Source organism: Solanum lycopersicum, chromosome 5 (genome assembly GCF_036512215.1).
Source record: "Solanum lycopersicum chromosome 5, SLM_r2.1".
NCBI lineage: Eukaryota > Viridiplantae > Streptophyta > Magnoliopsida > Solanales > Solanaceae > Solanum > Solanum lycopersicum.
In genome coordinates, this window is record NC_090804.1 from 5,027,085 (window position 1) to 5,307,794 (window position 280,710).

The 280,710-nt window shown below is 32.0% G+C and overlaps 23 protein-coding genes, 9 long non-coding RNA genes, 3 other non-coding genes and 1 pseudogene across 58 annotated transcripts in view; 13 read left to right on the top strand and 23 right to left on the bottom strand.

The window, feature by feature from the left end:
• The window catches only part of LOC104647306 (uncharacterized), a 4,341-nt gene extending 4,114 nt beyond the window's left edge, over positions 1–227 (bottom strand). The window contains exons 1-2 of the mRNA XM_019213991.3: positions 134–227; positions 1–54 (exon numbers count right to left, since the gene is read on the bottom strand). The exon at positions 1–54 is cut by the window's left edge and continues 1,854 nt beyond it. The gene's annotated coding sequence lies outside the window, so the exon portion shown is untranslated. The remainder of the gene's footprint in view (positions 55–133) is intronic.
• Positions 228–1,706: 1,479 nt separating this feature from the next.
• On the bottom strand, positions 1,707–4,672 carry LOC101254899 (LEAF RUST 10 DISEASE-RESISTANCE LOCUS RECEPTOR-LIKE PROTEIN KINASE-like 1.1). Its single transcript, XM_010322509.4, has 2 exons — positions 4,164–4,672; positions 1,707–4,090 (listed from the first exon to the last, which is right to left on the bottom strand). Exon 2 carries the CDS (start codon positions 4,026–4,028, stop codon positions 3,156–3,158), a length of 873 nt encoding a protein of 290 aa, XP_010320811.1. The 5' UTR covers positions 4,029–4,090; positions 4,164–4,672; the 3' UTR covers positions 1,707–3,155.
• LOC101255197 (F-box protein SKIP23-like) lies at positions 4,081–6,377 on the bottom strand. Its single transcript, XM_004239393.1, has 2 exons — positions 5,414–6,377; positions 4,081–4,304 (listed from the first exon to the last, which is right to left on the bottom strand). Exons 1-2 carry the CDS (start codon positions 6,375–6,377, stop codon positions 4,081–4,083), a joined length of 1,188 nt encoding a protein of 395 aa, XP_004239441.1.
• Positions 6,378–15,933: 9,556 nt separating this feature from the next.
• LOC104647308 (uncharacterized) lies at positions 15,934–16,777 on the top strand. The gene is made up of 2 exons (XR_741365.4): positions 15,934–16,278; positions 16,491–16,777. It is a non-coding gene; the product is annotated as an uncharacterized lncRNA (long non-coding RNA).
• A 12,444-nt stretch (positions 16,778–29,221) lies between these two features.
• Positions 29,222–36,948, bottom strand: LOC101252686 (transcription initiation factor TFIID subunit 11). 2 transcript variants are annotated; one of them, XM_004238956.5, is made up of 6 exons: positions 36,741–36,948; positions 35,155–35,479; positions 33,120–33,207; positions 31,336–31,435; positions 30,412–30,572; positions 29,222–29,800 (listed from the first exon to the last, which is right to left on the bottom strand). In XM_004238956.5, exons 2-5 carry the CDS (start codon positions 35,469–35,471, stop codon positions 30,445–30,447), a joined length of 633 nt encoding a protein of 210 aa, XP_004239004.1. In that variant the 5' UTR covers positions 35,472–35,479; positions 36,741–36,948; the 3' UTR covers positions 29,222–29,800; positions 30,412–30,444. The 2 variants fall into 2 exon arrangements, 1 of the variants encoding a protein (XP_004239004.1); XR_011221105.1 differs by having other exon boundaries at positions 29,410–29,441; positions 30,083–30,572; positions 36,741–36,945.
• A 798-nt stretch (positions 36,949–37,746) lies between these two features.
• Positions 37,747–38,245, top strand: LOC112941475 (uncharacterized). The gene is made up of 2 exons (XR_003246737.2): positions 37,747–37,879; positions 37,995–38,245. It is a non-coding gene; the product is annotated as an uncharacterized lncRNA (long non-coding RNA).
• A 5,410-nt stretch (positions 38,246–43,655) lies between these two features.
• On the top strand, positions 43,656–44,132 carry LOC101252986 (uncharacterized). The gene is made up of 2 exons (XR_182710.5): positions 43,656–43,756; positions 43,871–44,132. It is a non-coding gene; the product is annotated as an uncharacterized lncRNA (long non-coding RNA).
• Positions 44,133–60,481: 16,349 nt separating this feature from the next.
• LOC104647310 (uncharacterized) lies at positions 60,482–60,949 on the top strand. Its single transcript, XR_741367.4, has 2 exons — positions 60,482–60,573; positions 60,688–60,949. It is a non-coding gene; the product is annotated as an uncharacterized lncRNA (long non-coding RNA).
• A 1,569-nt stretch (positions 60,950–62,518) lies between these two features.
• Positions 62,519–64,046, top strand: LOC138348382 (uncharacterized). The gene is made up of 3 exons (XR_011220985.1): positions 62,519–62,603; positions 62,687–62,797; positions 63,889–64,046. It is a non-coding gene; the product is annotated as an uncharacterized lncRNA (long non-coding RNA).
• Positions 64,047–65,437: 1,391 nt separating this feature from the next.
• Positions 65,438–66,170, top strand: LOC138348383 (uncharacterized). The gene is made up of 3 exons (XR_011220986.1): positions 65,438–65,535; positions 65,683–65,814; positions 65,937–66,170. It is a non-coding gene; the product is annotated as an uncharacterized lncRNA (long non-coding RNA).
• Positions 66,171–68,767: 2,597 nt separating this feature from the next.
• LOC112941601 (small nucleolar RNA R160) lies at positions 68,768–68,847 on the bottom strand. Its single transcript, XR_003247024.1, has one exon. It is a non-coding gene; the product is annotated as a small nucleolar RNA R160 (small nucleolar RNA).
• A 90-nt stretch (positions 68,848–68,937) lies between these two features.
• On the bottom strand, positions 68,938–69,013 carry LOC112941600 (small nucleolar RNA R160). Its single transcript, XR_003247023.1, has one exon. It is a non-coding gene; the product is annotated as a small nucleolar RNA R160 (small nucleolar RNA).
• A 1,490-nt stretch (positions 69,014–70,503) lies between these two features.
• Positions 70,504–71,089, bottom strand: LOC138348384 (uncharacterized). The gene is made up of 3 exons (XR_011220987.1): positions 71,015–71,089; positions 70,779–70,904; positions 70,504–70,685 (listed from the first exon to the last, which is right to left on the bottom strand). It is a non-coding gene; the product is annotated as an uncharacterized lncRNA (long non-coding RNA).
• A 3,821-nt stretch (positions 71,090–74,910) lies between these two features.
• Positions 74,911–75,721, top strand: LOC138337033 (uncharacterized). Of its 2 annotated transcripts, none has more exons than XR_741370.4 (3): positions 74,911–74,994; positions 75,244–75,366; positions 75,464–75,721. It is a non-coding gene; the product is annotated as an uncharacterized lncRNA (long non-coding RNA). The 2 variants fall into 2 exon arrangements; XR_003246738.2 differs by having other exon boundaries at positions 75,250–75,366.
• A 4,489-nt stretch (positions 75,722–80,210) lies between these two features.
• Positions 80,211–80,941, top strand: LOC104647314 (uncharacterized). The gene is made up of 3 exons (XR_011220988.1): positions 80,211–80,317; positions 80,476–80,598; positions 80,706–80,941. It is a non-coding gene; the product is annotated as an uncharacterized protein (transcript).
• Positions 80,942–82,521: 1,580 nt separating this feature from the next.
• Positions 82,522–89,508, bottom strand: LOC101253895 (WPP domain-interacting tail-anchored protein 2). 2 transcript variants are annotated; one of them, XM_004238957.5, is made up of 5 exons: positions 89,018–89,508; positions 86,319–86,883; positions 85,088–86,220; positions 84,805–84,999; positions 82,522–84,208 (listed from the first exon to the last, which is right to left on the bottom strand). In XM_004238957.5, the coding sequence occupies exons 2-5, from the start codon at positions 86,857–86,859 to the stop codon at positions 83,969–83,971; spliced, it is 2,109 nt and encodes a 702-aa protein (XP_004239005.1). In that variant the 5' UTR covers positions 86,860–86,883; positions 89,018–89,508; the 3' UTR covers positions 82,522–83,968. The 2 variants fall into 2 exon arrangements, with proteins under 2 accessions (XP_004239005.1, XP_010320814.1); XM_010322512.4 differs by having other exon boundaries at positions 87,248–89,471.
• A 15,348-nt stretch (positions 89,509–104,856) lies between these two features.
• Positions 104,857–108,733, top strand: LOC101254201 (transcription factor bHLH49). Of its 2 annotated transcripts, XM_019214099.3 has the most exons (9): positions 104,857–104,983; positions 105,468–106,338; positions 106,619–106,825; positions 106,909–106,974; positions 107,247–107,315; positions 107,626–107,697; positions 107,789–108,001; positions 108,092–108,179; positions 108,258–108,733. In XM_019214099.3, the coding sequence occupies exons 2-9, from the start codon at positions 105,538–105,540 to the stop codon at positions 108,293–108,295; spliced, it is 1,554 nt and encodes a 517-aa protein (XP_019069644.1). In that variant the 5' UTR covers positions 104,857–104,983; positions 105,468–105,537; the 3' UTR covers positions 108,296–108,733. The 2 variants fall into 2 exon arrangements, with proteins under 2 accessions (XP_019069644.1, XP_004239006.1); XM_004238958.5 differs by having other exon boundaries at positions 104,931–106,338.
• A 1,222-nt stretch (positions 108,734–109,955) lies between these two features.
• LOC104647316 (putative pentatricopeptide repeat-containing protein At1g68930) lies at positions 109,956–116,535 on the top strand. Of its 3 annotated transcripts, none has more exons than XM_069297819.1 (4): positions 109,956–112,757; positions 115,127–115,751; positions 115,836–115,920; positions 116,083–116,535. In XM_069297819.1, the coding sequence occupies exon 1, from the start codon at positions 110,269–110,271 to the stop codon at positions 112,498–112,500; it is 2,232 nt and encodes a 743-aa protein (XP_069153920.1). In that variant the 5' UTR covers positions 109,956–110,268; the 3' UTR covers positions 112,501–112,757; positions 115,127–115,751; positions 115,836–115,920; positions 116,083–116,535. The 3 variants fall into 3 exon arrangements, with proteins under 3 accessions (XP_069153920.1, XP_069153922.1, XP_069153921.1); XM_069297821.1 differs by having other exon boundaries at positions 115,163–115,751; XM_069297820.1 differs by lacking the exon at positions 115,836–115,920.
• LOC101255791 (uncharacterized) lies at positions 113,781–116,559 on the bottom strand. The gene is made up of 5 exons (XM_004239394.5): positions 116,164–116,559; positions 115,159–115,775; positions 114,631–114,739; positions 114,234–114,554; positions 113,781–114,141 (listed from the first exon to the last, which is right to left on the bottom strand). The coding sequence occupies exons 1-5, from the start codon at positions 116,314–116,316 to the stop codon at positions 114,088–114,090; spliced, it is 1,254 nt and encodes a 417-aa protein (XP_004239442.2). The 5' UTR covers positions 116,317–116,559; the 3' UTR covers positions 113,781–114,087.
• Positions 116,560–117,879: 1,320 nt separating this feature from the next.
• LOC101256674 (putative U-box domain-containing protein 42) lies at positions 117,880–122,572 on the bottom strand. Of its 2 annotated transcripts, none has more exons than XM_026031057.2 (5): positions 122,307–122,572; positions 120,644–121,574; positions 119,962–120,271; positions 119,027–119,867; positions 117,880–118,957 (listed from the first exon to the last, which is right to left on the bottom strand). In XM_026031057.2, the coding sequence occupies exons 2-5, from the start codon at positions 121,487–121,489 to the stop codon at positions 118,201–118,203; spliced, it is 2,754 nt and encodes a 917-aa protein (XP_025886842.1). In that variant the 5' UTR covers positions 121,490–121,574; positions 122,307–122,572; the 3' UTR covers positions 117,880–118,200. The 2 variants fall into 2 exon arrangements, with proteins under 2 accessions (XP_025886842.1, XP_004239445.2); XM_004239397.5 differs by having other exon boundaries at positions 120,644–121,837; positions 122,307–122,558.
• Positions 122,573–124,185: 1,613 nt separating this feature from the next.
• LOC101255094 (DNA-directed RNA polymerase 1, mitochondrial) lies at positions 124,186–139,077 on the bottom strand. The gene is made up of 19 exons (XM_004238961.5): positions 137,894–139,077; positions 136,330–136,536; positions 136,071–136,198; positions 135,843–135,909; positions 135,662–135,720; positions 135,044–135,161; positions 134,711–134,824; positions 134,478–134,609; positions 133,976–134,392; positions 129,099–129,149; positions 128,756–128,826; positions 128,119–128,203; positions 127,522–127,674; positions 126,770–126,844; positions 125,841–125,930; positions 125,677–125,724; positions 125,357–125,471; positions 125,146–125,249; positions 124,186–124,941 (listed from the first exon to the last, which is right to left on the bottom strand). Exons 1-19 carry the CDS (start codon positions 138,728–138,730, stop codon positions 124,831–124,833), a joined length of 2,982 nt encoding a protein of 993 aa, XP_004239009.1. The 5' UTR covers positions 138,731–139,077; the 3' UTR covers positions 124,186–124,830.
• A 623-nt stretch (positions 139,078–139,700) lies between these two features.
• Positions 139,701–147,801, bottom strand: LOC101255395 (heat shock protein 90-5, chloroplastic). Its single transcript, XM_004238962.5, has 19 exons — positions 147,153–147,801; positions 146,677–146,750; positions 145,814–145,939; positions 145,649–145,742; positions 145,462–145,545; positions 145,227–145,370; positions 144,783–144,899; positions 144,164–144,208; positions 143,971–144,051; positions 143,755–143,859; positions 143,526–143,666; positions 143,069–143,161; positions 142,818–142,895; positions 142,475–142,729; positions 141,608–141,710; positions 141,219–141,393; positions 141,014–141,119; positions 140,311–140,400; positions 139,701–140,216 (listed from the first exon to the last, which is right to left on the bottom strand). The coding sequence occupies exons 1-19, from the start codon at positions 147,426–147,428 to the stop codon at positions 140,040–140,042; spliced, it is 2,364 nt and encodes a 787-aa protein (XP_004239010.1). The 5' UTR covers positions 147,429–147,801; the 3' UTR covers positions 139,701–140,039.
• A 4,439-nt stretch (positions 147,802–152,240) lies between these two features.
• Positions 152,241–155,903, bottom strand: LOC101255691 (uncharacterized). The gene is made up of 6 exons (XM_004238963.5): positions 155,438–155,903; positions 155,318–155,354; positions 154,041–154,277; positions 153,900–153,947; positions 153,090–153,544; positions 152,241–152,701 (listed from the first exon to the last, which is right to left on the bottom strand). The coding sequence occupies exons 1-6, from the start codon at positions 155,734–155,736 to the stop codon at positions 152,626–152,628; spliced, it is 1,152 nt and encodes a 383-aa protein (XP_004239011.1). The 5' UTR covers positions 155,737–155,903; the 3' UTR covers positions 152,241–152,625.
• Positions 155,904–163,300: 7,397 nt separating this feature from the next.
• LOC101255991 (UDP-glycosyltransferase 89A2) lies at positions 163,301–164,872 on the bottom strand. Its single transcript, XM_010322519.4, has one exon. It carries the CDS (start codon positions 164,768–164,770, stop codon positions 163,373–163,375), a length of 1,398 nt encoding a protein of 465 aa, XP_010320821.1. The 5' UTR covers positions 164,771–164,872; the 3' UTR covers positions 163,301–163,372.
• Positions 164,873–167,028: 2,156 nt separating this feature from the next.
• On the bottom strand, positions 167,029–168,843 carry LOC101256587 (UDP-glycosyltransferase 89A2-like; annotated as a pseudogene).
• Positions 168,844–171,723: 2,880 nt separating this feature from the next.
• Positions 171,724–172,784, bottom strand: LOC101256875 (enoyl-CoA delta isomerase 1, peroxisomal-like). Its single transcript, XM_004238965.5, has one exon. The coding sequence runs from the start codon at positions 172,689–172,691 to the stop codon at positions 172,002–172,004; it is 690 nt and encodes a 229-aa protein (XP_004239013.1). The 5' UTR covers positions 172,692–172,784; the 3' UTR covers positions 171,724–172,001.
• A 674-nt stretch (positions 172,785–173,458) lies between these two features.
• Positions 173,459–174,907, bottom strand: LOC101257169 (enoyl-CoA delta isomerase 1, peroxisomal-like). Its single transcript, XM_004238966.5, has one exon. The coding sequence runs from the start codon at positions 174,218–174,220 to the stop codon at positions 173,531–173,533; it is 690 nt and encodes a 229-aa protein (XP_004239014.1). The 5' UTR covers positions 174,221–174,907; the 3' UTR covers positions 173,459–173,530.
• A 5,971-nt stretch (positions 174,908–180,878) lies between these two features.
• On the bottom strand, positions 180,879–183,925 carry LOC138348492 (uncharacterized). 2 transcript variants are annotated; one of them, XR_011221108.1, is made up of 4 exons: positions 183,508–183,710; positions 183,314–183,388; positions 181,248–181,738; positions 180,905–181,127 (listed from the first exon to the last, which is right to left on the bottom strand). It is a non-coding gene; the product is annotated as an uncharacterized lncRNA (long non-coding RNA). The 2 variants fall into 2 exon arrangements; XR_011221107.1 differs by having other exon boundaries at positions 180,879–181,127; positions 181,248–183,388; positions 183,508–183,925.
• Positions 183,926–186,747: 2,822 nt separating this feature from the next.
• On the top strand, positions 186,748–189,039 carry LOC138348493 (uncharacterized). Its single transcript, XM_069297822.1, has 2 exons — positions 186,748–187,130; positions 187,218–189,039. The coding sequence occupies exons 1-2, from the start codon at positions 186,860–186,862 to the stop codon at positions 188,960–188,962; spliced, it is 2,016 nt and encodes a 671-aa protein (XP_069153923.1). The 5' UTR covers positions 186,748–186,859; the 3' UTR covers positions 188,963–189,039.
• A 536-nt stretch (positions 189,040–189,575) lies between these two features.
• LOC138337101 (serine/threonine-protein phosphatase 7 long form homolog) lies at positions 189,576–192,504 on the bottom strand. 2 transcript variants are annotated; one of them, XM_069297824.1, is made up of 5 exons: positions 192,345–192,504; positions 191,369–191,548; positions 190,830–191,255; positions 190,222–190,749; positions 189,576–190,121 (listed from the first exon to the last, which is right to left on the bottom strand). In XM_069297824.1, the coding sequence occupies exons 1-5, from the start codon at positions 192,345–192,347 to the stop codon at positions 189,912–189,914; spliced, it is 1,347 nt and encodes a 448-aa protein (XP_069153925.1). In that variant the 5' UTR covers positions 192,348–192,504; the 3' UTR covers positions 189,576–189,911. The 2 variants fall into 2 exon arrangements, with proteins under 2 accessions (XP_069153925.1, XP_069153924.1); XM_069297823.1 differs by lacking the exon at positions 192,345–192,504 and adding an exon at positions 191,647–192,328.
• Positions 192,505–201,236: 8,732 nt separating this feature from the next.
• LOC101257562 (uncharacterized) lies at positions 201,237–203,540 on the bottom strand. Of its 2 annotated transcripts, none has more exons than XM_069297825.1 (5): positions 202,840–203,540; positions 202,710–202,772; positions 202,541–202,603; positions 201,751–201,954; positions 201,237–201,581 (listed from the first exon to the last, which is right to left on the bottom strand). In XM_069297825.1, exons 1-5 carry the CDS (start codon positions 202,852–202,854, stop codon positions 201,507–201,509), a joined length of 420 nt encoding a protein of 139 aa, XP_069153926.1. In that variant the 5' UTR covers positions 202,855–203,540; the 3' UTR covers positions 201,237–201,506. The 2 variants fall into 2 exon arrangements, with proteins under 2 accessions (XP_069153926.1, XP_025886788.2); XM_026031003.2 differs by having other exon boundaries at positions 201,389–201,581; positions 201,751–201,915; positions 202,840–202,944.
• A 24,427-nt stretch (positions 203,541–227,967) lies between these two features.
• On the bottom strand, positions 227,968–229,184 carry LOC104647461 (putative F-box protein At1g32420). The gene has a single exon (XM_010322873.3). The coding sequence runs from the start codon at positions 229,136–229,138 to the stop codon at positions 228,026–228,028; it is 1,113 nt and encodes a 370-aa protein (XP_010321175.1). The 5' UTR covers positions 229,139–229,184; the 3' UTR covers positions 227,968–228,025.
• Positions 229,185–230,440: 1,256 nt separating this feature from the next.
• LOC101258153 (putative pentatricopeptide repeat-containing protein At1g13630) lies at positions 230,441–237,188 on the bottom strand. 14 transcript variants are annotated; one of them, XM_019214034.3, is made up of 4 exons: positions 236,626–237,188; positions 233,775–236,402; positions 233,590–233,686; positions 230,441–230,933 (listed from the first exon to the last, which is right to left on the bottom strand). In XM_019214034.3, exons 1-2 carry the CDS (start codon positions 237,071–237,073, stop codon positions 234,346–234,348), a joined length of 2,505 nt encoding a protein of 834 aa, XP_019069579.1. In that variant the 5' UTR covers positions 237,074–237,188; the 3' UTR covers positions 230,441–230,933; positions 233,590–233,686; positions 233,775–234,345. The 14 variants fall into 14 exon arrangements, with proteins under 14 accessions (XP_019069579.1, XP_010320827.1, XP_010320824.1 ...); XM_010322525.4 differs by having other exon boundaries at positions 230,441–230,928; positions 233,590–233,694; XM_010322522.4 differs by having other exon boundaries at positions 233,590–233,694.
• On the top strand, positions 230,841–233,020 carry LOC112941529 (uncharacterized). Its single transcript, XM_026031061.2, has 3 exons — positions 230,841–230,976; positions 232,145–232,324; positions 232,409–233,020. Exons 1-3 carry the CDS (start codon positions 230,972–230,974, stop codon positions 232,656–232,658), a joined length of 435 nt encoding a protein of 144 aa, XP_025886846.1. The 5' UTR covers positions 230,841–230,971; the 3' UTR covers positions 232,659–233,020.
• A 1,512-nt stretch (positions 237,189–238,700) lies between the features above and the next one.
• LOC101257468 (uncharacterized) lies at positions 238,701–241,673 on the top strand. Its single transcript, XM_004238967.4, has 5 exons — positions 238,701–239,171; positions 239,738–239,795; positions 239,905–239,988; positions 240,410–240,551; positions 241,045–241,673. The coding sequence occupies exons 1-5, from the start codon at positions 238,766–238,768 to the stop codon at positions 241,321–241,323; spliced, it is 969 nt and encodes a 322-aa protein (XP_004239015.1). The 5' UTR covers positions 238,701–238,765; the 3' UTR covers positions 241,324–241,673.
• A 2,987-nt stretch (positions 241,674–244,660) lies between these two features.
• LOC101257767 (phosphatidylinositol 4-kinase gamma 7-like) lies at positions 244,661–248,105 on the bottom strand. The gene is made up of 2 exons (XM_004238968.5): positions 247,828–248,105; positions 244,661–247,248 (listed from the first exon to the last, which is right to left on the bottom strand). Exon 2 carries the CDS (start codon positions 246,945–246,947, stop codon positions 245,025–245,027), a length of 1,923 nt encoding a protein of 640 aa, XP_004239016.1. The 5' UTR covers positions 246,948–247,248; positions 247,828–248,105; the 3' UTR covers positions 244,661–245,024.
• Between the last annotated feature and the right edge of the window lie 32,605 nt (positions 248,106–280,710).

The window sequence follows — 280,710 nt, forward strand, 5'->3', positions numbered from 1 at the left end:
TATGTAGTCAATTTCTTCTCCTTTCAACTCTTTTCAAATTGTATGAATCAAAACCTAAAAAAATATACAAAATCGTTAATATTTTGAGACAAAAATAAGAACCCTAACATTTTTTGACAAATGAGTAACTAACCTTCAAACCATGATGAATTTGTGAATTAATAGTGAAAGCCCCAATTTTGCTCAAACTATTCACACACAAAGATCAGCTGAGAAATAGAGAGAATGCTTCTATATGTTGAATGTTAAACTTTAAACTTTTGATGGTGGAATTTGTTTCCACGTGGCAATCTATGTGGCATTTAAAATAAATAAATTGAGAGAGTCTAAGACACACACTATCACATTTTACTTGAGGTGTATTTTTCAAACTAAAGTGTAATAGTTTAGGTGTGTTTTTCACGCTTTCGATAGTTTGGATATGAAACTCAAAAAAAAGCATAGTTCAGGTGTATTCTAACCATTTATCTAAAAAAGAAATCATCACAATTAAAAGGATGGAGTACTATATTAATTGCACAAAAAAAGAAGGTACGAGTACTTCGAAAGTCTGTGAAGTAACATTACATACACAGGAACTAAACCCATAATTTGTGTAAAAGGTATGTAATATTCATGAGCACTAATTGTCTGTCTTATAAACAACAAAAAGCAGTAGAAGGTGTATCAACAACAGAAAATATTCAGGGTAAAAAGCTCATCCCATTCGGGCTAACCCATACAGGCTTTGACATTTTACGGGTCAGACCGGCTAGTTCATTTTTGGTGTGGGCCAGAAAATGATTAGCACAGCCCACAAGTACGTGGGCTACAGGTTTGCCGGGCCAGCCCACTTTTTAAAAAAATATATTTTTTTATAATTATTAAATTAAATTATAAATTATAATTTAAAAATATTATCATAAATATCGACAAAACAAAATTAATTATGTTAGGCCTCATTTGTTTGCACTTAATGGGGTTTGAATCTTAATCATTCAGATTTGCCTCATTAAATATATTTGTTTTTAAGAACTGGATCTTAATTATTTAGATTCAGTTCATTAAGTTCGTTTGTTTTATTTTCTTATAAGCCTCTTAATGGGTCTGGATATATCTGAATGGATCAGATCTATAAGACACCCTTAACACTATTCAGACTAAAAAATAAGACTCTTATCTTAATTCAACTAGATCATAACAACTCATACAAGTTATTTTCTTATTTAATTAATATTTAATTACATGCTTGCCATTATAATTTCCATTATTCATATTAACTTACTATACATCTTTTACTTTCATAAATTAATCAATATATTTGAATTGATAAGCACTCCCATGATACATTATTTAGCACGGTTTCAAAAAATAAGAAAGTATTAGTTATTTGATCGTTAACAATAATAAAATTCTATAATAAAATAAAATATTTTCCTAAACTATATATTTACTACTCTATATAAACTATTTTAAATTGCATTACATTAGATTCTCAAAGTATTTTGAGTGCGAAAAATAGTCATATTAATGATGTAACTTGATGTTGAGTTCTTAAAAGATAAATCATATTATCTTGTTACGGCAAAAAAGTTCAAAATATTATTTTATATGAAAAAAAATTATTTTACTAACAAGGTTTTGATAATATTTTATTGATATAACGTTTAATTTCATATGTGCATTCATATATGAAAACAAACTGTCCCAATAATTTAGTGTTCAGATTCAGAGACAATGTTTTAATATTCAGATATTTATTCAGATTTACACATCTTAATATTTAAATGCGTATCCAAATTCAGACGTCTTAGTCTTAATGGAAATAAATGAGACCTTAATATTTAAATGCGTATCCAAATTCAGACTAAACAAGTTATCATAGTGACATTTGTTACAGTCATCAGAGAGTTCCCATTCTACTAGAAATCCGGAAGTAAAAAAGCTGTCATCTACTGTTGGGTGAATTGGCAATTGGAGAAGTGAACAGTTGATAGTAAGATTGCCTGCTGGAAGGACTTCATCGTCATCTCAGGGAAGATTGTAGTATATGTTAAAGCCTTTACAACCATTGTACATTTTATAACCAGCAAAATGCTCGTTGTTCTTCCGGGTACTACTAGCACTGTTGCATCTGTAAAAATCACTCATAAAGATTTGGAGAATTTTGAAAGATATAGACGGAGAATCTGGAAGGGAGATATTTTTGTTAAAAGCCTGGCACTTGTTTTTCCTCAATATAGTTTGAAGCTTCGGGTCCACGATCAACACTGTATAATTAAACGGCACGCTTATAGCATCATACCAATCTCCTCCAGGAAGCAACTGGATTCTTGGGTATTGTTTAACATCACAACCAGAAATGGACATATTCCACAGTCAGGTTGTGTTAGAAGAGTGAAAGGAAAGTTCAAGTTAGTAAGATTTCCACATGAAAAGAACTTTGGACAAGTTGAATCATTTGTCCCCTTTGCCTGAACTAAAATCAGAAGAAGAGATAGAATAAAGCAAACAAAAGAAGAAGCCAAAGACATATTGAATCGATACTGCAAGAAGAGGAAAAAGAGCTGAAGATTTGTGAATTGCAACTCTAGCTAAACAGACTATCTTATAGGATCAAGTTCCATTACTAGTCGTTATCTTATTCATATATATTTATAAAAAAGAAACTCTATGTACAACCAAACGTATACGAAGTGTCAGACTTATTGAGAAAAAGAAAGGAAAAGTAAAAAGGAAATTTCCATTGTACCTTCTCGTAAACAACCAAACGTATAAGAGGGGTCAGACTTATTGGGAAAAAGATAAGTGACGAAGAATGGAAATCTTTACATTACCTTTTCTAGCCATCAACACCAGTAGGAAGACTTTAACTTGTTGACTCTGTGTACTAACGGAGACCAACATCTCTGGTAATGAAGACTTCAACTGTATAAATAAAAGCACAGTTGTCTGAAAGTCAAATGGTTTGCAGATACATCAAATGTATGGTGAATAGTGCACTTGTAGTTGCACAGATTTCTAATGCGGTATACAAGTTAAACTTTTATAGAAATTAAAAATTGCATCACTTACACTCATAGTACATAGCTCAAGAAACTTCTCACAGTAGTACATTTTGCAGTCTCCCAAAATATACATAAAAGTGACAAAGAAACGGATTACAGAAATCTTAACTACTGTGTACACGTTCTATCAGAGCAAGTAGTCCATTTATCAGTCACAGAATTTGAAGAAGGCAGTGATTTAACTTTCTTCAACAAAAAAATATCTTTTGATTCAGGGAAAGGAGGAGGAACTACTATTTTAGATTCATTGGCATTGAGATTAGTCTGAATCTCCTTTAGAGTATCCAAAACTTCAACCGTAGTAGGCCTCATGTTCCAATCTGTCTGCAAGCACAGAAAAGCCAGCTCAGCCACTGAAGTAGTCATTTCCCGAGTTTTGATATCTGAATCGAACCCCAGGGATGGATCAATCAGCTTGTTAACAGCAGATTTTACAATCTTGTTCATTGCATAGTTAGCCAAATTGATCTCTTGGCTATGTCTGTTCATATCCATAGCCGGCATTGATGAAATGAGCTCAACAAGGACCACCCCGAAGCTATAGACATCGCTTTTACTAGTCAGCTGGTAACATTCATGATACTTTGGATCAATATAGCCAGAGGTACCCCGGGGTGTGGTTGAAATATGAGAGACATCGTTTGGGAAGAGCCTTGAAATCCCAAAATCTGCAACTTTAACACTAAAGTTGTGGTCAAGGAGTATGTTATTAGTCTTGACATCACAGTGTATTACATCAGAAGCATGCAGGTAAGCCAATGCACCAGCAGTTTCTATGGCAATGTTCATGCGGATTGGCCAGGTAAGTGATCCGTCCTTCGCTCTGTTACGATGAAGGTGATCAGCAAGAGTGCCATTAGGAATATATTCATAGACAAGGAGTAGTTCACGGCTTCGCGTTGAAGTGCATCCATAGAGGGTGACAAGATTGTTGTGCCTTAGTCTAGTTAGGATATCAACTTTGTTTACAAACTGCTCCATTCGCTTGCAGTTGTGCTCGTAGAGGCGCTTTACAGCAATTTCCTGTTCATCTTTATGTTTTCCTGTTCATCAATGAAAAAGAATTAGCCACAAGAAGAAACAGTTGATGCATAGCCATATTCAGAAGTTTCTCACCATAGTAAACAGTTCCATAACCTCCATCTCCAAGTACTCTAGAGGAATTGAAATCATCGGTGGCCTCTTCAAGTTCTGAATAAGAGAAAACTGAGATACCAAAGTATATACTGCCTCCCTCAACATCATGGTTAAAGATATCTGTGTAAAGTTACGGGTATTATTACTGGTACTGATGCATTTGTAGAAGCTTATTATATTAATCATATGGAAAGACATAAAAGGAGAGCATGGAAGGGAGAAATTTTTGTTAAAAGCCTGGCACTTGTGTTGCGTCAACGTTGTTTGAAGCTTCGTGTCCCCAATCCAAACTGATGAATTATGCATCTGTAAAGCATAGTACCAATCTCCCTCAGGAAGCAGTCAGATTCTCGGATATGGTTTAGCATCACAATCTGATAAGAACATTATTCCACAGTCATGTTGTGTGGAAAGAGAGAAAGGAAATCTCAGGTCAGTAAAATTTCCACATGAAAAAACGACTTTGGACAAGTCGAATAAGTTCTTCCATTTGCCTGAACTAACATCATAAAAACAGATAGAAGGAAGCAAAATAAAGAAGAGGCAAGATCCGACCTGCTGAGGATTCAACAGCCTCTTCTGTGTTCTGAAAGTGTATAATATTCTTGTGCCATTGCGTTAAGTTAACTGTTTGAAACAGATATGGTATGATATGCTTGAAAATAAAGTAGCAAACCTGCTACAACAACTGCAAGGTATATATCGGCGGCAGTGATTTAACTTGTTTCAACAATAACATAACTGCATATTTTTTAATATGTATGAATCATAAGTGCAGCTTCAAGTATAACGTTGCTCTGTTTCTTTTTCTCATCTGATTCTGTCATATTTTTTAAAAAAAGTTAATGCTTTACCTAGAGCAAATGGAATTCATTGGCTGGAGTAATTAAATACATTCTCGACTGAATTTACTATCAGGTATGCATACAGTACAAGTAGTTTCTTGATTAGAAAACAGAGTTCATCAGACTTTTTTTTACTTTTAATAATATTTATATCGATGCTAATTTAGAGGAGTCTTCAATGTATGAAATAACATTGTATATAGCATGCAAAAATGGATTAAAGAAAATAAGTTTAATTTAAATAAGAAGAATTACAAAACAGAAAGAAAGCTAGGAAATAGAAAATAGTTACGTAGAATGGAAATAACACTAAAGAAAATAGTCAAGCAACAAAAGGAGTGTTGAAGATCCATATAGGTGGAGTAAATCTGTGATACGATTCACCAGTATAGTGAGGCTCGATTGTATCATCAAGCAAGTTATATATGCCCATGTCCTTGCCGCCTCCTTTTTCAATACAATAGTAGGCGCAATAACAATCATCAGTAAAATATATATGATTAGCCTTGCACCCATACTGTTGAACATCGTCAACAGCCAGAGAGGCACTAAATCCGAGGAAAAGTGATGTGTTGCCCAAATCATTAACCTCATCATAACTCTCATTATCAACATCAACCTTAAAAACAATAAATTCTTCGACACCATAGGTGTTTGTTTCTGGGTGTGGAAAAATTCCATCTCGAGTGATGACAAATAGTTCACCTTGAGAATGCACAATGTAGAGATGCATTCCACAGATAAACTCAGAGGGAACGCCTTGAAACATCCTTCCAATAGTTGGTTCTAATCCTCCTCTAAAGTCCAATATAACAACGCGTCCTCGAACATCAACCCCATAAAACCGTCCATCATGCCATGTTACATCAGAATAAGTTGCTATGCGAGTTTCAACAGTGATAAAAGCATTTTTTCCAGGTTTCCAATAGGCTAATGTATGAGGAACTCCTTGACTAATCATTAAAATATAATCGTCGTCGTCAGTGTTGTTATGAGGATCTGAAGAAAGCACCGCTTTTTGAACATAATGCTCACAGTAACCGCGTTCATCATCAAAATTGAAACCTTTCAATGTGTTCATATGAGGTAATTCGATAATAGCACGAGAATTAAGATGGAACAAATTCATATTACCTTCCCCATCTGCTGTGAAAAGCCACCCTGGAATTCCAACACCCAAACATTGTTTTCCAGCAAGCTCTGGAAAATTCATGGTGTAAGTAATGCCGTTTGTTAAGTCGAAAAACTCACGGTTTTCTTCATCCCCTTCCTTCTCTGCGAGCATCAATAATGGAACTGGAACTCCAATCAACAATGGAACTGGAACTCCAACTTTCTCCGCAACCATGATTGTAAGTACCAAACTTTGATTTGATGATGAATAATCAAAACCTAATCCCCTTTTATAACAAATCAAATCCTAATTTGGTCTGTCTTAGGTTTACTACATACTCTTTTATTTTCACATTCATAAACCGACTCATATCGGGTTAAGGCCAAAGAGAATGAGTTTTTTTTTTTTTCTCTCACCTAATTGTAAAGGGAGTGTGCATCATTTGGATTAAATCAAAAAATTTAACTATAATTAATTTTTTGGATTCTTGATTTAGTTTTGGATTTATAACTTACTTTGTTTGATTTTTCGGTTTGATTTCGAATTTAGAAAAATGAAAATCAGAAAAAACTGAATTATATTATAATTGATGTATTTATAAATATTGTATTTTACGTTTTAATTTATTTTTAAATAAATATATATTTAAGAAATTCAATATTATATGTATAGATATTTTTTTAAAAATTACAAATATAACTTTGTTATATATCCAATTATTGATATAACCGATTAAGTAAATCGAAAAAATCCAAACCAAAAAGAAAAATACTATTCTTTTTTAAACACATTAAAAAAAACAGTCATTCTTTTTTCTTTCTTTTTTTTTAAAAAAAGGGAATATATAATTGATATTTTAAATATTATTTTCCTTATATATTAACTTATAGTAAGACCCAAAAAAGATTATAATTAAATTTTTACCTTTTCTTTGACTTAGCAAGACTTTAGCATATTTTTATGTCACGATCCAAAACCGGGCCGCGACTGGCACCCACACTTACCCTCCTATGTGAGCGAACCAACCAATCTAACCTTAACGTTTCAATGCAGTAACAACAGAAAATAATGCGGAAGACTTAAACTCATTAGTAAAATCAATAATCAACTTCTATAACTCAAAAACTTATCATTATCCCCAGAATCTGGAAGTCATCACCACAAGAACATCTACAATCAAATGACTAAACTAAGAGTATTCTAGAAGCTAAAAATACATAAGAAGCTAGTCCGTGCCGGAGGTTCAAGGCATCAAGACATGACGGAGGAGATCCAGTCCAAGCTAGAAGCGTTAGCTCACCCTGAAGATCCGGTGTGACGAAGACTGGCTTGAATTACTGTTGAGTCGAAGATGACGGCACGTTTGCTGCATTCCACAATTAAACAAGAAGAAAACAATAAAAGTAGGGGTCAGTACAAACACGGGTACTGAGTAGATATCATCGGCCAACTCAAAATAGGGAACAGTATATATCAAGTATTATCATAAATCAACTATAAAACTCAACATGTAACAACAACAAGTACTATAATCATCAATAAGTACCATCAAATTCACACATGAGGACTCAAGCCCCAATACCATACTCATTTGGGAATCATGTTCGTTAGATTGAGTATATTAACATCTTTCAAGATTCATTATCTTTCCTCCTCTTGTATCGGTTCGTGACACTCCGATCCCCTACCACTATGTGTCGGTACGTGACACTCCGATCCCCTAATTCTATGTGTCGGAACGTGACACTCCGATCCCCTAATTCTATGTGTCGGAACGTGACACTCCGATCCCCTACATGTGTCGGAACGTGACACTCCGATCCCCTACATGTGTCGGAACGTGACACTCCGATCCCCTACATGTGTCGGTACGTGACACTCCGATCCACTAAATCTATGTGTCGGAACGTGACACTCCGATCCACTAAATCTATGTGTCGGAACGTGACACTCCGATCCACTAATATCATTCTGTAAATCATCAAGCCTTCTCTATACCAAGGCACCCTCAATCCCATTACTTTAATTCATCAAGCCTTTTTCTATACCAAGGCATCATCATTAATAATGTATATTAAAGTTTCTTTTCAAGATTTGGGATTCAATAGCTTCATCATGCTTATTTATTCATAATTACATAATCACATCATTCATTCAAGCATACAATTAAGCATATAGAAGGGTCTACAATACTACTAACACATATCATTCACTATTAAGAGTTTACTACGAATAACATGAAATAACCATAACCTACCTCCACCGAAGATTAGAAATCAAGCAAGCAAGTTCCCAAAGCTTTGTTCTTCTTCTCGTTTCTCCTCTTTCTCGTTCGTTTCTCTTTCTTTTTCTGTCTCTCTTTGTTCTTTCTATTTTTCTTATTCAACCCTCTTTCTTTTACCCTAATTAGTATATAATTAAGAATAAAAGGTGGCAATAATACCCCACTAATTAACTTAGAGTTACCTCTTTTAACCCCCAAGAATTTGAGTTATTAATATAAACCTACGAAATCTATAATTAAGGAAAGAATAGTCCAAAAACGTCCCTTAAAACTTCACCAGAAATCCGACTCTGCCTGGGATTTGCGCAACCTGTGACGGGCCGTCGTGCCTGCGACAGTCCGTCCTGCAGGTCGTCGCAGAGTTCAGAGACCCAAATTTCCACCAAGGGTCTGTGACGGTCCGTCACACCTGTGACGGTCCGTCCTGCCATTCCGTCACAAAGTTCAGAGAGTTGATTTTCAGTACCCAATTTCAGATTTTCCAAGTGTTTTGAAACGTTAGATCACGACGGTCCGTCACACCTGTGACGGTCCGTCCTGCCATTCCGTCACAAAGTTCAGAGAGTTGATTTTCAGTACCCAATTTCAGATTTTCTAAGTGTTTTGGGACGAGACCCCCTCGACGGTCCGTCGTGCCCATGACGTTCCGTCGTGGGGTCCGTCGCTTCTGCCAATTTTTCCAGAATTGAAGTCTGTTGCTCAAAACGACTAAACGGGTCGTTACATTTTAGTTATCGAGTATTGACTTAGCACATATTTAAATAATATATAAATGATAATTTTGCTTTGAAAAAATACATCGAGAAAATAAATAATACTAATAGCAAAAATATATTAGAAGTTAACATAACATGTGAGAAAACTACCAATAAGAGAAAGAATAAAACATTGTCAAGACGTACACATCATATCTCGTATTATACTATAAGCATGAAGCTCCATAGTTGAAAGTTGAATTACAAAATAATTATTTAGGAAATAATTTTTTATTGACAAACAACAAAGTAAACAAATAATTAAATAAAATTTAAATATTTCAATTAACATAAAAAGAAGAAAGATTATTTTTTGGGGTTTTAATTAAATTAAATCAAATTAAACAAAGGTTAGCCTAAATACAAAAATAAATGTGACAATTATATAAATCTCATAGTTTTGAAAATATAATTTATCTTTGATAAGTTTCTAATTACATTAATCCATTAAAAATTAAAAAAATAAAATACGATAATATGTAGCTCGGATACATTAAATATTATCTTGGATACATTAATACGTAGCTCACATACATTAAAAACTGACTCGAATAAATTAATATATAGCTCAAATACATTAATATGCAGCTCAAATACATTAAAATGTTTATTCATAACACTAATATGCAGCTCGGATAAATTAAAAAAAATAAGGAAGTTAAATTTTTTTAAAGTAATAGAGAATAATGTAAATAAATGAAATAAAAAGTGTGTATTTTTATAATTTATCTAAAATAAAATCAATAAAAAAAGGGAAATTTTTTAAAATGTCAATATTTTAGCATTTAAGAGGACTCATTAGCAACAATTTCAATATTTAGTAAAAATGTCATTTTAGTTTGTTATGTATATTTTTATTATTTATTTTTATTTAAAGAATATAATTATTTAATAACAAAAAGGAGAAAATTAAGGGGGGAATATTTCAAAAAAAGGCAAGCATCCTTAATTTTTTCATCAGTTACATTTTCAAATTAAATTTCAATTTTGTTTTTTTTTTCCAGAATTTTACCTTTTTAAAATTATATTCATTCCACAATATATTCTATTTATATTTATTATAGTTTTTTATTAGTTTGTATTCATTTCAATAGGTATGCCGAATTTATCTATATAGTCATTTAAGAAATATATTTGTATTTTCATATATTTTTTTCCTATGTAGTTATTTTTTTTCTTCAAAAATCCTGTATGTATTCATTTCAATATGTATTTTATTTGTATTTCTATTTATTCTAGTTTTTATTTAGAATTTTGTATAATAATATATAAAATACAAAAAATTAGTATGATGAAAAAGTGAATGAAATATAAAATTGAAAAGAAATAATTGAATATTTGGTGTACTCATTCTTAAAAAAAAACCACATAACTAGTTGACATACCTCTAGAATAAATACAAATTAGAAAAAAGTATAAAATTCAGTTGACATACCTTTGTTAGTTTGTATTCATTCCAATATGTATGTCAAATAAAATGTAGCTATTTAAGAGATACATTTGTATTCGTATATATTTTCACTATGTATTTATTTTTCTTTTCAAAATCTTGTTTCCTTTTCTAAGTCGTATTCATTTCAATATGTCTATTACATTATTCGAATACAAATAAACTAATAGAAAGTTGTTCTTCTTATAAATAAAATACATAACTAGTTGACATACATTTGGATGAATACAAATTAGGGACAAATACAAGATTAATAAACCATGCAACATGAAATTTTTAATAAATATAAATATTGATAGTATACATAGTGATTTGAATACAAATTAAACAAAGCATACCAAATTCTAAAAAAGACTATAAATTCAAAACAAACTAATAGAAAATTGTTCGACAACTATCCGATTTTCGTCGTCTTTTTCAAGATCCTCACGAGTAGACAAAAATTCTACATTTGCGTTCTGAATTGGAGAAAGGTTTTGCACACCAATGAGTCTTGCAAATGTTTTTACCCTCTTTCTTCACTCATTTTAGCAGTGGATCATACATTATACACTATTTGTTAAATAATAAATAAATTAAAGGATGAAAAGTCACCAGAAATTGGTTGATTAAGATGAATACCTCTAGTAAGCCTCTTGGATTCAGCCATTGGAGAGTAAATCATAACGGAAATTGAAAAATACAAACAATTTTTTTTTAAGATTTAAACAAAAATAAAATTAGAAAAGAAATCTGAAAATAGGATTCTTGTTAATTCAATTTTGGATTAAAAAAACAACCAAAATATATGGCAAAAAAATATTTGCAACTTGAATGTTGGAGGAAAATAAAAAAAGATAACCATGAGAGTGAAAAAAATTAAATGGGAGAGAGAATTAATAATTTGAAAAGATAAATATGAGAGAGAATGATTTTTTTTTTCTAAAAAAAGGATATATAGAATTAATTGAAAAAGAGAGATAAAATAGGAAGAAAATTGGGACACATAAATTTTTTAAAATAATAACATTTTTGACATTATTGCTAATATTTATAAAATATGGATATTTTTACTAAATATGTTATTTATTTTGACTAGTTTACTAATTTTTTCATAAAAAAATGTAAAGGAGAGGAGAGATTAATTTTGCCCAAGTTTAGATTGCTGGCCCATTCTTCCATCTGTTCCTTTGGACTGGAAAAAAGGGCACAGCATATACTCTCTTTTAATTAGCAATATATAACCTTTTTTTATTTTTATAACAAAAAAAAAAGATTTTTAAAAATGACAAATTTTGGCCCTTATGACCCACGTTAATATATGAGAAATAATTTAATTTTAAATTAATTATTTTTTAAAATTAATGACAACATGTCGCAGTTATAAACGTAAGTGGGACTTTGTTCCCTTTTTTTTTCTCTTCTTTTTTCATATACACGTTTTGTTTAATTGGTGAATATTTATTGATAATTTAAACATTTAATTCATTCTTCTTCGATCCTTATAAACAAAAGTGTTAAAAATTGATGTACTATTTTCTCTAGAAGATTTGTATGTTTTCACTTTTTATATTGTTGTTGATTTTTTAATTTTTTCAAGTTTCCACTGTTCTTTTCCCCTTGCAATATCAAATATAGTAATTGTGAACTCTATTTGCTATTTGGATGTACTTGGTGATGGTTGTTGCATGCAACTTCTTCCCTCACAAATCGATTGTCCTGCTTGTTTATTTAGTTAATCAGACGTAGATTCAAGATTTAAAAATTACGAAAGGCAAGTCCATATATTGGTTAAATTTTGTGAAAGTTTTTATAGAATTATGTACTAATGATAAATATAAATAAGATGATATTGAATCGACAAAGTTGACAATGTAGTTTGAAGGTAATGAGTACCGCGATACACATATATACATAATTTTTTTACTTAAGCAGAAAAATTATTAAAAATATCATAGACTTTACTTGTAAAATTATATTGAGTGTATATTGTTGTTGTTAAAAGGAGTAAAATTCTCTTAAGGAGTGTTTTTCTTATAAATAACCTTATACATGCGAATTCAAATCAATCAGGCTTCACATTATCGGATACTAGATATTAATAAAGAAAAAATTAAAACATGTAATTAACAAGTGAGATGCTCTCCAAGAAAAATAAAGGAAAATGCGATATTTATGGCCCATTACATTTGCTCATCTGCTTAGTAAAATGTATACTCATTATGTATATAGGTAGTTTATATTATATACAATATATAAAATCGAAGCGTATATTTTGACCATATTAGTACACTAGATGGCTATATATTTACACAAATTACAATAAAAAATATAATTTTAAGTTTTCTTGTGAACTTTTACTTTTCTTTATTTGTTGAATGAGAGAGATGAGCTAGGGAGGGAGGGAGATACAGTCTAAGTAAAAATTATTGGATTCGTCTGAAAAGTCACATTTCATTGCAGATCCGCCCTTGTGAATAGGTCAATTATATGATGACTAGAAACAAAACACAAGGTTTATCCATTTTGTGTACGTAAAAGAGTCTTCATAATAAAACTAGAATCACATATTTTACATGATAACAACTAAAACAACTTTAGTACATAATAATCAAATAAGCTTGAAGGAATACCTCAGTAGAAAAAATTATCTATTTTTTATTAATAAATATTACGGGAGGCAATTGGGCAGGTAAGGTCAAATTTGGGCGGAACATAATGAGTTCAAGACAACAATCGGGTCAAGACTCAATCCAGTTCAAATTTGCTTAGGTCAAAATGGATTATATTACAGGTCAAGACCCAACCCAACCCAATTTTTACTAAGATTAATTTGTAAATATGGCAAGTGGGATTGGGAGAGGGAGGAGAGGTGTGCGACAAAGGGAGAAAGTGGCAGAGAGGTGAATTTTGTATGTATATAGGTTAAATAATTGTATATTTTTTATATATATATATATATTTGTATATTCTAGCAAATTATATATATATATATATATATACAAATGTGACTAATTATACAAACTCGAAGTTAGGTTGCATAATTAATGAATAATGTTAGCCTCGGGTGGTAATTATACCAATCTATAGCTATAATGAGTAACTAAATAGTATAAATTTGCTTAACCGCGTAATTTTCCCTAATTTATAACTCTAGCGTGTTTCTTAATACTAATATTTATGTAATCATTTTAAAAAATTTGTGGTCAATAAAATTGGGTTACACACGTAATGCACGTGCCCGGAAGTAATATTTAAATAAGCTTGAAGAAATACCTCAGTAATAAAAAAATAATCTATTTTTCTAATTATTAAAGACTAGGGGCGTCATTTGAGCGGATTAGGTCAAATTTGAGCAGATCATAATTGGTTAAGACAACAATCGGGCCAAGACTCAATCCAGCCCAAATTTGCTTTGTTCAAAATGGATTAGGTAATGTATTACATAACGGATCAAGACCCATCCAACTCGATTTGTACTAAACTTAATTTGTTTTACTTGTTCTTTTAAAATATTTTAGTACTTATTAAAATTATTATTTTTCTTTATTATAGCTATGTAGAACAGACCAAATAAAAAAAATTAAGAAATATTTTGATATTATTTTTTATTAGTCAATTTTGAATTACATATCAATTCAACTTTTAATGGACCTATTAAAAACAAAATTCCTGATGTGCATCTCCAATTCGTGGTTAAATTACTTATAAATATCATAATTTTACGATAATCCATCGTTAACTGACTATATTAGAAGTGAATTACCACAAAACATCTAAGAACCAATTTTAAATCTACATTTTTTTGCACTAGATAAGCCACACTTTTTTAATGAAAATGTTTTCCTCTAATTTGTACAGAACAATTTCTATACATATATCATCTAAGTTGTTCAGACTCTCTAAAAATATTATCATAATCATTTCAAATCATGAAATACACTTTCTTAAGGATCCGACACACACACATGTCAACATTCTTTAAGAGTCTGAACAACTACTATTTCATTCCCCTACCCCGAGCAAGGCCCAGAAGCCCCATTCTTTTCTTGATCAGACCAACTCATACCCCTCTAGCCCGAGCAAGGTCCAAAAGCCCCATGCCTTTCTTGATCGGACCAACTCATACCGACGGAATAGCCTAAGCAAAAGCAACAACAGCAGCAGGGAAGAGGCATAGAAACCCAATGAACCACATAGATATAACATTTTCAGGAAGGAACATCCCCATGGCTACAATTATCGCGCAAGCAGCTGCTACGCTGCCTGTTTTCTCAGCAACGGCAGATGCAGCAGCTACCCGTTTAGTTTTCTTGCGTTTCTTACTCAACCACATCCCGAGAAATGTGGCAATAAATCCAACAGCATTAGCTGCCACCACAACATTTAGTCCTCGAAGAGACCTCGAGGATGTTGTGGTGGCAGATACATAAGCCATTAGGGAAACAGCTGCCTGCCCTGTTATTCCAAGTGTGATTTCCATCAATCTCGTTGAGAATTCTCTCGACGAGTGAGAAATCACAATTTTATTAGTTGTTGTTGGCAATGCATTTGTGAAATTCATCGCAATTGTCTCCTCAGCATCGATCAATATTCGTATCTCTTCAACAACATTGTTCATCTGATGATTAATGCTCTGTTCATAAATCGAATTATTCTTAATACGGAACGAATTATTTTGAAAAATATAACCTTCGAAAGATGGATTTTCGAGTGTTGACATGATTAAATTTGATCAATAAAAAAAATGAAATAGTTTTTTTTTTTATATAATGAAGAATTTGTTAATAATATATGGATGATTTTATTTATAGTAGAAGAAGACATATTACCTCTGTAGATTCTTAGATTTTCCTGAAAATTTCTCATAAGTCAAATGATATTTTCAGTTGTTTCCTTTTTTTTTTTGGTTCAAGTGGTAAAGCCTTTCTAATAAAAGCGGACGGACTCTGTATTTAAGGAGATTCGAATTTGAAATTTTTTGATTGAGGATAAAAGAGTTAATACCAAAGATTATTTTTTTTATCTATTAAATAACAATAAAGATATTTTTAAGGGAATCAAACTATTAATCACACTAAAAAGAAATTTTCCGCACTAAACTATTAACCGAGAACACATTTAGGAAAAACTATACAAATTGAACCTATAACGCAAAGTACTTAGATAAATTAGACCCAACTCAATACATCTATCTTGATTAGACTCACAATCCGAACTATTTATTTGATTGCCCCCCTTGTTATATTCACTCACACTATCCGAGTGTATATATATTACTCTGATGGTAATTATATATTTGATAGTACAAAATAATAATTTAATGATTTTTTCATTGAAATATAGAGTTGTCAAAATGAGCTGATTCAATTTTAATGAGCTAGAGAGTTAAATGAAACTTATCAATCAAATTGTAAATTCCTCCCATTTTCTATGCAATTGCCCAGACACATAAAAGTTTTTCTTTGCTTCCTTCGTAAGTTTCCTCCACAATTACCCAGAAATTCAACCAAAATATCTTGTTAGGCCCAGAAAATCAATTCACATTCCTCTGTGTGAACTCAAATAAATTTTCGGCTGCACTTACTTATAATTGAGATCTGAACTCATTTTGCAGAAAAACACAATATATCTTTTACATTTTCTACGATGAAGCAAAGAGATGAGGTAATTTTATTTTTGGTGTCGTCAGTCGATGAAGATCGACTAACGACAGCAAAAATCGTTACAATAACTTCTAGTTTAGCAACACTGATGCCTTTTCTTCCTTACGAATACATAGGACAAGATCGATTTCCTGTATTTATTCAGACAGGAAATCGATCTTTTTTCCATGTATTCGTAGTTTATCTAATGATATCTTTTGCTACTTCTTTCAGTGCTTTGTATTTGCTGAGGAAATACCCAAACGCAGCTAAGTTCTGCAAAAACTTCTCCATCACTTGCTTGATGTTCGCCATGGCTTTTGCTGCATTTTGCTTTTTGTAGATTCGAAATTTTTTTATTTGTACCTACGTATGTGATTTATGTTAAAGTTACTCAACTCATATGAAGTTTTCCTAGCTTGTTTTTTTCTTGATTATAATAATATATATATATATATATATATATATATATATATATATATATATATATATATATCAAAAATATTTTACCTTTTCGAGTATTATCTTTGTTTTTTGGATGGTTAATTCTTTTTGCGTTTCAATATATATGGACGATATAATATCGTTGTGATCAGGGGCGGATTCAAGTTGGATTTGGGGGTTCATTTGAATTTCCTCGGCAAAAAAATATACGATATATATAAGGTAAATTTTTTATATTTTTGTAGATGTATTTATATTGAACCCCTCAATAATAAATAGAAATAGATGTCTCAGTGACAAGTCGCCTACATATTAGCTTGAAAAAAAAATGTCAACAAGCACTGTGCCCCACAAGATAGTGTCACGTAAGCCTAAAAGGGATGGAAAATTATTTATAAAATAAGGTCAGGGGGTAACAGGACCTTAGTATAGTATAATTGTGTCTTGAGATTTCGGGCATAGGTTGGGAGGGTATTTGTGCATTTTCCCTCTTAAAAAAAAGCTAAAAATGTAGTTTTAAACCCAAAAAAAAATTCAAAAATCTTATTTCGAAAGACTTATTTACATGTTTATATTTTTATTTTTCAAACTCCTGAACGGAAATCATAAGTCCGCCACTCATTGTGATCAATTAATGGGACTTGGCCGAAAAGTGTTCTTGCATGTATCACTAACTCGAATAGTCCCCTTTTTATGACATTTTAGTCATTTTTAATGGCTCTTATAATTATGAGCATTATGAAGTGAAAAAGAGAAAAAATTGTACCGACATTTGGAGATGTAAAGATCAAGGCAAAGTTTGTACTTATACAATATTGATGTCGATTTTTTTTTTTTACAATAATTACGATAAATTATATTTAAATGTAAAAGAAAAATTGAGTAACGTTCATTAAAAAAAAATTAAAAATAAAGAGAGACTAACCAGATAAAGAGATTAAAGAAGTGGCTAGCAAAAACAATCAACAAAGCCTTCTCCATATTAAGTACTTAAGTTTATTAAGCAAAGTAGTATATTTTTTACTCTTCAAGTGTTTCTTAATTGTGACAATGTATATAGATAATATTGATTGATTATGAGTCGGTTTAAATTGACTTTGTAAAATTAATATTTAACTCAAAATAAAAGGTTAAACTGTTATGATTTTTCAAATCAAATTTATTTTTTATTTTTAACTTATTTTAAGTCATTTTTTTACCTTGTCAAATGTTTTTTAATTTATTTTAAGTTAATTTTTTGATTTAGTTAAAATTATTTATTATATTTATCAAACACTTTCAAAAGTTAGATTACTGATTTTTTTAAAAAAAATTGTTTTCTTCTTTTATAAATGTAATGTTCTAATTATGATTGATTTTATTTTATTTATGTTGGGAAGTAAAATAAATCCCCCCCCCCCCCCCCCTTAAATCTTTATAAATAAACAATGCTCTAATTAATTCTCAAGAATTCGAACTCATTATACTGTATAGATAGAATGTCCTAAAGTAATCATAGTATAGTATGAAAAATCACATACCTTTCATATTTTTTAATCAATAGATGTTTGCGATTAATCACAAATTTTAATTAAAATTTTTTTCATAAAGATTACTGGTCAATATTAGTAGTAACTAGTTACTTTTTAATATAGTCATTTCATATAGTACATACATTTTTTTTATGTCGAACATAAGTCTCTTTTGATTTAAATGAAATAACGGGTCTTATAATAAACAAGTACAAATTTATAGGTCAAATTTTACTTTTAAAAAATAAATTGAGACCGTGATTTCAAATATTAATACCAAATCATATGTTCAAACACCTTCGGAGATAAGTTTTAAAAATAAATAAATAAATAAATTTGAAGATTTACATTTAATAATTTTTTTAGCCCTAAAAAATTAAACCTTCGGAGGTAGGTTTTTTGACCTCTCTTGAGGTCATATTTTTTTTTGATGCCATTTTTACCCTCAATACCTGACCTAATTAATAAAAGAAAAAAAAACTCAATCCCACTTGAAAATGCTGGAAAAATCATGTTTATTTTTGGATCGTGACATATATATATATATATATATATATATATATATATATATATATATATATATATATATATATATATATATATATATATATAGCAACGACGATGAAGTAATTTATTGTATTTAGCGATATAACTTCATTTATATGTTACTAGGATTATAATGAAACCACTTGAGAGTTAGAGCCTGTTTGGCTCAGCTTAAAAGCTGGTCAAACTGACTTAAAAGCTGGTTTTTGACTTATTTAGCTGTTTGGCAATACTCAAAACAGCTTATTTTAAGTTAAAAAAAACTTATTTTAAGCCAAAAGTTAAAAGCTGGGGTTAGGGGTGCTTTTTTTTTTTAGCTTATAAGCTGTTTTAAGTTGACCACATTTTTATCTTTTTGTGCTTAATATTTTTATACAATCTCCAAATTACCCATATAACCCTAACATTTCTTTCTTCCATTTTTCCCTTTTCATGTTTGACATAACAACTTCAGCACTTTTATCCAAACGCATAACTGCTTATTTTAAAAATAAGTTTCAGCACTTTTAAAAGTACTTTTTTAAAGCTGCTTTTATTAAGCCCATCCAAACGGGCCCTTATACTAGTGACGAAGAGCCCGTACACCAAATATTTTTTTTATAGAAGTTAAGTTTTAGTAATTGATATTGATCTATTGATTTTAAGTTTTAAATTTGAATAAATTAAAGGTTCATGTTAGAATATCGGATAAATATTATTAATTTAATAATTTTAATTAATTCTGATTAAATAATATTAATTTTTTTTTATCTAAAATAAATTATACACATTTGTGTAGCAGTAAATCATCTTGTTTTTTTTCTTCTCAAAAATCATATATTTGTGGACACAGACTTTTATTTTCTAGAAGGACATATAACAAAATCATTGTTAATTCATACTTTGAAGATAAAGTTAAAGTGCATAGAGGAATGAAATAGGAGTGAGTTGAAAAAGGTACATGACCAATAGCACAAAGTACCATGATGTGTAGCAAAATAATTACAATCAAAATGTTCATAAATAGACTAAAGAAACAAATTAAGAGAGACTAATCACATGAAAAGATCAAACAAGTGACTAGCAAAAACAAATTCAATGAAGCCTTCCCCATATTAACTACTTAATAAAGTAAAATAGTATATATATATTTTATTTTATTTTAATTTGAAGTGAATCTTATGGTGACTATATATAGGACCATGTTCATTAAGTTCTTCAATTTTTCTAGTAATTGTGAAGTTTGTTTTCATCTTCACTTTGATTTCCTCTTTTTTTTTATATGTAATATTGTAATTATGATTAATTTGACTTGTATAAATTTGGAAGAAAAAAGTAATACTATAATTAAGTTATACTAATTAATAATTTAAAATATTTAAAAGATATATTCACAATTAAGTTGACTCTCAAAATTTCAAATATGCTATAAATTGGACAATGGGAAAAATATATATATATATATATATATATATATATATATATATATATATATATATATATATATATATATATATATATATAAAAGAGAGGATAAGTCGGTGAAAGTTAAGAATTTCTATACATTTAATAATATATTAAAAAATTGATTAACTCTAAAAAAAAAATTAATACCACATAAATTGAGATAGTGAGAATTAACATATATTATTTAAAAAATCATGTATTTAGTAAAATATTTAGAAGTCACATTACAATTTGGACTTTCTTAATTATATTTGTGCCACATAAATTGAGACATATAAAATAGTAAATATTGAGTTTGTGCTTGCACATGCAGTATATTTATAGGCTACCATTCAATAATGCGAATGGAAGTCATTTCGCCAAATATTTATAGTGTCACAAGTAAAATATTAAGAAAAACGATGAATTCCAATAAATTAGCTCTTAAATACTCAAAATAAATCGGATCAGAATGAAGTTATGCGTACTAATCCCTTAACTCCTTACAAGGGGTACATAAACATTTTCACAAAAAAATATCCGAATATTCATGGGCTTTATTCAAGGAAAATTGAAAAAATTACATAATTTCTATAAAATGGATCCTAAATGCCTAAAAATACCTTGCATTATGGTGAGGCTATATGTCCTGCTACCTCAACTCTTTACCGAGTGTTTCATACAAAAATTTATGAAATATTATTCGAAAGTCATTTCACCAAATATTCATAGGTTAACACATATAAAAATTTAAAAAAATCGCCTAATTTCTAAAAAAAGTTTTTAAATTCCCTAAAATGTTTTGATCACGGTGAGGCTACAAATAGTGTTCCCAAAAATTCTTACAGAGGGTCTTGTAAAGTTTTTTCAAAAAAATCACCTGAAAGTTAATTCACCAAATATTCATGGACTAACGTACTACTCCCCAATTGGCTCCTAAATGCCCAAAAATGTTCGGATTATGATGAGGCTACACGTACTACTCTCCCAACCCTCACGCAGGGTCACGTAAAGTTTTTGCTGAAAAATTGCCCCGAAACTTTTTCATTAGATATATCATGGGCTAACACACCTACAAAATTGAATTTTTTTTGCCTAATTTCAATAAAATCGCTTCTAAAAACCCAAAAATGCCTCGAGTTATGGTGTGACTATGCGTACCTCTCCCCCAACTCCTTATAAAGGATCCCGTAAATATTTTCAAAAAATCGCCATAAAGTCTCACCAAATATTCATGGACTAACACAGAAAAAATTAAAAAAATCGCCTAATTCTTATAAAATAGCCTCTATATACCCAAAAATGCCTCATGGTGAAACTATATGTACGTTTCCCCTACGCTTACGAAAACTCTTGTGAAGTTTTTCCAAAAAATCACTTGAAATTAATTTCACCAAATATTCGTAGGTAATGTCACGGACCATGGTCAGGCTATACGTATGGTTCCCCCAAATCCATACGTTGGATCTTGTAAAAAAGTATTTCAAATTTCTCTAAGAAGTCATTTATACAAATATTCATGGTTGACACACGCGAAATATTAAAAAAAATTGCTTAATTCCTATAAAAGGCTCCTAAATACCAAAAAAATTCCTCAGACGATGGTCCGACTATACATACTGCTCCACAAACTCTTTAAAGAGGGTCTCATAAAGTTCTATTAAAAAAAATTGCCTAAAATTCATTTCATCAAATATTTATTGGCTAACACACACGAAAAATTGAGAAAAAAAATCATTTAATTTCTTTAAAGTGGCCCTAACTGCCAAAAAATGCTCTGGTTCATGGTGAAGTTATACATACTACTCCTCAACTCCTTATGGAGGGTCTTGTAAAGTTTTCTAAAAGATCTCTCAAAAGTCATTTCACCAAATATTCATGGGCTCACACGCACGAAAAATTGAAAAAGATCCTATAAATTGGATACTAAATATCCAAAAAAATGTCTCGAATCATGGTGAGACTATACATTTTGCTCTCCAACTCTTTACAGATGGGCTCGTAAAGTTTATTAAAAAGTATCACCTGAAATTCATTTAATCAAATATTCACTAGCTAACACACGAAAAATTGAAAAAAAAAACGTCCTAATTCATATAAAATGACTCTTAAATGCCTAAAAATGCCGCAAGTCATGGTGCGACTATACATACTGCTCCCCAACTGCTCAAGGAGAATCTCGTAAAGTTTTTTCAAAAAAATTATCCAAAAGCCATTTCATAATAATGAAAAAAAAGAATGAAAAAATCGTCTAATTCCTATAAAATGGCTTCAAAATGCCCAAATATTCCTCGAATCATTGTGAGACTGTATGTACTACTCCCTAACTCTTTTCTTTTTTAGATTAAATCGGGCAAGGCCCAATTATTCATAAGAGTAAAGAGAGACTATAGGTACTCCTCCCCCAACTCTTTACGAAGGGTCTCATATTGAAAATTCTAGCTCCATCACGATTAATATATAATTACGTATTTGATGAAAGCATATTTTTAATACTAATTATTGACAATTATAAATGTTAGATTGACAGTAACAGTGAAATATGATAATTGTGAGTTATAAAGATACTAATCAAAACTTTAAAATATGAAACTATTTTATAAATAGTCAACTCTTTTGATAAAATATAATAATCTTTATTAATATTCAATAATCATATTTTGGACTGACATATAATAAGCTCTAAAAAGCTTTAATAACTAATTAGAATAATCTTGTAAGATCATAATATTTGACCTAGATTAATGTTTTCTTGATCACCTTGACATGTTCGACCAACACAACATATACACACACCATCAGCACATTCTGGAATTCCAACCCTACATTGTGGACACTCTGATGCCAAAGTACATGCTTGTCCCATCAAAATGACATCTGATAATTCAACCAAAAAAAATAATAGAATTGTTAGCACCTTGCACAAAAATATAAACAATAATTGAATAGAGATAGACTAAGAATTAATAATATATTTACAAGCAAAGAGATTAGTAATTTAAATATATTTTTACAAAAAGTTTAATATTATTGTATATAATGTTGTTGTTGTAGTAAAAACATAGGAAAACTCATTTTAAATTTTAAAAGTGATAGACTAACCAGATGAAAAGATCAACAAAATGGCCAAATACAAAAGAATGGTTGAAGCTTTAGCCATGTTTTTTTGTGTAAAGAAAAGTTTTTTTTTTTTTTGACATTAGAATGTTTCATATTGTGACTATTTATAATACCTAAAATCATTAATTACTTGCCACATGTTTATTTCCAATTTTGAAAAGGGTAAATTTCTTTGCCACTTTGAATTTTGGAAAAAGATTTTACTTAACTATTTTGTTTATTGGTGAACAATGAAAAATGCTTACAAAAACTTACTTAAATTTCTTTTCCACTTTTGAATTTTGGAAAAAGGATTTACTTAACTATTTTGTTTATTGGTGAACAAAGAAAAATGCTTACAATAAACTTACTTACATTGATCAAATTTAATTAAATTCATCCAAAATTATGGTCAAGACTGCTTACAATGAAAAATGCTAACAATAAACTTACTTAAATTTCTTTCCCACTTTTGAATTTTGGAAAAAGGATTTACTTAACTATTTTGTTTATTGGTGAACAATGAAAAATGCTTACAATAAACTTACTTACTTACATTGATCAAATTTAATTAAATTCATCCAAAATTATGGTCAAGACTGCAAATTTCGTCTTTTATTTAAGAGAATTTTTTTTTTAATATGGTATCGAATTTAAAAAAAATGTAGTTATGTTATTTATTAAAATTTTAGCTTATCTATGCAAATTCTGTTTGAGAAAAGACTCATTCATGCCTAGAGCTGTTAAATGGACTTGGCCCGCTAGGCTTATTGTCCCATTTAGAAATGAAACTTTTGAGCCCAGTATCATTTGACCTGCTAGCCTCATAGACTCAACCCTCAAGCCTCAGGACCCAGTTCATCCCGCGGGGAAAACAGATGCAATTTCGAATTCAAACGAGTCCAAAGCAGGTATTGTTAATTTTCGTGTAATATAGTCCATGAAAATTTTGTGACCGAAAATTTTCAAAATGAAATGATCAAAAAATTTCATGGACGTCCGATAAGACCTTAACAATGGACCCAGTGCATCCCACGGAGAAAACAGACGCATTTTTAAGTTCAAACGAGCTCCAAAATAGGTAAATGCAAATTTTACTGATTTTCGTGTGCTATAGTCTATGAAAATTTTGTTACCCGAAATTTCCGAAATGAAATGGTCAAAAATTTTCATGGACGTCCATTAAGACCTTAGAAATAAACTTAGTTCGCCCCCAGCAGGGAAAACATGCGCATTTTCAAACGAGCCCCAAAGCAGGTAAACACAGATTTTGCTGATTTTTATGTGTTAAAGTTCACAAAATATTGTGACCCGAAATTATGAAATGAAATGACCAAAATTTTTCATGCACATACGTGAAGACCTTAGCAATGGACCCAGTTTGTTCCGCGGGAAAAATGGGCGCATTTTCAAGTTCAAACAAGTCCCAAAGCAGGTAAACACAGATTTTACCGATTTTCATGTGATATAGTCCATGGAATTTTTGTGACCCAAAATTTCCAAAACGAAATGGATGAAATTTTTCGTGGACATCCGTATGACCTTAGCGATGGATCCAGTTCGTCACGCATGAAAAAAACGGGAGCATTTTTAAGTTCAAACGAGCCTCAAAGTAGGTAAACACAGATTTTATCGATTTTCATGACCCAAAACTTCCGAAATAAAATGACTGAAATTTTTCATGGACACCCGTTAAGACCTTAGAAATGGACCAAGTGCATTTTGCAGGGAAAACAGACGCATTTTCAAGTTCAAACGAGCCCCAAAGAAGGTAAATGTTAATTTTGCCGATTTTCATGTGCTAGTCAATGAAATTTTTGTGACCCGAAATTTTCAAAACATGGCCAAAATTTTTCATAGACATCCATAAAGACCTTAGTAATGGATTCGATTCATCCTGCGAAAAAAATGTGCACATTTTCAAGTTCAAATGAGTCACAATACAGGTAAATATTGATTTTATCGATTTTTGTGTGCTATTGTCCATGAAAAATTTATGATTTGAAATTTTCAAAAAGAAATGGCCAAAAATTTTCATAGACGCCCATTAAGACATTAACAATGTACCAAATTCGTCCCACAGGAAAAACATGCACATTTTCAAGTTTGGATGAACCCCAATGCAGGTAAATGTTGATTTTATCGATTTTCGTATGATATTGAATATGGAATTTTTGTGACCCGAAATTCTCAAAAGAAAATGATCGAAATTTGTCATAGACGTCTGTTAAGACATTAACAATGAACTCAATTCGTCCCGCGGAGAAAATGAGAGCATTTTCAAGTTCAAACGAGCCTCAAAGCAGGTAAACACGGATTTTACCGATTTCTATGTTCTATAGTCCATGGAATTTTTGTGACCTGGAATTCCCGAAACAAAATGGATGAAATTTTTCATGGACGTCCGTTAAGGCATTAGCAATGAACCCAGTTCAACCCACAGGGAAAATGGATGCACTTTCAAGTTCAAACGAGCCCCAAAGCAGGTAAATACAGATTTTGCTGATTTTCGTGTCCAATAGTCCATGGAGTTTTTGTGATTCAAAATTCCAAAAACTAAATGATCATAATTTTTAATGGACGTCCGTCAATACCTTAGCAATGGACTCAGTTCGTCCCGCGGGAAAACGAATGCATTTTCAAGTTCAAACGAGCTCGAAAGCAGGTAAATACAAATTTTATCGATTTTCGTGTGCTATAGTTCGTGAAATTTTTGTGTCCTAAAATTCCCTAAACGGAATGATCAAAATGTTTCATGGATGTCCGTTAATACCTTAGCAAAGGACCAATTCGTTCCGCGGGAAAAACGGACGCATTTTCAAGTATGAACAAACCCCAAAGCAGGTAAACGTAGATTTTGTCGATTTTCTTGTGCTATAGTCCATGAAATTTTTTGACCCAAAATTCTCAAAACAAAATGGTCAAAAATTTTCGTGGATGTCCTTTAAGACCTTAGAAATAGACTCAACTCGTCTCGTGAGGAACACGGACGCATTTTCAAGTTTAAACGAGAATGCATGTAACAACAGATTTTACCGATTTTCGTGTGCTATAATCAATGAAATTTTTGTGACCCAGAATTTCCGAAATGAAATGGCCAAAATTTTCATGGACGTCCTTTAAAACTTATCATGACCCGAGAGCACCTCTAGTCGTAACACGGCGTATTCGACCTCTCATAGATTTCATACAAATCCTTAGTATATCATAAACATTAAAGCATATTAAAATAGCAGAAAATTAAAACTTTCTTTTAATAACCGAAGTCTTTTATAAAAATGAAAGAATATCTATGACGTTATGTCTCAAACCATCTATAACATAGAATTACATTAGACTTAATTCTCTTTAATACAAACTTTGGGACATAGCCCTTACAAAAGTCTAAAGATATAAAATAAAGACATAAGTAGACAAGGTAGGTTCATCCATTGTTAAGGTCTTAACAGACGTCCATGAAAAATTTCGGCCATTTCATTTCGAAAATTCCAAGTCACAAAAGTTTCATGGACTATAGCGCACGAAAATCGGTAAAATCTGTATTTACCTGCTTTGGAGCTCTTTTGAACTTGAAAATGCACCCTTTTTCCTGCGGAACGAATTGGGTCCAGTGCTAAGTTCTCAATGGACGTCCATGAAAAATTTCGGCCACAACCCGTGGGCTATGATATTTAAAAAATATTTTTTATATATATATTTCTAGTATTGTTTTATTAGTAAAGTTTTTATTATTAAATATTTTTAAAAATCAAGTCTTTTAAACTAGCTAGTTTTTTGTGAGAAAAATGCTGGAATGGTCAACGTTTTTTTGCTAAATGTTATGTTGACTATTATGTATTTTTGTATGTATTCACCAAAGTTGTATTTTTGTAAGTATTCATCGAAGTGTGTGATTCATAAATGAAATTTGTACATATAGACGTCGTGTTCATCAACGACAATGTTCGATACTCTTAAATATTCTTTCTAAGAAAGTAATATTGTTCATTTGTTGATTGAAGGGTCAACCCGTTTGTGGTCTGCTTAAGGCTGAGTTGGGCTACTATTTTATAGGCCCTTCAATTAAAAGGGTTAGTCCGTCCCAACACATTTAACTCTCTAACCCCTTAGGGTTGGGTTGGGTCAACCTATTTTGATATCTCTATTTGTGCCATTATTTTACTAATTGAAAAAAGTTTTGTTTTGCAAAATCATTTTTACACATGATCAAGTCAAATTATGATTCGGTCAGATCATTAATTAAATTATTTTTTTTAAAAGGAAAAGGCTCAATTATATCACCAAACTTTGAGTAAAGGCTCATATATACCATTCGTTTAAAGTTTGACTCATCTATGTTATTTCAATTAACAAATTATGGCATAGATCAGCTTTTTTCTCAAATGAAAATGACATAAATGAGTCACACTTTTAACAGATGACATCAATCAACCTTTTCTCAAAGTTCAGTGGTATATTTGAGCAATTTCCTTTTACTATTTATAGGTAACATAACTATAATTCCTTATGAAAATATTGTAAGCAGAAACGAGTATATAACATTCTTCTAATTATCCACACACTTGACAAAACTAAAGAGAATACTTTCTCTATATATCTTCTATTTCACGAGGAAATAAATAATTGTACTGAAAAACGCAAAAAATAAATTACTCGACCATGTAAATTTATATTCTCTCCATTTAAAAAAGAATGACATTCTTTTTTTTCGTCTGTTTCAAAAAGAATGATATCTTTCTTTTTTTGGTAACAATTTTCACGTGGCATGTTTAAGGCCACAAGATTAAAGGACAATTATATACATTTGACATAACTTTAATTTAGAATTACATGATCTAAAGTCTTCTTTATTTTCTTAAACTCCATGTCAAGTCAAACTAAACCATTCTTTGTGAAACGGAGGGAGTAATACTTATAAAACATTTAAATATTTACTTTTTTATTCACTAATATGGGGTATACGCGCAAACTTGTATATATACTGAGAGAACTAATCAAAGTGGCTAATATACATGTAGTGGGCTTTTGATAGAGGTCCATTGGAGTATAATGTTGGACAACTTTCACATATAACAAATTTTCTTAATTTTATGTGATGACAAACTTTTCAAAATTGCTTTCCGAAGTAAAATTGTAGTTTGTTATGGATGAATCGTTGTTTGATGAATTGTATAATAAGTATATTTATACAATGCAGAAGAAATTGTATAAAGTAAAGAGAAAGGAAAAAACATTTATTTGTTAATTACCGATGAATCGTTGTTTGGTGAATCGTATAATTACTATATTTATGCAGTGCAGAAGAAATTGTATAAAGTAAAGAAAAAAGAGAAAACATGTATACTTATATTCGTCCTTAGTTTGGATGTATGATTCAATATATATACATTATACAAACATACTTCAATTTATGTATGTGTATAAGTTTGTGCTATAGTATATGTCTAAATGAACATTATACAAAAGTATCCTTATACAAATGCAAAAAATTAAACAAATCAATTGTATAATTTGTGTATGTATAAAACAAGAAAGAGAATAAGACAATAGAAAATTGGGCAGAAAAATATTTGCATTGTATAATTATAAGTTTATAGGATGAAGATATATGTATTTGTATGTATATATACAATTTTCTCTCGCTTTATACAATTTTCGCTCTATTGTATAAAGCGAGAGCGGCGAGCGACTGGGAGCGAACAATAGAGGTAGAGTGGCGAGCGAGAATATGAGGGAGAGAGGCGACTGACAAACCGTTTGCTATGGAATACAAATAAATCAAACGGTAGCTACTATATTTATTTTACGTTATTAGTTTGTCATTTTATACTATTATCCTTTTAATGTATACACTTAACAAATGATTGATTTTTTCAATATCCAAGTGTGTTTGGTAGGAAAGGAAAATATTTTTAGCCGAAAATGATTTTCTAAAAAATGTTTTCTCAGCAATCAAGTAGATTTCTTATTTATTTTCTTATGTTTGGTAAGTTAAGCAGGAAAACATTATTCCAATACTATTTATATGATATCTAACAAAACGAAAGGGGGTTGGAAAGTGGGGGTTCGGGGTAACGGGGTTTGGGATGATCCGGAACGGGTCGGGGGAATTAAGTAGGTGGAAAAGAGACAATAAACTTGGAATGCCACTTAACTCGATCTGTTTTTTCCAAACATTTTCTACTATTTTCATAATTTCATGTATCCTAAGTATGCCCTTCTGGAAAAAGGGAAAAATGATGGCAACAGCTGAAACTCAATGTACCAACACCAAAAACTACACAGTTAAGAAACAATTTGTTCAGGATCTTCGTCCTGCCAATCCTTTCGTCAAGGTGAGAGCTCTCTTCCCACCATGGCTGATGCCCCTCGAAATTTACTTCTTTAATGGAACCCCAACATTTCAAAGAGAAGCTAAAGCCTCACCTTGTAAAGGTACACCTCATGAATCTTTTCGTCCAAGATTTACAAGTTCATCCTTACGCCTTTCTGCGAGGAAAGTGGCTGACTACTACAAATCTGAGAGAATGGAGAACAAGGGATGAGAAACATTGTAAAAACTTAAGAGCGTGAACAAATGATTTTGAAAATGAACGACAACGTCCACAGTTAGAATTAAAGAGAAGAACAATCAAACTGATCTGAATTATCTTTTGGTTTCTTTTCTACTTGATAAAGTTTAGGACCGTTGTGATGCCTCCTCCACACAACATGGTGAAGAAGCATTGTTGTCCCGTCACTCCAATTTTCTCTTTCATCCAAGTGCATTGAGAAATTCACAACATGGTCAACAAACTCGACCATGGTCACAATGATGATTTGCCCAAAAATACAATGATGCTGTTATTTTAGCCAAGATGTTGCAATCTTAGTGTTCTCCTTCCATCATTTTCAGTTCCAGGTTACGGGCAGTACAAATATTTTCACAAATGTTAAACTCCTTCCCTCTAATTAAGTAATTTAATTAACAGATTAACCCCATATATAATAGGCAATGCAAAAGTGTCCTAACTCGACAACTTTGTGACTAGCAATGTTTACTTGACCTGGAAGTGCAAGATAATTAAGGATTTGCGACAATTCAACATAGACACATTAGAGGACTTGTAAGCAATAGGAAGACAATGAACCTGAAATATAACTACAGGTTGCTTCCACGTTCACTACCGGAAAAGCCTTGGCACTGATTTTTTTGGAATCTTGCCTTCAAGTTTTAACCTTCTATATGCTTCTCTTATGTGGCATGGCCTGATTGGGCCAGTATCTTTTCTCTCTGCCATCACCATTTTAGCTGCAAAAGGTATTGTAAGATGAGTGAGCACCATTACTTGGAGAAAATCAATGCAGTATAGCCCTTCAACTTTATTTAACTGAGGACACTTCCACCTTGAAACACTAAAGATTGGCAACTCTTTACTGCATAATTAGACTGGAAATTGGTTAAACGTGTTCACCTAGGTTTACGAAATATTCAGTTGATTCTATCGATCTTTTGAAGAAGGGAAAGGAAAAGCAGAGAAACAATGTGACAGTGAGCTTTTACAGGTAGAGGGTAACAGAGACCACTAGGAACAAAGGAGGGCAGTGCCTGGGCCAACACTGAGGCAGGAGAGTCATTTTATTGTTCTTGCTAAAAAGTCCTATGTTTTCCCTAGTTATAGTGCCAAACATCCTTAACCAGTCAGACACGTCAAATGCAATTTCAGACACATTGGCGGGTGCTTACTTAGCATAGGTACGATGTGTGAGTACATAGAAGACATTTTAGAGCCACTCTTTTGTTACTTTAAAGGGGTAAAGTGTTCCAAATGAATGTTAACCAACATGCTCAGTAACGGATAATATTACTGGTCTTGGGCTTTTAATGCCTCATTGTTGCAAATTGGTCAGAAACTGATTATAGTTTGGCAAATATTTTGGAGCTGTGCACTAGTGTCTAAGAATAGAACGAAAATAAGATCATTCCAACGACAAGTCATCCTTGCTATTCCCAAATAAAGGATAAACGTTTGCTTCATCAATTATCTCTATAACAAGTGGATCTGTCTATTTACCTGTTTCAATAAGCTCACCGACAAACATTTTTGCTATCCCAGACACCACAATTGTCATAGGAATAGATATCTTTGCACTTCCTGTGATGTTGGTCAGCAACTGCATCGACAACACACAAGAGTCACGACAAAAAATAAATTATGCACAATAAATGATCAGACTGGAAAAGCAAATATCTCAATGGCCCTAAGGCTTGCACAAGATCCTCACATATTCACAAAGATTTGGCTTCATTCTCAATCATCTGACAGTTACGCGTCTATTGAGAAAATGAATTCTAACATTACATGTGTGCAATGAAAGACAAAAAGAATGTGCTTCAATAGGCTAATGTTAGGGATTGGTCCAATATCACGTAACAAGGCCATCTCAAGTCAAACAACAACAATATACCCAATCTGGGAAAGCAAGAACTGAAAATTACAAACCAAAACTTTAAAACTATACAAAAGAAAATGAAACCCCACCACAGCATTTCTCATGGGTCTCCTCAGAACTCCCAGAAGCTTCTTTTTCAGATACAGCAGAAGCTATCTAAGACACTACTCTAGCATCTCTTTTATCCTGTTTCCACTTCAACCCAGATTATAAAAGTCCATTCATGATGTGATTCCTCAGAAAGAAAGTACTTCTAAGACAGACCCTATTGGCACTAACACTCCCCAATACAAAAGAAGGGTTGTAAGGCACTGAAGCCATAGGAACAGCCGAGCAAAGGTCAAAAATCCTGGTTACTACAAGGCCATTAGCTAAACTATTTGAGAAAGATCCAAAAGGATTTTGGTGGTACTATGAATATATTTACTGTGGTTTTTGTTTGTTTGTGTGTATGTGGATAAAGGGTTGATTGGGAAGAGAGAAGTTGGGGCAAGAATTATTCAGGGTTCATGTAGAAAAAAAAAAGATTGGAGAAAAGGGTTTAAGGGGGATGGCAGAGGTTTCTGGAAGTAAACATACAATTGGGAGTTTCCCATCTTAACTCAAACAAATCATATCAAATTATGTATGGAAAAGTACAAGAGAAGACAAGTTAACATCTCAATGGCCACAAGATCACAATAAAGGGACAAGATTATTCTATTCACATGTATTTTCAACAATTTTCTATCATGTTCTTGTTCTGATATTATATTTTTACTGAAAAACAACACTATTTGCTTAAATGGCTAAATGTTAGGTACAGAAGAAATCCAAGAGAAAAAAGCCCTATTAATTCAAAACAAATCAAACCAAAACTAGCATGAGGCTGCAGTAAGAGAATTTCCAAATAGAAGTCCTCTCATACAGGAGAGTAAGAGATTAGGAAAATTACTATATCAGGAAATTTGTGAGTATCAGACATGAATACATCGTGAGTATCAGCGATGAATACAAGGAAATTGATGTGGTTTACTGGGTATAGGGTTTTATCTCAGACACCAGTCTATCATCTACATTCCATTTCTTGAAAAGGGCAGCTGAGTTCACCAAGCTCCCACTATGCACAGGGCCGGGGCAAGGCCGGACCATATTGATTGGAAAGCCACACTAGAGGATCAGTTGATAGAGAAATTTCTGCCCATTTTCTCAGTATAACCTTTTTTGCCAACTCCCTTCCCAGCTCAAGCAAACAAAAAGCAACACGCACATGAATAACGAAACAAACACAACAGACAAGCTACAGTAGAGGAGAAAACAACTCTGACATCATCTATAGTACTTTGTCTATAATAGTACAGATCATATTCAGAACATGCAAAAAGCAGGAAAAAGATGATAAAATGGGTAGGATGGCAAAACATACCCGCTTCATGTTGGATTTCTGAAATCCAGATCTCCTAAAAGATTCATATCTACTCATCTGCTCCTCTGTAAATTGGGATAAGATGGACCTGAAAGAGAAGATAACAAAGTGAACTAATAGTTATTGGACTGATGTAGCTGTGGGGTATGGTCACTGCCTCTGCAGAGAGCGTCTAACTAGATCTAGCTCAAATCCAAAGTTAAATCTTCTACAGTAACAGGAGAAGCCACCCAGGTGAGGGCTACACAACCATCCTTTTTTAATAAAGTCCTGCTTTGTTTGGATATAGCTATTCGACAGCTGTGTGTGAGACAACAACATACCCAGTGTAATCCCAGAAGTGGGGTTAAGGAAGGGTGATGTGTACAAGTTCACCCCTACCTTGAGAAGGTACAGAGACTCTTTCTAATAGACCCTCGGCTCAAGTACGACTATTTTGGTGCGAGTTGCCCATCCCTTAATAGGGAGGTACTGGTGGTACATAGCAGCCACCACTGATCGGGTATAAGAGAAAAATGGCAAATGGTTTTTCTATTTTCTAGTGGAAGTAGGAGATACAGCTAAAGAAAGGGCTAGGCTGCAGCAATTCAAGCATCTAAAAATACATATGTGATAATTGCTTCATATCAGAGATTCTACTTTACTTGTGAATGACATCTGAAATCACAACCTTCAACTCCCATAGCTTCATAATTATTCTCTTGTTTTTTTTTCTTCTTTTGGGATGAAAGCATCCATCACCCTATAACTGTTATTGAAACAGGAGACATTTCGGGTTCGAATGACGAGGAATATTTTGAAAATGTATGTTGCACCAGAGAAGTTCGATCTCTTTTTATGCTTTCACATATTTGGAAGGAATGGGAAATAGATAGCAAATAAAGTTTGACAACATAGAATAACAAGTACGAGACTTGAGAAGCCAAATGTCTACCTCCCTTCACCTACCTTACCTCAAAAGGAATTTTACCTCTTTTCTTGTAGTGTCATAGAACCTCTATTAATACCAGGTAGAGCGCTGCTGATTATAGGATAGAAAAATATTCTAAACTGAGCTCACGTAAAAACGAGGTGCAGACCCTAGATAGGAAGGCCTGGAGGTCGAGCATTAGAGTAGAAATTTAGTAGGTAGCCGCGTGTGGTCGCCCGTTTGGTGGGAGAGGCAATGCCATATCCTCTTCTCCTTATTAGTAGTAGTATTTAGTAACTCGCATAGTTTCTTATTTTTCTATGTGTTTCTACTATTTGTTGCTTCATTTTGCTATGTGTCCTGATATTTTGTTTTCATGTTTTCTTATTGCAACCCTTCAATGAATAGCTTCCCTTTTAAGCCAGGGATGTATCCAAACAACCTCTCTATCCCACAAAGGTAGGGGTAGGGTCTCCGTGCATCTTACCCTCCCAGAACCCACTTATGGGATTATACTAGGTATATTGTTGTTTAACAAGGAGGTGCAGAAGAAAAACTTTAGCATAACAAGTATATATATAACTGCAATGTACAATTCCCATTTTATTGGCCTTGACCACAATATGGTTTCTTCCATACTAAATTAGTTATTCTCCATATTGCCCTTACTTAACAATGCTGATACAAAATGTCAATTTATTATTTAACAGCTACTATATTTCCTACTGGTGTTTATCTGCAGTAAATCAAGCATATCAAGCTAGATGAGATCTGTTCACAGATCTCAATAGAAGCATTGACCTGCTGGTTATATATACATACTTTTTGTTAAAAAAAAAATGATACAGCAGATATACTGAGGGAATACAGCATACAAAAGAGAGTTAAATTAATAGTCTGAGTAACAAATCAACAAGGAAAGAAAGGAAGGTGAGAGGAAGGGATAGAAATCATCAGAAAAGGAGTTATTCTTTTATGCAAATTGATCAGTAGGCAGGTCCAACCACCCACATAAGCTATCACAGAACAGGATAATAGCATACAATCTTGACAATCTTCTGTGAATGGAATCCTTGTAAACAGAAAGAGTTCGAGATATTTGAAAACATAAACTGACAAACTTACTGCATCTTCGCCAGTTTGTCAGGATCACTACTTGATGAGAGTTTTCCTAACTGCACATCCATGCTTTCTTCCTCTTCCTCCTCATCTTCCTCTTTGGGTTTGCTAATTGGACCAGCAGTACTAACAGAGACTGATGTAGCTTTAGATGTTGAAGGTTTTTCACGAGAATCGGTATTAACATCGTCACCTTCATTCATATTAACACCAACTGCACCTTGATCTTGGCCTTCATTCTCATCGGTTCCAGCAGGGGATTCAGGGGGTGAGTCATCCTGCTCCTCAAAAGTAGCCTCAAAAGGATCCTTAGATCGCTTCATAGAATTCGCTGCACCAGAATGTTTAGATTCAAGTAAATTATTCACCATGCTAATCATTCATCCATTTTGATTGAGATATACCAACTTCCAACACAATAATGTGATATGTTCAAGACAATTTTTTAGGGAGGCATGGTAAATTATAACTAGATTGATTTGGACCTCACAAAATGGCCACACTCTCCAACCAGGTCGATTGATAAATTAATGGAGTTGAACTGATGCAGCTCAGATATTCTCAAATCAAATGATCATTGCAAGGATGAAAAAGATTAAAGCATTCGGAAGGAAGGAAAGTAAAGATAAGGATGAAGCAACAATGTCAAAGAAACATTGTTGAAGTTTGAACTAGAAGCTACACCATCCTTCAATATGTCTAGATTAAGATAAAAATGAAATATAGAAGACAAATACTGTACTATTTCATGTTATCAGTTTCAACAAAAAAACAATGTACTATTTCAAGTGAGACCAAAAGGTTAAGTAGTTGTCTACTTGCGCTGGTACATTTTTTGTTATATAACTGCAGTTATTGCCCTGTTAAATTTTCATCAACGAAGCAATGATAAGATATCCTCTCTTCTTTTTCATAACCGATAGGATCCTGCAGTCTGTTGTGGTGTATAATGGGCTCATTCCTTTACCCTTCCCACTTAAATACCAGGCTTTTCCAACAAAAGGGTTTGAACACGTAACTTACGCCTAACCACCACATCACTCAATAACCAAAGCCCTGGTGGGTATACAAAGACATCCTCCCGGTACATCCTAAGTCACAAAACTAAGACTATAAGGAGTCGTTTGGTATGATGGATAAGGAATAACAATTCCGAGACAAAATGCAGGACTATTTTATCCTGCATCTGGTTAGGGAAATTAGTTAGTCCCGAGATTGTTTATCCCATCATATATATGGTAGGATAACTTTGTCTATCCCATTCCCTGTACCAAACAACCCTTAAAGATTCAAGCTTTGCATGTGATTTAACCTAAAAACATTTCCAAAACTAAAGTGTGAACAGCTATAGCATGAAACAGGCCTCCCCTAATGGAATGGATCGGTTCTGCCAACGAAATAAACACGGAACAAATCTAAGGTATGTGAACAGCTGTAGCATGAAATAGGTCATAAACGGAAAGATTTCCAGCTGATTTCAAACAATTGAACTGCACGAAAGCTAGCCCGGACACCACGATTATCCAAAAAAATTGTTCATTGCAATATTAGGCAAAATCATAATTGATCAATCCAAATAGAAAGAAAAATACCTGGCGAGCCAAATTCTGTGATACTGATCTCTCACCAAAGATAATTCCGGCGAGCGTGCCGGCGGCCGGTCTGAAGAAATTTGACGGGTCGATTTCGCTGATGTGGTTGTGGGTTTAAATTGGATTAGCTCATGGGTCGGGTCGGGTCGGATTTGATTGGATTCATGAATTAGGGCAGTTCAAGCGGACGGAAACAGATAATCCCAATAAAAAAAGGTTATTGCCTCTGATAATAAATTATTGATTTAGCGGTTTTAATAACGATTTTGATTTTTTTTAATTAGTGAGATATTAGTTTTAATGATTTGAAATTATTTTTTTTAATGGATTAACTAATAACTTGATTGTAAATTAAAGAATTATATTTATACAATTTAGTAGATAATGTCCTTGATTTACTATATAAATTTATCTTTTTTATTTTTGAGTGTCTCAAATTCTCGATTATTCAACAGTGATGTGATATGTGAACTTACATGTCCACTCATTTTGTTCGTCACAGTATTTTTAAGTGATTATTTTAAATCAAATCTTAACGGTTAAACAAATTACCAAATCAATAACAGTTGATAATTAATAAATCGATAACTGATAAGTTAATATTTTAATAGTTCTAAAATAATTTAGCACATCTCTAAATCAATAACCAATAAACCTCAAATCAAACGAAATCGATACGCAACCCTTCATTTACCTTCTTGCAATTGTGGCCAAACAAATCACAGATGGTTTTTTAGTAATGGGCCTAGGATTTTAACCAAATTATTTTCATTTTGGCCCATATACAAGGGAGAGCAAATTAAATGAATATCACATACTTTAAAAACATTTTTAGTTTTGTTCTTTTATGGTTAGTAATTAGAATTTTAATATTTCTTTGACTAAGTACAAAGAATTTTGTTGACCAATTAATCAAATCAAGAAATTTATAAAAGAAAATCACTAAAAGTCTAAAACAAGACTATTGTAATAAATTTTTTTCTTTTGAAAGTTTTCAATGCTAAATGCTATATAAGGTTGTGTACGATAAAAACTAAGAAACACTCTAAAATTCTTAAAGGTTTTATTATTTTACAAAAAGATGGACAAAACTTCGATTATGGCACTTTTTGTTGTTGCTTTCTTGATTGCTTCTTGTGGTTAGTCTATTTTGTTTTCCTCTTATCATTTTTCCTTCAGATCAGTTGATTTTGTAGTTCTTTACTTTGTCAATACGTATTATAAAATGTTAACAATTGTTTTATAACTTTTTAGATGTGGCGACAGGCATGAGAAAATGTAGCACAACAGATGATTGTAACAATCATGAAAATATGTTTCCAAAATGTATTTGTGTTGATGGAACATGTGTATGCAGCTCACTCAACGCACATTCTATTGATCATGAAGATAGTGGTTCAAGTGGCAAGTATTAACCTTGAAAAAATTATATTAAAAATGTCTCATTTGATATTGCTTACATGATGAAACATTTGCAATAAAATATTTAGTTGGTTGCATCATGATATGAATTTTTTTTTGTTTCTTTTACTATTTTAGATCTTGAGTTATTTTCTCCGTTTAATTTATTTATCGTGATTATTATTAAAAGAAAGAAAATAAAGGAGGAAAAGATAAATATATTATTCAATTTATGATTTATAATGAATATACTCTTCGTTTAAAAAATTGGGAATAATAACTAACTTTATAAGCTTGTCTAGCTGTTACTTCTACATGTTGAAAAAAAAGGTGTGGAGTAGAATGAAAAAGATAATGATTAATGAATTCTATTAAATTAATTATAAAATACAAATATGTTAAGACCTAAATTAAAGCTTTATTAATAATAATGAAGCATATACTAAAGTCAAAAATTATTTTATTCACATATTATGACCAAGACATTGTGTGTATAACTATGATCCACTCGAAATTATGTTCTTTTAAGATGCTAACGAGCTTTATAATTATTTTTCAGATGTGGTGACAAGTAATTATAAGATTCATCCGTGTAATGATTCATTAGAATGTGTCGATGAAAAGAAATATATGATTGAATTTTCAATTTGTGCTTGAGGGGCATGCAAATGTGTTTGAACATTAAAAATATAAGGCGGAATGGTCTGGTAGACCCTCGTACTTGAATCGATTTGCATTTTGAACCTTTCTAATTACTCCTTTGTCATCTGGACCCCTAAACTAAATAAAACACAATATTTGAAACTTCTTTATAATTATTTGTGTGTGCGTGTATTACACTCAATTTACACATGAATTCCACGTCATTTTTTAATGACACGTCGGTATTATTATTATTTTTTAATGACACATCAGAAATTAAATATTTTAAAATAAATATTATTTTTTAAAAGGTACAATTCTTTTTCTCTCTCTATACTCATTTTGCATATTTCTACTTCATCTTCTTCCTCCCCACCCTCTACCCTTCACCCAAAAAATAAAAATCACCACCTGCCCCTATCCATTTTCTTTTCTTCTCTTTTCTTACGGACAAAACACATTTTCTTTTGTATATCCCGCCGGCAATATGAAATTCTGATCATAAATTTCATCTTTCTCCTCCATCAATGCCGCCGCCAACCACCCTGTTCCTCCACTAAAAGGGGTGTTTTCCGATCATAGCCTCTTTTTGTTCCAATAAGCTTCTCTTCATACAAAAAGAAAGTTTCTTCCATTTAAACTTGTCTTCTACAAAAAAGAAAAAGTGATATTGAGAATGAGAGTCTTGAAAAGAAAATCTTGAATTTTAAATTAGATCTAAATTAATCTTTCTTTGTTTCCTTTTATTTCTTACTTTGTATGGCTTTTGTATTTGAAATTTTACTCTTTAATGGTGGTATTTGGTGAAACTAAAATGATTTTTTTAAAAAATAAAATTTGAGTCTACTAATGGGGTGAGGGTGACTGAAAAGAGGAGTTGAGGCAAAGATGGAGTGGTGGATGGTTGAAACCCAAAAGAGGGGTTGGTGCAGATATGGAGTTGGGGATGACTTAAAAGGAGGGTTAGAGCAGATATGTGGAGAGAGATGACTGAAAAGGGGGATTGAAGTAGTATGTTGGCTGATAAGGAAGGTTTGAGCGGTGATAAGGGTGGGGATGGGGGATGATTGATGAATGAAGAAGATGAGGTGAGGGGAAGAAGAAACCTTTTTTAAAAAAAAAATATCATTTTATATTTTTTAAAATTAAATATGTTCTTCACTTGCTTTTGGGTGTGTGTTTTACACTATCTCGCCAACTCATTCATTTTAATGTCACATAAACATGATCAATGGTCAGAAGAGTTTGAAATACCGTATTTTAATGAGTTGAAGGGTCCAATTGACAAATGGTTAAATAGAAAAGTTCATAATACAAATGCATACAAGTATAGACAAATGGTTAAATAGAAAAGTTCATAATACAAATGCATACAAGTGTGAGGGTTCATCAGATCATTTCGCCAAAATGTAATTGAAGACACATTATTACAAATATTTTTAGTTAAATAGTATTGTGTACACATATTGATATATAACGTGGTTTAATGAGGATACATTCAGTCATATTCATATAAAAATCAGATAACTAATTCAAAACCACTTATTAACCTTTATTTCACATACCAATCTTAATTGATACTTTAATAAATAGAAGTATCTCAAAATGAACATGATACTTTATTGTATACACTGAACACAATACACATATTAAACATTTTTCATCTACCATTCTTAATTAATACATTAATAACCAAAAGTAACTTTAAACGAACATGATACTTAGCCTACGACTGCACGTTACACATGTTATCTGTGTATCATGATAAATATATTAACAAATAAATTATAAAAAAAATGAAGAACAATATCAGATATTTGTATCACATACATTTTGTTATCATATTTTTTAACTTTACAAAATTGAAGTTATGCTTTATTTTGTATTTTGCCTTTATAGCCTTTAGAGTTGTCTTATGATTTTACAATTGCTTCACTTCCATAACAGAAATATTTGTATCAGATATATAATTTTCCACCTCCATTTCTGGTATGTATAGAAATCACCAATTTTTTATTCAACAATGATTAGAGTCTTTGCATCGTTTTTTCACCCTCACTACACAATTGCACTTGTTGTCGCATTGAAGTTTTGTATCTCTTCATCACTTTTATCTAATGTATCGATGCATAAGGGATACATATATCGAATCTCACCTCATGTTTCTTAATTTATATGTACAATTTCAAACACTTTTCATTTCAAATACACAATGGAGACGAATTACTTTCTACAACGTATCTAATCTCAATAATTTTTTTAAATCATCAATATCAAATTCAGCTGCAATTGCTGTAATAAGATTCACGAATGAAATATTTTCCCAACTACTATTCCATTACTTCTGTATCGCTTGTATCTAACATCACTTTCTCATCATCCAGAATGCCTTAATAAGTTCACAAACTGTGTTCTAAATTTTTCGAAGAAAAGGGAGAAAGCTTTATAACTTGAAATTTCTAATTCAGTTAGAGTTTTATAAACGACTGATTGGTTGAAGGAAGAAACATACGCGTGATTTGTGGGAGACAGTTATAATTTCTGTTTTTAATTCCTTATTTAACGCATTAAACTGATAACAACAGCTTATTAACTAATGTAGTCACTTACAATATTATGTTTCAGAAAGACACTAAAAAGAGATTTTTTTGTAATTTATGAAAGAATAGGGATATGAAGTAATTTATTTCTTATACTATGTTATAAAATATTTAGCATATCTACAAATCAATAACCAATAAACCTCAAAATCAAACAAAACAAACGATACGCTACCCTAACTTCATTTTACCATCTTCTAATTGTGGGCCAAACAAATCATATATGGATTTTTAAGTAATGGGCCTAAGATTTTTGTTGGAAAATTTTTCAAAATGTTAATATTTTCACATTTAATAGGATCCATTGTCAATACTTTTAATATTTAGTAAAAATGTCAAATATTTAGTTTATTATGTATCTTGTTTAAATTTTATTTAAAGAATATAATTGTTAACTAGCAAAAAGGAGAAATTTAGGGGAGAGAATTTTTTAAAATAGGAACAATTGCTTAAAAGTCTCATAAGTTACAAAAATTCAAAAGTAAACACAAATTCAAAAAAATAAACACAAAGAACTCATCCCACCTGTTCATCAAATTTCTAGTATCGATTTTTAAATTTTCATTGATAATACTCAATTTATGTTGAAATGAATTTGATTAAATCACGTTTTAAAATTTTGTATTTTTTAGAATATTGTATCAATCTCAACAGATTGTAGTATTTTCATTATGTATGCTATTCTTTTTCTAGAATCATGTATCTTTCTTTAATCGTATTCATATATAATGACTAATATATATTGGAATACAATTCGTATTTTTTTTGTGATACAAATTAAAGAAATATTTTTTTTTTGCAGTTATGTAATACAATTTTGATCACTAGGATACAATTTTAGTTTCACTATGCAAGTAAAATATCAATTCTAATTTAAATGGTAAAGTGAGCACATAAAATACAAAATTTGTTGATATACAATTATGATGAAAACATAATACAAACTTTTTGTCATTGAAATTGAGACTAAAATACAAAATGAGCACAAAAAATACTCACGTCAGTTGAAATACAAAATTGACTTTGTTGGTATATCATTATGATGAACACAAAAAATATAAACTTTTCTGAATACAATGTGAGAATTAAATACAAAATGATCACGGTAAAATACTCAACACAATTTAATATTCAATTTTAATTTGAATTGTAAAGTGAACACATAAAATATAAAAATTGTTGGTATACAATTATGATGAAAACATAATGAAAAAGAAATACAAACTTTTTGTCATTAAAAATTAAGATTGAAATACAAAATGAGCACAATAAATACTCACTTCTATTTAAATACATATGTGACTTTGTTGGTATACCATTATGATGAATACAAAATGATATTCATTGTGCTAAGTTTGAATTAAAATACAAAGTGAGATTGAAATACAAAATAAACAAACTAAAATACAAAATTATCGTCATTTGTGTTCTAAGTTTCAATTGTGATATTTGAAAAATAGAACATTGTTGATTAAGTTGAATACCTCTAGTAATTCTCTTAGATTCTGCCATTGGAGAGTGATCTAGAGTTTATCAAACCGAAAAAGTGATTTTAACTACGAACAACAATTTTGAACGATTTATACAAAAATAAAATCATAAAGCAAATATTAAAAAACGGATAAAGACTCATATTTTAATAAAAGGGATTGTGTGAATATCTTTGTAAATATATTTTTCTGGGAAAAAAGAAGAAGAAGAGAGGTAGATTTTGAAACGGAGAAGAATTGGAAGATGAAAAAATGAGAGAGAAAATATTTTATTTTTTTAATATATATGAATGAGGATTAATTGAAAAAATTTAATTAAAATGAGATAAAATAGGAAGTAAATTAGAATACGCAATCCTTTCAAAATTAATGACATTTTTGACATTTGGACTAATATTTATAAAGTATGAAGATTTTTATTAATTAAGTTAAGTTATTTGACTAATTTGCTAATTTTTCCATTTATTTATTTGGGTGAGATAGAAAACTCACTATAATTTAACCAAATTAATTTAATTTTTACCCGTATATTAAGGAAGAACAAATTAAATGTACTTTAAAAACATTTTTACTTCCTTTTATGGTTAGTAGTTAGAATTTTAATAGTTCTTTGACTAACCTTTCCACATAGTACAAAGAATTTTGTTGACTCATTAACCAAATTTAGAAATGTATAAAAAAACAATAACTGAAGTCTAAAATAAGACTATTGTAATAACTATTTTCTTTTGCAAGTTCTCAATGCTAAATACTATATAAGGTTGTGTATAATAAGAACTAAGAAACACTCTGAAATTCTTAAAAGATTTTATATTTTACATAAAGATGGGCAAAACTTCGATTATGGCACTTTTTGTTATTGCTTTGATGATTGTTTCTTGTGGTTAGTCTATTTTGTTTCCTCTTATTGTTTTCCCTTCAGATCAATTTATTTTGTAATTTTTTACTTTGTTGATACGTATTGTAAAATGCTAACGATTATTTTGTAACTTTTTAGATGTGGCGATAGGCATAACAAGATGTCACACATCAGCAGATTGTCCGAGTTATGAAAATGGGTACCCAAAATGTATTTGTATTGAGTTAATATGTATATGCCGTTCACTCAACACCCACTCTATTGATCATGAAGATAGTGGTTCAAGTGGCAAGTATTAACCTTGAAAAAATTTCTATAAAGTTATATTGAAAATGTCTCATTTCGTCTTGTTTACATGACAAAAAATTTGCAATAAAATAATTAGTTGGTTGCATCATGATATGAGATTTTTGTTTCATTTTACTATTTTAGATTTTAGAGTTATTTTTTCCCGTCTAATTAATTTATCGTGATTATTATAAAGGAAAAAATGAATAGATATATAATTTTGTAACTTAGATGAATATATTATTCGTGGTTTGATGCGTATATAACCTTATCATTAAAAAAAATGATGCATTTGTGTAAAATTGTAAACAAAGAATAAAATTTAGGAACGCTAACTCTACGGTTCGTCGTTAATTTATTTCAAAAGAATAATATAACTAAGTATAAGCCAGGTTGGGCTATGATTCATCGTTTAGTCTATATTAACTCAATCCACCGTAACTAAGTATATTTTAGGCAAAATTAGGGATGACTCATTTACTGATACTGTCCATCTTGATCCAACCTATTTTAGTAATCATCGATTTGTCACACCTAGTAAAATGACTTTAAAAATGATGTGCATTAGAGAGTTTGTGGCTAAAATCATTCCTTAATTATGATTCAAATTTAATGTACTTTTTTGTATTATTTAAGTGAACAAAAAACATTCTTATACTATTCAAAAATAACCAGAATCATCCCTCAATCTATTTTTTAAAGAACCTGACTAAATCAATAAAAGAATATTTATTTTTTATTTAATCATGTCTTAGCCACGACGAAAAGATCAAAGCTACCTAAAAGAATAAGGGTACAGATAGAAAACGAATATTTTATTCTCATGTTTTAAATTTTGTGTATTGTTAGTTTATATGTTTTTGCATCATCAAGTAAATTGACTTGCAACAATAAATAAGTAAAATATTTATAGAGTAGTTAGAAAGATTATGTAAAAAAAATCATTTTAAAAATATTACGTGCAATTATTTAAAAATTTTCTTTAATAAAAAATACATATATAGTACGTGTGTGTGTGTGTATATATATATATATATATATATATATATATATATTAGTTGGTTGCATCATGATATGAATTTTTTTTATTTCTTTTACTATTTTAGATTTTGAGTTATTTTCTTCCGTCTAATTTATTTATCGTGATTATTATAAAAAAGAAAGAAAGTAAAGGAGGAAAAGATATATCATTCAATTTTATGATTTATAATGAGTATACTCTTCGTTTAAAAAATTGGGAATAATAACTAACTTTATAAGAGTCCGGAGCCTAAAGGGTACAAAATATTAAAAAAAAATTTAAAATGGTATGTAAAATTTTATATTAACCAAAACGGTAAAAGCGTTGCATCAACAGCGACTTACCCCACTGAAAAAAGCAAAATCGCTGCCTCTGCAGCGATTTTGCAAAATGTGATTTTTATTTTTTTTTAAAAAAAAGAAATCATTGCCTAAGCAGCGATTTATATAAAAAATTATAAATGTTAAACCGCTGCCCCAGCAGCGATTTCCTTATTTTTTTTAAATTTTTTTTTTGAAATCGCTGCTGGTTTTGTATAAAAAAAATATTATAAATCGCAGCGATTTCATTTTGTTTTAAAGAAAAAAATCACATTTTGCAAAATCGCTGTAGAGACAACGATTTTGCTTTTTCCGGTGGGGTAAGTCGCTGTTGATGCAGCGATTTTACCATTTTGGTTAATATAAAAATTTTATATACCATTTTGAAATTTTTATTAATATTTTGTACCCTTTAAGCTCCGGATTCAACTTTATAAGCTTGTCTAGCTCTTACTTCTACATGTTGAAAAAAAAAAAGGTATGGAGTAGAATGAAAAAGATAATGATTAATGAATTCTATTAAATTAATTATAAAATACCAATATGTTAAGACCTAAATTAAAGATTTATTTATAATAATTATAAAAATAAAAAATTTAAAGATCATAATATACCCTCTTAATAAAATATGTCAAATGGTCTTCCTTTATTAAAAAAGAATATAACAACATATTGTTGTAATTAAACAAAAGTTGGACAAAATATCTCAATAGAAAAGTAAAAAAATGCATAATAACAGCTAGTGATGAGAGCAAAAAAATGAGAGGTCAGGTTGGACTATAATTCATACATCGTTTTAGTCTATGTCAATCGAACTCATCGATCAACATATATAGCTAAGTATATTTTAAATAAAATTAAACGATGATCCATTTATTGATACAGTGCAATTTGATCTAAATTATATAGTATTTCTCAATTTATCACTCTTAAAAAATATAATATGTTATAATTTATCATTTAGCTCATTATTGAATTCATTTAGCCACTCATAATTGCAGAAAATTTGTATATTGACATGACCAAGACATTGTGTGTATAACTATGATCCTCTCGAAATTGTGTTCTTTTAAGATGCTAACGAGCTTTATAATTATTTTTCAGATGTGGGGACAAGTAATTATAAGATTCATATGTGTAATGATTCATTAGAATGTGTCGATGAAAAGAAATATACGATTGAATTTCCAATTTGTGCTTGAGGGGCATGCAAATGTGTTGAACATTAAAATGTAAGATGGAATGGTCTGGTAGACCCTCGTACTTGAATCGTGTAACGACTTGTTTAGTCGTTTGGAGCAGTAGATTTTATTTCTGGAAAAACAGGCTGAGATGACGGAACCCACGACGGACCGTCATGGCACGACGGACCGTCGAGGGTATCTCGTTCCAAAATACTTAGAATTCTGAAAATTGGATACTCAAATCGACTCTCTGAACTTCGTAACGGAATGGCAGGACGGACCGTCACAGGTGTGACGGACCGTCACAGACTCCAGAGAAATTGAGTCTCTGAAGTCTGTGATGGAGCAGCAGGACGGACCGTCGCAGGCGCGACGGGCCGTCACAGGCGCGACGGGCCGTCACAGGCTGCGAAATCCCAGACTGGGTCAGATTTCTGTAATTATTTTAAGGGGCGTTTTGGACTATTCCTTCTTTAATTATAAAGTTAGTGGGTTAAATTTAATAAGTCTAATTACTTGGGGGTTAAAAGAGGTAACCTTAAGTTAATTAGTGGGTTATTATTGCCATCTTTTGTCCTTAATTATATGTTAATTAGGATAAAAGAAAGAGGGTGTGAATAAAAAAAGTAGAAAGAACAAAGAGAGAGAGAGGATCGAACGAGGAATAGAGAAAACGAAGAACAAAGCTTGGGGAAATTGCTTGCTTGATCAATAATCTTCGGTGGAAGTAGGTTATGATTTTTATACTATTCGTAGTTAACTCTTAATAGCGAATGATATGTGTTGGGTTGTTTTGTAAAGTCTTCTATATGCTTAATTGTATGCTTGCATGAATGTGATTATATAATTGTGATGAAATAAGCATGATGAAGCTATTGAATCCCAAATCTTGAAAATCTCTTGTTATTGATGATGCCTTGGTATAAGAGAAGGCTTGATGAACTAAAGTAATGAGATGATGATGCCTTGGTATAAGAGAAGGCTTGATGAACTAAAGTAATGAGATGATGATGCCTTGGTATAAGAGAAGGCTTGATGAATTAATAGAATGAGAATTAGGGGATCGGGTGTCACGAACCGACACGTAGAATTAGGGGATCGGATGTCACGAATCGACACGTAGAATTAGGGGATCGGGTGTCACGAACCGACACGTAGAATTAGGGAATCGGGTGTCACGAACCGACACGTAGAATTAGGGGATCAGGTGTCACGAACCGACACGTAGAATTAGGGAATCGGGTGTCACGAACCGACACGTAGAATTAGGGGATCGGGTGTCACGAATCGACACGTAGAACTAGGGGATCAGAGTGTCACGTTCCGACACATAGTAGTAAGGGAGCGGAGTGTCACGTACCGACACAAGAATAAAGGTGATGAATCTTGAAAGATGTTAATATACTCAATCTAATGAACCTAATTCCCATATGAGTATGATATGGAGGCTTGAATCCTCATGAGTGTACTTGACGTTATTTATCAAAGATTCTTGTACATGTTGTTGCTACAGATTGAGTATTGTAGTTGATTTATGATATTATTTGATGCATATTGTTTTCTATTTTCAGTTGGCCGATGATATCTACTCAGTACCCGTGTTTTGTACTGACCCCTACTTGTATGTTTCTTTCCTTGTTATTTGTGGAGTGCAGCAAACGTGCCGTCGTCTTCAACTCAACCGCAACTCTAGCCAGTCTTCATTACACCGGATTTCAGGGTGAGCTAATGCTTCTAGCTTGGACTGGATCTTCCTCTTCATGTCTTGATGCCTTGAAGTTCCGGCATGGACTAGCTTTTTATGTATTTTAGCTTCTTAGATACTCTTAGATTAGTAATTTGAGGATAGATGTTCTTGTGATGATGACTTCCAGATTTTGGGGATAATAATAAATGTTTGAGTTTTAGAAGTTATTTGATTTATTTTGTGAATGAGTTTTTAAGTCTTCCGCAATGTATTTAGTTCATTATGTTTGAAATGATGGGGTTTAGATTGGTTGGTTCGCTCACATAGGAGGATAAATGTGGGTGCCAGACACGGCCCGATTTGGATCGTGACAAACATGGTATCAGAGCATTAGGTTCGTTGGTCTCATCACACTAGAACGAGTCTAGTAGAGTTTTAAGGAACGGTAGGGGGACGCCTTTACTTTTCTTTGAGAGTCTATAAGACTTTAGGAAAAAAAATTCCATTCTTTCTTTCTTTCGTGCTATTACTTGGGTCCAATTGGTATCTAGGTGATACAAATTGGTATCTGACCATCTTCACTCTATTTCGCAAATGGTTAGAACAAGAGCAACAACCGCGCCAACACCAACATCGACAAGACAAGAAGCGTCTGAGCCAGCCACTGGGGCTGTAGCTCGAGGAAGAGTAGCGGCAAGAGGCCGTGGTAGAGGTCGTGGGAGGACGTCCTCTAGAGGAAGAGGACGAGCACCTAGCCCATCTGATATTGGGGCAGTGACTCCTCCACCGACTGAAGAAGTAGTAAGAGAGGGTGAGGAAGGGGAAATTGAACAAGTACAGAATGAGGGATTGCCTCCCTAACCTACCCCAGAGATGATCAATCATGTTCTTGCTTATCTTAGTGGGTTATCTGATCAAGGTCAAACACCTCCAGTGTTTTCTACACCAGCACCTCAGGCTCCGGAGGTACAACATGCGGCTACTGCGGCTCCCCCCATAGATGTTCCATTGGAAATAGGCACGTTTCCTCGTCTGACTATAGGGCCTATAATGACAAATGATCAACATGAACTTTTCAGTAAGTTCTTGAAATTGAAACCTCCAGTCTTCAAGGGTGCTGAATCTGAGGATGCCTATGATTTTCTGGTTGACTGTCATGAGCTACTACACAAGATGGGTATAGTAGAACGGTTTGGTGTTGAGTTTGTGACTTATCAGTTTCAAGGGAACGCCAAAATGTGGTGGCGGTCACATGTTGAGTGTCAACCAACAGAGGCACCACCTATGACTTGGGCATCATTCTCTAGCTTGTTTATGGAGAAGTATATTCCCCGGACTTTGAGGGATAGGAAAAGAGATGAGTTTTTGAGCCTAGAGCAAGGTAGGATGTCGGTTACTGCATATGAGGCTAAGTTCCGTGCATTATCCCGGTATGCCACCCAACTTTGTTTCAGTCCACAAGAGCGAATTTGCCGTTTTGTGAAGGGGTTGAGGTCAGAACTACGGATTTCAGCCTTACAGGTAGCGGCTACGGCAAAATCCTTTCAAGAGGTGGTAGACTTCGTGATAGAGGTGGAAGGAGTGAAGCCAGATGACTTCACCATGGCATCGACATCAAAAAGGGTTCGAAAGGGGGGTGAGTTTAATGGCTCTTACACTAGAGGACAAGGTTCAGGAGGTTACTCAGTCCAACCAATTCAGTCTTCACTACAGACTGTAGTTGGGGGTCCACCTCAGACCGGTCAACACTTCTCTGAGAGACCTATGCTTGATTCCAGAGAGTGTTATGGATGTGGGGAGACTGGACATATTAGGAGGAATTGTCCAAAACAGAGTTATAGACCCCCAATAGCTAGAGGTAGAGATGTTCATGGTAGAGGCCGTTATTCTGGAGGACGTGGTGGCCGAGGTAATGGTGGTCATCAAAATGGCCGGGGTGACGGACAAATGGGAACTACTGCAGCACAACATGGTAGGGGTAACGGGCAAGCAGGTGATAGGGCCCATTGTTACGCTTTCCCTGGGCGGTCGGAAGCGGAGACATCAGATGCTGTTATCACAGGTAATCTTTTGGTTTGTGATTGTATGGCTTCTGTATTATTTGACCCTGGCTCTACATTTTCATATGTATCTTCCGCATTTGCTAATGGTCTTAATTTACATTGTGAATTGCTTGACATACCTATTCATGTGTCTACTCCGGTGAGTGAGTCTGTGGTAGTTGAAAAAGTATATAGGTCTTGTTTGGTAACTTTTATGGGGAGCAATACTCATGTAGACTTGGTTATCTTAGAAATGGTTGATTTTGATGTAATTCTGGGCATGACTTGGCTTTCTCCGAATTTTGCGATCTTGGATTGTAATGCTAAAACTGTGACGTTAGCCAAGCCTGGGACAGATCCGTTAGTGTGGGAGGGTGACTACACTTCCAATCCGGTGCGTATCATCTCATTTCTTCGTGCTAAGAAAATGGTTAGTAAGGGTTGTTTAGCGTTTTTGGCACATCTCAGGGATGATACTACCCAAGTACCTCCAATTGATTCGGTCTCGATAGTTCATGAGTTTTTAGATGTGTTTCCCGCAGACCTTCCGGGTATGCCACCGAATAGAGATATTGACTTCTGCATTGATCTTGAACCGGGTACTCGCCCCATTTATATACCCCCTTATAGAATGGCTATCGCGGAGTTAAGAGAGTTAAAGGCCCAACTTCAAGAGTTGCTAAGCAAAGACTTTATTAGACCAAGTGCATCTCCATGGGGTGCTTCGGTATTATGTGTGAAGAAAAAGGATGGGAGTTTTAGGATGTGCATAGACTACAGGCAGTTGAACAAGGTAACTATTAAGAACAAGTATCCCATTCCTCGCATTGATGACTTGTTCGATCAGTTACAAGGTGCTTGTGTCTTCTCTAAGATTGACTTGAGATCCGGTTATCACCAATTTAAGATACGGGCAACGGATGTGCCAAAGACTGCTTTTCGGACCAGGTATGGGCATTACGAATTTGTAGTGATGTCTTTTGGTCTTACGAATGCCCCTGCTGCTTTCATGAGCTTGATAAACGGGATTTTTAAGACATATCTGGATCTATTTGTGATCGTATTTATTGATGATATATTGGTATACTCAAAGAGCAAGAAGGAACATGAGGAGCACTTGAGAATTGTATTGAAAATGTTGAGGGAGAAAAAGCTTTATGCCAAATTCTCCAAGTGTGAGTTTTGGCTAGATGCAGTGTCCTTCTTGGGGCATGTGGTTTCGAAGGATGGGGTGATGGTAGATCCTTCTAAGGTTGAGACAGTGAAGAATTGGGTAAGACCTACTAATGTGTCAGAAATAAGAAGCTTTGTTGGTTTAGCTAGCTACTACCGTCGATTTGTCAAGGGGTTCTCTTCCATTGCTTCCCAATTGACGAACTTGACTAAGCAAAATGTTCCATTTGTATGGTCGGATGAATGTGAAGAAAGCTTTCAAAAGCTCAAGACTTTGTTGACTACTGCACCAATCCTTACCCTGCTAGTGGAAGGTAAGAATTTCATTGTCTATTGTGATGCATCCTATTCGGGTTTGGTGCAGTGCTAATGCAAGAGAAGAATGTAATTTCTTATGCTTCAAGGCAATTAAAGGTGCATGAACGCAATTATCCGACCCATGATTTGGAATTGGCTGCGGTAGTGTTTGCCTTAAAGCAATGGAGACACTATCTATATGGAGTTAAGTGTGAAGTATACACGGATCATCGTAGCCTACAGTATGTCTTTACTCAAAAAGATTTGAATTTGAGACAAAGGAGATGGATGGAACTACTGAAGGACTACGATATCACTATCTTGTATCATCCGGGAAAGGCTAATGTTGTGGCAGACGCCTTAAGTAGAAAGGCAGGGAGCATGGGAAGTCTAGCTCACTTGCAAGTTTCTAGACGTCCATTGGCTAGAGAGGTTCAGACTCTGGCTAACGACTTCATGAGGTTAGAAGTAAATGAGAAGGGAGGATTGTTGGCTTGTGTGGAGGCGAGATCTTCTTTTCTTGACCAGATTAAGGGAAAACAGTTTGATGATGAGAAACTAAACCGAATTCGGGATATGGTGTTACGAGGAGAGGCTAAGGAAGCACAAATCGATGAGGAAGGTGTTTTGAGAATCAAGGGAAGGGTATGTGTACCCCGCGTTGATGATTTGATCAACACTATTCTGACAGAGGCTCATAGTTCAAGGTATTCTATACATCCTAGTGCAACCAAGATGTATCGTGACCTAAAGCAACACTTTTGGTGGAGTAGAATGAAGCGTGATATTTTTAATTTTATTGCCAAATGTCCAAACTGCCAGCAAGTAAAGTATGAACACCAGAGGCCCGGAGAAACACTTCAGAGAATGCCCATTCCTGAATAGAAGTGGGAGAGAATTGCAATGGACTTCGTGGTTGGTCTTCCAAAGACATTGGGTAAGTATGACTCTATTTGGGTGATTGTTGATAGGTTAACTAAGTCTGCTCATTTCATTCCGGTCAAGGTGACTTACAATGCAGAGAAGTTAGCCAAAATCTATGTCTCAGAAATTGTTCGGTTGCATGGGGTTCCACTCTCCATCATATCAGATTGAGGTACGCAGTTTACTTCTAAGTTTTGGAAAACATTGCATGCGGAATTGGGTACTAGGTTGGACCTTAGTACTGCGTTCCATCCTCAGACCGATTGTCAGTCTGAGAGAACGATTCAAGTGTTGGAGGATATGCTTCGCGCATGTGTGATAGAATTTGGTGGTCATTGGGATAACTTCTTACCCTTAGCGGAGTTTTCATACAATAATAGCTATCACTCAAGTATTGATATGGCTCCATTCGAAGCATTGTATGGGAGGAGATGTAGGTCTCCCATTGGTTGGCTTGATGCATTTGAGGTTAGACCTTGGGGTACTGACCTTTTGAGGGATTCATTGGAGAAAGTGAAATCTATTCAAGAAAAGCTTTTAGCGGCTCAAAGCAGGCAGAAAGAATATGCGGATCGAAAGGTTAGAGACATGGAGTTTATGGAGGGTGAGCAAGTCTTGCTGAAGGTGTCACCCATGAAAGGGGTGATGCGGTTTGGTAAGCGAGGTAAGCTAAGCCCAAGGTATATTGGTCCATTTGAAGTTCTGAAGCGCGTGTGGGAGGTAGCTTATGAATTAGCCTAGCCCCCAGGACTGTCAGGAGTGCATCTGGTATTCCATGTGTCTTTGTTGAAAAGATACCATGGGGATGGAAACTACATCATCCGTTGGGATTCCGTTTTGCTTGATAAGAATTTGTCTTATGAGGAGGAACCTGTTGCCATTTTAGACAGAGAAGTTCGCAAGCTGAGGTCAAGGGAGATTGCATCCATCAAAGTTCAATGGAAGAATCGACCCGTCGAAGAAGCCACTTGGGAGAAAGAGGCTGATATGCGAGAAAGATACCCACACCTGTTTACAGATTCAGGTACTCCTTCTCGCCCTTGTTTTCCTTCTTGTGATCGTTCGGGGACGAACGATGGGTAAATTGGTATCTATTGTAACGACCTGTTTAGTCGTTTTGAGCAGCAGATTTTATTTTTGGAAAAACAGACTGAGATGACGGAACCCACGACGGACCCTCATGGGCATGATGGACCGTCGAGGGTATCTCGTTCCAAAATACTTAGAATTTTGAAAATTGGGTACTGAAATCGACTCTCTGAACTTCGTAACGGAATGGCAGGACGGACCGTCACAGACTCTTCAGAGAAATTGAGTCTCTGAAGTCTGTGACGGAGCAACAGGACAGACCGTCGCAGGCGCGACGGGCCGTCACAGGCTGCGTAATCCCAGACTGGGTCGGATTTCTATAATTATTTTAAGGGGAGTTTTGGAATATTCCTGCTTTAATTATAAAGTTAGTGGGTTAATTTTAATAAGTCTAATTACTTGGGGGTTAAAAGAGGTAACCTTAAGTTAATTAGTGGGTTATTATTGCCATCTTTTGTCCTTAATTATATGCTAATTAGGGTAAAAGAAAGAGGGTGTGAATAAGAAAAGTAGAAAGAACAAAGAGAGAGAGAGAGGATCGAACGAGAAAGAGAGAAAAGGAAGAACAAAGCTTGGGGAAATTGCTTGCTTGATCACTAATCTTCGGTGGAAGTAGGTTATGATTTTTATACTATTCGTAGTTAACTCTTAATAGCGAATGATATGTGTTGGGTTGTATTGTAAAGTCTTCTATATGCTTAATTGTATGCTTGCATGAATGTGATTATATAATTGTGATGAAATAAGCATGATGAAGCTATTGAATCCCAAATCTTGAAAATCTCTTGTTATTAATGATGCCTTGGTATAAGAAAAGGCTTGATGAACTAAAGTAATGAGATGATGATGCCTTGGTATAAGAGAAGGCTTGATGAACTAAAGTAATGAGATGGTGATGCCTTGGTATAAGAGAAGGCTTGATGAATTAATAGAATGAGAATTAGGGGATCGGGTGTCACGAACCGACACGTAGAATTAGGGGATCGGGTGTCACGAACCGACACGTAGAATTACGGGATCGGGTGTCACGAACCGACACGTAGAATTAGGGTATCGGGTGTCACGAACTGACACGTAGAATTAGGGGATCGGGTGTCACAAACCGACACGTAGAATTAGGGGATCGGGTGTCACAAACCGACACGTAGAATTAGGGGATCGGGTGTCACGAACCGACACGTAGAACTAGGGGATCGGAGTGTCACGTTCCGACACATAGTAGTAAGGGAGCGGAGTGTCACGTACCGACACAAGAATAAAGGTGATGAATCTTGAAAGATGTTAATATACTCAATCTAATGAGCCTAATTCCCATATGAGTATGATATGGAGGCTTGAATCCTCATGAGTGTACTTGACGTTATTTATCAAAGATTCTTGTACATGTTGTTGCTACAGATTGAGTATTGTAGTTGATTTATGATATTATTTGATGCATATTGTTTTCTATTTTCAGTTGGCCGATGATATCTACTCAGTACCCGTGTTTTGTACTGACCCCTACTTGTATGTTTCTTTCCTTGTTATTTGTGGAGTGCAGCAAACGTGCCGTCGTCTTCAACTCAACCGCAACTCTAGCCAGTCTTCATTACACCGGATTTCAGGGTGAGCTAATGCTTCTAGCTTGGACTGGATCTTCCTCTTCATGTCTTGATGCCTTGAAGTTCCGGCATGGACTAGCTTTTTATGTATTTTAGCTTCTTAGATACTCTTAGATTAGTAATTTGAGGATAGATGTTCTTGTGATGATGACTTCCAGATTTTGGGGATAATAATAAATGTTTGAGTTTTAGAAGTTATTTGATTTATTTTGTGAATGAGTTTTTAAGTCTTCCGCAATGTATTTAGTTCATTATGTTTGAAATGATGGGGTTTAGATTGGTTGGTTCGCTCACATTGGAGGATAAATGTGGGTGCCAGTCACGGCCCAATTTGGGTCGTGACAAATCAATTTTCGTATTTTGAACCTTTCTAATTACTCCTTTGTCATCTGGACCCTAAACTAAATAAAATACAATATTTGAAATCCCTTTCTCATAATTTATGTGTGCGTGTATTACACTAAATTTACACATGAAATTCCACGTCTTTTTTTAATAATACGTCAGTATTATTATTATTTTTTAATGACACATCAGAAATTAAATATTTAAAATAAATATTATTTTTTATAAAGGTAGAATTCTTTTTCTCTCTCTATACTCATTTTGCATATTTCCACTTCATCTTATCCTCCCTACCCTCTTCTTCCTCCCCACCCTCTACCCTTCACTCAAAAAATAAAAATCACCACCTGCCCTTATCCGTTTTCTTTTCTTCTATTTTCTTACGGACAAAATATATATTCTTTTGTATATCCCGCCGGCAATATGAAATTCCGATCATAAATTTCATCTTTCTCCTCCATCAATGTCGTCTCCACCCTGTTCCTCCGCCAAAAGGGATGTTTTCCGATCATGACCTCTTTTTGTTCCATTAAGCTTGTCTTCATACAAAAAGAGACGTTTCTTCCATTTAAAATTGTCTTCTACAAAAAAAAAAGTGACATTGAGAATGAGTCTTGAAAAGAAAATCTTGAATTTTAAATTAGATCTAAATTAATCTTTCTTTGTTTTCTTTTATTTTTCTTACTTTGTAAGGCTTTTGTAGTTGAAATTTTACTCTTTAATGGTGGTATTTGGTGAAACTAAAATGATTTTTTTTATAAAAAAAAAATCTGAATCTACTAATGGGGTGAGGGTGACTGAAAAGAGGAGTTGAAACAAAGATGGAGTGGTGGATGGTTGAAACCCGAAAGAAGGGTTGGTGTGGATATGGAGTTGGGAATGGCTAAAAAAGGGGGATAGAGCAGATATGGGGAGAGGGACGGCTGAAAAGGGGGTTTGAAGTAGCATGTTGGCTGATAAGGAAGGTTTGAGCGGTGATAAGGGTGGGGATGGGGGATGAATAAAGAAGATGAGGTGAGGGGAAGAAGAAACTTTTTTTAAAAAAATATTATTTTGTTTTTATTAAAATTAAATATGTTCTTCACTTGCTTTTGGGCGTGTGTTTTACACTCTCTCGCCAACTCATTCATTTTAATGTCACATAAGCATGATCAATGGTCACAATGGTTTGAAATATTGTGTTTTAATGAGTTGAAGGGTCCAATTGACAAATGGTTAAATAGAAGAGTTCATAATACAAATGCATACAAGTATAGGGGTTCATCAGATCATTTCGCCAAAATTTAATTGAAGACACATTATTACAAATATTTTTAGTTAAATAGTATTGTGTACACATATTGATATATAACGTGGTTTAATGAGGATACATTCAATCATGTTCATATAAAAATGATAACTAATTCAAAACCACTTATTAACCTTATTTCACATACCAATCTTAATTGATACTTTAATAAATAGAAGTATCTCAAAATGAACATGATACTTTATTGTATACACCGAATACAATACACATATTAAACATTTTCATCTACTATTCTTAATTAATACATTAATAACCAAAAGTAACTTAAAACGAACATGATACTTAGCCTACGACTGCACGTAACACATGTTATCTGTGTATCATGATAAATTTATTAACAAATAAATTATAAAAAAAATGAAGAACAATATCAGATATTTCTATCACATACATTTTGTTATTATCTTTTTTAACTTTACAAAATTGAAGTTATGCTTTATTTTGTATTTTGCCTTTACAGCCTTTAGACTTGTCTTATGATTGTACAATTGCTTCACTTTCATAACAGAAATACTTGTATCTGATATGTAATTTTCCACCTCCATTTTCTGGTATGTATAGAAATCACCAATTTTTTATTCAACAATGATTGGAGTCTTTGCGTCGTTTTTTCACCTTCATTACACAATTGCACTTGTTGTTACATCGAAGTTTTGTATCTCTTCATCACTTTTATCTTATGTATCGATGCATAAGGGATACATATATCGAATCTCACCTCATATTTCTTAATTTATATGTACAATTTCAAACCCTTTTCATTTCGAATACACAATGGAGACGAATTACTTACTACAACGTATCTAATATCAATATTTTTTTAATTCATCAATATCCAATTCAGCTGCAATTGCTGAAATAAGATTCACGAATGAAATATTTTTCCCAACTACTATTCCATCACTTCTGTATCGCTTGTATCTAACATCACATTCTCATAATCTAGAATGCCTTAACAAGATCAAAATATTCATTACGAACCTTCACAAACTGCGTTCTAAACTTTTCGATGAAAAGGGAGAAGGCTTTATAATTTGAAATTTCTAATTCAGCTAGAGTTTTATAAACGACTGATTGGTTGAAGGAAGAAACGTACGCGTGATTTGTGAGAGATAGTTATAATTTTTGTTTTTAATTTCTTATTTAACGCATTAAACTGATAACAACAGCTTATTAACTAATGTAGTCGCCTACAATATTATGTATCAAAAAGACACTAAAAAGAGATTTTTTTGTAATTTATGAAAGATTAGGGATATGAAGTAATTTATTTCTTATACTATGTTATAAAATATTTAGCATATCTACAAATTAATAACCAATAAACCTCAAAATCAAACAAAACAAACCAATACTCTACCCTAACTTCATTTTACCATCTTCTACTTGTGGGCTAAACAAATCATATATGGGTTTTTAAGTAATGGGCCTAAGATGGAAATTTTTCAAAATGTTAATATTGTCACATTTAAAAGCATCAATTCTCAACACTTTTAATATTTAGTAAAAATGTCAAATATTTAGTTTATTATGTATCTTGTTTAAATTTTATTTAAAGAATATAATTATTAACGAACAAAAAGGAGAAATTTAGGGGAGAAAACTTTTTAAAATAGGAACAATTGCTTAGAAGTCTCATCAGTTACAAAAATTCAAAAGTAAACACAAATTCAAAAAAAATAAACACAAAAAGCTCACCCCACCTGTTCATCAAATTTCTAGTATCGATTTTTAAATTTTCATTGATAATACTCAATTTATGTTGAAATGAATTCGATTAAATCGCGTTTTAAATTTTTTTATTTTTTAGAATATTGTATCAATTTCAACAGATTGTAGTATTTTCATTATGTATGCTATTCTTTTTCTAGAATCACGTATCTTTCTTTAATCATATTCATATGTAATGACTTTATTATATTGGAATACAATTCGTAATTTTTTTGTGATACAAATTAAAGAAATTATTTTTTTTGCAGTTATGTAATACAATTTTGATCACTAAGATTCAATTTTAGTTTCACTATGCAAGTAAAATATCAATTCTAATTTAAATGGTAAAGTGAGCACACAAAATACAAAATTTGTTGATATACAATTATGATGAAAACATAATAAAAAAAAATACAAACTTTTTGTCATTGAAATTGAGACTAAAATACGAAATGAGCACAAAAAATACTCACGTCAGTTGGAATACAAAATTGACTTTGTTGGTATATCATTATGATGAACACAAAAAATACAAACTTTTCTGAATACAATGTGTGAATTAAATACAAAATGATCATAGTAAAATACTCACCACAATTTGATATTCAATTTTAATTTGAATTGTAAAGTTAACACATAAAATATAAAAATTGTTGGTATACAATTATGATGAAAACATAATGAAAAAAAATTACAAACTTTTTGTCATTGAAAATTAAGATTGAAATACAAAATGAGCACAATAAATACTTACTTCAGTTTAAATACAAATGTGACTTTGTTGGTATACCATTATGATGAATACAAAATTAAAAAAAAAATATAACTTATTTGCATACAAAGTGATATTGAAATACAAAATAAACAAATTAAAATACAAAATTATCGTCATTTGTGTTCTAAGTTTCAATTGTTATATTCGAAAAATAGAACATTGTTGATTAAGTTGAATACCTCTAATAATTATCTTAGATTCTGCCATTGGAGAGTGATCTAGAGTTTATCAAATCGAAAAAGTGATTTCAACTACAAACAACAATTTTGAACGATTTATACAAAAATAAAACCATAAAGCAAATATTGAAAAACGGATAAAGACTTATATTTTGATAAAAGGGATTGTGTGAATATCTTTATAAATATATTTTTCTGGAAAAGAAGAAGAAGAGAGAGACAGATTTTGAAATGGAAAAGAATTGGAAGATGAAAAAATGAGAGAGAGAGAAAATATTTCATTTTTTTAAATATATATGAATGAGGATTAATTGAAAAGTTTGTAATTAAAATGAAATAAAATAGGAATTAAATTAGAATACACAATCCTTTCAAAATTAATGACATTTTGACTAATATTTATAAAGTATGAAGATTTTTATTAATTAAATTAAGTTATTTGACTAATTTGCTAATTTTTCCATTTATTTATTTGGGTGAGATAGAAAACTCACTATAATTTAACCAAATTATTTTAATTATTACCCGTATATTAAGGGAGAACAAATTAAATGTATATCACATACTTTAAAAACATTTTTACTTCCTTTTATGGTTAGTAATTAGAATTTTAATAGTTCTTTGACTAACCTTTCCACATAGTACAAAGAATTTTGTTGACCCATTAACCAAATTTAGAAATGTATAAAAAAACAGTCACTGAAGTCAAAAATAAGACTATTGTAATAACTATTTTCTTTTGCAAGTTCTCAATGCTAAATACTATATAAGGTTGTGTATAATAAGAACTAAGAAACACTCTGAAATTCTTAAAAGATTTTATATTTTATATAAAGATGAGCAAAACTTCGATTATGACACTTTTTGTTATTGCTTTGATGATTGTTTCTTTTGGTTAGTCTATTTTGTTTTCTCTTTTTATTTTCCCTTCAGATCAATTTATTTTGTAATTTTTTACTTTGTTGATACGTATTGTAAAATGCTAACGATTATTTTGTAATTTTTTAGATGTGGCGATAGGCATAACAAGATGTCACACATCAGCAGATTGTCCGAGTTATGGAAATGCGTACCCAAAATGTATTTGTATTGAGTTAATATGTATATGCCGTTCACTCAACACCCACTCTGTTGATCATGAAGATAGTGGTTCAAGTGGCAAGTATTAACCTTGAAAAAATTTCTATAAAGTTATATTGAAAATGTCTCATTTCGTCTTGTTTACATGATGAAAAATTTGCAATAAAATAATTAGTTGGTTGCATCATGATATGAGATTTTTGTTTCTTTTACTATTTTAGATCTTAGAGTTATTTTTTTCCGTCTAATTAATTTATCATGATTATTATAAAGGGAAAAAATGAATAGATATATCCTATAATTTTGTAACTTAGATGAATATATTGTTCGTGGTTTGATGCGTATATAACCTTATCGTTAAAAAAATGATGCATTTGTGTAAAATTGTAAACAAAGAATAAAATTTAGGAAAGCTAACTCTACAGTTCGTCGTTAATTTATTTCAAAAGAATAATATAACTAAGTATAGGCCAGGTTGGGCTATGATTCATCGTTTAGTCTATATTAACTCAATCCACCGTAACTAAGTATATTTTAGGCAAAATTAGGGATGACTCATTTATTGATACAGTCCATCTTGATCCAACCTATTTTAGTAATCATCGATTTGTCACACCTAGTAAAATGACCTTAAAAATGATGTGCATTAGAGAGTCTTTGACGAAAATCATTCCTTAATTATGATTCAAATTTAATGTACATCCTTGTATTATTTAAGTGAACAAAAAATATTTTTATACTATTCAAAAATAACCAGAATCATCCCTTAGTCTATTTTTTAAAGAAGTTGATTAAATCACTAAAAGAATATTTATTTTTAATTTGATCATGTCTTAGCCACGACGAATAGATCAAAGCTACCTAAAAGAATAAGGATAACAGATAGAAAATGAATATTTTATTCTCATATTTTAAAGTTTGTGTTGTTAGTTTATATGTTTTTGCATCATGAAGTAAATTGACTTGCAACAATACATAAGTAAAATATTTATACAGTAGTTAGAAAGATTATGTAAAAAAAAAACATTTTAAAAATATTACGTGCAATTATTTAGAGTTTCTTTAATAAAAAATACATATGTAGTACGTATATACTATATATATATACACACACAATGTGATTCACATTTTATACAATATACATAAATACTAAAAATTAAGTGAAATTATATGTAGGCGTTATGTTGTGAAAATTAAATAATAAGTAATTACTTTATTTGAAATTTTTGAAGTTGGAAATGTAATTGACCATATTTTTCACAAAAAATTAGCATTTGAATACATTTGATCTGAATATGATTTAAACCCTCAATTTTTAAAAATTAAAAAAATCGACCAACTTGACTTGCTTAAACATATGTACATATATTCATTCGACGTGATACATTTTTTGTTGGTGGCGTGAATTTCTTAAAAACATAGACAAAATAATGAATCTTGCAACTTTAAAGATAATACAAAAATATTTTTTGTTCACTTATATAACACAGAAATGTATTTTAGATTTAGATTGTACTTTAGATTTAGTTGCGCTCATTTTAACCGAATTTATTTAACCCAAACTGCATAGTTGACACTCATAATTAATGTAAATTTCTATATTGACTAACTTAGAAAAAAACCAAAAAAATTGTCAAGGTTTGTTATTTATTATACAATAGACATTTTTTCTTTGGTCAACTTTCCATAGACAAATATTTGGTCATCATGGACTATGTACTATATATATAAGTGGTGGTCAGAATCATATTCTAAACTCAAAAAATTATTTTATTCACATAACATGGCCAAGACTTTGTTATTGACTGTGTTTCTGGTAGCTACCTTCTTGGTCATTTCACAAGGTTTTGTCACAACAATTTTATTTATAACTGAATCCTCTTAGAATTATGTGTTTAAGATGCTAACTAGTTTTATAATTTTTCAGATGTTGTGCTATGTGTGAGTACATGTAATAATGTATCAGATTGTCTTCCAATGGTATGCCATGCTGGGCGTCCAATGTGTGTACGAGGCATATGCAGATGTCATCCTGAAGGTATTTACCTCTCTTTTTACACAAATTATATCATTAGGGGTCACACTTAATATAATGTGTAGATATAAACTTAGACATCGGGAGGCGATAGATCGGAACGGGATCACCGGATCGAAACGAATCGGTATTGGACCGGAACGGAATGAGTTGACCGGTTCGTTGATCGGTACCGGAACGAACCGGACCGAAATTATCGGGACAGATATTCGGTTCTGTCCCATTCCACCTGGGTGGAACCGGAGCGAACCAGGATGGAACGGGATGACCCATATAGTTGTTTCAAAAAATGATTTTTTTGAATTACGAAAATATGATTTTTATTTTTTATTTTTATAGGTTTAAATTAATAGTTTTTTAAATTTATAATGTAATTTTTTTACTTAAGTTATTTTAAAGATATTTTTTTATAAAAAATTTTACTTATTGAGTTTTCAAGTTAAGTCTAATTAGATTTAAATCTTTTGAAGTTTATAAGTTATTACTTATTATTTATTAATATGTTATGGTTTATAAGTAATATCTATATAAATAAATTAAATTTGTAATTTTAAAAAATTAAATAAAAATAAGGATAGAAAAATTACACAAATTAAATAGTATCAATTCAAATTTATTTAAATTTGTATTATAAATTACAATTTCAATTTACAACTACTAGTAGAGTGCATAGTTTACGCAACCACCTTCTAGGAAGGTTCTGTTTCAACTAAGTCTCGAATGCAATACTAATAGGGGGTAATTGAGTTACTTGGGTAGTATTTATTATTTAATATAAAATATAAATTATAATTTATAAATATATAATATAAATTAATTTATAAATATTAATTAATCGGAATCGGACAGGAACCGAAATAAACCGAGATATACCGCTACCAGTATGCTGGTACTAAACATCGATTCTTTTCCGTTCCGTATCCCGAATCGGAATATCCTCTTTCCGTCCCGTAGGCAACCGAACCGGGATGAACCAGGACGAACAGAACCGATACCAATACATCCCGTTCCGTTGCCCAGCCTTAACTATAATCCTCTCGAAATTATGTTCTTTTAAGATGCTAACGTGTTTTATAATTATTTTATAAATGCAGTGACAGGTGATAAGATTCATACATGTAATGGTTCGTCAGAATGTATCAATTAAAAGAAATGTACGATTGGATTTCCAATTTGTGTTGGAGGGGTATGCAAATGTGGTGAACATTAAAAATGTTACAAAAAAATTATTTGTATTCACTTACATAATTTAATCAAAATATCTACTTTCCTATGAAATATTATTATCTTTAAGTATTGTGCTAAATACTAAATTGAGACTTTCTTTTTTTTTAGAGTTTTCATCATTGTTAATAAGATTAGTTTAATCAGGTCAACAAGCTCAAATAATATAAAACCAAGAAAATAATTTTAAACTCACATTAATTTATCGTGCATCATTGAAAAATATCGAATATTCAAAATGATGGTATTCGATGTAAGTGATTATTATATCAAGAACATTAAATAATGTGATACAGTAGATGCGGTCGCTTCTCCTTTAATTAGAGTCTCAATTTGAGACTTGAATATGAAAAAAATCCGTAAATAGCACTTCTAGCAAAATGATCTTATTGCGGTATAAATTCAAATTAATTGAGTTTCACTGTGGATATCAATCGTCAAATGAAAAATTAAAAAAAAATGAATTCTTACCCCATAATTAATCATGTAAAGATCTCAATTTTTAGCCGTTGCATTATACGAGATTTGTTATTAAAAAAGATTGAGCAAATTTCTATACAAAAAGTGTACTTAATAGACTTATTACTTTCCATAAACCAAAGATTTCTTTAGCCAAATTTAATTTCAAGATTTTTAATGAAAACTTTTGTAATTGGGAGTAACTTTCTCCTATAGAAGGAAAAATAGTAGGTGAATAATTTAATTTAATTTATTTAATTGCATTATCTTTGCACAAAACAAAAAAAAATCACTTAAATTAACATTTTTAGGTGATTTTAGAATTTTAAAATAGTATATCACCAAAAGATTATATCATCATACGAAGTTGTTGCATTTATTTTCAAACTAAGTACCAAGTAAAAGATTTTTAAAAATAACATCTTTAAGTATGTAATAAATTGACATAAAAATTTAATGAATGTGCTAAAAAATAATTAACAAGTTAAAATAAAATTTCAATACAAGCAATAATACAAGTAACAAGATAAATTAAGATAAATACGTACAATTCAACAAAAAAAAGATTATTTTATGAAACAAAACGAGCTTTAATTTAAAAAGGGTGATATCTTAAATAATTATTGCTTTGTAAGGATGAAATAAAATTTATGCAATTATTACTATTTAATATTGTGGTAGTAAATATTACTGATTCTTACACCATGAGAAATTATGTAAAAATCCTTTTTTTTAATAAAAATATTGCATTATACGAAATTTGGAAGTAAAATATCTTCATTAAGAAAGTGATATTTATTTGACTAATTACTTCCCACAAACCAAACAATTTCTCCAAAGCCAACTTTAATTTCAAGATTTGATTACAAAAGAAACTCCATAAATCTAGCTTGTATATATAGAAAAGAAAATTACCTTTTAATAAACTAACTATTTTATTATATATATTATGGGGTAAACATCAATAATCTTAAAGTAAAAATTAATTATTTTATACAATATGGCCAAGACTTTAGTGACTTTGCTTTTGGTAGTCTCATTCTTGATTATTTCACAAGGTTAGTATATGTCTATGAGTCTATATTTTCTATGATAACATGTATGGTTGTTTTTTTCTTTTTTATTACTATTTCGTATTGTTTTACTTAATTGTTTCGATAGTTTTTCTGAAACAATTTTTCTTTAATAAATTTTATTATGTTTAGATATTGTGACAGGACGAATGTGCGATTGTCGAACTAGTCAGGATTGTCGTGACTTGAAATGTAAAAGTGCACTTGGAACTTGTGTTGGTGGATCTTGTGTCTGTTTAGCACAATTCAACACCAATCAAGAAGGTCTCTTCTAACAAATTAAATATTTTATCTATTTTTACTTAACTTATTTTCAATATACATATTTGATCTGACTCGTTCATTTGCCGCTACTAACTATATATTATGAATTTTGTGATTTTCAGAAGGAATGATGGAAGCATGCACATATACATGTCAGAGTAGAGAAGATTGTAGTGAATTTATTAAATGTGATAGAGGGATACCAACTTGTGCTAATGGAGATTGTGTATGTTTATGAATGACTAATTACATGTTTATTTCATTTAAGAATAAGTTAATATGTAATTTTAAAAAATTGCATTACTGATCTTAAGTGTTTAATGAATTCATTTTGTTAGTTGAGGGGCAACATTTGGTGAGTTATTATATAAGAGTCCGAAACTGAATGGGTATAAAAATTTTACAAAAATTTTAAAACGGTATATAAAATTTTATATTAACCAAAACGGTAAAATCGCTGCCTCTGCAGCGACTTACAAAGTAAAATCGCTGCCTCAGCAGCGATTATGCGAAATTCAAAATTTTCTATTTATTTTTTTTAAATCACTGCCAGTGCAGCGATATATAAAAAAAAATTATATAAATCGCTGCCCTTTTTTTATATATATAAGTCGCTGCTAGGTCAGCGACTTATACTTAACTATTTTGCATGATCCAAGTTATTATGGACACAGTTTGCATGTGATCCTCTTGTGTGTGTGTGTATATATATATATATATATATATATATATATCATTTTGTTTTTAAAAAAAATTCAATAATTTTTTTTCTTTAATTTTTTATTTAAAAAAATTAATTATTTGAATTCAAATATTATTTAAATTTAAATTCAATATAATATCTTTTTTTAGAAAGAAAATATATTTATTAATTTACTTATTTTTAATTTTTTAAGAATAATGTATATTTTCTTATAAGTTATATACATAAATTTTTAAAAAATATTATAATTTTTTTTATATATTAAATCGCTACGAAGATTTTTTTTATATTCTTTTTTAAAATGTTATGTATATATAAGAGGATCACATGCAAACTGTGTCCATAATATAAAATAGTTAAGTATAAGTCGCTGCCCCAGCAGCGACTTATATAAAAAAAATAGAAAATTTAAAGAATTTCGCAAAATCGTTGCCTTAGCAGCGATTTTACTTTGTAAGTCGCTGCAGGGGCAGCGATTTTACCGTTTTGGTTAATATAAAATTTTATATACCGTTTTGGAATTTTTGTGAAATTTTTATACCCATTCAGTTTCGGACTCTATTATATAATGTTTGCAATAAAGAGGATCCCAATTTATATTTTAAATTAAAAGGCTTTCTTTTATAGTACAATTCTTATGTGTTTTCGTTGGAGTTATTTTTGAATTATTTTGAGTGAAAAATTAAAATTCGAGTTGAATTCTAAAAAATTCTGAATTTTACGATTAAAATACCACATAATGCCAATAAAAGAAAAAGAAAATTCATAGTCAATGATCTTATTTTTTTATTCAATAACAGCCTCCTCCCTCTATCTCACTTAATTCTCATATAGAATAAAAAAGTTTTCATCAAGGTTATTCAATTAATTTTTTTAAAGTCAGCTTATTTATTATATTAATAAAAATATTTAAAGCACAAAAAGTAATACTTTTCAATAAACATTTGTTTTCATTGATGAAATTCACAAATTCATCTAAACTTTAGATATTTGAAAGTGTACCATTTTGATCACTCAAATAATCTACCATGTTACTTCATTTCTTTTATACGTCATTTTTTTAAGTTTATATAAATGCATTAAGAAATATAACGTAGTTTTACGCTTTTATTTTTATTTAATGTTTTCTTAAGTCAATAAATGATGAATACATATTTAAAATTAAATTAACTACTCTATCAAAGGTAAAATGTGATAATTTATGCATATAAATTTTATAAAATGACAAATATTGTGGTTCAACATTTTGATTTGCCAGTAAAATCCATTAAAAACTTAGAAATATGCAAATACATCTTTCAAATAATAAACAATCCACAATTGAAAAAATTAATAGATATCCACTTTTTAATTAATAGATAAAATGATAATTCACTATATCAATTATTGTTTTCTTAATAGGTATGTCAATTCAACAATTAACAAATATTAGAAATAGAGAAAATATTAATCATGACCTTAAATTGATGAATATTTTTCGCTCTCATCCCCAAAAACTCTTCAAATTAATAGATATCAATTTTATGATTAAATAATACTTCTACAAAATAATAATATTTCATAATTTTTGGATCAAGAGGAATTTAAATACAATCTCTCTTAATTTTTACTTGTTACTTATTCTTAAAATAAATTTTTAATCACTTCCCAAGACATCATTTTATACTTTACCCTAAGTTAAGTCTTGCATAGTTTATGTGCGTAAATAATAATCACCATAACTTAGGTACATTACAAGATTTCACTCATTTTTTAAGAAAAAAAAAGTTTATTTATATCGTCAGTTAATAGTTTAAGTTCAATCATGTTATTATAATGGATCCAAAGAAGGTTCAACTAGTACCGCCTCACAATATTGGTTATACCAAAACTCAACTAATTAAAAACAATATTTATAGATCAAAAAATGCAAGTGATGTTTTTTTCTTATTCTACCGATGAAAAATAGAGACATCGATTGACAATAGATGATAAAAAAAATACTTAATGTAGCACCATGCTCGTATAATCTATGTATAAATAGAATAGACCATGTATTTTGGTGCTCAAATTCAATAATCATCTACAATAAATATATTAAAAAATTGTTATAATTGTTGGCTTCGCCCCAATTGGAAGAGAATAGAGTGTATATCGATCTTATCCTGTGACTTATGAGAGGTTTCTCACGATATCGAAAGCACAATAAATTATTTTGAACCGTAATTACAACAAAATAACACGAAATATTTTTCTTGATAATCAAGAAGCACAATCAGAGAACTTTGAAAGGCATATGATAAATAAATTCAACATATAGATTTCAGGTAACAGTTCTTCATCATTTTGATTTGCCAGTAAAATCCATTAAAAACATAGAAATATGCAAATACATCTTTCAAATAATAAACAATCCACAATTGAAAAAATAATTAAATCAGTGCAATCAGAGAACTTTGAAGGCTAATATATGAATTTCAACATATAATTCAGCTTAAATATTCTCATCATTTTGCTTTCCAAGTCTTGAATTTAAACATAAACACAAAATCTAAACAACTTCAAAAAAAAAAAAAAAAACTTTTGTTTTTTTTTAATTTTGGCAAAGTAGAGCTGAATAAATGACTAAATATTCAGCCAGAATTTTCACCAAAAAATATATCAATTTGGCATCAGAAAAAACCTTTATCTCGTGTTTTCTCTGCAACCAAACCTTGTAATTGCAAAGGGCTATTTGATGCAAAAATTAAAATTCAAGATCTTACTATAAAAATAAATAAATGTAGATATAGATCTACCTAGAATTAGAAGCAATCCTTCATTGAAGAAAAAAAAGTTGATAGCCAGAAGCCATGGCGGCGCTGCTTAGGTGTTGAATTGATAATGTTATTTATAGGGAAATATTAGGGTTTTTGGGGAGGGTGGTAAAATCCGACCCGACCCGCATAATTTGTTCAACCCGTTTAAGGTTGGGTGGGTTATTGATATTACCTATTTTTATTAGATGGGAAAATTACGCGGTTAGGTAAATTTATATTAGTTAATTACTCATCATAGCTATAGTTTGCTATGATAATTACGTGGGCTGACTTCGAGTTTGTATAATTAGTCACGTTTGTATATGTATAATTCGCCAGAATATACAAATACATATGTATAATATACAATTACTAACAGATATACATATATAATTTCCCTCTCTCTCTCGCCTCTCTCCTCCCTCTCCCAATCTCGCTTGCCATATATACAAATGCATATGTATAATATACAATTATATAAATATATAGTTTACCTCTCTCCCACTCTCTGTCCTCTCTCGCTTGCCTCTCTCCTCCATCTCAATCTCTCTTGTCATATATACAAATGCATATGTATAATATACAATTATATACATATATATTTCACCTCTCTCCCACTCTCTGTCCTCTCTCTCTCACCTCTCTCCTCCATCTCTCGATCTCGTTCGCCTCTCTCCTCCATCTCTCAATCTCTCTTGCCATATATACAAATACATATGTATAATATACAATTATCTAACCATTATACATATACAATTCATTTTTTCTCCCACTCTCTCTCTCGCCTCTCTCTCCAGTCTCACTCGCCTCTTTCCTCTATATAATATGTAGCTATTAATTGTAATTATCAAACTTTAGATATGGAAAATAATTATGCTATTTTTAAGTGGCTTTATCTGAAAGTTCCTCTTAAAACCATTACATAACATGTCTTCATCCAAGCAATTTTGGGTTGGATTAAAATTTAATCCGTTTGTTATGTTGATCGATTATTATTCGTCCAAATATGACATAGCCCGTCCAACTACCACTCCTAATTTTGATTCAATTTATTAAACCCTTAAATATAGTAAACTAATCGAATAAGAGTAAAAAAAATATAAATACTGATTAAACTCTCACACAATTGCTAAGAGACTATGACATCTAAAACCTCAAAAATGTACCATTCAAATTAAAAGACTTTGTCAAATAAATATATACGCAAAAATAACAATTAAACTTTATTGCCATCTGTTTCATCAAGTAAACATTATATAGTACATTGATGATATGCTCCTTAAATATAACCCTAAGATTTCAATTTTCACATTTGCAAAACCCTCCCCAACATAATGGCTTATCACATGAAATATCGCAATCTTCTTTGCTCTTACAAGGCACATGATCGTCTACAATAAAAATCATAACAGAAATTTAGTATGTGCAAATACATATATCGTTGAACAATTTTATTATAAAAATTATCAATATATATATCGTACCTTTACGATCATCGGAGTATGTCTTGGGTGGTAAACATATGCAAACACCACCGATACAATTAGGAAGAAGCCATTTTTTACAGTGACAATCCAATTCACTTTGACATGACTTTCCTAACACAACACCTGAACATTATAAAACTTGTTACTATGTATATATATTGTATATTTATAAATTTTTAATGGACCTTATTGTATAAATTCCAACATAGTTAGAGACATAGAGATATACTAACCACATGAAATGATCAAGAGAGTGACAATCAAAAACACACCAAATCTTGAAGTTTTGCCCATATTGCCTATGAGAAATCTTTTCTTTATTTTTTAAAAAAATATTAGTGTGCTTCATATTACAACATTATATAGTATATAATTTATTAATAACTATTTACTAAAAAAAATTATATTATCATGTTATTTACTATTTTTTTCCAAATCTTGAAAATTGTTTTAGTTGGTCAAAAAGGATTATTTGTTCAATGGAAGGTTAGTCGAAAAAATGTAAAAGGCATATAACTAATATATCTAAATTGGGGTGAAATAATTATTACATACTTTAATTATGAGGGGTCCTAACATCCTGATGAACTTATTTTTTAAATATTATTTACCTCTTCATTTTTCAAGCAAGAAAACAAGTTAAAATATACCATGTTGTATAAATACACTTATGCTATATAAAAATATTGAAAATTTTAATGTCTTATTTCATTTAATTCTCTTAGATTTAAATTAACCAGGATTTATTGTTCCTCAAGTCTCAATCCCTCTATAGGTGATAGTATATTTTCATTTTATTATCTGTAGTATATATTTATGAAACATAATTTTTTTTTGCATGAAATAGTACTCATAATATCATAAACTACAAGGAATATCATTATAATAAATAGTAAATGACTAGATCACCCTTGATAAGAAGCATGCATGGTATTCAACACCAGTTTTCCTATAGTGCGTGTATATATATATATATATATATATATTCGATATTTTCTTATAATTAAAGGCCTTGAAGATATTGAAAATAAAAAATTGAATTAAAGGCCATTTTTAACACAAATACTGAAGATATTGGTAGGATCATGGGGCTCTTAATAAAAAATAGAGAAAAGTGTTAAAAACACTCTTTAACTTGATGGGAATTTAAGGGTGTATTTTACTCATATTGCAAAATCAAAATATTTTTAAATTCAGTTAATCAAATAAAGAATTATTTTTAAGGTTATCAATAGTTAGGAATAAAACTATTAATACATGCCAATTTAAATGTGTTTTTCAATATTTCTCACTTTAAAATATATGATTTACCTCTTTCACCTTTCAATGATTTAAAAGTACAACTTGTTGGAAGTTCAAAAATGTATTAGGTAATGGGTTTTATTGACTATCTCTAACTTTAAAAGAAGTTTGGAAAGAACCAAAGAGGTGATATTTACAAATTATATAATTTAATGTCTTTAACTTATTTTCTTTTTAACACTATAAAATTTCATTTATTTTGAAATGAAAAAGATATTTAATTTGATTCTTTCATAACCAAGCCAATCAAACCACATTATTACTCGTGGGACTTTAAATATGGCTAGCTATCTCATTTAAGTTAATTCATACGAGCTTTTTAATTTAACATGTTAGATTGGATTAATTTATTTTTTATGTGGATTAGAAAATGGCCGGCTCAATCGCAAGTGCATGGACTACAGATTTTGTCGGGTTAATTTTCTTTTCTTAAAATTAATTTTTTATATAATTTTTAAATTAAATTAAAATTTAAAAATATTGTCGTGAATATCGATAATACAATATTACATGGATGTTACTACTTGTTAATCAAATTACAAATAAAATTATCTATATAATATTTATTAAGCTTGATTTGAAGTAAAAACATAACTAGCTAAATAGAAATATCAACCTAATTGTTTTCTAATAATCATAATGAAACAAATAATTTATATTTAAATTATAATATTTCAAACTTTAAAGATTTTGAGTGTAGCGTCCTGTTGTTTTTAATACTCTATTTTATTTTTATTTTTTAATTGGTCCACAGACCGATTCTATCCATATTTCTCAAGAGCCACAAATCGACAGACCTATTCACACCGGGCTAATTTTTTTTTTAAATAAGCTCAAAAAAATCATAATCCAACCTTATCAAATCACGAATTAATGTCTTTGTTTGATTTTAGTTGGCCCATAGATCGATTGTATCCATATTTCTCAAAAGCCACAAATTGATAGACTTATTCAGATCGAGCTAAAAAATTTATTCTTAAATGAGCTCAAAAGATCATAATTCAACCTAGCCCATACGAATTAAAATGAAACAAAGACATTAAAACCTCAATATTTTTTAGTATAAGCATATTTATACACATGGTATATTTTGACTTATTTGAGTAAAAATGGTTTGTGTTAGCACGGGGCCCAATATTATATTGATGTATAAAATAGGGATAATTGTATAGAAAGATAAATTAATAATGTAAAATTAATACAGTAACTATCGTTTGATTTATTTGTGTTCCATAGTAAACTATTTGTCAGTTGCCTCTCTCCCTCATATAGCTCCCAATCTCCCTCTTTCGCTCGCCTCTCTCACTTTATATAATAGAAATGTATAAAGCGAGAAAAAAATGTATATACACATGCAAATACATATATTTCTGTCTTATACACTTATAATTATACAATACAAATATTTCTCTGCCCAAGTCTCTTTTGTCTTTCTCTCTTTCTCGTTTTATGCAAATTCAAATTGTATATAATTTCTTTCTTTCTCGTTTTATACAATTCGATACAATTGTATATAACCGGCCCAAGTCTCTTTTGCCTTTCTCTCTTTCTCGTTTTATACAAATTCAAATAGTATATAATTTCTCTCTTTCTCGTTTTATATAATTCGATTCAATTGTATACAAATTCAAATTTTATACAAATATACAAACACATACAATTGAATTGAGAGGCTAACAACGGTTTATACTAATGAGAGGCTAACAATAATTTATACAAATGGTTGCCACCGAAATTATACAAATCTTAAGAGGAGTCAACGAATTATACAATTGCTTCTTTTGTATATATGTCTAGCGAAATAGGCATAGCTTTCAGTTGTATATGTATAGCGAATTATACATATATATGTTTGCTATTGAAGCGCAATTATACAAATTTTGTTATATCATACAAATATAAATTTTGTGTTTGTTATATGTGAAAGTCGCCCAATAAAATGTTTTGATAAAATTATGCATAATTATAAATTCTATATACTATTGATATTCTAATGAGTAATCCCAATTATCTAAAATTATAAATATAGTAGAAGAGGATGTTTTTTAATCACAATAAATTATTTCTGAAGTGTAAGGAGTCTATCACTTTTTTATTTTATTTTATATTATATTTTTTTAATTTTCTAAAATTTATTATTTATATTTAAGTATAAATGATTTCAAAGATCGTATTTATTAATTATGAATATCTTGAAAACAAGAAACATGTACAACCATCTCTGACCCATTTTTATTTTATTCTATATTCGGAGAGTAAAATAAAGATTTTTTGATTCATTTTTTCTCTTTTTTACTTATTCATCATTTGTACAGATGATCGACACTATTCATACTCTCTATTTCACTTCTTTATTATTTTATTATTTTTTATTATATAATATTTATAATTAACATATCATAAATTATATAAGTTCATTTATTAAAATTTTAATACTCATAACTTTTTTAATTAATATAACATTTCAAGAAAATTATTATATAATATATACATTTTCAAAAATGAATTAATAATACTCTTCATTTAAAAAAACTATTAGTTAGAATCAAATCCAATATGTAATTAATAATTTCGCCCAAATTCAATATGTAATTAATAATTTCGCCCAAATTTACATATATTGATCATATGAATTTACATTTTCTTTGACTAACTTTTCATTGAACAAATAATCTTTTTTGACCAACTAAACCAATATTAAGATAGCAAAGAAATAGTAAATAACATGATTACATAAGTCCTCTTATAATAAATAGAAAGATAAGCATGTAATTAGTGACTTAGATACTATATAATGTAGCAATAAGAACCACACTAAAATGACCAAAAAAAAAAAAACTCTTAGGCAAAATGGACAAAGCTTCAAGGTCTCATGTATTTTCAATTGTAATAATATTGATCATTTCATGTGGTTAGTATATATCTCTATTATTTCTGTCTTAAAAAAAATCAATTTTAGATCTCGTATGCGCTGAAATCCGCCTAGCTACTTACTACTCTACTTAACTGAAAATCTAAAATGAAATGGAATTCAAATTGGTCGAGAAAAAGAGACCTCCAACCAATCTATCTACCACACCTCCAAAACATTCCCTTGGAATTACAAAATTAATTATTTAAAATTTATCGATATACTAATGAGTTTGCTCGTAATTTTTAGGTGCAGTGATAGGGCGTGACTGTACTATTAGATCAGATTGTAATTATTTGACATGCGATCAAGGGTTGCCAACTTGTATTGATGGTCATTGCCTATGTTTAATACTCAATACCAAACCTAAAGGTACGTAATAATTTAAGATAATATTTTTTACTTACGTATTGAATAAATTATATATAATTTTTGCAAGATACTAACAAGTTAATTTTGTAATTTACAGTAGAGAGGTGTAGCAAAAGCGAAGATTGTCATATAGATTGTGGTGGTGAGGAACCATATTGTTTTTTTGGCCGTTGTGTTTGCTTTAATTAAAAGAATACATATATAATATATAATATAAACTCCATTGATAATGTATGGAGGTTTTGAATTATGATTTATGGGGCAATATATGGAGATCTGGAATTGTATTTTAAATGGCATCATTACATAAGATAATGTTTACTTAAATGGCAATGAAGTTTCTGTTTTGGATCGACCTCGAGTTATTTATGAATATGATTTTTGGAGGTGTTAAATGATTAGATTGAACATTAAATTTGAATGTTTCTCTTATGACATGTGTAATTGTCACGATCCAGGCCGTCGTAATTGACACCCACACTAATTCTTCGATGGTAGAACTATTACTACAACCCAAGCTAGATAACTTAATCAAATATTATGTATTTAAAGATACGAAAGCAGATTTAAATGACAATAAAAATAGAGGTCTCAATCGCTAAAATCTGTAAGTCATTGTACCAAAATTCTATTACGACAAGTCTAAGAACAAGGGTACAACACCTTAAGCAAATAGTCCTAGTCCGTAAAGAGTGGACTTAAACAAGAAAGATCCTTGACAGCCCAAAAGAACTGGCTCACCCTAGAATCCGGTCACGTTCGATAGTCACCTAACCAAGGTCTATTAATAACCGCCTGAAAATGCCTTGTACTCAACAAAGAACAAGCAAATGCAGTATCAGTACATTGTGGGTGTAATGATAGGATCGTACGGCTATTCCAAAGGTGAAATGTACATAAGCAGTCACAACAAAGTAAAACATGCATATACAATATTAGTCATCACCTACAAATAACACACAATTTCATAGGTCTCAAGAAATACAACTATTCTTTTAGAGCAACATACAGTTTTCAATATCAATCATCATTAGATATGAATGTAATCATCATAAGTACATACATAATACAATTCAATGGTCCTCTCAAGAATCCAATTCAATGGTCATCTCATGGAACCCAAACCCAAACTATTATCATATCGGTTTGTAATACCCGATCCAAGTTAATGTGCCGCAATGTCTTGATCTCATGTTTATATCGAAACGTGACAATCGATCCTATGTTTATGCCGGAACGTGACAACCGATTCTATGTTTATGCCGGAACGTGGCAATCGATCTCATGTTTATGCCAAAACGTGACAATCGATCCATTCAACGAGCCACAATCACAGTCACAATGTACACTCTCATAATCGTAAAATCAAGTGTTTATTCGTGACACACAATCATTCATTCATACTCAATTACGTTAGGGGTGATCAATAGGTTTCATTCACAAACATACATGCATTACAATGAAGCAATTACAAGCATATATCACACCAACATGAGATCACAACCATCACCTACCTAGAATTCAAGATTGAATCCCTTAAAACATTTGAATATTCCCTTTCCAAGTTCTTTCCACTTGTTCTAGGTCTAAAACAATTTATACTCAAGGATTAACAACCAAAGGTCTAATTAACGAATTTCAATAAACCCACTTATGACCGTAGACCAAACCCTTGATCCTCATACCCATATTTGGGCTTTTTCTACCATAAATTCCAGGTCAAAACCCTCCCCATCGATAATTACCCAAGAAATTAAGTTCTATAGATCGAAAACAGATTCAGAGAGTGAAAACCTTATCTTTAGCCTCAAGAATGATAAAAAAACGACTAAGAACTCGCCCGGGATCGTCTCTTAGCTCTCAAAAACTCGCCCATGTCCATCCCGCTATGGCGGCCCCAACCCGTCACGACAGCTTATACGGAACCAGTGAGCAATTTAAAATTTCAAACCCCATTTTCACAACACATGTAAATTTGAGGGATGCAGTGAATAGAACAATAACATTCCATGATCAAGCTAGAAACAAAGGGTATAAACTGAATGATCAGACAGCTAAGTTGTTTGTGCGCCCAAGAGGGTGGCATTTTCCAGAAGCTCAGATCTTCATTTGCAACTCCATCCCATGACACTTAAAAAATATCCGTTCACGCTAAGTTACATTCAGTTTCGAGAGTTTTACTCGTTCGAATTCAATTCCGTAAGATCGTACAAGTTCCTTAATGTCTCAACTATCTACACATGCAATCAAGTTCCTTATTAAATCACCCAATCATTACCAAAGTTCCCTAGACTCACATAACTCTGATTTCGTCCAAATCTGGACTAGGTTAGGAATTTCCAAGTTACTATCAAAAAGTTTTCTAACCCCATTTTTTTCTCCATTAACTTTTTCTAACGACGGAATCATGTCGTTACAATAACACTAAAATATTTCATTTATTTTGAAATGAAATGATATTAAATTTGACTCTTTCATATTCACGTTAATCAAACCTCATCGTTACCCATGTCTCATGCATAATAAAATTAAAATTTTGAATCATATTTCACACCTTAGGGGTATATTAGATGTGAAGAGTATTTTATTCAGCTGTAAAAAGAATTTAAAAATTCATGTTCCATTAAAGAATATACCATAGATAATAAAGTAAAAATATATGAAACCACATATAAAGAATTTGAGATTTGAAAGACGATGAACCGATCAATTTGAATCTAAAAGCACTACATAAAAAATGATTTGTTTTTGTCGTAGTGAAGAATATAATTAAAATGAAATAATACATTAAAATTCGTAATATTTTTTTCGGAAAAACATCATATTGCCCTTATACTCTTAAAAAAAGTTATATTTATCTTTCGTTATACTTTTTTTTCTGATATATTTGTCCTTGTCATTCAACTTAAGAAACATATTTACCCTTAGACTATTAAATCTCGTATCTCCACTTTATCATCTTATATGGTGGCACCTAAACAATATTTATATTTATTTTATATTATCTTTTTATATAAAATTTAATTATTATATATCCAACTCAATATTATAATCAATCTTTAACCTATTTGGATAAAACTTATCCGCACATGTGATTACATCAAGCCAATTTATGCATGTATGTGTTTAACTTTATAATTCATTTTACTTCATTAAATCACGTAATAATACATTTTGTATTGGCTTAAAATAAAGGGCAACTTTCATATATAGCAAACAAAAAATTTCATATTTGTATGCTATAGCAAAGTTTGCATAATTGCGCTCCATAGCGAACATAAAACTGTATAATTCGCTATACATATACAATTGTATAATTCGCTGGCCTAAATTGTATAATTCGCTGGCCTATTTCGCTGTAATTGTATAATTCGCTATCCTATTTAACTGCAATTGTATAATGCACAATTGAATAATTCGCTGCCTATTTCGCTGCAATTTTTATATAAAATTTGCTTTGCATACAATTGAATCGAATTAAAATGTATGTATTTTGCATAATTATAAGTGTATAGTAAGAAGATATATGTTTTTCCCTCGCTTTATACAAAAACGGAAACACAATATATACACTTCTGTTGTTAAAGCTAGAGAAAATTGTATTTCACTGCAATTGTATAATTCGCAATTGTATAATTCGTTGGCCTTTTTCTCTGCAATATTTGAATAAAATTTGCATTTGTCTACAATTGAATTGAAGTAAAATGTTTGTAAATTGTATAATTAAGTGTATAACACGAAGATATATGTTTTTGCATGTGTATATACAATTTTCTCTCGCTTTATACAAAACAGAAACAGAAATTATACACTTCTGTATAGAAAGCGAGAGAGGTGAGCGAGAACGGGAGAGTGGCGAGCGAGATTTTTGGGAGAGAGGCGCCTGACAAACTTTGGCTAACGTTTTCTATGGAGCACAATTAAATAAAACCCTAACTACTCCATTTATTTTAGGTTATTAGTTTGTTACTATATACAATTTTCCCTAAAATAAACACCCGGTGCGGATGAATTTATTCCAACCCGTTAATCCCAACTCTTAATATTTATTCTACTGTCACTTTCATAAAATAAAAAAAACAATTAGATTTGCTTAATTGAACAAGATTTCATTAAAGCCAACTGATGAAATATATCTCAGAAAGGATTCAATGTTTTTTTTTTCTATTTTATATGTACTTCTTCTTCAAGCATGTGAATTTGTTATTTTCTTGTGCGAAGGTGACAAGAGTTGGGTTTAATGAATGAGCGTATAATATCGAATTGAATTAGTTAAATTATTTTTTTTAAGTAAAATAAATATAAATATCTATGTAGGCATGTCATATAATAAGCGTCATGCAGATGTCACATAAGATGATAAAAGTGGAGATATGAGACTTAACGGTCCAAAGACAAATATATACACTAACTTGAATGACAAAGATAAATATATCAAAAAAAATATAACGAAAAACAAATATAACCCAGTTCCAAAAATATAAAGACAAATATGACATTTCTCCGCTTTATTCTTTGGTATAAGCATATTTATGCACATGGTATATATTTCAACTTATTTTCCTACCAAATAATAAAGAGGTAAATAATATTAAAAGAAATAAGTTCATGATCCTCATAATTTAATAATTTCACCCAAATTTAGATATATTGATTCTATGAATTTACATTTTCTTTGACTAACTTTTCATTGACCAAATAATCTTTGTTGACCAGCTAAACCAATTTTAAGATTGGAAAGAAATAGTAAATAACATGATCATATAAAACCTCTTAATATAGAAAGATAAGCATGTAATATTTAATGACTTAGATACTATATAATGTTGCAATAAGAACCACAAAAATGACCAAAAAAAAAATAAAAAATAAAAAACTCTCTTAGGCAAAATGGACAAAGCTTCAAGGTCTCATGTATTTTCAATTGTCATAATTTTGATCATTTCATGTGGTTAGTATATATCTCTATTATTTCTTTCTTTAAAAAAATATCATTTTTAGATTTCGTATATGTAACATTAAAGACCTCTCATAAAAAAAATTAGTGACGTACAAAATTAATTATTTCAAATTTATCGATATACTAATGAGTTTGATCGTAATTTTTAGGTGGAGTGATGGGGCGTGACTGTAATATTAGATCAGATTGTAATTATTTGACATGCGATCAAGGGTTGCCAACTTGTATTGATGGCCATTGCCTATGTTTAATACTCAATACCAAACCTAAAGGTACCGTAACAATTTAAAATAATATTTTTTTACTTACGTATCGAATAAATTGTATATATATTTTTGCAAAATACTAACAAGTTAATTTTGAATTTTGTGATTTACAGGACAGAGCTGTAAGAAAGCATCAGATTGTCAAATAAATTGTTGGGGTGGGGAACCATTTTGTGTAGATGGGCATTGTGTTTGTACTTAATTAAAACAAGACATATATATGATATATATATAATATAAACTTAAATTCCATTGATAATATATGGAGGTTTTGAATTATAATTTAAAGGGCAATATTGTATAAGATATTATTTACTTTGAATGGCAATGAAGTTTATGTTTGGATCGATATCGAGTTATTTATGAATATAATTATTTGAAGTGTTAAATGAACAGATCACACGATAAATTTAAACGTTTAATGAATTGTACAACAACCACGATAATACATTAATACTCATTCCACTAAAATACAAGTGCTTGTACTATATATAATAGTTACTATTATATTTTTTAAATTAATCTTCTTTTTAATGGGTTCATAGACTATCTCTAATTATTAAAAAAGTTTGTGAAGAGGCAAAATTGTGATATTGACAAATTATCATTTAATTATTTAACATAAATTCATTTATTTTGAAATGGTGAGAGTATTCAGTCTGATTCTTTTAGAACTAAGCAAATCAGACTTTATCAAGGTCTCAAACACAAAAAAACACAAAGTTAAAATTTGAGTAATTACTACAACAAATAAAGGATTTTTGCAGCAATTATTTAAATGACAATAATAAAATTTGAAAATGTATAATAACACTCTATATAAATATTTTTTTAAAGACTTTAGTGATTTTAAATGTAATTGTATCAATTCGATTATTGCTAAATATTTTTGCGGCAATATTGAAAAAGAAAAAGTTTCTAATATAAGAGTGTTTTAACTTTTTTTCTTACCAAACAATGAAAGGGTATATAATATGAAAAAAAATAGTTTAAAGGATGATAGACCCTTCATCAGGGGTGTTTGGGTGTTTATGGTTCGATTTAGATCGGTTATTAATTAAAATCACAGTTAAACCAATTTAGTCGATTTGTTAGATTTTTAAAATCAAATCAAATCAAATGAAAAAAATAATAATCGGTTTGGTTATTGTCGATTTGTTTCGGTTTGATTCAGTTTGAAAGTAATTATTTTTTTGAAAACATACGTATCTTGATTAACACAAACACATCGTACATGAATAATCCACAAAAATTATTGTCGGTTTAATCAAGCAACTAAATAACACTAGAGTTATCATTACACAAACAAAGTGATTCAATTAAGAGAAACTATGACCATTTTATCTGAAGTAGGGTCGGTAAAGATTAAAATGGATTTGATGAACTTGGACATAGGATTGGTATAGTTGGGTTGAAGTTTTGGGCTTGAGAAAATGGTAAAGTTAAAGATTTAAGTTAATTAGAATTTAACAAAATATTTATATTTTATTTATGAATAATATATAAATAATTATAAAATTTATATATTTAATATATCGGTTCGGTTTGGTTATTTTTGCGGTTGTTTTTTAGTAAAATCAAAATCAATCCAAATAGTATCGTTCTTTTAAAATTTAAAATCAAATCCAAACAAATATCGTTTTTTAATTGGTTTAGTTCAATTTGATTTGTTAAGCATAACCATGAACAACCCTACCCCTCATAGTGTAAGTGTATAGATAATAATTGAAAAAAATGTACATAATTACATAAATATTCTTGTCATATTTACTAATTATGTATAGTAAAATAATTATGGTCTCACTGATTAATAATTTCATACAAAATTTCAAGTTAGATATACTTAGATACATGTATCTTTTCTATCAAATACATATTGAAATATACACACATACACACACACATTACGCACACATAAGGAGAGAGGCGAGCGAAAAAAATTAGTATATTTCATATAAATCATCGTAGATACATATATTTGGGATACCATATACATGATGAATACAAATACATAAGGTGAGTGGCAAGGAATAGACAAGCGAGAAAATCAGTATATCCTAGATACATGTGAATCCATTTAAATATAACGAATATGGAACAAAATTAGTATGAATGGTCATTTTAAAAAGACATATCATTAGATTCTAAACTGGTAATATTTGTACAATTTACCCCTAATAATTTCACTATAGTTTAAATATGTTTATTTTTTACCTTGTCCTACATTTTCTTTGACTAACCTTCTGTTGACCAAATATTCCTTTTTTGACCAACTAACCAAATTTCAAGATTTGGGGGGAAATTGAAAAAAAAAACATAAATATATTAGATATTTTTGACCAACTAACCAAATTTCATGATTTGGGGAAAAATTGGAAAAAAAACATAACTATATAATATCTCTCAATAAGTATATAAAATAGGCATGTTATTAATGAATTAGACACTATATAATGTTGTAATAAGCAGCACACAAAAATATCAACAAACAAAAAAGTTTTTAAAAAAAAGAACTTTTTCTCAGGCAATATGGACAAGGCTTCAAGAACTCACATATTTTTTGTTGTCATCCTCTTGATCATTTCATGTGGTTAGTACTTCTCTAAACAATATTTCAGGGTTTTTTATATGTAAAATTGAAGATCTCTTGTAAAAACGATATAATTTTTTAAAATAATAATTTGGAAGTGATCTACAAAATCAAATTTCTCAAATTCAATCTATATACTAACGAGTTCGACTGTAATTTTTAGGTGCGGTACTAGGAGAGAAGTGTAAGACCAGAGATGATTGTCATATCAAATGTAAGGGATTTGGGTTGCCAACTTGTGTTGATGGAACTTGTGTATGTTTAGCACCCAAGACATACTCCCATAATCATAAAGGTACGTAACAGTTTACGATAATATTTTTTTTTCTTACGTATCGAACACATTTTATATATTTGTGCAAGATACTAACAAGTCAATTTTGTGATCTTACAGGACAGAGGTGTAAGGATGAACAAGATTGTCATATATAAAGATCTTGAATTGTATTTTAAAGGGCATTATTGTATAAGATAATGTTTTACTTATATGGCAATAAAGTTTATGTTCTATTTTGGATTCGATCTCGAGTTATTTATGATTTTTTCAAGGTGTCAAATGAACAGATTGAGTGTTAATTTGAATGTTTTTTTGAATTGTACAACAACCACAACAATACTCATTCCACTAAAAACACAAGTGCTTTTACAAATGGCTGTATCTTAACTTGAGTTTGCAATAAGCATACCACCAAAACACAATTTACTTAAAAGAATTGATCTATCTTGAAGAGATCAGAACACAAAAATCAATCAAAGAATCTGTACAATGTAATTCTAACACAAGTACTATAATCTAACCATCAACCACTCGAGGATGTCGTTTCTTTTGTCAAAAAAATATAATCCTAATGTCGAAAGTAATAAGACGAGGATTGCCATGACAATGTACCTGTGTTGATGTTGCTTTGCTAGAAACTGAGCCTCGGTATCCTCTGACTTGACAACTATGTTAGGCTCTTCATTTGTCAAAATGGAGGACTTACTGCTTCGATCAGTCGGTTTATCATGAGGTAACTCGTTGATCACCTGAATCGGAGTACCAACATCTTCTATTAGGATTATAGAATGAATTTGGAGTCTTTATGAAGTAAACACAAACATGAACACAATTGGAACAAGCAGGCATAATGAGCATCTATTACGTGCTGCTAGTTTCTGAGGTTCGGTGAGGTCAAGACTCAGGCATAATGAGCATCTTGAGTCTACTCTTTTTTAATAACCAATAAATCCTAGAGGGACAGTGGTGCACAGTTTGAAACTCATGGATAGTGGAACCTCCACCCTTCACTTAAACATCAGGCTTTGGTCTGATGCAGAGTTCGAAACTGTGACACACATTCACAATCTACATATCCCGAGTTGTGCTCGTGCTCTTACCAGTAGAACAAAGCATTGGGGCTATCTTTGGACTACTTTCTATCAGTGGCTACAGTCATATTTAAAGTAGAAATGGGGGAGGGGATTACAAGGTGGGGAATCGAACCCTCACCAACAAGACTATACAACAAGCCTTAATTCTTAAGGCTAAGACTAAGAGACATATCATGCTATTGTCATTAAGTGGCATACATATTGGAACATACATATTTAGCAAATTCTGAATGACTAAAAGAAATAAATACCTGGGAGCTTCTCTGTGAGGATTCTGTTTGCAGTTCACGGTAGCTGTCTGTAGCAGCAGCGATTGTTGAGGCAAATCTAGAAGATGACAACCCAATATCATCACCTCCATTCTCAAGTACATTTATGGACGGTTGCTCCTTCGTTGACTTCAACTTGCTGATCAATGATTTGTTTTCCTTGGCCAAACAAAAAATCTGTCGCGGAAAAACAAGTCAGTGCTTGCAATCACTTCTAATTTTTGAATTTCCAACAGAAAGCAACAGAAGAAGAAAACTAAAGCACCTGTTTTTGTACTCGTTCTCTTTCGATAGCCAGCTGCATGACCAAATCCATTATAAAACTGGTTTTGATGTTAATGTCTTTTGCACTAGCAAGTTTCTCAACGGTAGCTTGATTCAAAGAAGTCTCCAATCCTTCGACTCTTGATCTTAGAAACTCTACTTCTTGGGTAAGTTCTAAATTAGTTTCCGACAAAATAAGGCACTGTTCCTCGACATGTTCAGTCTTGCTTTCGGCTTTTAAGACCTTTTGTTTTAGTTCATCGATTAAAGTTTCCATATCCCAAATGGCAGTATACAACATATTCTGTTGTTCTTGACCTGCTTCGGATGATGTCTTAGCATTTTGTAGCTGAAGTTCTAATTCCCTGACCTTCTTCTCGAGAATGCTGACCTTTTTAGCATTACTTTCATTACTACTCTTGAGAAAATCCAACTCTTCGTGCAGTTCCAAGTTTGTCTCCGTCAAATGTGCAACCTTTTCCTCTGCATTGTCAGCCTTATGTTCTGCAATATCGATGTCTTCTTTCTGAGATTCTACAATACATTCCAGTTCTTTAAGACGCTCTTCGCTTACTTCATTCAGTTCATTTGCTTTCAGCAACTTAGACTCAGATTCTTTCAACTTATCTTCTGAAAGTTTTAGCTTGTCCCTTAACGAGGATACTTCAGTATTTTCAACAGCAAGATGTTTGTTGTTGCTATTAAGGTTTTGTATGGTAATATCTTTAGCATTTATCTGTCCTATGCAATTATCAATCTTCAATGTGAAATCTTTCTCTCGTTGAAGTGAACCGTTCAAATTGAAGTTAACAACCTGTAATCGGCTCACCATCTCTCTGGAAATTCCCATAAGTACCTCTGCTGCATTTTCCGACTCTAAAAACCTACCCCATATAACCTCTGCACCCTCTTCCATGCACAGAGCTACTTGCTCGGTTAACCGGAGCTTCAACTTTAGATCATCTTCATTTTGTTTATGTAAAGTCAACTTCTTCTCAAGATCCAGCTCTCTTTCGAGAGATTTTTCCAACATTCTTAATATACGTCTTTGCTCAACTGTCTGTGCGTGTGGCTTCAATTCTCTTGCTGAAACATTATTAATATCTGATAAATCCAAACTCATCCTATGTCTCCCTGAAAATACATGCACCAGAAAAAGATGTAATGTCTTTGATATGTTAGTAACGAGAGGGAAAAACACGTTCTTGAACCTAATGAGTTTCACAACTTACATTCATTTTGGTCGAAAGCTAGCGAGGTCATCTGCAATTTGGCAAGCTGCATCTTCATTTCTAGGACACGTTCCTTCGATATTCTCAATAACTCTTCAGTGTCATGAAATTTGTTCTCCATTATCACATGCAGCTCACTAAATTCTCTGCGCGTAGGTATCTTTTGCCTTGCTTCAATGACTAAGTCTTGAAGAGTGCCTAAGAAATTGTCCAGTTGTCTTATCTCAGAGTTCAAAATGATAGATAAGTGATCCAACGACAGAACTTTCTCAATCGATTCAGGAGAAATCTCATCATTCTCGAAAGATATTGCTTCAACTTCATTTTCGCAGGCCAAGACACGCATCAAGAGATTGTCAAGATTCGTCAACTTCTCATCAGAATACGCAAGGTCCAAATCTACTCTACTCAATATTTCCATGGAACTCCTCATCTCTTCCATGTCCTTGGCTTCACTTGAGTGATTTTCAATCAACAATGTTTCCATTACTTGTGGATTGACAATATCAGAAGTACGGACAGCCAATTCTTCAATTGCCATTGATCAGCACTTCTGATAAGGCAGCTGCAAATGGGAAGGAAAGCATAACGAGATGAGAATGCAGGTCCAAATTGATCAGACCAAATGAATTAAGTAGGCACATAAAAGGCGTAAGAGTGCTTGAAGGGATATATAGCAAACACAAGGTGTTAATAAGCTTATATTCTCGATTTGACATCTCTCTATGTCTTGTACTTTAATGTGTGCCAAGGCAATTAGTCAGCTGTACATGGTTTTGACAAAGTTAACAGAAACCGCATTTCTTTTGTAATAGTATAAGTCAATGTTCGATAGGAAGACGATAACGCCCAAAAGAGAAATGGAAACAAAACATGATGAAAGGTAATTGAGACATTAAAAACCCCATATAGATCATCCTCATGCTTACACCGATGAGCAGATGCTTGAAAATTTTACTCCACGAGCCCCTTATACAAACATAACATGTTCTGAGACCACAAGTTTGTCTGGAGTAAAGGTATGCTGTTGTATTGTCCAACCCCATAACATCTTTTATCCAACCAACGGAACTAATCAGTTGGTTATTTACAGATACTCAATCCGAATTCTTCACTCATGCTTCAACCATACCTTCATGGCTTTGTGAGGACTTTCCTTGACGCAATCTTCTCACTTTCTCCTCAAAAATAAACCAAACACTGGTGCAACTGAATATTGAACGAGAACAGTGTGCAACAATCTGTTGCCTCATTGTTCTTTGAGAAAATATTGAAATAGCTAGACAACCACGAGGAAGATTCAGATATCAAACTTAGGACTAGAGCAATACGAGGCCTAATTAGCTAAAATGATAATAAGGATTATTGAAAAAGTTCATCTACCTACAGTACATTAGAGTTGTATCCAAACATTTATAGACATCAAATTGCTTATATTTGTTGAGAATTCGACCACACAACTTCTCTTCTATCTACCTACTAAACAAGAAATCACCCAAACTGTCAACACAAGCTATTTCAGGTCATTGTACCCAGAGCGTAGGCAGGATTATCACTAACAGAATTCAAATTAAAAAGAAGTAGACACATTAAGAAACCAAGTGGATTCAACATACACTATATCCACATACAAATAATCTTGATCTTATCTATACAATGTAATCTAACGGTTAAGGGGGCCTAGCTCCCCTCATAGCTTCACTTAGTGACTTCAACTATGTATGTCACACGAAACCTAATGTTTCAGAACATGGAGCTTCTAAGTACTTATGGCCTCATATTAATAGTGGCAGCACAATTTAACTTCCTCCAAACTCAAACACAGAAATTGTTGTGTCCATCTCTTGTTTTAGTGAAAATTGAAGGATTTTCCAGAAGAAATTAAAGTACAAACACTAAACAAGAAACTTTTTTTTACAGCTCCCACCCTTTGTTTTGCTCCTTGTAATTCAAACTCAAAACCTCAGGGTTACAGGTATAGGAATTCTTATAGTCCGAGCAACCCTGCTTGTTCTTAAAGAAGAAACCTTTATACCAACCAAAACACTATAATTACACAAAAGTAAGTAGAATTTCAAACACTTGTCTAAATTATGAAACAAGTAGAACATAACCACCACCAACTATTGCAAATAGCCTTAAAGAACCAATAAAGCTTCAATCTTTACAAGAAACACTAAACAAGAAAACTTTTTTCTTACAGCTACCACCCTTTTTTTGCTCTTTTGACTCGAACTCACAACCTCAGGGTTAGAGGTAAAGGAATGTTTGTCATCCTAGCAACCCTGCTTATCCTTTAACAAAAAGCCTTCTTACCAACCAAAACACTACAATTACACAAAAAAGTAAGTAAAATTCTCAAACACTTCTCCAAACTATGATATAAACCAAATATAACTATCACCAACTATTGCAAATTGCCTTAAAAGAACCAATAAAGCATCAATTTTTCAAGAAAAAAGAACAACACTTAACTTCCTCCATACTAAAAACATGTGTCCATCTCTTGTTTTAGTCAAAGCTCAAAGTTTTTCCACAAGAAATTATGTACAAACACTGAACAAGAAACCTTTATTTCAACTAAAACACTATAATTACACAATTCTCAAACACATAACTATAAATTCCCTTAAAGAACCAATAAAGCTTCAATCTTTACAACAAGAAGATCAAACAAAACAAGATTTTTCACTACATACCTTAATAACATGAAAGATAAAAAATGGCTCTTATTCTCATAACAATAACTTGAATAGAGTGGCAAAGAATATTTGTGATCTACAAAAGGGTCAACCTTTGAGATATTTTTAGGCTTATGGGGTTGGTGTCTAAAATGTTACTAACGTGGGTCCCACAACAGTCAGACCAACCAATCACATTACCCCACGTCAGCAACCATACCAAAAAAGAGACAAAATCTAATGACCTTCATTAATTATTGGTCACAAGAATGAAACCATAAACATTAATGTTCATCCTCTGCAATTTGAGATTTCTTGATTTTGGAGAAGTTTTTTTTTTTTTTTTTTTTGAAAATGGAAAGGAAAAAAAAAGGAGAAATTTGAGTGGAAAATGAAATAATTGTTGGAGGAGCGCACGTTGGGTAAGTGGTGGTGGGGGTATAGTTGTTTTGATACCAAAAACTTAATAATTGAGGATTAGACTATTGGGGTCCAAACAATCATAACATATAAAATAATAATGCTAAAATTAAGGCTAAGATGATTTTTTTTTTGTCTCATTTCGATATTTGATATTTTCTATGAGGTTTGACTCAATTAGACTCGAGATAAAAAGTAAAAAATTATTTTTCAATATTCAGAGTATCATTTCAAAATTTCTAATTAAGAAAAAAAAGAGCATTTACTATTCTAATATTGACTAGAACCTTTGATGGTGACTAAAATGTTGTCAATTACTTCTAATTATAGGACTCATTTAGTTTGCAATTAAGAGCATAATAAATGGAATTATTTAGTACCTATACTTTTTTTCTTTATAGATATTTGATTCATTGCATTCAAACTTACCTAAATTGTTATTTCTAATTTTTTTAGAAAAATAGGAGGTGGACTAATTTAGAAATTTACTTTTTTTTTATCAAAAAATTGGGATTTTATTCATACTGAAAAAATAAGGGAAAATTACATGGGATGGCAAACATCCCTATGTAATAAGTTAATAAGGGTATAGTTTAATTTATTTACGGTCAGTAAATATAGTTTTATTTTTTTTGCTATAATTAATGGGACTACTATCTATTTGTATACAGAATAAAAATAGTCATCTAAAGATTTTTATATAATTTTATTTAAAATTAAATTTATCTCTCCTATTTTCATTCCATATATTTTCCTAAAATTACTCTTCTCTTTTAATTTGAATTTCCATTGAAAAAATTTTGACCTTCTATCTCTGATGTTCTTCCGCTTTTCGTAGGTAACCGCCAAATTCATGGCTTTCAATATTTTTTTCTTGATTCCTTCTATAACAATTGTATATGTAGTATGATTGTTAGTTTTTTCATATTTTTTTTTAAAAAATCTTTATTACTTATCAGATTACAAGTCTTTCAAAATCAGAATAGTTAATTTCTGTCCATGTATGAGAATTACGAGAGGTATGTCATTGCATGTCAATGTTGTTGATAATCCACCCTCGTTTCAATTGGGTTAACTCAGGATTCTAGGTTAATGTAGGGTATATGGCAAAACATAAACAAGTTTAAGTTGAACAATCTATTGAAGAATTGAGATCAATGAAAAAAAATGACCCAATGGCAATTCATAAAGTCATCAACAACGCGAAATCTAGCGGCATTAAAATTGTTGAAGGTGGAAGTAAGAGAAAAGTCATAAACATTGATTCAGAAGAGATTGAATTTGTCTCATCAGAACTGGACAAATCTGAAGAATATCGAGAACATCAGGTAGTGTAATTTATATACAAATTACAAAGTTATGTATATAGTGATTTGTATATTAAGTTAATATATACAAGGTATTGTGAAACAGTTCGTAATTGTATATTCTATTAGTTGAATATCAATTACTAAAGTTAGGTATATAGCGGGTTGTATATTAAGGTAACATATACAAAGTCTTATGAGGCAATAGCTATTTGTATACAATTATTTAATTTTGTATTAAGAAATTTGTTAAAATCACTCTATAATATTATAATACATTATACAAATTCGTCGATATATACAAAAAATTATCAACATAATAAAATATTGTATATATAAACGTTACACCCTCAAATATAGAAACATATTTCAAGCTTACTATATATACAATTAACAAATGAATATTATATACAATCAGTTTGATCATTAATATTTAAAAAAAAAACATGAAATCACAGATGCACATATATAACTATAATATATATACCAAAATTATTGTACATTATACAAACTCCTAGAATTATACAAAAAAAATAAAATAGGAACATAATAAAATATTTTATACAAATAGATTACCCAAAAAAATTAAAAAAATATATGATGGTCATATACGGTTTAAAACACAAAATCAATTACACACAAATATTGTATAAAAATTAAATACAATTTCGCAAATATATACAATATAATCAATTTATATATAAATATATCTTTGTGTGTGTGTTTCATAGATTTATCTAAAAAAAATAAAAAAAATATTTGATTTTGAACTGTTATTGTCTTTCTATAGCTTTAGAATTCTTTTTTTGAGGGAAATATATGATTTAGAATGTTTTGCTTAAATCATGGGATTATGTGAATTTATTGTTAGCATCTTTTGTGCTACTGTTACCATTTATTGAAAAATAACTTTTTTGTATAAATTTAATCTGAAAAAATGTTTTATACAAATTTAGAGTCACCTAACAAACTAAAATATACCCATGGAATGTAATTATGTAAACTATACCCATTGAATGTAATTTCATAACATCCGTTTGTCATATATGAAATTTTCCCAAAAAATAATGTAACAGTTACATTCTCGTACACCTTCACATGCAAAGCCCACCCCTCACTAGCCCAATACGAAAAAAAAAACAAATAAATTATTAACTCTTGGCCCATTCTTCTCTTTATCCTGACCTATATATTATTGTGATGTAGGGTTTTCTAATCGATCCCCTATCATTTTCTTTTCCCCTTTTTTTCGCGCCGCTATCATACTTTTACCTTTTGTTCTTTCTTAAATTTCTGCTTAGCTATGCTTCCTCCTTGGACTAATATTTGCCTCTGTCTTCTCTTGCTTTGGGTTATCAGCATGATCAATGATGTTAGTCACCTTGTCTGCCGTTGATTCACCTAACAAGAGTAAGAACTCAAAATTTTTAGTTTTCTCTTCCTTCTTGTTACTGACGGTCTCCCCTTTTTATAGTTGTGTTCTCAGGTTCCATGGGTTTGAAGTGTTTCTACTTTTTTTCGAATCTTGGCTAATCATGGAGAACCTGCTCATTTTGGTGTGTTTATCCTTATTTACTATTTGCATCTTCTGACTTGTTTTTCTGCTTTCTGATTTGTGTTTTCCCGTAGGTAGTTTGTGACAAGGTACATGGGAAGCTTTGCACCATTATCCTTCGTTGATGATAAAGTACATTTCCTCCAGGTTCAATAGTTTTATCTTGCCACCAGATGCTCTCATTAGGTCGAGTCCTTTTTTGTTGGTTGTTAAAGTATAAGCTAATTTAGAAAATTATACTTCAAATATAGAATTTTGCTATCAAAGAGTTAATATTGTCGAGTTGTTTTTCTGCAATCTTGTTCTCATCTATCAAGAGTAAGTATATTACAATCTCATTTTTTCTTTTAACCGTGTTGTCTGGTCCTTTGTTCTTTACATTTGTGTTAATTCTCTGTATATAGTGAATCTTGCCCATTATTCTAGATTTTGTCTAATGGAAGATATCTTAAACACTGAGTGTTCACCTCTTAAATACATAGAAGGGGTGGTCATTAACCTAGTATTTAAGATACAAAGGGTAAGATCCACTATATCAGAGAACACAACTATAAGAAAGAAGGGACCAGACAACAGAATTAAAAGAGAAAAAAAAAAGAAATAGAGATTAGAGTATTTTCACTCTTGATAGATGATGACAAGACCGCCTAAAGAACAATTCAAAAACATTGATTACTAAGAGCATGAGGAAGAAAAATTGTTTGTCTTCCATGGCAGGAGCATTTTTAGTTGGAAGAAATGAAGAGTTTAGTGGGAGAGGGTGGATTAGAAAATCGTAAATTATAGGAACGTGTAAATGGGGAGTAAGTTTCAAGATTTATTTGAAATCGGTCTACCTTTTTAATTTATTCATTTTGTGTTAATGAGTTTTGCATTTGATTTGCTAAATTATCAAATAGAGCAAATCAAGTACAAAAGTCATTTGGGTCTATTGTTTGAATCCAATAACACAAAATTAACGAATATAAAAGGGAGGCTCATTTTAGACAAAGTAGGAAACTTTCTCTCTGTATACATGTTCCTATAGTTTAGAGTTTCCTAATCCGCCACTGTCACTAAGTTCGTGTCTATTTTATCTTACAAATTCTCTCGTCGTGGAAGAACCAACTTTTTTGCTTCCTCCTACTTTAGGTCTTCAATTGTTGAATTGTTCTTTAGGCGATTTTGTTCATCAGCTATCAAGAGTAAGGATACTCTGATCTCCTTTCTCCGTTGTGATTTTCTTTTACACATTTCTTAAAACATATTAATTAGAAGAAGATTATAATCATTTTAATTTTATTAGTATTTGAACAATTGTAAAATCACTTCATCATTGAGGTGTTTGTAGTCTTCAAGAACAATAACGTATGAAAAATGAGTAATAAATAATTGAGTAAGAGGAAGCACAGTTGTTGATTCTTTCACGGTGGGAGTATTTTTCAGGAGAAAGGGATGGAGATCTTAGTGGGAGAGACGTTAATTAGGAAACCTTAAACTACTGTATATAGGGAGTAAGCTTCGGGCTTTGTCTTAAATGGGCTTTCCTTTTTAATTTGTTTATTTTGTGTTATTAGATTTGGGTAATAGGCCCAAATGAGTTTTTATTTGATTTGTTGAATTATCAAATACAAAACTCATTTGGGCATACTATCCAAATCTAATAACATAAAATGAACAAAATTATAAAGGGGGCCTCATTTCAGACAAAGCCCAAAGCTTACTCCCTATATACATGTTTCTATCGTTTAAAGTTTCCTAATCCACCCCTATCCCACTAAGCTCTTCATTCCCTTTTACTTGAAAAATACTTCCGTCGTGAAAAGAACCAATATTTTCGCTTTCTCTGCTCTGAGTCTTCAATGTTGTTGAATTGTTCTTTAGGCGATCTTGTTCAAAGAATATAGAAATTTGCTTCAAAGAGATAATAATATCGAGTTGTTTTTCTGCAATCTTGTTCTCATCTATCAAGAGTAAGGATATTACAATCTCATTTTCCTTTCAATTGTGCTGTCTGATCCTTTATTCTCTACAGTTGTGTCAATTCTCTGGTATAGTGAATCTTGCCCGTTACTTTAGGTCTTGTCTAATAGAAGATATCGTAAACATTGGGTCAGTGTTCACCTCTTAAATACATAGAAAGGGTGATCATTAACCTAGTTTTTAAGATATCTTTTGTTAGACGAGACTCATACAAAAGATAAGATTCACTATATCAGAGAACAAAACTATGAAAAAGAACGGATCAAACAACATAATTAAAGAAAAAAAAGACATAGAAATTAGAGTATCTTTACTCTTGATATATAATGACAAGACTGGCTAAAGAACAACTCAACAAAATTGGTTACCTAGAGCACGAGGAAGAAAAATTGTTAGTTCTTCCATGACAGGAACATTTTTAGGTGGAAGAAATGAAATTTTAGTGAGAGAGTGGCGGATTAGGAAACTCTAAACTATAGGAACGTGTAAATAGGGAGTAAGTTTCGAGCTTTATTTGAAATAAGCCTTCCTTTTTAATTTATTCATTTTGTGTTATTGATTTGGGGAAAGGCCCAAATTAGTTTTGTATTTGATTTGCTGAATAATCAAATACAAAACTCATTTGGGTCTATTGTACGAATCCAATAACACAAAATGAACAAATATAAAAGGGAAGTTCATTTTAAACAAAGTTGGAAACTTTCTGTATATATACATGTTCCTATAGTTTAGAGTTTCCTAATCCGCTACTCTCTCACTAAGCTCGTCATCTTTTTCATCTGACAAATACTCTCGTCGTAGAAGTACCAACATTTTTGCTTCCTCCTGCTTTGGGTCGTCAATTGTTGAGTTGTTCTTTAGGTGATTTTGTTCATGATCTATCAAGAGTAAGGATACTCTAATCTTCTTTCTCCATTGTGATTTCCTTTTACACATTTCTTAAAACATATTAATTAGAAGAAGATTATAATCATTTTAATTTTATTAGTATTTGAACAATTGTAACATCACTTCATCATTGAGGTGTTTGTAGTCTTCAAGAACAATAACGTATGAAAAATGAGGAGTAAATAATAGAGCAAGAGGAAGCAAAGTTGTTGATTCTTCCACGGTAAGAGCTTTATTCTGAAGAAGTTGATGAACATCTTAGAGGGAGAGACACAGATTAGGAAACCCTAAATTATAGGAACCTTTATATAGAGAGTGGGCTTCGGACTTTGTCTGAAATGGGCCTTCCTTTTAAATTTGTGTATTTTGTGTTATTAGATTTGGGCTATAGGCCCAAAGGAGTTTTGAATTATCAAATACAAAACTCATTTGAGCCTAATGTCCAAATCTAATAACATAAAATGAACAAAATTATAAATGGGGGCTCATTTCAGACAAAGCCCAAAGCTTACTTCTTATATACACGTTTTATCGTTTAGAATTTTCTAATCCTGACACTCTTCCACTAAGATCCTCATCCCTTTTTACCTGACAAATACTCCCGTCGTGAGAGAACCAACAATTTCATTTTCTCTACCTCGAGTCTTCAATGTTATTGGGTCGTTCTTTAGGCGATCTTGTTCATGAGCTATTAAGAATAAGAACACTTTATAATCATTTTAATTTTAGTAGTATTCAAACAATTGTAACATCACTTCATTATTGAGGTGTTGCAGTCCTCAAAAACAATAACATATGAAAAATGAGAAATAAATAATTAATTGTCTTAAACTTCTAAACTGATAAATAATTTGAGACAATTATATTTATAAATTACGACAAATAATTTGAAATAAAAAGTAATACACAATGAAAATGTTTAATTATACCTTATGCTTATAAATATTAACATTAACACTATAAATACATAACATATATATTTATGTGAATGCTTATTTTATGGTTCAAAATAAATATATAACATATATATTTATGTGAATGCTTATTTTATGGTTCAAAATAAATTGTCCCAAATAGGCATTACCTTAGGAATTCAAGATTATCATTAACAATTATTTTCAAATATATTCTTAATATTAGAAAAGTTTTTTTTTTTGAAATAGTTTAATTGTCATTGTTAATTTCTATTGGGTCTTGACATGGAAGTGGTTAATGGCCCATAAATTGCATAGCCAAAAAACAGATGGGTTGCTTATTCTATTGAAGACACTTTCACGTATAACAAATATAAAAATTATATTTGTATGTTATAATTATAGTTGACATAATTATAATTCATGAAAATTTTATATTTATTATGGAATTTTTAATTTGTATAATTCGCTATATACATCCAATTTTATATAAATTGTTCAGTTTTGTATAAATTCGTTTATATATTGTATTTGTATACTAAGATCTGTATTTGTATAATTATAAGTGTATAAAATAAAAATAAATGTATTTGTATTTGTATATACACTTTTTTCTCGCTTTATACAAACACAAACACATTTTATACCGAAATGTATAAAATGACTAATTGTATACTGAAAATGGCTAATTGTATATCAAATCAGATGGCAAAAAAAAAAGACGTTTGCTGCGAATTACAAATAAAATAAACTATGACTATATCATTTAATTTGAGTTAATAGTTTACTATTTCATACAATTTTTCCGTTTCACAATTATTGTTTGATACATGCATGGATTTGTTTATCGGGCTACGATGTAATTGAATTAAAAAATGTGTATATCATGTAATATGTGATATACCTTAGTTACAAGTTCTTCATGTCTTTCTTCTTCTATTTCAACGTGAGACTCTTTTAAGGTACATTTACCTTTTAAAAAAAAGTTTCTCACCTAAAAATATATTCGACTTTTTAAAAATACATTGATATCTTTTTTCAGTCAAATGGTTTTAAAATTAAAAAGATAAAAATATTTTAAAAACAAAATATTATTTTGATCAAATAGCCAAATTTATTGACCAATTTTTTTGTTTTCCTTTTTTAAATTAGGTTTGGCCAAAAGGGAGCTATATAGAGTTAGGATACAATCATATAACAATATCAATCATGATTTGTGTCATAATTTTTGCATGGAATTCATCATTAGCAACAACTAAAAAGGAAAAGGTGTAGGATATATCAAATATTCTTTTTAATTTATACTTCGCGTTAGATATTTATTTTGAAGTTCTGATTAATTCATATTCATGTATTAAATAATAATCGTTTATTTGAGAAAATTTTACTAGTAGGATTATTTTTATCGTTGTTAATACTCGAACTCACAATTTTTTAAATTTAGAATGAAAGAATGTTGTCTTACACACCACAATCTTAAATGATCTTTTCCTTTAAGATTTATTATCACATCTCTAGTCAATATCAGAAAGAAGAGCCTTAACGTAAATGATAAAGTTAATATCATGTGATCAGCAGGTTACGAGATTAAAAAATGAAAACAGCCTCTTGTAGTAGACCTTTGTCTCAAATTTTATGCAAAATAAAAATTTAGTATACTACGCTACTCTATTTTAATCGATATATCATAATCTTATGGTTTTCTTTTTCTGAGGGACACCTAATTTTTTGTCAGACCAGCTAATTACAAGATCTTATTCAACTTTCCCTTACAGATTTCATACTAATTACCTATATGTCTCTAATTTTAATTTTTATTTTCTCTAATTTTTAATTTAATAATAAGTTAAAAATTGATTTGCAAAGAACAATTTGTAAGGAAAAACATTGACCAATAGCTGTATTAAAGTCGGTTTGACCATTAAAAAGTGTATAATATATAATATTGTGTTCATACACAATTAAATATTAATAGTACGATTGATTCAATTTTAATTTTATTTTTACAATAAGCTCAATGTTCTATACCTTTTCTTTAACTTAGCATAATTATTGACATAATTCAAACACTCTAGACGTGCAACCTTTAATTGATTAAAGTTATGACAAGCTTCACTTTACTAACATTGCTACAAAATTTAAAATTTCGAATCAACAAGTTCATAATAATATTATAGGTATAAAAATTTTTTTATTATGTATACTTACACATTATCGATTTTTATATCTTAAACTTTGATGAGTACGAAGACCCCGACCCAAAAAGTTCATAATGTGACCCAAAATTAGGTAGAAGAAAACGTAAAACTTTTGATGATAGGGTGCCAAAGCTGAAAGGCGATATATGGTAAAACATTTTCTTTTTACGTGTGTATTAGGACATAGATCCAATCGAACTTTATTGAATATTGTATTAAAGAATTTTCAAGCTCACATTTAGGATATTTTGAATCAATTTGTTATTTAATTTTTCCTTTATAGTATATTATTATTATGTTCATAATAAGATTTTTGTTTGCTTCATTATGTTAGTTTTTTCCCAAAAGAAGAGCCATACCAACCTTTACTCTTATACCATAGTTTAAGATTTAATATTTGTAAAATTGTTTACAATTTATTTTACTTGTACGGCAACAACTAATTGATGTGCATAGCATTTACACGTGTTGGTACATCATTGGTTGAATACCCATCTTCTAGGTTTTATAAAAATATGAGAAAGATTATTAAGGAATCTTAATATATATAATTATAGTAATATAATATTGTAATGAGTTTTCATCTAACTTCCTTACTTGGCCTATTCTTTGATGGGATTTTGTTCTTGGATTGTTGCATCATGCATGTGTATAAGTTATATAAGATTTATTTTTAAAATATAAAAAACACAATTTTTTTTTAAAAATAATTAATTTTTTCATTCGATTTTTGTTGTTCATATTAAAGTCCTGATTAAATTTGAATCACGTAACGCACGATTCATTCGTGGGTGACGTTTCTCACAAGATTTTCTCTTTGTCAAGATTGAAGACTTGAACCAAAAACGTTTTATTAAAAATGTATATAATATATATACACTTGGCTCTCCACTTGATAACACCTAGTAAAACTAACCTAATCAATACAAATCATTTTCACCTCTCACACTGTCCCTTTTATTGTTTTAATATAATGTTACTTTCTTAGATTATTCATAGAGTATTAGTAACTATAGAAATTTTATAAAGCAAAGTGTGAAAGAGATTCATTCAATTATTCTAATACTAATGTTTTAGGTCTTTGTGATTTCAAGTCCCAAGGCCAACTAATAATAATGACATATAAGAGAAAGAAATATCGACAGTCCATCAACAGTAATGTAGCTTATTATTATTATTATTATTATTATCATTTAGAATTTACAATATTGTAAAAAAAAATAATTCAATGTAGCTATATTTTATGATTGAATTATAACTATTTATGAAGTTTAATTTCTCATTTATTAATAGGGTGGACAATTTTAAATATGAATCAACTTTCTTCAATTTAATATCAAAGTTATCGTGAAATTAATTATTTTAAAATAAATTATGATGCGATAAGTTATTTCATCAATCATCATGTACATATAGAATTATTTTATCTCATCATTGACAGAATATATAATTATAAAATTATAATTATTCCCGATCAATACAATATCATTATTCATACTGAAACTTACAAAGTCATTTTTTTGAAGATCGAAGAAATCCCCCGGCTTTGATAAAAAATTTTAATCGACTTTTATCCTTTTAATTGACATAGACCCCAGATATCTAATTAAACATAAGATAAAATAATTTTATATTTTATATCTAAAATTATTATATTTTATATCCCACGCGGATGAATTTCACTTTTGAGTAAAAAACAACATAGAGAATCAAGTGGTAAATTGAAGATCTGCCAAGTTTGACCGTTTGCTTATAATCTACAACCCCATTGCCTCTTGCCAGCTATATTCAATCAATCAATGTCTTTTTTTTTTCCTTACAATTTTCAAATCTTAGCTCGAGTTTGATCAACATGTTAGATTTTAAAAAGTTTCAAAAAAAAAAATCATTTTGATTTTGTAAAAAAAATAAACCCTTTATTGTAAATGAGCTTACGAAGAACACTCATTATGCGCATAAAGAGATTATTCGTATCAGGTAAAAGAATTATATTAAAGAATAACTAGTTACTGTCGTGGTTGACTGGTGAGTTATAATTAAAATTATGCGTTTGAAAATTTGTAACTGCTAATATATATTTATAAGAAGAATATAAAAATTTATGATTTATCAATGTAATGCCTTAGAATATATCATGTTTTAATATCTTGTTTATATTTCATTATAAGTCGTTTATTCGATGAGATCGTACGGAAGGAAATTTTAGTAGTTTTTATTGAAGTTTCATTTGGAGTGCTTCTAAATTCTAACTAACATGATAAGTTTAATTTGCAAGTTGGAGTCCTGAATTCTTATAACCTAGAAAAATTCATGCAAAAAAATTAAAATAATCAAGAGTTGGCGTAGTAAAATGGGAAAATAAATATTTAAAAAACAGAACTTTTAAGGTAAAAGTTAACGTAACGAATGTATTGTACTTTGTCTCATGGAATATTGAAAAATTTTTAATTCATACTTTTTAAAAAAATAAGAAACCCACTAGTACTTATATATAAATGATGGTTAAAATTTTATTCGTACTCGATATTTATATAATTTAGATATGATACATGTCTTAATCTACACATTTGGATTGTTTAATGACAAAATTTATTCATATTGAATATTTATATCATTTTGATATGACGAATCATACATGTATTAGTCTAAACCCTTATCGCTAAATTATAATTAATTAATCTTATATTTAATCATGAAATTGTGATTTCTATTAATTCAGATTAAGTAAAATAGAAGTATTCCTAGTATATTTTTGGAAAAGGGATCTAAAAAATATTTTGAGTTTGGTCGAAATTGCTTTGTGAGAATCTTTTAACTCATGCACTATTTAATAGTAGAGCTATCAATATGGGTTAATCCATTCTATTCGGGCCAATCCACACAGGCTTTGGTATTTTACGGATCAGGCCGAGCTAGCTCATTTTTGTATGGATCAGACAACGGTTGACCCAACCTACAACTACGTGGGTTATAGACTTGCCGGGCCAGCTCACCTTTTAACAATTATATTTTTTTATAATTATTAAATTATATTAAAAATTATAATTTAAAAATATTATCATAAATATCGACAAAACAATATTGCATGATGTTAATGTTACTACTTGTTAATCAAATCAACAAATAAAATTATTTTTATAATATTTAGGGATAATGCACAAGTACACCCTCAATCTATGACCGAAATCTCAGAGACACACTTATACTATACTAAGGTTCTATTACCCCTGAACTTATTTTATTAATAATTTTCTGACCTTTTTGGCCTACGCGACACTATCTTGTGGGCCCAACGACGATCGAATTTTTTTTAAGCTAGTGCCACGTAGGTCGTAAAGGGGTAGAAAATTACTAATAAAATAAGTTCAGGGGGTAATAGAACCTTAATATAGTATAAGTGCGTCTCTGAGATTTCAGGCATAGGTTGAGGGGGTACTTGTGCATTTTCCCTAATATTTATTAAGCTTTTTTTCAAGTACTAATACAAATATCTAAATAGAAATATTAATCTTATTGTTTTGAGTTTGGACTTTCTTTAATTTTAAATTGTAATATTATATTATATTTTCAAATAAATTTTGACCCACGGGGTGGCCCTACCAATATTTTTCAAGCTCTACAAATCAGCAGGCTTACTCAGATCGGATTAAAAAAATCTTTTTTTTTTAAATGGGCTACAAAAATCTTAGTCCAGCCCTATTAAACCTCGAGTTAGGCCATGCTAGCCCAACGAGCCTATATTAACAACTTTATTTAATAGTTTATTTTAAAGATATATTTGTGCTCACGTGGACACATTACTATTTATAATTATACAATATTTTTATGTCCACGTGACACATATATATCCTTAAAATACACTATTAAATAGCGCAGAGGGATAAAAGGTCTTTTTCAAAACTTGGTATCGTTATAACGATTTCGGTCAAAATTCATATATATTTTAGAATTTTTTCCCTATTTTTTTTTAGTTCTGTTGCAATTTACGTTATTTAGAAACATTGATAAGCTATGGAAATTATCAAAATTAAAAAGATTAAAGATCTAGTGTAGGTACAACTCTAGAAATAATTTAAGTGGCCATAAAAGTGTGTGAAAACAAGCTAGTATAAACATCGGTATTTTGACCAAATTAAACAAATTTAATTAATTAAAGATTATATTATAAGCTCTTCCATCTAGGTATAGAAAAGGGGAAGGCAATTATCATATTACTAAAGTATAAGATATAATTAATGACTGTCAAGAGTTGGCAATGTCAGTTGCTGGCTTATTAAGTCCCCATTAAAATTCTTTTATAAATTACCTATTCAAAATTTATTATTTTGACTAAGTCAAATTTGATTCGATATCAAAGGTAAAATTTAAAGAAAAATAGTATGGAAAATAGAAATAACATAAGTAAAAAAATTATTACATACGAATTAAATACTATAAAAAATATGACAAATCATTTTGAATAATAATTGCAAGTAGATGATATGATAATTGAAGTATAAAGATAAAAAAAAATAGTAAAAAAAGTCCGAGGACAAAAACTATAAAAATAATGTTACGATTGCTAATATAAAATGCAAGATAAAAGTCATAAAACTCTATTATCGGCGTATTTTTAACAAATTAAATTTTTTATTTTTTTTAATCTTAACTATTCTCTTATCATGTCAATATTTTAGAGAAATAAACAACTTCATTTAGTGACCTTACGATAAAAGTGAATTTATTTTAACTATATTCAATCATACTCCTTGACATCTATAAAAATTTAATTTTTAAGACTCTTTAATGCTTCTATTCTCATTTTTCAAATATTTGCAAATGAATTTTCAAACTTTAAGATCACCACAATTATTTTAACAAAAAAAACAAAAAAAACTACATATTATATTGAAGAGTTATATGTAGGTAACATGTATACTTTTTATTTTTCCTATCTGTATGAACTCATCATTTTCTATGCTAAATCACACTTTAATTTGCTCAATTTCAAATTTTTTAATGATTATGATTCTAAAAAGTACAATGAATATTCTTTTACATGTTCTACTTGGTTGATAACTTATAATCCAAACATTTGACATGTTACTTTTATAAATCAACTTCAAATCTATGATCCCACATATAAAAAACAATTCTTACAAAAGATTATCACCATAAATATTAGAACTATAGCCAAAACAATAATTTTGATGTTACTTTTTTTTTTTTAGAAAATATTTATAAACTACATTGAAAATATTAACAATTATATGTGTATATATATATATATTCAATATATAAATAATGATACTAGTAATATCATAGACATAAAGTAAGGTACACATCACAAGGCAAATAAATAATGCTATAGGGTAGTCTATAAAGTATACACAAGATAGCTAAAACAAACAAACAAAATAAACAAGTACTACAAAAAAAAGATAGAGAAAAAAACAAACAAAAGGAAAAGTTTCACTTTTTTCTTCATTATTCTCTTTATTTTTATTTAAATAAATACAAATTTAAAAAGTAAACAATTCTTTTAAAATATTTAGTTACCTATTAATTAATCTTAAAATTTTAATCTTCAAATATTTTTAGGTTTTAAAAAACTAATCTTTAAATTCAATTTTGGGAGAAATTTCACTTTCAACTATGAAATTTTACTTATTTTAAAAATAAATTGCATGTTTAACACATTTTACAAATTTTGAATTTTCAGTTTGAAAAAATATATGATGAAATGAAATCAGTAAAAAAATGTTTACCACCCTCTAAAACTTCTATAATATTTTATATTTTCATTATTATTTCTCCATTTTTACTCCATAAAATTATGTTTTCTTTGAATACATAAAAATTAAGATTAATTAACAGCTCTTTTATTTTAATTTTATTTTTAACAAGCGTGACTATAAATGCAGGGGACCTTTTGTTACAAAGCTTTCTTTTTCGATTCCCTCAAATTAACTAATTTCTTCACTAACTTCTCTTTCGACCTTTGACTCTACTTTTTCTTTCAAATATTTCCAATTTTAATATCTATATCAAAGCTCGATATTATTTTTACAATTTATTTTTATATTTATATCGCTTACAAGGTGTTTTAACTTTTTTCATGAATTACCCGTAAATATAAAAAATAGATAAAATTTTTAATGTGTTTAAAATTTACTCTTAACTAATGTTTATGTCTTTTTAATATTGGAAGTATAAAATAAATATTTAAATTTGTGTAAAATAAAACAAGTAAATGTATGCACTTTACGAACATTTTGCATGTATTATTCTACGTAGCATAAAGTTAACTAAGTAAATACATGTATGTATATAACATTTCACATATATATTATATCATATAAGATACGTATAATTATATATAAGTTTTAAATATATACTTGTGCACGTCTTAAATAATATATTTATATATTATATCAATATAAAAAGTTAAAATCATGCGCTAAACTTCTTCATATGTGTAGAATTTAAGAAAAGAAATTAAATCACAAGCTTATTATGTATAATATTATTTAAATTTCAACGAGAAATAACTCAAATGTGTGATCTCTAAATCACGAAAATACTAACTTTATGAATTGCATCAAAACTTTATCGAAACTCTTTCAGAAAAAAAGAAAAGCAGTAGCCAAAAAGTTAAAGAATTGATTTTTATCCCTTTCCCTTCAGTAAAAGAAAAAAAGAAAAGCTGTTCAAGAATGGTGTAATAGAGTAACAAAAGTTAGTACACAATCTGAACTAAGGTATCTTTTTTCTTCCTCACCCCACTTTTAGTCTGTGTTCTTTTTTTTCTCTATTTCAGAGCTGTCTGAGCAGTTTGAGAAATCTTGAGGGGGGGTTCTGTTCTTTACTGTGACTTAGGGTTTTTTACTTTAAATGAGCCATTTATGGTTGCTGCAAGTTAATGACTTGTTCAATTTACTGCTCTTTTGAGCTCTTTGTTGAAATGGGTTTGTGTTTTCTGGGACATTAAGGAGGTGGGGTGGGGACTTTTTTTGTGAATTTGAAAGCATTGATTGTTATTTCTTGTTCTGTATGGACTTTTTATATTTGGGGCTTTTCTAGTTTTGAGTGAATCTTCTGGTAGACATAGTTTGTTCACCTGAAAAGTCTTGCTTTTTTGGATAGTTTGAACACATGTTTGGTTGTATGGTCTTTCTTGAGGATAGTTAAATGCATAAAGATGAAAACTTTAAGTTCCCAGCATGTTGAATTTCAATGTTTTAGGTTGTTTTCTTGATACTCAAGTGCTGTGGTAAAAGAAGTTTGGTTAAGTTTTTTCTATACTTGGAAAAATATGGATATAGAAATCAAGAATGACAGTGAACCAGAAAAGAGGAATGATCAAGAAGTGTCAATGAACTATCAGTCACCAAATGTTTCTTCAGAATGGCAATTAAATGGGAGTAATTTGACTAATTCATCAATGGGAATGGTGGATTCGTTTTGTCCTACTACTTGGGATCAGCCTACCACCAATTCATCAAATTTAGGCTTTTGTGATGCTAGTGTTCAAATGGATTTAGGACCTTTTAGAGCTGGTGTTGATAGTACACTTGGTCCTAATTGGACTCCATCAAATGCAGTGTTGAAAGGGGGTATGTTTCTACCTCCTGTTCCGATGATGCTTCCGCAAAGCTTAGCTCAGTTTCCGGCTGATTCGGGGTTTATTGAAAGAGCTGCAAGGTTTTCTTGCTTTAGTGGAGGGAACTTTGGTGATATGATGAACCCTTTTAGCATCCCCGAGTCGTCGATGAATCCTTATTATAGGGGATTGTCATCAATGCAGGGTCCTCAAGAGGTTTTGGCAAATAATGGGTTGAAATCACCTCAGAAGCTGCAGCATTTGAGTAATGTGGCTGAAAGTTCTAAGGATGTTTCTTTAACTCATAGGGACACACAAAGAAGTCCCCTCAAGAATGAGAAAAAGAGTGAAAATGTTGCTAAGTCTCAGGATGAAGCAAAAGAAGTTGCTGGAGTCTCTGGTAATGAGTCTGATGAAGCAGGATGTAGTGGCCGTCAAGAAGAAACTGAGGGTGCTGGTGAGGAGTCCTGTGGAAAGAATATTGGCTCAAAGAAAAGGAAAAGAGGTGGTCAGGTAGGACATCATTAGTATATTTCGTTTGATCGTTCACTCGATAACTATCTGTTGTTTTTGTTACTATCTGTCGTTTCTTGTATTTCCGTTATTTCTTTTTCTGAATTGCTTTGGACTGTTTTTTTTTGAGCTAAGCATCTATTGGGAAACAGCCTCCCTACCTCTGAGGTAGGGTAAGGTCTGTGTACACTTAACCCTCCTAGACTGCACGTGATATGTTGTTGTTATTATTGTTTGTTCACAAGATAGTCCCTTGTTGAATGTTCTTGTCATTTGGCAGGATACTGAACCTGATCAAATGAAGGGAGCACAGCAGCCACCATCCGAAATTCAGAAAGGGGAACAGAACTTGAATCCAATTGCCAGCAAGCCTGGTGGAAAGAATGGTAAACAGGGGTCTCAGTTTTCAGATCCAACCAAAGAAGAATATATACATGTTCGTGCTCGAAGAGGCCAGGCAACAAATAGCCATAGTCTTGCAGAAAGAGTAAGACTTCTATTAGAAGCTTCCAAGTTATTAAATCTCATATTTGATTTGTTTTGGTACTAACTTGAGTGTTTTGATTACAGATAAGGAGGGAGAAAATCAGTGAACGGATGAAGTATCTTCAGGATCTTGTGCCTGGTTGCAACAAGGTTGGTAGTTATTGGAACCATCTAGTATAGTGTAGCAGGCGCGATGTTGCTTGGACTCGTCATAAAATGCTGATGGGTGTGTGTCGGATCCTCCAAAAGTAGTGCATCTTTGGAGGATCTGACATAGATGCAGCAACATTTTTGGAGAGTCCAAGCAACATACTGAAGCCTATATTAGAAATTTGAGTAGTCATATGCTACATAGCATATATTAGAAATTTTACTTGGCACTTTCTGTTTTTAGTTACTTGAGAAAGAGGTGATGATTGCAGGTCACCGGCAAAGCTGTGATGCTGGATGAAATCATTAACTATGTACAGTCTTTGCAAAGGCAGGTTGAGGTATAGAAATTAACAACTTATTTTCTTTCTCACGTTTTCTTCAATCGTACTCTTCACATTAATAATGGTCCCTTCTTTCCTTTGGAATGCTCAATTTTCAAAATATTTAGTGATGATTTGATTGCTTCACATATTGCTGGCTTGATTATCCTGGTGCCTGGTTAATGTGGTCTTGAGGAATTCTTTGTTCATGCATTCGAGTTACAAATATGTCAACTCTAGCTCTTGATTGGTCTTAAGATGTGTTTGCTATTTTGTTTTATGCACACTAGTATATACTTGAGGATGACTAGACTCCTTTTTGTTCCAGTTCCTCTCAATGAAGCTTGCAACAGTAAACCCGCGGCTTGATTTTGATATTGATGGTCTCCTGGCAAAAGATGTAAGTAGTTCACTTTTCTGAGAATGACGTGTAGACGAGCATTTTTGGAATTCCACCTAATGCTTGAATGAAAAAATTCCCTTTGTCACAGATCCTCCAGTCTCGAGCAGGTCCTTCATCCTCACTCGCTTTTCCGCCTGATATGACCATGGCATATTCTCCTTTACATCCACCGCAAGCTGGACTGCTTCAATCTGGTCTTCCTGGTTATGGATTTCCTAGTGAAGGATTTCGTAGAGCCATCAATCCTCATTTAGCCACTACTAGTTGTGGGCCTGGTGACTACAAGGATCCGTCATCTCAGGTAACATTTGTGGTTCTTGAACTATTGTAGCATAAGCAAGTCTTGGTCGACGGTCTACTAATCATTTGAGCTAATTTGCATGATCTCCAGGCACCGAATGAATGGGATAATGAACTACATAATATTGTCCAAATGGGGTTAAATTCAAGTGTACCTTCATCTAGTCAAGATTTAAGTGGTATTTGATGCCCCTGCGTGATTTTACTATGATAAATTCGCATCTTCTCTAGTAATCCTGATAATTCTCTGTTTGTAGGTTCTCTACCAGCAGGACAAATGAAAGCAGAACCATGACTCATCATAGATACCAAATATGCTTAACTTTACCTGTTATTGGGAGATTAAGGTGCACTGATTATGTTATCTGGGAAGTGCGTTGCACCGAGAGCTCTTCTTATTTCACATTTGCACGAGACGCCCCATCCAGGAGTTCCCAGTAAGTCTGTACAGCAAATCCATAACGCGTATTTGTTGACACAGTGAATTCACCTCCTTTTCATAAGCGACACAATCGGCTTGTAGCACGAGAGTGATGATTCATTCCACGAGATTGATGTTCTTCAGATCAACAACAGCAAATGAAGGTTCAAGAACTAATGTTTTGTTGATACATTCTTGAATCTTACGTTGCGGAAATGCTTATATTCTTCCTGTTCATTCCATGTTGAAGAACTTGCAAAATGTATGGCTTGGGAAAAGTAAATGAAGTTTACATGCTCCTTTTCTTCCAAAGCATTATTTACATTAGAAACTCTGTTCAGTTACTGCAAAGTAATACACAGAATCTGATGTTGTTGGCTATAAGGTTGATTCTCAGAAAACTTGCCATGCATGATAACTCTGAGACTTAAAAATATTTAGCTCGGTATGTTATCTCATGTATTCAGATTAGAAAAACGAGAAAATAAAAGATGAAAAGAAAAATACAAAAAACTATCGAGTTTACAGAATTCACTGTGTGTCCTTGAGAAAGTTAATTTCTTCAAGTATCCGAGGTTGCAGATTAATTTCTACCAAGATAAAACGGTTTAACCATTAAAGAAGTAGCGGTACCTCAAACTTCGATAATTTCAATAAACTTAAAATGACAGCAGCGGATTACACGCACAGACACAATTTTCTATTTTGTTTTGTAAGAAATATATGTAAGAGAAGGGAAGACTTCGATGTAGAAAAATGAGAGAAAACCTCTCTATTTGTAGCCAACAAAGGATAAATGTCGCAACTCTTTGGAAATAAGACAACTTTTGAGAAATATCACAACCCTTTGGAAAAGGCACAACCTTTCAAACGGTTTCAACCTTTTGGAAAAGGCACAACCTTTCAAACGGTTTCAACCCTTTAGAAAAGATACAACTTTTCATAAAGTTCATAGCCTTTCGACAAAATCACAACCTTCAGGACTTTCGCAACCCTTCATTTCATGTTCACACCTTTAGAACCCAACACAATATACAAAGCATTCCGTGAGCTAACTTAGTTCAGGAAAGAGTTATACTCCAAGTGTGTGATATAAAGAATCTATCATAATAGAAGCATTAATGATTATTTCTAATATTATTTAAGTTGGTGAATGATTCTTCTTTTTCATAAAAACCTGTGCTGGTGGAGTTAGCAGGCTATCGGATTGGTCTAGATATGTGTGAATAGATCCAAATATCATAATTATCAAAAATAAATAAATAAAAAATTATTTTGTGTAGTCTATTGAAAATAATTTACTTAGGTTTGTCTATAAGTGTACATTATTCTCTTCAAACTCTACTTATATAAGGATAATAATGTGTATATTAAGGGACTCGGACATCACAATTATGAAAAAAATCAACTTGGGATCAAAGATAATTCATTTAGTTAAGACACATGTTCAAAATTTATGATTTAAAATAAATCATTGCTATAAATTATTTCATACGGATAAAATTAACATTTAAAAGCTAAAATGATACTAAATATAAAAATTCGTCAATCTATGAGTTGACAGGGCGAATGGTTACGACTCGTAAATGGATTCGTGGAAAATCAGGTTTCAAATCGATCTAAAATTTATAGAATGTCAATTATTCGAAAATAATATCAATGATTCACATCAACTTCAGAGTATTTCAATACTTCCTCTCTTTATTTACTTTAACAATAGTGTTCAAACATTATAAGATTCTTTTATATTTATTAGATTCCAGTCAAATAACGTCGCATAAATTGGGAGTTAAGGAAAAACTATAAATAAAACTGAACCACCCGCCAATTCCTCTCTTTTGAACAGTATGTCTCATATTTCCAACCATTACTGTTCTATGCTCAAACTTTGGTGTCAGTCCCAAAACCAGAACCAAATCAAGAAGCTTCATTGCTTCATTCTCAAAACCATAGCAAACCCAGAAACGTTTTTGCTTAACAATCTCATAAATGCTTACAGTAAACTCAATAACACTGGGTATGCACGCCAAGTGTTTGAAGAAATACCTCAACCAAACCAGTTTTCATGGAACACCGTTCTTTCTGTTTATTCGAAGTGTGGAAACATCTCGAGAATGCTAGACGTGTTCAATCGGATGCCAAAGCGAGATGGGGTGTCTTGGAATTTGATTATTTCGGGGTATGCATCTCGAGGTTTAGCTATTGATGCTTTGGAGGCGTATAAGTTGATGTTAGAAGACGGGGGAATGAGTTTGAATAGGATAACGTTTTCGACGATGCTTATATTGTCTTCGGACAATGGTTGGATTCGAATGAGTAGGCAAATTCATGGGCAGATAGTGAAATGGGGATTTGAGTTGTATGTTTTCGTGGGTAGTCCGTTGGTTGATATGTATGCAAAAGCAGGGCTTATTTATGAGGCTGAAAAAGTTTTCAATGAGTTGCCAGAAAGAAACGTGGTGATGTATAATACAATGATTATGGGGTTTTTGAGGTCTGGGATGGTTAGAGAGTCGAAAAGTTTGTTTCAAGATATGCCTGAGAAGGATTCCATTTCTTGGACAACGATGATAACGGGGTTAACACAAAATGGTCTTGACAGGGAAGCACTTGTCTTGTTTAGGAGAATGAGGTTAGAGGGGCTGCCGATTGACCAATTCACATTTGGGAGCATTTTGACTGCTTGCGGAGGCCTCCAAGCTATCGAAGAAGGAAAACAGCTTCATGCTTATATAGTTAGAACCTATCACAGCGAGAACGTGTTTGTAGGTAGTGCCCTTGTTGACATGTATTCAAAGTGTAGAAACATCAAGTATGCTGGGTCCACGTTTAGTAGAATGCCCAACAAAAATATTGTCTCATGGACTGCAATGGTCGTTGGATATGGACAGAATGGCTTTAGCGAAGAAGCTGTTAAGGCTTTCTGCGACATGCAAAGGAATGGAGTTGAACCAGACGATTTTACTTTAGGAAGTGTGATAAGCTCATGTGCAAATCTGGCGAGCTTGGAAGAAGGAGCCCAGTTTCATGGTCGAGCATTAGTGTCAGGCTTGATATCTTTCATTACTGTTTCTAATGCACTTGTGACCCTATATGGTAAGTGTGGCAGCATAGAAGATTCTCACAGTCTTTTCGATGAGATGTCTGTTAAAGACGAGGTCTCTTGGACAGCGTTAGTGTCAGGATATGCTCAGTTTGGAAAAGCCACTGAAACAATTGATTTGTATGAGAAAATGCTGGAACATGGTCTTCAACCAGATGGAGTAACTTTTGTTGGGGTTCTTTCTGCTTGCAGTAGGGCAGGACTTGTGGACAAAGGCAAAATTTATTTTGAATCAATGGTGAAAGAACATGGAATTACGCCTATTCTTGATCATTACACTTGCATGATTGATCTATTTAGTCGATCCGGGCGTTTAGTAGAAGCCAAAGATTTTATACAGAAAATGCCTTGCACCCCAGATTCAATTGGTTGGGCTACACTGTTGAGCTCATGTAGAACCCATGGTAACATGGAAATTGGCAAATGGGCAGCAGAGTCCCTTTTGGAACTTGATCCAGAAAATCCTGCCAGCTATGTCTTGCTCACAAGTATGTATGCTGCGAAAGAAAATTGGGCTGAAGTGGCTCAATTAAGAAGGGCCATGAGAGATAAAGGTGTGAGGAAGGAGCCAGGATGTAGTTGGATCAAATATAAAAACAGAGTGCACATTTTCTCTGCTGATGACAAGTCAAGTCCATTTTCAGATCAAATATATGCAGAACTGGAGAAGCTAAATGCTAAAATGATAGATGAGGGTTATGTACCAGACGTAACTCATGTCATGCATAGAGTTGAAGAGTCTGATAAAATAAAATTGCTTAACCACCACAGCGAGAGACTTGCTATTGCCTTTGGCTTGATCTTTATCCCCCCTGGACTCCCCATAAGAGTGGTAAAAAACCTAAGGGTGTGTGGTGACTGCCATAGTGCAACTAAAATCATTTCTAAGATCACCCAAAGAGAAATTCTTGTAAGAGATGCGGTTAGATTTCATTTATTTAAGGATGGAAAATGTTCTTGTGGAGATTTCTGGTGATAGTTTTCCCACAATTTCAAATCAGTTACGAGGAGTGTTACATGTATCATATGAGGAAGGAATAATCACGCTGGTTCTCTTGAAAGGATACATTTGCCTCCCATGAGAGGTCCTGTCTATGTATGTTGGTGGTATATCTAATGGTTCAACTCAGAAGGCTGGGGAGCCGTTTTCATAAGCACTTCACTTCGGAGCTCAGCATGCAAGCCTAAAACGAGGAGTATCTGACTTAGGAGGCTACTGATCCTCTTAACAATGTAAGTTAAACTTAAAATAGCTGACTATACTGAAGAAATACAGCTCCTTGTATGTTTTCAATATTTTGTTGTAGCTTTCAATTCATAGACACATCAGTATTCAAAAGTTCCAAATTGCATGTTAAACTTTGTTGTATATGGGTGGAAATATAGACAAAAAGAGGAGTTGTCTCGGATTTACTTGTAGACTATATATAAGATGTTCCTTATAAGTTTAAGCTACTAAAAGTAACGTTAGTCTAGACTACATGAGATAAGGTTAGCTATAAAATAAGGAATATTGCCTCTGTAAGTACTAAGATTCTTAATTATAAGAATATTATATACGTTTAACCTAAACATGGAACGAATCTAGAGCATTCTAATACATGACTGGTTTAACCCTTTTGACTTCCAACATACCTTTTCAAGCTCAACTCTCAAGATGATCAATTAACTTGAGTTTGCACATCAAAACAGGAAACTGAAGTCGAGTATGCCAGAAAAAAGTTATTGTGAAGGTCTTCTGCAGATATCATCTAAATAGTGTAGTGGGAATAGTTCAGAGTCACCAAAATAGAAATTAGCGGTGATTAACTACAACAGCTTAACAAGGTGCATCTTACACCACACAAAGAAAGTTATGGTGTTGCAAATTTCCAGGACATCATTAGAATAGCTTAAATTAGCGGTTTCTGAGTAACTAAAAATTAGTCCTACATCATCCCCGTCCTCTTTTCCATTGCACTATCTAAGCAAGGATCAAATTAGTTCTATGCTAGGAAGTTACTTACCAAAGAAACAAATGTCAAAGAGGACTAATTTGATCCTTGCTCAGATAGTGCAATGGAAAAAGAGGACGGGGATGATGTAGTTAGCTTCTTGCTGTAATTTTCTTTTGAATAGGAGTAGCATATGATTTTTTGTATCTCGTACAAAGAAGTTGTTTTCTGCTGTTAGGAAAATCTACTGAATTTTGAGAATTTTCCTTCTTTTGCATTTTGTATATATTTTATGAGATGAAGTTATAAACATTGCCCAATGTGTTCGTATGTTAGCAAGGAATATCTGGTGTAGTAGCTAAGTACAGTCTACAGATTGACATTTCTGCATTATGTGATTGAACGGACACAGATACATAGCCTGACTCAATTGACTCAACACAAATACATTCCAGTAACGTAAAGGAAAATATTCCTACAATGAAGCAACTGTGGACTGTGATAATGAAACATAAATCTTGAAGTTAAGAAGAGACATTGCTTCTCTTTAGCTGTTCGATAAGAGGGCTTGATCCATCTCATTATCCAAAAAATAGGAAGGCTTCGATCCATAGAAGCAATGACCATAGCTAATCCTCTTGTTGTATCGATGTGATAGACTCTAACTGAATTTCTTGTGGATTCTAGAATATATGCAAAAAAGCTCATTAGACTAAAACATAGGTGTACAATTGAATTGTAGAATGAGCTTACGAGAGAAGCCAGAAAACATTACCTGTAAGCGGCGACAGATTTCAATAACTTCAGCAAGGGGTGCCCAGTCTCCAAAGTTCCTTTCAATAAATTGATAAGCAATTCCACTCTTTCCTTTGCCCACAATGAAGAGTCCTCCTTTTGTCTCACCTTCACCCCTGAAATTTTGATCCACCCCCATAGCTTTTGCTCGCCTATAATTTGAAATAGCTCGAGGATTCAATAGAAAACCTGATATGAACTTGTCTTTTAGCAGATTCCCACCTCCCAGAGCTTTATAAAATTCCATGTTTTTGTCAAAGAGGACTACACCACCCCAGTATCGAGGCCAGAAATCCTTTACCTGGATAACAAAACCCAGCATAATAAACCAGGTCCTTCCGTAGAAATGTCAACAAAAAAAGGTGGAAAAAAGTTACCTCTGATTCTATTTGCTCATGAAGAACAGCAAATAACTGAACCCCCAAAGCATCAAATATTGGTTTTCTTGCATAAAGTTGGTGGGCTTCAGCTCTGCACATGATGCACCTGTTTCCATAGTCTTTTTGGTATGAGACTGAGTAATTCATGCTCATAGATAAAAAAATTTAATTTCATGTTCTTTCTTATAAAATATAAATACCCCTTTCTTCTTTTTTGATATGACCATGGTTTCCAGTTCATAAATACCCCTTGTTTGTTAAAGGAAAAAACATTCCTAGGTTGCATCCTTCATCAGTGAATGATAATTTAGTGGGATAAAAAAGATTATTGGATTTTCTACTCTGTTTGAAGTTTTATGCAGAAATTGACTTGAGTTTACTTAATCCCATAAAATTCTTGCAAGTGGTGTCTTTTTCCTGTTTACTGTAGTATGTGTAATATCCTATATCCTATACATAGCACAACAATTGAGCTACATTTAACAAATTATAGGTGTGAATTGGAGAAATGATTTGATGCTTTACCCAGGGCGACGGATGCATACAAACACTGCTGGTTTATCCCGCCAGAGCTTTGAAGCCTTCATCGTAGCAGTCTTTCTTTTCACTAGACGCTCCATTCCAATCTTGTACTCTGGTGTTAGTTTCTGAACTGAGATATTCTCTATGGAAGAATAAGGAGCAACAGTCTCAACTACTGGGGTGGGCTGCACACAGCCACATGCTCTAGGCTCATCGGGCATTGAAGCTACAATTCCTTTAAAAACATGTCCACCTTTAATTTCCAGCTCAGCCATTGATTGTTCAAGGGATATACCTGTCTTGGTTCTTCTAAGGGATCTTGTCATACTTAGCTTCCTGGAGGTGACTGGAGAAATATCCTTCCTGTAAAGACTCTCATTTGTTGAGGTGGTTCTTCTCCTCATGTGGAGGTTATAGGTTTCTGACAAAGAATCTCCCCCAGAAGCTGCAGTTCTGTCTGTAAAACGGGCAACATGGCCCCTTTTCATTCCAAACTTTGAAGTAAGATCTACTGTACTTAAGTTTTGAAGCTCAGTAAGGGAATTCCCTGACTCCTCAAACTTATCTGCGTATTGCATCAGAGCTCGATCATGCAGGTACGACCTGATTTCCAGTGCATCCTTGAGTAGGAAAGATACAATCATCAGAAGAATAGCTTATTTGTTTCCATAATTTTTCAGATGTGCAGAAAACAAGCTTAACAACTTCCTAATCAAAGTTTGTTTCGGCAATAATCATTCAAATGGGAATAGAGGCATTTACTAGGTTGATTTCTCAGATGGTCACTCAACTAATAGTTATTATCTCAGAAAGTCACCATTTCAGAAATCAACTCGGCATTTACTACTTCTTGCATAACACTTGTTTCTTTTGTTGCAACTTAATTCTTATGATTATGTTCTTAGAAATGGTTTTTTTTTTCCTCAGGGAAACACAAGAATCACTCAGCTGCCAACACAGATGATATTCTCTAGATATATACAAGAAGACCGAATTTAGTATAAGAACCTTTTGCCGTTTAGTCATGTTCAGCTCATTCATATCATCTACATTCATAATCTTCAATGTTGGTACATCATCCCACCCTTCCTCAAGCAGCATTGGAACTAGTCCCTGCAGACATCCATTTCCAACAAAGTCCTCGATCGCGAAAGAAGCCATCTTCTTCTCAAACAGAGAAAAAACTAGAGCAACAAAAAATCCTGTGATGCAATCAATGAATGTACACTTTTAACATACATATATCCACACAAATTTGAAATGCATTCACTTAGACAATGTCTATGGTTCTAATTAACTCCCGTAGAATTGTAACGTACAGTCTTAATAGTGATTGATGAACTACTTCACTCGTAAGTTCTCTAAAAGAAGATTTTTGAATTTTGTGGTGTTAAACCGAAAGATAATGTTGAATGTTATTGAAATCTCTTTTTTAGTAGTTTAATCAGAGAGGGGGCCTGATTAGATATTTAAAGCTTTGTGGGCGATTGTCTCATAACAGCCGGCCAAACATTTTTGCCAAAGATGCAACAGGTGTACCTTTGATTTTATTTATTGAAACTAATAATATTTAGGCCGGAGAAAGGTGATTAGATAAGATATGACACATCGAGAACTTGGCGATCAAACTTATGGTGAAATGTTAGTAGGTAGTTTCCGTTTCCTTATACTCTCCTATTATATCTTGTTCTTTTGATTATATTATCACCTGTTATTTTCTTTAACTTCGATTACTATATTATGTTGTTGCTAGTGTTTTCAACATGATTTTTCATTATCGTATTTCCTTTTTGAATTCGTAAGTGTTACTTGAGTCGAGAAATCTTTACAAAATTGGAGTAACATCTGTCGTATGTCTACCCAACACAACTTGTGGGATTATATTTGATTTCTGAGTATGTTGTTAATAATATTTGGTTTGGTTGGTATTCAAAGAGAACAAAAGCATATAATTATTATTTTTCATAAATATTTTTTTTTTAAAATAGAAATATATATTTGTATTATTCGATGTTGCACTAAAGCATTATTACAATATGATCAATATCGTTCTCTGTCAAATAACAGTGTATACTAATTACTATTATACCAAATTACCAATTATATCTTTTCATAATAATCAAGATTTCATATTTTTATTAACGATTTATTAATATTTTAAGGGTATTTTCATGATTATCTAGACGGAATAAAAAAGACGTACAATATACATGCCCAGTGCGGTATTTTTGTAAATATTTTTTTGTAACTATATATGGGGTGACAATTTTGCCTAATTTTTGGTACGTATATAATATCATATAATATAATTTTGTTGTAATTTAATGGGCTTCATAAAAGAAAAACCCCACTAGATGCAATTATACAAACATGAAATGACAGTTCACCTTTTTCATATTAATATCAGTAGCAAATTCTCAACCAAAAATGAATAAAACAAAAATATTAAAAATATTTTTATAAAATGTCACTATATCATATGGTAATTCAACTAACAGTTACTATATCACAAAATTACTTCTTTTTTTTTCTTTCTTGTTTTCAATTTTTTTCGACTAGCAAAGTGATTTATGAGATTATAAGTTGAGTGATCATCTGACAAATCAACTTGATTTTTCGTTAGCGGTATAGGAAAAGATAATCGAAGTAGAAAGAGCTATGAGTAGGGGAAAATAAAAGTAATTGCCTTGGGGATAAAAAAAAGCACGACCTTATACTTAAAGATTTTTCTTACGCTACTTCAGGGGACCGTCCTTATATTTATAGAAACTTAAAGAGATCATCATGACTATTCAGAATAGTCATGTTTGTTCACGAACAATGATCGTGATCGTTGTGTCTGTTTAATTCAAGACATCTGTACTTATTACAAGGTAAAACTAGTTGTGTGTATACTTGTAGCTTTTTCTTACGCTACTTCAGGGGACCGTCCTTATATTTATAGAAACTTAAAGAGATCATCATGACTATTAGAATAGTCATGTTCGTTTACGAACAATGATGGGGATCTTTGTGTCTGTTTAATTCAAAGACCTCTATACATTATTACAAGGTAAAACTAGCTGTGTTAGCAAAATGTGGCATTTTGTTCAAATGCATCAAGATTTTCTCAGCCATTTCCCTTGTACAAACATCACCATGTTGAAATGCACTAACTACAGTAGCAGGGAACAACCTGTCTTGTGATATATCAGAAACAGATTTGTCCCCACCTTTTGATAGAAACTTCTCAATTAGCCAAAATGATTTGTGCCACAAGACATTTCCTCTGTGTTCCTTCACCACATTTAGTACATGTTGAATGGTTTGCATCTCAATCAGTAACTTAACACTCTTGTCTATATCGACTTTATCGTCTAGTAAAGTCGATATAGCTGATAATGCTGCTTCAACTACCTCCACATTGTCATGGTGTAAACAGGACAGTAGCCTTTCAACTGCCTTAGCATCGATTAAGCAGAAGCTGTCTTCAGCAGAACAAACGCCTCGGTGGACTGAGCATAATGGTACTTTTTCGGACTTTGAACGCAGAGACATACATCTTCTTAGTAGATTAGATTTAATGTACTTGTTGCTCTTGATTGGTGGTGGTTTTGATAAGTTGACTGATTGATTTGATAAGTTACCTAGACCAATCGCGGATAACTTTTGGACTTCATCGCTTGATGTTTTCACGAGTAACTCTGTGAATATGTATGTGAAGTTGAACGTTCTTACTACGTGCAGGATTTGATGATCGTAGAGTGTTGTTGTCAATCTGACAAGAGCTCCTACTAGACCATCAAAATATGCACTTGTGTACCTGTTGAAAATTTTATGTATTAAGTTTAAAGACTACCTTCTATACGACTAATAAGAGTGTTGAGAATACCTGCTTGTTCTTGTCCCACTGACATGGATTTTGTTGATTTGTTCTATGATTGTAGGAATTGTGTTCTTATTGACCAATGCTAGGTTGAGTGTCATGTTTTGGTGGGGAAGCTTTGCAAGAAGAGTTGCGGAGACTGCTTGCTTTTCTGTGATTAGAGGACTTTCAGATGGATTGTGAATTAGGCTCTCGGGTTGTCCTTTGGTTTTGCATAATCTGTCTGAAATTGTGTGTCCCATGAAAGGAGATAGAGTGATAAGAAGCTTAAGTGCTGCAATGCTGAGTTCTTCGTCAGGGTTATTGATGAGCTCGATTAGATTGTAGCTAGCATCTGTTTCTTTGATCACAGAGGTAACGGTAGACGAGGCTTTGGGATACTTCATAAGGCATATCAAGATTCTAACAAGGTGAAAATTCATTTCTTCAGGGGTTGAATTCTTGATCCTCTGGATGAAGTTGAATATAATGTAATCAGAAGCCAATGTGTGGCCACGCTCGTTGACTTGAAGATTCTCTAGATCTAATCCTGACTCGAGCACATTTGCAAGTATACCAGCTGCTTCTTTCTTCGAGTTCATTGGCTCATCATGAATCATTGTTCGAGTGATAATCTCTTCAATCATGATTTGGACAAGGCCAGCTTGCACAAGTGTGTTAGCATTTGGATGGTGAGAAGAAATTTGTTGTAGAGCTACAAAGGCTGCATTCCTGCTCAAAGTATTTCCACTCTCTACCATTTTGATCAAAATCGGAGAAACTCGTTCAGCAACATAGATTACGTTGTCAGGTCCAAGCACGATTTCCCCGAGGTAATGTGCCATCTCCATTTTCATCTCTTCACTCCCTACTCGAGTTTTTTGGTAGTAGTAACAGTCAGTACATGATTTTCCAAAGAAAGAGTAAGGCAAACAAATTGAAACGAGGGAGTACATGATTACCTTCGAGGAGATGATTTAAAAGTGGCTCGAGATATCCATTTTCAGCCATGTGTTTGATGTTGCTAGGATATTTCTCCAAACTTTTCAAGACTTCATCAGCTTTATCTGCAATGAATGCATCATCGGTATGTCTGTATTTGGCTGTAATCAGCATGAGGATGGCTCCAGGAACCGCCCCAACATTATAACACAGAAACTGGGATTTCGATAGCTCAATCAAAAGTCGAAGTGATGCATGTCTAATAGGCCCGTGATTACTTGACAGCATCCTTGTGACTGTAGCAATATCGATAGTTTGAGCAATTACTTCCTGCATTTGTGCCACAGCTCAACTCAGCAACATGTCTAGAGGATACTATAATTATGTCGAATGTTGAGTGGAGACAAATAAAATGTGAAATGTCATACTTCCTCCGTTTCAATCTGTTTGTTAGTCTGTTTCAAAAGAATGTCTCTTTCCTTTTTTGACAACTTTTTAGTTCTAACTTTCCAAGAGACACGTTAAAGACCACAAGATTAAAAGACGTTTTGATACATTCTACATATCTTTAGTTTAAGACCATAAGATTCTTAAACTCCGTGCCAAGTCAAAACAGACAAACAAATTGAAACAGAGGGAGTAGTAGTTGCGTGCTTTTTTTGAACTTGAAACATTTCAAGGATAGAAGAAAAAGACTATTACCTCATCATCATCTTCAGCTAAATATCGCAGTAATTCCAACGTTGCATATCTTATAGTTCTGTTTCTGTTATCCAGTAAATTCCCAAGCAGTGGTATTACACCAATGCTACGAACTTGTACCTTATTATACGGTTTTCTGAGGCAAATGCTGTTCAAATCTTCGATTGCTTTGAGTATTATATCCTGTGTCGTAGCTGAAGACAATGCTGCCCTTGCAGCCTTGATCCTTGCTGTTTCATTTCTCTCTTTCCATTCGTTTATCGTTGCTTTCAATGCCACATTAGTGCTCAGATTTCTACTCTTTAGCTTCTGGCCTGACTTTGGACATATTATTTCTTCGCGGTTATTATCAGACTTGTTAATCCATTCTGATATCGCGTCCCTCTCATATGTTACTCCACTTTCTATTGTGACAGGATCCTCCATAATCTTCTTTGTTAAAGGACAAAAGAATGTTTCGTATAGAGGTTCCATGTATTCAGACTCAGACATCCGTGGCAAATTTGTTAAAGAAACAGGACTCCGGTTCCCATGATTCTGGAAATGAAAGCCTCCGCTGATACTGCTTCTCGAATTATCACTTACATAAAGATTTGTTGAATCAGTTAGTCGAAGATTCTCCATGGAAACTTCAATATCGATAGAGTAAAGATCCGTTTCTGTTTCTGTTTCTGCTGTTTCATTAGTCATTGATTCCCTTGAATGCAACATCTTAACTTCCAACTCTGTCTGCTCCGAAACCAGATTTTTTCTTGCTACTATTGCAGCTGCACCTTTCATATCTTTCAATAGAGACTTAACCGCGATTTCTGCACATTCTTGTTCCCCATAAAAACAAGATGGCATGAGACTCAATCCTTCGGCGATATGTCTGTTCACAACTTGAAGTTGTTCTATGACAATACTTGGTTCAATCAACTGATTTTTTTGCCTATATTTTTGACATTGCTTGATCAGTTCATTAGCTAAATTCACATTTTCAAACATAGATTGTAATTTCTCTATGACATTTGTTGTTGCATTTTTTCCTATTTGCAACTCCATTATAACTGCAGAAACGCGGTATAAGTAGCTTCCAATCTCAATGAAATTCTCTTTTTCAACATCTATTGAAACTACTGATTTTATGAACTCTGATATATTTGACAACAAGGACTCAGCAAGTATGCTAACTCTGTCCTTTTCTCTATTAACCTGTGCAGTGACGAAGTCAGAAATTTCACTAACACTGTTCAAAAGTACTTTTAAACCTATATACGCAATATCATTTTCTATATATATAGTATACTTTACCAACGAAGGATGTTCAACTGACAATATGTTGCTACAACGCTAGACCTAACAACGAAGAAAATGGGGCATTGTTTCAGCTATCATTAAGCTAAAATCTGATCTAAAAGAGCCTAATCAGATTCACCCCGTTCAGTGCATATCAGATTCTCCAAAAGTAGTGCATTTAATGAGACTCCGAGCAATATATAATGCAAGAACAAACATGTTGTTATTAGTAGAAGTATAATGGATTCAACTATTATCATGTACATATTTATAACCTCTAATTACTATGTAACTATGTAATCAATCAAATATAAGCAAAAATAACTAAAAGGGCTTGTTTGGATGTGGGAAATTAACAATAAAAGAAGAGAACTAATTTACTTACCAGTATGATATCAGAATCTATACTGCCAGACATGTCCATATCCACAGTGGCTAAACTATAATGAAAGAGTGCGTAATAGTTCACTGATTGAACGTTGGGCTAAGCGATCTGTCGAAGCTGTGGGAGGTAAAAATACATTGATAGGGAAGTGTGTTATATGGTAATTCTCCAAAATCATGAAGAAGACATTTTAAGGGATGATCTGAATTAGTCATTTCTACACAAAAAAAAATAAAATTTCTTTTTCATGTTAACAACTATTATCTACTAAAATTTCTTATGTCAATTTGTGTTTTTTTAATTTTTTTTGCTTAGGTAGGTAGTTTGAAATTAAAGAAGAAATTAATAGTCAGATTAAGACTCAGTCATAACTCATATGTACTAAGACAAGATGTTTAGTAAATACTTCCTTTAGTTTTATTTTAATTTACTTAGATATTTGACTTTAGTATTTGAGCAAGTAGGATCATCAATTTTTTTTTTTTTATTTTTTTATTTAAAAAAACAATTAATATAGTCCAATAAAAGGGGGAAATCAAGAAAAGAAATGTAAAAGAGAAGAAGAAAGAACTTTTCTATTGGACTTCAATTTCTATGGAGTTGTCATGTAGATATTGAGTAGGTAGAGAGTTGCATCATTTTTGATCAATTCAACATAAGATATTATGCCTTTTGTTATCTTATCATGGTTGCCACTTTTATTTATAGTATAAGAAAATGTTTGAGAATAAAATTTTGTGTCTTTTTATCATAAATTTGATACATAAATTCGAGAGGTAAAATCAGTCATTGATAATATATTACATTACTTAAAGATGTGATTCTTCTCGAAACCCTACGTGAATGTAGAATATTTAGCGTACCTGAATGTCCTTTTTTGATATCATAAATTTCTTTCCTTTTTAATTTCTTTTCACTGACTTTTATGTCTACAACAAGCTAAGGGGGAATATTAAATATGAAGTGATAGTTGATTTAGAAGTTTTGATGAAGTTGTTCATCCAACAAAGTCTAGTCAATGAGTTGCCTCATTTTATCTTGGGTTTATGTGTGTTATATATACTGACGGTATAACTTATGTAGCTTTAACTGATAGCGAGAGAGCAGGGGGAGTTCATCTAAACCCTTTTGATTGAATATTACAAAATTTCATTTGATTTATGTGTATACTTTTTTTGAGAAAATATTTTTGGGTGTTTCAAGTTGCAAAATTTATGGGCTAATACACATGAAAAATCAAGAAAATCGTGTAATTCATAAAAGTTGACTCGTAAATGTGAAAATATGCCTTAAAAATGATAAGACTATACGTAATATTTTCTCAACACATGAAGAAAGTCTTCATAAATTTTTTTAGAAATCTATTTTGGGTGCTCCAAGCCGCCAGATCCATAGGTTAATACACACTATAGTCCCACCATTTTTAAAGTATATATTCGCTACCAACTTTTAGGAATTTTCTTGATTTCTTCGCATGAATTAGCCTATAATTCTAGCGCCTTGAAATACCCAAAAAAATTTTTGAAAACTTTATGAGAATTTCTATAATGAGTTTGAGAAACATTGCATATAATTCCACCATTTGTACAATGCATATTTTAACATTTTCGAGCCAACTTTTGGAATTAGGTGACTTTCTTGTCTTTTCATGTATATTTAGCCCTATAACTTCACAAAATAACTAATTCCGAAAAAAAATAATTATCCTGGCATTGTTGTTTTTATCCCACACTGAGGGTTGCAACTAATCTCAAGATAACTTATTTCAAAATAACTTATTCATCAACCAAACAAGCTCGATCGTGTAAAAATACTATTTCACCATCGGTACAGAGGAAAGAAGGAATAGTAGGTCCTAGCTTGGCATATCATGTACTCATTGCATGAACAATATAACTTCTTTCTATTAAAAATCTGTGAACTGTATTCTTATTACAACAAAAGCTTAGGGATATAAAGATATAAGAGGTGTAAAAAATGAGGTGACATTTCACCATAAAAGATATATACAACCTGCTATGTAAATGGTACAAAAGCAAGTAATTATAAGACATTATTGAGGAAAAACTATTGTCTTACTGTTCTACTCAGCACTATGTAGAGTCATATAAGGTCAGTCTTCATTAGTTTGTCTTTCCAGGGCTGGAAGGCGTTTCCGCTTTTGCTTACGCCTGCCTCCACATGCTTGTACACGAAAAATATTTCATCGAAACCATTAGCCCGAGTCCTTGCACTCAGTATAACTTTCTCTAGAGTAGCTTATGGGCGTAGTAACCTGACTCATCCTGGAAATCCTAAGCTTGTCCAACATGTATGGTCAATGCCACTTCCTGTAGTAGCATACGACAGGGTCATCCAAGTGGAGCAGCCAATGTGTCAGTATACACTCGTTTTTCTTGACTTCCAGCGCAGCAGTTGGCCTAGCGCCATCGATCCAAGAGTTTGAAGATCCCATTGAGTTTTGTCATTGTAGGGAGAAAGCAAACACCAGACCACATAAAATCGAAAAAATAAGACTGCTCGACTAGTTGAAAAAATAGGGAGATTCAAGAACTTCTCTTAGATCGAAATCACCCCGCTCCGGTAACGGGGGGAACTGCAAGTCAGGGAACGACTGCTGAAAACTCTCCAATAACTGTTGAGAATTAACAGTGTGTCAATAATTTGAGACACAGTATACTTTAGCCTTTAGTAGTCTTATCTTGAAGAAAACATAAGCAAAATCCAATGCAAATTTGATGAAGGATAAGAAGGGCTACAAGCAGGATACAGTAGATTGAAGTTTGTTTAAAGCGAGAACCATTAATGTCTTGAAGGGAAACTTTCAAAGAACACTTACATTTTCCAGTATGGGTGCGTCGTAGAGTTCAACAAATTTTTCTCTCAAAATCTTGTTCATTTGGTCAACATCAGATGCATGTGTCCAGTATGAATCATGCACTCCTGCCACCAATATTGGAATGAAAACGTTAGCATGTACCTTTGACGCTTATTCACATGGGCACTTGACATTTCATGTAACCAAAAAGAAAATAGGCAGCAATACAGACCTGCAAAACTTAAGCCAGCTTCTTTGCAGGCAATGGCAGTCATCATCATGTGGGAACCATCAAGAGAGTGAACAAAATTTGGAGGAAATGCTGTTCTCTGTCGCTTAACCATTACCTATAATTTATGATAAGAGCATGAATAACAGAAAACACCACCTAACTTCCAACTTATAGTCAAATGATACGCAATTCAGTCATTGATCCAACATCTCCAATTAGTTTCACATTTTTGAACAGTGTAATTACATGTTATTCATCTTTTTGTTTTGTTGTATAAGCATTATAAGTGAAGGGATAAGACAAGTTAAATGCAAGCCAACCTTATCTGTTTCACGCTGTAATGTCAAAATCTGAAGAGAAGTTTTAATCTGCATAGAGTTTAAAGTCTCAAATAGTCAGTGATCTTCGAATATGAAATATGTCAAAGACATAAGGTAGTTTGAAATTTTTTGCAATTTAAGCTTTGAATGCATTAGAACATTACAAGATGCCTTCCTAATTTGCGGTAAGGTTGCACAACAGGAAGTCCAAGTGGAGTAGTCCATCGTACAGGCTGGTTTTCCATGGCTATAATCTGGATAATGAAGTGTTAACCATTAATAAAAAGAAAATGAGACCATAAAAACTTCAAAATCCATCGAAATGAAAAAAAAAAATCAGGAGCAACATAATCAGGTGATACTGGTGTTTGACATTATTTTTTTTCAATTCCTCGACCTTCAAAACATTTCCCATCTGATAGGGTTTTCCTCCCTAAGGTTACAATTGAAACAAAGCACTTTCAAATTCATCGACTACCACACATTGAGTCCAATTAGGGGGTAACAATATATAATTTTTCATCCCAGAGTTATAGTATTATTCGTCCCCCCCACCCCCACCCCTCTTTTATTTTTTAAAATTCTATCACTACCGATTATTTCAATATCGTATCATCTTGCTGTTGTTTGTATTTGTTGCTATTGCCACTTCTTCACTGTTTGCTCAGCCGAAGGGTGTTTTGAATTCAGACTTCTCTACCTTCTCAAAGGTAGGGGAAGGTCAGCATACGCTCCATCCTCTCCAAACCCCACTTGTGGGAACACCCTGGGTTTGTTGTTGTTGCAATGTTAGCTTATGCTACTGCTTTTCACATCCAATATAGACCAGAACATGTGGAAGCATCAAATATTTTTTTAGTTCCAGCATATATATTCCTAAAGATCAGCTTCTGTACTAATATCAGAACAAGGAAGTCACTGAACTAGGATCAGGGAATAGACAGCAGGGGACATTTAAACAGACCACCGAGACACAAATTATGAATCATACTTGAAATTCTTAACAGGATTAACTACTAAAAATTTAATTCAATAACTCAAAATTTAATACATGACAAATTAATTAATGAGATAATTGGAATAAAAAGCAAACCTTTGCACAATCTCCAAGCCAACTCATGATACTTCTGGCTGCTTCAAACATCTCTCCTAAGGCAGTCAAGGTGGTCTGACCATGTGTGAAAAATAATTAGACCAAGTGCATAAGCAGATACAGAACAGCATTTGAAGGAAGATTGATGCTAAATAGACAACAGAAAGTATATACATGAAATTCAACAGCAACCTCAAGGACCTCTAAATGTAGTTACATAATGTTTCAAACCACCCACTCCATCCCGGAACATCGGAATTTGACTCCCAAAGGTCAGAGTTGGTGTTGTCCAAAGCCACATTCAAGACTAAATGTAGAAATATGTTACACCATGAAATGGCAAAATGATTAACTACACGCAAGTACAATCATGTACTATGTAGAAGATTTAGAATTTTGTAAGACTGCATAAATTTATCTGAAAATATGTTTGACCAAAGTTAAATTTGATCGATATGGACGCAAGTTCTAGAATTGGGGTAATACTTCACTTTGCATGGGTAACTAGAAGATAGTTTGCATAGACAACAGTGAAAAGACTAACCACATTAATCTTATATATATATATATATATATATATATATAAGTGATGACCCATATTAATGTTAGATACCACTTCAGGACAAACCACAAGGAAAGGATTATCTATTTGAGATGGATAGATTTTTTTCGCTAAGCCATAACTTTACTATAAATCCGTTTATATGATTATAAAGAAAAGCCAAGAAGATTTGAATAATCTAAGTTCATACTTTTGCCGCATAACACGCTGCTGCAAACAACTCATTATCATCTTCAATGGCACCACGCTCCTTCAATCTTCTCTTAATTTGGTCACGAGCACCAATATACGTGACACCGTACACTGATGTCATCACTGTTTGCTTGACCAACTTTCTGTCCACCTGAGTTAGCAATTAAAAGCAATGTGTTACAGAAGAAATATTATTCAGCTCATCAGAATGATGCTCTGACGAGTGAAGAGTAGTACAAATCAGTTCAGAGGATTAAGTTTGATTATCTTTTGCTATTTCATTCATGATGTAAGCTGGAGTATGCTAATGAGGCAGAAACATTGTTAGAATTCATAGAATCCATCAGTTGAAGAGGAACATACTTCTGGTTTTCTTCTTTTTGTTCACTTTTACAGAAATCAATCACTCTATTTGTGTTATTTATTAATACAAATACCTCTCCAAAAAAACTATCCAGTGTCTATCATTCAGCCGTTAATCAAACATAGAAACCAATTATAGATGTATGCCCCTCATATAACTCCATAAAACTCTGAAAAAAATCCATCATTGCAGTACATAAGCCTGAAGAATTTAAACACGTTAAAGACAAACCTGGTTGATTAACAGCCTGGCACGCATCACATTTGGATCAGTTGCAGGATCTTTATCTGCATCTCTCTTCATAATATCAAGAACTCTGGTTGAAGAAAGAAACTTACAATCATCATATAGAAAAAGTATAGGAACTAGATTAATGACAAAAGAATTCCTATCACAGAAGGAAAGGATAATTGTTGATCCAACCTATCAATTTTGGCATCATTACATAGGTTACTGAAATAGGAAAATAGAATCATTTTCATGCAGAACTAGTACTAGAATATTATTTACACTATCACACAAATGATCCTCTCTATATATGAAATTTACATCTAGTCCTGAGTCCGACAATCACAATTACAAGTTTACAACAACTTAAGTTTAAGCATCTCTCTATCACAAGAAAAAATGGGAGATATATTATCAATCTATAATCTTCTTTTTTTTTTGACAAAGGTAACAAATTATCAATCTATAATCTCTTCTCACCAAAGACAAGACACAGTGAATTTGATCAAACTTCCTGCAGCATTTTCTACAGCTGGTCTCAGACTCAAGTCTTCTAGGATTAAAAAAGCCGCATTGAAGGAGTGAAAGCAAAAGAAAGGAAGTAGGGAAAGTGCAGTTTAGTAGCTAAATAGTAACTCACCGAGCAGCAATTCCAGAGTATACATCAGCAGGCTTGTCTCCAGCAACAAGATTGACTGCAGCTGCTCCTAACTGTAAAGTAATCCAAACTCGGTCAAAACTTGCCAACTCAAAACATGTTAGCACCATTTAGGATAAATTCTGTTGTACACAACACAAAACTATGCCATAATTTTGTCAAGCACATTTGAATGCTGAATTAGCTAATGCTGCAACTCAAGCCCAGAGCAGGCATACTTGATATCAAACAAAGACAGCTTATTCAATGGATCTTTTTTTGAGTAAATATTCAATGAATCAATCTTACAGTCTTAAAAAAGGCAACAAAAAAGGACATGCATTACCTTATCCCTTCCAAGGGCAGCATAATGTTGTAGCCCATTGCACGACCCATCCTTCATTAAAATTCATAAGCAGACAATCAGATCACACTGTAGGTAAAACTTCAAAACATGAGGTATGCATGCAACTCAACATTTTAGGTAAAGGCTAAAACTACCACATATTAGAATGTTTAGTTCATCCTTTTGTGATTAACAGATGGTTCTTCAACAATAGATTTTCTTAGAAGATAGGGATTTATTTATTCATGAGTTCAATTTTCCTAAAGATTTCACGAAAAATAGGAATTATTAAGGATGTAATATTGATTACATGAGAAAGATGAACTAAAGGTATTAGTCATAAAGCACAACAACATACCCAGTAATTTGGACTATTACATGCAATACTAACTTAGTGTAGGTGAAATACGAGTTGCACTAAATTAATGAAAAAATTATAGGATCCCCACAAGAACAACAAAATGAGATGAGAGTTTACAACCTCAATCATACAACCGCTGAAAGTAAGCTTAAACAAATATCACACAGCATTCAAGAAAACATGGCCTATCATTCGGGATGAAGTCTCAGTGCTGCAATTTGTTCAGACTACTCGGATGTTCAAGGGCATAAATTGCACCACTGTCAGATTGATTCCTGAAGTACAGAATCATTCATCTACCAGAGAACTTAGACCAATGTCTTGTTTTACTGAGACAAGGTGACCGCCTGGCACCCTTTTTATTTATCTCAACCATGGAAGGACACAGCAAAGATGAAGCATTGCATAAGGGGTTTTAGGGTGGACAATAGTGCACAAAATGGCTTGGAGATTACCCATCTGCAATATGCAGATGATACTGTCATTTTGTGAAGCAATGACAGGGCAAATGTTGATCCTAAGAGTAATATTCATCATCTTTGAAGCAGTCTCTGAATTACATATCAATTGCGGGAAGAGTTTCATTTATCCCGTAAATGAAGTGGCTCAGGTGGAGAGTCTGGCAGGGGTTTTGGATGGTAGGGTAGGGGAACTACCAACAATGTACCTAGGTATCCATTGGGGGAAGAGCAAATCAATAGGGATCTGGAATGGAGTGATAGAAAAATGCAAAAAGAAGCTAACCAACAGGAAGAGCCAATATCTGTCTAGGGGAGGTAGATTAACCATGGTTAATAGTGTGCTGGATGCAATACCTGCTTATATGATGTCTATGTTCCCAACACCAGACAAGGTCATACAGAGGATAGATGCTTTGAGAAGAAATTTCTTTTGGCAGGGAAGTGAAGATAAAAAGTAGTTTCATCTAGTCAAGTGAGAAGAGGTCATAAAAAACAAGAAAGAGGGGGGACTGGGGATTAGGAACATGAAGAAACAAAACAAAAGCCTAATGTTGAAATGGATTTGGAAGTTTATGACAGGAGAGAATATGCTATGGAGAGAGGTGATCAGGGCAAAATATGAAATGGAGAAAGGCGGATGACAAAGATGGTAACTACACCATATGGATGTGGTATCCGGAGATCAGTAAGAAATCTTTGGCCTCTGTTTCGTTCTAGAATCAGATTCCAGGTGGGTAATGGAATGAAGGTGTTATTTTGGGAGGACAAATGGATAAGCCCAAAGAACCCTGAAACAATTATTCCCAGACTTATATACACTAAGCTTTCAACAAAATGCAACTATGGCTGAAATGTGGACAGGACAGGGGTGGAACTTACAACTTAGGAGGAATCTAAATGATTGGGAGATGGGGAACATAGTGGCCTTCCATGATACAATGGCAAAATTTAGTAATCTGACTACGGAAGAAGACAAGGTTGTATGGAAGGTCGGCAGCAAAGGGGTTTTCAGTGTCAAGTCAGCTTACAAAGATCTCAATCATTCAAATCAAATGAAGGATAGAGCTCTGGCCATGGCAGATGATATGGAAACCTAAAATCCCATACAAGGTAAACTGTTTCACATGGATAATAGCAAAGGAAGCAGTGCTGACACAAGAAAATATAAAGAAGAGGAAGTTCCAACTATGCTCAAGATGCTATTTATGTGAGGAACATGCAGAGACAGTCGACCATCTCTTTTTGCATTGCAAATGGACAGATCAATTATGGAGAATATTCAGCAGCCTTAGGAAGATCACTTGGGTGAAACCAAGAAACATAGTACAACTCCTAAATTGTTGGATCAATATAGGCAATACTACAATTAAGGAGGAGAGATGGAGGATTATCCCAGCTTGTATATGGTGGACAGTGTGGAAAGAAAGGAATCAAAGATGTTTTGAGGGCAAGAAGTACAATTTGCAGAATTTCAAGATGAACTGGATAGCTCTTTATTATTTTTGGTGTAAGCAGAAAGTTGTACAGGCAGAAGAACTTTTTGATGTTATAGACTATTTCTGACAAAAAGCACAGTTGGAATCAGTCTAGTTTGTGATACTTTTGGAAGGGGGGCTCTTTTGATGTAGTATACGGTATACCTTTGGATAAATAGGAAAAAAAGTTATCACTCTCAAAAAAAAGTTGATCTATGAAGTACTCACAAATGAGAATGTGGAATGTTATGAACTGTCTGGTGGATTGTAGTCAAGCAGAATTTGTTCAAGGAAGGGTTATCACTGACAATATTCTACTCAGTAATGAATTAGTAAAGGGGTATCACCTATGTGCATGCTCAATATTGACATGCAAATAAAGCCTATCAGCCTATATTTCGTGTCATAATTGAATGGCTAATGGCATGTGTGCAGATAGTGTCCTATTCCATCATTCATCATTAATGGTAAACCATTCAAGCCTTTTGAAGCTAAGAAAGGCTTGAGACGAGGAGATTCATTGTCCCCATTCTTGTTTGTTTTAGCAATGGAACATCTAAGTAGACTATTGAGGCAATGGATGAAGATCCGAAACTTTTAACTGTCATCCTACATATGCCAAATTGAACCTAATCCAACTTGGTTTGCAGGTAACTTACTCCTGTTTTGTAGAGGAGATGCTATGTCAGTCTAATACCTATTTGATCAGTTTCAATGTTTCTCACAAGCCTCTGCCCTTAATTGCTATCCATTAAAAGGATCTGTTTATTGTGGGGAAATACTGGGAATCTAGGGCTTCAATAAAGGTGAACTCCTTATAAGACTGTTAGGGGTGCCTTTGAGTACAAAGAAGGTGTCAACTGTCCGCCCTTGATAGATAAGATCTTGAGTAGGACAGAGTCTTGGACCTCAAAGTTCTTATCCTATGTAGGTAGAACCAAGTTGATTAAGTGCCTGTTTGGATTTGACTTATTTTAGGTGCTTTTAAACCAAAATAGTTTTTAAGTAGTTTTGAAGTGTTTGGGTAAAGTTAGAAAGTGCTTATAAGCACTTATTTTAAAGCCAAAATAAGCAAAAATAAGCAAAAAGCCATAAGTTAGAAATCATAACTTATGGCTTTTGACTTAATAAGTCATAAGCCAAAAGCCAATCCAAACAGGCCCGAAGTCAGTCAGTGTTCTGGGCTCAGATATTTATCCTTCCAAAGAAAGTGGTAAAGATAATTGAAACTACAAGTGGAAGATTTTTGTGGATTGGAGGAGTTGATTTATCAAAGAAGTACATCTAGCCTGGGATAGAATTTGCCAACCTGAGACAGTAGGAGGCCTTGAAACAAAGCTGTCATGATCAAACTACTGTGGAACTTGAGTCAGAAGAAAGACAAGCTCTGAGTAAGATGGATTCACAGCTCACTGATATTATGGGAAGAACATGAACTTTTTTGTTGGACATTGCCAAGCAGGCATCATGGATTGTTCAAAGGATTCTGAAAGCTACTAAATATGTGGATCATGCAGTATGTCTGAGCTGCAGAGTTTGACACCATTTTCAACTAAGCTGTCAACGGCTCTCTTGAGTCTTGAGGCATGATTAAGCCGAAAAGTAGGTTTTGTGCTATGCCTCCTTTAAGCAGCACTTTAATATATAGGAGCTAAGGCATGCACCTCATTGCCCGTGGCTTCTGCCTTGAGGACAGCAACACTTGAAAAAATATTTTACTTAATTGTATGTTTTCAATTCTTTTGTGTGCGTAATTTGGTCTGATATTAATCTTGAACACATATTTATATTTTTTTCATAGCACCTTCATTCATGAAATCCCAAGGTTAACTGCTAGCCCATGACTTTGGGACCTCAACTATCTAAATGGCGCCATTAATTTGAGGCCATTCACACAAACCGAAATCTCTTGTAGGAAATCCCCCCTCCCCAAACCTGGTTCATCACTATGCTAGCAAGATTCAACTATTAGGATGACCATCGAAACCCTAAGCCTAGGCAACTTTTCTTCTTCTTTTTGTTGAAAATGGTAATGTTGTATTCTTCAGCATTAAGGATATGCTGGTGACCTGCAAACAGAGGGGAACAAAAGAAGAAGAAAAAAATACTTACAAAGATCCTAATAATTCTACAATCTGTTCTGTTTCCTCTAAACCTTTCTCTTTACACCAAAAATAAAGGGATACAATACAATCCCATATAACCTTCTGAATGGAATTGGACATATCTTCGAAGTTTTACTATTTCTTTCTTCCCATACTGTCCATCTAATGCAATGTGGGATTATCCTCCAGTATGCCTTTTGGCAACTTTCATCAACCTTTCAAATTAATTAAGGAAATCCTAAAACCATGAGAATAACGTCACAGCATAATACTATGGAGTCACAAGTAATATACCACTCAGTAACCATCTAGACTAGTTGTGGGCATCATCTAGAATAAGTGGAAGTACACAAATGCACAACATAAATTTTGCTTTTCAATCCTGCAGCCCTCTCATCTATGGAGCCTTCAAGAGGTTCAAGCTAAGCACACAAATTACGAACTCCACCACAAACATTCTCGCATTATCTATTACCTGGTGAATGGGCATATGAGATATAGAGGTCTCTGGAGAAGGGCTTCTCAATGCTTCAGATATACTAATACATGTTGCTAAGCATTGAAAGGGATCTTCCGCCCCCAACCACCAACGCCTTCCTTCCAGTGGCCTGTCTGCAGAGTCAAAAATATCCTCCACATGGTTTTCACTGAATGCTGCACGACCTTCACATGATAACTTATCAACACCACCACCATATACATTTGCTAGATGTATCTTCAGCCAGCGTAAACCAGACTTTCCAAGTGGGCGCCCCTCAGAGAATTCGAGGATGCCACGGCATAAATCAGAACCAAGATGGTTCAAATACGGGTGCATGGGGTATGCACGACCACGAAAATCAAGGTTATGTGGATAATAAAAACCCTCTTCATCCTTCATTTTCCGCGCAACCTGCTCTTCAAAAGCAAAAGGTCATGGAATACCATACATCAACACAGGAAAAAGTGGAATAACATAAGACGAGGATATAACTTACAGCTAATTTGAGTTCAATATCACACCGCTGAGAATGCCTCTCGCAGTTCTCTTTTTTTGCAGCTTTAACTTTCCACTTCCATTTCTTGATTTCTTCTTCATTTTCGGTGTCTGGCTCTTCTGGTAAAGGTACCTGAAATCAACTCACCTCTAAGAAAGCATGCATATGGTTAAACAACCCTCAAAGAGCAAAAAGGAAACAAATTTTCAACATCATGTAGCAATGTCACCCACATCTTCCCTGTCGACTAAATCAGCAAGACGGCCTCCACTAGCCCATATTCTGTCTAATATGCCAAGTACCCTTTTATTCACCCTCCATTTGGTATTACCAAGAGTGTCAAGTGCCTGAAAGGCCAAAATATAGAAAAGTGAAAGTGAGTCCTGATTTTCTTTCTCCATCTTTTTTTGGGGGGATAGGGGTGGGGGGGCTTGAATTTTGGATACTACATATAGAAAGGTGAAAACGAGTCCTGATTTTCTTTCTCCGTCGTTTTTTTCGAGGGGCTGGTGGCTGGGGGGCTCGAATTCTGAATACTACATATAAGGAAACATTTGCCTGCAGACCTGGAATACAGGTTCCAACTGCTTCTTTGGAACTCTTTTAACTGCTTCACGCTGCTGTTTTGCTCCATGTGTCCGCATAATGTATGATGGTAAAAATAAGTATGCACCTCTGTCATACCTGCCAGAAAATGTGGAAATTTAACCAATCCATACATGGTTCTGAGACCTAATGGCTGGAATTACCAAACCAAGCAGCCGATGCAAATATGTGGTCCTATCACCAACACAGGAAGTCAATAAGCCTCATTCACATATCAGTTTAGCTTCTTCTGAACAGACATCTAATTACCACTGACCAAAATTTTTAACTGTGACTCTGAAGATCAATAAAGTTCTTCAGGAAGAAGTAAATACCAATAACAGGTCACACAGTAATGGTTACTCGGAGGAACTTCGGCCAGTAAATCTAGCAATACAAACAAGTGGGAGAAACCTCAATCCACAAATACTATCTTGAGAATGGATTTCGACGCACCTCAAAGGTACTAAGTTCCGGCCAACAAGAAACAAAAGCTTTTATTCACAAGGGAAAAAAAGGAGAAAATAGAATAGAGTAATTATCTGAACTCAAATATCTAGCATACATACTGGAATACAAGAGAAGATCTGCATACTAACCCTGACCAATTCTGTGGAGGAACCAGCATCGGCATATATGGAATCACCATATGTCTAGCCTGTTCGGGAGAAAAGATTTACTGTCATTTTACGTAATTCCTCTATGGCAATTGATTATGTAAGCAGGAGAATCACAGTATCACCCAACGGGCAATGAGTATCTGTGAAATACTGCACTCACAGTTTTATCCAAGCCTTTACGAACAAGTGGATCACATTGAATCACACCATATCTTCTGCTACCTTTCCTGTACTCACGGAAGCCACAAAAAAATCAAAAATTAATGGTTCGGAGATGTTATCTACATCAAACCCCATGATGAAAAGAATGGATTTCTTTTCTTGTTTTCCTCTATTTCTATTGAGGCAACCGAGGGAAAAGGATTCGTCGAGTTAAGTTTGTACTCACACTGTATCTACAGTTTTGAGGGTGTGCATAAATGCTGGGCGAATATCTGGGGGACAATCCTCTAACTGGTCATTTGGAGGCTGTATATAGGCGGTTTCTATTAATATCTGAATCAATCTGCAGCCAACCTATAAAAAGGCATTACTTTCAGCAAAAAAAAATCACAAACTATCATAAATACAAGGGCATGCCCAGGAAAGGAAGCTCCAATACTGATCATACAAAGGTGAACAAAGGGAAGACACTGTTGAAGTCAAACCTTGACAAGGTTGTCCTGGCCCCAAGGTTTTTCATCATCTTGCTGCTTCACAATTTTTCTAACCTGCTGCAGCTTCTGTTTCTTCATCAAGATTTTTACTTTTTTCCTCAGCCTCTCTCTTTCTTTCATAATATCACCAGCTGTTTCTTCCAAGGACCCATCCAATGCATTTTTCTTGGTCTTCTCCAAAAATCTATGTATTCTGGCCTGAGAAGGAATTGAAATAGGACCAATGAACTACACAAGCATGGCTGAACAGCTCTCATTTTGTTCTATACTTTTTGATTAGTCATGAGAAATGTTTCTGGACATAGGCTAGCAAATGGAGACAACAAAAGAAGAAACCATGAAGTTCCCAATAGCCTAAAATAGCAATTGATACAACAGCACAATATACGAGAGGTGATTAATGTAACAGAAGAACATACAATACAACAACTCATAAGAACAGGCTGTACTTCGAGTGCCTGTCGTTTGGGTGGCAAGTGTCTTCTGCTTAATAGGAACACGTCATCATGTGTTTAGATGTTCAATCAGAACAGGTAGTTCAAGTGTCTAAACAAAATTTACTGGTAGTCGATGTATTCAGCATTCGTTTTTTAGTCAATTTTGGGATACACACGAGATGCCATTGAGTATTGATGATAGGGTGCTCATTGTGGAGAACCATGTTTTTTTGTAGATTCTACCACTTTTTGTATACCGGGTACTCATTGTGGAGAACCATGTTTTTTGTAGGTTCTACCACTTTTTGTATACCACTTGTATACAGTATACCAGGGTTTCTCCCAAACAAATAAAAAGAGAGATTTTGGCTGCTCTATTCACCCATATTGACACTGCATCATAATACATTTGAAACTAGGAAATGGAAAGATATTGCAGCCTCTCCAAGTTCCATTGACATTTTCAGTGAAAAGATTGCCAATAAAATTAAACAAGTTACGGCAGAGAAGAAAATACAAGCTTGCATAAATCAATATAAGACAAGCGCACAAAAGGATATAAAATCAACAGGAATATCACCCTAACAAAGCAACTTTTCCCCTCACCACCGGGGATGTAAAATTTTAATCTATTTCAAATTATGCGTCTGTGCTATCGCTTTCTTCCATCTATTCTTTCCAGATGAGGGGGAATTACTTAGCACATGGTCACTAAAAACCCCATAGGACAAAATTTTAGTTTCCTAAGAGATAATGAAACACCAATATTTCACTCCAATAAAGAATCTATTGGCATATGTCGCTATGAGGTTTTGTTGATAACTCTTAGGAACATACAACAAATGTACCAGAGAATACACTCATAAACAACAATGCAAGTATAAAAAAAAAGTTAGTCCTCGTATAAGGGTCCATTCTGAAAAAGAGAGCTAACACATAGGGAGTGCTGGTCTCATCCTCTTCTACTATTATCATTATTCAATATAGTGTATTACAATCTTATCCAAATACATAAAATTGCATGACATGCACATATTTGGACTCAATAAAATGTTTAAGGAATCTAAAACAAAAGCAATAAAAGGTAATTTCAAAATCCCCAATGGACAGAGACGAACCTCGTGCTCAATTGCTTCACCAATGTGGGAAGCAGCTTGCACCACTCTAGCACTACCACTTCCTCCACCCGTCATTAGCAACCCCATCAACTTGTGCATTGTAATCACAGCCATCATTTCAGCAGGCAACTGATCAAAGAAGGGTGCATAAGCCCCGCGGTTCTTACCTTCATCGCACAACTTCTGTTCAGCAGCTATGGCATCCTTCAATGGCTCAAACCAACCCAAGAACAAAGATTTAATATACGGCAAGTTTGGTGCCAGCTTTTGCTCACACATATCCATCAGCAACTCCTGATACTCCTTAGCCGCATCTTCCCATGCTTCAGTTTCTACCTTAATCTGTCTTCTCCTAAGCAAATTATACTTCCCAATCCCCATCCCACCTACAGTTTTCGGCTGCTTTGGCTGCAAATTGGTCTTCAAAGCCTCATTTTCTTTGTTCATTTCCTCAATTAATTCTTGAATTTCATCAATATCTTCTTCAGATGTAGAAGCAATAGCCTCTGCAGCACTACCATAACTCCTCAAAACTCCTAAAGATCCACAAACTCGAAAATCTCCTTTAACTCTAGAAAATATTGAACTCTCAGAAAAACCCAAGTAGTGATTCCTACAACTATCTTCACACATCCCATCTAAACACCTACTTTTACCATTAACTCTAGAAAAGATTGAACTTTGAGACACACCCAAGTTGGGATTTCTATAACCTTCTTCACACAAACCTTGTAAAGGTCTGGTCTTTCTAAAAGACTGAGCAAAACCAAGAAAATCTGAATCATGGGTATTCCTCAATTTTCTTGAATAAACTTGTTTTGATATGTATCTCCACATATTCAGTGGATCTTTTGTTGGAAAACTGAACAGCAAAGATTACCACAAACAACCAATAAGCTGAAATAAAGGTAAGGGGAACTTTGGAATGGTTGCTAGCATCGAAAGGGAAAATCTTGAGAAGAAAAGATGGTGAAAAGAGAAGCAGAGAAGGAGGAGTTTGGCAATGGAGGCTGCCTTAAACCCTTCCAAAAACCTACTCTTTTCGTTACTAAGAATTAGCAAATACTATCCGGGTTAAAATTTTAACTTAATTGGATGACCCGAACCGACCCGTTTACACTGAAATTCAGAATATTTTTTTATTTTTTTAGTTTTTTAACCCAAAGAAATTTAGAATTTCCTCCAAACTCCAAAAAGAAAAAGATATGTAATTTATAAAAATGTTACCTATTTTTAAGTTATTCCACAAAACTATTAATTTAGAGATAATAATATGAAGCTTTTGCCATATTCTCTCATTTGCATGTTGGACTTATAGTTTGACTTTTTCTGTAAAATATATTTTTTGTTATATTTTCATATTTATCATTAAATAAATAAAATTGGTTTGAGAGTTGGAAAACACTTGGTAGATACTATCTACTGGATAGAAAGAAGAAAAAAACGAAGGATTTAACTTATAGAACAAACACACTAAAAGATCAAATTAGAAAAAGAGAACAAGAAAATGACTTTCATCAATAAACTTCAATTTTAATAAAATAAGTATAATATTAGAAATCACCAAATCTAACAAATAAGTTGGGCTAAAAGTGTTGTTCAATTGTGGGCCACAACATCTTCATAGGAGAAATTAAGACCACTTATTTACAAACTCATTTTTATTTTTTGTTTTGCATATGATGGTTTGCATAAAATAAGATGGTATAACTTTGAAGGAAAAATGATTAAGACATGTTTACAATATTTGTTAGACTATGTGTGAATTTAACGAAATGCAACACATGACGTGTAAGTTAGAAGCACGTTTGATTTCCGTCATAGACAAACGCCTAGTATTTAAGTAAAGAAGAATAAAACGAGTGCATTTTTATCCATAGAGTTTCAAACTATACGTCAATGGTACTGCAAGAGGGAGAAAAGTGAAAACCAACCAAATCTTACTATTCTATAACTAAATTATTCATTCCAAAAATTTCTTCAATACCATATCTAGTGCCCCCCACCCCCACCAAATAACATTCTTGTTCCCCTCCCCTCTTCTCAACCAAAATTCTTTCTCCTCTTATGACATATTAGAAAGAAAGCATAAACAAGATAGAGAAACACTTTATGAATCATTCCCAATAATCGGTGCTCTCGGTCCTTACTCAGATGGCTCGACGACTTGTGGCTCTACCACTTCAGCAGAGCTTGCATCTGACTCAATTGATGTTTCTTCTGATGCCTCTGTCTCTTCTTCCTCGAATCGTCCCCATCTTCCTCCAAGAGCCATTGCCATCATCTCGTAGATCTTGCCACCCAACTCAGCGGGACTATCAGGCTGTTTCCAATGTGCCTCAGTGTTTAATTCATGTATTAGGAAGAAACAACTTATGCAATACAAGGAAAAACAAGGTGTGTTCCACAGTACTTACAGTAAATCCACTGGAGATCAATGCGGTGTCAAACAACAGTTCCACAGCCCGCTTGGCGTCAGAACTATCGGGTGATTTTCTGCATGCAGCCTGCAAGTAATTCCACATAACCATTGTTGATAAGTACATATGATTCTTAGTCAAACTTGACCATATTTTTTCTTCTGTGGGCGAAAAACAGTTCTTGTGAAATCGCTTAGATTTACTACTAGTTGTATAAAAATAAAATTATTAAACTGTTGGTATGCTTTATGATACAAAACGACAAAAGTATACAACAACTAGGCCATCAGTCGTGTTACCCCACAAGTGGGGTCTAGGGACGGTGGGGTGTACGCAGACCTTAGATGTTATGTTTTTATTTTTCTAAAAGAAAATAAGCAACAGCAAAATCGATTGCTACATCCCAGGCAACTTGTGAGAAACTTAACTACTAGTCCTCACCCGGCACCCACTATATGGTCATTGACGATAATGCCAAGTGTAAACATAGCAGTGATACTTGATGAAGGGGTAGTTTTGGACCACATATTTCAAAATTAACCCTTTTTTTTATAATTAAACTGTGTAACAGTCAAACAGTGCACCATAAAATGGGACGGATGGAGTATTTGATTTCACAACACTTGATACTTACAACTTTGATAGAATCCAAATCAAGTAATTAGTTAGTCGCTCTGAAGATTGAGCAGGGAAAACTTACATTTAGGTCTTTGATGATTGGATGATCGGGATTAACCTCCAATATTCTTCTCCCTCTCATAAATTCCAGGGTTGAAGTGTCTCCCAAGGTTTGTGCTCTCATCAATCTATTTCATACACACAAAAATGAAGATTTTCAACATAGTGTCTTGCAATTTCCAAAACTAATAAATAGAAAAAGACGCTAGAAATAATAACCCACAGACCTTTCCATGTTGGCTGACCAACCGAACTTTCCAGATACAAGCACACATGGTGATGAGCTTAAACGCTTTGAAACTTGTACTTTTGCCACCTTATCACCCAACTGTTGTTTTATCCAATCACATAGAAGATTGTACTCTTGCTTGGCTTCCCTGTCTTTCACCTCATCATCATCATCTGAAATCAATGCCGGAGACCAAAATATGTTAAGACATTCTGAAACAGGTGAAACTTGATTGTCCGTTTCGTTTATGTTTCTCCAATACCCTTTCTGCTGTTTATTTGAGTGTTCACATAGCGGGAAATAAAATTTGAAAGGAAAGACACGGAATACTGAAGGAAACCACTTATATACTATGTTCCCAGTCAATGCAAGAAAAAATGAGCTTACCAAGCTCCAGGTCCTCTTTGCTAATGTCAACAAACTTCTTTTCCTTGTATGTTTGTAAATTCTGGATAGCCACCTCATCTATTGGTTCAACGAGGTACAACACCTATATCACAGCAACACAGGCAAATGTTAGGAGTGTGTACAAGCAGAGGGTATTCTAGTGAGATCTTAAGCCAGATAACATGATCTCTGACACAGCCTTCCCAAAGCACGTGTTTTCATCTTCCCAAGAATGACATGACATGCAGATTAAGATGAGAGTTGAAATTATGATTTGTTTAAAGCCTAATGAGGAGCATGTACTGGCAGCAAGTTCACTTTTCCTCTACATAGAAATAATCTAGCAAGTTCAAAAGCACTATAGCTTATTGAGATAAGACTATAATGGGACCATTATGGAAAATGGAATATCATTCTGCAACAACCAAAAGAGAAAAGGAGTATGTTCAAACTGGCATAGGTAGGAGCAAGAAAAGGTGGTACAGAATGAAACAATTCATCCAAACAACGGTCTGGATGTCAAGGATAATGAATCATAAATTAAAAGAATCAATCTTTGGACATCCTACCAGAAAACTTTCAATGACACTTTTTACTATCCAGCCAACTATAAAGACTGGTGACACATACAGTATTCAATTTGTGTTACATTTTTGGGAGGCTGTTTCTCTTGTTATCAGTTAATCCCTTTAGGAAGGGGAAGGGGAAGGGGGAAGGGGGAGGGGGGGGGGGGGGGGGAAGGGAGTAAGTCTGCAGAACTCCACATTCAAACTATAGAGTAAACCTACAGAGACTTGTCATTCATGCCTATTGGGTATCTGGATGACTTGGTAAATAATCCAGTAAAAATTAGGATGAAGTAAATACCTCAATACCCTTCTGGACCAACTTCTCCAAGAAAGGAGCAGTCCTGGCACTCTGTAAGCTATCAGTGGCCAAATAGTAAATGGCTTTCTGATTTTCGCCCATGTTCTCAACATAGTCATCTAAGCTTATCAATTCTTCTTCACTTTTGGAAGAAAAGAATCTCAGTAATGGGGTTATCCGCTTGTGATTACCAGTGTCTTCAATACATCCCAACTTAACAAATTTTCCGAAGTTCTCCCAGAATTTTTTGTAATCCTGTATTGAAATAGCAGCGCTCTTACAGAATTCAAGAGACTCTTTTGATAAGGCACCAAAGGTAAAGAAAGTTCTGATAATATTTTACCTCCTTGTTCTCACTCTCAGAGAGATCCTGAATCATGTCGAATGTTTTTCTCACTAGTCTCTTTCTCATTATCCGAACCTAGGATGAAATAAATAAATACATTACAGTCCAAAAACAGGTTCTTCTTTTTCAATTGAACTACAAATGATAGCTCAAGAAATTGACCATAGCAACCACCACATCAGTGCCGATTGCTAAACAAGAATACAGGTTGACATATAATTCATTCAAGCACGAAAGCTTTTCCTTACAATTCGGCTCTCCTGCAGGATTTCTCGTGAAACATTAAGAGGAAGGTCATTTGAGTCCACCACTCCTTTAACAAAGCTCAGGTACCTCGGAAACTGAAATGCATAGAACTAGCATCAGCTGATTTGGGAAAAAAGGGCACTGCACTTTAACTGGCACCCAAAGCCACTTGGGCATCAATTTAAATTTGTATTGCTTAAAGCTGGGATGTAAAACTATGCATTCTCTTTGTCTACCACTTAACACAAATCTCATTACTTTATTCTGCAGTAGACATTTTAAACATGGTTCAAGAACATCACTTCTCTTCATGTGTATTAACATCATATATACAGCTCAAAGAATGAGAAACTATGAATTTATGAATGAGAAACTTCACAATGACACAAGGAAAGAGCTAATCAATTCTCTTTACATCTCGTCTACAAGTTGCAAATCGAGCTAACATATAGAACTTACCAACTCCCCATCAAAATCATCAGAAATAAAGACACGTTTCACATACAAACGTATGTTCTTTGTCTTGGGATTTACGACATCTTCATTGTTAAGAGGAGCCATTCCAGGTATATACAAGACACTTCTAAACTCCACCTCACCCTGCACAAATTGTTCTATCAGAGTTAAAACATCAATATATAAAAATCGACAAATGACTAGTGATCAATCCAAAATGAAAAGTGAATACCTCTGTAGTGAAGTGAGTGTGGGCAAGTGGATCCAAGAACTCATTAAAAGTTCTCTTGTAGAATTCTTGATACTGTTCTTTCTCAACTTCTTTTGGATTCCGCATCTACAATTTATCACAGGTAAAAGAGGATTATCCTAACTAGAATGACCATGCAAAAACTCACATACAAAAAAGAGTAAATATAAAGAACTCTCACTGTAGTCACCAACTCACCCAGATAGGTTTTGTCTCATTTGTCAACTCCCAATCAAAGTACTTCTCAGTTTTGGTCTTCTTTGTCATTTTCTTCTCTTCCTGTCATTGTAAAGAAAAAGGAAACACAAATTCCAATATCGTCAATAAATTCGAGAAGCATAGACACATAGTGAAGAGAATAACTGTAAGCACATAAGTATAAAGCCATCACCTCTGTTTTTTCTTCTCCTTCCTTTGGTTCTTCTTCTTCCTCTACCTGTCAAATTTACCAATGAGAATTAGGCATAGATGAATGATAGATGACAAACTAGCACAGTGAAACAAGTTGAAACCCCCTTGTCCCCTACTGATCCACAAAATAATAATAATCAACGAAGTTTTCACAGGAGAATACAAATTGTCTCACACACTTATCAGCAACAACAACACCCCACCCCCTTAAATCAGCCCCCAGCAATGGTATGTTGTTTAATAATAATAACAGTAAAAAATTTAACATGATAAAGGAAATTAGACACACTTCTCTTAACCAAATCACAAGCAGTACAAACAACCTCTAACCCGTAAAGATTAATATTATGTCGTAATAAAGATGCAACTGTTTCAGTTTTTTAAGCACCTACTGGCCCCCTATATCTGCCTCTGGCAACGGTATTCTAAATCTGAAAATTTTAAAGGTAATCAAAAATATAAATTATCCAAATCCCAACCCATCACGAAAAAAAGTGTTTTCGCCATAAGGTGAAAACACAAAAGATTTCTCCTAAAACACCAAATATAAAAGAGGAGGTGAAGGTTAAAATCGCCTTAGATTATACAAGGAACCTTACCTCAATTGTTCTTGATTTCTCCTGCCACGTGTAAATTGGAAAAGATACAAACTGTGAATAATTCTTCACCAAATCTTGGATCTTCTTCGGCTCACAATACTCGTATTTGTCATCATCCTACAAAACGATGGTAGCCTATCAAATTGCATCTACCAAAGGGAACAAAACCATTCACAATGCTCTACACTGTTCCATCTTAAGTCTGAACACACCGAAGAAGATAAATAACAAGGTTATGACTATCCAAGTTTACAATTCTCAACTTATTATCATCCAGAGAAGTCATCAGTTGACATGGTCAACGATGAATTTTAGGAACTTATCTTTAATTTCTTGTAATGCCCCGAGTTCAGCAAAATTAGGAGATGAAACAAAATGGAGATTGACAACAAAGGGGATTTAGGCATAAAGCTCCAAGAGAAAGGAGCAGAATTATTGCAGTACCCTCAAATAAAGTGTAATTTGTGTTCCTCGAGTTAGAAGATTTTCAGGATTAGTTTCCTCTCTGATGACATATGAGCTACTGTCAGCCTCCGCCTCCCAAACAAACTGTTTATCTGACCTTGGGCTCTTCGTGGAAACTACAACCTGATTGCACGGAAAGACATAAAAACAAAATCAGTGGAATGGCAATGCCTTTTTTTTTATAAATCCATATCCATATGAAATGAGCAGCTACCTTTTGCGCAACAAGAAATGCAGAATAGAAACCAACACCAAATTGACCAATCAATCCATTGTCAGCTCCCAGGTCTTTGTTTTCCTATAGATAGAAAAGCAGCATAGTTCTTAGAGACAATAACTTCAATGCACAATCGAAGTCTGAATTAGTGTAGTTTTCTACAATGGAAGATACCCTTTAGTACCTTAAGTGCCTTCAAGAATTTTGAGGTACCACTTTGGGCAATAGTCCCAAGACAGTCTATGAGCTCTTCTTTTGTCATTCCAATACCAGTATCCCTGCATTATTTATTAATTAGTCCCTTTACTAGGAAAGCATTAATGCAGAAGCTAGAACTTAAGCCACATACGTTATAGTAACAGTCCCATTGTCTGGATCAGGTTTGATGCGAATCTCTAGCTCACTAGAATCTCCAAGTAAAGAGGGCTCCGTCAAACTCAGAAATCTCAACTTATCAAGGGCATCACTAGCATTACTGTCCAAAGAAGAATCTGAAGTTAGCAATACAACATAAAGGGAAAGAGGATATTCTATAAGACAATTACCAAGCATCATGAAGACTTCAACAAGTGCATTTGGGAAAAAATTAACCCTATGGAAATCCAAAGAGGCAATCTTTTGATAGTGACCAGTGCCAGATATCAACAAAAACAACAGCATATCTAGTGTAATCCCACAAGTGGGGTATGGGGACAGTAGGATGTTCTCAAACCTTACCTCTACCTTTGTGGGGTAGAGAGGCTATTCCTGATAGACCCTCGGCTCATCAGAAAAGAAAAGAACTTGAAGCATGGTAGCAAGAAATCAGTGTCAGATATCAGCACAGAGAATTAAATGTGAACTCTATCACGAATGGTTTTTGACACAAACATTTATCATGTCATCCACAAGCAATAACTACTAAATCCATAACTCTTACAAGATCAATAATTACTAATGGTATCAAAGTTACCAATTTCAAAAAAAAAAGTTACTAATGTTATCAAGAAAACAATGTACTCCCTCTATTCCAATTTATGTGACACTCTTTCCGTTTTATTTAGTCCTAAAAATGACACATTTCTATATTTACTAACAGTTCCAACTTTTAAACTTCTCATTTTACCCCTAGTGAGATTATTTACAGCTATACAAATATCTATGGTAGTAGTAAGTAGTGTACAGATGTCTCTGCCACTCAGAAAAGCAAACAAAAGCAAGAGGTGCCCTCACCTCACAAGCTCTCGCAAGAAAACCTCCTTGTGACTGTATAGACTGTGAACAATCAAGTCCATTAGGCGACTGACCTGCATCCGAGAAAGAAAAATTAGCAACAACAAAGTGGACAAAGGACTATCAGCTCAATAAAACTAAGCATTCAAGAGCTCCTACAATTGCCTAAAGATTGGATCTTTCCTATGTTAAAAGCCATACCAACGAGTACTCGTAGATTGCCATCTAAATTCAAACTATCAACTCCTACTCAATCAATTATACCTCAACAACAAAACAGTTAAAACTGACAATACAGCTACAACAGCATAATCAGCGCAGTTCCACAAAGTGCGGTATGGGGAGGGTAAAGTATACAAAAACCTAACAGGCCATCTCCGATAGACCCCCTGCTCAAGAAAATCAAACAATACAGCTAAAAACTAAAAATTACAAACCAAAACTGTAAACTATACAAAAGGAAATGAAATCCCCACCTCAGCCTGATATTCATGGGTCTCCCCAGATGTCTCAGAAGCTTCTTTTTCAGCTACAGCAGAAGCCTCACACCTAACCACTACTCCAACATCTCTTTTATCCTGTTTCCACCTCAACCCAGATTGTAAAAATCCATTCTTGATATTATTCCTAGGCAAGAAAGTAGTTTTAAGACAGACCCTATTGGTACTACCACTCCCCAATACAAAAGATGGACTGTAAGGCACTGAAGCCATAGGTGAAGAAGTCAAACTCCTGCTTACTACAGGGGCCATTATCTAAACTATTTGAGAAAATCCCACAAAGGATTCTTGAAATTTCTGTGAATTTTTTTCACTGTGTGTTTGTGTGTGTGTATGGATAAAGGGATTGAGCTAAAGAATTCTTGAGGGTTTGTGTAAAAACCCTGAAATGTGGAGAAGGGGGTTTAAGGGTGAGAGTAGAGGGTTCTAGAAGTGTACATACAATTGGAGAGTGTATTTTCTTGGAAGTTTGTGTTTGAGAATTATAAGGTGAGGATGCTGCCATGTCAGCATTCACAGTTATCTTCATATATTTTTAAAAAAAAATAAAAAATTATATATTTTTTCACAATTTACGTGTTCAACCCTTTAGTATGAAGAAAATCTTAATGACAGCGTCACTTTCGAATGAGTTTATAATGTATGATTCGAATTTAATTAAAGTTACAACATAAACTCCAAACACTGAATGAGAAAAAAAAATACTTAGTAAGTTTAAGCAATTTTCATGTGTGAGAATTCTTATATGTTTGAAACTTTTCAATCTAGATTGGATGGTCCACTAATTAAGAAAATATGAAGTTGTGGTCCTTAATGAGTGTTTTCAACAAATTAAGGGGCTAAAGTGTAAAAAATAAAGAATTGGTGTGTTTTCACTCCTTATTTCATATTATGGATTGATCAATCATACGATTTGTATTGAAAAGATATATTTTAAAGATAAAATATTTTCTACCAAAGTCAATATTGTATCAGAATTGAACTCAAAATTTATCATTTTTTAAAAAATGAAAGAATAATTATCATTCAATTACGATCTTAAATCATTATTGATAGTTTATATTGAAATTATTGTTCAATCTAATTTGATAAATAATTAGTGCTTGTGAGTAGAGAGCAACTAATGATACAGAAAATTGTATCTATTTGTACACAAAAATAGTCCAATTCCTTTTCTAAATGAGCCTGTGACAAATCTTGTTTAAGGCTTTGGGGGATATGAAGAGATCAAAATTCAGAATACTAATTAATTATTCTTATTTCTTATTTGTTCAAATTATTCATTTATTATTTATACTTCTTGAATTTTTTCAGAACTTTTTAGTATTGATTTAAGCGTAAATTACATAAATCTCATAAATTTTAATATGAAATTAAGATCTATCCCTAATAAGTTTTTAATTACATTAATTTCTTAAAAATTTAAAAAATTGAATACAATAATTAAAATTCGGATACATTAATATGTAGCTCGGATACATTAAATATTATCTCGAATACATTAATATGTAGCTGGATGCGTTAAAAAGTATATCGGATACATAATATGTAGCTTAGATATATTAAATACTGGCACAGATACATTAATATGTAGCTCGGTTACATTAAAAACTTGCTCGAATACATTAATATGCAGCTCGAATATATTAAAAAAATAAGAAATTTTGAAGATTTTAAAAAATAGTAAGGGATAATGAAAATAAGTGAAATAAAGTGTGTGTATTTCTGTAATTTGTAGATTTAATGGCATGAACTAACTTGGTTGGGTTAGTCTTAAGTAAATGGGCTTGGGAGATCCAAACAGAGGCCCAAAAATGTTAAAAAGGGGTCAAGATTGGAGCTACAAGTGTCCAGTTACACAAGTGCAAAAAAGAGATTATAATAAGTAAAAATTTAAGGAATCTCATAGTGTAATTCAATAATTACACTATGTCCCGACAAATTTAGTATTTACTAAAAATCTCTTAAAATTTTTGTGCCGTGATACTTTAGACTCTAGTGATACATGGTAAGTTTAAACTGTTAAGAAAAAATGGGGAAAAAACGGTACATTTAAACTTGTTAACTAAAATAGCTTAATTTTCTGTAACAGATCATTAATCAGCATTAAATTAGCACGTAATTGGATATTAATTTCAAATTTTGAAAATCAAAGATTATATCATCCATTTTGAATACATTTTTTACGAACAATCTGTCATGTATCAATGCATCGTCTAAAACACTATACAATCTGATTCAAAATGCATCAGCAAGCACACTTGGTGGATTCAAAATGTATCAATGCATCATCTAAAACACTATACACACTTGATGGATTAAAAATGTATCAGCAAGCACACTGATTCAAAATGTATCAGCAAACACTTCATGTATCAATGCATCGTCTAAAACACTATACACACTAATTTAAAATGTATCAGCAAGCACACTTGATGGCGCAGTTATTGAAATTAATCATTAATACATGATAAAAAATTTCAAAAACCCTTGATACATAGGAAATCATATGATACACATCTAATTCATGTATCAAATCATAGACTAAACATTATAATCCACTTAGTACTTATGTATTAAACCTATTGTTGGATACATGATAATAATTTTCATAATTTTTTGATACATATTGGATTCCTTAAAATTTTTACTAATTTCAACAACAATTTTAAAATAAGTATAAAAATACAAACCCGAAACAATGTAGGCCTGACAACAATGTTTGCTGCTTCTTTTTTCTTTTTTTGTTGTATTTTGACAACCTTTGATTTTGATGTTTCGCCAGAGTCTTTGTTTGAATCCTTCTGAAGATTCATAGGATCATGAAAAGACTTTTTTCTATTTTCTTTCCAATTTTCATCGTCGGAATCATATATCCTTCTATTAATTAACGGATCAATTACTATGATGTAATAGAACAATTAACCAAAACAAAAAAAAGAAGAAAAGAAGAACTGATGATGGAATAATAAGAAAAAAAAACCAATAACAGATGTTTGGTTAAGAAGAATAGAGACGATGATGGAGTAAGAAGAACAATAAGAACGGGAGAGAAATTGTGCGGTTTTTTGAAATTTCAATTTTTTTGAATTTTGAAATTCAAAATTTCAAAATTGGGTGTTTTAATTAAAATTAATAATTCAAAATCCAAAAACTGATTTAGAAGATTGAGTGTGTTAGTGGAGAAAAAAGAGGCATTATATTGGGGGATTGTGTATTATAGGAGAGAGAATGTTATATATCTATACACTTCTACTAAAATTAAAAAAAAATTATGCAATATTTAAAAAAAGAAGGGAAAATTAGAGAATATAAAACTTATAGCTATGTATTTAAGTTATTTTTCCTTATAATAATGAGGGAAATTTAGAAATAGCAAAAATAATTTTTTTTAAAAAATATTAAATCTCTATAGTTACAGTTTCGATAATTGCACTCCGTAGTGATAGTTTTGATTGTCATGAAAGTTGTGGTTTGTATATTTCGCTTGTTAATCGTAAGTATAAACAAATGAAGGTTGTGCTCACTGGTTGCTTTCTCGTTTGTATATTCGCTTGCCCGCTTGTATATTTCGCTTGCGAATATACAAACATCTCAAATATATACAAATTTTATATTTATATAAATAGGAATTTTTCATAACCCTATTTGTATATTTCGCTTGTCAATACACAAACAGGACAATTTATTATGATTTTCTTATAAATAGTATTACAAAATAGCTAGGATAAGCATATACAAATTATGGATGTATACAATCGCGAACCTAATTAGACAAATTATAAATTTATACCTTCAGGAACTGAATTATACAAATTCTAAATTTATACCATTTGAAAACCAAAAAAGCAAAATTTCCCTAAACTATAGCTACAGATTAAAAATAATTGAAACTTATATTACATAACATACTAAATGTTTGCCCTTTCTAGTAATTTTCCCCATAATATGATACAAGATTTCAAACTTTCACTAAAAGCTTAAAATATCATATAAAATTATGATATTTTTATTCAAATTATTTGTTATCTTATTTTGCTTGTTTTAAAATGCTTCAACGACAATAAACAAAGATAACAAAATTTTGATAAACAAATAGAAATGAAAAGGAATGAAATAATTCATCAATTTTTAGATGCATTAATCATTAATTCAATTTAACAAGAAAGAAAGGTTCATTGATATAAGGAAATCAATTTCTTTCAAAACATAATTCAAAATCTATAATCGAAACGCTAACATAGGAAAATACTCTTTCCAATTATGTATACAAAGGAGTGAAACATTGATTATATCCCACTTTTATAAATCAAAGATTAGGTCAGGCTAGTTAAAAAATGATGGTGCTGTTATATACTCAAAATTTATTAAGTTACCTTTTTTGCTATTTGATTTATGAAAAAAATGTTTTATTTTCAAACCCTAGACTGCATTATTACAGTCCACTTTACTTTCCACTGACGGATGTTTTAGCTCAGTTTACGTATATCATCCAAGGCTCAAAAGAAAATAGCCTAATTTTTGCATCCACTGAATTATGAACATGAAACTTTATGGTTCTCTACTTATTTCATTGATCACAAGTAACAACAACAACATCATACCTAGTATAGTCTCGTAAGTGGTATAGAATATACGAAAACCTTATCCTAACCTTTGTGAAATAGAGAAACTGTTTTCCATGACTCAGTTTAGAGCATCATTCTTACTCATTAACTCCTAACAATAATTATGCAGGTGGTTACATCTTATCCTAGGAAATACTAATCAAGCTATCAAATCAAAACCATAAGTCAAAATGTTTGTTATAGAACAAGATGTTGGTATATTGCTTTTTCTTTTGTCAAATATAGACATTAAAGGTGTCACACCACATATGAAATCATCATGATCTTTGTGACCCTTTTAAAAGAGCAAATTCTAGAGTATATAAAAGCAATATTCTTCTTCTATGTATAATTAAAAACTTCATTTATTGGCTCTCTAATCACTTTATCTTCCTTTTGTTTATTATTTTTTAGATCTTCCAATCTTCAAAAACAAAAGTTTAGAACAAAAATCATGTAATGGGGGTCCATAAATCATTTGCATGATAAAGAATGTTTCAAAAAGAGCTAACAATCTTGAAGAATGGACTGCATATGTAGGGACCAATACTAAAAAATTTGAATAAAGAAAGGGGCAGCACAGTAAGGTGCACAAAGCATCTCGCATTAGCAGGATTCCGCACCCTAAGGGTGTGATGTAGACTACTTCCACGACTCGTACTTCTGACTTACAGGTCACACGAAGACAACTTTACCGTAGCTCTCGGGCTCCCCGAAAAACATATTCAAATCATAAACATGTAGGTAGTGATATAATATATCAATGTGGTCCATACATGATTTTTAAAAATTTGCTTTTGCATACACGACTAATAACAATATTTTAAAAGACTTTAGTTGTATTAGTCCTCCTCTGCTAGTGTCTGTTTTAAACAGTCAATATTGCACATTGCTACTGATCTCATCATGTCTCCAAATCTGCAATCATTCAAAATCAATAGTCAAACTACAACATGATGACATTATTAATCATATTGTGAGGCCATAAGTTAAAAGTATCAACAACACGTACAACTTTTACACTATCAGATCATCTAAAAGATAACTAGTTAATCTCATTCACAACGTGCAAAATAAGGAAGGTAAATTGTTATAACATGTTAAAATACCATCTATAATTCATCGTTTCATAATAAGTAAGATTAGTTACGTGGAGAATAAAGTAGGTATATTGCTACAAACATGTTAGAACAGAGAGATAGAGGTTGGATAACTATACGTGATCGTTCATAATAAGTTAAATGAGCTAGGTTATAACACGAAACGAGATGTTAAAGAACACACTGATAGTGTAAGAGTTCTTTACCGGTCAATGCTGTTCCGCCCTCTCTCAGATTGATCAGTGCTACTTCTTGATTTCCCAAAGTAATCCATACTTCTTCTTGGTTTTTCCCTCTTGTCAAAACTAATTCTTGGCTTCAATTTGCTGTCTGTGCTAGGCCTTATTGGAATGATCTGATCTTTTTGTTCAGTACTGATTCTCGACGACTTCTCAATCTCTTCAATACTTGGTCTACACTTGATTTCGTTCGTAATATCAAGAGTATAATCTAAGTTTATTATACTCTCCTCAACAGTTTGGCAATAATCTGACTGTCTTTCCAATGAAATTATGAACTTCTTGAGATGAGTAAAAAACTGAGGAAAAACTTGCAAGTCACAATGATTTCCTCCTTTTACCCATAAAGGTTCATACTTCATTTTACTCAGCTCCCAAAGCTTTTTACCATGTGAAATATCAACTATGTCATCTTCTGTACCCTGTACACCAACACCGTCACATGAATCGTAAATCTATGAATGTGATATATCAAGAAAACAATGGTTCGTAATGGACTAGACATCCGAGATTATGCAGGATTATACGTAAAAGATCCCCTTTTTCGGCTCTCAACAGTAATGATCATATCGAATACTCCTTCAATCTGTATGCTCTTTAAGAAAGACCTCAATCATAATAGCATTTGTGTAAATTACCCTATATATCTCCCCCTAAGCGTTTATCGGAAGGTACAGTTGGAAAACAAAAGTACTAAACTACTACTACTACTTGTTTTTCTAAAACGTCAGATATCTGAGAGCTAAAACGAGTAATACTTGAGATCGAAGAACTTACATGAATCACAAGAACGGGACAGCTAACATTTGGGATTTTATCAATGTTCTGCAGAAAACAGAAAAAACGAAAGAGAACTTGTTACTGTTAACATGTAAATCAAGAAACTTGATCAACTATTGAACTGAAACATGTGCTAACCTTGTAAATATCAAGCCAGAGAGAATACTTTATACGATACATAACTCGAAGCCCGGAAAGTATTGCACTTTGCAGAATTACACCTCTAATTTGAGGTAATTTTGTTGCTAATTCAAGAGTTGGACCACTTCCAATTGATTGTCCATATAATATAACGTCTTCTTCTTTCACTTCATAAATCTCTTTTAGACATTTGTAAACAGCTTCTATATCAGCATATGTGTTCTGCTCACTTGGCTAGTTTACACAAAAGCAATATAGAACGAAAAAAACTTAGATCATAGTTTAACTTCTATACCCGACAACAGAAATGAGAATCCATGAATAGTTATACTGTATTGTCACATAAAAGATAACTACAAGTAACTGTCGGTAATCAGTAGCAGATGTTGTACTACAACAGATAAAAGAATTACACTATTAGTGTATATAAGTTACATCCGTCTCGAAACTGAATTCATGAACATTGGCGAAACAAAGATTTTCACTGAGAGGATTCAGAACATGAAGAAGTAAAACATACGAAGAAGTTAAGGGGATTTAATATCTACTATATGTACATAAAAAACTAATTTTGACCATATATATGAACCCTCACTTATCGGAACCCCTTTATAGTACCCTAGCTCTGCCCCCTATCCACGACAACAACAGCAATAACTATGACTCGATCTCAAATTAGTTGGGATTAGCTATATGAACCCTCACTTATCCGAACCCCCTTCTAGAATCCTTGCTCCGCCCCCCGTCCACAACAACAACAATAACTACGAACTGATCTCAAACAAGTCAGGATCAACTATATGAACCCTCACTTATCCAAACCCCCTTCCGGTATCTTAGCTCTGCCCTTGTCCACAACAACAACACAATAACTACGTCGATGTCAAACAAGTCAGGATCAACTATATCAATCCTCACTCATCCGACCCCTTCCGGTATCCTAGCTCCGCCTCGGTCCACAACCATAACTACAACTCGATCTCAATCATGTCAGGATCAACTGTATGAATCCTCATTTGGAATTAGTTAATGAAAAGTGGAAATAATGGAGTGATTAGATCACATTTCTTTATGACATAAACGTGATTACCACTAAACAAACTTTATACTAACAAATAACATTTAATCCATTCATATATAAACTATAGTTCATCAAAGCATATATTTAATACACAATATTAGCAAAGTTTTGTTGTAAAGCTCAAGACTTTTCCAGCTCATAAAATAAAATGTATACACTAAAAAAAAATTTAAAAAAAGGCAAAAACACTTACTTCTCCATTAGACCTTCCATATCCAGCATAATCATATCTACAAAAATCAATCAAAATATCAAGAAAATACCAAAAAATCCCAAAAAAAAATCATATGAACATGCTAAACAATTGATTTACCCCATGACATTTACGCGTAATCGATCGCTTAGTTCAACGAAAAATTGAAACATTTGGCCTATATCAGCAGCATTTCCATGTGAATAAAGAAGTGTCATTGTTGCACCTTTGTTCCTAACAAAAACTGAAAAAATGTAATGACCCTTCTTTGTTTGTACAATTGAAACTTCACCTTTTTCACTTTGAGACACACCTAAAAGTTTCAATTTTTGTGTTTGTTCATCTATATCAACTTGATATGATGCTTCTGGTGGAAAAAAGGCTAATTTTGATGCAATTGTTGATGATACACCACCCATTTTATTTTATTTTTATTTTTTACAAAATAAAAAAAATAATCAAGAACATAATTTTATTTTTTTTGATGATTTTTGGAATTTGCTATTTTTGGTGAAGGAATGGAGAAATGGACTATGGAGGAGAGTTGTGGTCTTTAAAAAGAGAATGGCTTTAAAAAAAGTGCGGCAATTAAATAAAAAAAAGTATAACACTAATTAAATGGGATTAAAGGTACTTTAATGACAAAATCAAATTAATTTAAGTAAGTGGATTAGTTTGAGGTAAATTTAGATTTTGAGAATCTTTTATGTATATTTATTTTTTTTGTGTGTAGATTTTTTTTTTTTTGGTTATTAATAAATTCTTTTAATAATCTAGGAGTAGGTACACACATCTTTGAATATTTCACTAGGTACTAGTGAGGCCGAAGCTATAATTGTAGTTAGGGGCATTGGCAATATTATCAGAAATATCGATAAGGATGTTTATAATTAATATGTTTGATATATATAAATAATATTATTTTTATATATATAATATAATTTTTTAACGAAAAAATTTAGTGATTGTTTCAATTTAAATTTATTATTTGAGTTAAAATTTACTTAATATGTACAAATGATTAATCAAAATTCCATAAACTAGCGATTGTTTCAATTTAAATTTAATATTTGAGTTGAAATTTACGTACTATGTATAAATGATTAATCAAAATTCCATAAACTAAAATCTTTTCAGAAATTATAACTCATAAATATAGAAGCTCGACTTTGTTACCATGATCTTTCATCTCAAGTTATTGACTAAGCCACATGGCGAATTATTAGTAATGTTGAATTCCTCTGTTCACGTATGAGAGTCAAACTGACTTATCTTTAAAGCTAAATTGAATTAAAATTAATTAAATATTTTAATTTTAAATTTAGATATTTTACAATTATATAATAATGTATTACAAGTTGTAATTTTTTTTATATTAATATCACAAAGAAAAATATATTTTAAATATTAATTAAAATTCATACTAATTAACTTTTTTTTTAAAAACGTGACATATAAAAATGAAAGACGAGAGTAATTGTGATACCTCTAAGTAAACCTCAACAAAGACTGTGAATTAGCCTCTTTGTTATCTAATTTTGAGTAAATGATATTAAGTGATGTCCAAATAATAATCATGAGGTGTAACACATGGTTATCCAAAAGTAAAATGTGTAAGCAGTAATTAAATGTTTTCTCAAGAAATGTCAAAAGTCAAAAGAAGTAGAAGGATTTTTCATAAGATATTATGAAAACAAATCCCACTTAGCACAAAAATTAAGGAAGTTGTTGATTAAAAATTTCTAAATTTAATTACAAAAATTAACAAGTCATAAAAAAAAAACCTAAAATGACCCCATTTTAAAGCAAGCATTCATAACATTGTGGACCTAAGTTTGTTAATATATAGGGGAACAAATTTATAATCATGACTTTTTTTTTCTTTTCCTTTTGACCTAGGTGTTAGTGCGCTCGTGAATGTTTTTTTTAAAAAATAATAATAATAATAATAATAATATATAAAATATTTCTTGTAAATTTTGATATTTTAAAGTTTTTTTCTTATTATTAGTGTCATGTGAATAGTAGTTGTTAGAGAAATTCATGAACTAACTTCTATTTCATCTTGCACTTATTTGGATTTTGTTTGGTGATAAGAAGGTTAAATAGCTTGTTATGCCTTCTATCTCATTTTAATTATTGCTTTAACTCGTTTTATATTTATTAAAACAATAATTGATACAAGATATAATTTGTTAAGTTATATATATTTATATATGTCTTTTTTAGAATATCAATTTTAGTGTTTGAATTCTTAAAATGACAATTATTCCAGGATAAATTTTTTGTTTTGTACATGTTGTGGCCTTAAATTTTATTCTCTCCCTTTTTTTGGCTTGAAATGTTGTGTGAAATACAAATTACTATCTTGCTTTAAGAAGTTATCTACCTTTTATTCTTCATCTTTTGCACTTTCACTCGGAATCTATTAATAGCGTATGTTGAATTTTATTCCTAAAGTGTTATAAAAAAAATTTCCTTGCACCCTCCACAATTTTAGTCACACTACCTTGTATTAATAAAAGAAAAATATTTTCAATAAACCTATGATTCAAATAATATAGTTCTGTCATGTTAAAATTACAATCCACAAAAAATGATATTTATCACATAAAATGGACTAGGCCAACTTGTCTCATTTTTCTCCCACACATCATCATGATAAACTCATTTACAATACATTTATATTAAAGTGGAAGAAAGAATACGTACCAAAGTTCATCTATGCCCAACCAAATTTTGTAGTAAAAATTAAAGGAATCCCATAGTGTAAGATGAGAATTACAATTTATCCTAACTAATTTACATTTTACAGAAAATCTCTTAAAAAGGTTGGCGTGTGATTCATGGCTATCATCTGATACATAGTAAATGATACATAGTAAATAAATAACTGTTGAGCTAAAAAAGAGAAAAAATTTAATAATTAAGATATGGAGTATTTAAGATTAGTTAGCCGTAATTTAAGCTAACTGACACAACAAGATTAATTATTATATTTTTTCTCTTTTTTAGCTTAACAGTTATTTATTTACTGTGTATCATTTACTATGTATCCGATGATAGCCATGTATCACACGCCGACCTTTTTAAGAGATTTTCTGTAAAATGTAAATTAGTTAGGATAGATTGTAATTCTCATCTTACACTATGGGATTCCTTTAATTTTTACACATAGCTATCATTTGATACATAGTAAATGATACACAGTAAATAAATAACTGTTGAGCTAAAAAAGAGAAAAAAATATAATAATTAATCATGTTGTGTCAGTTAGCTTAAATTACGGCTAACTAATCTTAAATACTCCATATCTTAATAGGTAATTGAGTATCACATTACAAATTTCAAATTTCAAAATTATATCATTTACATTGACGAAAAGGTTATGAACATCCATTGAGAAAATGAGAAATTCAAATAAATTTCTGTTTTTTTTTCTGCCACATGATGAATATCAATTTTACTGAGGCATTCAGGAATTTGGATCAGCGAAGTGCAATATGAAAGTTACAAAAGCGATGAAATTGTTGTTGGACAATCAATTTCGTTTTTGAATCTCAAAGCAGCAATTGCAGTCGAGTTGGATATCGATGTATCAAGAAAAAACATTGAAAACAATAGATGTGATGGCGAAATATAAGATAAAGCAACACTTGTAGATGTGATGGCGAAATATAAGATAACGAACAACTTCAATTGGAAAGTAAAGAGATTTTATAGACAAAGGTATGAGAGTGTTTGAAATTTTCAGATCTTTAAATGGTGATACAATTTTTTTGTTTGAATATCTGATACATTATGAATTAAAAAGTCTGTGATTAAGATTTTTGTGTAGATGTTGAATATGATTTTTGGTATACAGAGTATTTGTTGATACATTAAGTGAATATGGTTGTAACTTTACTGAATTTTATAGCAACAATGATTTAATATGAGTTCGTTAGTTCGTTGATACATTGAGTGAAATCTGTTTTAATAAATAATTCATTAGTTCTTAAATATTATTGATACATTGAGTTAACTCTGTTGATACTTTAATATACTACTACTGAAACACTAATCATAAAGATGATACATTATAAAATATTGTGATACATGTAAAAAAAAAATTTGTTCTTGCATTGCAAAAACAAAAAAATAGCCTCTCATACAAGAGACACATTAGGGAGAAGATTTGAGGAGGTATTGATTATAAACGCGTCTAAAAGTTCAAAGATGAAGGTATGTATCATGATATATTATTTTATATTATATATATCTAAATCATTGATTCATCTGCAGTTTGAACATGATTTTTTTGAAATAATTGTATATTTTACTTTTTTAATGCAAGCAGGTTGTTCCATCATCTGAATTTATTTTCTAGTTTATGAAGCTGGAAGAAGATACATTGTTTGTCTTGAGCAGAAAGTATGTTGTTGTGGAAGATTTCAACTAGATGAGATACCTTGTGCACATGCAATCACTGTTTTAACAAAAAAGGATGTCAAAGATTTGCATCCGTATTGACATATGAGATTCCAATGGTACCAAATATAGATAAGGAAGATTGGTCAGCTCCTGAGGATGTGGTGGCTGAAACTGTGTATCCACTACCAAGAAAAAAGAAAAAAAAATGCAAACGAAAAGATCACTGTGAACATAAATTTTTGTGGACAAGAAGGACACAATAGAAGAACTTGAACTTTCTTTCCAAAAGAAAAGTAAAATAATCGTAATTTTTTTAAAACATTAATATTTTTGTTGAATAGTTTTTCACGTAAACAATTATCATTTTAAGTACTGTTTACATTTGTTATTGATCAGTATTGGTGTTTAAAAAAATACTTGGTTATGATTGTGTTAAATAAATTTTAAATTGTACTTATAATTATAAATACGTTGTTATGACTTGTGTTAAAAATACTTATGTATCAATATTACTTTTGTTTAATAAACTATGTTATTCACTTATAATTATAAATAAATTGTTGAGTAACGCATATACTAATGTATCATGTGCATTCGATAATGCATCAAGTACATTTAATTTGATAACATTTGTTAAGGTTACTGTATCACAATGACTATACATCATGTATCATGTAATGTATATTAAGTATCATGTGTGATAATTTATTTGATACATACATTAAACAACTATTTTTAGCACAACTATTGAATTTGTGTTGAAAAATACCTTTGTATTAATATTACTTTTGTCAAATAAATTATGTTATGCACTTATAATTATAAAAAAATTATTGGGTAACGTATACGCTAATGTATCATGTGCATAGACTAATGTATCATGTACATTTAATTTGATAACATTTGTTTAATTATAGAAATTTATAAATGAAGACAAATATTAATTCTAAGATTAAGGAAAAAAATATTGACATTAAAAGTCAAACAAAATAAGTTTTTAGAGAAACACTCCAACACTTAAGTTAATGTACATTGAAAGTAGTATTAACTAAAGCACTGTCTATCCATCGATACACAGTAACTATTCCGAATTAACTAATGCATCATGATTTGGTGGTGTGAAATGAAGCCTAGACTTTGATGGATCGTCATTATCACTAATATACCTTCTGCGGCCTTTTGACTGCCATATTTTTTTTAGCAAAGCTGCATATCTTCTCATAATCAGACCAGAAAGCATCAGATTGGATTGAAATTTCATCGCTAAAAATTTTAGGAAACGCGCTACAAACAATCCACAATCCCTACAAATATAGAAGATACATCAAAAACGAATTTAAAATATACTTCAAAATTTATAAAATTTACAGTGTGTCGCTTCCTTGATGAATAATGTCTTGTGCATAATCAACAAGAAAAGGGTGCTTTGGTTTTAATAAACCTTCAATCCTTGTCCTTATAAGTATCAAGAGATAACCAGTTGATTCGCTTCGATTGATAAAAAAATTCACTGTTCTAGAGGTAAGTAGGCGACATTAGAGATAATTTTTTAATGTCACTCGAATAAATTTTTCTCCTTGATCCAGATGTTGAGTCGTAAATACGTATTAGTCTCTTTTTCAAAACAACAACCAATATCTAATAAAATTATCCATCACGATTCATTGGTAACCTAGCCGAAATTTCAAATCATTAATTATGTATAAACATCACACATGCTGAATATATTTATAACTTGATACATTGAAAAAAATATAGACAAATGAACAAAAATTAAAGACATAAAAAAGTAGGGAAAAGGGTCTGATATACTCCTCAACTTTGTCATTTAGAACTGATATACCCCTTGTTATGAAAGTGACTCATATATACCCCTACTTGTAAACAAATGGCTCACATATATCCTTTTCCTCTAACGGAAATGAAAAAAAATAATTTAATCTAAATTATTATTATTTTTTTCTAAAAAATATAATCCTATATGAGTAAATTTAATCCTCGTCAAATATATTTTTTTGACTTTTTTTTGTTTCAATGACTAATTTATAATTATTATTTTGATAATCAAATTTATTTATGTTTCACTAATATTCTTGTAAAACTTATTGTAGATGACCAAATTTTTTCTTCGAATACGAAATTAAATTACAATACACACAAAAAAAATAGTTTATTTTTTTCTTTAAACTAAGGAATGAAAGAAAAAAAATAAGAATAAGAAACTCAAATAATTATAATAAAAGAAGTGAAAAAATAATTTATGTATGAAAAAAAATTAAAATATACCTTGAACTTTGATAGAAGAATTATATATACCACTAAATAATTTTTTAAAAAAAATTAGAAGTAATAAATATAAATTTAAAATTAATTTTTTAACTTCCGTTAAATAAAGGGTATATGTGAGCCATTTTGTAACGGCAGGGGTATATGTGAGCCGTTTGTATAACGGTAAGGGCATATATGAGCCACTTTTATAACGAGGGGTATATCAGCTCCAAATGACAAAGTTGAGGGGTATATCAGACCCTTTTCCCAAAAAAGTATAAACATGATACATGTTGAATATATTTATAACCTGATACATTGAGAAGAAAAATTGATAAAAAATTTTATGAATTGAATAAAAAGCATGAGACATAAAATAGATATAAACATGATATATGCTGAATATATTTTAACTTGATATATTGAGAAGAAAAATTAACAAATTTTTGTATCAGTTGAAAGAAAAGGTTGAGAAAAATATTCATGAACTTTATAGATTTGTATCAAGTATATGCTATGTTAGTACTGATACATCGTGAAGTTTATTAAACGTATCATATGTTCTGATTGATTGAGAACATAATGAAAAAATTGAGATTTTAAGAATCAAACATTAAATTACATAATGATATATTACAATATGATAACATTAATCTATCAATAATGTATCATAAATTTCAAATTAACAACGATTTAAAGTTTGAGCAATAAAAAAACACAAAAACAGATCAAAACTCATTACCTCGAGTAGATTCGAACAAGATATTGGGGATGATACTTTCTTTTTACTCCTTTTTTTAGGGATTTTCCCAATCATTGCTTTTGAAGAAGAAAACACATTCTCGATACTCACCATTGGTCATAACTAGAGATTCAGATAATTTTTTTGATCTATTCTCAACCCAACCTATGTCTTCATATTCATAAACTCGATTAGTGTCGGATGACATTATCTGAATAATACCTAAGATAAATGAAGAGGATCCTCCATAAACATATCAAAATTTTAATCCTTTTAAAAAAATTATGAGCAGAAGTAATGAAATAGAAACAATACCTAGAAAGAATGGAAAATTCTTTGATCGGAGAGAGAAATAAAATTGAAATTCAAAATTAGAATGATAAGATCATGAAAAAGAAAATAGGCGTGATTTCAGGAGTGAAATATTGGAGAGAGAAACATGGGTTAAGAGATAAAAGGTTATATATCTAGAGAGTTGAGTTTAAGGAGTAAAAAAGAGATTTTAATAATATTTTTTTTAAAAAAAAAGAGAATAATAGAAAATAAATAAACTAATGGTGTGCATATAAATAATTTTTTATTTTATCAAAAGTTAGACCAACTTAAAATTATTTGGCCCCTTGCATGAATTTTCAACTTTCTAGTTGGGCCAACTCTGTTACAATGGCATCTAAATCTCTTTTAGAGCTCCCTCCAATTTTAACAGCTTCATAAGCTTCATCTTTCAATTCTTTGGCCCTCTTCTTAAACAAATCATTATTCATTGCCTCATTAATTTTCCGACCCAACTCTATCGGGTCGGGCACTGAGTCTGAGCCCTCACAAACTCGGATCGATGTCTTCATATTGTCCACCAATAACCACGTATTTATGAATTGATCGGCCTCCATGGGCCATCCTAAGATTATTACTCCCGCCACTATCGCTTCCATCACTGAATTCCAACCACAGTGACTCAGAAATCCACCAACAGCTCGATGGCCCAATATCTCCACTTGTGGGGCCCAACCCTTTATTACTAGTCCTCTCCCTAATACTCTCTCCTCAAACCCTAGCGGCACCGATCCGAAACCTTGTTCCTCTTGTTGGGCCGTCAATTGTTTCGCTACCAATATGAACCTAACTTCACTTTTCTCAAGCCCAATAGTTAAAGCCTCCATTTGGGCCTTTGTTAATAACTTTTGACTTCCAAAAGCTACATAAAGAACAGACTCATTAGGACACTCATTAAGCCAAGTGAAAATTTTCTCATTTGCATTATCATCACACTTCCCATTTCTACCCGGCCCACCAACTAAATTTATCGGTCCAATCGAATACACGCGTTCATGGCCCATTTGCTTCTTCAAAAAGCCCAAGTACTCACTATCCAAAGTCTCAAAAGTATTGAAAATTGACCCAAAACTCTTACCATTTGCAATGAACCCATTTCTAACAATCTCCCAAGTTGGATCATCTTCTTTAAACTTCAAAAACACTGAAGGAAGATGTTCCTTCACAAATCTTGGGCTTTTAGGAAGCCCATTAAACTCAAGAAAGCCCAAACCTTTATAAGCCTCAATATTCTTCCAGACATCAAAAAATATAGAAATCAATAAAGCTCCAACACCATAAAATACAATTCCGGGTACACCGATTTCTTGGGCCAAATCTAAAGTCCAGCCCAAGAAGAAATCATAAATAATCGCCACGGGAGGATTTGATTGGGCCTTAAACCATTCTACTATTGGGCCGCGAAGCTTACTAAGCCCAGCAATAATTGGGGCATTGCCGGAGTTTCCAACATCCTTAATGTTTTCAACTCCGGAAGGAAGAGATGGGTGGCCCGGAAACGGAAAGACAAGAATTTCAACCGATGGGTGTGTAGAAATAAGAGGATCGAGAATCGGGACATTTTTAGGTGTCACTAAAACAGTAATTTTAAAGCCGTGGAGAAGAAGTTGATGAGTTAAATCAAGAAGGGCAAGTATGTGACCTTGTGCTGGATATGGAAAAATTAAGATATGTACACCATTTTTAGAGCTTGACATATTTGTTTGAGATAATTTGGCAAACGAAAAAATATTCTTGGTAGTAAATATGTGTATTGTTTGATTATTTTATAATGATTTAGATGTGGAATATTTTAAAAAAATTTCTTGATAGCAGCATATCTACTTTTTATTATTTTATTCTATTCTTTTTATTTTTTTATATTCCAATAATGGAGTGTGTTTCAATTATTAAAGCATATCACGGGTTACCAATACCATCTATCACTATCAACTTTTATTTTTATTGTCTGTTAGTGTTAAAGCATCTAAATACCACCATTCATCAACAACAATCACAATTCTCATGAGTTTGATTTGATTTTAATCCCTCAACTAATGATATCTTCTTTTAAAAAAATATTTTTCCTTCTTGAAAAAAATTGAGATCGAATTTAAAAGTGATTTTATGAAATAATAACAAATAACTGTCATTATCAAAATCAATTAGTATAATTAGGGTTGTTCACGGTTATGGTTAACAATCAAATCAAATCGCAATTCGAATCAAATCGATTAAAAAAATCGATATTTGGTTTAGTTTGATTTTTAAATTTTAAAAATCGATACTTTTTGGTTTGGTTTTTAAATTTTGAAAATCGATACTATTTGGTTTGGTTTTGATTTTATTGAAAAAAAACAACCGCAAAAATAACCAATCCGAACCGATAGATTAGATATATAAATTTTATAATTATTTATATATTATTCATAAATAAATTAAAAATATTTTGTTAAATATTAATTAACTTTAGTCTTTAACTTTATCATTTTGTCAAACCCAACACTTTAGCCCAAGTATACCAATCTTAAATTCGAGTCCATCAAAATCTATTTTAGTCTTTACCTATTGTACTTCACAAAAATAGTTACAGTTTCTCTTAATAAATCAATTTATTCATGTAATGATAACTTTAACATTGCTTAATTGAACCAACATTAGCTTTTCATAGATTGTTCATGTACTTGATGTTTGTGTATATCAAGATATATACGTTCTAAAAAATTATTACTTTCAAACAAAAATAAACCAGAAAAACCAAACCAAACCGATAGTTACTTTTTTCTTTTGATTTGATTTGATTTTAGAAATTTAAAAAAACATTAGATTACTTTAATTTTGATTTTAAACAATAACCGATCCAAACTGAATCACTAACCGTTAATACTAGCTACTACCTACACCCAACTATTAGCCAACGTCAGTCTCAGTCGACATCTACAACCATCATTGCTTAGGTAACCATTACCACCATCAACTCATGTATATTTTAAAAAATATTTTGTAGATACATAATATCTGATTAGTTTTATATTTATTATTAGAAGTAAACAAATTAATTTTTGTGTATTAGATGTTTTAAAAAATTAATCTTAATTATAATATGCAGATTTTAGTACAAATCTCAATAATTCGCATATAACATTCAAATTTAGATTTCTAAAATCTTATTATCCAAATATGTATTAAGATTCAAACGTATTAATTAATTTCAATAAAAATAAATGCAACCTAAACCTTACTTTACTAATATTTTTTAATATTAAAATATAGCCTTCTCTACAAAAAGTGCAAATAGCAAAAATCAAATATTATAAAATTTGTAACAATTATGATATTTTAATAACAAAATATTATATATATATATATAGGTTTACAAGGTCACAACCTTAAAAAAATTATGATACCCCAACTTCACTATGAAAACACGTACATACTTTCATTAATTTACTCTCCTTTAAACACCTTTTTAAGTTCTTAAATAAATTTAATTTGTTATTCAAATCTTTTAAAAGAGTAATAAAAAATATGTGAAAATTGTGAAAGATAATATAGTATAAGATTAGATTCATAATTCAATTAAATAATAAAGTATATACTGTATAGTTTCTTCATATACGGAATAAACTTGTCATAAGGTTGTAACAATAAAATTATACGTTTATTACTCAAAATTAGAAAGGATAGAGGTTACTATAGGAATATGATTCCAAAAGGTTGAATATTATATATCGATACATAAAAATATTGCAAGTTAGTTCTGTCACTCAAAAAATTATGTATCATAAGAGATTTAAATAATGTTACATTAAGAAAAAAGACAATGGAATCGAAAAAAATGTGTTACACCTGCTTTATATTTGAGCTGATATAATTTAATTAACTCAATAATTTATTAAAAATAATTTTTTAATTTCACAAGGTGGGAAAAATACGAATAAACTACCTTACGAGACTCCACTTATAAATCACAATCAACATGTAAATCTAATAGATCAACGTTGCAATCTAGAAATTGAATTCCAAAAACAAATATACATTATAAGAAATGACATTTATTTGTAACAAATAATGAGGCATCTTTAGAATAAATAGAACATTAGATGAACAAGGTCAACTTGTCTCATTTTCCTTCCAAACATTATCACATAATTTTTACATAAATTTATATTTAAGTTTAAGAATACTTATCAAGAGTTCATCTAGGCCCAACTTGAAATAATTAGGCCCATTTGCATGAATTTTCAACTTTTTAGTTGGGCCAACTCTCTTACAATGGAATCTAAATCCCTTTTAGAGCTCCCTCCAATTTTGACAGCTTCAAGTGCTTCATTACTCATTTTTTTGGCCCTCTCCTTAAACAAATCACTACTCATTGCCTCACTAATTTTTCGACCCAACTCCATCGGGTCAGGCACTGAGTCTGAGCCCTCACAAATTCGGATCGATGTCTTCATATTGTCAACCAATAACCACGTGTTTATGAATTGGTCGGCCTCCATGGGCCATCCCAAAATTAGTTTACCAGCCACTATCGCTTCCAACACAGAATTCCATCCGCAGTGACTCAAAAACCCACCAACGGCTCGATGGCCCAATATCTCCACTTGTGGAGCCCAACCCTTTATTACTAGGCCTCTCCCTAAGACTCTCTCCTCAAACCCTTTTGACACTGATCCAAAATCTTGTTCCTCTTGTTGGGCTGTCAATTGTTTAGCTACTAAAATGAACCTCACTCCACTTTTTTCAAGCCCAATAGTTAAGGCCTCCATTTGGGCCTTTGTTAGTAACTTTTGGCTTCCACATAAAGAACAGACTCATTAGGACACTCATCAAGCCAAGTAAAAACTCTCTCATTTACATCAACATTAGACTTTCCAATTCCAAATTTATTGGCCCAATTGAATACACACGATTATGGCCCATTTCCTTCTTCAAAAAGCCCAAATACTCACTTTCTAAAACCTCAAAAGTATTGAAAATTGACCCAAAACTCTTACCATTTGCAATAAGTCCATTTCTAACAATCTCCCAATCTGGATCACCACCCTCTATAAACCTTTGAAACACTGAAGGAAGATGTTCCCTCACAAATCTTGGGCTTTTAGGAAGCCCATTAAACTCAACAAAGCCCAAATCTTTATAAAGCCTTAAAATTCTTCCAAATATCAAGAATAAATAAAGCCCCGGAACTGTAAAATACAATTCCGAGTACACCAACTTCTTGGGCCAAATCTAAAGTCCAGCCCAAGAAGAAATCGCAAATAGGATTTGATTGGGCCTTAAACCACTCTACTATTGGGCCACGAAGCTTTCTAAGCCCACCAATAATTGGGGTGTTGCCGGAGTTTCCAACATCCTTAATGTTTTCAACTCCGGAAGGAAGAGATGGGTGGCCCGGAAACGGAAAAACAAGAATTTCAACCGATGGGTGTGTAGAAATAAGAGGATCAAGAATCGGTACATTTTTAGGTGTCACTAAAATCGTAATTTTAAAGCCACGAAGAAGAAGTTGATGGGTAAAATCAAGAAGGGGAAGTATGTGACCTTGTGCTGGAAATGGAAAAATTAAGATATGAACACCATTTTGTGACATTTTTTATTTTTCTCACAACAAGTTGAGTGAGTTTGAATTTTGAATGAACTTGTAAATATGTTATACTTTAGTGATGTTTATTTATATGGTGGAAAATGGAGGAAATTTATTGGTAGGTGCAATTATTAAAGAAAGGCAAATAAGAGATGACTCGTTTAGTTTTGCACAATTTAATGAAATTTTCTTGATAATAGCATATATTATTTATAAAGTAGATTGTAGTAATTTGTTATTATGGAACTTTGTGGGGTTTGGGCTATTAAATTTATACATGTGATATGAGTGGATGCTGATCTTTTAATATTTATCTTTATTTGCTAAAAAGCTAGTATGTCATGTGCAAGTACTCTTAAATTTGTTATGAATTAATAGTTGATAGTTTCAATTTTTTTTTCATATGAATGTTTAAATTTTTATTAAAAGTTATATGTTTTTACGAGAATTTGAAATCACCTGTTATGTCATGTGATAGATCAAATGTATATCTGAATTTAGTTAATTAAATAACTTTAAAATTTTTTATCAATAATTTAAAAACGAAACTAATAATTCATGCGAAAATACTTCTAATTCAAACGAGAAAGAGTGAGAATTTAGAGATGTCTGTGTTTGAAATTAAAGAAACCAAACTTTATTATTAATTTGATTTATAGATTTAATTAATGGACATAATTAATTTAGTTTTTTTTTTTTTACACCATACAAAAAATAGTCAAGATGCTATTTAGTTTCACTGTCCCTTTACTTTATGAGTGTGGGGCTTATTTTTATGCTATTGCTTTTTAAAGCAGCAATAATGTCAACGACCATATTTTATCGAGAGTAATTAGTTTATTTATTATTTATCGGGGGAATTATACTAATTTAAGTTTTAATTATTAAAACTTTCAAGAGTTTTACGTATCACTTTCTCTATTATATTTCATGTTTAGGATAGATGACTAAATTCATGAAATATATGTATTGGTCGAATTTTAAAATTGAGATATAAAATTTATTTATTTAAATTAATTGGATGTAATTGATTTCCTTAATTAAAGGAATAATTGAGGATTTTCAAAATATATAGATAATTAATTAATTTTATTATTCTTTGAAATAGTAATTTTATTAATATTATTAATTTAAGATAAAAACATGTATATCTTGGTAATGTAATTTGATTAATTTTTAAATCATTACTCTTAAGATAATAAATTCAATAACTTGATATGTCTATTATGATGTATCTAACAAACTAAACATTTAGATACATGAGTATCATACAAGTACATTCGTATGTATCATAAATTTATCTAGCATTAATTTATGTATTTGTTATACGCATCTAGTATTAATTTTATGTATCTATTTATATATATCTAATATTAATTTTATGTATTTGTTATACGTATCTAGTAGTAATTTTATGTATCTAAATTCATACATTATATCAAAAAATATGTATATTGAATACATAATAAGCATATACATTTAATTATGTAGATCTAAATATGAAATACAACTGAAACACATGAATTTAGGACAAATTAGGATTCTAGAGAATCTGTCCTATCATTAATAACATCTTGTTGTTAAAAATTATGTATACAAAATTTAATGGTGGAAACATATACATGTTCATATACCCCATTACTAGAAATACAACTCGAATCTTAATTAAGAGTACTACTTATTGAATACACATATTTCAAGGAATATATCAAAGCAATATTGGATTTGCCACATTCATGATACGGTAACCAAAGAAAGTTTTCACTTGGCTTGACGAAGGGAAACTTACATAAATATACTATAATAAAAAAATATTTATCATTTATAGCAGTAACATTTTTTTCACATGATCACTTTTAATTCATTTATAATACAAGTTTAATACATATAACAAAGAACAATTTATTATTCACATATAATACAGGTTTTAACGATGGATAATATATTTATCACAGATTTTAACACACTTATAATACAATATGTCAAATTTTTACCAAACAAACATAATATTTCAAAAAACAATTATAATTCATATATATTGCATACGTAATTCACTTTTAATTCATATTACAAATTTAACATAGTATTACTATAAATGATAATAAATTAAAAGTGTTGCTAAAATCAATAATTATTTATTAAAATGTATTAATTTATGTAACTTTTCTCTTGATGAATGAGTCTGTTCTTTACGTAGCTTTTGGGAGTCAAAAGTTACTAACAAAGGCCCAAATGGAGGCCTTAATTATTGGGCTTGAGAAAAGTAGAGTGAAGGGTTTGGATTAGTGCCACAAGGGTTTGAGGAGAGAGTTTTAGGGAGTGGCCTAGTAAGACATCGAGCCGTTGGTGGGTTTCTGAGTCACTATAGATGGAATTCTGTGTTGGAGGCGATAGAGTCGGGAGTACTAATTTTGGGATGGCCAATGGAGACCGACCAGTTCACTAATTTTGCTAATTCTTTCAGCTACTGTGTTAAATGAAAAATCTTATGATTTTACATCAAAATTTAACTTAAAAACCAGACTACGATATAAAAGACATTACTCTTAATTTTATGTAAATTCATGAAATAGATTGTTATATCAAATTCAAACTAAATTATGTAGCTCAAAATTAGAAGACCAAGTCCCACCAATTGCCAAGGTCTTCCATATGAATCACTCTACCTTCAGTATCCTCAGTCATGTTGATTACTTATTGAACTTTCTTAAGTAACATATCAATCATGTTGGATACTTATTCAACAATCGAATCTCTCAATTAACATATATGTTCTTATACATACTTATCCAAGTAACGTTTCTTCCTTTCAAAGCCAAAGCATTCATCTTCTCAAACCCACAAATAACATGACCAATGTCCAATATTGTTGAGTCTAAGCATACATTTATATTGTCGCCGACTCTCCGTGGAAAGCTAAGAATCAAAGGATTGCTTTTCAAATGATGTTTTATTGCTGATGGGAGTTGCTCCTTTTTTCAAGTTGAGAATGAAACTGCTATTTCACAAATGCAATTTGGCGAGACTTTCATACTTGGATTCAATGAAAATGGCTAAATCTATAGGCTAGAGGAATAAAAATTGGCTAATTGTAGTGATATACAATATAGGATTGAAAAGATTTACAAGAAATGCAAGGATTTTTTAGAATACCAATTGACCTAAAGAGAAAAGATCCTTTACATGCAAAGTACTTTGTCTCATCAACTCAAAATTAAAATTTTAATTCTCATTAAATTCTACTGTTCTACACACTAAGGAAGATGGATACATAATTACATAAAGAATCAGAAACAACAAGAATCATAAATAAAGTTATGGACTCGATTTTTATTTTTAATGTATTCCAACTTACTTGTTTACAATCTAGATGCAATCTCATTGTTTAGCACAACCAATACATCTGAAAACACAAGCTTCCTATTATGTGCGTAAACTTTCCCATCCCATTTCCTCGCCATTAACACCTCCCCAAGCTTTATAGCCTCCTTCATCGTCTCCGCTGCACCCTGGTGCGCGGAGACGACGATACCCTGCTCGATTGCCATGTCAGCGGTCAATTTTGTACCTCTCATATCCACTTCACGCCAAGCTACAGGCGACTTCACTTTGTTCTTCACCAAAGTCACAAACCAATTCGGAATTTTCAATCCGATATCAATTTCACTCATGTACAGAAATCCACGATCCTTTCGCATCAGGATGTAATCATGGCTCATCGCCAATATGAATCCGGCCGCCGAAGCATGGCCGGTAACAGCCGCGATCGTAGGCATAGGAAGGTTGAAAAGTTCAGAAATGAGCGATTTGAGCTTGGAATCCATTAACTCTAAGCTGGATAGATCGGACGAAGCCAAATCGAGATCGTAGCCATTAGAGAAGAATTTGCCCTGAGCTGTAGTGATTAAAACGGAGCTGCCTGTTGCTTCCGCCGTTATCCGTTCGAGAGCGGATCTGATTGAATCAATAAGAGAAGGATTTAGCCTGTGCTCATCGTCGCCGGTGAGTGTAAGAATGAATAAATTCCCCTGTTTCTGTAACGTGCACATTTTTCCTATGAACTTAGCCCAGTTAGTAGTGTATACTTTTTTTTATATGCAAATTTCCCCAATGACAGCTGCCTAAATGTTGACTAATTTTTTATTTATTCCATGTATAGTATCTATATTAAAGCCTGATTATTTTAGACTTGTGCCTAAGACGCTATTTGAATTTTAAATTTGTGCCACATAAAGCTCTATTAAAAAAAAAACGTTTTGATCAAGAATTTTTTTCTATATCCAGGCTTGAACCTGAGATATCTCTAATTAATAGAGGATCAGTCTCATACGTTATAGGGTGGTTGAATGTTGACTAATATCATAGACTATTCTCCTCTGAGTAGAGATAATCATTAGTTATTAATAGTTGTGTAAATTGAAACAAATGTTTAATATATACATTAATTTGATCGATATATAAATATTTGATATAGGTAAATTTTTATTGAGCCGTACATAGTTAAGTATTCAATTCTATTGCTAAGCTAATAGAGGAGTTATAATTTTTTTTTATAATTCTCTTGTAGTGCTAATTTTTTCGAATCTAACATTATTATGATCTTCATTTTTTACTATTCCTTGAAAAATTTACACACACTCTGGCGTTAATTGGAGTAGTTTCCTAGCTAAATCCAATGCTTTTTCTGCTTCGAGCTCCAGAAATACTCATTGTCACAAGTGATGTTGAGATAATGGATCGTAAATTCACTATACACGAATTTTATTTTTATTGTTGGCCCATAATTCATAAATATTAATGGATTATAAAGAGATTCTTTTTAGCGAACATGCCACAAACTTATTCCTATTTTATTTATTTATTTATTGTACCAAATTAAGTCTCCAAATTACAATTTAGATACCATTTTACTAGGCAGCGCAACCAAAACATCAGAAAACACAACCCTTCTGCTGTGAGAGTAAACTTCACCATTCCATTTCCTCTCTATCAACTCCTCCCCAAGCTTTATAGCCTCCTTCATCGTCTCCGCTGCACCATGGTGCGCGGAGACGACGATTCCCTGCTCGATTGCCATGTCAGCAGTCAATTTAGTACCTCTCATAACCACTTCACGCCAAGCTACCGGCGACTTCACTTTGTTCTTCACCAAAGTCACGAACCAATTCGGAATTTTCAATCCTATATCGATTTCATTCATGTACAGATATCCACGATCCTTTCGCATCAGGATGTAATCATGGCTCATCGCCAGTACGAATCCGGCAGCCGAAGCATGACCTGTTACAGCCGCGATTGTTGGCATGGGAAGGTTGAAAAATTCAAAAATGAGGGATTTGAGCTTGGAGTTCATCAACGGATAGCGCGATGGATCGGACAATGCCCAAGTCAGATCAACGCCATTAGAGAAGAATTTGCCCTGAGCTGTAGTAATTAGAGCGGAGCTGCCGGTTGCTTCAGCCGTTACGCGATCGAGAGCAGATTTAATTGAGTCGATAAGAGAGAGATTTAGCCTGTGTTCATCGTCCCCGGTGAGTGTTAGAATGAATAAATTTCCCAATTTCTCTAATGTGCACATTTTTTTTGCTTATGATTTTTGTCAAATTAAAGTATTACTACAGCATCAACTTTATACCGGGGAAAGGTTTGAGTGTAGATGGTACTATAAATTTCTAGACTACTCTAAAAATTTTGTTTTTCAAAAGCTTTTTTAGATCACATGGAACATATTTCTAGATTCTAAGTTTGCAAAAAGTAGCTAAGCTTACAAAATATTTACAAATTAAGTCCAAACATATTTATATGGTATAGAATTCGAATTGAACAAACAACTTCTATACATAAAATACACTTTGGAGTTTGTTTAACCAAGTTTGATTTACTGCTGATGTTTCGATAAAAGTGAATATTTCAATAAAAGTGGTGTTTTTTCAAAATTCGTTAAACTTTTAATGTTGTACAATTCTACTCAGTACTCATTCACTCTCTTGTTCTATTATGTAATTATCATATTAGTTTCTAGTTTCAACTTCCTTTTTTTTCCTGTCCATTCATGAATCTATTATTACTGTTGATCTCTTTCTCTTAACCTTTATTCTTTAAAGTAATCTTCTTTAACCATACCCCGGATTTGGGAATATATATATATATATATATATATATATATATATATATAAAATTGTATAATTCGCTGGCTCTTCTTCAGATTTGTATAATTTCGCTGGCTAACCATTAGTATAAATTGTTGTCAGTTTCTCGTTTGTATAAATCGTTGGCAGCCTATCTATTTAATTTTATATGTTTGTATATTCTTAATAAAATTTGAATTTGTATACAATTGAATTGAAATAAAACATTTATTTATTAAATATCACTATCTCTTTTTATACAAACATAAATTATATTTTATATTTTGTATAATTTGTGTTTATATAAACCGTGAAAGACAACATATTTGGTGTACCCTATCATTTTGAGGCAAGACATGTTAGCAGGTTTTTTGAAAACATTATCCCATTAAAATTTATCATTGACGTTTAGTTTTAAGAGTATTAGACAATTTGTTTTAGATTCTAGTTTTGATAGTAAACATTGATAGTTTTTATTCTACTTTGAGGACTATGTGTTGCATTGGTAAACAGAGTTGTGTTTTTTAGTACTATTGAACTGAAGTGTTCAAATATGCAATTTTATAAATGCCACCAAAATTGATACCTTAGCGGTAATGGTTAGAATCTTTACCGTCCTTTTTTAGAATTATCGCTAAAATTATTTGAAACATTAAATTCAGTGACAATTAACTAAGTATTTGTATTAGCAACAACTTATATGGCTGCAAAGGAAGAGAACATCATAACCAATGTCGTCTAATCGTAATTATTTGGTTTAGACACCTAAAATATTGAGGCTCGAAAGATTTTAATGGTAATTTTTATGATTTTATTTTCATCTAAGTTTAAATTTTATGTTAAGAAAAAGAAAAAAGAAAAACTATCTATATTTTACCAAAAATATTTTAAAACTTCGAATTAAATAACTCAAATCTTCATATTAATAAATAAAGTTTTACAATACTATCCTAGGTAATATATTGTAAACACATAACTGACATCCAATTAACTAGAATTAATTCTTAGATATATATTACTATGTGAGGCTAACTAAAAGTTTAATGTCATATAAGAATAATGTAATGAAAACAAGTATGTCAACAAATATGACTTTATTTATATTCTCTGTCTATATAATTAAGATTTTCATTTAAATTTTATCTTATACCACTAATTTTATTGAAATTCCTTGTCTCTATGTTGCAAATTTTAGGTTTACCTTTCCCTTTACCAGAAAATTGCAGACAAATAAATTAGTTTGAAGATTGGTATTGACGTTTACGCAATTACAAATTTCAGTCCATCAAAACAAAAGTATACAATATATTAAGCTAGAGGTGTGTGCTTATCGTTTTTCATTCATTCCATATGAGCATCTTAGGATTCACACTTTTTATATAACTAAACAAATACTAAGAAATATGGACTTTGATTTCCAAATCCCGTAAACAAAAACTTTTCTTTTAAGAAAACGAAGCTACACATGAATTTTGTGATTTGAATTTTGGTTCCCACACTCCACACAAATTTAAATTACGTGGCCCCATTTCTCCACGTTAGACAAATCAGAATCTTCCTCCAACTCTAAATATGCACGTCAACTCAACCCCACACATTCTATTAAAAATATGTTGTACGAAACCATGGAAACATCCTTTCCCAAGCCACACTAGAAAATTAAAAAAAAAAGAAAAAGAAACTCCTCACGTATCTAACACATGTCACACTTTCTTACCACATGAAACATATTTCTAGACTAGTGAATTTGATCGTGCGGTGTGATTATCCATTTTATAAGTTCATTATTAATTTAAAAATTGATTTACTACTATAGTTTATAATATGAACTAAATGATAATTTTACCCTATATATGCTCAAAAATTCGATAAATGTAAAACCATAAATCCTAACTTAGTGTGTGGTGTTTTCGCATAGATATCAAAAAAAAAAAAAGCAGAATGAAAAAAAATTGTCACGATCTAACATCGAAGGCACGATTTATGTTCGTTTGAAGTTAAAAAATTCACAACTACCCCTTTTACGTTACATTTGGTGAAACTTCAAATGACCGTAACTTTTGCGTCGAATATCATTTAGGGGCGTTTTTTTAAAAGTTGCTTATTTTTTTGATATCTACGTGGTAAACTCAATTCCTTTATTCGATTTGACTTTCATTTTTTCCTTTTAATTTTACCCTATATATGGTCAAGAACCAATAAATGTAAAACTATAAAACCTATCTTAGTGTGTGGTGTTGTTTCGCACGGATATCAAAAAATTAAGCAGATTGAAGAAAAATGCCTTGATAGGACATCGGGGCACGATTTATGTCTGTTTGAAGTTCAAAAATTCACAACTACCCATTTTATATTATATTGGGTGAAACTTCAAATTACCATAACTTTTGTCTCAAATATCTTTTAGAGACGATTTTTTTTAAAGTTGCTTATTTTTTTTGATATCTACGTGGTAAACTCAATTCCCTTATCTAATATGACTTATAATTTTCCTTATAATTTACCCTATATACGGCTCAAAAACCGATAAACGTAAAACTATAAATCATATCTCAATGTGAGGTATTTTTTCGCGTAGATATTAAAAAATATGCAGATTGAAATACAAAATTGCCTTGATCGTGTTAGGACCGAAAATAAGCAGGTGTAAATGCGGAAGCTAGCAAAGCAAACCTCAAAAGACCACGAGTAAGAAGGCAACGAGAAATATACCAAAAGACACAAAGATTTAACGTGGTTCGGTCAATTGACCTACGTCCACAAAGGAGATGAGCAATCCACTATAAATATGAGAGTACAAAATACAGAGGGAAACAACCTCAACCAATTTACTTGGAATACATGGGAGGTTCACACAAGTGATAACGTATCAAGCTTGTGACCCATAAATTCTCCCCCTAACCAAAACTCTCAAAGCTTTTAAGACTACATTGTGAATGTTGATTAAGTTAGAAGGAACATGCCTCTATTTATAGAGTCCTAAACATTTTCCTACCAGAAAAAGGATTAGTCAATCCAAAACCTTTTCCTAAAAGGAAAACCTATATATGGTAAGAAATTTAGGACAAATAAAACCTAACAGATCGGACATCGGAGGCATGATTTATATCCATTTGAAGTTCAAAATTCACAAGTACCCCTTTTACGTTACATTTGGTGAAACTTCAAATAACCGTAACTTTTGCCTTGAATATCTTTAAAAGACGATTCTTTTTTAAAGTTGCTTATTTTTTTGAGATCTACGTGGTAAACTCAATTCTCTTATCTGATTTTACTTGTATTTTTTCCTTATTATTTTACCCTATATATGGTCAAAATCCGATAAATGTATAGCTACACATCCTATCTCAGTGTGTGATAATTTTTTGCGTAGATATCAAAAAAATATGCAGATTCTAAAAAAATCGCCTCGATCGAACATCGGAGGCACGATTTAGGTCCGTTTGAAGTTCAAAAATTCACAACTACCCCTTTTACGTTACATTTGGTAAAACTTCAAATGACCGTAACTTCTGCCTCTAATATCTTTTTGGAGGCGATTCTTTTTTTAAAGTTGCTTATTTTTTTGAGATCTACGTGGTAAACTCAATTCTCTTATCCGGTTTGACTTTCATTTTTTTCTTATAATTTTACCCTATATATGCTCAAAAACCGATACAAGTAAAATATAAATCATATTTCAGTATGTGGTGTTTTTTCGCATAGATATCGAAAAAATAAGCAGATTAAAAAGATATGGTCTCGATCGAACATCGAAGGCACGATTTATGTCCGTTTTAATTTCAAAAATTCACAACTACTCGTTTTACGTTACATTTGAAACTTCAAATGACCATAATTTTTTCCTCAAATATCTTTTAGAGGCGATTCTCTTTTTAAAGTTTCCTATTTTTTTGAGATCTACGTGGTAAACTCAATTTCCATATCTAATATGACTTATATTTTTTCCTTATAATTTACCCTATATACGGCTCAAAAATCGATAAATGTAAAACTATAAATCCTATATCAGTGTGTGGTGTTATTACGGGTAGATATAAAAAACAGATAGAAAAAGATCGCCTCAATCGGATATCGGAGACACGATGTTTGAAGTTTAAAAATTCACAACTATCCGTTTTACGTTACATTTGGTAAAACTTTAAATGACGGTATCTTTTGCCTTGAATAGCTTTCAGAGGCGATTCATTTTTTGAAGTTACTTATTCTTTTGAAATTTTACGTGGTAAACTCAATTCCCTTATCCGATTTGACTTTCATTTTTTCCTTATAATTTTACACTATATATGGTCAAAAGCTGATGAATATAAAAATTATAAATTCTATCTCAGTGTGTAGTGTTTTTTCGCGTAAACATCGGAAAAATAAGCAGATTGAAAAAATCCGCGATTGGACATCGAAGCCACGATTTATGTCCGTTTGAAGTTCAAAAATTCACAACTACCCCTTTTATGTTATATTTTGTGAAATTTTAGGACTCGGGAGGGGGGGGGGGAAACCTCAGGGAATGAGGACTCGGGGGTGGGGTGGGGGGTCCTTAGGGCGTGCGCCTTGAGGAGTCGGGAGGGAGGGGGTTTCTCAAGGCGTACGCCTTGAGGACTCGGGGGTAGGTGGTTCCTCGAGGCATGTGCCCTGAGGACTCGTGGGTGGGTGGGTCCTCGGGGCGTGCACCTTGAGGACTCGGGGTTGGGGTGGTGTCCTCGGGGTGTGTGCCTTAAGGACTCGGGTGGGGGGGGGGAGGATCTCTTGGGGTGGGGAAGGGTGGGATTGAGGACTCTTGGGGTGGGGTGGGTGGGGGGGTCCTCGAGGCGTGTGACTATTTTGGGGCTCGTTTGACCTTGAAAATGGGTCTTTTTGGCTGTAGTGACCAACCGACTCCATAGTTAGGTCTTATTAGACATCTGTTTAAATATTTGGCAAAAATGATCTTGAAAATCATGATTAGCACATGAAAATCAGCAAAATGAGGGGTTTACTTGCTCTGAGCTCGTTTGACCTGAAAATTGGCCATTTTGGCAGTGGTGACCAACCAGCTTCATAGATAAGTTGTTACAGACGTCCGTGTAAATTTTTGGCAAAAATGATTACGGATTTCCTCATTACCAAAAAAGATGGAGGACTATTATAGGACACGAAAATTGACGAAATGAGGGATTTTACCTGCTTTGAGAATCGTTTAACCTATAAAAGGGGTTCTTTTGGCCGTGGTACCAACTGGACCCATATATAAGTTCTTAACGAACGTTTGTGTAAATTTTTGGCAAAAATAATCTCAGAAATTCCAAATCATTAAACACACAAAAATCGACAAAATAGAGGGTTTACTTACTCTGGGGCTCATTTGATATTGAAAATGAGTGGTTTTTGCCGTGGTGACCAAATGGCACCATAGATAAGGTCTTATCGGACGTCAGTCTAAATTTTTGGCAAAAATAATCTCGGTATTTCCGATAATAAAAAATATGGTGGATTTATAACACATGAAAATTGATAAAATAGGGGTTTTGCCTGCGCTAGGCTCGTTTGACCTTGAAAATGGGTCGTTTTGGCCATGGAGACCAAGTGGCTCCATAGATAAGTTTCGAAGGGACATCTGTTTAAATTTTTGGCGAAAATGATCTCTGAATTTCGGATCACCAAAAAAATATGGTGGACTATAGCACACAAAAATTGACAAAATAGGGGTTTACCTGCCATAGGGCTTGTTTGACCTTGAAAATAAGTTGTTTTGGCTGTGGTGACCATTCGGCTTTGTAGATACGGTCTTAACGGATATCCATGTAAATTTTTCACAAAAGTGATCTCTGAATTTCGAATCACCAAAAAAATATGGTGGACTATAGCACACAAAAATTGACAAAATAGGGGTTTACCTGCCATATGGCTTGTTTGACCTTGAAAATAAGTTGTTTTGGCTGTGGTGACCATTCGGCTTTGTAGATACGGTCTTAACGGATATCCATGTAAATTTTTCACAAAAGTGATCTCTGAATTATGGATCACCAAAAAAACTGGTGAACTATAGCACACGAAAATTGGCAAAATGGGAAATTTTCATGCTCTGGGCTCATTTGACCTTTAAAATGGATCGTTTTGGCTGTGGTGACCAACCGGCTCTATAGATACGGTCTTAACGGACGTCCATGTAAATTTTTGGCAAAAGTGATCTCCGAATTCTGAATCACCAAAAAAACCGGTGAACTATAGCACACAAAAATTGATAAAATGGGAATTTACATGCTCTGAAGGACTGATCAAGTGTCTTGAGGAACCAATAACCTTATATGTATCTAATTGATCTTCTAAAGGCAGTTAACATATGTGTAACTTGAGAAAGAAACAAATAGCTTGCGAAACCTGAAGAAGGCAAACAAAAAGATAGTCATAAAACATGTAAGGTGTGCTGGCAAGAACAGATCGGACTTTTTTATACTTTAACCATCTTAAGCAAGATAATATAGCAAAGGTACTACATACCAAACCCACTGGCTCTTGTGCTGAGCCATTGCAGCTAAGCTCCTTCTGGGATGTTCATTTAGCAAACAATGCCTTACTCCACTTAAATGGAACTTAGCAGATAGAAGGGACAGCCATACGTCAAGTGGTCCACTGTACTTGCGCAATATGCTAGTGCTAATCACAGCCTCCAGTCAAAAACTTAAACCGTAAAATTGTGATATATAGGCAAAGATAACAACCATAGTCATAGGAATGCAAAACCGGTTAACATTTGAATTCTGCAAGCTATGATACTCCCAAGAAAAAGATGAGAGCATATAAGGGACGACATAGTCAGTAAAATTTGTACAGTCGATTCGGACATGCTTGGAATTGAGACACAGACGTAGTTCTTGTATGATATTCCCAAGTAAAAATCTACAAGTAGAATCAAAGGTAACGAGACAAGGGAAGAACTCACAAGCTCCCAGGCGTCAACTTCTTTATGTGAAGTATCTCGCAACAGTTTTCTGCAAATGAAATAACCATTTTATCAAGATGTGCGACAAGTAGGGAAGCTGAAAGCCATTTCTATTGTTAAAGTAGTAATTTTATCAACAGCATGAGCCGTCGAAAGACATAAAATAGAGGTTAAGCATTGCAAGGAAATTTAATTTAAAACTAAAGCTACTAATTCTAAGCCTTACATATTACACTACCAAAGATTTTACAAGACTAGTGGAAGAATATGCTACAACAACAATTACACCATAATCCCAAACTCAAGTTGGAATTGGCTGTATGAGTCCTCACTAACCATGTCACTCTATTTAAGCTAATCTTAGGCTGGTATTATACAACAACTAAAAAAGAAAAAGAATTCTTTAAGTCATGAAGAAGATTTAGTTTGAAGGCTTACATCTACAAAGGAGTGTCCAACTCATCAACGTTTCCTCGTTGTACAAAATGCACAACATGTCATCGGCATGTCAGTCAATTATAATTTCAACAAAGAAAAGTAAAGAATCCCTTATAATGATACTTAATCAAGTAAAAGAGAGATATCAAACTAAAAAGAAATAGGAACACAATGAAACTTTAATTTGCTAGTATTAAATATCAGTAATTAAATCTGTTTATAAAATCTGAAAGAGCGCATCGCCACACCCAAATAATACGTGACTAATTTCATATGCGAAGTACTATCAATGGCTACCAGAATATGATAAATAACCTTGATGGTTACAGTGACCTGAGACTCCATAATTATCAAACCTGGAAAACAAATGTCCATGAGATGATAAGGTAACATAATAAAATTTTTCTCTGCTCACAAATAACTCTAAGGCAACATTTTGGATAAAAACACAAAGGAAAAACAGAAATTACAAAATGAAAAAGTGACTGCAAATTTATTTGTGAAAAGAAGAACCATAGGAATTATTCAGATTGTAATATTCAGTGTTAGAATATAATACTACACTTGTTACAGTATTTGAAAGTCTCGAGTATTTGACAATTTTCTAAACGCAAAATTTATTGTCTACAACATGAAGTATGAAGTAGGCAACCGCTGTCTTATTCCCTAAATTTGGAACTTCATGAAGTTGCCCCAATCTATCTTCATGAAAATTTTGGCTTTCCTTCTGAAAGTCTGTCCTATATAATACCAAATATTAAAGAGGCATAAATACAACAGTCTATAACATACACATGTTTCAAAGGTACTTCTTATATTTGGTAGACACCAGGTAAGGAATGGAATATGTAAACCATTCATTCTCTGCTTAAATTCCAGATGGTAGGCATCGATCAATGAAGTCGTAATTATGGATTCTTGTGTATAAGTTCCAATTAAGCAGGGGTAAATCAAATCAAATTGATTCATCGCATCTGAAATAGGAAAATAGATTCTTTATATGCAACTAAAATGAACAAACAAAACAAAGGCTTATAACTTCAGATCAAGATTTTAATCTAGCTAAGTAGAAAAGCCACCTATTTGGTGTCAACAGGAGGAAGCTTGAATAAGCTATCAAAGAAGCACAAGCTACTCAAGATTATGCCATCTTAGTTTAACAAGATAATTAACTAAAATCAGTTACCAAATCAATTGCAGAATTGACAATTTCCTCCTTGATAATCTTTGACAATGAGTTCCATGATTTGCCAAAACCATCCTAGTCAGAACTAGGTGTTAGAACTTTGCTTAAACATTAAGAATACCTGTAGATCTGGATGGTCAAGAACTTTCACATGATGAGTAAATTATTAGAGAAGAGAAAGATCAATGACTCACTCATATCTGACTTGCTACTCCAACAATTTACAAAAAATTCCGTCGCAGAAATAGAGGAATGCAGGATCACATGAAGCCAACATAGCATTAATGTTCACAACCTTAAGTACAATCGAAGCTAAATAATGTTCTTCTTTTCTGACATTGCCCATACCATCTGCATTACCTATATTTCAGTACAATGCAACAAAGCAGAAAAAAAATACTGAAAGTTAGCATCTGCATTACCTATATTTCAGTACAATGCAAATCACTAGAACTGTTCTTTAGCAAATCGATATCAGTATAGAGTAAAAAGCATCGTAATAGTAAATACAAAAGAAAACAAGAATTGACATTTTGTAGAGAAGTCATTTAGAACTGCAGCTTGTGAGGCAGAGAGAATTTTAAAGAGTGAAGCCACCCACAGCACAACCAATGTAATGATGATTACCAACAATAAACAGTACCTCTACATTTTTGTTTCAAGTGTTGACTTGCATAATTAAGTTTGATTTATTTTATCTCCGGCAAATGCTAAAAGATGTTTGGGTTTCATCTTCTTCTGTATTAACCTTGTGGATTTATTAAACTATTTTTCATTTATCCCTTAGCTTCTTCTTATTTTTGAACCTCCTAATGAAATTCTGGTTCACCCACAGAGAGATCTACTAATAGTTTACGCTAATTAGGTCGATTTTGTTCTATTACTTCAATTTCTGATTTGTAGATACACTAATGTTTTACCCTTTGATTAATAAATTTAAAAAACACTTTTCATTAACAAATAGTGCTTAATAAAAGTGTTTTTAAGTATTATTTTAGGGAGTAATTACTTTCTTTTAGCTTATTCCAAAAATATAAGCATTTTTTGTAACAAAAAGAAAACTGTAAAAAAGGTACAACTTGTCAATACTATTGAGGAAGGTCCTCTAAAGATTCTCGGAGGTTAGAGGTGTACCATTGCTTACATTACGAAGATAAATGACATGTATAATGGAGCCAAGACTCAGGCTAGAGCGGTGGTAGGAGACTGAGAGCACTTTCCAATAGAGACGAGGTTGCATCGAGGATAAACACTTAGCATGAATCAAAAGGGTTTAGGTTGAGTAAGAACAAAACAAATTAATTGAATAGCAAATTCAATAAAAGATATCCCAAAGAGAGATGATTTCAAGCATTTGGATCTTTAATCTAGGTAACTAGGGACGTTGACTATAATGTAACATATTATGCGACGTGGAGAAAGTGGAGTCTTGCATTTTAAAAAAAAAACATCACCTAAACTAAGTTCTATAGAGTGGTGGCTAGGTAACTTTGTGTTCTGTGGGGTTTTGCTTTCAGAATCTTGCGTGTTAAAAAAAAAATCACCTTTAAGATAAATTCTATAGAGTGATGGCTAGAAAAACTTTGTTCAATGGGGTCTTCCTTTATATGATTGCGTATTTAAAAAAAAAAAGTATCACAAAACTTTAAGATAAGTTCTACATAATGGTGGCAAGACAAACGTTGTTCTATGGGAGGAGTCAGAAGCGAATCTAGGATTTTTCGAACATGTATTAAAGTGAGAATTGATATGTTTGTGAAATTTTACGCGATATGATATGTTTGTTGCCGTCTTGATTCGCATGTAAATATCATACACTTGTGCAGATAGCTTTTTTATTCTATGGAAAAGGGATAGAAATCTAACATTTTATTCTTCTATTATAGAATGCGGTAATTAGTGATATTGAAGGCTAAATATTTGACTCAAATCTTGTAATTTCTGTTACAATATTATATTTTAGTTTAAGAAAACAAGTTAAAGTATTGATTCAGAAGTCTCCCTCTATTCATGTAAGTCCTTTTTTTTCGTAGTTAGATAAGTTCTATAGAGCGGTGGTTGATTAGATTATCCTTGTTTTATAGATGAAGTGTTGTTCAGTCTAGAAATTATCACATGTTGCATTTGTGGAGATAACTATGTCGTTGAGAAACAAAAAAATGAAGCATAAAATGTGACAAGTAGAGTAAACTACGCGTTATATTTATTTGATTTCTTAATGCACATGATATTTAATTATAAAGTGATATTTATTTTAAAACGGTCTGTACTATAGAGTCCGAAACTCAAAGGGTAAAAAATATTAACAAAAATTTCAAAACGGTATATAAAATTTTATATAAACCAAAACGGTAAAATCGCTGCCGACGCAGCGATTTACTTCGACTGAAAAAGTAAAATCGCTGCTGAGGCAGCGATTTTGCCAAAAAAATTTTATTTGAGCAGCGATTTCAAAATGTTTCTTCTTACAAATCGCTGCCAGGGCAGCGATTTAACATTATTTTTTAATTTTCTTTTTTTTTTAAAAAAAATAAGGTATATCGCTGCTCTGGCAGCGATTTACGAAGAAAAATTTTTTTTCTTTAAAATCGCTGCCAGTGCAGCGATTTATCAAAAAAAAATAAAATTTGCAATATAAATCGCTGCCTTAGCAGCGATTTATAAAAAAAAAAAATTTTTTTGACATAAATCGCTGCTCTAGCAGCGATTTACAAAAATAAAATTTTTTTTTTATGTAAATCGCTGCTCTAGCAGCGATTTATATCAATTTTTTTTTTTTTATAAATCGCTGCTTAGGCAGCGATTTATTTTAAAAAAAAAATTTGTTATTAAATCGCTGAGCAATTTTTTAAATAAAAAAAAATTTTAAAAATGTTAACTTATGTTTATAATTTATAAGAAAATATACATTATTTTAAAAAAATTAAAAATAAGTAAATATATTTTCTTTCTAAAAAAAAATATTATATTGAATTTAAATTTAAATAATATTTGAATTCAAATAATTAATTTAAAATTAAATGAGAAAAATTATTTAATTTTTTTTAAAAACAAAATTATATACTTTTATATTTATTTATTTATATATATATATATATATATATATATATATATATATATATATATATATATATATATATATATATATATATATATATATATATATAAAGTGAAAAGGATCACATGACAATAGTAAAATTTGTTTTTTTATCGTAAATAGTTGAAGAAGTTCACATGTAAATAGTACATGAGACTTTCAATTCTATAAATTGGAACTTATCCTTCATATTCATATTACTTTCAATCTTCCAATCTACCAACAATTTTAGGTAAAAACATTTGAATATTATGGGAGAGTCTAGCCAAAATTTCAGTCATTTGAATTGTTTCTCATCGGATTCAACTAATAGGTAAATAAAGTAATGTTTTCTCATTTCTTAAAAATTATTTTTCTTATATGTAATATATTTATATTATTATTTTTATAGGTATGATCAAATTCAAAATGCAGTGAGTTATTGTACACAAATTGTAAATAACAATGTTATGGGTGATGAACGAGTTGGTGAGTTGCACAATGATGAACCTTCCGAGCATGAATTAACAGACAGTGATGATATGTATGACGGCGATGATGATAATGTGGATAATGCACCTAATGCATCCATTGAAGATCAAAGTATTAATTATCATTCTACAGCGATTCCATACTTAGATCACACTGACGAAAATGCAGAAGATTTTATGTACACGAGAGATGACGGTTCCATTCGAACGGCACTTTGGAATTCAAACAATCCTAAACATATCCAGTCAGGTTCGATTGTTGAAAACTAAATATTTTATAGTTGTTTATTTATTTATTTATTGCATGTTGATTAATTTAATTTGTATATGCAACTAGGTATGTTATTTATGAATAAGATGCAAATGAAATCTGCAGTAAGAGCATATAGTCTTGCTATTAAAAAAGAATTTCTTTGTGATCAATCCAAAAGTAAAAGTTGGAAAGTTATTTGCAAGCGTCATGAGTTAGGGTGTGATTGGATGATTCGGTTTAGAGAGATTTCAAGCGGTATGTGGAAGACAGGAAAAATGATTGAACCGCATACTTGTCTTACAGATAACTATAAGGAGGATCATTTCAATTTGAATGATAACATGATTGCCACTTCATTAATACCATATGTTATGCAAAATCCGGACATAAATATTAAGATGATCCGTGAAATTATCAAAGGAAAACATCACTATACTCCTAGTTACAGAAAAGCACAAAAAGGTCGAAGAAAAGCATTTCGAATGGTTTATGGTGATTTTGAAAGTTCATTTAAGGCATTACCTCGATACATGGCTGCACTACAATTATTCAATCCAGGCACTATTATTGAGTGGGAGCATCATTCTACAACAATGCAAGGTGAGCAAATTTTTAAATTTCTTTTTTGGGCTTTTAAACAGAGCATTGATGGTTTCAAAAGTTGTAGGCCGGTCATTTCTATCGACGGCACACATCTTTATGGTTTGTATGATATCAAATTGTTAATTGCGGTTGGAATTGATGCGAATGGAAATATTTTTCCACTTGCATATGCTTTAGTTGCACGTGAGAGTTTTGAGTCTTGGTCATGGTTTCTCAAGTTATTATGGACACATGTAGTTTGTGAACGACAAGGAATTGGTCTTATTTCTGATCGTCATCAAGGAATCTTGCAGTGCGTTCAATCTTATGATTGGTTGAGTCCACCCAACACATATCATAGATTTTGTGTTCGACACTTAAAAGCAAATTTTAATAAAAAATTTGTAAATAGTGAACTCGAAAATCTAATGTGGTTGGCTGCTACTGAGCATCAGGAGAAAAAGTTTATGCAACGGATGCAACAAATCAAAACATTGTCTCCTGCAGCATATGAATGGTTAAATGAATTTCCTTTGGAAAAATGGACGATGTATAAGGATGGTGGTCGTAGATGGGGTGCCATGACGACAAATGTGTCTGAGTCATATAATGGTTTATTGAAAAAAACTCGGGGGCTTCCTGTGACTGCCATGGTTCGAATGACGTTCAAAGCTCTCGTTGATCGTTTTGTCGAAAGAAACAATCTTGCAATTGCATTACTTCAAAGTAATATGCCATGGCCACTTGCGATAGATAAAAAATTTAATGATTATTATCAAAGAGCTCAAGGGCACACAGATATGATGACTTACAACACAGGTGATGGAGTTTTTGAAATTCTTACTTTTGCTCATGATGGTAAAGGTGGAAATGTCCACAAGGTTACTGCAAAAGGTAAGAAATGTTCTTGTGGAAAATGGAGAAACTATCATATGCCTTGTTCGCATGCCATCAAATTTTGTGGACTTCGCGGAATCGAGCCAAAATCTTATGTAAGTAAATTCTACAGTGCAAAATATTACAAACGAACATACAGTGAGACATTTAATCCAGTGGGTGATGAAATGTATTGGCCACTAGCTCCTTTTAATTTAATTGCAAATACTGAATATTTGCGGACAAGTGGTACGCAAGGAAGAAGCCGACTTAAGAATGATATGGATATAGCTCCGGCTCGCATGACTAGAAAATGTAGTGTTTGTAAGGAGACAGGTCACACAAAGGCACGATGTCCTACTCGATTTTAAATATTTTGTATATGTTTTTAAGGTTAATGTGTTTTTATTATCTTGTTATTAATATTATGATATATCTTTTATATTTATTTGTTGACATGAATTTAATTTGTCTTCCGCATTTTAAATATTGTACGTAAAAAATAATGATTTTACCTAATATAAAAAGTATTGATTTGACTTAACATAAAAAGTATTGATTTGACTTATGATAAAAAAAAAAGTGAATCCTGCAAACTTGTTCAAACATACAAAAATGTTGACAAAAAGTATTGATTTGAGATAAAAAAAAAGTAAATCCTGCAAACTTGTTCAAACATACAAAAATGTTGACAAAAAGTATTGATTTGACATATGATATATCTTTTATATTTATTTGTTGACATGAATTTAATTTGTCTTCCGCATTTTAAATATTGTACGTAAAAAATAATGATTTTACCTAATATAAAAAGTATTGATTTGACTTAACATAAAAAGTATTGATTTGACTTATGATAAAAAAAAGTGAATCCTGCAAACTTGTTCAAACATACAAAAATGTTGACAAAAAGTATTGATTTGAGATAAAAAAAAGTAAATCCTGCAAACTTGTTCAAACATACAAAAATGTTGACAAAAAGTATTGATTTGACATATGATATATCTTTTATATTTATTTGTTAACATGAATTTAATTTGTCTTGTGCATTTTAAATATTGTACGTATAATATCTTTACATTATTATTATATTACTGATTTGAACTCTATTAAAAAATAATGATTTGACCTAATATAAAAAGTATTGATTTGACATAACATAAAAAGTATTGATTTGACCTATTACAAAAAGAAAAGTAAATCCAGCAAACTTGTTCAAACATAATCTCATTACTTTGTTCAAACTTGCACGAAACAACAAAATTTACATATTTCAAAATTCGAATCTTCAGCCTTTTAGAATAAAGTGCATAAAAAAAATTATTCTTCTGAATCCGAATCTTCTACATCTTCATTCTCATCTTCATTTTCATCTTCATTTTCAAAATCTTCCTCATTTTGATAGTGACTGCCTGTTCCACATCTAGTTGATTTGTGTAGCCTAGATGTTCTCCGAGGTGGATTTTGTCTATTAAGAACTAAATTTTGTGAAGCCCCAGCATTAAATCTTGAATCATCAAACGCAGTTACCTATAATACAATATAACATAATATAATCAAATAAACATGCAATAAAAATAAAAAAAATTATAAAAAGTTAAAAAAATTGTATGAAAATAATTATACTTACATTCGAAAAATTCAATCTTCCACCAAATGGAGAATTATGTATCGGAAATTCACGCATACCATGTTGAAAACCATATTGAGAACCACTAAATTGTGCAAACCCAGATATTGGAACCTGCGGAGTTACAAAACCAACTGTTTGCTGACTAGAAAAATTCGGATTAGTGTTAGAGGGCCCTACAGAAAAATCAAATGTGGGATAATAAGGCTCGGGAGTCGCCACATTAGTGTTAGAGGGTCCTGCAGAAAAATCAGCTGTTTCACTAGTGGTCCTTCTACCTCGACGAGCACCCTCTCTCGGTGTTGTTTGTCGTGATCGGCGAGATACTTGTACTGGTGGTGGTTCATCGTATTGAGTGGGAGGATTGTAATCATGATCAAAGCTCAATCGCGTTCCCTGAAAGGCCGCATTCATTGACTCCATTGAAATACGAGCGACTTCCGCTGCATATTGTCTCATTTCATTAGATTGATTTTCATCATTTTCAATCATCCGAGCTCGACGATACTGCATTTCATGACCTCTAGCCTATAATGAATAAACAAATATTAATAAAAAAAATTATTAAAGATTGACATAATAATTTGAAATTTATGTAATATACATACTAATGCCTCATGTCTTCCTGCCATGTGTTGATACCCTTTTTGTACAACATGTTGTGGATTTCCAATGACCATGCGGGTATGCCTCATGTACCAACGGAAGTAATCTGTTTGATCACTTACAAATGGAGGTCGAAATATACGATTTTGACGTTGTTCCCATAAATATTGTGTATAGTTAAATACATCTATATCTTCTTGTTTTATTTTTGATCGTTTATCACGCTTAAAATGATATTCGGAAAATTGGGTACACGGTCCAGGAATATGTTGTAAATAACCGAACTGTCTCACAACACGATCAACCATGTGCCACTCACGATAAATTCCATAAATCAGTGGCACCTGTGCCATCCAGACACGTTGTCCTGACCGACACCACTCAGGCAATCCATTAATAACATCTTCCGAATAAGGCTGCCAAATAAACTATAAAAAAATAATTAAGATAATTATAAAAACAACATTGGCAGAAAAAAATATATTCTTATTTAAAATAAAATAAAATATGAAAAGTATAAGATACTAATAATATTAAATACCTGTTCATCAGTTAGATTATCAAGTACATCCCTAATCACACCGATTACAGTTCGTGCCTCATTTTGATGATTTCTACGTCGCGTCCATTTACGTGCAAGTGCAGTTAAAGCCTCAAATTGATTGGTTCTTAGAGGCTTTGGCAATGGTTGCAGGGGAATAATTCTTTCCCATGCCCAAATCTACAATAAATAAATTCACCATTACTTATAATGCACTTAAATTTAAAAGTGCATATTACTAGTATATAAAAAATATTTAATCAAAAAAATATGTATACCTGCACTAAAGAGAGAAATCCACAAACTTCATTTGATTTTTTCATTGACGCACGACATAAACAATTATACAAATATGATAATGCGGCCGATCCCCATGCTTGAGTTGACATTAAATCTAAATTTCTCATGTCAATCAAAATGTCCAAATTAATCTTATTATTAGATTTATCCGGAAATATTGATCCACCACATAACCATAATAAATATAATCTAAATCTTTGTTGAACTTCATGCTCAGTTGAGTTATCGTTAATAACTTCCAAACCTTCGATATACTCAATCAATTTATATGTTGACAATCTACTAACACCAGAAAAACAACTAGTATCGGGTAACCATCCTGTTAATTGAAAAATCATTTCTTGTCTACCTATAATCCCTAAAGAATCAGCTCCATTTAAAATTATAGGACTACCATCTACTACCATTCCGAATAAAATTTCAATATCTTGTAAAGTTATGGTAGCCTCGCCAGTTCGCATGTGAAAAGTATGAGTTTCCGGACGCCACCTTTCAATTAAAGCAGAAATTAATCCGGAGTCATACGGCACACATCCAACATCAAGAATTCCTTTAAATCTACAATTTTCAAAATATTGAAGGATGCGAGAATGTAATGGATGATATTTTAAATGTTGCCAAAATTCAATATCACCACGACGTGTATATAAGCAACATCTCTCTTCTTTTATGCTACCATTCCAAATTCCTTCGGAACGATGATGAACTTGAATTTTTAATACATCATGCTCTACTGGACCAGGATGTACGTATAAATTTGATGGATCCATATCTATACACAAAAAATAAAAATAAAAATTAACATTAATATAAGTATCAAACGATTGAATATATCAACAATATCATATAAAAGTATAAAATTAATTAAAATAAATTAAAAATAAAATAAATTTAAACTCACCTTATAAGGAAAATGCTTTTAAAAACTTTAGAAAATTTGAAGAATAACAAGAATTTTAAGATTGTGGAAGATTGAAAGTAGATTGGATTGGAAGATTGAACTACCAATTTATAGAATTCAAAGTATGAAAAATTGAAGTACCAATTTATAGAATTCAAAGTATGATGTACTATTTACATGTGAATATTTTTTTTAAAACTTACAATAAAAACAAAGGTTTACTATTGTGATGTCATCCACTTTAACTTGTGAAAATTTTCTTCAAATTATACAATAAAAACAAAAAATTTTACTATTGTCATGTGATCCTTTTCACTTTATATATATATATATATATATATATATATATAAAAGTATATAATTTTGTTTTAAAAAAATTAAATAATTTTTCTCATTTAATTTTTTATTTAAAAAAATTAATTATTTGAATTCAAATATTATTTAAATTTAAATTCAATATAATATTTTTTTTTAAGAAAGAAAATATATTTAGTTATTTTTAATTTTTTAAAAATAATGTATATTTTCTTATAAATTATATACATAAGTTAACATTTTTTAAATTTTTTTTTATTTAAAAAATTGCTCAGCGATTTACATAAAAAAAAAATTTATTTTTGTAAATCGCTGCTAGATAAATCGCTGCTAAGGCAGCGATTTATATTGCAAATTTTATTTTTTTTTATAAATCGCTGCACTGGCAGCGATTTTAAAGAAAAAAAAAATTTCTTCGTAAATCGCTGCCAGAGCAGCGATATACCTTATTTTTTTAAAAAAAAAAGAAAATTAAAAAATAATGTTAAATCGCTGCCCTGGCAGCGATTTGTAAGAAGAAACATTTTGAAATCGCTGCTTGAGCAGCGATTTCATTTTTTTATTAAAAAAAAAATTTTTTGGCAAAATCGCTGCCTCAGCAGCGATTTTACTTTTTCAGTCGAAGTAAATCGCTGCGTCGGCAGCGATTTTACCGTTTTGATTTATATAAAATTTTATATACCGTTTTGGAATTTTTGTTAATATTTTTTACCCTTTGAGTTTCGGACTCCTGTACTATATGATATAGGGAAGGCAAAAATAGGAGAAAAAGAATGGTATTTTTTCAGCCTAAGAGATAGAAAGTATCCAACAGGAGTGAGAACAAATAGAGCAACAAATAGTGGATATTGGAAAACCACTGGCAAAGACAAAGAGATTTTTAGTAATTTAGAATTAGTTGGTATGAAGAAAACATTGGTATTTTATAAAGGAAGAGCACCAAGAGGGGAAAAAACCAATTGGGTAATGCATGAATATAGACTCATTCCAAATCATCCTACAGAACACACAAGGTATGTACTTCTACTTTTCTAGTCAGTCCTGACGGATTTAATAAATATATCAATTCATTTTTTTTATTTTACGTGAAAATGGAATAAGGCGCATAGTTTCAGCTCTAAGGGGGATCTTTTTTTCTTTTTTATTGTAGTATTAAAATTTTAACGTTCTCGCTAGAAGTAATATGAATTTTTTGTTCCTTTTAGTGTTATGTTGTTCATTTGGAGAGTCAGTTTGACTTATTTTTAAAGTTAAATTATATTACATTAATTCAATATTTTTGAAAAAAAATATTAGACATTCAATAACTATACAACAAATACTATAAGTTGTAATTTTTTTTCATATCAGTATGCAGAGGTGAACTCAGAATTTGAATACTAACAACAGAAGGACATTCATATGCTCATCATGGTGCATTGTAATTATATCTTAATTTCTGTCAGTTTCTCAAGATAAATATATATGTACAAATGTTTTTTTTCTGAAGTTGCACGTACACCGGACTTATAAGTGTGAGTCCGCCTCTAATGGAAAAATACATTTTAAAACGTTAGCTAAAATTCATATCGTTTGACTCTCAAAAAGAAAACTATGACAACTAAAAGAAACGAAGGAAATACTTGAAATTTAAAGCATTATTCTAAACATAGAAATATATCATATTTTTTAGATCAAATTAAAGGAAAATACATCATATAAATTAGTACAGAAGGAACACATATATTGATAACGATGTAGTTGTAGTCTTGTAGAAAATAGTTTTCTTATTTGCTCATATTACATTGCATGTGCAAATGAAAAAGAATTTTATTAATTGTTTCTTCAGAAATTACTAATATTTCAATTCTCAACATGAGCTTAGTGTATTGAATTAAGCTACTTAAATAGTTTAAATTTCTCGATCTTAATTGATCGTTGGTTAATTTATTCTACACTAGATAGCTCTAACATATATGTGTGTTTACACGCATTGTTTTAACAATAAGTTTCAAAAGTCGTATTTTTTTTTTATTAAAATTCCGTGTGAATTTAAATTAACTTGTGTTGTATGTACGTACTTTGGAATATTTTTCAGCAAGATGAATGGAATGTTTGCCGTGTATTACAAAAGAGTAATGCAGGAGGAAAAAGATACTCTTCTAATAACAATACTTTAAGAATTCATGTAAACCCCTACACTACACTTGATCAAATCAATCCAAATACAATATGCATTTCTTCACAAATCATGATGCCACAAGTTGAACATAATACATTTCAACTAGCCATGGGAAAATCATCATCATCATCATCAAGTGCTCACACTGTGATCAATCATCCAGATATTCAAGAAGTTTTTCGAGGCGTTTCATCGTCTAACTTGATGAACTTGCATCCAACTCTTCAATCCCAAATGAACAATAACTTAGGTGGAGGCAATGGTTTCACTATTTCAGGCTTGAACTTTAATCTTGGTGGTGCCACTACTTCTCAGCCAGGACCACCACCGCCACGGCCGCGACAAGATGTGAGTTCTTCTCATGTGATGATGACAGCTCATGATGATCAGGCTGGTTATGGTGAAGATATGAGCAGATTTATGGTTTTGAAAAATAGTTCTCATGATTTAGACAACTGTTGGGGGATGATCTATGTTGTTCGAATCCTCCAAAAAATCGCGTATCAGACCTTATAAAAATCGCGCAAGGATTCGAGTAGATGTAATTAGAAGACAAGTAGTACTCTATGTAAAGTAATTAGTAGTTTGGAGATGGGGATAAATCTATTTATAGGGTAAAGTTTGAATGGATGGCTTTAATTTTGTAGCATTTTCGACCTTCATCCGAAACCAATTCAAAGTTCAAACAACATAGAAAATTTCTCAACACAAAAAGGCCAAACGTACCTGTGTACTCCGGTAAACTGTTTATATATATCCTTCATTTAAGTTTTCGAATAAATTTTCCTCCATCGTTATACCTATCATATCATATATTATTATAAGCATGAAGCTCTAAAGTGTAAAGTTGAATTACTATTTTACCTCTATACTAAATTAAAAAATAATAAAATATCTAATTAATTAAATATTAAATATGCTTAAATTGCTAATTAACTTGATTCACTTGTTGTTAAAATAAAGTAGGAGAATCAATAGTTGTAACAATAATTAATTATAAAGTTATTACAAAAAGGTATTAGAGAAACTTTTCATTTCTCTATCTAATCAGTTTTAGGTGTAATTTTGTCATAATGTGTATTAATACCACACCTCCACTATCTCATCATTAATATTCACACCTTTATAATCTTTCCACACTCAAGAAGTTGATGGCATAATTATGAGACCTTTTGATTTTACTCAATGATATCCTATAAATTGTGGTATTTGACACAATAATCTATACACTTTGAAGATATTTAGGTACAGTTTGGAAGAAATTAAAAAAAAATGTCTATATTTGTATTGTTTTTATCCTTTAGTATATAGTTAAATCACTTTTAGCTTCCGTTCATAACACTGATTACTAATTCTTCTTATCTTCATTTGTTGTTTACAGAAAGGAAATATGTACAAATTGTTAGATCCTCTAACGGAGTTTACAACGAGAGAAGGAATGTTTAAGTCTTCCCGGAGGTTCAAATCAATTTTATTTTCCTTATTATATTCATGCTTTAGATAAGTTGTTTTTTTTTATGTATAATTAACTTATTTAAAAAAATTCATTGTTATCATATTAAAAAAAAAATTCCTGTTGTTTTTAACATGTCATGAGATCAAAAGAGAATTATTAAGAAATTGCAATCAAAGTTTTTAATTGAAGATGTTTTGATCTAATATATATATAGGCAACAGTTAACACAATATACCGCTAGGAGTGTAAATCACATCTAACTAACTGTTTGATGCAATGTTAATTAATTTGTTTAGCTTTGGTTGCATGTTATATTATTTTGTTTAACAATTTTCATTTTAAAGAAAATTATAGCTTGTAGATTGTATAATGTGTTTTAGTTTCTATTTGAGAAATCAATTATTAAATAGGCTATGAGAAATCGTCTTTCGTGATTTAAATAGTAAGCTCGTATTCATGATTAAGAAAGAATTTTTTCAAGTGCAATTTGAAATTTTCTATTATTCTTAAATCTCATTATAAAGAATTTTTTAGTTATTTTATTTGATTAAATATAGTTCTTACAAAATCTAACACGATAATCATGTTTCAATTTTAACATCTATTAGTAGTTCAATACAAACTTTATAAAATAGAAATATAATTAAAAATTAAATTAGTCTAACAATTTCTTAAAATTCATCCTTTAACTATGATTCTCCAAATTAACAAATCTGCAAACTGAGATGAGAGTTTTAAATAACTTTTACCGCTTTCAAGTGTTGGATCATTATGACATCATAAAATATTGAATGAGTGTCACTCATTAACGATTTAATTTTGTGAAGTGAAGAAGGGGATAACAATTTAAAATGAGGAATTATCTTATATTTGAGTATACGAGAAATCACATTTCAGATATCGAACCACTTATAAATTTGCTATAGATAAGAAGAGTTTATTCTTATATGTACATGTATTTATATCATTCTTTAATATCAAATTTATAGCAATCCATCATCATATTGAGGGCCTTCAAAAGCAATAATCATTTTATTACATACTAATATTATAATTTTGTGAAAGACAAATTAAATATAATCATAATCGTAATAAATATTATATCAAATATATATTATAATATTTGTTGCATCTATACCACATATTTATTCTTTAAAATACAAACAGTAGACTCTCTAAATATTGTGCAAGCCTAACTTAACTTGTTAAATTTTTTTAGGTTTATATATATATATATATATATATATATATATATATATATATATATATATATTCAAATGAGTCAACATGGACTAACACGAGACACACGTGCAACGCACGTGTACAGGACTAGTATTATTATAAGTGGGAAGCTCCAAAGTGAAAAGTTGAATTACTGTTTTACCCCTACACTAAATGAAAAGGCTATAAAATATTTAATTAAATTCATCTAATATAATTAACTAAACATTTTTATCTTTAAATAAAGAAAATACTTCTTTAATAATTTGTGTAAAAAAATGTAAATATATGTTTAAATAAATGCTAAGTATCATATTGACTACAATATAATAAATGTTTTAACAATTTCAAAATTGGTTCTTAATATTCTTTTATGTGTATTAGTATGTATGTTGAATACTTATAGTCATTCGTTTTAACTTTACAGAATAACTATGAATTTGGATTTTAATAGTTTTGGAAATCTAACCATTTTTAAAGAATAAAATATTAAGTGTCCTTTCACTTCTTTAACAAAGAGATTTAATGATATTTTAATGATCTTTTTCTAACTTGACTTTTGAGTTTTTATATATCTTGGCTATAAATACCATTGTGTGCTTTACTAATTTTTCAGTCTGTAAATTATGTCATGATATATGTTGTCTTAGGTTTGAGATAGCTACTTCTCTTCATTCATTGTATCTTAATATTTGTTTGATAATTTTACTGTAGATTAACTAAAATCTACTAAGATTTTTCTTCTATGTGTTTAAATGGAATTTTTATTTTGTTTTATTATATTAGAAATGAAGATATTATACATTTGCTGATGTTCATTACTAATATAATTGTTACTTTCACCTTTCATCCATGAAATGGGTTCATGACATATTTGTGACAATCCTTTGAGTCCCTCAATTATATCCCATCGAAGAGATTTTGAATAATTGGACGAGAATAAAGAAAGTTGCCATCTCTTTTTCTTTCACATTGTTAATTTTAGCATCATTTTATAATATTTTTGTTGATTCTTTAGAGGTGTTCTTTTATTTACCATTAAAAAATTTATATTCTTTCCTATTTAATAAATAAATAACTACAAATAAAATATTATTGTACACAATAAGACTTTGAATTTTATGATTTAAGTCTTTGCACGGTTGATAATTGTTCTTGCTTTGATAACCACGTAAGTTTATAGTTTTTAAAGTACTTTTTCCTGATTTACTATTTTATTTTACAAATTTTATAGTAAAAATAGAATTATTAGTTCTATTAAAAGTGTGAAGCAACAAAGTTAAGGTTGGATTACTAGAATAATCCTATAAACTTGAAGAAATTGAAGGGTTACTTAATAATTAAATACACTTAATTTAATATATTGACCATATTCATCTACTAAAAGTCTCTAGCTACGAAATATGTAAAGATGTTTGAGACTTTGATTCCTATCCTTCACTTTCTTTCATTTAATTCATTTTAATTATAAAATGAAGTTTAAGTTCATATTGTCCAATTTAATTAATTACTTTTCTCTTAGTTAAGTTAAAACCGTCTTTACAAGAAAAAAATACATATATCTTCCATTACAAAAGAAAGACTTTTTTGATTTTCTTGAAAAGAAAATTTGAAAGTTCTCTTATATATGTGAGTTTTCTTATATAGTGGTATGCCTTCTATTTTGCCTAATATTTTCTTATATATGTGAAAGTTTTCTATATATTTTTCTTAATTAATTATTGTAATTTGTAACTATTTTTTTGTTGATCTATTTTTATTCTATCAGTAAATTATTAAATCAAAATGTGCGCACATTTAGCTAGCGTTTGGCCATAGATTTCCAAATATTCTTGGCAAATATTATTTGAGTGAAAATTTGGGTGAAATTTCACCATGTGTTTGGCCATAAAATTTGGGAAATATATTTCACCTTTTTAGAAAAATATGATTTATACACACAAGTTTTAAAAACTATCAAAACTAACTAAAAGTTTGTATTACAAGTCAATTGAATGTTAGTTACAACAATAACAAATAATGTCCATGACACTGAAGCAATGTGGTAATTTGGAGTGAGTGCAACAAGAATTATTCCATACACCGTGAAGTAGATAAAGTACATGACTTTGTTACCTAAAACCAATTTTTAATAATTTTCATCAACAATCATATCATTATTTAATATTCACTAAATATTTCATCACTATTTTGGTGTTCACGTAAAAAATGATGTAATACAACGCAAGGAAATACTAGAGAGGGTGTTTTTGTAAAAGATAAAAGATTGGGGTAAAATTTTAATTTTTAAAATATCCCAAATAATGATATTTGACCCAAATACTAGAAAAAACTAGTATTTGGAAATTTGGAATATTTGCCAAATTGTATGGACAAACATTATTTTCCAAATATTATTTGGAAAATTTATGGTCAAACGGACCCTTAGCATATAATTATTTTTCTTTCACAATATTTGTGGTTTCTTCGTCTTTAATATCAAAGAGGTCATATAAACAGATCGTTACAACAAATTCATGCAATTTAGCTTGGAGAACACGTGCTCAAATATGACCGAGGAGATGTTGATACAGCTACTTCGATATATATGTAATACACAACTAAAATACAGTGTCGCAACATTGTAACCTGACAGCGAGTTTTATTGCTTTATTCTCAAAAGCATGGAACTCCAGTCCCTAGAAAAAATCCTATACCAATCACTTGGGGAATGTGCTACTGGCCAAGAATCACATTTTCCAAATAAACAACTCCTGATCTCATTATTTTTGTTACAAGCCGTCAAGAATTACCCGTGTTCCAACCATGAATAATACACTGATCATGAGAGTGTTTTCTTTAGCAAAAGTCACCTTATAGCAGCACAAAAGAACAAGTATGCCAAGGAACTTCAGAACATTTCTTAGAGGCAATCTAATTTAAAAACATGCTACTACTACCAGCTAACACTCTGAATCTGATCCAAGTCATACCCATAAATTCAGCTCAAGATATATAAATTAATTTAAACCAGGCAAATTGCTAACGTGATACTTGCAAAATGTGAAATACTTGATGTCTGATGAAAGCACTGTACTACCTCGTACACTCTAACAGTATGTTCTTCATCATAAAGAGAAGATGAATCAAACACAACCACCAGAAGAAAAATGACCATTTCCTCCACTCAATGAATTAAGACATAATAAATAATAGAGACTAATTTGTCCTAGCTGGACCCTTATCCCTTACCCCTAATTGCCTAAAGATCTGTTTGTCTTTCAAGTGAAGGATCTACCTTTTAATACAGACCTCAAACAGATACTCCCTACTGGCAGAGCTAAATCACAAAAGCATTCGAAAATTGGAAATTGTTGGGAATACAAACTGGAAGCTAAAGCACTCTTCATCAACTGATTTACAACACATTCCGCAAAGTTATTGTGGATAATTTAGTAGCTTCAGCAAAATCATTCTAAAAAGGTAAGCCTCTCGCATACAAATACAGAGGCGCCAAGAAGACAGACAGAAAAGGTAACTTCAGACTCTCCAGGATTTATTTTATTACATTTTATTTTTGGGTCTACAAGGTTGTCGGAACTTGAATACATGAGAAACTGAAATTACAGGAAATGTTTAGAAACGGAATATGACTTGCATATCTCAACCACAAATAAACCTATACGAGATCTGAATATTTCAGGAACTATCACGTTTCGCTTATTTTAACACACGTGATTATGGTATATTGTTGCAGACTCCAGGAACTTCCCATAATGATGAACTGCCACATCTCTATATGGCTTTACAGCAATACGAACTTTTTCAACATGAGGTTTTGTAGCAGTGGCAACTTGATCGATGTATGGCTTGCTAGTTCCTGTGAAAAAATTATGCTTTCATCACATCACATACAAATAAAACCGAAAAAATAGGTGTAAGTTATACATTTGATGCATGTAGAACGACGGGGATTATATTCCTTACTGTGAGTACTTAATATTTCAGTAAATATTAATTCATTTGGATGAACAGATAAGGGATGTTACCTGAAAGTGAGGTTCTGCTAGCTCCTGAACCTTGACAATATGTGGAGTTACGGCGCTTTTAGATGTCTCATAGATCTCAAATCCTTTGGTCCTCACCAATTCCATTTGTGGCTTGAGGTTAGTGGTCATTACCACCCATTGTTCCTTCACAGCAGGCATCCATTTCTTCAAAAAGTAGAGCAGCAAACACGAGAGATCCTCTATCTTGATAATAAATACAGCACAAAAAGCTAGCTTTAGGAGTAAATTAAATGTTTGAAGTAGATAATTGTATCTACATGTAAAAAAAAACTAATAGAGAGTCTGGAAGTCATCTTACTCCCCACTCTTTAGCTTGTCCTACTAACTCTTGATTTTCCTCCCCCGGATGTCTGGTGAGAACTCACCTCTGGGGAAGAAATAAAGATACTCTACCATTTTATTGTTTTAGTACTTATTTCCATGAAGAGATGAGGAGTTAATGTAATAACTTACTCACTAATGTATACCTAGAGGTGCCAAATGGGCTGGAATTGGGCAAGTTAAATTGGGGTGAGTTAATAAATGGGTTGGGTTAACACAAAATGATGAGAAACAGAGAATAGAAATGTGAGAGACTGGGGTGTTGTAGAGAAGGAAGAAGTGGTATACCCTAAAAGAAGGACCTACTCCATCTTTTTCCAATATTTATGACACTCTTTTCCATTTTGGGACATTCCAAAGTATTTGGCATCATAGCATTTCTGGCTTTCGTAAGTGCCGAGAACTCATCCAATAAATTAAATTAACTGAAGATGCAAAGCTGACTTACTGTTTTGACTGTTTCTACATGTGGCGCAGCCCATACCTCAGCTTGAGCCTTCTTCTCAACTGCCTAAGAAGCAAGTGAAAAAGGGTAAACAGGATAGAATAGTAACTCAAACAAGAATTCATTCAATAATCAATAGTTAAACAGGATCCAGTAGCAACAAGACATGTACCTTCTGTATCATTGTGTTCATAGCAGGTTTTCCGTGCTCCTCCCAATGCTTCTCCAGAGGAGACTGAAATACACAGCAGAGTCAGCAATCCATTTACAAGAAGGTTAGTTATGATTTTTGCTCAAAATACCTTGTAGTGAGTCATATGAACTTCAAGCCAACGTGGAAGCTATGCCCCATGCACCTGGATTTTAAGCAGAAGGAAAGAGCCAGGTTAACATTTATATAATGGATTAACATCATGTACAAAGCAAAGCATAGATAGAGAGCACGTCTTCAAACTTGTCGAGTTCTCCAACTCTTTCTTGGTCTTGTAACTAAGCCAGTGAATTGCTGCACTTAAAGATGCCTACACAGTTTATGATTATGCAGAATGCTACTTTGATCCTTTTTTTTCCCTTATTGCTGGGCTGTGCATGGTGCAGGAAGCATAACCTGGTTCCCATGAATCAGATTCTCATCCAAAATTTTACAACTAAATCGCCATACATCACCACAAACCAGAGATAACTTCCGCACATCACAACTCCATAACCCAAGAAAGAGGGCAAACATAAGGGGAACTACAAAAAACCACCCTTCCCCCCTCATATTGACAAAATATGTGAAAACCCATCCAACTTTTTACCCCACATAGGATCTTTATGACTTTAATAATACAATTCTAGACAAGATCATGATAACCCACAAAATTTGGGGAAAATTGCTACTGAAGACTGTTTTTTCATGCTAACCATAAATCAACAGAAGCCAAAAAATCTCTACTAATTATGAATGATTCAAATAAAAGAAGACTGTACTTGATTATCCCACCTAAAATAAAGGGCAGACAAGCTGTAGAACTTAAGAGTGCCCTCTAAATAAATATATGCAGGATACCTACTGGCTTTCTTCTTCCCCAAGTAGCACATAGCCAACAGCCAAAAAACACAACACCCACACATTTGCAACAAAATTCTTGCAAAACCAAAACAACCTACAATTTCATTCATGGATATCTTCCTCCACTATCTATGTGCCAGTACAACAATTTGTCAGCACTTTTTCCTTCAAAAATCCGGTCATCCAATGGGTATTTGATTTGCCTATTTTTCTCTCCATCACCTAGCTGAGTTGACTTCTCTGTCAGATTCTTTTTGTCAAAATTATAACACTTCCTACCTCCACTATAATTGAGGCAGCCAACATTCTACTTGATAGACTATCTAAAAAACTTTTGGAATTAATTAATTACAGCATTACAACTGCAGCATCTTCTTTGTGCCCTAAAAATGACTACATGACTGAGGAAAGCATTCCAATCCTTTATTCTACATCATCATAATGTTGACTCCTTAATTACCTAGAGTTTAACAAGTCGTCTACATTCCTTGCTTAATGATTTAGATTCTATCAAACTTCAAGAATATGTTTAATGAAAGCCAAGAGTTCTACAGCCTTTCTCCAACTTTTTAAATCATTTGTCCATAGTTCTTATGAGATCTGCTATTGGACTAAATAGATAAAGAAAAGGAAGTTATTTCATTTTACTACTTTATGGTTTGTTGCACTAGTGGAACAAGTTGGATAGCTGCCATAATAACTCTAGCATGATGTGCTGTAAACAAGAAACACAACAGCATATCCAACTGCCTTTTTAAAACTTCTGTTTAGTTACTTGGCTCCAGACTCTCAACTACTAGGACATGCAAAAAAAATGTGATCGCCAAATCTTCCTGATCAGAAAAATGTAATCCTCAGATCTTAAAAGTTCAAAGAGAAGGAAGAACAAATGCAGCTCATCTGTGACGAGAGTAACTTCTTCTTTTTCCCTTGGTAAAAGATATCCTATCTAAAGATGCAATACATGAAATTTCATTTATGCTTTGATGTTGAATCTGTTATGGTGGAATTCCATCTGCTTGAATAACTACTGTAGCAATTAATTAAGACATAGATAACACAATTACAAAGAAAAGAGAAAAGTATTAACAATATAATTATAATTAGTTTGTTAGTTATGTTAGTTGTATTAGTTAGAAGTGTTAGTTAGATGTCACATCAAGTTAGTTAGATATTTTGAAAGTTAGTTAGTCACACATTTTACATTTTATCTTTTGTATTTGTTGAGTATAGGATTACAATTCTCTTGTATATATACATGTGAGAATCAATACAGGAAGATCACAATTTTCATCTTCTACAACTCAGTACATGTGATGCCTTCTTCCTTTCTTCTTCTTCTTCTTCTTTCTCCTAAATCGATTGTCATTGTTTCTTTCTGTTTTGGTGTAAATCATCATTGTTGATCAGCTCAATATGGTATCAGAGCAAGGCTGTTCTTGCTGTTTTTGATTCGAATTTGCTGTTAGTTTCTTCTTGTTTGGTTGTTTTTCTTGTATCTAGTCGATCCTTCATCATGACAGAACCTGAAAGTGCTCCTTCAGCACAAGGAACCTCTGTTAATGGTGATGTACACAGCACTCTATACATACATCCTTCGGATAGCCCTGGTATGGTATTGGTTCCAACTCAATTCGATGGAACGGGATATAGATCTTGGAGAAGAGGAGTTATGCGAGCTTTGTCAGTGAAGAACAAGCTTGGATTTATTGATGGCAGCTGTGTTAAACCAACTGCAAACTCAAACCAGTCGCATCAATGGCAGAGATGCGATGACATGGTGACTTCCTGGATTTTAAACTCTCTCACTAAGGAAATTGCAGATAGTGTAGAGTATGTTAGTGATTCAGTGGAACTTTGGAAAGAACTTGAAGATAGATATGATCAAACAAATGGAGCAAAGCTATATCAAATCAAAAGGAGATTAATGATCTCACACAGGGAAATTTGGATATAACAGTCTACTACACCAGGATGAAAAAGCTTTGGGAAGAACTGAGCACTTTGAATGTGAAAAAAAAGTGCTATTGTGCTTGTAATTGTGGAGCCAAGGATGGATTATACAAAGCAGAACAAGATAGACGTTTGATACAATTCTTAATGGGGATGAATGAGGTGTATACTGTGATAAGAGGCAACATACTTATGATGAATCCTCTTCCAACAATGGCACAGGCTTTTTCCTTGATGATTCAAGAGGAGAAGCAAAGGGAGTTTAAACCTGCTAATCAAACTCCTATGGAATCTATTTCCTTGAATGTGAACTCTTCTAATAACAATGGAAAGGGATCAACAGGAAGAAACTACAAAACATCATTCTCTAATGAAAACTACTCTGGCAATATTTCAAGTAACAACAATTATGGAGGATCCAACTACTTACCAGCTAACAGTAGCAATAGAAGTAATATGGTTTGTAGTTACTGTAAAAGGACAGGACATATCAGGGAGAAATGTTACAAGTTGATTGGATATCCTAGTCAGACTAATAGGAACAATGGATCTCATGCAAGGCAGAACAATAATCATGAATATAGAGGAAGGAGAGTTGTAGCCAATGTTCATGGATCCTCTGATAGTGTGGCATCTGCACAAGGAGAAGATTGCATGCAAAATAATCAGAATCAAATGGTTACATTCACTAAGGATCAGTATGATAACATGATGAAACTTTTGCAGAATTTTCGAGTTGAAGGAACTGATTTGAACTACTCAAACATGAAAGCTGGTTCTGTGAACTTTGTAGGTACTATAGTATGTTCTTCATCTATTGATTTTGGCAATCCTTCATGTGAATGTTTTAAATCAAGTGCTGACTTATGGATCATTGATTCGGGAGCATCAAACCATATAACCTTTAACAAAACCTCCCTCACCAATATTCAAACCATGTCTTACCCTATGCTTGTGTCTTTACCCAATGGATACAAAGTTAAGGTGATAGAGTTTGGTGATGTAGTGATCACATCTGGAATTGTTCTACACAATGTGCTATATGTGCCCTCTTTTAAATACAATCTAGTGTCAGTTCATTCATTAACTCTTTCAACGAAAAGTGTCATCCTATTCACCAGTGTTTCTTGTTTACTGCAGGTCCCTTCAGTGAAGAGGCCTCAGGTACTTGGTAATAGCAGAGAAGGACTCTACTTTCTTTGTTCAAGATGTCTGAAGAATCCTGCTAGTTTCACCACATGCTGCTGTATGTCTCACAACAATCAAAATTCTTCTTTGTCTAGCAATAATGGTCAAGCCACAAACAAAACTTTACATGATAATAACAAATGTACTAGCCATACTGTTTGTTCTTCTACTTCTGATGCTGTATCTACTAAACATAGTGTAGACCTATTGTGGCATAATAGACTTGGCCATGTGCCCTTTGTGAAAATGAGGAAAATATCTACCATCCCAGCCAGTTTCTCAAACAAACAACCCTTTATGTGCACAATCTGTCCTATGGCAAGACAAGAAAGATTGCCTTTTAGCCAAAGTGTCACACATTCTAACTCCATTTTTGAACTTATTCATGTTGATATATGGGGTCCTTACCATGCACCTACCCATGACAATTACAGATATTTCATCACCATAGTGGATGATTTTAGTAGATCAACCTGGACTCATCTGTTAAGCACCAAGAGCAATGCCTTACAAGTTCTCAAAAACTTTGTAAATATGATAGAAAACCAATTCCAAACCAGTCAAAATTGTTAGATCAGATAATGGACTTGAGTTTAATAACAATGAAACCAAATTCTTCTTTCAATCCAAAGGTATAATCCATCAAAAGAGTTGTCCATATACACCTCAACAAAACAACATAGTGGAAAGAAAACACAAATATTTGTTAGAGACAGCAAGAGCTCTTCTATTTCAATCAAAGCTTCCCATAAAATACTGGGGGGAATGTGTGCTTACAGCAACACATCTTATAAACAGACTTCCTTCAGTCTATTTGAAAAACAAATGTCCTTATGAAATTCTGTACAAAACAAAACCAGATTACAGCCAACTTAGTTCTTTTGGTTGTTTGTGCTACCCAACATTGCCCAAAGTTCAAAGAGATAAACTGCAATCTAGAACCACTCCTCATGTGTTTGTAGGTTACCCCTTTGGAACAAAAGGATACAAAGTGATGAGTCTTGCCACAAAAAGGATACATATGTCTAGGGATGTAGTGTTTCATGAATATCTGTTCCCTTTTACAATAACTTCAGATAAATGTGTCTTTCCTTCTATTCCTGGTACAAGTTCTACAAATAACAGAACTGTTTCTTTAGATGTTTTTGATGATTGTATTGATTCAATACCTGATAACACCTTGGTAAATCAAAATACAGATGTGCTACCTACTTCTTCAACCTTATTACCTAATCCTCCATTTTATAACAGAAATCAATCACCTACATTACTACACAGAAGATCACAAAGAGAAAGCAAGATCCCTTCACATTTGAAAGATTACATCTACTCAATTCCTACCCTAAAGACTCATATTCCTACCACACAGCCCATTCCCATTGATAAAAGTTTTTCTTTGAATGCCATGTTCACTAAACACCATCACATTACTCCCAATGATATTGCATCTAATAGTCAAGCAGTAGTTGAAAACATTTGCCATGATAGTGAGCCTTTATCTTATGAGGAAGCAGCCTTAAGTCCTGCATGGCAAAATGTCATGGTGCAAGAATTTGATGCACTTTATGCAAACAATACCTGGACTCTTGTAAAGTTACCTGCAGGAAAACAGGCAATTGGATGTAGATGGGTGTATAAAGTGAAACACAAATCTGATGGTGGCATTGAGAGGTTTAAAGCCAGACTAGTAGTCAAAGGTTACACTCAACAGGCTGGTGTAGATTATACAGAGACCTATTCTCCAGTAGTTAAAATGACCACTGTGAGAACCTTAATTGCATGTGCTGTTAAAAAGGGTTGGGAGATGTCTCAGCTTGATGTAAACAATGCCTTTTTTCATGGTGATCTCCATGAAGAAGTATACATGAAACTACCACAAGGGCTTGCTGTGGATGACTTGAGCTTAGTGTGCAAGCTAAACAAATCTCTTTATGGTTTAAAACAGGCTAGTCGACAATGGTATGCCAAGTTGACTGAGGCTCTATCACTCAGAGGATATGTACATTCTCATCATGATTACTCACTTTTTCACAGAAAAGTTGGTGCCTTAGTTGTCTTTGTTGCAGTATATGTTGATGATATTATTCTCACAGGCACAGACATTGCTGAGATTACATAGTTAAAGGCCTACTTGGATGATACTTTTAAGATTAAAGATCTTGGTCGATTGCATTACTTTCTAGGGATGGAAATACTTGACATACCAGGAGGGGTACTTGTCTCCCAAAGAAAGTTTGTATTGGATTTACTAAAAGAATATAATTGTTATGATCAGAGTTCACTTACATCTCCCCTTGATCCAAATATCAAACTAAGGGCTAAAGAAGGAACTCCATTACCTGATCCTACATACTACAGAAAACTAGTAGGAAAATTGAATTTTCTTACTAACACTAGACTGGATATAGCATTCCGTGTTCAACACTTGAACCAATTTATGCAAGACCCTAGAACTTCACATTTACAGGCAGCATTTCATCTGCTTAGATACTTGAAACAGGATCCAACTCTAGGCCTTCATCTATCCAAAGATTCTGATTGCTCAATCAGAGCATATTGTGATTCAGACTGGGCATCTTGTCCAGATTCAAGAAGATCAGTTAGTGGATACTTGGTTCTACTTGGGAACAGTCCAATCAGCTGGAAATCAAAGAAACAAGAAACCATCTCATTATCCTCTGCAGAAGCAGAATATAGATTCATCGGGAAGGTAGTAGGTGAGCTGGTTTGGCTTCACAGGTTGACAAAAGAGTTAACTATATCTGATTCTTCACCTATTCCTGTCTTTTGTGATAGTCAATCTGCCATCCACATAGCTCACAATCCTGTTTTCCATGAGAGAACCAAGCACATTGAAGTCGATTGTCTCTTTGTACGCAGCAAACTTCAGGTGGGGCTCATTTCACTACATCACATTTCCACTACTGAATAGCAGATATACTCACAAAGGCCCTCACTGGAGTTAAACATTCAGCATTACTCAACAAGTTGGCTGTGAGATCATCACTGCCAACTTGAGGAGGGGTATTAACAATATAATTATAATTAGTTTGTTAGTTATGTTAGTTGTATTAGTTAAAAGTGTTAGTTAGATGTCACATCAAGTTAGTTAGATATTTTGAAAGTTAGTTAGTCACACATTTTACATTTTATCTTTTGTATTTGTTGAGTATAGGATTACAATTCTCTTGTATATATACATGTAAGAATCAATACAGGAAGATCACAATTTTCATCTTCTACAACTCAATACATGTGATGCCTTCTTCCTTTCTTCTTCTTCTTCTTCTTTCTCCTAAATCGATTGTCATTGTTTCTTTCTGTTTTGGTATAAATCACCATTGTTGATCAGCTCAATAAAAAGAAAGAAAATGAGCTACTTCTTATTTTACAAAAAAAGTAAAGCATATCAAACACTCACCTTTTCGACCTTCACATATAACTCCGACGCTCTTTTCTCTGCTTCAACCTATATGCGCTTCCAAGTCTCTTTTCTCCTTATTTTTCATTTCAACTTCCTCTTTTAATCTCTCAACCTGCTTTTCAAGCTGATCAGCTTGTGCACGAGACTTTCCAACTTGCTCCTCAGAATCTAGCGTTCCCTTTTTCTATACAAAACAATACGACTAACATCAATACTACTATGGCATTTTATGAAACTAAAATAGCATTACAAAGCCAACTTGCTAATTTGAGGTACTCACCTGTAGAGAGGACAATTCAGATGACAATGACTTTTCTTTTATTATGTTCTCTTTGTCTGCAATCACCTCATCCTTTCCTTTCAGTGCTCGCGCAGTCTCCTCAATGTTTGATTCTGAAAAAAAGTAGAACCCATTAGAAGGAAAGTGAAATGGTTAATAATTAGTATTTGGTAGCCAAAATTGAAACAAAACAACTCTACATCCCAAGCATCAATCCAAAACTCACTGTTGCAGAATTGCCTTACAACACAAGGAAAAAACAGCATGGAACTTAAAAACATCATTACTCGACGCCAATGACAACAGCAAAGTACAAAGTATGATAACTGCAGAATAGGCACTCTCCAAAATTTACAACCTTGTCTCAATTTTTTTTAAGGATGTGAAAGTTAGTCTTGGTTGCGACTCTCTATTCCAAATTAGTTGTGCTGCTTTGCATATAAGTACAAAGTATGATAACTGCCGAATAGGCACTCTCCCAAATTTACAACCTTGTCAGATGTGAAAGTTAGTCTTGGTTGCAACTCTCTATAAGTTGTGCATATAATCTCTGATTTGTACAGTTTCGAAAAGAAAAGTGTAATTGCAGATTATCTCTAAATTTGTGCAGTTTCAAAAACAGTATCTCCCTATCTGTGGAATATTTTTTTCAACAGCAAACCAACAAGACATCTTTTTCATAAACCCGAGAACGTATGTGGATCCATAATAGTCTGCTTCAAATGTTTAAAGCTATCAAATCACTATGTTCATCTTCGGACTTCTACTGAGACTGAACAGAGTATACATCTTGGAGTTGGAAAAACTACCAAATTTGAGCCTGCAGCTTCCTACTGCAAAATCTAAGCCCCATGTTTCTTTAGCAACTTCACTTGAAAATAATGTTACTTCATTTGAAACTTGGAGTTTGTTTTCACAAGTTCTCAAAAGAATTTGAACTTCAACTTCATTTCACAAGTTCTTTACTGGTCAAAGTAATTCATTGTGAACGTTCATTTCCTCTTCGTTTTGAACATCATACAGAATACAACGAAAAAATCCTGTAATAATATGCTAGCCTTACAAAAAGATCCCTTCTTTCTTCATAATTTCCAGCTCAATCAATCACAATTTTTGAAAAATAACACCTTTAAGTAAGTCAACCTATCAAATTGACTCCAAACAACTCATTTGGAGTAAAAAACTACACTTCTCAGTGATAGAATTCAAGAATCAAAACATGCATACTCACAGTACCAATCAAAAAAAAAACATGCATACTCACAGTACTAATTAAGCAAAAAGTCCAAACTTATCAAGAAAAATTAAATCGAATAAACAGGTCTTTTGACAATATGGATCTGTTTTTGAAAAAAAAAAATCTATTAACTTCATCTAACTATTATTTAAATTATTAGAATAAGAGCATAATTACTCTGTAAGTACACTTATTTTTGTTTTTTATAAACAATTGATACTCCTTATTATTTTTATATCAGAATAGATAAACTTTGAGTGACTAGTAAAAATCAATAACGGATATATAAACGGCTTTTCAAAAATCCAACGGTTTTCAAAATAGCAATAATTTCAAGTCGTTCATAAATCGAATGATTTTTTAAAAATAATAAAGGTAAGTCTCTCAACCTCGACTTACCAAAAAAATTAAAACGAATAAACGATCGTTTGAGAGTTGTTAATAATATGACAAGTCGCTCAACTCTAACGAATTATTTGTTTGTCGTATAAAAAAGAAGTATTCACTTCAGATAAAATAAGTGAAACTTCTAACTTAAGATTTCATAACTCACAACTATTTATGTACGCGAAAAATTATTAATTTTAACGTATTCGATATTTTTGTTTAGTTAATAAATAATATGGAAATATTTTTAAAAAACCTTGATAAACTTCATCTAACCGATATTTCATCAATTATTAGAAGAATGACATAATTACTTTTATTCGTACACCTTTTTTTGTTTTTGATAAATAATTGATTTTTCTTATTATTTTAATATCATAATGAATAAACTTTGAGTGACTTGTCAAAATTAATAAACGGCTATATAAACGATTTTTAAAATCCAACGGTTTTTCATAATAGCAATAATGTAAAGTCGTTCATCAATCCAATAAATTTTTTAAATAATATTGGTAAGTCCCTCAACGATGACTTACCAAAAGAATAATTAAACTGAATTAACGGCGTTTTAACGGACATCCGTTAATAATTCAGACAAGTCGTTCAACTTTAACGAATTACCCATTTTATTCGTATAAAAAATAAGTATTCATTTCAAATAAGATAAGTGAACCTTCTAACTTCAGATTCCAGAACTCACAACTATTTTTTTACGCGCGAAATTAATAATTTTTACATATTCAATATTTTAGTTTAGTTGATAAACAATATGGAAATGTTTTTAAAAGAATTTGATAAACTTCATCTAACTGTTATTTCAGTTATTAGAAAAATGACATAATTACTTTTGTTAATATACTTTTTTTTGGAAAAATGTACAAGTATCCCCTTAATCTATGTCCGAATTCTCAGAGACACACTTATACTATACTCAAGTCCTATTACTCCCCTATATTTATTTTATATATAATTTTCTACCCCTTTTGGGCCTATGTGACACTATCTTTTGGGCCCAGTGTGTGTTGACATTTTTTTTCAAGCTAGTGCCACGTAGGCCGAAAAGGGGTGGAAAATTAATTTATAAAATAAGTTCAGGTGTAATAGGACCTTATTATAGTATAAGTGTGTCTGTGAAATTTCGGGCATAGATTGAGGGGGTACTTGTGCATTATCCCTAAAAAAAGGGAAAATTATTTTATGAACAAATTGATAAATTCAGATAAGATAAGTGAACCTTCTAACTTCAAATTTCAGAACCCACGATTATTTATGTACGCGTGAAATTACTATATTATAACGCATTCGACATCTTCATTCAGTTAATTAAACAACGTGGTAAGTTTTTGAAAAAATTCGATAAACTTCAAAGGAAAAAGGGTCTGATATACCCCTCAACTTTGTCATTTAGAGTTGATATACCCTTTGTTATGAAAGTGACTCATATATACCCCTACTTGTAAACAAATGACTCACATATACCCTTTTCCTCTAATGGAAACGAAAATAATTTAAATTTTTATTATTTTTTCTAAAAAATATAATCTCATATGAGTAAATTTAATCCTCGTCAGACATATGGGTATGTGACACCCCACAAGTTGACTAGTGCTGAGCCAGGAGATTTTCCTTTGGTTTTTTGACTTTTTTTTATTTCAATGACTAATTTATAATTATTATTTTGATAATCAAATTTATTTTTGTTTCACTAATATTCTTGTAAAACTTATTGTAGATGACCAAATTTTTTCTTCGAATACGAAATTAAATTACAATACACACAAAAAATAGTTTAATTTTTTTCTTTAAACTAAGGAATGAAAGAAAAAAACAAAATAAGAATAAGAAACTCAAATAATTATAATAAAAGAAGTTTAAAAAATAATTTATGTATGAAAAATATGAAAATATATAGAAGGATCATATATGCCCCTAAATAATTTTATTTTTTTAAAATTAGAAGTAATAAAAATAAATTTGAAATTAATTTTTTAAATTCCGTTAAATGAAGCGTATATGTGAGTCATTTTGTAACGACAGGGGTATATGTGAGCCGTTTATATAAAGATAAGGGCATATATGAGCCACTTTTATAACGAGGGGTATATCACCTCCAAATGACAAAGTTGAGGGATATATCAGACCTTTTTCCCAACTTCAAATAATCGTTATTTTTGTTATTATAACTAGCACATAATTACTTTTATTAGCAAAAAAAGACCTTTTTTTGTATTGATAATTTTATTGTTCTTATTATTTTTCTATGTTTTTCATCACTTATAATATGTGTTGTATATTATGATTTTCATATTATAATTTTGTAAATGAATCCTCATTATTTATACAAAATTGAAAAATTACATAATGATTTTTTTTTAAGAAAGTAACGCCCAAGACGTTATATTAAGACACCTCTTCCCATTTTTCACATACAACCAAAACCTTTTCAGCAAAACTCTCACTGAAAAACTCTTTTCACTCTGTTTTTTCTCTCAACTCAACAATGGTGTACTCTATTGTTATTAGCTCATCATTTGCACCGACGATTCATGGTTCATATGCGGCTGCGCCGCCACTGCTGAAATCGCTTGCTGTAAAATCCGATTCTGTTTCTACTGGAAAATCAGTTGCGATTGTGCAAAAATGGTTGGGAAGGTCTGGGGATAAAAAAATTTTAAGAACAATAACAGTAAGTCCCTCAACGCTGACTTACCAAAAATTATTAATTAAACTGAATTAACGGTCGTTTGACAGACATCCGTTAATAATTCTTACATGTCGTTAAACTTTAACGAATTACCCGTTTTTGTCATACAAAAAAATAAGTATCATTTCAAATAAGATAAGTGAACCTTCTAACTTCACATATCATAACTCACAACTAACTTTTTATGCGCGAAATTATTAATTTTTAACGTATTTCATATTTTTGTTTAGTTGATAAACAATATGGAAATGTTTTTAAAAGAACTCGATAAACTTCATCTAACCGTTATTTCAACTATTAGAAGGACATAATTACTTTTATTAATATACACTTTTTTATAAGCAATTGATTTTACTTTATCATTTTGATAAACTTTGAGCTACTTGTCAAAATTAATAACGGCTATATAAATGATTTTTCAAAATAGCAATAATGTTAAGTCGTTCATCAATCTAACGGATTTTTGAAAATAATAACGGTAAGTCTCTCAATGGTGACTTAAAATGAATAAACCATCATTTGAGAGCTGTTAATAATACGACAGGTCACTCAACTCTAATGAATTATCCGTTTCGTCGTATAAAAAACAAGTATCCCTTTATCCATTTAAGATAAGATAAGTGAAACTTCTAACTTCACATTTTACAACTCACGACTATTTATGTACACGCATAGTTATTAATTATTAACGTATTCGATATTTTTGTTTAGTTAATAAACAATATGGACATGCTTTAAAAAGAACTTGATAAACTTCATCTAATTTTTATTTCAGTTATTAGATGAAGGACATAATTACTTATATTTGTACACTTTTTTTTGATAAACAATTAATTTTCCTTATTATTTTAATATCATAATGGATAAATTTTGAGCGGCAAAATTTGGTAATGGCTATATAAACTATTTTTCAAAATCCAACAGTTTTTCAAAATGACAATAATGTTAAGTCGTTCATCAACCCAACGAATTTTTTAAAATAATAACGGTAAGTCCATCAAACTGACTTCCCAAAAAATTAATTAAAGTGAATTAACGGTCGTTTGACAGACATCTGTTAATAATTCTGACATGTCGCTCAACTCTAACGAATTATCTGTTTTAGTCGTATAAAAATAAGTATTTATTTCAGATTAGATAAATGAACCTTCTAACTTCAGATTCCATAACTCACGACTATTTATGTATGTGTGAAATTATGACTTTTTAACCTATTCGATATTTTTGTATAGTTAATAAATAATATGGAAATGTTTTTAAAAGAACTGGACAAAATTTTATCTAACCGATATTTCAGTTATTAGAAGGACATAATTACTTTAATTAGTAAACTTTTTTTTTTGGGGTTTTTGATAAACAATTGATTTTCCTTATTATTTTAATACCATAATGATTAAACTTTTTGCGACTTGTCAAAATTTAGTAACGGCTGTATAAATGATTTTTCAAAAATTCAACGGTTTTTCAAAATAGCAATAACGTTAAGTCGTTCATCAACCCAACGATTTTTTAACAATACTAAAGGTAAGTCCCTCAACATTGACTTACCAAAAAATTAATCAAACTGAATTAATAGTCGTTTGACAGACATTCATTAATAATTCTTACATCTCACTCAATTTTAACAAATTATTCGTTTCAGTCGTAGTGAACCTTCTAACTTCAGATTCCAGAGCTCACGACTATTTATGTACGCGTGAAATTATTGTTTTTTAACGTATTCTACATTTTTATTCGATTAATTAAACAACATGGATTTTTTTAAAAAAAATCAACAAATTTCAAATAATCGTTATTTCAGTTATTATAACGAGCACAAAATCACTTTTATTAGCAAAAAATATCCTTTTTTGTTTTGATAATTTATTTTTTCTTATTGTTCTTATATTAAACTTATGCTTATAATTACTGAATAATAAATATTTTATATTATGATTTCATATAATAATTTTGTAAAGAGATCCTAATTATTTATACAAAATATAATAAAAGCTTTTTTTTTCTAGAAAGTAACGCCAAACCGTTTATAGTAAAGACAGATACCTCTTTTCATTTTTCACATACGACCAAACCTTTTTCACTGAAAAACTCTTTTTACTCTGTTTTTTTTCTCTCAACTCACAATGGTGTACTCTATTGTTACTAGCTCATTATTTGCACCGGCAATTCGTGCTTCATCGTGAGTTCCGCCGCCTCCGCCCGAATCTCTTGCTGTAAAATCCTATTCTGTTGCTACAGAGGAATCGGTTCAGAAATGATCGGGATGGTCTGGGGATAACGTGTTCAAGCTAGTTTTTATTCTACTTTGAGGACTATGTGTTGGTGAACAGAGTTGTGTTTTTATAGTACTATTGAACTGAAATGTTCAAACATGCAATTTTATAATATGTTGAATGCCTTAAATCGGACCCGTTACAATTGGGCCCCCGGCCCGACGGTATACAATGTTGTTGTATTGAGCCCTTAATTATCTGTCAATTCTGTATTTTGGGCCCAAGCCTGTTAGGGCGTAGCTTAGCACTATATATAGACGCTATGGCAAACCCTATTCTGTAATTCTGTTATTGCCTCTCCATAATAAAACTGCTCCCCCTCTTCCCGTGGACGTAGCCAATTTATTGGTGAACCACATAAATCTGTTGTCTTGTTTTTCGTGTTTATATTTTCTCGTATTATATCAAATTCCGCATAACAAATTGGTATCAGAGCCTCTCGGTTAATCGGTGTTCTTGGAGAATTTGAGATGTCTGCTTTGAACGTGAAAATCGACAAATTCACAGGGAGGAACAGTTTCAGTTTATGGCAGATCAAGATGTGGGCTTTGTTGAAACAACAAGGCTTCTGGGCGCCGTTGTCGAAAGACAAGAACGCGATCGTTAATCCTGAGATGGCGATTCTGGAGGAAAAGGCGCACTCGACGATCATGTTGTGTCTCGCGGATGACGTCATCATGGAGGTCTCGGATGAAGAGACTGCTGCTGGTCTGTGGTTGAAGCTGGAGAGTTTGTACATGACAAAATCTCTAACCAACAAGCTGCTTCTGAAACAACGTCTATTCGGTTTACGAATGGCTGAAGGTACACAACTCAGGGAACATTTAGAGCAATTGAATACTTTGTTATTAGAATTGCGTAATATCGATGTGAAGATCGAGGATGAAGATGCTGCCCTAATTCTGTTAGTATCTCTCCCAATGTCGTTTGAGAATTTTGTTCAATCGTTCATTGTTGGGAAAGATATTGTGTCGCTGGAAGAAGTCAGATTGGCCCTTCATAGCAGGGAATTACGGCATAAGGTTAACGGCACAAGTACGGACATACAGCCTTCCGGTCTGTTCACCAGTAGCGGAAAGGGAAGGAAAAACGGCGGAAAGAAAAATAAGCCGATGTCGAAGGGTGCAAAGCCGGATGATATTTGTAATTACTGCAAGGAGAAGAGACGTTGGAAATTTGATTGTCCAAAGAAGAAGAAGCAATCGGACAAACAATCAGTTTTTGCTGCTGTTGCTGAAGAAGACACCAATTCTGAAGAAGACATTGCCCTAGTTGCGGATGAGCACACTCATCATTCAGATGTGTGGGTTCTCAATTCTGGGGCATCCTATCACATCTGTCCTAGGAGAGAGTGGTTCACGACTTATGAGCAGATAGACGGAGGCAGCATCTCGATGGCCAACAGTTCTGTCTGCAAGGTGGTTGGGACAGGCTCGATCAAGATAAGGACACATGACGGTATCTTCTGCACATTGAACGAGGTCAGACACGTTCCATTGATGACAAAAAATCTGATATCTCTCAGTCTTTTGGACAGCAAGGGATTCAGCTGGTCGAGAAAAGATGGAGTCTTGCAGGTCTGGAAGGGTTCAAATCTGATTCTGAAAGGTGTCATGCGTGGTACTTTGTATTTTCTACAAGGTTCTACGGTTACAGGTTCAGCCCATGTTGCATCGTCAGAAGTTCACCGGGAGGATATGACTAAGTTATGGCACATGAGACTTGGTCATATGGGTGAAAGAGGGATGCAAATTCTGTCAAAGGAGGATCTTCTTGCTGGTCATAAGGTTAAGAGCCTAGAGTTTTGTGAACATTGTGTCTTTGGAAAACTACATCGCAACAAGTTTCCAAAGGCTATTCACAGAACAAAAGGCACACTTGATTATATCCATTCTGATTGCTGGGGTCCATCTCGTGTTGAGTCTTTGGGAGGCTGCAGATTTTTTGTGTCCATTATTGATGACTACTCAAGGATGACTTGGGTGTACATGATGAAGCATAAAAGTGAAGCTTTCCAGAAGTTCAAGGAGTGGAAAATTTTGATGGAAAATCAAACAGGGAAGAAGATCAAGAGGTTGCAAACTGATAATGGGCTGGAATTCTGCTGGTCTGAATTTGATCAATTCTGTAAGGGTGAAGGGATTGCTCGACATCATACAGTCAGAAATACACCACAGCAGAACGGTGTAGCTGAGCAGATGAATCAAACACTTCTGGAGAGAGCAAGGTGCATGCTCTCTAATGCTAGGCTAGATAGAAGATTCTGGGCAGAAGCGGTTAGTACAACGTGGTTAACCGCGGACCACATACAGGCATATAGTGCAAGACACCTATGGAGATATGGTCAGGAAAAGCTAATGATTATTCAAATCTGAAAGCTTTTGGTTGTACGGCTTACTATCACGTCAGTGAAGGTAAGTTAGAACCAAGAGCTTAAAAGGGAGTATTTGTGGGCTACGGAGATGGAGTGAAAGGTTTCAGAATCTGGTCTCCAACAGAAAAGAGGGTTATTATGAGCAGGAACGTTGTGTTTGATGAAAGTTTTCTGCTTAGAACCATTGTGAAGCCTACAACTACGTAAGAAACTGTGAGTCTTGATAAACAGGTGGAGTTTCAAGTCATTCAGAACGAGAGCGATTTAAAAGAACCTGAAGAGGAAGATCAAGAGCCACAGACAGAAACTAATATTCCAGAATCTATGCCATCAGATATCCATCAGAGTATAGCTCAAGATCGGCCAAAGAGGGTTGGAGTTCGGCCACCTACGAGGTATGGTTTTGAGGACATGGTGGGTTATGCACTGCAGGTTGCTGAAGAGGTAGATACATCTGAGCTGTCTACTTACAAAGAAGCCATTTTAAGTCCTGATTCTGAAAAATGGTTTGCTGCTATGGGAGATGAGATGGAGTCCCTACACAAGAATCAAACATGGGATTTGGTCATACAGCCTTCGGGGAGAAAGATTATTACTTGCAAATGGGTTTTCAAGAAGAAGGAAGGGATATCACCAGCAGAAGGAGTCAACTATAAAGCCAGGGTTGTTGTCAGAGGTTTCAACCAAAGAGAGGGAGTGGACTACAATGAGATCTTCTCACCTGTGGTCAGACATACTTCCATCCGACTGTTACTAGCGATAGTTACACATCAGAATCTGGAGCTTGAACAACTTGATGTGAAGACAGCGTTTCTACATAGAGAGTTGGAGGAAGAGATATACATGACTCAACCGGATGGTTTCCAAGTTCCAGGGAAGGAAAATCACGTCTGCAAGTTGAAGAAGTCCTTATATGGACTTAAGCAGTCTCCAAGGCAGTGGTACAAAAGGTTTGACAGCTATATGGTGAAGTTGGGCTATACTCGGAGCTCATATGATTGTTGTGTCTACTACAATAGGCTCAAGGATAATTCATTCATCTATCTAGTGCTTTATGTAGATAATATGCTGATAGTTGCAAAGAAGAAGTATGACATTCAGAAGCTGAAGGGTTTACATAGTGCTGAGTTTGAGATGAAGGATCTGGGAGCCGCTCGGAAGATTCTAGGGATGGAGATCATTAGAGACAGAGAGAGAAGGAAACTTTTCTTGTCACAGAGAAGCTACATTCAGAAGGTCTTGGCGAGGTTTGGCATGTCTTCATCTAAGCCTATTGATACCCCCAGTGCTGCCAATATCCATCTCACTGCCATGTTCGTTCCACAGTCAGAAGAAGAGAAGGAGTATATGGCACGAGTCCCTTATGCCAATGCCGTAGGAAGTTTGATGTATGCTATGGTCTGTACAAGGCCAGATTTAGCACATGCAGTCAGTGTAGTGAGCAGATTCATGGGACAACCAAGGAAAGAACATTGGCAGGCTGTGAAGAGAATTTTCCGGTACCTTAGAGGTACATCTGACGTTGGTCTCATTTATGGAGGTGATACTCAGTGTTTGGTTACCGGCTATTCTGATTCTGACTATGCTGGAGATGTTTACACAAGAAGATCGATGACTGGCTATGTGTTTACCCTTGGAGGATCTGTCATCAGTTGGAAGGCAACTTTGCAACCTACAGTGACTTTGTCTACTACGGAAGCGGAGTACATGGCCTTGACAGAGGCTGCAAAAGAACGGATTTGGCTGAAAGGGCTGGTTAGTGATCTTGGTCTGCATCATGATCAGGCTACGGTGTATTGTGACAGTTTGAGCGCAATTTGTCTAGCCAAGGATCAAGTCCATCATGAGAGAACCAAGCATATTGACGTGAGGTATCATTTTCTGAGAAGTGAGAAGAGAATCAAGGTGAAGAAAGTAGGAACTGCTGATAATCCTGCTGATATGTTCACAAAGCCGGTTCCACAGAGCAAGTTTCAACACTGTTTGGACTTGCTCAACATCAGAAGCTGTTAATTGCCCTGCGGGGCAATTCTGAGGAAGAGGGGGAGGCCTGGCACTATCATAGTGTGTCTGAAGAATCTGTTTGGAGAATTCAAGTCAAGGTGGAGATTTGTGGAATGTCTTGAATCGGACCCGTTACAACCGGGCCCCCGACCCGACGGTATACAATGTTGTTGTATTGGGCCTTAATTATCTGTCAATTCTGTATTTTGGGCCCAAGCCTGTTAGGGCGTAGCTTAGCACTATATATAGACGCTATGGCAAACCCTATTCTGTAATTCTGTTCTTGCCTCTCTATAATAAAACTGCTCCCCCTCTTCCCGTGGACGTAGCCAATTTATTGGTGAACCACGTAAATCTGTTGTCTTGTTTTTCGCGTTTATATTTTCTCGTATTATATCAAATTCCGCATAACATAATATTTGTTTGGTTACGAGACTTTTAAAACTTGTGATGTCAAACATGTCATAACACTAATTACTGTCACGTTTAGCCCTAAAGCCTTGGCAAAGTTAACACGAACATGACCAAGTCTACCAAGACCTACTACATCAACGTGAAATTTTGATTTATCTAGTCTGAACTACATCAATGGGCTGTAAGTTGTAATTCCAGCACAAAGCCAATAGTCGTCTAATAGTAATAATTTGTTTTAGACACCTAAAATGTTGAGGCTCGAAAGATTTTAATGGTACTTTTGTGATTTTATTTTCATTTAAGTTTAAACTTTATGTTTAAAAAAAAAACTATTTATATTTTACCAAAATATTTTAAAACTTTAAATTAAATTACTCAAATCTTCATATTAATAAATAAAGTTTTACAATACTATCTTAGGTAATATATTGTAAACACATCACTACATCTGATTAACTAGAATTAATTCTTAGTTTTATATTACTAAGTGAGGCTAACTAAAAGTTTTATGTCATATAAGAATATTGTAATGAAAACAACTATGTCAACTCTAACACAAATAACTTTATTTATGTTCTCTATATATAATTAAGATTTTTCTTTGAATTTTATTTTGTACCACTAATTTTATTGAGATTTTTTGTTTCTATCTTGCAAATTTTAGGTTTACCGTTTCCTTTTACCAGAAAATTGCAGAGATATAAATGAGTTCGAAGATTAGTTCTTTACCAGAAAATTATAGAGAAATAAATGAGAAATATAAATGAGTTAGAAGATTAATTTTGACGTCTACGCAATTGCAAATTTCCGCTCATCTAAAACAAAATTATACGATATATTAAGATAGAGGTGTGTGCTTATCGTTTTCATTCATTTCATATCACCATTTTAGGAATTTACGCTTTTTGTATTACTAAACAAATATAAAGAAATATAGATTTCGATTTCCAAATCTCGTGGTAAACAAAAACGAAAAAACTTTTCTTTTTGAGGAAACGACACATGGGGCATTATTTACCTTGTAAAATAATTTCATTTTGAATTTTGTGATTTGAGCTTTGAGTCCCACACACCAATATCGATAAGGATGTTTATAAATATACAATAATATATATTTATAAAATTTAATGTTTTATATATATATATATATATATATATATATATATATAATGTTTATATATAAGTTTTCAACGGAAAATTTTGAGCTTGTCACTATTTTGTATGTGTAGCTACTCTACTACTTACAGATTTAAAAGAACTCGATTGTTTCTATTCAAACTTAATATTTGAGTTAAAATTTACTTATTAAGTAAAAATGATTAATCGAATTTCATAAAAAAACTTCCAGAAATCATAACTCATAAATACAGAAGCTTGATTCTGTCAATGATATCAGCTACCTCCAGTACTACGATCTTTAATCTCAAGTTATTGTATTTTATATAATTTGTGTTTGTATAAATCGAGAAAGACAACTATTTGGTGTACCCCTATCATTTTGAGGCAAGACATGTTAGCAGGTTTTTAAGTGAAGAAACCTCTCTTCTTTGTTAGAGTTTTCAGATTGAAAAATTTGAAGGAAAGAAATGGATCACTAATATGGGTTAAAGGTTTTTAAAAAAAAAATAAAAAAATTGGGTGTTTCTTTTGAAATTTAGGTGGGTCTTTATTAGGGTATTTTTTTTATTATTTAACATCTTTTTAGAATTTTGATTTAATTTTAAAAAAATTATGACGTGGACGAATTGTAACTTGCCACGTGTAAACACCGTTAAAAATAGCATGAATGAGCCTTTTCTAAACGGTAATAACATAGATGAGCCAACTTTTAATCGATGACATAAATGAGTCTTTTCTGAAAGTTTGATGGCATATTTCAGCCTTTTTCCCTTTCCAAAAATAGTCTTCCCCTTTCTTGAAAAGATGTGACTTTTATGAAGAGTTACAACTCTTATGAAGACTTATCGGAAAATAATCATCGTCTTTCATGAAATGATTGACTTTTATGAAAAGTTGTGACTTTTATGAATAGTTGCGACTTTAATGAAGAGTTGTACATTTATGAAAAGTTGTGACTTTTATGAAAAGTTGCAACTTTAATGAAGAGTTGCGACTTTTATGAAAGATTATGATCTTTTTAAAGGGTTACAACTTTTCTAAATAGTCATAACCTTTCCGATAAGATACAATAAATATTTGTTCACACTACCATTTGTTTTCACTAAATAGAGGTATTTCCTCTCATTTTAAAACAACGAAAAATTGTGAACCTCTTTTTCTTTTCCTTCTTCTTCACAATTATATGATTGTGTATTTTGCTCATGTTGAATGGCTCAGTGACACCATTGCTTATGTTAGAGATATTGGTATGTTTTTCATCGTCATTAATTTATTCTTACGTTATTATGTTTAAATGATAAGATTTAATAATTTTCATTTTCCTTTACACTTTTATGTAAGATAATATAGTGTTTTAGTTTTAGTGACCGATAGATTTTAAGTATTATTAAATTTTCGCGCAAAGCGTGGATAATTTTATGCTGATTCTTTAGGTAAATTTTCATCATGTTCATTTTCTATGTAAATTTACGTTGACTTTTTCCTTTACTTATAGGTCAAAGTCTCATGTTTTCAAAAAAGAAAATGAATGTACAGTCAAAATCTAATTTATTTCTTTTACTCAATAAAAATCTAGTACCTTATCTATTTTTTTTTATAACTGTTATTCTGGGTAGCATGGATCTTCACCCTTCATCAATTGAGTAATTTTTATTTTTAGTAAGTAAAATCATTTTTTCATGAGCGGAATTTGGATTGCAGTGAACCTGTGTACAAATAATTGTTGTTGCAATGAAAATGTATGCAAGTTATTTATTAATCTTCAAATTTATGACTCATCTACAAAGTATTTTATATTTTACTATCCTCTTCTTTCAATTTAAAATGTACCCTAGCAACTCACAACTATTTCATAACATTACAATGGTATTTTGAAATCGAAAAGTAAAGTAGAGTTCATTACATAAATTTTCTATACGCCTGATTAAATTTATGCAATTTTTAATTTCAATTTCTTTTGCATTACTACAAATTATCCAACTTTTAGGTGTTTCTACTATGCTCATTGTTGCATAAGTGTAGGAGATGAGAAGTGGTTTTATTACCTCCTTGGCAATGTGCTTTTTTGTAATTTTGCTTGCGAATCTAATATAACATGTTGATAATAATCAGTTTTAATGAGAGGAAATCTCAACTTTAAGAACAAGTATTATAGAATGTATGTCATATAATCATCAAATGAGACGAGATATATCACATATATTTTGCATTTCCTTCGGCCATACAAAAAATCTTTATGGTAAATGATGTACAAAGTAAAAAAGATAACTACAGCGGGTAAACTTAATAAGGATTATTACAAAGTTTGTAAACATGCATATGCAGTGAAAGAAGGATATATTTGGAGTTTCTCAGTTTGCTTACTCTTCTGAATTTTGACCGTTGAAGCCTCATTGAATTGTGAAGGCAGATTGTTTTGGTTGACAAGTGATTTTGTAGGCCGTAGTTTGAGACTCGGAAAAACATGGGCTCATTGTGGTCAGCTGTAATTTGAGACAATCAAGCAAGATAACAAGTAAAAAGAAATAAAGGGCAAGGAAATAGTGGTTGGCATATAAGCTGACATATGCAAGGAATTTGAAGTAGTGCACTTCAACCTTTAAAATTTGAAGGCATAGCCACATTGCATGAAGCTTGACAATTTTAATATCCTCGAGTGAGGTATTGACTTTACTTTGCATTATATTTTACAATTTTAAAACACGTAAAATGATATGTTTATTCCACTTTGTTCAGTATTGAAACGATGAAGGGTAGTCGAAATTTCACTGTTTGTTTGCACTTTTTTGTTTTTTAATAAATAAAGTTACAATGCTCAAAACTCATTAATTTGTGAGGACGGACTGTACGGATAATAGGCGAGTTCACATGTCGTAGGTTTTTTTTTATAAAACTAATTCATAATTGTTTAGTTTTTTTTCATGTTTATGTTGTAAGTTCACATAAAGTCATAGTTATTCAATATACATCTCCTCAAAACACTAAATCAAATAGGCTAAGAATGTAACATATTGACAAACTTTTGTAAATTAGAGATGGTTCATTCGGCAGAGTTGACGTAATCATTTCCACGTATGCTACTACGCACAAGCACTGGTGTAGTAAAGTAAGGACATTATTTCCAAATTCACTCATATTTTAATATAGAGGAAGATAACGAAAAAACTTGAGGCAAAAAAAGTATTTTAATAAGTGAAAATAGAAAATATTTGCATTGTAAAAGTATTAATTGAAATATTTCTAGCAAATGGTATTTAGGTTATATTTGAAAAGAATTAAGATAGTCAATGTTTTATCACATTTTTAAAGATTCATTTGCTAGTCAATGTTTTATCACATTTTTAAAGATTCATTTGCTACTTAGTAAAAATAAATAGGAAAAAGGGTCAAAAATACCCTTGAACTATAGTAAAAGGTCTAAAAATACCGTGCATCCATTTTTATGTCTAAAGATACTCTTCTATTCACCTTTTTCGCTCACTTATACCGTTGAAACTAACAATTCTCTCTTTATTTTTTATTTTTTATAAATACTTATTACGTGTCATTCTTCTATGGGATAGTATAAAGAGTCCACCTCAATTAGATTATTTATCATTATTTATTCAAACCATAACAATATACTTCTTCAAGACCCTATTTTTTTATAAGAAAAATATTGTAAATTTTATTACTCATTTATTTTTGGATCCAACTCCTCTCCATTTTCTCAATCTTTTACATGGATTGAAGATCCATGACAAAAGAAAAAATTAACGACTAATATTTAATTAATCAATCAAGACTCTAAAGATGATATAGATCACAAATATTTTATTTAAAAAATTATTATATCATACTAATACCAATATATTATTTTATCCACAAATACATTATACATATTTTTGGCTATTTTCCTACTAAAAATTTTCCTATGTCTACGGCCATCCATTTATTTATTTTTCTTTCATCTTTTTTAATGAGTTAATCGTTTAAGTAAAATTATTTGTGAATCTTTTTCTTTAAAAAGTAGTTAAAAAAAATAAGTTAACAATTTTTCTATTTATTTATTTTTAAAAGGGAAGATAGATATTGTGGCACTACTAATATTTTTATAATATATTAATTATTTTTAAAAAAAAAGTTAAATAAATAAATTAGAGAAAATAAAAAATTACTAAAATTTTTTTAAAAAATTGGGGTCTTGAAGATGTATATATATGTATATATATATATATATATATATATATATATATATATATATATATATATATTATTTAAATAGATTATGGAAAAATAATTAATAGAGATGAGATTTTTATTTTATCTAATAAAAAAATGATATAGAATAAATTTTAAAAAAAAATAATTTTGAGTTGTTTGTTATAAAGGTATAAGTTAGTCAAAAAAGTGAATAAAAGATATAAGTGAGCCAAAAAGGTGAATGGAATGGTATTTTTAGACCAAAACATGGATGAAGGGTATTTTAAAACCTTTTCATATAGTTCAAGCGTAACTTTGACCCTTTTTCAAAATAAATATAAATTACAAGAGTAGCATTTTATAAGTTGGAGTGTTTAATTAACATGAAGGAGATGAATTAATCATTTAGATATAAAGACCTTAAATCAGAGTATTTATTAATTTAACATTTGAAGTCAAGCTTAAGTGTATGTCTATATATGATCCCGCAAAAATGTAATAACAGCAATGTGATAATATTTTCATATTCTATCAAATAAAGGTCACAAGCATAATGCAGAATTGTATTGCTGTAAAAATATCTATTTTCATGGATTCAAATTAGTCAAACCCAACATAATTAAACATATATTTTTGTTATATTAGATTAAAAATCGCAACTCTTTACATGTTCTTGAATGTACTGCTCGAAACCAAAACAAGTAAAAATATCTTTTGACAATGCAAATTAGTATCATGAACGATTTTGAAGGACTTGCTGAGACATCAATTCAAATGTGAAACATTGTTTAAAAAATGTAAGTTAATAGAGATAGTTGGCGCGGTTAGTTTACCTAGTTATAATTAATACATAAGTATTTATTCAAAGTAAGTAAGTTTTGTAGCAATCTAGAAACTAATCGTTAATAATAAAATTTAATGGGATAATATTTTCAACAAACCTACTAACATGTCTTGATCCAAAATCGTAAGAAAACACCAAATATGTTGAGTTGCTAATAAGGCTCGAAGTTGCCAAAATGGATTTTGGATCCATTGTTCTCTTGTCAACGTTTTCTGCTTCAAGAAAGGCAAGTTTCTCCTCCACTGCATCGGAATCATATTGAAATTTAGTGAAAACCTTATTGACCTCATCGTACACCAAATTGCAGTTTTTAGGTTGGTCAGGTGGGTACACAATCAACTTTCCGCATAGTGCAGTTTGAATTTCACTCACTCGACTCTTGTGTGGAGGTGAAAGACTTCCAAACTTCTCATTGGTTACGTTGAAATAAGTGATGGTATTTAGGTCACGGGAAGTCCAATAAAACACCCCATTGACAAAGACACAATCACAATAGCAGTTGTAAAGTTTACTAGGGCTGTTTTCATCGCAAATTCTTCTCCATGATGTGTTGGTTCCTAGAGTTCGAATCTTCAAACATGGCCTTTTCTTGTAGTAAATACGATCGCGAAGCAATTTGTATCTTTTTATGTTGGAATCATATCCCAGATACAAACGTGCAAAAACCCAATCACTTTTATATCCCAACGAGAATGGCAATGCTTTTATTTCTCCTGTTGTTATGTTATACAAGTAACCTTGACTCTCTTTACGATTATACAAACAAACAAGACCATTGCAATGATTTGAACATATATGAAAATTCTCCCTGTGGTGAAAATAATTAAGAGGACCAACAAGTTGTAAAGGGAATTTTTCAAGATGTGCTGTGGACTTACCAATATTCGTGTGGTGTGGAATTAAATAAGGTATTTTTATACGTACTTCAAATAAGAGGCGGGGACGATAGATAGAACAACGAGCAATGTGGTAATTCACAAAGTTGACATCGTATCGTATCAAACTGTTCAAAGATTTCGAAACACATTTAAATCTCATAAGAGACTTGGCTGGTAGCCACGTTAGTATCTCGAATATAATGTCATCTACGAAATCATGTATACTCCTTCGACATCGTTTTTGATTACTTTGTGGTGTATTGAGTGCTTGCTTTTCACCTTCCATGGCTATGGAAAAGAGAAAACAAAACAAGAAGAGGGAACATATTAAATTTAACAAATTAAGGCGTATTTGTATTTGGTTTTGGTTTACTACTTTAAGGATACCTACTATTTAAAAAAAGGATGACCTAATTTGAATTGAAACGCAGTTTAAGAAAAGAAGCTAGACTTTTTAATCTTGAAATTTAAATTAAAATTAAGTATCAAAATGCCTTATAAAAAAGGAAAGGGATCGAAAAAACAGATGGAGTATTTATCAGTGCTCAAAGAATCTAATTCAGAAAAGAGTTGCACTAATTGGACAACTAATAAAAGAATTAGACAAATTAAACTTTTAATTATGATTTTCAAAATGTCTTTCATTCTTACGCCGTCTTTGCATCTACTATATATTTGATTTTGGAGTCCTAAGCCAAAAGCATAATTTTTCTTTCGGAAAACATAAAAGGCATATTTAAAAAAATTAACTAAAAGGGGAGCAATTTTCTTCTAACAATTATTGACGTCGTTACTCTAAAAAAAAAGTTCTGTAAAATTGCTGATGTGGCAGTGATTTTGTCCAAAAAAAATATTTGCTTTTCAAACGTCGTTGCCCTTGCAACATTTTTCTTGGTTTTTTTTTTTTAGAAAAATGAAAATCGCTCCTACTACAGTGATTCTCTTTAAGAATCTTAAAAATAAATCTATAAATCGCTAGCCAAGGAGCGATTTTATCGGGAAAAAATTTGAAATTTACTGTGCATATTTTATTAAAAAATTCATTTTATGGCCGCCTTAGATTTTCTTAAGAACATTTTTTAAAAGGATAAAAATAAAAATCAAAGTGACAGCCATGGTTAAAAAAAGGGGTTTTGCAAATCGCTGCCAATGCAGCGATTTCAATTTTAAATTTCTGTTTTTTATTTTATAGAAGGCAGCCATATTTTGGTCTGAAAACAAAAATTTTCAGAAGAACACCGTCTCTGCGACGGATCTTTCAAAACAAAAATTTTAGAAAAACGTTGCCCCTGCAACAATCTTTGAAAACAAATTTAACAGTATTAATATTTGTTAGAAGACGGAGCGATTTCACCCTTTTAGTAAAAAAATTTGATGTGCCATTTATGTTTTTCGAAAGAAAAAAAGTTACCCTCTTAGCTTCAAACTGTTTGATTTTGATAAGAGGTGCCTTAGTTCTGTACTGTAGGGGACGAAACCACTTTCTAATTAGTTGGTTGGTTAGTTAAAAGTTTAACAGCTGTCATACATAAGCGGTTAGATAACTATATGAAGCATATATAGCTACTGAAATAACAAATTCAATTCATTTACTACTCAACCGCTCCTCTCATTTTCTCTTAAGAGATATCTTCAAGCTTCATGGAATCTGTGTTGAATGTGTGTTTTTGCAGAAATATCTGAATGGAATCTGTGTTAAACAGTGGATGCATGTAATCAGTACAAGGCCTAGATATTGTTCAATATATAGCGTAGCTCCATCTTGATCAATATTTTCCTCATTCACGTCTCCATCTTGATCTGCATTTTCCTCATCAGTATCTCCATCTTGAGCAGTTGCATCTCCATCTTGAGCAGTAGCTAGCGCCTCCATCTTGAGCAGTTGTCTCTCCATCTTGAGCAGTAGCTAGCGCCTCCAGCTTGAGCAGTTGTCTCTCCATCTTGAGCAGTAGCTAGCGCCTCCAGCTTGAGCAGTTGTCTCTCCATCTTGAGCAGTAGCTGGCGCCTCCACCTTGAGCAGTAGCTGGCGCCTCCATCTTGAGCAGTTGTCTCTCCATCTTGATCCTGATTAGCACCCTAATCTTGTTCCCCATTAAACGAAGAAACAGTACATCATTCGATGAAGTAAGCATGTACAGATTCATAAAGAATCTTTTTTCTTTTTGATGAAGTAATTAGTTCTATTGCAAGCATCATTAATAGTTACAAAAGCTTAGTAGCTGACATGGTTCAGAAATGAATCAGGGCAATCTAGAGGGGATAAATAAACCCAACTATACAAAAACATGAGGCAGATAGCTTTTAAAGATTGGTAGGTAGTTGATATTCCATCAAAACATCTTCTATTCCTTTCTTTCCAGATACTCCAGAAAATGGCTGCAGGTATCATCTTCCAGATTCTCTTGATGGTGCTATCAACTTTCCATCAACCCCAGCTTTATCACAACATCCCTGATATTATGAGACATGACCCATTTGAGGCCAAAAAGAGCTCAAAACATACTCCACAAGTTTGCTGCTATTTCACATTGTAGAAATAGGTGGTTGTGTGTATCTAGTTCCTTCATGCACATATAACATCTGGTAGCTATCTGAAACTTCCTTCTCTGTTATTGCATTTTGTGGGCCTAGAAGCTTGAAAGCTGCTTTAACTGAGAACTTCCCACCCCTTTTTCTCCCCAGTTGAGTTGAGTTGCTCTGGTGTTCCACTGTTAATTGCAACACTGTGAAGTGCTGCTAGTAGGCTGACCAACTCCTCCATTTCCCCGTCCTGTATGTTCCTTCTGAGGATGATTTTCCAAGAATTCCCTTCTCTGTATTGCTGAATAGTAGAGTTAGGCTCCCTTGCTATCTGGAACACGTTAGGATAAGCAACCATTAAGGAGGAATTGCCTATCCATTTCTCTCTCCAGAAACTGATATGTTGTCCATCCCCTGCAATTAAGTGTGTGTGTTGAGAGAACACCTCCCATAATTTGCGTATACTTCTCCAGACACCAACTCCATATGGCGCTGTTGAAACATTAGAACACCAGTGGTTTAGTGCTCCATGTATACCAATAATCACATCCTTGCAAAGGCTATGCTCCTCTTGAGTGTATCTCCACGACCACTTCATAAGTATTCATAAAGAATCTTCCTTTTCTAACTACATGTCCGGTTGATGAATTCATGTAATGATTTTCCACCCAAGCATATATAGTTCCATAGTTATCATAGCCTCAATATATATAGTGTTTCATAATTAATTATTCATCTAATTGAGTTTATTGTTTGTTCTGTTCTGTCGCAGAAACATGACTGAAATCACACAAATGAAAAAAATTCAACGAGTCTACAACGAATCAATGAAGCTGTTGGACGAAAATTTGGGCGATTTACGCTTTTATAAGTACTGTTCAAGTTTTGATAAGACTGACTACATATACAGCATTATGGGTGACTGTCATGGCATCAACCGGCAGACACTCAAGTAAATAAGCTAATTACCATTTAGCTTGCTCATAGTTGCCAATAATAAATTCAAACTCACACTCTTTCTTTATTTTCTTTTCAGGAACAACTTGGATGGCTCAACCTCAACAGAGCAGGACGTGAGGGATGATATATCCTTAGCGCTGGGTGAAGTCTTTTGGGAGACGTTTAAGCGAGAGGTAAATGAATTTGATGTCGTGCATGCTTTTAACAGGCAGAAAACCACCTATTATTTCTTCACCAAAGAAGAAGAAAAATTGGTGATTTGTCTCGAGTTGAACCAACAAGCCTCGAAAAAAGTAGCTAAAATCTTGAAGGATGAATTGCCTTAAATTGAAGGAAATGTAGTTAAAGGTTTTGGGTTTGAGTTCTGGATATATAGAAAATTTTGTTGGGAGGCTAAAGATGAAATGTTTCCTTGATTAGGGGGGCAAATTGCAAAAAACTCGTTGAAAACAAGTTAATACTCTTCTTTACCAAGGGAATACTTTACGCAACCTCCTTTTTTCTTTTACTGTCTGAGCATGCAATTTTTTAGTTTGGTGTCCATTTTAAGGCTTACTTTAATTAACAAACATATTATATTTTTGTTTTCCTTTTTAGGAAGTTGGCTGATATAATTTGCTATAGAAATGAAATGTGATAGTTCATGTTAGATAATAAGTAATAAATATGGACATAGTGCTGCAGTCTGCCACTCAAAAAGTTTTATTAATTCACTTTCAGCAACAAATTAAGGCTACTGTTAAGCATAAATGATTCTATCAAGCAAGCATAACAGGCATCAGATAGGCTGATTGACACCCAAGTTCCTCGGACTCTCCAAAAATGTTGCCTCACCCATGTTGGATCCTTCAAAAATACACTATTTTTGGAGGATCCGACAAGCACCTATCAGCAACATAGATTGACACTACACTCAGTACATTACTACATTTATAGTGGACTTGTTTATATGTCTCTTCTTTTTTATAGCTTATATCAGTTGCAAAGTAAATATGCATATTTGCTAAAAAGAAGGTAATATGGAGCAGTCTATAAGCAAGAGCTACAAATCATGCCATTAATCATCTCCAAGATAGACTTAATGGAGGAACAGATGCAAAATTCACTAGTTTGGAATGAACTTCAGACAATACCAGCAATTCTAGCAAGTCAAAACTGGAACAAAGAACTGATTATACTAACCCAATATAAGGAATATGATACCATAACCAAAAACCAGAAAGGAACAAAAGAAAAACACAGAAGAACATTTGGTACCTGTTAACTTTTCTTTCAGATGCCGAAGTCATTTGTCTTTTCTCCACAAAATGTGTTCCGTCGAAGGACATAATCCCTAAGACCTCATCTATCAAGTCTATATAACTGCATAGTCAGTGCAATTACAAACCTTTCCTACCAAAAAAATTTAAGTCAGGAATGAGTTATTGAATAGGTCCACATACCTTATAAAATCAAGTTACAACTTCTAGGAACTTCTCTCATAACATCACAAGAACCAAGAAGCTCACATATTGCACCAGAGCACAATAATCATCCTGAATTGGTGTCTCGTACACTTAACCACACATGAACCAAGAAGTTCATATATTGCAGCAGAGCACAATAATCATCCTGAATTGGTGTCTCGTGCACTTAACCACACATGAACCGAGAAGCTCACATATTGCACCAGAGCACAATAATCATCCTGAACTGGTGTCTCCTGCACTTAACCACACATGAACCAAGAAGCTCACATATTGCACCAGAGCACAATAATCATCCTGAATTGGTGTCTCGTACACTTGACCACACATGAAGCAAGAAGCTCACATATTGCACCAGAGCACAATAATCATCCTGAATTGGTGTCTCGTACACTTGACCACACATGAAGCAAGAAGCTCACATATTGCACCAGAGCACAATAATCATCCTGAATTGGTGTCACGTACACTTGACCACACATGAACCAAGAAGCTCACATATTGCAAGCAGAGCTCAATAATCATCCTGAATCGGTGTCTCTTACAGTCAACCACAATTTGAGTCAGTATCTAAGCCACACTTAATCATCAAAGAGGCCAACTGGAACACAGAATTGTGATCACGGAAACTGTTAAGCATAAGAAAACAAATCTGTGAATCAACAGAAATGCCATGAAACAACATCATACGCAGAAAAATATCTACGCCAGCTAGTAAGTTTCTTTTGCACAACCTATTAATCACAGCACTATAATCTCTAATAGTGATTTCAAAGCCCTTCTCAATCATCTTTTGGAACAGAACTACTGCCTTATGCACTGATCCTTTTGCACAATATGCTTTTATTAGAATGGTGTAATCACATTTCATCAGGCCAACATCTTGGAGTTCAGAAAATAGTTCCTCAGCATCTTTTAGCTCTCCATGTGTACAATAACCATTAAGAAGAATGTTGTACGTGACACGACTTGGCTGAAGTTTGTGCACCGCCATCTCTTTATATAATTTGCAAGCGCCTTCTACATCGCGAGCTTCACATAAACTTTTAATAATGGTGTTGTAGAAAACTTCATCACGCTGAAAATCATCCGGTAACATACTCTTTAGTATCTCAATAGACTCATGCATTTGCCTTCTTTTACAGAGGCATTTCATTATCACTGTGTAAGTGACATGAGTTGGTTCTATGCCCCTTGCTTTCATTTCATCTAGCAATTCAAAAACAGTTTGCATTTTCCCTTCTTCACCATACGCATTCATAAGAGTTGTGAACGTCCTCGCTGATGGTATCAACCCATGTGCACATATAGTGTCAACCCACTTTCTTGCATCGTCTAACTTTCTGGCTTTGCAGAACCCATATATCAAGGAATTGAAAGTAGCTATGCTTGGGGTTATTCCTTTCCCTGTTATTAGTTTGTATACCTGAACAGCCTCACCGATGTCACCAAGTTTTGCATATCCGTCAATCATAATATTAACCAAGAAAATGTCATCTATTAAGTCGCAATATATTAAAGCGTCAAACAAAACTCTTGCCTCATATATGTACCTTTTCTCACAGAAGCTTTTGAGAATAGATCTATGAGCAACAATATTTGGAATAATTCTCTTACAACACATATCTTTGTACAATTGAAAAGCCATATCAACCAATCCTTGCTTACAAAGGCCTTGAATGAGAATAGAGTACATGATATGATCCAGTTTACGACCGTTGCTCTCTATCTCATGGAACAAATTCATAGCTTCATCTAGACGTCCGCTTTTACACAAACTGCTTAGTAACATGTTGTCTGAGATAGCACTGGCATGGACCCCCTCCTTCGAAAACATCTCCTTTCTCAACTTAATACTCTTCTCATCAATATTACCTTCTTTGCAATATCCACAGTTCAACATTGTATATGTGAAAATATCAGGATTCATGCCTTTATGAAGCATTTTATTAATGAACTTCCGGATACCATTCATCATACCAAGCAGATGAAATCCTTTGGCGAGGACGTTATAAGTTTCCAGATCAGGCTCTAAACCATGTTTCTTCATATTATCTATGAACTCCAATGCTTCTTCCATTGCACCCGCCACACTTAATCCGTGAATGAGAATATTGTAACTATATATATTGGGATAAAATCCACACTTAAACATCATACAAAAGAATGACTTAGCAACATCTACAGAACCCATTTTACAGAAACTCGACATAAGAGCATTGAAAGACACAACACAAGGCTCAGACTCTCTACATTCAGTCCCTCGAACAAAATTAACAGCTTTTTGAATCAAGAATTGTTTGCACAGACCATCTATAAGAATGGAATTAGTATGCTCACTCGGGTTTATCCCACTGTCTTTCATGTCATAGTAAACATCCCAGATGTAATCAGTATGCCTCAAATTATACAACAAATTATTGTATGTAAATACAGAAGCCTGGATATCGAAATCTTTCATCTTTGCAAAAACAAAGAGCGCATCATCAACCATCTGACAATGGGAATAAGCAGAAACCAGCACATCCCAGACAACATGATTAGAGTCCCATTTCTGAAAATGAATCAAAAGCAGTTCGCACATCGAATGAGCTGAACCAAAGCCTGGTTGGAAATCACAATAAATCTATATAAACAGCAAAATGAGCAATGTAAGAAGTACTCCCTAGTTACCCTACACTAATACTTGCACATATATATAGAGTTCACTAAAAAGAATGATTTAGCAACATTTACAATATCTTAGGGGAAAGTGGACAAGTAATACGAGTGGAAGGGAGAAACAAAAAAATAGAATTTTTACTTAAATAGCAAATAAATAAAATACCTTCTTGTTGAACCAAATGTTGTAAATGAATCTTCAAAGCTCTAAACCTCTGTTTTTTAGCCAAAACATGAGCAACAGCAATGTGTGAAGCTCTGGAATGATTAAACCCATAATCATTTCTCAATAAGAAGAAGAACTCAAGGGCAGATTCGGAATTTTCAAAGCTCAGTTTCTCAACAATGTCTTCAATTTCCGATGAATTTAGCTCCAAGATTGAAATTTTAAAACATGGGTCACCTCTTAAAATCTTTCCGGAGCCTTTAGTGCAATGATTTTGGAGAAAAAAGTTGAAGATTCTTGAAACTGCAGCTCTGGTGGTTGTGGTAGTTGGAGGTGGTGGTTCAGGGTGGTCGACGGCGAGGTTGGCGGTGGAGAAAGAGGGTTTATGGTGACGGAGAGCGGAGATTAATCGAGATTTTAGGGGTGATTTTAGCGTTATTCGAAGCATTAGGAGAAGAAGAAGAAAAACGGGAGATTTTTACAGAGGTTTAGGGTTTAAGAGAGAAAAAGAGGAATTATTGATTTTTGGAAGAGACAAAATGAAATGAAGTCTTCACACCTTTTTTTTTTGTCTTCTCTTTCCTTTTGCTAACTAATCTCGAAATTAATTTTAAAATAAGTTTATTTCATATTTGATTATGATAATATTGTCTCGTAACTAATAATGTTATTTTTATTCCACGTTAAGAATGAAATAACAATCATACATAATTATAAAAAATATGTTTTTTAACTTAGTTTTAACTATATTTTCGTCTTTCAATTTTGAATGTACACGAATAGACACTTAATTAGTATAAAATCGAACAAATAACCACATTCATTCTACGTCGAAATCCTACGTGACCATTTCATGTCTTATATGGTGTTTCAGATATATTGTGTCTATTTATTTAATTTTATACAAGTTTATATAACATAAGACTTGTTTAAAAGGATAGTGTTCTCATTTAATTTGCCAAGCTCGAAATTATTTTTTTAATTATTTTTATTGCATAAGGGTCGTAAGGAAGAGAGATAGGAGGGGGGATTATAAATTGTGGAATCGATTCATTATTAACAATTAATACATTGAAACTTTAGATAATTAATTAATTAATTGAACTACTAAGATTCCTGATCGAGAACGCTTTGGTTTTACTAATCTTTGTTAAAATATTGACTTGCAAGTTGGAAGGGGAAAATCATTTTCCAAAGATAGCACATATAATTACAAAATTACAAAAAGAAAATGCACAAAAAGGAAGGATGAAATGTATATATAGAGTGAGTATTAAGTCTTAGCAAATAAAGGCAACCCCATTACACTTGCATTGAAGTAACATTTGAACTAAAATCATAGTTAAAACCAAAAATGTTTTTCAAGCTTTATAACTCACTCTTTAACTCTAATTAGTTTTCTATAAAGTATTTTTGGGTGTTTAATGTTACATTTACAATATGATCATATATTATTATGCCTAGAAGTAGCAAATACATCATAGAGGAGGATGCAGACTTAATTTTCAAGAAATATTTTAAGATGAAGGAGAAGATAAGAAAAAAAAAGTTAAGATCGTAAGTTAATAATATGTATTATTATCATCAAGGGTTGCGGTAGGATGGATAAAAACTCTTTAGTCGTAATTTTAATTCTCATGTTCAAATATTGAGGATAAATAACCCGATAGAAAATAAAGAGAGAAAAAACTCTATTAGTCTAACATTCTTTTTCAGAACCGATGGTGTAAAATGGTCTTAACTTTTTGCCTCAATATTGAATTAATGAACGATTCAATTCGTTGGAAACTAGACTCAAAGACCGATATGACAATGTGATGCCTCAAATGTGAATATCTTTTACTAAAAATCTTGTGCTTCTGGAAAATCTAAACTTCTTCAACACTTTAATTCTCAAACTTTCTATTGTCAACAAATAATTTTTTACAATCCACAAACCATTTTCATATCAAATTTGCTTCAATTATAAGTCTAAAAAGTTGCCTCATTATGAGATTCACATTCTACCAACTTCACCTTTTATTAACATTCTTAATTAATCCATCAGTTCAAAATCCAATCTATATATATTCCAATCATCTTTTCACATATTTACAATCCATAGCAACTTTAATTTATTTATTTATTCCCCCCAAAAAAAATGTCTAAGCAAAGTGTGAGGAAACATCATGCATTAGAGAAACATAGAGAAAAAGAAAAAACAAGAAGCAATAATATTAGTAGTAATTTCTTATTATCTAAACATTGGAAAAAAATTTACCCTATAGGGTTACATAAAACAAGTTCTTCTCTCTCACTTTCTTCACTATCTTTATCTTTATCACAAACTTCAAATGATTCTTCGATTACTGATTCTTCTTCAATCACTCCATTGGATCAAAAAATCTCTCTAGCACTACGATTAATCGCGTCATCAAGGGAGAAAAATGAGGGTTCGAGCATGTCCAATAAGAACGTGGCTCGAATGATTAGTCCAAACCCTAATCCAAACCCTAGTAGTGAAGAAGAACTCATGAGAAGGTGCAATTGGATAACTAGTACTAGTGGTAAGTTTCATAAGTAGTTTCAATTTTACTTTTCTTTGAAATATTGCTAATATTTTAAAATGTCTTATAATATAGTAATTTCAGATTTTCATTTTATATGATGGCGTTTGATTTATCTTTTCTAATGATGATATTTGATTGTGGATAGAACTTAAAAGAGATGTTATTTAGACTTTATTAAATATAATGAGCATAATATAATATTATTACACAATCAAGTTGAATCGATCTATAATAACATAATTAGTAAAGTCAGGAATTTTGATAGTCAAATTTGAGATTTAATATATTTGTATAACGAGTGATGTTTGACCTATACATATATATAATTTATTGACCACGAGGGCGATCAAGGCCATGCATAGTTTTGTGATTCTTTATGGCACGTCTAATATGATAATTTGAAAAATAAAGTAATAACTTACTTAACTGTCTAATATTGTTTTGTTTATAGTATTTGGAAGTGGAATTATTTGAATTATTAATAAATTGACACTTACTTTGTACCAAATTATCTTGACATAATTGTAAGATTAATTTATTTGAATTTAATTTGTTATATGCAGATAAGGTTTATGTGCAATTCCATGATGAATGTTGGGGAGTTCCTGTTTATGATGACCAGTAATTAATAATTTTATGATTAATTTTGGAAGTCATTTTACTAAACTTATACAACATTGAAAATATAGAAAATTTTATTAACAAATAATTTTTTCAATTAATTAAACAGTCAATTATTCGAGCTTCTTGCATTATGTGGAATGCTTATGGATTTCAATTGGACTGAAATTTTAAAGAGAAGGGAACTAATAAGGTACATAAGTTCTCCCCCTTTCAATTTATATAATTGATGATAGTGTGATTTTACTTTTACGTCATTACTAATGGTGGATTCAGAATTTGAATTTTATGCATCTGGAATTATAGCATTTTCAGTTATTGGATCTAAGCTAATACTAATATACACATAATTAGTGAATTTCGTAAGACAACATTATATTTAGTTTAAAATTATTAGATGTCCTGAATTTAAAGTCAAAATTGTACATGTAATCGATATGATTTAACTTGTTATAGCACGTAATATATTGTACTTTTTTGGGTTATTGATTCCACTTAATTATTACTAACAATTATTCGTAATTACCTTTTAAAAGACCTGATCTTGTAATAATCTTTTAGTAATATAGGTGTAATTGAAGTAACATTTTTTTCTTAATGTGTGGAATATATAGAGAAGCATTTGGTGGATTTAATGCAAATTATGTGGCCAAAATGGGGGAGAGTGAGATTGAAGAATTAATCTCAAATCCATCACTCAATTTAGCAGAAAGCAGAGTTAGATGCATAGTTGACAATGCCAAATGCATAATCAAGGCAAGTTCCAAATCTTTTAATTTAGGGAAAATGTACAAGTACCCGTGAACCTATGCCCGAAATTTCAGAAACACACTTATACTATACTAAGGTCCTATTATTCCCATGAACTTTATTTTATAAGTAATTTCTTACCCCTTTTCGGCTTATGTGGCACTAGGTTGAAAAAAAAGTCAACCAGCGTTGACCCCACAAGAAAGGGCTACGTAAGCCGAAAAGAAGTAGAAAATTATTAATAAAATAAGTTCAGGGGATAATAGGACCTTAGTATAGTATAAGTGTGTCTCTGAGATTTCTGACATAGACTGAGAACATAAAAAAAATAATCATTGTCATAGAGTTTCAAATTTGATATACGAAATTCCATGATATGAAAGTGGCTATTTTTTCAATTACATGACTGAAAAGTGACTAGCCCGCGCTATTACTAAAATTTATTAAGTTGTTAACTTAATCATCTTTTTTTTCCTCATTAATCAATTAACCTATGCAGATTGTGAGAGAATATGGATCATTTAGCAGCTACATGTGGAATTATGTGAATTATAAACCTATAATTAACAGATTTAGACATCCAAGAAATGTTCCATTAAGAACACCAAAAGCAGAAACAATTAGCAAAGATTTATTGAAGAAAGGATTTAGATTTGTTGGGCCAGTAATTGTTTATTCATTCATGCAAGCTGCTGGGATGACAATTGATCATTTGGTTGATTGTATTAGGCATAAACATTGTGTTAATCTTGCTGAAAGACCATGGAGGCATGTATGAGTTTAATTTATTTTAATTATGTATGCTTTTTATTTTATTTTAAGTTGTTTTTTTGCCAACAAATTTAGTGTAATTCACGAGTGAAATAATTACCTAGAAAGAGTGGTGTGTGCGCAGACTTGTTTCTATTATGTGAATGTAGAGAACACTAGCTTTTGTTTATAACAATATATTCAGTGTAATTTACGAATAAAGTCTGGAGAGATTGGTGCGTACACCGTCTTGTTGTTGCCACTAGTTTTGCTTGAAAGAATGTAATCAGTATAATCTTATGAGTGGTATCTGAAGAGAGTGGTGTGTACATAGTCTTGTTTTTGTCTTGTGAATGTAGAGAGATTGTTTTTGGCAAATGGCTTTACTCGTATGTATCAATTATGAGTTGAATGGTGTATTTAGTTCCATGTTTATTTTTAATTATATAAAATTGTAAATTGCATTTTTTTATTACTAATTATGAAGATGTATGGTATGTGCTTATAAAGTATATATTATCCATGTTGTGTGTGTGTTGTATTTTGTTGTATACATTAGGAAATACCATTTTGGTAAAGCTAATACTTGTAGCTTGTTTGATCAAGTCATTTTTTTTGTATTTTGTTATATATATATATATATATATATATATATATATATATATATTTTTTTTTTTTATTTTTTTTTTTTTTTTTAAAAAAAAAATATAAAATATTAGAGAGTTAATAGTCCATTAAAATGAGGTGGATATTGTGCATATATTTGTGGTTCATTGGGCTTAGCCACTTTAATGGGCTTTTACTATGGGCCTTATAAAATAAGAGGATATTGATACAGTTGTATACATATGTTATATTTTGCTTTTTCAATTTATTCTGCTAAATGAAGAATACGATAATGAGAGTGATAATAACAATACTGGTTAGGAAACTAGTCAATATTCCGACACCTACTAACCTTCTACCTTAATGTTTGACCTTTATACCCTCCTATATAAAGTCATGTACTCGATACAGTGTAAAAGTGTACATCCTATCTACCTCCACCTCTCTTCATACCCTTCATAGCCGATCTTTCACGCCTTCTCATTGATCGGGGAATTTGTGCATCTTTTCTTCACGTATCTGAACCATTTAATTTTAATTTCTCCTCCCTCATCTTATCAACCACGAAGGTCACTCTTACTTTGTCCCGAATATCTTTGTTTTTTGATCATATCTCTTCTTATTATATCTTCACTTCCACCCCAACCTCATTTACAAGACTTTCCTTTTTTGAATTTACATGAATCTTGACCGACCAACACTCGATTTATATAATATGATAATCATTTTATAAAACTAAACGTCTAAGTCTTCGTGACACATTCTTGTTCACAATATTCAAATAGAGAATCCGTTAAAAGATTAGTTTTTAAACTTACAGTAATTTGTAGTTGACCCAAAAAACAAAAATAAGTAACATTTTAAATTGTTACATACAAAAGAAGAAAATAAAAGTTCTTTGGAATTTTCAATAGGTCTAAAGGTCCTATTAGTAGTTCAGTCGATGTTATCAATGTCTTAATTAGTTACACAATTAAGAAGAATTTTATAGTTCAAGAAATGACATAAATGTTATAATTTTCAAGATTAGCAAGATAATATCAATTATCACCCTTTAGTCATCATAAAGCAAGTAGACAACTTTGGACCCCCCACCCCCACCACACCCCACACACCATGTTCTCTATATACATATATACCATAATAATTATTACGTCTTGATCTCAAACATGTATATCGATGGACGCAAGTGGTTTGAGCCAATTGTGGGCCGGCGCCACGCGTATAGAGTAGTTGGAAGTTTTTTATAAGTACGTAATTACTATGTTTGCATACATTACATTACTTTAAATTATTGAGTTTGCTACAAATTTTCATCTCTGTGTATAAAAATCTTATTATACTAATTAATTTTTACATTTGTGTATAAAACATTCATTCTACTAGATAATTTTCATTTTGAATCGATTATATCCATCTGATTTATATTATATATGCATTCAGACAAATAATATTATTATAGAAAGATTTGATTATCGCTTTCTAAATTGAATCAAAATGTACATTCTCATCTTATATTAATTGTCCCTTATATAATAAATAGTTATCCCGAATTACTTGTCATCGAAGGTATAGACTAATGTCAAACATGTTACACCCACAAAGCTTCTCACCCCTCCCAAACCCTACCAACCCCCAAACAAGAAGTTATATAGTAGTACAAATAAAGCCCAATCAGAGATGAGGTTGCCACGTTTGCTCTCATCCAATTTCATTTTTTTTTATTAAAAGTTATTTCCTTGTGTGCTTTTCTTTCTAGTCAATATTGAGTAGCCGACCAACATGAGTCTATAGTGTAATGACATAATTATTTTATTTTTAATCAAAAGATTCAAATCTAGTAAAAAATGTTATTCCAAAGTGAACATTGCAGTTGATTCACTAAAATAAAAATTAACTTTTAACGACATTAAATATTGACATCAATAAAAAATGCGTAAGTCTTTATCAACATTAGTTAAGTGTCATTAGAATCAATGTCGCTAAAGATTTTAAGAACATATGCAAAGAGTGTTAATTGCTACTAACAATCCATATTTAGTGGCGATTAAAAATTAATTATCGCTAATAATCATTTTTAACGTAATATGATGATCTATATTTAATTGAAACTCCAATATAAGCTCCAAACACCGACTAAACGACCAAAAGAAGACATTGAGCAGCCAAAATATATCTTTTATGTTTATGTATACCTTTTATTTTGCTTTGATTATATACTTCACGCATAAAAACCGTTTCTTGATTACTAAAAAAGAGAGACCATTTTGACGCAGACATCCACCAAACTTTCAACCTTATCACTTTTTCTTTATCTTGCTGTGTTTTAAACGGTTCTCATTCTGTTAACAACAAAGATTTTACATACCACCAAAAATGACAACTTCACGACTAATTCCTCGAGATACCTATAACCTCGGGCCACATGGCTTAGGAGGCCATACGTAGGGTCAAGGAACGACCCTACTGATGTGCAATCGATATCATTCAAGAATGACAATTGACAAGCAAACAAACATGATTTTCTTTACCACAAACATATTCTAACAACTGTGATGTTATAGTGTGTGAACTTCTCACTACACTGAAGGGTCAACTGGTCCACAAAAAGGGACCCTACTACACTGCACTTTTTCTCATTCATTCACACAAGTGTAGTTTCTTCCCTTTTTAGGAACTATTCGAGGAAGGACACAACAGCTCATATCATGCAAATGAACACTACATGACAATGTATACACTAACACAAACATCCAACATTTACACAAACTTTTTTTTCTTTTATTTTTTTAGGATTCCATTCTACAAATTATTTATCTAACAAGTCGTCGTGACAAACTGAAAAGGAAAAAAATGAAGACATCAAACAGAAAAAAGAAAGAAAAAAAAAAGACACCAGTTCTACTCGGCACTTCCACTCAGGTGCCTCAAAAATATTTACAGCATCTCCTATTATAGCTACTGCCGCCCTATAACTTCTTCTTTAAGGGAGCACATAACCACTTAACCAAACCTAAGCTAGATATCCTTCACTTCCACCACCAGACTGCGCGGAGTTATTTAGGCATTAACTCATACTAGTAGTGACATGTCGTGGTAGTAGTACCCACACCCTGTGATATCTCAAAACTGGCAAGAAGTACCAAGCCTTTGTATCTGCCTCTGACCAAGGGCGACTGACTTGCGCTTGGCAAAAGCTGGGTACAGTAGCTCCTGGAACTTCTCTAGAAACAGACGCCATTCCTCTTCACCCATATCTGCTAGCTTCACAAAGCTGGAACTCACAGGGAGCTGCTCATTCGCACTCCTGTGGCCAGATGAAGAGTTGGCGAGATGGGCATTTTCTGGTTTGGTTCCAGAAAAATAAGGATGCTTCTGGTTCTTGTCACCTAAACTAATATTCTTGAGGGACATTGATAGTTTTAACTCCTCCACATTCTTTGCGGGGGCTGGAACACAGTTGACGCTTGTATCCTCCTCCTCTTCACTTTCTTCTTCCTCGATGCTTTCATCTAGCTTAAAGAGTTGAGTGCGGCCATTTCCTCCTCCAAATGGAAACTGAAACGGGTTCCTGCTCACGAAGTCCTCAGAGGCCATTTTTGGACTAGAACCGTATCCTGCTTCCTCATAATCTATGTCAAATTGGAACTCCTCCTCATCAACTTCAGCCTTTGGAGACAAAATCTCTCTCTCAGCAATCAACCGTCTGGCCTCCAAACAAACTACTTCAAGCTCGCTCGGTTCTTCTTCCCCACGACGAAATTCCCTGCTCATCATCTCACCAATCTCTGCAAGGCAAAGTCCATAAGCAGCAGCTTCCTTGAGGAAAATGGTGGACAGGACCAAGACGCGAAGGCAGGCTTCGCGAATCATAGGGAGCTCACTTTTCAGCATATCAGAGTCACGAACAGGATCAAGTTTCTCTATGTACTTGAGTTCATCATCTGAAAATGGAATGGATGCCTGAGGCCAATGAATCCACTCAAAATACGGGTCTTCCAACGTTTCTGGTAGACAGAGGCCATGGTCGATGGGAATTAACTCTACTTGACCAAACATCCCAACACCATCAAGCTTCCTAACTAAAAGATTTCCTGCATGCCTGTCTGTGTTAAATATCCTGATGTCTAATATCCCAATACGGTGCACAGCAGCAACAGGGAAGCTTGATGTTCCATGGTCACTGGCATCAAAATCATGAGGGATGAATTGCTGCAAAGATGCGATCTTGCTGACGAGTTTCTTCTTGCTAAAAGGCTTATCTCCATTAACACCGTCATTGATATTAAAAATAGAATGAGTGATTTTTACCAATGCAGTGGCTGGCACATTGGCAAAATGATCATAATCGAGAAGATATGCAGCAACCTCCCGAAACCCTGTTTCTCCGACCCTAACTGAACGCTTTAAGCCTGGCTGTCCAAGAGCTTTGCCAACAAAACCTTTAGGATTATTTGGTGCAAACGGCTCTTCATCTGTTGGCTTGACAATAGCAACACTCTCACCTCTGCTGTTTCTAAAATAGTATGCGCCTCCAAGTCCACTATGGACTGGAAGTGGATCAACTCCAATCTTGACAGCCTTCACAATCTCCTTGACTAGTTGTTTTGTCTTGGCAAAGTGACTAGAGTTCCCCAGTATTTCTATAGGGCCACTCTGATCTCTCTGTTGGACATCCCTCCCAGTAGGTGAAAGACATGGAGTCGATGAACTTCTATGCATAAAATTCCTCGTCAGCAGTAGAGGGGAATCATTCCGAATGGCACTAAGGTCATTCTTCAACACCACATCTCCAAATGTTAAAGAACTCTCCTCAGTTGGAACATTGAGAGCGATCTGCAACCTCCTCTTCACAGTATGAGCATTGTCACTACGGTCCAACTCCATCCCCAGCACACAACCAGTGTCAGTTTGCACAAAAACCCGTCTCCTCCCAGTAGATTTCCCTTCCATCCTACTGCTTCCATGGTACTCTCCACCAAGCGGACTCTTAAATACTGCTACAGCCATCTGAGTTTGAACAGGACTGTCCAAGTTAGGAGACATACAAGGAACACCGTCCTAAGTCTCAATCACAAAAAGAGATGGTGGCAGGAGAGAGCTTCCCGACACGCTCAACTCAGAAGCCGATTGTGCACAAACCACCAAAAGAATCAATCCAGAAACAATCATCAATCAGGAAAAGAGGAATCAAAAACCAACCCCCAAAGATATCACCACTGGACACAAGAATACAAGAACACTATCACTCGCACGTCAAGTTGTTTTGAACAGCGAATGATGAAGATCCCAAATGTTACATCGAAAGAGCCATCTGCTGATGCGGATAATAGCACTGAACAATAATCTGTAAACACACACAACTAAATTAATCCACACACTTGATCAACAAATAACCAAAACCCAAAGATCAGCCAAATACAATATTTTACATAAACAGAACTACTTATTCAGAACAACACCAATAACAAACCTCACAAGATCTTCAAGATCCAAATAAACAATCCTCTTAACACTAAAAACTTACATTTAACAGTCCTTAATACTCGAGAAATATAGCTAAAAAACTCAAAACATCCTGAATCAACTAGCACCAATTTCTGAAACTCTTTTCAATACACAATAACATTAACACACTATAATTACGTTCAACTAAGATATTGACAGCATTTAACACTCGAAACTCGAAACTCTGCTTTTTTTATCCAATAACATAGAAATACAAACAAACAAATTTTCGCATATCAATTACTTACATTTACTACTCAAAACTCTCATTTCCATTTAACTACATAACAACAAAAACTCGAAACTGTGAATAACATCACTAATATCGCTACAAATCACTTATCTGCCATGAACATCCACAATTAACAGATCAAACGAAATCCAAATGAATACATCAGTTCAAAAAAAAAAAACTTACCAGATGACCAGATCTGAGAGAGATCGTGCCTCTATATCTCACTTTTTTTTCCGGCACGAATACACCGTCTTTCTCTTCACCGCCGATTGAATACTTCAGTTCAGCGATGTAGACGGTCTGATTCCGGCAATCACAAAACCCCTCTTCTCTTTCTCCGGCTATTTTCTCTCTCTCTGTCTATCTATATTTCTCTGTCTTACAATATTCTGTATCTATATATCCAACAATGGATTTAATTTTTAATTTAATTTAATTTATTTGTTTATTATTATTTATTTATTTATTGCGAGTTAACTAACCATGGTTTATTACAAGGAAAAGTCTAGAATATCGAAGATTAGCCGTTGGATCTAAATGGACGGTGAGATTTAGCGATCCAATGAGGGGAAGGTGACGTGGAGATAACTGATTGGAAGATGATGTGGCGGGTTGAGTATTGACAAGTGACGAAACGAATCGGGCGGGGATTTTACCATTTTCAGAGACGGTGAGTGATTGAATGACGGAAATAACCTTGATTTGACAGATATTTATTTTTACCTGAAATATATGGGTTTTGACGTATCCCTTATATTTCACGAGAGAAGTATGAGTTAAAGTTATGTTAAATATATTAAAATATTTTTTAACTTTGTAATTTTAAATATATCACGTGAAAAGTTAAAGTGTTGGCAAAAAAGAAAATGAATCATTTTTTTTAAATAAACTAAAAAAAAATAGAAATATTCTTTTTGAAACGAAGAGAGAAATAAAATATGATGATCGAAATCGGCAACGTACTAAAATCATGAGAGCAGAGGATAGTAAAAACAATATTGAGCGAGGAAACTATACGATTCATTAGTACTCTATCTACTAACTTTCTATTATAATTATCTGCAATGTTCAAGTTTTTCTATCTAAAATTATGTTTTATGTAGGTGTGTTACATATTTTGTCTAATAACTACTAATCACCATGAATACTTTCACAATCTACTTCTAACTACTGATCACCATGAATACGTTCAAGATATCTCATGCTTCCGTGTATGTTTGCATTATGCATTTGCCTCTTCACACGCTAATTTTATTATATCTTAAATATATTTATTCCTTGTCATATCTCAACAAATCTGTCTCTAACTTCTTCATTTATGTTACTTTCATCTTTTAACATCTAATTAATATTTTTTAAAATTTAATTAATTACTTTTAAATTTTAATAACATATTTTTATCACATAATAATATATTGAATAAAGTTATTTAATTTAATTACATTCGATATAAATAAATATTTATTTTGAAACGTATGGAAATTTTATAGGTCAATGAATTGAAATTAGAGACTTAAATGTATGTGAAGTCATTGCGGTCACGTTCGTTTGATTAAAAAAAGAAAAAGAAGCAAAAGTGTGTTGATATAATTAGGGGTCATCATCATGAGAAAAAAATTAGTGTGTTGATATCATATCATTTCAGTCCTCATCACTTTGTTTCCAATTTTTTATTTTTTTTTAAAAAAAAGACAAGTATTTTTTTAAATAGTAGTAAAATATGAAGAAGAAAAAAATTCCAAAAGCAGAAGTTGTTTTAAATAATTATATTTGTCATCGACTAATTATTATTCTTATATATATTGGTAAAAAAAATATAATTTACAAATTGATCAAGTAAACATGAATTTCTACTCATATATCGTATTTTTCTGAAATTACTTTTGAGTTTTTAGAAGTTGCATACTACGTATTAGTTATATACTTCTCATTTTACTTTCTGTTGTAGGTTTTAATAAATTTTTCATGTTTAAATCCTTTTATGAATATTCAAGAGTTAATTTATGAGAAATTTAAGATGTTTTTAAAAAGAAATGTATTACTAAAAAATGAAGAATTAGCAATTGATAGATTTCGTAGCTAAATAACAAAATTTTTATGTGAATCTTATTAAGTTATGATTAGTAATTGCCGAGAGATTTCAGCTAATTAACTCCATGTTTTCTTATAGTGATATAAGTCGTGTAACTTTTTATAGAGATGCGAGTTAGAGTAAAATTCTAACAAATATTGAACATGATTTGTTGAGGCCAAAAATCAAATAATATTTTTGTCTAATATCAACATATATTAAGCGCTAATTAAGTTTGTAGGTTCATTGAATCTAGTCAAAATGACAAGTAACGTTTTAATTTCACCATTTCTCAAAATATTAGGTGTTTTCTTTTTATAACATGTCTAATTAAATATTTGGTGAGTAGAATTATTGGGCATTTGTTGTTAGTGGAAATTATTTGATACCTTACGTTATGATTAAAAAGGGGAAGAACTACTAATTTATAACAGATTAGCACAATGTAAATCTTAATTTGTGGAAAAATTATCTTTTTGTAAGTCTCATATTTTTGTCTCACTTAAATTACTAATTATATCTAGTTCTAAAATCAATAGTACACAAATGCATAGATGAGACTTATATTTTTTTTTAAAAAAAATGGAACATGATTTGTCATTAAGTATAAGACTAATCATATAGATTCAAACTCTATTAAGGGCTTCTTATTAATTTTTAGTCGATAACATTATAGTTTTTTAAGACCCTATATTTGGAAGCTCTTTCGAAAAGACTTTTCAATTGTTGATCAATAAAATGAGATGATCAATCTAAATAGAAGCGTTATTCATTCATTATTAATTTTTTATAAGATTATTTGTAACGATAAATAACATAAGATACTCATTTTAGATGTGCACTCTCAACTCTCAAGGTAATAACTTGAAGGCATGACTAGTCAAAAGCACTAAAGTTAACAAAATATGAGAATTAATTGAAATTATTAGGATTGATGTGATATATGTATGACTAAAATAACCAAAGATAATTACTAGTTTTTTAAGTTATCAAAAAATACATTGTTCTCATCAATTGACTTGTTATTTTCTCCATCCTTATCTAACATGTATATACAAGCATAAAATATAAAAATAGTATTTAAATTTGATTTTATCATGACAAGCAAATATTTTAACTTTGAGAGTGTATAATCTAAACACTTTAATTTGATTTTAACTGACAATTAAATACTCAAAAACGTATTATCATTGTGTTTGTCCATAGACATATGATGATGCTGACGTAACACATTCTTTTCAAATTGTCTAGATAATAATTTTATAAGCTGGAATATTCGATTAACATAGTAGATATAACTTAAGGCATCTAGATGTGCACTCTTAAAATTAAAATACTTGTCTTTTCTATGAGTTATATATATTATGCATAATTAATAATCAAGGAAACACCAAGGGACATGCACTCATCACGGCATGTTAAGGAGTTTGGTATATGTTTAATTAAGTTAATTAATCCTACGTAATTATCCATAAATATGAATGGAAGTTCAACTAATTTATTTTATTAGTAGAAGTTTAGACTTGTAGTTCAAAAAAGGCACTACAAACGTGCAAGGTGGTAATTTATATGTTTGTGGGAGAAACTTCTTCACATAAACAATGACGTGCAAAACGATAGTTGACTCATACAAATGATTACAAAAAAAATTTTAATTCGATATTTGATATTTATATTGAATCTTGATTGATTCAAATCAATGAAGCCTATTTTTAATGATAATAAAAAAAAATTATAGTTAAAACTCGAATAGTCAAACCCAAAATTATTTTATTAAAAATAAAAAATTACTAATATTTTACCACGGCTCAAATTAAGTTGACTAATCCAAGTGAATTATGAAACTTGCATCTACTTTTTGAGCTTTTAACTCATGCATTTTTTTTAACTTAATTTTTAAATGTTTTTTTTTATTTGATTGAGAGTCAGATCAAAATAATTTAGTTATTGCATAAATATAGATGTAAATATATGTATATTTTTGTTAAAAATATATATATTAGTATATTATTATAGTATTATCAACAAATTAAAAGTAGAAACTATTAGATTAAACAATAGTAGTAATATATATAGCTCAAGTTGGCACTTAATTAATGTATAAAAATCATTTATACGTAGGAAACTATCTGAAAATCTTATCTTTCTGTCTCACGTAGAATATAACAAATAACATACAAAAATTATAATTGCATAGAAATCTTGTACGACATTATTTTTTATTTTATTAATTTTCTTGGACATGAACTGAATGCAAAATTATAATATAGTTCATCCACTTGTCATAATTACAAGGAAAATGTATTAATTAAGCTCTAATCTTATCAAGATCTTTGAATCTAGTCAAAGATATAATAAGTAGTAATTAAATTGTTGTTTTATTTACTTCATTTTGTGCTTACTACTATTGGGACAAAGTGATTATAGAGCTACTAATTAATTAAGTAGACAACATTATAATTTACCTAAGAGCTAAAAAATTATTTAAAGGATATATCCATGCACGAACCGTAGAGTTAAATCAATTTAATGACACTATAATATTATGTGCATTAGGTGAAATTCAAATAATTTTTAGATAATAGTGCAATTCATTAAGAAGATATTGCTATACCATATATATTCTTTGTCCAGAAATGTTTGTCATGTTTGTCATGTTACACTTATCGAAAGTCAATTTGATCAATTTTCAAAAGTAAATCAGATCACATTAATTTAATATTTTAAACAAAAAAATTATGACAAATAATACCGGACGAAGAGAGTAACTTTTTATTTTGTTTTTATCTATTAATAAGTGAACTTGTTTATACACTCGATAATTGTATGAATAAATGTCAATCGAGTATTTATAGTCCACAAACTACACTAACTTTTTTTTAAAATTTTTTTTTTCAAATTTACGTTATACTGAAAAATGTAATAAAACGACTCATATACGAGCAAAAAACTAAATTGTGTCCCACGTCATCAATACTCTACCATACCTATATATATACTCATTTTATTGAATCATTAATTAAAATAATTCAAAATTATTTTTATTATAATGCAAGATTATGTATTTTTAATTAAATTCATATGATTTTCTTTAATATAAATCTCATATTATTAAGAGTATCACTAACATGATTTTTTTTTTATTTCCGTTCGGTATCAGGAGTCCACATTGAAGCTAGAGTATCACTAACATGACCTTTTATTTATTTATTTTCACTCGGTGTCAGAAGCCCATATTGGAGCTCTGGTTAAATTTAGATCGCATTCTACAAGGCTCATTCGGATGACCTCCTAACAGAATCTTCTCATACTCAGGGTTCAAACTCAAGAACTCTGATTAAAAATGAAATACTCCAATCAGTATACCAGACAATTCGATCTAACATGACCTTACACATACCTTTTTTTCTTTTTTCTTTTCAACTACCGTTACATCATTCGAATCAATTCTAGTCGTGGTAAATTAAAGAATCTGTATTTTTCATTTTCTGAGCTCATAAATACTAGCAAGAAAAGTCATATTTTTGATGTATTAGGTGAACAAAAACATTAATTTTATTAAAAGAGAAAAATTAAAACCAGCCTTGATTAGGCAAGATGTGATGTATGACTAAAATAAACCCAAGGTAATTGTAATAATTTTGGAGTCGTTTGATTCGCGATTTAAAATACATCATCTCAAAATTTTATCAACATTAAACTTAATTCTGAGATATTTCAATTTGAAAAATTTTAGTAACTCACTAATTAGTCGACTATCTGAATTTTCATTTTGTGATAGTTCGATTCTTGATGCTAATATTTTATATATATTGACTAATTCTCCTTGCTTCTTCTTTTTTTTTTTTTTTGCCGTTTTCACCTGTTGTCATTTTCTCTCTCACGCACATTATAATTAATTAATTGAATTAATTATCCAAGTCAGCACCCAGGAAACATGCGATCATCACAGCAAGTTGCATAATAATGAGATTAAGTTACTTTTAATTAATAATTATGATAACTTAAAAGGAGTTTGGTATAGTCTTATGTTTAATAATCAAGTTAATTAATCACTTTTTATATATCACATTAACTGATCTTTAAAGTGATTTAGTCAAACCAAGAAGGCATCTTTTCTCTTCAAAACCTTGACTTCAATTTAGGGTGAAAATGATGTTCTACACTAATTTGGGGAGAAAAAAAGTTTATGTGTGTTCTCAGCGTGTCTTATATAATCACCTAAAATATGTTATATCTTTTAATTATATACAAATATTTTTGAGATTTTACGACTTATTAAGGTTAATATATCTAAATAAAGTATATAATATATTTTAAATGATTAACTTATCTATGTAATGATCAATTGAATAAAACAAACATAAATCTAAATAAAATCTATTAATAAGTTCAAGAAGTTAAATATATAGTTGACCTAAAAGTAAATTTTTTTACAATTATAAATTATACCGTAGATTCGTCCATACTCGTAGTAGTAGGTTAAGGACTAAAATCAAACTTATTGTAATTCATGCTCTATCGATCTTAAATTACATTTCACATTTAAAAAATAATTTAATTTTTAAAAAAAAATATTAATTAAAATTTATATAATTTAACTCTCGAATAATGAAATTCGATTGAATAGACATATTGTTGCACGTGACATTGACTCGTGGGGGCACGATGAGATACCATCTGATTTTTTAAAATTTCAAATTTAATTAAAACAATTATTTATTTATTTATTTATTTATTTATTTATTATATTCGATATTATCCTGCCACGTCTGAGGTAGGACCAATTATATTTGTTTTTTGCAGCTTCTTTCACTATCTATACTTCGTATTATAGTTTTCGTATATAATGTAATCCACTTAATTTATAACCCATAGTTTTTATTTATTGGTTTAACATACTATTGGCTGTGTGTCACTTGTTTTTATGTAGGATTAATATGCATATCTATATTGAAATTGCAAGTTGCAACTTGGAAGATTCTATGTGTAACTATGATCGAAGAAAATATTTTGAATAAAACGAGGGTTAGTCGGTAGAAAATTATTAATTTAAAGGATAATTGTTATGATTTAAATTCATGACAAAATTATTTATTTAAAAGATAATTATTATGATTTAAATTCATGACACGTATATTTTTAGTGCAACATATTATGTATATTTATCTTTTGATTGGGTAATACCATTTTGTATATAAAAAATGTATGTAATATGTGAATTTATTAAGAGTTGTTTAAGGTATAATATATGTTGGGTTTGAAAGTGATTAGGACGTCACGCGAAAGTTTACAATTACGAATCAGATGATTGACAAATCAGACGATAAATAAATACATACTAAAAATTATATTATTAATTAATATGGTTTAACCAATCGACCTACATATAAAAAGCTCATGAAAAGAAAATATTAGAACTGTTGAGAGAAAATCTCAACATAAACAAGATTCTTATACGACTACATTAATATTTTGTTTTTACTGTTAATAAAAGATAAACTTCAAATAAGATAAGCAGATTAGGACAAAACCTTAACAATTTACACACATTTTCCAAAATTTTATCAACCATGTTCGTCATAGTCCCTCACTTTAACTTGTCTTCCGTCATGATCGTCACAATAACGTCTGAATTTTGATTTAGTTGATTTTAAAAGCCAAAATTTCAGTAAAAAAGTGAATGGCTTAGATAATACATATCATTTACCTCCAAACTCTAAAGTTATTTAGATAAGCATTATACAATAAAACTTATCTTTTAACATGAAAAAATTAACTACAAATTTCATCATTAATTTAAAATATAGACTCCAAAGTCACATATTTTAGGGAAATATAAAGTGAAGGTAAGTGACTTGATTAATCATTCTCTGAATTTCATAAAAAAGATGTCAGCTACACTACATGCAACAAACTTGGGAGTTGGGACATAGTATATAATTAATTCCAGTGGTCGGTATTGGCCTATTACTCTTTTTTTTTTAAAAAAAATATTTTTGTTATAAAAATAATAATATTTTATTAATAAGAGCGAGTTACTTTAACTGGTAAGCACTTCTCACTTTTAATTTAAAAATTATAAATTTGAATCATCAAGAACCAAAAAGAGTCAAAGCTCTTAAATTACGATGAAATAATAAATACGTTTTTATCTAATGTGTATTCTTGTATTAAGCACAATATTATAGGTATAAAATTACTTTTATTAATAAATGCTTTATTTCGAGATTTTTTCATATAAACCTATTTAATTTGTATATAAAAATACGATATAAAGTGGTGTTTCTACTGAGCAATTTATGTGTATTATTTTTTTTTGTATAAATAATATTTTACACCAATAAAATTGTATTGAAATAAATAATGTATCTATATTTTTTAAATGAAAAATCTTGAATTTTAATAATCATTTTATTAAGAAATATTTTATGATTTTGAATTTAGTCGGTCAATAATTGAACATTGAATGAAAAAAATAAAAAGTATTTTACTATTATTTTAAGCTATCATGTTAGATTTGGACACTTGTTTGTGCACGTACCATCCCATTTTTAATTTTTAACTTTTTTTAATCTAAATTAGAGCTTCGTATCTTGAAAATATTATATAATGCACCGATACAATGTACTCATCATATTATAATTATTTTGTATTTCTTAAGTTTTCATTATTTTATACATAGAAAATTTGGAAAGAAATGCATAATTTGTCAGCGTATCAGAAACTTTAATCTAATGAATTAAACTTAGTAGATATGCAACGTGAAAGCCACCTAGAAAATTGTGCTTGTGAAAATATTTAAAATATAGTATATTTTTAGGATTAAGTTATGTTTATTGGAAACTTTTACTTTTATAAAAAAACTGCAAAACATTCTGTCTAGTGATATAAATTCACAAAAATATAAATTTTATAAAATTAAAGTTATTAACATTTTGTCTAGTGATATAAATTTATAAAAATATTAATTTTAAAAAATTAAAGTTATTAAATTCGATCCGTAAAATTCGCATGTTCAAAGTTATATTTATTGTGATAGTGTTCCCGTGGTGGGGGATATGAAGAGATTCAAAATATGTACAAAGATGAACACTTCAATTAACACTTTATTTCGATGACTCGTATGTAATGTTTCATAAATCATAATGTATCGATTTTGTATTGTATTTTATTGTTTTAATGAAAATAACATTTGATGAATCTAAAAAAAATAGCATATATGGTAAAACTATTATAAAATAGGGAAAAGAATAACGTAATTATTAAATAATAAATAAAGACCAAAAGAGAATAAGATATTTAAGTAATGCATCGACAAACCAAAATCAATTGTTATGCAAAATAAAATTTTAGTCGTTATCTAATGATAAATTTAAACAATACGATAAATAATAATAACCAATACAAATATAATATTTAAACTAACAATATAATATAATACAGTAAATAACAATTATCCCAACAAAATACAAGAAATTATATATGAGTAATTGACATCTTCTATATATACTTTAAAAGGAAATTTTTTAATATTATATACATAAAGTATAATTTTTAACCCCTACTATGGTATTAGCTCCATAGGTAGACAAATTAATAATCATAATGACCGTCCTAAATCTTTTTTTTTGTTTTTTTTTTTTGTGTGGCTAATTTCATATATTATTTTTGTTCATAAAAAAACAATTCAAAAAATTTGAGGCCCAGAAAACTCGATTATTTAAAAAAGTTTTTAAAAAGTAAACAATAATAAGAAATTGAACAATTTTGAATTGGCCTATGAAACAATGTAAGCCTCAAGCAATACAACAAGTGTCACTATGAACTCTAGGCTTTGAAGATATTTTCAGACAAACTTATTAAGTTATTCACCTAATTAAGATATGGTTTTAACTAAATTACTACTATATATTATTGTAAAATAATTCTTTATTAATTAATGTGTACTAGGACGGCTAAAGATATTAAGAAAGGCATGTGCTAAGCAACATATGAATTACACGTGTTGAGACCGCGATACATTTATATTATTAACGAATTATCGTAAAATAATTAAATTTTTTCTATTTTTAATTAGAATTCAGAATTCTGATGTTTCGAGTCCTTGAGAATGAGAAGCATCATCCTAAGAAATACTTTTGTAATATTTGGATTCATGCTTAATCAAACTCAAGTTTTAATATGAATAATTGACATCAGATAAGAACAAAAAAATAAATATTTTAAAATAAATTATTACTTTTATTAGCAGACACGTTTGTTTGATTATTACTCTATCGGAATATCTAGACATGTTTGATTATTACTCTATATGAATACCTTTTCCTAATGACAATTACATCTCAATTCAAAGAAAATTAGAGGTGATTATATAAATTTTTAAGGTATATGTGAAGATAAAAGAATAAGATTGTGATAAATTCATTGCTAACATAACATTAATCAATTTATTGATGAACCCTCACGATATAATTATAATCAAGAAATTTTATAAAATTTAGTTTGGTTGTCGTCTTAACTTTTAGTAGACGATCAATTCATTATATTATTAACAAAAATATTAGATTTCTCTATTAATAATCAGATTTCATAAAATTGCATAGTCGATTCTTTAAATGAGTTGATTTTTTAGTTGTTGCTATTTATGAATTGAACTTATGTCTAGTAGGATATTGGGTTTTTAGAAACTAATATTTTAGTCAAACATAAGTTGTGAAATATTATGATACGATCCTCTAAAAATATAAATTTACATCCTTTAAAAATATATATAATTATTATATTATGAATGCAAATGACCCATGGGCTGTTGGATCCAATGCTGGTTTTAGCCCAATCTTCTATGAGTTGGGGTTTGTACCCAAATAGTACATAATCAATTAAGATCTCTATTTTAAAAATAGTCAAATTTCCTAAATTTTGATATCTACAAATTAATTTAAACTCATAAAAATTCAATTGTAATCGTAATTCATAAATTAGAAGTTTCAAACTTCAGACATGGATTCGTGCCTAAAGTTGAGACTGTGATATGATTATCATTGCTGTCAAATAATCCCTTTTTACGCACTTTTTAATCATACGAAAAGAAATAACATGAAATTTTAGTAGATATGTTAATTGACGATCATAACTTTTACTTTATCAGTGATGATTTGATTCACATCCCCTTCCTCAACCCCCAAATAATTAAATTAACGAAGTTAATATATCTTTTTCTTATCAATAACCTCATCGAGAGAAAAAAACTCAGAAAGGACACATAAAGTTAAATGATACGGATTAGGGGGTCCATTTTTTTGTTGTTGTTATTATTACTATTAAGAATAAATTTTTTATATTACACATCATAACAAGTCAATTTACTTCAACCTAAAAGAAAATAAACAAATTTGACCCTTGAGTTCATGAATGGCCATCTTTGTCAACTAATTACAAAAATATCTAAACTACAGATTAATTTGTGTTATAAATTAAATTAATGTAGTTTATTTGTATGATTAGTCGTTATTGGCAAGCAAATTGTTCGTTTAATATTTAATATTATAGTATATCTTTTTGATAATAATAATAATAATAATAATAATAATAATAATAATAATAATAATAAGTCACTAGCATTTTGCACCAAAGAAGGGCTTAACGGACTCAAATTCAATTGATCGTCTGAGCCCAACTCAGTCATTTTCAAATGGGCTCCTATGATATATTATCAGGAAAATTGTATATAATAGCAACTAATAACCTAAAATAAATGGAATAGTTAGGATTTGATTTAATTGTGCTCCATAGCGAAATTCCAAAAAATTGCCAGGTGCCTCTCTCCCAAATATCTCGCTCGCCACTCTCCTCCAATCTCTCGCTCGCTTCCTCACTTTTTATACAAACACAAGTGTATAAAAATTGTTTCTAATTATATAAAGTAGAGAAAATTGTATAAATACATATATTTTTGTTCTCTTCTCTCCCCTCTTCCAGATCTCACTCACCACTCTCCCAAATCTCGCTCGCCACCCTCGCTTTTCTCACTTATACAAACAGAAGCAAAATGTATAAATTGCGAATCTGTTTGAATAAAGCGTGAGCAAATTGTATATACACATGCAAGTACATATATTTTCATCCTATAAACTTATAATTATACAATAAAAATACTCCCCTGCCCAGTTTCTTTTGCCTTTCTCTCTTTCTCGTTTTATATAATTTTCAAATTGTAGATAATTTCTCTCTTTCTCGTTTTATACAATTCGATTCAATTGTATATTCCTTGTCAAGTCTCTTTTGTCTTTCTCTCTTTCTCATTTTATACAAATTCAAATTGTATATAATCGTTCTATATACTTATAATAATAGAATTCGTTTTATACACTTCGTTTTTATACAGTTTTCTGCCCAAGTGTCTTTATCTTTCTTGTTTTATACACTTCGTTTTATACAATTTGCTTCAACTGTATATGTATAGCGAATTATACAGTTTATATGTTTGCTATGGAGCGCAATTATGCAAACTTTGCTATAGCATACAAGTATGAATTTTTTATTTGCTATATGTGAAAGTTTTTCTATATTATCAGATACACCATGACATGATCACTTGAAATGACTCAGAAGGTCATTTTTGGAAATTTTAAATATTAGTGTAACTTGAGTTAATAAATCGATACTTAATGGACTAAAGTAATCATTTAATAATACTCTATACATCATGGGTTAGAGTGAATTAAATTGTTTAGGGTTCGTCACATTTAATACATAATTATTTTATTAATTAAATAAAATACAGAAAAAGAGAAAAGAGTCGGAGAACTTTACCTGTAGATGCCGAAGGCAGCCACAAGATCTTCATCAGGTAAACCAATAATATGTCTATTTCATATAATGGCTTATGTGTATGTTAACAAGTATTACTACCTCGTTAGTTGTGAAAGAAAATATAAAAATTGAACAGAAAATATTGAAATAAAGTCATTGGTGTATGTATTGAAATTGGGGCTTAGTGGAGGCATCAAATTATTTATAATTATTGTGATAATATTAATAATGGGTATAATAAATTGAAGTTGGGCATTGTGAAGCCATATGATGATGTCACATCATTTTCGCGGCTTTCAAAATTCAAAGGAATAAGAAAAGAAAAAAAAAGTTAATTTTGTTGCAAAGAAAGCTCATAATATAAGAAGAAAAAGACAAGAAGTATAAGATAGATGAGATAATTTTCTTATTCAAGTATATGTAAGTCTCATCTGTATATCATACAATAGTGAATGAACAATCCTATTTATAGGTTGAGAAATCACTCCAAAAGTCACCATAATAAATAGATACATTCTTATCCAAAAAGGTTCATGAACCTAGTGAATATGGATGGTTGTTCATGTACCAACTTTATGGACTGTCCACTTAATTCAATGTATTTATAACACTCCCCCTTGGATGTCCATAGATAATGTGCCTCGTTAAAACCTTACTAGAGAAAACCCTGTGGGAAATTTTTTTTTGTGAAGGAATAAGAGTACATATATCTTTTGATACGCACTATTTGTTGCCTCATTAAAAATCTTTGCCAGGAAAACCCAGTGGGAAAAAAACCTCGGTCAAGGAAAAAAGAGTGCAACGCACATTATACTCCCCTTGATTAAAACATCACTAATTTCTTGTGATGATGTCTCCAATATTCATACATTGTGGTTGGTATATTCTTTTTCAAAGAAAAATCACACATTTCTTGAATATGGTGTGTCATTTATCTCAACCAGACACACTTTTGACTTGCTTCATGGAGGACTTTTATTTCTGCATGGCAACATTTGTTTGCTTCATTGATCGCCAGGATATTATTGTGCCTCCACATGCAAACACATAGCGTGCTTGAGATAGAACTTTATGCGGATCAGATAAATATTCTGCATCTGCGTAACCAATCAATTTTGTCTTGGATTCCTCGGAATAAAATAAACCCATAACTATAGGCCTTCGAGGATATTCAATCATGTGCTCAACATCATTTCAATGTCCTTTTATCGGGAAAAAACTGAATCTTGCCAGTAAATTTACTGCAAAACAAATATCTGGTCAAATATTGTTAGTAAGATGCACTAGTGCCCTGATTGCACCAAGATAGAGTTTCATCACCAAGAAACTCTTCATCTTTCTTTTGGGATCAAACTGAATCATTATTTATGTCAAGTGATCTCATAATCATTGGGGTACTCAATGAATGCGATATATCCATATAAAATTGCATCAAAACTTTTTAGTGTATGTGCACTGTTAGACAAATATTTTATTTGTCAAATTATCAATCTGTAGGCCAAGATAAAATTTTGTCTTACTAAGACCTTTTCATAAAAATACAAGGACAATTAGGGTCATTCTTTTGTACCCTTTTTCTTTCTTGACTATTTCAATCCATATAAAGATTCTTGAAGCTTTATTGAAAAAGTTTCTTTCAAACTCTTATATGCTTCAGACACCTCGATTGTTTCAAGGATTTTCATATAACCTTCATTGTCTAGCTAGACATTACAATTATTCATTACATGCATTCAAGTTTTTCATATGTTGCCAGATAAAAACAAACCTCATTGCATCCACCAAAGGTGAAAACATCTCCAATAATATCAGAATTTTTGCGATAAATCTTTATGCCCCAAGGCACAAACCGCATTTGATATCTTACGGTTATACTATCGCATAATAATTTATTTGTACCCCACTAACATTATACCTTGATTTATGGACTACCAGTCCAAAATGTCACTTTTCTAAGTGAAACAAAATATACTTGAATTGTGAATTTTACTTGGCCAACCATTTATCTGTCCACACTATATGACAGATTTGAATTCAAGATCCTCATCACAATTTATATCATTGAGCGCTACCTCATATCAAAGATACCGTCGACGCTTATTTGATATTGATTCCAACAAGACATAACTTATCGAGATCTCTTCATTTTTCATTATTTCAGGTACCTGAAAGATTTTATGAAGTGTTATGTCAATGTGCTCTTTTATGGTACTTGCCTCATTATCATGACCATATTGATCATTTGCTCCTTCCTTCTTCAAGGAATTTTATATTTGAAATCGATTGGTCTATTACGCTTCCGGCTTATTATAGACTTTGTCCTTCAACGACTTCACATTGGAGCATTTGCAGCTGAATTATATCAAAGGGTCAGTGCATTCATATGACAACTGATTTGCAACATCATGCAATTGAATTATCCCTTGAACTTTGAGTTCACATATTTATTTAACGAGGATCTAGATAATTCATAATTAACCCCACATATAATTTTCAGCTATCAATCATCTCTCCCCCTAATGTTAGAAAATCTAACATTCATTCCAACCTTATTTGGAAGTTCATCTTTGTGCGTGGTGGAGCAACTAAAATCATAACCGCACATTCAATATTTTAGATGAAAATTATATGGTTCCTGACCCTGAACCAATTTTAATGGGGAAACCTTGTTGGTTTAATGCATATATGTGTCGCTACATGTTAAATAAATTATCTCATATCAAATCTTATTTGGGAGTTTTGTTCTCATAACCATGATTTAGCTATAATTGGAGGCATACAATTTCTGCTAAATCAACCAGCATTATAAGTATAATTTCGTAGTTGGAATTGTGCTCTTAATTTAATATTGAGCAAACAACCTTACAAAATCAATTTGTAAGTTGATAACAAAACACATGTAACCATCGCATAGATGGATCGATCATATAGTTTCAAATGATCCACATGACAGGCGAATGGGCCCATATTCACCTTTTTATATGTTCCAAAAATTTTAGGGAATTACAATTCCAACCTTAACTGGTACAATGATCATTTTATGAACAGAACAAGCAACACATAAGAATTCTTGAAGAATCTTTTATTTCTTCATCATGTAATCCACATGAATTCTTAATTACATTTGCATCATATTTTAACCAGAATGGTCAACCGGTCATGCCAACTAATCTTTATTTCAGTACACTTATAATTTACTTTCTCATGTGATTTCATCAGCATGTTCATGTTTGTGTGCAACAAACAAGAGGAAAAGTGGGGTAATCTTTTACATAAACATTTATAACCCTCTTCGGTTGTAGTGATTTATAGTCTCAATATTTTTTTTCAATTCATCCGAAACTTAAAAAGTTTCTTTTGAGACTTACTACAATCCCAATATTATTCCTCTGATAATAACACAACTCGTTAGAGCTTGCAATTAATTTTGTGTACTATCACATATTGAATGGCATTATCCCTATGGTGAGCATCTCCTTCCAGGAGAAATTATATCATTATTGTCATGGTCAAAACATTACGAGCAAAACATGTTTCTTGCTTTACTTTTGTTGTACCATAGGTACACAACCAATGACAAATTTGTATTGCCACACAATAATGGCCACAACCCTTATAGGCAAGAACTATTTTTTTCTTTTCCCTTTCGGTAGTTCATAATAAACATACCATAGTGACGTATAAACGTACAATACGATTAACCATTTCTGTCAAATAAAATTTATTTCCTCTCAAACCTCTCGTAGAGATGAGTTTTGACATATATCATTTTTTCTCAAACCTTCCATAGAGGTGAGTTGCGGCATATATCCAATCCATAATGATTTTATCACATCTAGACCTATTCTCTTATAGAATGATCGAGCATGCACGATACTCATCACAAGTCACATTCTCTTCAAGGAATGGACTAATCATTTATATGTACTTCATAAATTTGCATTATAAACACATTGTCATGGCTTTAAAATTCATCATATTTTCATGATACACCTCAACATCACTTTGAAGGATCAAGTGTACAATCACTTTATCTTCTTGTCTTTTGATGGAGGATTTATAAACTTTTCAAATTATTAGGTCGACAACATTCACAAGTCTAATGACCTTTCATACCATTTTGATAATAAAAATTGCCTTCACATTTTAAAGGACTATTTGAAGAACTCATAATATTCTTCCTTTTATCATTACCACAATGATGACTATTATAATTTCGTCCCTCCACGCCCTTATGCATATCATTAATTATTTTTCATCTTTCAGACTAATCATTCACTGCTATCATATTCATATGATTGAATGGAGCAAGTCAACAGGCGTATCTCAGAGTTATCACATGTTGCTACCACATTCTTTTCAAGGAATGGAGCAAATTCAATATGATGAATTTCAAGACATTTCATCAAAAATATATTATTTTTCTTAGCCATCATTTTATCATCGCTATGGTGCATTGACTCAAACTCAATGTCTTACCCATATAAGGCGTGTTTACTCCATAATTTTATGGGACTTGAACCCAATCACGGTGCATCAAAACTCTAATTGATGTCTTACCCTTTTGGTGCGATAGAACTTGAATCTATCGTCTTATCCTCAAATATTTTTCATTATGGTGCATCCGGACTTTAACCTGATGTTTTACCCTTTTGGTATGATGAAACTTGAATCCATCGTCTTACCCTTAACCAACGGTATAATAAACCGAAATACAACATGATTTATTTTTTGAGTCTTTCAAAACAATCAAAATAATATTCAAACTCATGCTATTAGAATTTTATACGTTCTTCCATTTAAGAAGTTTTGTATAGCATGTCATATTCAACCAATAGTAGTATATGTCTTCAATTCCTGATAATTGTTAGTGACTGAATACTATTTTATTCTAAATCATAAAATATTTTAGAAAATACATACCTGATTTTATGCATATAATACTTTGATCTTCATAACGAGATCAACCAAAATATGAGCTAAAGAAAAACAAGAACTCGCTCTCAATTAGATAGAGACTCGTGCTGATAACGTGTTGTAAAGAAAGCTCAAAATATAAGAAGAAAAATACAAGAAGTATAAGATAGAGGAGATAATTTTCTTATTCAAGTATATGTAAGTCTCATCTGTATATCATAAAATAGTGAATGAAGAACCCTATTTATAGGTTGAGAAATCACTTCAAAAGTCACCATATTAAGAACCATAATAAATAGATACATTCTTATCCAAAAAGGTTCATGAACCTAGTGAATATGGATGGTTGTTCATGTACCAACTTTATGGACTATCCACTTAATTCAATGTATTTATAACAAATTTTCATTATAAGTTAGTGGGTGCAGTTTTGTTGAATTGGTGGCTGATAAATTTGATAAGTAATGATAGGTGAAATAATGGATGTTAATGATTATAATAATCACTGGGAAAAACTTGGCATATAGGTATAGGTTGATGATATATTTTTTTTCATTAATTTGATGCTTGGTCAGTCCCTATTTTACGTTAGTTTTAAGAATTGAGGGATAGAATTTAAAAATTTAGATTTGACTTTAGACTTGAAACTTGGAAAGTATGATAGTTGAAATGTTAGTTGACATCAAGAATTATGAATTTGATTATAAATTTGGGTGAATTTTAAGTTCAAGGCTAAACACTTAATAATGTGGATATTGTTAGTTTCGAAACCTTATTGTGAATATATATTTGAATAGATTGCAATGGTTCAGAAGTTCAACGAAAAGGGAAGGTTCAAGTCCCAGAGTGATTATTCGATTGACTAAGGTAAGTGGATTTCTAAACCCTTGTTAAGCGTATGAAATTCATGTATTTCCTTGTGTGGTGTTGAGAATGACCTGGAGACTTGTTGCTTATTTGTTGGTGTTGTATTCCTTGTTGTAAATTGCGCTTTGTTATCAAAATGGTTCTCCTCATTTTCATTTGAGCATGCCATTTGCATTGTATCTGAGACATGGTTGTGATAAGAGGATGTGCCACTTCGAGGGTCGTACATGCGCTGCGATGGAAATTATATTTCGAGGGACGTATCACGCGCCGCGAAGGTTACTATTATCGAGGGTCGTGTCGTACGCCGCGACAGATGTAGATATGTCCCCCATGGGTCCCAGACAGAGAGACAACGGGTGTGTATCGTTAGGAAAGACATGCACCACTATATTCCATTAATTTTTTGTGATCCAGAATTCTCAATACAAAACAGTCAAAATTTTTCATAGACATTCGTTAGTACGTTAGCAATGAACCTAGTTTGTCCCGAGGGGAAAATGGGCACATTTTGAAAGTTTAAAAGATCCCCCAAAGATGGTAAACCATGATTTGTAGATTTTTGTGTACTATAGTTCCTTATATTTTTGTGATCCAGAATTCTTGAAACAAAATGATCAAAATTTTTTATGGACGTCTGTTAGATTGTTTGCAATAGATTGAGTTTTTCCCATGGGTCAAACATGCACATTTTCAAGTTCAAATGAGCCCCAAAGTAGGTAAATCCAGATTTTGTCAATTTTTGTGTGCTATCATTCAAAATTCCTGAAACAAATGGACAATTTTTCATGAACATCCGTTAAGCCGTTAGCAATAGACCTAGTTTGTCTCCATGGAAAAACAACCACATTTTCAAGTTCACACGAGCAACAAAAGTAGGTAAATCCTCATTTTTACCAATTTTCTTGTTCTATAGTTCATGGATTTTTCGTGATCCTGAATTTTCAATATAAAATGGATGAAAATTTTCATAAAAGTGTGTTAGGACATTAGCAATGGAGGCAAACTGATACATTTTCACGTTCAAATGAGCTCTAATGCAGGTCAACCAGATTTTGTCAATTTTCATGTGTTACGTACAGTCCATGGGTTTTTTGTGAAAAAATGGCCAAAATTTCTTAAGGATGTCCCTTAGGATGATAAGAGTGGACCCAGTTCGTCTCCAGGGGAAAACAGGCGTATTTTTAAGTGCAAACGAGCCCCAAAATTGGTAAACCTAGATTTTGTGAATTTTCTTGTGCTATAGTCCATTGATTTTTTTGTGATATGGAATTCTCGAAACAAAATGACCAAATATTTTCATGGAAGTCCATTAGGACATTAACAATGGACCCAATTCACTCCGAAGGGTAAATGAACGCATTTTAAAGTTCAAACGACCCCCAAAGCAAGTAAACCCACATTTTGTTGATTTTTGTACGCTATAGTCCATGTACTTTTTGTGATCCGCAATCCTCAAAATGAAATGGCTGAATTTTTTCATAGATGACCGTTAGGACGTTAGAAATAGACCTAGGTCTTCCCGAGGGGCAAACATGCACATTTTCAAGTTCAAACGAACTCCAAAGCAGGTAAATCTAGATTTTGTCGATTTTCATGTGCTATAATCCGTGAAATTTTTTGTGACTCAAATTCTCATAATTAAATGGCCAAAGTATTTCATGAACATCCGTCAAAGCGTTGACCAGTTTGTCCCTAGGGGAAAATGGGTGCATTTTCAAGTTTAAACGAGCCACGAAGCAGGTATGCCCAAATTTTATCGATTTTCGTGTTCTATAATCCATGGATGTTTTGTGATACATAATTTCCAAAATAAAATGGTCAATTTTTCATGGACATCTTCTAAGATGTTAGCAATGGACCAGTTCGTTCCGAGGGGCAAATGGATGTATTTTAAAGTTCAAACAAGCCAGAAGCAAATAAACTCAAATATTATCGATTTTCATGTGTTATTGTGAACTAAAATTCATAAAATAAGATGACCAAAAGTTTTTGTGGATGTTCCTAAAGGCGTTAGTAGTTGACCCGGTTCATTTCGAGGTGCAAACAGGTGCATTTTTAAGTTCAGTCGTGCCCCAAAGTAGGTAAATTTAGATTTTGCCGATTTTCATGTGCTATAGTATAAACCATGATTTTTTTGTGATTCGAATTCCAAAAATAAAATGACCGAAGATTTTCATGGGCGTCTGTTAAGACTTTACCAATGGACCGAGTGCAATCCGAGGGGCAAACAAGGGTATTTTCAAGTTCAAATAAGCTCCAAAACAGGTAAACTAAAATATCACTTATTTTCGTATACTATAGTTCATGAATTATTTAATCCAAAATCCCTGAAATAAAATGACTGAAGTTTTTCATGTACGTCCATTAGAACGTTAGCAATGGACCCAATTTGTCCCCAGGGGCAAACATGCTCCTTTTTAAGTTCAAACAAGCCCTAAAGCTGGTAAATCGTGTGCCATAGTCAAAATTTTTTTTTAATATGGAGTTTCAAAAATAAAATGGCCAAATTTTTTAGACATAGAAAATGACCAAGTTTGTCTAGAGGGCTAAATGGGCGCATTTTCAATTTCAAACTAGCGCAAAAGAAAGTAAACTCAAATTTTGCTGATTTTCATGTGCTATAATCCACTGTTTTTTGTGATCAGAAATTCTCATTTTTTTTTTCAAATTTTCATGGACGTCCATTAAGACGTTAGTAGTGGACTTAGTTCATTCTGAGGTGCAAACGGGTGCAAGTTTAAGTTCAAACGAGCCCAATGCAGGTAAACCCAAATTTTGCCAATTTTCTTGTCCTCCAGTCCATGGATTTTTTATGATTCGAAATTCTCAAAAAATGACCAAAATTTTTAATGGACGTCTGTTAAGACGTTGGTAAAACACCTAGTTCATTCAGAAGGGCAAATAAACACATTTTTAAGTTCAACGAACCACAAAGTAGGTACACCTAGATTTGCTGATTTTTTTGTGGTTAATCCATAATTATTTTGTAATCCAGAATTCCTGAAAAAAAAGGCCAAATGTTTTTATGTATGTCCTTTAGGTCGTTAGCAATGGACTCAGTCTGTCCTGAGGGAAAAATAGGCGTATTTTCAAGTTCAAACGAGCCGCAAAGTAGGTAAACATGATTTTGCAATTTTTTTGTGCTATAGTCCTTGGATTTTTTGTGATTTAGAATTTTCCAAAATAAAATGACCGAAATGTTTCATTGATGTTTGTTAGGATGTTAGAAATGGACATAGCTCATCCATAGGGGTAGACGGGCGCATTTTCATGTTTAAATAAGCCCCAAAGTAGGTAAACTCATATTTTACCCATATTCGTGTTCTATAATCAATGTATTTTTTGTGATTCAAAATTTTCAAAATAAAATGACTGAAATTTATCATGGACGTTCATTTGGACGTTAGCAATGAACCTATTTTATCCCGAGGGGCAAAGGGGACATTTTCAAATTGAAACGAGCCCCATTGTAGGTAAATCAATATTTTTCCAATTTTCATGTGCGTCCACAGAGTTTTTGTGATTCAGAATTTCGGAAACAAAATGGACAAAATTTCTCATGGATGTCTATTAAGACGTTAGCAATGGACTCAGTTCATCCCGAGGGGCAAACAAGTACATTTTTAATGTCAAACGAGCCCTAAAATAGGTAAACTTAGATCTTATCAATCATGGACGTTCATTTGGACGTTAGCAATGAACCTATTTTATCCCGAGGGGCAAAGGGGCACATTTTCAAATTGAAACGAGCCCCATTGTAGGTAAATCAATATTTTTCCAATTTTCATGTGCGTCCACAGAGTTTTTGCGATCCAGAATTTCCAAAACAAAATGGCCAAATTTTTTCATAGATGTTTATTATGACGGTAGCAATGGACCTAATTTATCTCAAGGGGCAAACATGCACATTTTCAAGTTCAAACGAGCTCTAAAGTAGGTAAACCCCCCCTTTTTTATGTGCTATAGTCCATGGATTTTTTGTGATCTAGAATTCTCAAAATAAAATGGATAAAATTTTTCATGGACGCCGATTAGGACGTTAATAATGAACCTAGTTCATTCCGAGGGGAAAATAGACACATTTTCAAGTTCAAACAATGTCAAAGCACGTAAACCATAATTTAGCCAATTTTCGTGATCTATATTCCATGGATTTAAAAGTGGACTCGTCCTGAGGGGAAAATAGGTGCATTTTCAAGTTCAAACGAGCCGAAAAACAGTTAAATCCAAATTATACCGACTTTTGTTTATAGCCCTTGAATTTTTGTGATACAAAATTCCCGAACTAAAATGGTCAAAATTTTCATGTATGTCCATTAAGACATTAACAATGGACTTGTTCATTTTGAGGGGCAAACAAGTGCGTTTTCAAGTTCAAATGAGTCACAAAGTAGGTAACCTAAAATTTACCGATTTTTGTGTTCTATAGTCCATGGATTTTATGTGATGCAAAATTCCCAAACAAAATGGCCAAAATTTTTCATAGATGTCCGTTTAGATGTTAGTAGTAGACCCAATGCATTCCAAAGGTGCAAACGGGTGCATTTTCATGTTCAAACGAGTCCAAATAAGGTTAACCCAAATTTTACTACTTTTTGTGTGCTGTAGTTTATGATTCTTTTTGTAATTCGGAATCCGTCAAAGAAAAAATGGCTGAGTTTTTTCATGGACATCCGTAAAGACATTAGCAATGTACCCAGTTTGTCCCGCGGGGCAAACATGCACGTTTTCAAGTTTTAATAGCCCCAATGGAGGTAAATCCAGATTTTATCGATTTTCGTGTGCTATAGTCCATGGATTTTATGATCTAGAATTCCTGAAACAACATGGACAAAAGTTATTATGGACGCTAGTTAGGACATAAACAATGGACCCAGTTCATCCAGAGTGGCAAATGGGTGCATTTTCAAGTTCAAATGAGCCCAAAATAGGTAAATCCAAATTTTATCAATTTTCATGTGCTTTAATCCATGATTTTTTGTGATGCGGGATTCTCTAAAGAAAATTGTCAATTTTTTATGGATGTTCCTCACGATGTTAGCAATGGACTTAGTTTGTCCAAGGGGAAAACAAATACATTTTCAAGTTCAAACGAGCGCCAAAGAAGGTAAACTCAAATTTTATCAATTTTCGTGTGCTAGTCCACAAATTTACTTTGTGATCCAAAATTTCTTAAATAAAATGGAAAAATATTTTCATGGACGTCCGTTAATACGTTAGTAGTGGACAACGTTCATTTCGAGGTGCAAACAGATGTATATTCAAGTTCAAACGAGCCCAAATGATGTAAACCTAGATTTTGCTAATTTTTGTGTGATATAGTCCACAGATTGTTTATGGACGTCCATTAAGACCTTATATATAGATCTATTTGACCCTAATGGTCAAAAAGACCCATTTAAAAGGTCAAACGAGCCACAAAGAAGGTAAAATCCTTTTTACCGATTTTCATGTGCTATAGTCCATGAATTTTTGGTGATCCAAAAATTCAACGTCATTTTTGTGAAGTTTTCCATGGACGTCCATTAGGACCTTAGTTATGGATCGTGTTAGCCTTAACGACCAAAATGCTCCGTTTACAAGGCCAAACGAGGCCCAAAGTAGGTAAATCCCTTATTTTTCCGATTTTCATGTGCTATAGTTCACCATTTTTTTTGGTGATCTAGAATTCCAATGTCATCTTGGCCAAATTTTTTTGTGGACGTCTGTTGAGACCTTAGCTATGGATCCAGTTGGCCCTGATGGCCAAAAGGACCAATTTACAAGGTCATATGAGCCCAAATTATGTAACCACCTAATTTTGCGGATTTTCATGTGATATAGTTCATCATTTTTTTTGAAATTCAAAATTCTGGCATCGTTTTTGTTAAATTTTTTTGTAGACGTCCTTTAAGACCTAGTAATGGATCTAGTTGGTCCTGACGGCTAAAACAACCCATTTACAAGATTAAACGAGCATCAAAGACGGTAACCCCCTATTTTGATAATTTTCCCATGCTATAGTCCATAAATTTTTGGTGATATAAATTTCCAATATCATTTTGTCCAAAATTTTGTGGATGTCCATTAAGACCTTATTTATGGATCCAATTGGGCTTGACGTACAAAAAGACCCATTTTCAAGGTCAAACGAGTCACAAAGTACGTAAACCCCCTATTTTACTAATTTTGTATGCTATAATCAATAGTTTTTTGTTGAATTAGAATCCCAACGTCATCTTTGCCGAATATTTTCTTGGACGTCATTTATGACATTAACTATGGAGTTAGTTAGCCATGACGGCAAAAAAAAGACAATTTAAAACATCAAACGAGCCCCAAAGCAGGTAAATCCCCCATTTTGCCGATTTTCAAATGTTATAGTTCACTATCTTTTTTGGTGATCCATAATTCAAACATTATTTTCGCTAAAATTATTCATGGACGTCTACTAAGACATTAACTATGGAGCCAGTTCGCCCCGATGGTCAAAACAATCCATTTTCAAGGTCAAACGAGCATTGGAGAAGGTAAATTCCTCATTTTCCCATTTTGATGTGCTACAGTTTACTATCTTTTTGGTGATCCCAAATTTTGACATAATTTTTGTCTTAATTTTTCGTGAACATCCTTTTTGACCTTATCTATGGAGCAAGTTGCCCTTGACAGCCACAACAATCAATTTACAAGGTCAATTGAGCCTCCAATCTTGTAAACCCCTTATTTTGAAAATTTTTGTGTGGTATAGTCCATGAATTTTTGGTAATCCAGAATTCTGATGTCATTTTTGATTTTTTTTCGTGGATGTTTGTTAATACCTTAGTTATAGAGCTAGTTAGCCCTAACGGTCAAAACAACTCATTTTTAAGGTCAAACGATTACGAAGTAGGAAAAACTGTCAATTTTACGATTTTCCTGTGCTAGTACATGCATTTTTGGTCTTCCGGAATCTTGAAGTCATTTTTTCTAAAATCTTTCGTAAACATTTGTGATAACGTTAGCTATGGATCTAGTTAGCCTTGACGGCCAAAATGACCCATTTACAAGGTCAAACGAGCCCCAAAGCAGGTAAAGCCCCCATTTTGCTAATTTTCATGTGCTATAGTTCACCATCTTTTTGGTGATCCAGAATTTAGACTTACCTTATTATGGAGCCAGTTGGCCCTGATGGCCAAAACGTCCTTTTTTCAATGTCAAACGAGCCCCGGAGCAACTTAACCCCAAATTATGTCGATTTTCGTGTGCTATAGTTCACCATCTTTTTTTGGTTATTTGGAATTCCATCGTTATTCTGTCCAAATTTTTTTGTGGACGTCGTTTAATACCTTAGCAATGGAACCAATTGGCCTTCACGTCTAAAACAAACATTTTCAAGTACAAATGAGCCCCAAAGTAGGTTACCCCTCTATTTAGCCAATTTTCGTGTGCAATAGTTCACCATCTTTTTAGGAAATCTAGAATTTTGGCGTCATTTTTGCTGAAATTTTTTATGGACGTCCTTTAAGACCTAAGTTATGGAGCTAGTTGGCCTTGACATCCAAAACAACCCATTTACAAGGTCAAATGAGCCCCAGAGCAGTAGACCTTTCATTTTGCCGATTTTCATGTGCTATAGTTCACAATTTTTTTGGTGATCCAGAATTCTGACTTCTTTTTTGTCGGTATTTTTTAAGACCTTAGCTATAGAGCTAGTTGGCCCTGACGTTCAAAGCAACCTATTTACAAGGTCAACCAAGTCTCAAAGTAGGTAAAACCCGCTATTTTGATGATTTTGGTGTGATATAGTCCATAGATTTTTGGTCATCCAGAATTCTGAAATCATTTTTGCAAAAATATTTTGTGGACATCCGTTAATACCCAAGGTATGGAGTCAAGTTGCCCTGACGGCAAAGCCGACCCATTTTCAAGGTCAAACGAGTCATGGAGCAGGTAAACCCACTATTTTGCCAATTTTCATGTGTTATAGTCAATGAAATTTTGGTGATCTGGAGTTCCGACATTATTTTTGTTAAAATTTTTCTTGGACGTTCGTTACGACCTTAGTTTTGGGTCCAATAGGCCTTGACGGGCAAAACAACCTATTTCTAAGGTAAATCGAGCCCTGGTAAAGGTAAATCCCCATTTAGTCGATTTTCATGTGCTATGGTTCACCTACTTTTTGGTGATTTAGAATTCCGGTGTCATTATTGTCGAAACTTTTCATGAACGTCCTTTTAGACCTTATCTATGGCTCCAATTCTCCCTAACGTCCAATAAAACCTATTTAAAAGGTCAAACGAGCCCCAAAGCAAGTGAACCCCCAATTTTGCTGATTTTCAAATACTATAGTTCACCATGTGGACTTCTGTTGTCGTTTTTGCCAATATAATTTTGTGGATGTTCTTTAAGCTTTAGATATGGAACTGGTTGGACTTGATGGACAAAACGACCAATTTCCAAGGTCAAATGAGCCTTAAAGTAGGTATAACCCTCGTTTTGATAATTTTCAATTTTTGGTGATTCGAAAATCTGACGTCATTTTTGCTTCATCTTTTGTGGATGTTTATTAAGACCTTAGCAGTTGATCTAGTTAGCCTTGATGGCCAAAACGAACCAATTTAAAGGTCAAACGAGCCACGAAGCAAGTAAACCCTTCATTTTGCCGACTTTTGTGTGCTATATAGTCCATGGATTATTGGTGATGCATAATTCCGACGTCATTTTTGCCAAAATTTTTTTGTAGACGTTTGTTAAGACCTTAGTTATGAAGTCAGTTATCTTGACGGCCAAACAACCCATTTACAAGGTCAAACAAGCCCAAAGTAGGTAAATCACCCATTTTGCCAATTCTCATGTGGTATAATTTACCATCTTTTTGGGTGATTCGGAATCACGATGTATTTTTTACCTAAATTTTTTGTGGACGTCCTTTAGTACCTTAGCTATGGATCCAGTTGGCCTTGACGACCAATATTACCCCATCTTGCAGATTTTCGTGTGCTATAGTTTGCCATCCTTTTTGTAGATCCGGAATTCGACGTCATTTTTGCCGAAATTTCTCATGGAATTCCTTTAAGACCTTATTTATGGATCTAGTTGTCCATGACATACAAAACGATCCATTTACAAGGTCAAATAAGCCCCAAAGTAGGTAAACCCCTCATTTTTCCAATTTTTGTGTGCTATAATTCACCCCCCATTTTGATGATTTTCGTGTGCTACAGTCCATGGATTTTTGGTCATAAAAAATTCTCACGTCATTTTTGTCAAACTTTTATGTTGACATTTTTTAAGATCTTAGCTACGGAATCAGTTGGCTCTAGCGGCTAAAACGACCTATTTTCGTGGTCAAATAAGCCACAGAGTAGCTATACAACCCATTTTGCCGATATCCGTGGGCATAGTCCATGGAGTTTCGGTTTTGACGTCTATTTGCCAAAAGTTTTCATCGATATCCGTTAAAACCCTGTCTATGGAGTCGGTAATCCTTGACGGGCAAAATGGTCCATTTACAAGGTCAAACGAGCCCCAAATAAGTTAAATCTCCCATTTTACCGATTTTCATGTGCTATAGTTCACCATTTATTTTGGTGATTCGGAATTCCATAGAGTGTAATACAAATTTTGTGATGATTATAGAATAGGTAGATTTCTCTTGCTCTAATTTTTTTTTTCATGTTTGTTAATTAGTAGAAGTTTGTTGCCTCATTAGAATTGACAAGCTAAGGCCTAGCCCCCTTGCTTGTACTTATTTCTATTGAGAATTTTTATTTTAATAAAAAACTACTATACGCGCTGTCTAGTGGTATAAATTAAAGAAAAAAAAGTATTGTAATTTTTTGTCGAAGGGGTTCGGATGAACATCTAGGCTCCGCCCCTGTCGATATACCCTTAGCTTGTTATAAGTCATCCTTTAAAGGCTCTTTCACTAATTGGTTTCTCTGTTACTAGGACGACTTGAATGTTGATTGCTATTGAAAGATGGAACTTATATTGAAAAATATCAAGGTGATGCGAGGGAGATATTTAGATGCAAAGGTATCAGGTGCAACAACAAGTCATGTGATTTGGTCCACCAATTCGTAACACAATGCAGCAAATTGTAGACAGTCAAACTACGAACTCAAGTGCTCAAGCAATTGTTCAAAAGGAGGTTCCATGTCTGAAAACTTTTGATGATCTTTCGATTAATATTGTGTACGAGATCAATCTAAAATGGTTATCCCTAATTAAACCTTTGATAGATTTGAGGAAGGTGAAGAAGAGGATGTGTTGGATCATTGTTTTGCAAATATAGCAAGGAATGCAAACTAGTTGTAATGGTAAGATGACTACGGAATTTGTTCCAGGCACCTATCAATGTGACTTGACAAAATAGAATCACATGACAGTGTCAACAACATCAACAAGATCCAATAAACGCAAGCAAAAGTTATAAACTCTAGGTTACCTTAGAAGAACATCCTACTTTTTTTAATTTCATCCATCTGTACAAGGAATTTTGAGGTTGATAACTCAATTTTCTACTTTCGCTTTATAACTTTACGTTACTCTCTAGCTGTTACTTTCTTCGTGGTAATTAAAAGTTGAGGTTCCTAACCTCATTACAATTTTCAGTGGATGTCTTCTTATGATCACTAGAAAATTATCACTACACAATTAATTCCTGATAAATACTGAGGCATGATACTAGAAATGCAGTTAACTTTTTTTTTCTTTTCACATTCATAAGTTTTTATTAATTGCAGAACTTTGAATCAAACAATTTAAAAGTTATTATCTATATATACTAAGTAGATTTTTGAGAATCATGTTCTCGTGAATGGCTAGTTATATAATAAATGCAAAATTTGTAGAGGTCTTTAACCTTTTGGGTTAAAGTAGATGCTTTAGTGGCCTTACTCTTGAGTTACATTCCAATGTTCTCACATTCAATCACTAATTTCTTTCTTTATGTTGAGTTAATAAGATTTATTTATGTTGAGTTAATTAATGCAGCGTATTCGCCTAGTTGCCTAGAAAAGAATGAGCTGAATATTTGATGCCACAATTTTCAACTAATATTCTATCTTTTCATATCTTGCCAACACACCTCAAATAGTCATCTCTAATAAATGGTAATCAAGTCATTATTCACGTTTACGTTTGTTGATCATAGTAAACCAATTTTCTTTTAGATGAAAGGACGCATATTTGTGCTTTTTCAAGTCAAACACTGACACTATGACGTTTGTGCCTAACTCCGTTGAGAGGGAATTATCCAAGAATAAAAAAGGTGTGCCTTCATTAACACAATTTCTTTGTTAACTAAGCACTTAATTCAAGAGTAAGGCCACTAAGTAGATTTTTGAGAATCATGTTCTCGTGAATGGCTAGTTATATAATAAACGCAAAATTTGTAGAGGTCTTTAACCTTTGGGGTTAAAGTAGATGCTTTAGTGGCCTTACTCTTGAGTTACATTCCAATGTTCTCACATTCCATCACTAATTTCTTTCTTTATGTTGAGTTAATAAGCTTTATTTATGTTGAGTTAATTAATGCAGCGTATTCGCCTAGTTGCCTAGAAAAGAATGAGCTGAATATTTGATGCCACAATTTTCAAATAATATTCTATCTTTTCATATCTTGCCAACACACCTCAAATAGTCATCTCTAATAAATAGTAATCAAGTCATTATTCATGTTTATGTTTGTTGATCATAGTAAACCAATTTTCTTTTAGATGAAAGGACGCATATTTGTGCTTTTTCAAGTCAAACAGTGACACTATGACGTTTGTGCCTAACTCCGTTGAGAGGGAATTATCCAAGAATAAAAAAGGTGTGCCTTCATTAACACAATCTCTTTGTTAACTAAGCACTTAATTAGTCGCAATAGCACACAATATAGGAGTACTTCAAGGTAAGGTGTCAAGGAATCTAAAAGGTTCAGGTTGAACAGAACCAATCGTAAGTTCAATGACATAGCGCATGAGACTAGTGTGGAAGTATAACTTAATACACAAGAATACCAAAGAAGGAAAGTTAAAAGTATATATCTTAGATCTATTATCTAAGATGATGGGAGATTGACAACGATACACATCCTATTGGTGCTAGTTGGATGAGATTGAAGCTTCACGTGGAATCTTGTGTGATAATAAAATGGTGCAACCTAAGATTAAAATCAAGTTCTACAAAGTGGTGGCTAGAACTACTATGATGTATGAGGCAAATTAAAGTGTTGGTCAGTCAAGAAATCTCATGTTTAGAAGATGAGGATGTTCTATTGTATGTGTTTCCATAGTAGGAGTGATTAGAAATGAAGATATCCAGGACAATGTGAGAGTGGTCTCTATGGAGGAGATGGAGGAAACAAGAGATATGGTTCGAGTAGTGGAGACATGATTAGGCAAAACATGACATAATTTCAGCTTACCGAGGACATGCCATTAGATATGATGTAGTGGAGGACACACCAACACAAATTAGGGTGGAAGATGATAGTAGATAGTAGAGTGATGTCTTACTTATCTTTTCATACTAGTAGTCGTAGGATTACTAAGGGAGTTTCTTGTTATATATTTTACTTACTTTGGTGATCATATTATTTTGTTATAGTTATTTTTATTTGTCAATATACTTTGCCATTCTCTATCTAGTATTCTTCTACGACATCTTAATTCACACTTTTTCGTTTCATTTCATTTTCATTCTTCTTCTTCTTTTAAGCCAATGACCTATCAAAAAACCTATCTATCTCTTAGAAAACATTTGCATACTCGCAAATAGAATTCTCTCTAGGTAAAGATAACATTTGCATACACTCTATTCTCTCCAAACCTCACTTATACAATTATACTTAAAAATTGTAATTGTATATGATGGTCTAAAACGACGTAACCTTTACAAAACTTGCATCATTTCACAAACACTTTGTGAGAGACAATTTAGGTGGTTTTACTATCTTTTTTTTTGTTTGTCCAACAATGTCACTTTCTACGAAAAATTTCAATTTCAAAATTCTACCTAGCAAATCTAAGACCTCAAAAATTTAAACCAATGCACTCAACTTTAATTTAGTCCCACGGAATTCCAAACTTGATGTTTGTTTTTCAAAATTGAATTTTGAAGCTATGGTATGGACGTAGGTTTTACACTTCAATTTTGATTAAAAAAATGTTCAAAGACCATAAACCATTCAAACTTTAACAATTTTCCCTTTTTTGGGAAATTTAACAAGAAAGATTTGAAAAACGCAGATTCAAGCGGAAAATCACAAAATGCAAGCACAACAAGGAGATCGTTAAGCAGTAGCTAAAACGCAAAGGAAGAAGATTGACTAACCTAGAGGATTCAGAGAGAAAATTGAGAATTGTTGCAGCCGCACAAAATTAGGGGGAAAAAAGTGATGAGTAACATCTTTTATATATAAAAATAAAAGCACACACGTGTAAGCATTAACAAATTAAAAAACATTGATAAATATTTAAATTTGTGGCGTGAAATGTTAGGTAGGTATGGTAATAGTAAATCGAGAAAATAATATATTAAGAGATATTTAAATTTATCGCGTAATATGATAGGTAGGTTTTATTACGTAAAAAAAAATACATTGACAAATATTTAAATTAGCCGCATAAAATGTTACATAGGTATAAGTAAGTTAAAATATGTGAACAGATATTTAAACTTTAAAATATATTAACAGATACTTAAGCTGTCCGTGTGAAATCTTATTTTTACCTAATCAAGAATTGAGCGGATTGCCTCAAAGGAGAATCGATCCCGCGTCAAGCACCAAGTTTAGTTATGAATATTCATTATATAATCAGTTTGTTATATGATTAATGGTAAGGTTGAGACAGAATTTGCAAAGTTTCTGAGAATCCTTACATGATACAATAGATTCTTCCCTGTTTAAAATTCGAAAAGGAAGAAGATAAATCACATGACTGGACACATATTTAACCTTCAATTAATTGAAATACACTTTTAGCTTTGCTTATAAATGTGGACGAATTTGCAAAATGCCGTTTCATCATTTACTTATCCATGTGAAATATTAAACTTGTATTGCTACACTATAATTACGGGGCAATATCTTTCTAAAAATAATCTAAATATACATTTTCTTGCTTTAGAAGAGATAGCAATCTATCTTTTTTAGTTCTTCCATTCGTACAAGGAAATTTGAGGTTGTTATCTTAATTTTCTTCTTTCTCTTTATAACTTTGCATTACTTGTGCATCCTCATTTATAATATCATCGTAGAGTTTATCTATGATGTCCATAGAATATCTAATTCTTTCTAGCTTTTGTTTTATCGTTACAAAAAGTAGAGTTTCCTACCCTCATTACTACGTTAGTTTCATAAGTTAAACAAACACAATGATATCAGCAGGGAACACAATTCATATAAAAAAAATAAAAAATTTGAATTCACTCTTTTAACT

What these genes read in the sequence shown, in the direction of transcription:
- LOC101254899 (XM_010322509.4), bottom strand. Translation starts at nt 4,028, where the DNA reads ATGGAGCAGTTTGTAAACAAAGTTGATATCCTAACTAGACTAAGGCAC.
- LOC101255197 (XM_004239393.1), bottom strand. Translation starts at nt 6,377, where the DNA reads ATGGTTGCGGAGAAAGTTGGAGTTCCAGTTCCATTGTTGATTGGAGTT. An exon ending in AATCGAGCCTCACTATACTG is followed by an intron (nt 4,305 to 5,413) that starts GTGAATCGTATC and finishes AACTTTACACAG; the next exon opens with ATATCTTTAACCATGATGTT.
- LOC101252686 (XM_004238956.5), bottom strand. Translation starts at nt 35,471, where the DNA reads ATGAAGCGATCTAAGGATCCTTTTGAGGCTACTTTTGAGGAGCAGGAT. An exon ending in GACAAACTGGCGAAGATGCA is followed by an intron (nt 33,208 to 35,154) that starts GTAAGTTTGTCA and finishes CTTCTCTTTCAG; the next exon opens with GTCCATCTTATCCCAATTTA. An exon ending in CGGTGAGCTTATTGAAACAG is followed by an intron (nt 30,573 to 31,335) that starts GTAAATAGACAG and finishes TACCTTTTGCAG; the next exon opens with CTAAAATGGTGATGGCAGAG.
- LOC101253895 (XM_004238957.5), bottom strand. Translation starts at nt 86,859, where the DNA reads ATGGCAATTGAAGAATTGGCTGTCCGTACTTCTGATATTGTCAATCCA. An exon ending in AGCTTTCGACCAAAATGAAT is followed by an intron (nt 86,221 to 86,318) that starts GTAAGTTGTGAA and finishes ATGTATTTTCAG; the next exon opens with GGAGACATAGGATGAGTTTG. An exon ending in GAGAACGAGTACAAAAACAG is followed by an intron (nt 85,000 to 85,087) that starts GTGCTTTAGTTT and finishes TTTCCGCGACAG; the next exon opens with ATTTTTTGTTTGGCCAAGGA.
- LOC101254201 (XM_019214099.3), top strand. Translation starts at nt 105,538, where the DNA reads ATGGATATAGAAATCAAGAATGACAGTGAACCAGAAAAGAGGAATGAT. An exon ending in GCCATAGTCTTGCAGAAAGA is followed by an intron (nt 106,826 to 106,908) that starts GTAAGACTTCTA and finishes TTTTGATTACAG; the next exon opens with ATAAGGAGGGAGAAAATCAG. An exon ending in ATGGTCTCCTGGCAAAAGAT is followed by an intron (nt 107,698 to 107,788) that starts GTAAGTAGTTCA and finishes CCTTTGTCACAG; the next exon opens with ATCCTCCAGTCTCGAGCAGG.
- LOC104647316 (XM_069297819.1), top strand. Translation starts at nt 110,269, where the DNA reads ATGTCTCATATTTCCAACCATTACTGTTCTATGCTCAAACTTTGGTGT.
- LOC101255791 (XM_004239394.5), bottom strand. Translation starts at nt 116,316, where the DNA reads ATGGCTTCTTTCGCGATCGAGGACTTTGTTGGAAATGGATGTCTGCAG. An exon ending in GTATGCATCCGTCGCCCTGG is followed by an intron (nt 114,740 to 115,158) that starts GTAAAGCATCAA and finishes CTATGGAAACAG; the next exon opens with GTGCATCATGTGCAGAGCTG. An exon ending in ATGAGCAAATAGAATCAGAG is followed by an intron (nt 114,555 to 114,630) that starts GTAACTTTTTTC and finishes TTTGTTATCCAG; the next exon opens with GTAAAGGATTTCTGGCCTCG.
- LOC101256674 (XM_004239397.5), bottom strand. Translation starts at nt 122,345, where the DNA reads ATGGACATGTCTGGCAGTATAGATTCTGATATCATACTG. An exon ending in TAGATTCTGATATCATACTG is followed by an intron (nt 121,838 to 122,306) that starts GTAAGTAAATTA and finishes GTCACTGCACAG; the next exon opens with GTTAATAGAGAAAAGGACAG. An exon ending in TAGCTGAAGATGATGATGAG is followed by an intron (nt 120,272 to 120,643) that starts GTAATAGTCTTT and finishes GCACAAATGCAG; the next exon opens with GAAGTAATTGCTCAAACTAT.
- LOC101255094 (XM_004238961.5), bottom strand. Translation starts at nt 138,730, where the DNA reads ATGTGGAGATACATATCAAAACAAGTTTATTCAAGAAAATTGAGGAAT. An exon ending in GTGAAGCAATTGAGCACGAG is followed by an intron (nt 136,537 to 137,893) that starts GTTCGTCTCTGT and finishes ATTCCTTCTCAG; the next exon opens with GCCAGAATACATAGATTTTT. An exon ending in GCAAATTAGGAAGGCATCTT is followed by an intron (nt 125,725 to 125,840) that starts GTAATGTTCTAA and finishes AACTCTATGCAG; the next exon opens with ATTAAAACTTCTCTTCAGAT.
- LOC101255395 (XM_004238962.5), bottom strand. Translation starts at nt 147,428, where the DNA reads ATGGCCCCTGTAGTAAGCAGGAGTTTGACTTCTTCACCTATGGCTTCA. An exon ending in TTCTTGCGAGAGCTTGTGAG is followed by an intron (nt 145,940 to 146,676) that starts GTGAGGGCACCT and finishes TTCTTTGGACAG; the next exon opens with TAATGCTAGTGATGCCCTTG. An exon ending in CATTTCTTGTTGCGCAAAAG is followed by an intron (nt 145,371 to 145,461) that starts GTAGCTGCTCAT and finishes CCGTGCAATCAG; the next exon opens with GTTGTAGTTTCCACGAAGAG.
- LOC101255691 (XM_004238963.5), bottom strand. Translation starts at nt 155,736, where the DNA reads ATGGGTGGTGTATCATCAACAATTGCATCAAAATTAGCCTTTTTTCCA. An exon ending in TTACGCGTAAATGTCATGGG is followed by an intron (nt 155,355 to 155,437) that starts GTAAATCAATTG and finishes TGATTTTTGTAG; the next exon opens with ATATGATTATGCTGGATATG. An exon ending in GTCCCGTTCTTGTGATTCAT is followed by an intron (nt 153,545 to 153,899) that starts GTAAGTTCTTCG and finishes GTTGGTGTACAG; the next exon opens with GGTACAGAAGATGACATAGT.
- LOC101255991 (XM_010322519.4), bottom strand. Translation starts at nt 164,770, where the DNA reads ATGTCAAGCTCTAAAAATGGTGTACATATCTTAATTTTTCCATATCCA.
- LOC101256875 (XM_004238965.5), bottom strand. Translation starts at nt 172,691, where the DNA reads ATGTGCACGTTACAGAAACAGGGGAATTTATTCATTCTTACACTCACC.
- LOC101257169 (XM_004238966.5), bottom strand. Translation starts at nt 174,220, where the DNA reads ATGTGCACATTAGAGAAATTGGGAAATTTATTCATTCTAACACTCACC.
- LOC138348493 (XM_069297822.1), top strand. Translation starts at nt 186,860, where the DNA reads ATGGGTGATGAACGAGTTGGTGAGTTGCACAATGATGAACCTTCCGAG. An exon ending in TCCTAAACATATCCAGTCAG is followed by an intron (nt 187,131 to 187,217) that starts GTTCGATTGTTG and finishes ATATGCAACTAG; the next exon opens with GTATGTTATTTATGAATAAG.
- LOC138337101 (XM_069297823.1), bottom strand. Translation starts at nt 192,129, where the DNA reads ATGCGAACTGGCGAGGCTACCATAACTTTACAAGATATTGAAATTTTA. An exon ending in GATTTCTCTCTTTAGTGCAG is followed by an intron (nt 191,549 to 191,646) that starts GTATACATATTT and finishes TATTTATTGTAG; the next exon opens with ATTTGGGCATGGGAAAGAAT. An exon ending in CAGGAAGACATGAGGCATTA is followed by an intron (nt 190,750 to 190,829) that starts GTATGTATATTA and finishes TATTCATTATAG; the next exon opens with GCTAGAGGTCATGAAATGCA.
- LOC101257562 (XM_069297825.1), bottom strand. An exon ending in ATGTAGAAACAGTCAAAACA is followed by an intron (nt 201,955 to 202,540) that starts GTAAGTCAGCTT and finishes TTTATTATCAAG; the next exon opens with ATAGAGGATCTCTCGTGTTT. An exon ending in TAGCAGAACCTCACTTTCAG is followed by an intron (nt 201,582 to 201,750) that starts GTAACATCCCTT and finishes ATTTTTTCACAG; the next exon opens with GAACTAGCAAGCCATACATC.
- LOC104647461 (XM_010322873.3), bottom strand. Translation starts at nt 229,138, where the DNA reads ATGGAAGGTGAAAAGCAAGCACTCAATACACCACAAAGTAATCAAAAA.
- LOC112941529 (XM_026031061.2), top strand. An exon ending in ATCAACCGGCAGACACTCAA is followed by an intron (nt 232,325 to 232,408) that starts GTAAATAAGCTA and finishes TTTTCTTTTCAG; the next exon opens with GAACAACTTGGATGGCTCAA.
- LOC101258153 (XM_019214034.3), bottom strand. Translation starts at nt 237,073, where the DNA reads ATGCTTCGAATAACGCTAAAATCACCCCTAAAATCTCGATTAATCTCC. An exon ending in ACATTTGGTTCAACAAGAAG is followed by an intron (nt 236,403 to 236,625) that starts GTATTTTATTTA and finishes ATTTCCAACCAG; the next exon opens with GCTTTGGTTCAGCTCATTCG.
- LOC101257468 (XM_004238967.4), top strand. Translation starts at nt 238,766, where the DNA reads ATGTCTAAGCAAAGTGTGAGGAAACATCATGCATTAGAGAAACATAGA. An exon ending in TTGGATAACTAGTACTAGTG is followed by an intron (nt 239,172 to 239,737) that starts GTAAGTTTCATA and finishes TGTTATATGCAG; the next exon opens with ATAAGGTTTATGTGCAATTC. An exon ending in GTTCCTGTTTATGATGACCA is followed by an intron (nt 239,796 to 239,904) that starts GTAATTAATAAT and finishes TTAATTAAACAG; the next exon opens with TCAATTATTCGAGCTTCTTG.
- LOC101257767 (XM_004238968.5), bottom strand. Translation starts at nt 246,947, where the DNA reads ATGTCTCCTAACTTGGACAGTCCTGTTCAAACTCAGATGGCTGTAGCA.